Source organism: Columba livia, chromosome 2, assembly GCF_036013475.1.
Source record: "Columba livia isolate bColLiv1 breed racing homer chromosome 2, bColLiv1.pat.W.v2, whole genome shotgun sequence".
Classification (NCBI taxonomy): Eukaryota; Metazoa; Chordata; class Aves; order Columbiformes; family Columbidae; genus Columba; species Columba livia.
In genome coordinates, this window is record NC_088603.1 from 73,431,185 (window position 1) to 73,696,920 (window position 265,736).

Genomic DNA, 265,736 nt, shown 5'->3' on the forward strand with positions numbered 1-265,736 from the left:
TCTCTGGTCTCCGTCTGCAGTGAATAGGGAAAAAGGTTTGAGCCACATCAAGGAGATGTGGGTTAGACTTCGTGAAGAGATTGTGAACAGTTCTGCAAGGAGCAAAATACCGGCATAGTGTCATCTTTAAAGATGAAGGAATTGCTGATCCTCAGAGCATGAGACTGGTGTCAGGGATAAGGCAGGGCTAACTCTTTCTGCATAAAAAGAAGGAAGTAGACTAGATGATTTCCAGGTTCCTTCCACAAATCCCCATTCACTCTGAATCCTTGTTGCCTACCTCCTTTTCACTAACAGCAGGCATTAGAAGGCACATGACAAATGAGATGGGCACTGGTAGAAGGGGAAAGGAGCCTCTGGCAGCTGAATGGGGTACTACAGAAAGGTATCCATTCCCAGCCTGTGCCATGGAGTTCCTGTGAGGTGCTGCAGGGGTTTTGCAGCTATCAGTTGTTCCCAATTGACATTCTGGATGTACCCACCTGCAGTCTTATTTAAAACATTAAACCCTAAAAACTTAAACTGAAATTGGCAGAATATGTGATCTGAATATGTTACGGTGACCTTTTCAGAAGGTTACATCTTTCTGTGTATCAGCTGTCTTTCTGTAAAATGAGGGTAATACCACATTTTCAGAGCACTTGGATGCTGTAGTGATGTGTGGTGAGGATGAGGCCGTAAGGAAATGATGAATTCTGTCTCTACAGCGGGGTCTGAACAGTAGACCATAAAGAAGGCCCAGGGCCACATGCTGAGCAACAAAAAGAAAACAAACTATTGAATGACTGCTGATTAAGTGAACACTTTTCATTCTTTGTGTTGAATGAGGCACTGATGCCAGGGAAAAAGTAGTATTTGGTGTCTTATTGAAGACTGTATAGTAATTCAGTATCCTTTTGCATGAAGATTAAGGTGGGCAATTTTCCTCACCCTTCTGTGAGGGGCTCAAAACATTCCTATGCTACACACAAGCATCCTAAACTAAGAAATACAAACAACAGCAAAAAATCAGCTCTGTGAATGTGAAGTCTGTATGATTTGCCAGCTGGTGGATCACTCAGCCCAGCACATGGACAAGCTGACAGCAGTGGCAAAGAAACCTTCTCCAGGCTGATCAGTGCTAGGGATTTGGGTCTTCTTTGCCGGGAGTTGAAGAAATGTTGATGTCTAGCAGTGGAATGATGAGATTTGGGTATCCTGGCTTCAACCTAGATTTGGGAAGGAGTATACTGAAGCAAGCATAGACGTTTGTGTCTCAGTCCTTGTTCTATGCTTGTTTTCCCTTGTCAGCCCTAGTTACATTCTGTGGCCACTGTCTTGGGCTGTATTGGGTGTTCTCAGGCAGAAAACTGAAAAGTTAACAACACCTGATACCACCACCCTGCAGAAATGGCCCAGCTGTTGTGTTTTTGTGTGAGAGAGGTTGGGCAGCTTATATGTTGAAGCTTTGTCTGCAGCATGTTGTAGCTGTGTTGTTACTGGCAGCAATGGCTTGAGACCATGAGGCAGAAATGTGGGAAGATTTAAAATCTCTTATTGTAACAACTGATAGAGTTGGGGGGAAAAAAGCGTGGTAAGCATTAAGACCTGAAGAGGGACTTATGTACTTGAGAGCTGCTTTATTTTGAATACCATTTGTACCACTAAGGGCTACTACATGGCCATACAAACCTTTCTGGTCTTCAGCATGTTAAGCAGGGAGTATGTTGGATGACACAGTGCTCTAGCCCCATAGATTAGGAATGAACTTGAAAGACTGTGAAGGAACTATGTCTTGGGAAGCATGGGGCCTGGAGGCGCAAGTCTACACTAACAAAATGATGAGACCTGAAGGTGCCTTGTCTTTCTGCACAGAAGATGAGGTTGGGCCATGTCATATTCCAGCTGCCCAGGAGCTCTAGGTAGTCTGCACTGAATGAAAGCCTCCTACATTTCAAGGTTTAAGCACCTGAGGCTGTTGACACATTGACCTGATCTCACAGCTGACTAATGAGGAGGCAGACAAGCAAAGTGAGCCAGAATTGAGTAAGAGGCACAATGGGTTTGATGGCTTTATGTAACTTCTTATGATCAAATATTATTACAACAGCAGAAAAGAAGATCAAAAGAGATGATGTTATTCTGTGACTCCCTAATTTTAGATTACAAAGTGAGTTAGCCAGATGAGAGATGCTTAAAATGAATAGGATTGTCTTTTCATGCACACTCGGGAATTCCTTCCTTCAATCCCAAAAACCACTAATAGAACTGTGGCAAACAGAGAGGTGAAATTCTCATTTCAGTCGATTTCTGCCCTCACTTACCCTGGTGCAGACACGTTCCTACCTGCTGCTCTGGCTCAGCTGCAGCCAAGGACACTAGGTCACTCCTGGAGGATCTTTACCGATGCTGTTGATGCTTGCACTGCAGAGCACCCTGCCCAATTACAGATGGAAAAATCCATATTTGAGATTCTTTTTAACTGAACACATTGAATCCAGTGGTTGAGATGTTGTAATTATAACGATTTGTCACTGTCTGTAGTGATGCTGCTTTGTAAAATAAACAATGGTCTTACAGTCTTTCAAAAGGTGGTGGCCTTAATCAGCTTTTTCCTGATTATAACTATCATCCTCAGTAGGCATTCAGCTAATGGTACTTCATTCATTGGGAAGCTTGAAATAATATTTGGAATATAATGTAATTCATTTCAAGGTGTCTTGTTAAATCTATCGGAACTCTTATTTTAGCTCAGACAATGTTATTAATAATACTTTTGAGTGAACATGGGTTCCTTTGACATTGTACTCTGAGACTTACTGATTAATAATGATAAAATCTGGCCTGACTTGTCTATCTGGAATTTCAAGTAAAAAGCTGCTGGTGCAGCATCAACAGTTAATTTACTGAATAACTCTCCCCCACTGGGGATCATAAAGATAAGAGAGATCTGGGCCTAATTGTTTTCTAATGGAGACAGTTGATACACAAATTACTGTTGCATTAACCGAGCAGCACAGAGTGCCATTTTCAGAGGCGAGATAGGAGTTGAGCTGTGCACAACCATGTGAGAAGTGGCACATGCAGAGCAGCTCTGCAGCCCGTTGCCAGGCCCCTTGCAGAATGCCTCCAGGAGCAGATTATTGCTCCTCTGAGAAGAAAACCCCAAACTGAGGCTGTGAGCAGGCCAGGGCAAAGCCAACACTTGTTCATTGTGCTGCCACAGCAGCTTGAAGCACAACCATGGGCAGCCTGCAGGTTGGCACATCTATAACTGCTCTACATTGGTGCTGTTGGTGAACAAGAAGTAAACTTGAAAGCGCTAGCTTATATTCAAAAGCAAAATCCCATAAATAGGTGTCCACAAAAAAACTAGGGAGGAAATGCCAAAGGTATCAAAATGCTTCCAGGTTATCACCCAAATATTAATCGAAACCAACATTTTCTAGGCCATGTACCTTAATAAATGGCCAATCTCTGAAACAAGCCTTTGGAGTTCCAGTAGCATGAATGTGAACTGCAAGGGCTCTGCTGCTACAGAAACTCTCACCAGAACCAGATAATGCATACACATGCTACAGCATCCTCTTCCCGATGGCCACTCTGTGGAGGGATGTGCGAGAGACCCATTCAATAACCCTTCCTATCTCGATCCCACCCTAATCCCTAATAACTGCAGATTGGTTTAAGGCTTGAAGCATAACATTTTGTTTCTCTTCTTACATTTTCATAATTATTTGTAACTTTATTCTCAGTAGCCATATAAGGCATCTGGTCTCTCTGAATTCTGCTGCACTCACCAGTGCCCTGGGGCACAGAGCTCCTTGCTTTTTGTGAGGCACTCACCTTCTCCCACGGTTTTGAAGCCATCACCTTTTAGAGCCACCAGTTATCTCCTTGCTGTTGTGTTGCTAGTTAGAGAGAGCAGGATTTCTACATCTTTAATTGTTCGTAATTTATTATACAGTTTTTGTCTCCCATTTCTAGTTCCTCCTTAGAGCAAGAAACTCGAGGAGTTTAATCACTTTACCCTGAGCCTTTTCAGGCCTTTGACTGCCTCCATTATTCCCTTCTGAAAAACTTTTGTTTATTTAACAACCATTTTTTTAGGATAAGCAGTAGTGAGCAAGCTGTTTCAAAAGGCCAGCCCATTCCTTCATTCATCTTACAACATTATGACATTTTTTGGCATCTATCTTCATCTAATTCCATATAAATCCTTTTTGTTGCCTTTTGACTGAAGTTGGAGATTGAGCATAAATCTTCACTGAGCTGTCTGTGTTTGAAAAATGAGTGTATTTTCCCTGATTAATCTGTAAACTAAGGATTAAAAAAAAATGCAGGGGAGGGGAAAAATCCCAGAATTTACTTCTCCTCTGCCTACTTGGCTTTTTTTACTGCTCCATGCAAAGTTTTAGGGACTTGTCTTAAAAATGTGCTGTTTTGATCTAACAGTGGTGTATGTTTGAGTTAACTAGGAGCAGAAGCAGATCATTAGAAGACCTACAGATTTTATTTTAAAATAAAATATGTTTCAACATAAAAGGCTAAGATAATCTCAGAAATTATAAACTTGTTTTCACATAGTATTTCTTTACAGACCTTTATTTCTGTAAATTGGTAATACTGTGGTAAATAAGGAAGTCACAGAGTTTGAGTCCGACTATGGACAAACATAACATGCAGAAGTCTGGAAACATTTAATGTCACAGCATTATCAACCCTTAGTCTCATTAAGATCTAGTGGATAATTATAGTTCCAGCCTCTTGCATATAGACTGATGCATTTGATCAGTGGAATTTACAATTATAACTTTGTCTGTGTCGATATAAATGCTTACAGCTTATCAGCCACCCCTGAATGCTGTTTTACAGTGTCAGCAAGTTTAATACTTATTAACCACAGGATGAAGCAGGAATGTAGAAAGCAATACTGCTTCTTGGTAGCTTCTCAGTTTACTGTGCGGCGCTCACAGGCTAAAATCCACCTGAGAAAAGAGGAAAGCTCATGCAGTATTCAGGATACAGCACAGGTGAGGAATCACATGCATGACTGGCTTGGAAGCCTGCCCGAGTTTTGCACAACAGGGTTCAGTTCACAAGAAGCATGCCTGATGTGGGATTTAATAAGGCAAGTACAAGGAAGGGGTGATGGAGTCCTCACCTAAAACAGATTAGGATGCTGAGCTCATACTGGTCTGCAGACTAGCACAAAGCAGAGCATTGACCAGAGCCAGCAGAAACTCTTGTTTCGTTGGTGGTTGCCAGGTAGCGTAAGCCTTGTGAAGGGTTTATTCTCCAAATAACAAAAGATGAGGGTAAATTTTCACTGACATAGAAAGATTACATTGCGGAGGTTCATCTCTGCACAACAATTTTCTTCGTGTTTTTGTTTTTTTCTCTCTTCTCCCAAATGCAAATAGAGAATGTCAGAAGTGGGAGAGGAAAAGCAAAGCTCAGCCTGTAAAAAGACAAGAAACTTGATTGCAGAGTGTTTTTAAGGGATTTCAAAACTTTTCTGGCACAGGGAGTTTGCATGAGCTGCTGCCTCGCCCCAGGACTACATTTGTGAGATTGCTGAAGGCAATAGAGCTATGGACCAGCCTCTTAGCTGTGAGGAAATATATGCTCCAGAGTAAACAGTGTAATGAGGCAATGGGCTTGTATGTGGTCTCTCACTCCAACGTGCCCATCTCCAGGGTAAGGGATGTGGTCAGCATTGGTGTGTGTTTGGCAGCAGCAGCTCACGTTTGTGCTTCTGATACCACCAATGCTCACAAGGACAAAAGTGAGTACCCTAGTGAGGGGAACAGAACAAAAGAGGTTCCATTGTTTCTTACCAAAGTACTTGCCTGAACCTGTTGGCCCATCTTTACATATTAAGGATCACAGTATGGCTGTGGTGGATTAATTGAGCTGCCTACTCTCAAATGCAGTCTCCAGCTCTCAGTTATCTTCACTGTAACACAAGCTGAAAGTAAATGTCAGGGGGAGTAAGGGTGGGTAGGGTGTTTAAATGTTGTGAAAGTCTTGAAAAGTCCAAATCTCTTTCAGTCTTGTCCCGTAGAATACCGACATCCCAAAGTGCCATCTTTTTACACAAGCCACTTGATTTATTTTCATTACTTATGCTGGAGTTACTGACCACTGCCAGACCCCTGTATTTCAGAAAGACCCACTACATAGCACGGCAGTACCCTATCTGAGATGGGATCTGACTGTTGTAGGAAGCAGCAGGGCAAAGGAAGACAGACACAAATGCTGGGATGGAAAAGTCACTGTCATGTCTGCCCCAGGAATGCAAGCAAGGAAGTTATAGCAGGAGAAACAGTCAGCAAGCTGAGTAATTACGAGGCAAACCAATAACAACAACAAAAAAAAACCTACATCACTGCGTTCCTCCATTAGTTACTTTTGGTTTTACTGTCCAATATCCATTCTCGGTTAACAAGAGTTTCCTGTAAATAATTATTTTTACAACTGTTATCAAGTTTGCTAACAAGGGAGAGCATAACCTACAAAATAATTATCAGTTGCTGTAGTGTCTTCATCATCCATTGTGTAACATCCCAGCCTGGCCAGGGACCCCCGTATAAGCTTACTCCTTTGGACAGTCTTTTATGCTGCTCGTTAGCTACTCGTTCTGCCACTCAGGAGCAAGTCATGGGCACTGAATGGCCAAAAGTGCTCCATGTTGAAATTTATACTCCCAAATGGATTATACTTATCCTTACATGGTCAAAAGGCTTTTGTCTTCAAAGCCCTCAAACCAGCAAACCCTCTTTGAACGTAAGTCTTTGAGGGCAGGGCTGCCTCTTGGTGTTGTCTGGTGGCATCTAGCACCATGTGAGCACACCTTGCTGAGGGCTTTTGTTCAGCAGTGTGAGTTGTTCCTGGGAGATTAACAAAAAGGGTTTTAAAGGAGGAGAGGAAGAACTTGGAATTGATATGCTTTTTTTAAGCCTGCTAGGAATACTTCCTATGCAGACTGCTTTTTGCATTGTGTTTTCTTCCTTTCCTTTGGGACAAACATCACTTTATCAAAAGGAAGGATGTAGTTGCTCACAGACCTGGGGGAGAGGGAGGTCAGCTCTAAAGTCTTTGTTATGTTCATTTATGGGGTTTGTAGCCTGGTTTCTTAAGATAAGCAAAGTTTGTAGAGTCATGTTGTCTGTCTGTCTTCCTACACAATTGTCTGTGAATTTATTGGCAAATTTTGTTCTAACTTGTCTGGGTGCTTGAGGTATCAATGACACTAAACTTCCATAAGTTTTAAGGATATAGATGATAGATAAGCAGGAAAGATTGTGTTAACATCCTTGCTGGGAGACAAGCAAATAAACTGAATATTTACATGAGAGAACGCACATGGAAAAAATAAGTATCTGTAATCCTGCCATCTGTAGAGCTACTGTAGAGAACTGGCTTATATGCTAAAGGGTGCACGAGAAATATTGTATTGTCAATATATTATTAATGCTAAATTACATTTGCAAGTAGAGCATACAGGGTAAGTTCTGGAGACAGGATGATGGTGCAGCCACTTTGATGGGCAGGAGAAAATACGGTATGCAATAGCTAACAATGCTTCCTGGATATAGGAAGCCTGCTGAGCAATTTGGGGAACAATTACTATCTACTCTTGGTGAAGAGCTCTGGGGAGGCCTCACCAGATTTGTGATTTAGTTCTTGTATTTGAAAGTGAGCTAGTCTGAGCTCTGGTGAGGGTGGTGGCAGTTTAGTATCTATGCTATTCCAAGACTCCCTCATGTTGCAAATGTTAATCAGGAGCAACAGCATGAAGGGCAAAGGTGCTAGTTGCAGGAAAGGACAGTGGGTCAAAATCGCTTTTGTCATCTCCAATAAATCTCACAGTTCTACCTCCAGGACTAAAGCCTAAAACTGCCCAGTGTGCAACTTCTGTGTACAACAGCATAGACCTTAAATTGCTGGCACTGCATTCCCTGTGCTTGAAAACCCACTGGCTGTATTTTTAACTACACTTAGGTTGCACGCTGTCAAGGGAAGTTAGAAACTCCATCTCTTTGAATTCAATGATATTGATGATCCTTTAAATATCAGTGAAGTACTTGCTCTGTGTTATAGCAACTTCTGGATTTTTGTGACTTTCCAGGGCATACAGGCAAGGAAGGTCCTGTGCGTTCATCTATCACAGACTTGTAATCAGTTGTTACAGAATTGTTTCTTTAGAAGAGCAAGCCATTGTGTGCTCTCATTTGTGGCAGGTTAGCTTAAATAACTGGAATTTTAAGAAAAAGTTTTTTTACTTAAAAAAAAAAAAGTGTCCTTAATCTACCAGCTACCTGTAAATAACAGTTATGATGAAGCTCCTTGCCAGCTGAGAGCAAGTCCCCCCACTGAGAAATGAGAGAGGCACAGCAACATCTGCCACTATGCATGCCAATGGCAGGTCCCAAATATGTGTGATGGGGGGAGAAAAAGAGAATGACCTCAGAGAATGCACCTGGCTGAGGTGAAACATCATACTGATGCAATTAATAAAAGAACAGGCACACTGGCCACAGAGTGTATACCCTGCGGTCTAAGAGATCTTCTTTGGCAGAGTGTAACGTACCTGCCCTATGCTGTTGCTGTGTGAATGATAAGGTTATTAAAACCACTGGTGTAGCTTAAATATAAAATTCAAGGCTGCTCAATGGCTTAATGCGTTTGGCCCTTTGCTGCCTTACAGAAGGACTGATACAAATTTCCATTCCCACCCTCAGTCCTCGATTTTACACCCTGAGGGATGTAAGTTCATTACCCCAAAGGTCACTTCAAATGAGCTACTTGGCATGAGTGAGGGGAGTGAGAAAATACTGCAAAGGCAGCACCATGTCTGTCAGAAGAGAAGCAAATCATGTTGTTTCTAAATGATCACTATAGTTAATATAAAAAGGAGTGCTTATATCCTGAAAAGTAATTGCTGGCCAGTGGTTTTTTGCCCAGCTGTGACCAAGCACTTTTCTTTCTGTGAGTGGCAGTGCAAGAAGAAGGGATTGTTTCTCGGACCTCCAGCAGGGAACTGGAAGATTTGCAGAATAAATAGCACCAAAAAACTAATCAAATTTGATTTTTTTCATAGTAACACTTCAGGGTCCTAGTTCATTTTTGGCTGTGTCTCCAGCAGCACACAACCAGTGATCAAACCAGTCAGCCTTCAAGAGCTGGGCTGTTTGGATGGAGTAATTGGTCTTTATTGGCTGTCTCTTAGGGACTCATTACTGGGCTTACAAAAATGGACAGTACAGCACAGTCTGTATTGTCAGTACATTTGAGTGGATTTTCACATGTGTACAGCCACTGCACCAATTACAGAGTCTCCATGAGGGCTTTGTGAGTGCTAAAGAGGCCTGGGAGAAGGCTTTGCTCAAACACAATTCTTGGCTTTGGCAGTTCTTCACTTTCAGAGGGAAAATGGAGTTAAGGAAGATGGATGGGTGAGGAGAGACTTGCCTGGTGTGCATTAAACCCCTAGTACAAACAGTCAGGATCCCTGGATCCTCATGTTAGACTTGGCACTGTTACGGTGTAGGACCTTTGCAAGTTATCACTCACTGTGCCTGCCCTGTCACTCCCTCTGTGGAATGACCCTGGGGACGTATGACACAGCATGCTGTAAAGATTAGTCTTTGAATGTAGATTTATGATCTTTGAATGAAACTTGCAGTCCATGTAACAGGAGATAAGTAAGCAGAATGGTGTAATTATGTTCCTTGGGTAGTTGTGTGTATGGCCTAATAGAGAAAGCTCCCATTAGCATAGTTTTGCCTTGTGGTAATTTATCCATGCTTTTAACCTTACTGTTGAAATTTCACACTTTTAACTGCTACCTGTGTCAGAAAATGGATTTCACCTAACTATTCCCCAGCTCACTGCCATGCACTAATTATCTCAGAAGACAGCTCTGGTGAAACTAAAGCTGAGTCATGTGTGGGGATGGTAAAAAGCGAGTTGAGCTAGAAGTCAAGCGGGTCTGCCACAATGGACTCTGCATCATGGGACAAAACAGGCAGAATTTGTTTTAAAAGGACTAGCATTCAGTTACTGAAGATTAAAAGTCTTACGTATTGTGCAACATATTGGTGCCAACTGATAATCTGAAAGAGCAAACAACAGTACTCAGGGGCACAGATACACATGTGGTTTTTCTGCTCTATCTCAGAGAAAAAATATTATGTGCCACTCAGAAAAATGCTGTCATAAAAATACCTGTCTTGTACAAGAGAGGCTTAGAGCCAACGCACCACTGGACCCACCATTTTATCTTAATATTGACTTGATTGCAAATCCGAAGTGTTATCTTGGGCTTTTTCCCCTCTTGTTTCAAGAGCTTTTCTCCATCTCCTCAGTAAGCAAAAGGAAGATGACAGCAATGTTCAAAGCCTCATCTATTGAGCTCAAGTCATCAGTTAACTTGTGCTGAACTGATAAGCTGTTCTTATTGTTTAGGTTAAGTTCTTAAGTTTAGAGCAAACAGTACCAGCTCACTCATACATTTGCATGAAAAACCACTTGATCTGTGGGGGCACTCCTGCTTTGTCTATGCATATTGTTTTTGTCTCGGCTGTTTCAATGATATCTCCACCATAATGCAGTTGGCTGATGTTACCAACTATTTAAAAGTCCACTTCTGCTCTTGCTGACAGCTTAGTGTAAATTGTCTGAAAGGATCAAAAGGGATGTGCTGGTTTTCTTTGCACATTGCAAAAGCACCTCATAAATCAGGAAGATTAACACAACCGTACAATTTCAACACACAGCTGCATACAGCTACACAACACATTAAAATGTTGATAACACTTTACAGCTAAAATCTAAAATATATTTATATTCATTCTTTAATTGTTCAACAAAATACCAACTGCTTGATTGAGCTGTGAAAGACTAAGCTTGGGATCCATGGGAAGCCTTGCTGGCTTTCTCTTAGTCTCAGCAAACAAATAGAATTTGGAGCACAATTCACTCCCAGCACAAAACATAAGCACCTTGAAGACCTATTTTGAGGACTCAACCAGGACTTAATTGATGCATTTTGTGGTAGATCACTTCCAGGCATGAATTGTACTTCAAGTGAGTACAACTCTGAAGTAAGGATTTTGTTTGTTGGAGTTACTTGTTGTAAGATCTTTATTTTCTCACTCAGGGAGAACAAGCTGAGTTTTACTTCCCTGGCACACCAACAGAATTGCTCTGTAATTCCCAGTAAATTAACTGTTCAAATCTTTTTAAAATCCTAAGGTTTCCATGGTGTCACAAAAAGGCAACATTTGAAGGGAATGTCGTTGCCCTTGCACAGATGAGGGTAGAATTTATTCAGAGAAATTTCATTTTTATCATCTTTTATGAGAAGTAAAAAATTAAAAAAAAAAAAAAGAAAACCCTCACTTGAATGCAGTGACCCCACACTGTGTCTCCAGTATTAGCAGTTAGAGAAATTATATTTTTAGTTTGCGCACTGAGTGTGTCAGAAAGAAAGAGGCAAGGATTGCTGGATTATACCATGCTGCTGCAATTTCTGCTGCATTGCAGAATGATACTTTCAGATGTGAGCCCCAAAGAAGAAAGGTGGTCCAAGTCTGGGGCATGCTGGTCTTGAAGCCATGTAGCACAAAAACTAAGTGCCATGGTACCTCCCTCTTGGGACTTCTGAATGTGGCTCTATTTCCAGGCAATGAATGTGCTGCTTCTCTACAGGTTGGCACTGAACCTCAGAGATAACACAGGGAAAGGGCTTTTCCATCTCACATAGCTAAATTGGTGATTACAATCAGCAGGCCTCTGCACCCAGCACAGCTCCCTGGAAAGCCTATAAATTCACACATTTTCTTTTCAAGGGATGCCTGGAAGGCATTGCTGGTGAAGGCAGTGGCTGTCGTGACCAGTCTAATTAGTATGTAGGCACACTAATTCTACTAAATTTAGCACCTATGTCTACCAATCTACAACCCAGCTGGAGGGCATCGGCTATCAAAGAAAAAGGAAAAGTAATTGCTCTGGCCTTAGGGATTAAACATTAAAATTATGACGGAGAATTTAGTCAATAGGTACTTTTTTTACCTCTTGGAAAATTAAAAAAAATATATATATATAATTACCTGGAAAACATCTAATGTGTTGAATATCTGCATACCATGTACAGCCAGCAAAATACATAGTGCTATTGAACCATTTTCGGCTGAAGTCCCAAGCAGGATTTTACAGACTGACCCTATTAATTACCACCTATTAGTCATCTGGAAATAAGAGCAAGGACTTTTTTTTTTTTTTTTGTATGTGGACTTTGATGGAAAGTCAAGGTCTTCCAGCACATTGTCTCTTCCCATGCTGTATTATAGGGACTGAAAATTTACAGCCATAATGTCCCTGTGAGCACAAGGTTAGACATATCCTCTTCCGCTACTATCAGGAAGGACACACGGTTAAATAGCTGAATGTTATTTTTCACAGTCTCTCCAGAGACTCTTAAAAACTTGTTCTCTTCAGACTCAAAGGAATAGAGACTCCTGATAGAGGGATTTCAGACAGGTCACCTCTCCCCAGGGTATCAGCCAAGTCTTAGTAGCACAGACCAAGCTGAACAGCCCTAGGTGCTCTGGTTGCTCTCACCCTTCCCTAAAAAATGAAGAGGTGAAGAAAAAAAGGTTTTAAAAAAATTGAAAAGCTGGCAGAAGTTTCCATGTCTGTGCTTTAACAAGTCTCTTTTCTCCTTGCTGCTTCCCTTCCTGCTGCACTATGTCCCTGAGTGGGGAGATGTGGCCCCTTTTCTCCCTGTAGGCCCAAGGCAAATTGATCCTGCATCCACTCAGCTCTCCTGTTGACTGGTGGGAGCCCTTGTCTTGCCAAGGAAAGTGGGGAAGGAAGGTGCGGTGGGAGCCCTGCCTCACTGAGGCTCAGTTTCACAGATCCTCACCAAAGCCTCACTGTGGCAAGAACCAAGGGATGAATAGTGTCACCTCACTCTGCCATCTAGGCCTTTTCAAAGCCTCTGAGCCTTTGGGTTTGGGGTCCACTCTGAAAGGAGCCAGAAAAGTCACTTTTCCAGTACAATCAATAGGTAAAGGGCAGGATTTTTCTATCTCACCACGTCCTAGACATTGACAAAAAATACAGGGCATGTGTAAAGACAGCAAGCCAGCAAAGTAATTCAGACCAGCTGAATATTGTAGATTCTTTAAATTAGATTTTCCTTAAAATCCTGCAAGCCTACATGATTTTTCTGTTGAAAAAATACAAAATAAAACCATATGTTTTAGGGTTAGCCATGCTGACACTGCTGATTGAAAAGGATTAGTATAGATAGACATGCAAGAGCACGTGTAAGGCATGTAGCTTTGTGTGCCCTGCTTTGCTCTTTGAAGATGTCCAGCTCTTACCTTTGGCTGTAGAGGTCCACTAGGCTCCTGCCATCAGGAATCTATATTGCATTTAAACTAGATGCTGGACAGGCTAGGGAGACTGGATATTGCTGAAAATGTTCTCTTCCACCAGCCATTACAGTCAAATGCCAATTGCCTGTTCAGATTTTTGAGGTACTTCGTCAGCCACAATTTATGCTTTACTACATCTATAACTCTGAAAAACATGGCTTTTCTCTGTTTGCCCTAGTTTGACTTTTTTTCAGCAGTGATTCTACCATTCAGAAACCAGCAACAGTGGATTTTTTTTTCTCTAACTGCAGATTTCAGGTACAAATTACTTGTAACTAAGTACCCAGAAAAAGCTTTTACATTGCTTCTCTTCCCTCATTTTTGGAGGAAAAAAAAAATGCTTCAGACGTGCTGGAGGTGCTGGGCTTTCGTATGTCCCCACAAAACAGATGAGATTCTTCAAAGTGAACAAAGAAAGTCAGTGATAATTTTTTCTGAATTCTAGGAAGAAAAAGGAAAAGAGTAAAGCCTTGACGAAAAAATTAAACACTATATTTTATCCTGATGGGAAAAAAAAAAAAAAAAAAAAAAGAAAAATATTTGCAGTGCAAAGTCGTTACGTTATCCTGAACAAGATGAAAAGACATCTTTAAGTAGAGACGTAGTATTGAAACTCTATTCAGCTGCTTTGTGTAAGCAGACTGTGGGCCTGGTGTTTCAAAAGATCACAACAAATACTCAACCTCATTTGTTTAAAATGAGATAATGGAAATCATGGCTCTTAAAACTCCAAGGGAAGTTTAAAAAAAAAAAAAAAAAAAAGGACTAAACTGTGGTGGGCAAAATTACAGCACTGTCTAACAAAGTACCAAGGTACAAGTGGTTCTATGCCTGCTGTATGTGAGTAACAGCATGAATGCTCATGGAGCATTCACTGGATTATAGAAGGTGGTTGCAGAATCTGTATTATCCCTGCTAAAGCTAAAACTTACCAATTATTGAGAATAATATTATGATACAGCTTCTGAAATGGCAGCCTGCAGAACGCTGCAGCCAGCCTGCCATTAAGTTGGGAACCTGGCACACAAAGAAACTGTTGCAGAACGTATTGACCCAGGAGATAATCTTGATAAAATCTGAAAACAGGGCTTAATTAAATATGGAAAGAGAGGCTACATTTTGGGACATGAAATGTAAAGTGTTACACAGCTCCTTCCCCTCTACCGGGGAAAACAGCCTCCCAGCAACAATGCAGTTCACTTTCCAAAAACATTGTTGCACCGTACTTGATGTGGAAGGTTGAGGGAGGTCCAGAAGTTCAGCAGAGACCCTGAAATGTAGTCCTTACACCCCCATCACAGAAGAGCTGAAGTTTCCCTCTGATATTGGACTGAATTTTAAGTGAAAGTTGCAAGCACTTAATTCAAAACCGTGCCAGAAAACCTGCAAGGAATAAACATGTTAATAAAAGCAAGTGAAACATTCGTTTGCTTCAGCAGTCCGATGGATCGATTCCACCAGAAGAGAATGAATCTGGAGGAACTCAGAATTTCCTTCCTTCTGAAGAACTGGAAATTTCCCAGGAAAATGTAGTCGGAACAGGAGAACCCAAATACCAAACCTTTACTGAGTAGAGGTCTAAATTTACCTCCTCCCAGAGATTATGTGTAATGTACAGTATCCAACCAAAGGCTGATCAAAGGCTCTTCCAGGCTGTTTTAAAACTTGAGAACATCACAACACCAATTACCCTGGCAGTGCAAGATATGCTACAGATGTATGGGTTGGATTTCAACCCTGCACCACTGGTGACTCAGCTTTGCCGGTTGCAAGCTGACTATCAATTTGCAGAAGGTCACTGCGGTCCATTCCAAAATATTTTTTTGTTCAGCCAAACCAAATGCTGACTGTTTTGCAAAAAGGTGAAGCTGATACTAATGTTTTCCATTACAGTAGCAGCCAACCCTAGAAATTGGAGAAATATAGATGCTTACTATCAGCCACAGCTCAGGATTCTGCACCTCATGCAATGAAAAGAAAAAGAATAGTCTGATTTAAAGCTCACAAGAGTTTTAGGTAAACTCACTCAAAGGAAACAGCAGCCTCTGAACTTTGTCTGACTTGGACTCCATTCCTTTATTTGTGTTTTTAAAATAAATAATTATTAGCTTTATACCATTTCCACTTTGTCTACTTCTAATAAAGCGAGGAAAACAAACTTTGTCCTAAACTTTAAAACTTACTATCTGTAATCTGCTTTCTTTTTTAATACAGACTAAATTCTCATTAAGCACTGCATTGGCTCGCTCTGAGGTCTTGAAGCAGTGGGCAGGACACTTCATTACCAGCAGAGTGAACAACATATTTTGCATCTACATTCACTACCTGGATAAAGGTTTGTCCTCAAATCTTAAAATACTGGAAGGATACGTTGAAGTATTTAAGAAGACAACTTTTAAAAGTCTGACTCCAGGAGCATTTTCCCATAGCAACATGCTTTTAAAAATAATTGAGAGAGATTAACAGAGAATTGCTGCATAATTATACAAATTCATCTCCATCTCTTACCACTGGGTTCTTAATCACAAAAGTGTGATGCAGAGGAGAATATGAACTGGGGACCAAGCTAGTCATCTGCTTCAGGTGAGCTTATGAAAATAAGCAGGAGCCAGTGAGGTGCGTAGTCAGAATTACTGTTTGACACTGAATAAGGAGATCACAAGTAGGTCAACACCATTGTGAAACTAGCCTAACAATCTCCCTTCTGCCTAAAGCCCAGGAATAATATTAAAGCTAATAACTATACAGAGCCTTTTGTCAAAATCCAAATGGCCAGGAACACTTGATACCTATGGAAAGGAACTGGAGATAAGAAATACCCTGCCTAAGCTGGCAGGACAGCCAAGCTGCAAGACACAGGAGGGTTTTGCTCGAGGTAGATTTTGGCCCACTGCCTATCTCATTCCAAACAACCACAAAAACGGTGAAAGCCTTTGATGTTCTTGCATGACATGGTCACAAGTGTGAACAATTTACATCTGCAGTCACCAGTACAGACTTTTTTTTTTTTTAATGGTAGCTGCTTTAAACTTGTTGCCCAGTTGATATCTTCCTGAGGAAGATAAGTGAACCTCAGGCATGTCTGAAAAAAATGTTTACTTGAAAAGAAATGCAGGTTTGCTAGCAAAAACCAACCTCCTCCTTGCTGATTGAGGCCATCGGTATTGCCTGTTCTGCTGGCTGACTGTGCATGGACCAGCTGAGTGGGTACGAGGAAGCAGGGAAAGGCCACAGCCTGGTTGTTGGTCCGTTGGCTTTTTTCTTCTTTAAAGCCAAACCTCCGCAAGCCAGGTGTTCAGGTGTTTGTTCCTAGCTGGCTCCTCCCTTGTAGCGTGTCTTCTCGACCCAGGTGTAACCTCTCATTCTCTGGCTGCTGCTGACAGCTTTTCCCTCCTAGCAAAATGTGTCTAACTAGATGTCTCCAGTTGCAGAGGAACTTGAGTTTTCTGTCTTCCATGTTCCCAGATTCCTCAGATGCAGCATCCTCACTGAGCAGCAGAGGATAAAAAGACTGTGGCAAGTCTGCAGTGGGTCATTTGGTGCGGTTGGTGCCTTTCACCTTTCCTTGGATATGCTGGGTGTGTACTGAGTACACATCCTGGAGAACTGCATGTGCTGGCCAGATCCTACTGATCCAGAGCAAAACTAGCTGGAATTTCACCCCCTTCCTTCAGATGCAGCAGGTCTTGGGACTCTAGTGGTATAAAGTACAGAGCCCTTTGGATGAATGAAGGGACCTACCTCTCTCCCTTTCTCTCTCTTCTTCCCCCCCCCCTAAACCCCCAAGTTCAGGAACTCCTTGATTTTAGGCTGCATAACTTCAGAAGGAAAAAAAAATGAAAGAAGTGGTTGGTATTTCAAAGGTAGAGGCTAACAGCTCAAGACAACATTACTAGCATGCTGAAAAAGGAGTTTTGACCTTTGTGGGGTAAAGTATAAGTCAGTGCTTATGCCTGGAAAGACAAAGTTTACCAGGCTGACTGCACTGCAAAGCTGTATTTGCACAAGCTGGCCTGGGTTCCAGGTAACTACAAAATATTTAATTTTAGCATTGCAAGCATCGTATCTCTCAAACACTGATAGAAAATGCAACAAAAACATTAAATATTGTGTTATGATCTTTTTCCCCAATCTCTTTCTTTTCCTTTTGTTCATACAGCTGTTATTTCATTATTTCATACCTGTTTTCTTGAGAAAAACCAACATGCTCTTTCCCCAACTTGAACTATTATAATTAATGCTCCTATTTCCCTCTTAAACCGTATGTGCACAATCATGCCTGGTTTGTATGCAGAGAATAGAGAATATGTTCTTCTCCTTGAAGTGTTTGAAAGTATTTTTTCAGGAGAACATGAGCTGACCTGTGAGCCACTGGTGCAGGTGTCCCCTGCAGATAGGCAGTGGGAGAGTATCCAGGGCTACACTTGTCAAGTAATTCCTGTCTGGAAATGGAATGGAGTGGAATGGAGTGGAATGGAGTGGAATGGAGTGGAATGGAATGGTATGGAATGGTATGGAATAGAATAGAATAGAATAGAATAGAATAGAATAGAATAGAATAGAATAGAATAGAACAATTGGAAGGTAGCTACAACAATCATCTAGTCTAGCTGCAAGCAGGACTTGCAAGGTGCAAGCAGCAGTGAGTGCCAGGTAATGTGTAAATAGATGGATGGATATATGTCAACATCATGTGGCTACATCACACCGTTTAACTAAGACTTGGTCCCTTCTCAGCCTCTCCACAGGTAGCATCCACTTTTGGCCTGTGTTGAACGATGGAAGAGGCTCAAGTCTTGCTACTGTGCTGTGGAGCTCACTCCCAGCCCATGTAAACACAGAACTGTTTGGATATTGGGTGAGTCTGAGCTTGTATATATAATATAGGATCAGGCATGGAAAGAAACACTCCCCAACAAGCATGTCTCTTATCCGGGTGTAAAGAAACAAAAACAAAACAAAAAAAAAAAATCAAAGGGAAATATTTCATGTGCAAATAAGGTTCTTGATGAAAGGTTCCATTTTCATTAAATATTCCAGTTGGGTCCTGTAAGATTGGAACTTGGTGACTCATATATTTGAAGCAATTAGAATTTGAGTTGCCGTCTTTACGTTTGTTTGGTTACTTTCTGTAGCATATACACCTGCTTGCAGAGTTAGTCTGCATGCAAGGTGTAATTTATCTGTCTGATGGCTGCACTGTGAGTCACTGAGATCCCTCAGGGTGTCCTGGTTCCTTTCCTCTCATAATCCTTAAGAAAGATCCTGGGTGGTGTTTGGTTTTTGCTTTCCCTTTAGAAACCGAGTTAGACGGTAAAAGTGACAGTAAGCATCCACATGTAACAGGTTGTGACATCCATTATAGGTGAAAATGCACTCATCTTGCTCCTGAACTAGGTATTACTATTCCAGTCTTGGTATTTCTGTTAAGAATCTGCCAGCAGCCTCAGAGATGGATGAAGAAAATAAACACATGTATTTGCACTAAATGATTTTTCAATGTCAGATGTTTGGCTACCATCTTATGACCAAGGGAATGCAAAATTAATGCTGTTAGGGACTTTGGTCTTTTGAAGTAGGAATCCTGCTCAAAGCCTGTTTAAATTAATTTAATTTAATTGTTCAGTTAATTTATTTAATTCTAGTATTTGAAGATCTGTTTAAAATTAAAAAAGCCACTGGACTGACTTAATTCCTACTTGATTTCACTACATTCCTCTAAGGCGTTCAAACAATCTGCCTCTAAAAATTATGTACACTGTAGAACTTGTGTAAGCACTCGTTAGTTTTTTGCATTGTTTTAATGTATACACACAGAGAAAAAGCCCTACATTAAAACACCACGAAGAATGCAAAATTAATAACTTGAAAGTCAGAAATTACACAAGGTAAAACAGCTTGTGCAAATCTAATTTGGCCTCTCTATGTGTTCACATAATGTCTATGTGTTATACATAAATACACTTATAAAGTGTAAATATTTGTGTATGTACAGCAAGAAAAGCCTTTAATTATATGACTACCTACTGTTTTTTCCACAGAGGGCTTACCTTATTCATTGAACAGGATAGACCTGATTCACATGTGGGTCACCTTATTAGAAGGCTGTTCCTTCTGCGACATTACCTCGTTACTTCTGGAGGTACGTGAATCACAAATGAGGTGGGAGACTGTGAGAAGAGTTGGGGATCTCACTGCTTCTCCATGGAATTAAATTTATAACTTAGAAAATGAGCTGGGCAGTTGCTGACAGGTATAGAGGTATCTGGGTGAGCTCCTGAACTCTCCTCAAGGAAAATTATCAGGACAAGCTTATGCAACATGAGTTGCTGGTCTGAGTGAACTTCACTTATTTACCTCACTGTAAAGCAGGAGGTTCATGCAGGAACTGGTCTGCAGGTACATTGCAAGGGGAACTAATTTCTAGCTAGGAAATGTTCACAAGCATCAGATGGAGCTAAATTCTTGTGGTGGCACAGCTGTGTCTAGAAGGTAACATCTGTTCACAACATGGGTGGAACTAGTTTGGGTTTATCTTCCTTAGTCTCCAGTTCCTAATATTCTATATCAGTACCATCATCTTCATTAACAAAATTCATAATCTCATTTAAAAAAATAAATTAAAATAAAATAAAATGTAGTGTGACAAAGTTTATTTTCCTTAAATCCAGGTTAACTGGCTCTAATTATCTTACTAGATTTAATTCTTTATTAAACAAGTGCTGCATCAGCTGCTCCATCATTTTGCCCAGGAGTGATGTCAGGCTTCCGTCTCTTCCTCACAGCACTGTATGACATTATTCCAGTTCTGTTTGTCTCATTTTATGAGTGCCTGACTTGACACTCTGGAATCTAATTTGCAAAAGCACTGCACATTCACAGTTGCCAACAGTTGTGCTTTGAAAATACAAAACACTGCACCATGCTCAAGAATGGTAAACTACTGGGAGCTGCAAGTACCCAAAATTTCATGGTTGTCACCTTAACCTATTTGCTTCTGAGTTTCTAAGTTTGAAAGAAAGGTAATAAACCTTCCCCTTTTGGAGACACAGTGCAAATAAAAGCATTAATATTTGTGAAACACTTGGACCCTTCGTAAGGGAGAGTTATAAAAAAGCCCATGAGGACATTAATCATTAGTTCTTTGGAGCAGAGTTTGAAAATAGTGCATTAAATAAGTCATGGGCCTCAATACTGAACAAAGAGAAAACAAAATATTGAATTGCTCCTCATTAAGACCCAGATTCTCAAAGGTATTTTAAGTGCCTTATTCCTGCTGAGAATCAGGGCTTCTTAAGTGGTATTTTTTTTTTTAACTGCATGAGACAGGAGATCTACAAGAAAAATCATAAAGAATCATGTAGTTATAGGCTGCATCATGATGTGCTTGTAATTAAAGCTTGCATGAGAATGTATGTGCACAAGATTGGGGCACAAATTAACATTGCCCATGCAATCTTAGTTACAACATTTACCAACATCGGGTTGCTTGACTTTGCAACATCTATGATCTTTTCCAATAGTTAGTGTACAAATAATTTTCTCTGGTTTTCAGATAATAGACAAAGCTGCCCACATTCCCCATCATACTTGCATCCCTAGCAAATGGGGGATGGGAACCATTGCTCAGCTTTATCCCTCCCTGTGTGGGGTACAGACCTCTGCCAGCGGAGTAAATGACACAAGTAATAGGTTGTTATCTTCCCTTTGAATCAGCATCAGGGAGGGACAGAACATTTTGCCAGCGAGTTTCATTAATGTTTGCTGACATCAGAAGAATGGTGGAAGTCGGGTGTCTTTGGTTCAGTCAGGATCAGGGGAGAGTAAGTTGACAAGAGTACAGGCTTTTCTGCCTATTCCTCGAGTGGGTTAGCTGCTTTTACCATTTTTAACTCAGTCGTCTTTCTTTCAGTTTATCTTGCCCCACATCCAGCTCTCACAGTATTCACCTGGACCTCCTGAACTGAAAAATCCCCTGTAGCATCTGAATAAAGCCCTGCACATTGTGATCTGACCCCATAGCTGATCCTGCTTTGAGAGAAGGGTGCAACAAGACACCTGACCTCTTTCAACTTGAATTATCCTATGAAGACATTGTGCTTTTCTCTATTACATAAGTAATCTGCATTCCAATAGGTGATTTTATTAATCAATGTTTGTACCAAGTAGCTTCGGTTTATTGCACTGTCATGATTTCACCTCTACGGAACAAGATTCCTGTAGACAAAAAAAGCAACCAAGCATACATTGCATAGGGTTGTTATTATGTGGAATGAGGTTGCAAATTCCACATTAACCAGGAATTCATGCTAGGAGCTCTTCAAAGTACTGTGGTTAGCCTTCCAAGAATCAGGAAATGTTAATGTCAAGGCTAGGAAAGTTTGATATGTTTTTTCCCCTCTCCTCTCTGTAAACATCACAATATTTCTTTGGGTCCTGGCTTCAAATCCTCTGAGCTGTGGCAGGGTGCTGACAGAGAGGATGCTTGTTCTTCAATGGCAGGCTTGCTCTGCAGAGCGGTGAAGTTCACTGGTTTCCACCACTGTCATGTTGTACCAGCTTTCAAGCTGCTTTGTGTTATGGCAGGGATGAAACTGCTCCTGTCAGAGGAAACCAAACCTTTCTTTTCTGCTTCTTCTCCTCAAAATCTTTAGGACACATGTTATAATGGTACACAGTTTTCTTAATATAAATCAATGTTGAAAAAATAAGCCAAAAGACACTGATTCGTTCTCTGATTGAATGCAACTTATATTTTAAACAGTATCTTTTTGTCTTCTAGCAAAGAGGCACCCCAAAGATCCTGTGTCTTCTCTCTAAGGTCTAGAGGTACTGTTGGAGAAACCATGCTTGATCACAAAACGTAGCATCTCACAAAGCCTTGCATAGGAGAGAGAGGCTTGCCTCTGTAATCTTAACTGCAGCATTTACTCATGTGTAGGCTCCACTACACAGCTGAAATATTCCTTTCAAATCTTTCTCATTTCCTCATTCAAACAAAACACAATTTTCACAAGAATTTGTGAAGGCATTTCTGTTATTTGAAAGATATTTTTCCATGAAGTTTTCCTTCAGTGGCACTTGTTCCATCAAAAATTTATTTCTTAACTCCTAGAAATGTGTTTTCTTTCCTGTATTGTCCTCAGCCTTCTAGTACTCAGAAACAGTCTCTCAGGCATCCCTGTTTCAAGGGTGGGAGAACTTCTACTATGTAAAAATAAGTAACTCTCAGGAATATGCTACCTTTGAAATTTTTCATTTCCAAATGAAACCTCAGGATGTAGGAGCCAAACAGAAGAGGTACTTGGGATTAAAATGTTTGGTCAGTTTGCATAAGGGTTGTTGCCTCTCGTTAGGGTCTTTTCATTGTACTGTATGGTTGTATTCCGTTTCTACAGATTTGCTCATTTACAGTACATCTGCCTCCTTCTCTAAGAGCTCTTCTTTTCCCTTCTATCTCTTCTAAGTTTTAAACTCTTTACTTTCTTCAGTCAAATTCCTCTTTTCTCAAAACTTCTGCTTGAGATCTCCATTCTCAAAGTCCTCTCCTCCTCTCCATTTCTCTGTGCCAACTCCAAGCCATGCTGAGGCCTTTTTGACTTTGTAGGAAAAGAGAGTTAGTTGTTGATAGCTGGGAGTTACTGGAAGATCTGTTCCAGGTGATCCCATTGCATAAGAAATAGAGGAAGGGTAGGAAACAACCAATCCAGCTGAATTGTGAGTTCAAAAAAAGAGGAAGCACAGAGAAAGTAGGTCATGTTTCCACGGGGTAAGTACAGAAGCATCATCCAGTAAGACTAGATGGGAACAAACACAAAAAAAGTCAATACAACAAATAAAACTTAGCTAACAAGAGCATCGCAAGTAACAAGAAATCGTTTGGTAAGTGCATCAGCAGTAAGAGGAAGTCAAAAGCAAGTGGATTACTCATCAGAGAGGGAAAGATATTGACTGATGTTGAGAAGGCTCAGAGTGCCTCAAGCCTTTTTTGCACCAGTCTTGGCCGAAAGAGGTCACTTGTGATCAGTTGATTGACAAAATACATATTAATGACAAAGCAATGAGGTTTCAGCCTGGACTGAGACAGAAATGTTTACAAGAGTATGCAGAAAACTTAGAAGTTTGCAAACCAAGAGGCTGGCTGGACTTCACACCAGCATACTGAAGGAAGTGGCTCAAATAACATTGGAAGCACAAGTGTTTGTCTCTGAGAGCTCAGGGAGGACAGCCAAGGGCCCTGCTGATAGAAAAAGGCAGAACTGGTCTTTAAAAAGGGCATAAATACATAAATAAATAAATAGACCAGTCAAACTTTTTTTTCCCCAGAAAGCACCTGGTACAGACTTTGTTATGAAAGAAAGGAACAAGGCTGCAATTATCTGTGCCTTGGTTAGGCTCTGCACAGCCATTCATAAATGAAGGAGTTCAGTTTATGTGAAAAAAATTGGGCAGTGGGTACAAAACTGTGAAAAGAACAGTTGTCAGTGGTTTACTGACAAATGGGTGGATTATAGCTGCAGTTCCAAAGGGGTCAGTCCTGAGATGTTTCATTAGCAGCCTTCAGAGAAGCTGCTACTAGAGGAGCAACTGCAAGTACATCGGAGGATGAAATAAGAAATCAAAATAATCACAGAATCACAGAATGTTAGGGATTGGAAGGGGCCTCGAAAGATCATCTAGTCCAATCCCCCCACCGGAGCAGGAAACTGCTTGGGAAGGACAGAATAGGACTTAAAAGCCACAAGAGGAATTGTTTTTGCAGGCAGGGTTAACCCCCTGCACACACAGAGGCTGGGGCACAGCTCCTTGCACACTGCAGGCAACAGCTGAGGGAAAGCAGAGGAGAGATGGTGGCTGAGGAGACAGCAGGGGAGCTGGACAAATGGCAGCTGGTTGGCATAAAGAAAACATGGCACAGGTGACATGATAACAGTCATCAGATGTAAAAGAGCACTGCAACACAGGAAGAGGAGACTTCCCTGGGCAGGGAGCACCAGGTTCATGTTTCAGCAAGGAATAATTAAATCAGACAGGAGAAGTTCCAGCTGGGGAGGCTGCAGGGCCGCTTGGGTACTGGGGATCCCTCAGAGCAGGACGGAGGGTAACCCGAAAAAGGGATCTAAAACCACCAATAGATGGGAAACCTTTTTGGTGTTCTATGCAAGAAAAAGAGCTAACAGGAGGAAGATCTAAGGAATTAATGGTGTATGATAACTCATTTGCAGAGACTGGATCAAGTAAATGAAAATCTGTTGACTCTCCCATTTATATTTGGTAATGACAGCAGTCCTCTTCTGATACACACAAGTATTTTCTGCTCACTTGCCACGTTCATGTGCACAAGTGCATATTGATCTGTTGTCTCTCTTTCTCTTCTTCCAAAGAAAAAAATAACCACAGAGTTCAGTAATGCATGAGCTATGCTCCACAATGAAAATAGTCTGAGGCACTCAGATGCTAAAGTAAATTTATCTTAACATAAAAATAACCTTAATAAGTTTGATCCGTTTATTTTACAATTAATTTGACAATTAATGTCAGGTGTTAATATGATTATTATTTTTTAAGTGTGTACTAATTTGACAGCCTGACTGAAACAACGCAGGTACATCTCCTTGCAGTGCTCTAAGTCTCAGAAATGCCCCCTTTGACTTCCAGTTCTTCCCTGTAGGTCTGTCCCCGCTGCAGCCTCCCCTCTTCAGCCGCCCAGGGTGCTCCTCCAGCCCAGCCAGCTGCAGCGGCGCTGCATTATTAAAGGGATGCCGTGTAAATAATTGATATGGAAATAACAGCGCGCCGTCCAGCGAGAGCACCTCCTTCCCCGGCCCTCACCCCACCGCCGCGATACGCGATACCTGCCCCGGCGCGGCGGAGCGCAAAGCGGCCGCGGGGCGGCGCGGAGCCCACGCGGGGCCGCCCCTCCACGCCCTCCCGGCGCCGTCCCGCCCCCGGCGGCGGCGGGTCCCTGCAGGGGGGCCGGGCCGGGCCGGCGGCGCGGCGGGAGCAGGTGCGGCCGCCCGGCACCGCGGGGGCGGAGCGGAGGGCGGTGGCCGCGGCCGGGCCGGGCCGGCAGGTAGGGGCCGCCGGGAGGCGGAGGGTGAGGAGCTGGGCGGGCTGCCCGGCCTCTGGAGGTGCGGCCGGCGGCACGGCGAGCGGGCTGCCGCGGGAGGAGGAGGACGGCGGCGGCGGCGGTCTCCGCAGCCCGGGCCGCGGAGGGGCCCCTTGCTGCAGAGCCAGATGTGCGGGACGGGGGGCTGCGAGGGGCCGGTGGGGGGGTGTTGGGGGCTGCCGCCGCCGCTGCTGCCGCGGCCGGGGGGGAACCCTTAGCTGTGCGGGAAGCGGGGAAGCCGCGTCGGGAGCTGTTATTTTCTTCTCCCCCTTCCTTTGCCTTTCCTCTCCTGCCTCCTCCTCCTCGTCCTCACCAAAACCGGGAGAGGAGGCGTGTTCGTAGAGCCTTGCTGCACCGGTTTTGCTTGGTTTGTTGTTGCAGGGTTTGGTTCGCCGGGTGGTGGAGGGTTTTTTCTCTGTGTATTGTGGTCTTCTTTTCCTTCGGTTCCTTCTCCCTCCCTTTCCTTTGGCCCATTGCATGCTCGGATCCGGCTGGATCCTTCCTTTTATTTTCGGTGGTGCTTCTAAGAGGGGGGAAGGGAGAGCTGGGATGAGTGCAGCTTGACGCACAGGCGAGGGGAGGGGGGGCACCGCCGGCAGCTGCAGCGGTTCGTGGCCGCAGGGTGCGGGTGAGGAAGGGAGCGAGCGAGGGGTTCGCTCGGTGCCTCCCCCTTTCTTCACCCATCTCCTTCCTCCCCTCCTGCCCTCCCCATCCGTCTGCTGCCGGGTCCGGCTGGGAGCGTGTGTGCAATATATAACGTTGTAAGGTGTGTGTGCGCGGAGGAGAGGGAGGGAAGGACTCGCGAGTGAGCCGGGGCTGCCCCAGCCCCCCTTATGTGACTCCCCCCTCCCGGGCGGCTGGATGGCGATAGACCGGCGCCGTGAGGCGGGCGGCGGGGGCCGGCCGCTGCCGGAGGAGAACGGCTCGGTGCCGGGGGCCGCGGGGGGGAGTGCCGCCACCCCCCCGGGGCCGTCCCCCGCCAACGCCACCGGGGCTGAGATCCAGGCGGTACCGGTGCCGTCGCCCGCTGCCGCCTGCAGCCCGCTGCTCCTCGACTACGACGGCTCGGTTCTGCCCTTCCTCGGGGGACTGGGCGGCCGGTACCAGCGGACCCTGGTGCTGCTCACCTGGGTGCCGGCTCTCTTCATTGGCTTCAGCAAGTTCTCGGACTCTTTCCTCCTGGACCAGCCCGACTTCTGGTGCCGGGAGGCCGACGGGCAGGGCAACTGGAGCCGGTCCCTGGCGACGGGACACGCCAACCACAGCGGCAACGGGAGCATCTTCCCCACGCCCGGACTGCCCACCCCCGCAGGGGGCAATGTCAGCGAGTGCGACTGCCACGAGTGGCACTACCGCATCAGAGCCGGTCTCGTTCAAAACGTCGTGAGCAAGGTGAGAAAGGCGTCTTTCTTCAGCCCCTCTCCCTGTCCAGCCCTCACAGACCGCCTTGTCTCTACTCCAGCCCTGCTTGACATCTGCTCATCTCAAGCAGTGTGAAGCGAGCTAAACATCATGCACACCTGTCTGTATATGCCACTGCTGGGTCGGTCAGCTGCCCCATGGGTCACCCTCTCACCAGCAGAAAATCCCGCATCCCTGTAATCCTTTCCTTCTCTGTGTGTCACACCTGATATCTGTCCTGTGGGTTTGTTCCTTTCTTGCTGGTTGTGATGCTGAGCTGCAAGGTTATGTCCTGAAATGGGATCCTTGGCAGCTCTTTGGGATCCCAGCAACCGTCCTGCTGTCTTGCAATGGAGGTGTCTGTGGGAAAGACAACATGGACGAGTGTCACCAGGTAGTGGGGGGAAAGGGTTGTGGAGAAGGTTCCTCTTGTGATGTCACTCATCTTGGTGCAAATACACCATAACAGCCATACAGCCAAAAAACATGTTGATTTTGGGAGAAGCTGATGAGGTGGTCACTGGGGAGAAAAACAAAGTTCTGCTGAGTTGTTCTTGTTTTGTACTTACTCTCTTGATAACTGCTTTGGTAGAGCAATAACAGAAGAAATGTCTCATACAAGTTGTACTCCAGAGGCAGAAAACGCATGCTGCTCTGTTTTGTGTTTCCTAATGTAACGGCTAAGGTGGAAAATTTCTAGTGAGGCGGACTGTGCCGCGTTCTAATCTTGCTTCATGTTTGCTGAGTAGTGCATGCAAAAAAAACGCTTTGCCTTTTCACCTGAAAGCTTTGGCTTGTTTATGCTACCAGACCTGCAAAAGCCCTACCATCTCCGGGTGGGCCTCAATGATATTAATAAGCAACTGGAGCTCTAGGAAATGTAAAATGAAACTCTTACACCAAGGAAGTAGTTCCTGTAGTGTGAAGACTCCCCCCTTAAGATCAGCAAAAATTACTTCCTGCCCGGGAGCAGTGTTTTGGATTAACTGTGCTTATCTAGTTGGGAGAAAGAAACGCAGCAATAATCAGGTGACCAGTATGATTGTGCATTGGTCAGCCAGCATGCATGCATATTCATCACTGAAAAACATTTAAGTTTTTTTGTGTGTGTGTGTCCCTTGAAAGCGTGTGCAACTGGGGGAAAAGCAAGTAAAGCAAATCCCTCAAAACCTTGAACCCTGAATGGATTAAAAAAACACAAAAACTAGCCCCGCTACACTCCTAACATGAGAAAACACAGGCACATGGTGGATTTGACTGGTTTGTGATGCAGAAGAGCATAATATGAAATTTGACATTTAAGAGAAGCAGATTTTATTCTGTTTATAACCAGAAACTGAGCTCTTCATATGTTTTAGGGTTTAACACTGATGCATAGAAAAAAAAAATATTTCCTTTTAGAGCAAGCTGTATTTTTTTTAATATTTGAATCTTTTGAAGGTCGTAATCAAGTTGGCCACAAAAGGTCGGGGGAGAGTTAGTTTGCTATATTGCATGCTTCTTTAAAAATAACAAAAGAAGTGTTCTTTGGAAGAACTTGCAGTAAAGGGCAGATCAATTTTAAGGGATAAATAAACAGCTGTGGTCCCTCCTGCCTTGTTTTCTATTACAAAGAATAATAGTAATCTTTGGAGACTATGGGATTTTCCAGTGTGGAGTTTTATTTTTGTTGTATGCTCACTTTCAAAAACTTGGCAGCTTTTTCTCTTTGATTTGTAATCCCATGTAATTATAATTAGGTTGTTTTCTCAGGGTCAGGATTCCTCCTTACTTTGTGCTTTGGTTTTGTTTTGGGGGTTTTCTGGGTGGGTGTGCTGCCTTTTTTTATCCTACTGAAGAAAGAGAAGAAAAACCCAGGCAGAACATCAGGGTAGCTTAATTTGGACTTCCTTTCTAAAAAACCCCCAGGAGCTCTGATAGTGTGGGAGCAATCCTTGTAATTGCTGAGTCTTCTTACATGCATCCACTGTCCTTTGTGAGAAAGAGCTGCCCTGGATGAATTCAGAAGACTGGATATTCTGATCTCCTTTAACTCCCTCAGAAATACATTTGTTTCTGTAAGGTATTATGCAATGTTCTCATCTTTCTAAATAGATTTTTATTAAATCTTAGTCTAATATACACTAATCTATGTAGTAGCCAGGGGTTATATTGAAATATCACAAAGAGAGCCAAAAGTGTATTAATAAAAAATGAACTTTTGTTTGGCCAGTAAACCCCATTGTTCTCATCTTCAGCAGTCCAAGCTAATCACTGCCGGATGCTCCTTCGCTGCTTTGTCTTCAGAAACGATGAAAAAATTGTGGTTATTTAGCGCAAAGCATATTTCCTGCTCTGCGTTTTGTCCGTGCACATGAGACTTCACTGCACCATGTTCCTCTGGAGCAGATTGCTGTCCTTAAAGTATGTTAAATTACTGTCTCGTAGCCTCTTTCCTAATGGTACCCTTCATCAGATGTTGTCTCTCTGTCTCTGCTTTCTCAGCTGTCTCAACCTCGATGCCCGTTTTTTCCCAGCCTATGGTATGCTTGGGACTGATGTATCTTGCTGTTTCCAGCCCCGCTCTGTTCTTCGCTTAACCTCGCTTCTCTTTGAGTCTTTGCTGGAGCCAGAGGTGGCCTTGCAGCTTCCTTGAAGAGTGGTGTTGCCACGCGAGGCACTGCCATTACCCTGACCTTCTCGGCTGAGTCACTGGGAACGGTGCTTTTTATAGTGCTGCCAGTCACTGGAACTGGTAATAAAGGACATACTGCTTATTATTTAACATTGTTGAAATACATATGGCAAAGAGGTCAGATGCATAATTTAACCACAGGGATTCCAGTGGCCATATTAAATCACCCATCTGAGCTAATGTCCTGACTTCGTACATAAATCTTGGACTTTAGCTTGGTTTGTACATAAATATCTTCCTTTAGGAGAATGAGCTTGTAAGGCTTTTTTACTGTCTTCTTTGATGATTTCTATCTACTCTCTATCACAACATCACCATTATCACATCACTATAAACAGGGTGCACGTGTATTGCTTGTAAGATATCTATCCTGAACTAGCCTCTAGGCATACAGCTAGTAAAAAATAAAAATCTGTCTTTTAGATGGTCTGTGTGTCTCAACAGTGTCCCAAGGAAGGATGCTGAGAAACTATCTTTTTTTTTTTTTTTTCCCGTGTGGAAACCTCAGGTCTCATTTTACCCATTTGCAAAGTAAAGCTTCAGGTAAATTGTTAGCATTAACGCAATATACAATTCAATGACAACTAAATGTATGTAGCCATGAAACCTAGCAGGAAGTTGGAGTGTGTACTTAGCAGAGACTTTTCTAACCCTCTTGTCAGCTGCTTTAGCTCCTGGATCTTCTGGCCATCTGCAAAGCTGGCTGTAATCTTGGGGCAAAGTTCTCACGGAAGCTCTTAGTTATAGGATTGATGGTTGTTTTTTCCCTCTGTTACTAAGATGAGCTGTCTGCTGTGTTCGATTGCATTACATGGTGGGATTGTTTGTTGTTCTGAATTCTAATTTATGTAACGGACACCAAAAGCTGATGATGGGCAAGGACTGAGGCTTGATTAAATTGTAGCGGTTGATGGCACAGCATCCCTCTGTCCGCACCCGCAGCATTCCAGATCATTCCACCTCTTGGGGGTGGCGTAGTGGGAAGTGGTTAGTTAAAGGCTGTGTTTTAATCACCCAGAGCAATTATGTAATAATATTTCGTGTCTAGTCACAAGGGAATTCCTGTTGTGGCTGCTTTTCTGCTCCAGATGCCTTGTTTTGCTGCAATGCTGTTCCCTTGGCTCTCAGCTTCCCACTTGATTTGGGTTGAGTCATCTCTTTTCCCAAGTAACATGCCATCATTTTACCTATTTGTGACTGGTTCAATCTTTCTCGTGCCAGTTTGGCTGAGCCTCTAGCAAACTGTCCCATCCAAAAAAGTAGACCTTAATTCAGGAGAGCTGAGTTGTCCAGGGGCAGGACTCCCATGCAGCAAGCACTGAGTAGTGCTGCCTTGGTGTGAACTTGTATCAGTTCAGACTGTAATGTGGTGCTCTTTACCTCTTGCAAGGGGTGATGTCTGTGCCCTACCAGCCTTTCTTTCCCTTGCTTATATGCAAATTCTGTCACTTTTCTGGCACTTACATCTTCAGCTGATTCAGCTTGCTTACTGGGTAGAAAACTTTCTCTTCAAATCTTTTTTTTTTTTTTTTTTTCCTGGGTTAGTGAAGTGAAACGTGTCTCTGCAGTTACGTGTACACTAGACTATGGTGCTGTCTCATTGAATTATTGTAGGTATCTGCAAGCAGTCAGAAATGGTAAAACTAACAAATGTATGTGATAAGTGATGACAAATTTGGCATTGCTCGTAGGGTGATATTTCTTGGGGTAAGGTATAGGTGTGTGTTTCAAGTGGACTTTCAGAGTGTATTTGTTAATTAATGTGAAGGGATCAGTCTCACAAGTTTCTTCCCAAAATAAGAGCTGTGCCACCCTTTCCAGGCACAAATGGGAGGAGATCTCTCACTCGTTTCTGCAAATCTGCTAGTTGGCTGGTCTTTGCAAAGAGGCTTCAGAAATGCTGATGCTTCCCTCTTTTCCTGCAGCTCCCAGGATTTGTCTTGTCAGTGTCGGTTCCTGGCTGACTGGCTCATACTTAGTCCCAAATCGATGAAAACTTTGAGTTATTGTACCCAGTGCGGTAGCTGGATCAGAAGCGGCAAGACCAAAACTAGTGTAGCACCCATGCCCTTGCTTCACTTGTATGGATTGTAGGGGGTGTAGAGACCTGCAAGGCAGACACTTGCAATGGCCAGGAAGAGTATACTAAATTTCTTTCAGATGAGGCTTTGAAGTGACGCTCTCAGCTCCTAAGGGGTGCTGGGAGGGTCAGCAAGTCCTTGTGGTCTGATGTATCCAGAAATACTGACAGATCAAAGCACACTTCTACTACTATTTTCTTACGGCTTTATCAGCTATGGGAGAGATCCCAAACTATTCCTTCTGCAAGTTCAGAGTCAGCGGTTGCCAGTCTGAGTGGTCTCTAGCTTGAGAAACCTGTTGGTTAAAGAGGGAGTGAGGGAGCTGGCTGCCTGTCCTGCTGCAGCTGCTTTGGGGCCAGCCTGTGTGCACTGAACATGGTGGTGGAGCCTGCTGGTTATCAGGGTGCTGGTGACCAACACCCTAAAACACTGGAACAAGTTTCTGGCTGAGTGCCTGAAGGAAGGGGATGGCTTTTTCAGGAACAGTACTTGCAGTTTCCTGGTGGTGTCTTCTGCCTGCAAACAGCAAACTACCCAATGTTGATCTTCGAGATAAACAAGTATGATGATATCACCAGACTACAAAGACTTGTTTAGTGAGCCTAGATACTGGTTTTATTTGTTTGGGGGGCTGTTACCTACAGGACAAAAACATTTTAAGCAATTGGTCTAGAAAACAGGGGCTGGGTTAAGATTGATACTGGCAGCAGAACTCAGGTTTTCTAACTGGTATGTGGTGTGTTGTTTGTTTTGTTTTGATTTGTTTTTTTGTTTGTTTGGTGGGTTTTTTTTTGTTTTGTTTTTCCTAGAGGGAATGTACATAGAGCTAATATTTATTATCAGCATTAAGATAAAGTGCCTTGGATATACGAGTCTGATTTCAGCCTACCATAAATGGTTTGTTGTACTGGTAGAACTAACAGAGAAGGTAGTTCCACATTAGAATATCTTAAAGTCATTCTTAACTTTCCAAGACTTCCTATTGAGCTTTTAGTGTTCCTCATTTGTTCCTCATTTTCTGTGTGTACGTCAAACAACTGTGTTTTGTTTTTGTTTTTTTTCTGGATGGATGTAATGTCTGAAATGGTTGGGATTTTTCTTGGTTTTTGTTTCCACTCCCTAATACATCCTGTATCTCAGTAATTTAGTTTAAATATACCAACCTTGCCCATTCTGTGGCAGAAGTTGCAGGCTCCGGTGTATATTCACCAGCTGCTCAGGCAGTCTAAAACCAAATTTCTAAAGTGATTTAATGGTTTTACCTCTTCTTGCTCAGGCTGCAGGAGTGTGGTTATAAAAGATGACCTCATGTTTTTCTTAAAACATTTGTCAAAGAGAAGAAATTGGCACTTAGGAAGGCATCTAATTTGGAGCCAGTTCTGATGGTAATGTTGAGATGAGGATTACAGGCCAGCCAAACATGAAGGTGTTCATAGTTTAATAAAATAAGATACAGAATAGCACCAGACACGTGGTTTTCCTTAACTTAAAGTCTTTTGACCATACTAATGGTGCAAAGTCTTAAATTAGAGCTTTCCAAATTAATTCTAGAGAGCTGCTAAATTTAGAAATTGCTGAAAGGGATCCAGTGCTTTTGTGTACCTTGTCTTTTGTTTTCCCTGTCAGCCTATTTGTTTCTGCCTGGTTTCCTGTTTGCACTACCCAATGTCCCTGCTTGGGGCAGTTGCTCTCACTCACACGCTTTTATACTTCTTCCTCCTCCTGCTTTTTGGCAGTGCAGCTTGGCTGGTGCTGGGTTATCCATGAGTACCTGTGGAATCCATTAAACTGAGATCTTGCTGTAAAAGAAAGCAGTGGGTTTTGCTGTAGATGTGTAGAAGAGCAGAGAACCCTGTCATGGGAAGATGCTGCAGCTCTGCAGCAGTGCTGAGTGTTCAGTTCTCGCACTGAATTCCCTCAAAGCAGCTTCTGTTGGGCTCTGGTCACCTCGACTCTGAAATGTGTGCTTAGTTGTCGTAATGTAGTTTATGTTTTTTTCCACTTGACTTTGGACAGCATGTGAGCTTGTGTGCCCTCTGAGTTCTCTTCTAAAGACAAGGCCAAAAGTAGAGACCTGGAGGAAGGAGAAAGCATGTTCAAGTCCCTTCTGGAATGTGTCATCGGGGTGTGTTGCAGCGGTATCCAGGCAAAACCAGTGTCAGCACCTGATAACTGCTCAGTGTCAGAGACGCGCTGTCCCACACCCAGTGTGGGTGCCGCGCAGCCTGCCGTGTCACTGCCCCATAAAACCCGCCAGGCAGTGATGACTGACATGTGCATTGAGTAGCTCCTGCTGATCCGGGCCACGTCATACCTGCTGGGAACGCGCAGTAGGTCTGTGCCCGTTCCCACGCCGTGGGAGATGCAACAGGCTGGCTGTGGTGCACACCTGTGTGTGCCGCAACTGGAGCGTTTGGGGCAGAAACTCCTGCCTGCTCTGCAGCATGATGGGGCAAGGGCACGTGTGCTCAGGGGGTGATGGCCTTGATGGGACTCATGGCTGTGGAGAAGAGTGTGGGGTTGTTGTTGTTGTTGTTTTTATTCTTGGTTTTGGGGTTTTTGTTTGTAGTTTGGTTTTTTTGGTGGTTGTTTTTCAGGGGTTTTTTGACTCATCATATCCCCAGGAGAAAAATTCAGTGTACAGCGCAAGGCTTGGTTGGGATTTTTATTTTGTCTTTTAGTTTGGCAAAGCCCCAAATGCTGGTTGTCTTACTGAAACACAGGAGCAAAAGACTAAGTGAATATATCCTGATATTTATTTCTGGGATGCCTATCTAGATGCACAAGCAGCAAAACTGGAAGAATCAGGAATGGTGTTATACTTGTGAGATGCAGGGAAGCAGTGTATTCTCCTTGTCCAGCAGCATGTGATTTAGAGTTACCCTTGAGTATTGTTTTCAGAGCAGGGTGGTCCGGCTCTGTAGAAAAGGTTTTTCAGCTCCAGACAGTTGTGGAGGAATTTGCACAACCTCCCTGTTACTCTGCAGTGCTCTGAATCTGCCCAGTCTCCTCCTGGCCTCCAGTCCATAGTCCATGAATGTGTAGACAATGTCGCAATGTCCACCCTACAAATATTATTAAGGATAGCAAATGTAAATTAAGCCATAAAACCTTTTCCTCTTCTCTGTCTCCCAGGGCTGGGTCAAATATTGGCTGCTTGAACAATTCAAGTTTGACAGACCAGTTTCATATTTTGATTTGTAAAACAAGTGGAGTATTTTTCTCATCTTTTCTTTCCCCTTAATATTTAAGTCTGAATTAATATAATACCAGACCCTCTTTTTTTTAACCCTCTCCTTTTCTTCTTACCTGAGTTATAATAGCTATAGTCATCAAATGATGAGAGGGCAGGGTCACAGCAGCAATAGTTGCATGTTAAAATTAAGGTGTCTGATTCTTTTTGTCCACAGTGACTTTGAGCAATTATTTCTCATGAGGAACAGCTTACTCCTTTTGTCTCTTCCTTCCCCCTTCTCCATTTAAGTTTTATGCCACGCTTGACTTTCTCAAGGTTTCCCCTTGATTTTTAAAAAGGTCCAACAAGATAGTAAGTTAGGTTTTGTCATGTCAGCTCTCTTAATTCTGTGCATATGCAGTATGTTTTACACACATGTGGTTTTGGTAGCCTAAAAAATACTGGTCTTCAAAGTGTTAACTTGTTTTTGATAATCAGATGATAATGAATGTTAATGTTTAACTAAAATGTTGGGGTTTTTTTACATATGACTTCTATTTACGGTGCTTAGACCTATTCTAAATACAAATTTGAAAACTAGTTTAACTTTTTACTTAGTTTGGTTGTGAAGTCAGTCCCAGCAGCCTGTACCTTGTTCAGAATAAAGGTGGTTGTCAGCTGAAAACTGAGAGATGGCACTCAAACCATGTTTTTGTGTGTGTGTCAGTCTAGCGACGTGTGTTTTTGTTCCTGGTCTTGTCATGCAGCTGAAGGGAGGTAAACAGCTACAGGTCCTATAGCAAAGAATAAGTTTAATTTTAAAGTCAGTTTTGTGGCAGTGGCTCCTAGTGATGCCAGAATACGTATTAGAAAGATGCTTAATTGCAGGGTAGAGATGTAAAAGAGAGATAGAAATATCCTGATCATGTTCTCTGGAAAATTATGAATATAGGGGTTCATGAAATCTGCAAGCGAGATTTTGTATCTCCCAACTCTTTGATGATAGATGACACTGTGGAGCTGGAAAAAGTAAAGCAGATAGCATCGGCTGAGAAACAAGTTAGTTGACTAATCTGGGGAGGGTAAAGGCTGGAGAAGATTAAAATGTCTCAGAATAAAGGGAACTTGGACTGCTGAAAATAAAAGAAGTAGTGATAGTGAAGTGGGTGGTATATGAATGCTATTAAAATTGATTTAATCATGTTGAGTATTCAAAAGACTGTCATATGATTAACAAATAATATTTTAATTGTTAGCATATTAGTGATGATTATTTACTTAGCAAACTTCCCTCTTTACTCTCGCAGTGGGGTAAAGAAAGAGACCTATGGTGAGAGCAAAGTTGGGAATGGAAGAGATAATTGTTCCTGATTAAAGCAGGAAGTTGAAGGATAGAGGAAACTTTTCCAGCTTTGGGTTGTTTCAGGTGGCATCCCATTATCTTGGTACTCTGACATGCTCGGTGGATAGCTTGGAGGATCGTCTTTTGCTTCTTGCATAGACTAAGAAATAATTTAGTGCAGAGCATTCGATTTAAAGTCTTTTCCAGGTTAGTTTACTGGCTCTGAAATAAAGTTGATTTGTGTTCTTTTGCATATTTGAAATTTTGGGATTGTTTTGTGATTGCAGTGTTGCTTGAGCCAGCTCACCATGCTGGGGAGATAGCTCTTAGAGAGAAGCTGTGACTGAAAGACGTTAGATATGACCCAGGGCACACAGATGTGTGTGGTGCAGCTCATTTGGCAGCCTGGAGCTGCTTCTGTGAGCGCAGGCAGGAGTTTCTACAGTAACGCTGCTGCTGTCGGCATCGCCTTTCTGCTGCTGGCAGGGCGAACAGAGACACACATATATTGGGTGCAAGTGGGACAGCATCTCCCCACAGGGCATAATGAGGACAGCCTGGCTACCTGGAGGTGGTTAATATAAGAGGCAGTGTACCTCTGCTTCTCTGCTTGCAAGCAGCTTGACACAACCTGTGCCTCAGGTGTCATATCTTCATGACAGAGTTGAAGCTTGCAAGCCAGGAGGAAGTCCCGTTTCACGTGTCAGTGTTCACACGGTGATATGTGACAGTGTGGCACTGAGCCCGTGTGCTTTATTTTTAAGGCTGAAACATAAGACTTAAAAAAATATACACTCCAAAAAATTAATGTGGAAATTTCACAGCTAAGTCATGCATATCAGAAAATGCAGTTTTGAAGGATGTATTTCAGAAACCATCAGGGAAATTTGGGAAGTCTGTGGTTGTGCAGTCCTGTACTGTTTGTGGGGATGGAAACTGTTTTCATAGGTACATGAAACTTCTTTAATGCAATGCTGCATGATCTAATTATATCTTTCTTGGAAGACTGCTAAGCGCGTGTCCTCTGGCTCACACGCTCTCTTCTTTCGCTCTCCCCACTCCCCTCTGTCTCCGTGTTCCCAAAGCCTTTGATTTTGTGGTGGTAGTCAGAAGCAGTTTATTTTCTTTATTTTTCAAATAGCACTTTGCACAGATGGTCAGTCATGTCTGTAGTTAAAGCAAACTGACAACTTCTGTGTATATGACCTTGTGTTCATTGTTCACAAGTGAGTTTCCTGGGCTGCAGCTTTCCCTACCAGCTGTCTGGTGTGGTCATAAATGGTTTACTGGTTTCTGAGAAGGAAAAGTGCAGAAAATGTTGTTCCCACTTTTAGAAAAGTGAATCAGATAAGAAGCTGAACAAAACAAACCCTCACATTTTTTTGGGTTAGCAAGCTCCAGTGTATGGGAATAGGGACTCCACGTTTGTTGGGAATGGAAAGAAAGCAGATGTTGAGCAAAAGGTGATATTCTGGTACCTACAGTGTCTCTTTTGCTACCTGAGTAGAAGTTATTGAAAACTTAGAAGGTTATAAACCTCTCAAAATACCAAGGAGCCTTTTGCTCACTAGAAATTTGTTTTAGAATGACTTATCTTAAAAGGTCCTAAGCACTCAGGCACTGGTGGAAGATTTTCAGCAAAAGCATCCACTTATGATAAACCTGAAGAAAGTTAGAGGCTCTCGGTACTTGGAGGTCTCGCATCATACAGAGAGGAAGGATCTCCAAAGTCAGGTGCTGCCTGTGTCTGGATTGAGGCATTCCATTGTAAGTGCTGTAGGCTTCTTTGAGTGGCTGTTCAAAGAAAACTAACAACAAAACCTCTTGATAGCAGGCTTGTTGGTTTTTTTTATTTTGTTCTTTTTAATGACTTTTCTTTTTTCCAGGTAGCTCCAGTTGTGTCCAATAAAAACGTAAGGAAAGATATACTTTGGACATGTTTGGTTCTGATTGTAGCTGGCCAAAGAGGAAATAATTCAGTTTTGTACCTTCTTCTCAAGTCTTCCAGAATTATTTGGTTTAATTTTTTACTCTCAATGTTTACATTTTGAAATGTGGCCTTCTGGATACTTCCACCCCACTGGTTATACTGGTGGTCAAAAAATACCAGGTGTTCTCAAAAACACTTTATTGACACTTAAAATACAGATTAGGGAGTGCTTTGCCCAGCTGTGATCTCAAAAGAGAGGCATCCTAACTCTGAACCTTGAAGGTTAAATAGTTTAAATGCTCTGTTGTTGCTATGGCTGAGAGGGAGATACAGAAACACCTGTGGCAGTAAAACCACCTCAGCTTCAAGTGTTGCAATTGGACTGGCACATCCCTCTGGGAGGCTTCTCCTGCAGTCTCTTCAGTGTGGTTTAACTGTACAGTTATTTTCTATAGCGTTGAGCATCATACCATTATCTGGAACTTGTACAGTTTCTTTAACATTAAAAATGCAGCCAGAGTGTCGTCTTTGGTTGGGGGCTGAGGAGGAGAGGAGAGAAGCATTGTCCTATAGCAGCCTGGAGACAAATCTTGGTACAGTGGTCTCTGGTGGCTGTAACTATGAGTACTACTTGGATAGTTTAGTACTGGGAAAAGGCATTAGTGGTAGGTATATCATGGTAGAAGCACTGACTATTTTGCTTTGCTTTCTTTGTGTGTGTATGTGTTTGGTCTGCTGACTTGGAGCTTTTCCTCCAGGCATAAGTACCTGGAGACTGGTTTGTTTTTTGCTGCATATATTGTGTGAAAAGTATAACTCTATTTTTTTAATTATCTTATTATTTTTAAAAACAACTTTGTGGTTTGTGTTTTTTTTTTTTTTTAACTCTCTAAGAATCTGAAGGCATCAAAAATTTAAACTCTCTCTAAATTAGGTATTTATATAGAAGATGGATTCTAGTGCTGTGCAGCAAAAATTGACAGGCTTGGGTTATAAAAAGATGAAACAGGAAGGAGAGGAACAAAGAAAGATGAGACCCAACACTCACAGACCTCAGTGACAAATGACAGATTCTTATTTTCATTTACTGGTCTTCAGATCACCGTCTAATGCTCAGAGGAGCTTGTGGCTTTTCCCCAGAAGGCATTTGGGGCTGCCGTGGCACATGTGATATATATATAGAGGCTGGAAATCTCACAGTGGGACCTTTTCTCTGGGGATTGAGAGGCCACATACGGTGTGTGGGGCACATGACATGCCTCAAGACAGAGCCTGTGAAGCCAACACAGCAGCTGGATGCTGCCTGACTAGGGAAGGACCAATGGTGCAGCTTCATGCCTGGCTTAGGGTCTTCCAGGTTGTGGGGGAACCTCTGGTCTTCTCATGCTGAAACCAACAGAGACAGCAGTCAGAGCAGAGCTATAATCCACCTGCAGACTGTTTGGGGAAGGGTCTCTGTGCTTTCAGCAGCGATCTGGGCTTCGGTCATTAGAAACGGACTGCGAACAAATGAGGGGGCCAGCGGGAGGAGAGGGTGTACATGTCCAGCTCCCCTTCTGTGGGATCTTTTGTGCCAGGCTCTAGGCAAGCATTGAACCAGAGCATCTCTCCTCTTGTCTCTTTGCTCTTTTAAGGGACAGAAAGGTCTGCCTTGCACTTTTCTGAGCAATCAAGGTGAAGGTAGAACAAACCAAATCCTTGGTAGGCATCTTATGACGTTTTACAGCAGGTATTCAGTGTGCTTAGATGCCACAGACAGCATGATAGTCTCTGGAGGATGGCAGGAGCCCTTAATTGAGACAGCTTGTGTTTCTAGCAATAAACTAGAAGTGGACTTCACATTTGCAACTTTTATAACTTCAGTGCAAATTCTGACTCAATGCATGAGCCCTGTCCAGATTTTCACCCCTTGTAAAGAAGTTACAGGATGATTACTTTTTGGATGTTACCTTTTTCCAGATATCTTTCCAAACATTTCGTGTTTCAAATAGTCCTCCATCTTGATGTGAAGCATAGTGACTCACAGCATGAGTGGTGACTCATCGATATCAATTAAACATCAGGATCTCAAAGGTGTGACTCCTTAAACTTTCACAAAAAAGTGCTGTCACAACACAAAAAAAACCCTACTTCCAATATATTGCACATCTGCATAAGTACAAAATTCTGCACATTGCTGTACTGCTATGAAAAAAAGCTGCTTTTTTTTTTTCTTTCAGTCTTCCCTTTCCACTAGCATGTTTTATGTACAGTTATTTTTGTTTCAGCATAACAATACAGTCCTATCAGTTTTGCAAGTCCCTTTATTAGATCTCTTGCATTAGGAGGGTGGATGGAGGATGGGGAGAGACAAAACCCAGGAACACAAAGAGAAATTCCAGAGAACACTGTAAATCTAGCAGCATCCTTCATTCAGGCTGGGTGCTGCTGATTCCCAGGGTGGACACCAGGGGATTCAGCCACAGCAGTTACAGGATTTAATGGTCTCCTGGCTTGTAACAGATTAATCTACCTTTTGTAAGAGGCAGTAGAGGATTACTGTCTAGTCTCTAGCCAAAACAATCTCCCAGTGCAGGTTTACTTGGAGTGCTGCTTGAACTGTCATCAGCATGGCCCAGCCCCATGTTTTGTTCTGCAGAGACGTGGAAGCTTGTCTCTCCTTTCTCTGTAGGAGCAAATCTGAGTTTTGTGTTTGCAGAATGAAACTATCAGCACTTAGAGCAGGACCTGCCATGGCTCGAGGTACAGCCATGCCATGTGGGCATGTGTCAAATATGCTTTGCTTTGCTGAGCCCAGGTGTGTGTAAGGAGAGAGGCAGCCCCGCTGCTGTGTACTGGTTCCTACTTTATTTCTAGCTCTTCAAAGCTGAGGCTGCAGTTCTCTACCTTTGGATTTTCCATGGGGAAGGGAAGGGCAGCACAGGTCTCTGGCAAAATTCCTACACTTCCAGCATGACGAAGCCTTGCTGGTTTGCTCTGCTACTGTGTTAAGGTGGGTGGGGACGATACACTAGCTATTAAATATGTATTTTGTCCTATTAATGTAATCTTCACCTGAGGTGGCTATTGATTGCCGCATCCATTTTTCTTTTGTGCCCCCTCCTTATCTTATTCTGCTGTTGCTTCATTAGTTGAATGCCCTGGTGGCACCCACCAGTGTCCTGATGAATTTATTTTGGATGACTGCTTCACGGCAACACCTCTCTGGTTTGTGACAGCTGCCAGAGGACAAACCAGGGTATGCTTGAGCTCTGAGTACTGAGCGAGTAATCTGGGGTCATGACAGATTCTCTGGAAGTTTACGCTAAAGCAACTGTTGAAATATTTCACCATTTCCCTATTTATGAGTTCTGGGAGTTTCGGAGAGTGAGAGATTCGGGGAAGGTCAGGGGCTGCCTGTGTCTGTCAGCACCCATGCTAGGCTGGCCTTGTGGGCTTGGGGGACCAGCTCTGGTTTATGCTGACCTGCAGAGCGAATGCTTAACCGAGGGCAGGAAAGGGCCACATGCAGGGTTTGCAAGGAAATACATGTTTTTATTTTCAGAGCAGCTGGAGAGTTGGGCAATAGCCATAAAAACAAACAAATGATGACTCGCAGATAAGTTATCAAAAGGAGTGGGTGCGTTTTAGGCACTACTGAAGGACATGCTGATAGGTTGACTTTGCTTCTGCTTTTAAACTCTTACTCTGTGTGCCAAAGTGGTTTGACATCTGTTGTCGTGTCCTGAAACTTCACAACAGCCCTTCATGATATTTTGGCTCTTCCAGCCATGAACCTTTACCTATGTGTAATCTGGAGCTGCATGTTCTCTGCCTGAGGCTTGTACAAGGGCTGGCTCTCTTTGACTAGCAGCAGTGAGCTGTGAAAATGCAAAGGCATGAGGATAGCTACTTTTTCCTTTTGCACTTGCATGACATCACTGTCCATCTGATAGCAATAAAATTAAAAATTAACAACTTGTAGAGGTTGCGTTTTCAAAAGTGTTCTTGTATAAATATGACTTTATAAACTTAATTTGTTCCCTACAGACAAAAATGATTTCTCATTTTTGAGCAGCATATACACCTTCTGGATTGTGAAAATAAATCCAGAGCATTTGAAAGCCTGCCTGGAGCTCAGATGTACCTCCTGAATTTTGTTTTGTTTGTGGCTTGTCGGGGCAGATGTTCTTCTTTGCTAACTGGAGATTGGTTCTATAATTACAAATATTAGGAATTGCATTTCCCCCACTTGATAAATACTTCTAAAGAGTCAACATATTTGGAGAGCAGTTCTCAATTACTTGCTGAGCTGTTTGCTGCAAGTAATTCATAGCAATTTGGTGGAAAAAGTACTTGCTCATGCTACTTTGTTTTGGTTCTTTAGTGGCTTCAATCTGTAGGTTGGAGGATCAGAAATGTATGTCCCAACTTCTACAAGTCAGCACAGTAATGAACTCAGAAATACATTTAACCTAAAACAAAAAGCCTGAGTCCGAAAGCTGGCACGTCTCTTTTGGCCACAGAAGTGCTATTCTTCTTGGTGAGATGGTATATTGTAGGGAGGACATCTCCTGTGATGTTGAACCAGAGGGCTGAGTCAGAGCTCGCCTTATTTGTGCTATATGTCATGGAAATGCTTAAAAGTACAGTGCATTTAATTGAACTCTTTTGAGGGAAGCTTTCTTTTGAAGTTGCACCTGACATTTAAAAATAAATTGCATAGTTTGGTTTTGGCCATGAAACTTCAGTTACTGGTGTCAGAAGGGCTGCTACTATTACATTACACATGAACAGCCATTTATTCTGCAAAGTTTCAGTTCTGGAGTATCTGCCTCTCCAAAGTTAGCTGTACTTATTTTACATGAAATGTGCATGGTTCCCATTACCATCAATATTTGAACACTTCACAAACCACGAACAAACATATCTTCCTACATTTATTCAAGGGTATAATAGTATTATCCACACTTTACACATAAGAGAGATTAAGTCTGAGGGCAATGAGGATGCTGGGCTAAAGCCAGGAATGCAGCCTGAGTCTCCTGAGGCTCCGTCTAATGCCTTAGAGGCAAATGTCCTGGAGTTTAGGGAAGCCTTACTAGAAACCTGGCTGTTCCCATCTTTCTTGTGGGAATAAGGCAGTGCCCTAATGGCAGGGTGCCTGAAATGGTCCATTTGCTCTTCTGAAAGGGTAATTTCAGTATCTGGGATAGCTTTAGTGTGGAGGTTCAGCCCCTCTCTGATCTCTGAGCTGTGAAATGTCACTGTGGGAGCTGCTATCCCATGGGGTTGTGTGGCTGCACTGGGCTGTCTGGCTCCAGGCCAGGCCTGATGAGTGATGCTGTTAGTCTTCCTTTTCCACCACCTGGGCAAGGGACATGCCTTTCTGAAAGCAAAGGACTCTTAATGCTTTGTCCATGGGAGCTTGGAGCTAAGGGACATCAGGGGTCTGTGGCAAAGCAGCTGCTTTTCCCTGTGTTTCTGCACAGCCCTGAGGAGGTCAATAGGAGAACTGGCTCTTAAATTGGCAGGCTTGCTGCTGGTGGGCTTCACGGGGCTCTGGTAGTAGATGTCTGGGGCTGCTATGATGGGATGCTCAGCTACATCAGTATTGCCAATGTCTGAGCTCATGTGGCCTTGAGACGGGGGGATTTAAGTGTTGGATATTGTAATTTTGTAATTAAGGGCTTGATAAAACTCACTGAAGAAAACAAGTCTTTAATTTGCTTCTTGGGATCTGGGTTTTAAGTTGAGGGGGAAGGCTCTTCTCTGCCACCTCCATGCACACTCTCATTAGGACTGAAGTTTGAAAGCTCTACACCAACATTAGTATGTTTAAATGCATCTGAGAATAACTGTTTTATTTCATTTTTTCTGTCTTTTTTTTTCTTCCAGTGGGATCTTGTTTGTGATTCTGCCTGGAAAGTCCACATTGCTAGATTCTCCCTGCTGGTAGGATTAATCTTTGGCCACTTAATAACAGGATGTATAGCTGACTGGTAAGTGAAAAATCTTTTAATGCAATGTAACTATAGATAAGCAACAATAAAATATTAACTGTTGTTTCGATTTTCTTCTGCTTTATATTCATGAAGAACCTTCACATAATGATTTTTCAGGTTCTGAAAGAAGCGTGATGAATAAATAGTGTAAAACTGTGTGCTAATGTCTTGAACTGAGTAATTTATATTAAGGTAAATAACATGAAAATAAACTATTTAATAGTAGACTTAGTTATTTCCTGCTGACACAATTTATTACAGCTGTAATGCTAGTGCAGAATTAATTATTTTCTAATTATGTAACTCAAGCCTTTGGTTTAGGGTTTTCTTTATTTTTCTAAACCAAGAGATAGAGCCAAAAGAAATTGGAAACCACGTTGATTTGACTGAATACAAGAGTAGTGTAATGTCAGCTTTGTGCTTACACAGTATCTTTCAGGGGGGTAGAAGGCTGTTTTTTGCAAACGTTTCCATTGTTCTATTTTTAAAGTTCTTGTTAAGCAAACATTTCAATGCAGTGCTAAGGAATCACTGACATGCTGTTAATATTGGGGTATTAAGTTCAAAAGCATAGAGTGCAATTCCTTACGTTGCAGTGGTGAAGACATTATTGGAAAACCCGGTTATTCTGGGAGTTCAGCTTTTATTTAAAAGTGGGTCTGATAGTGCAAAAGAGGGAGAAAAAAATTTAAAGGCATGACTCAAGTGATTCCAATGGAAACGCAGCATCTGAAACAATAGCTCTGCAATGCTGTCCCAGTAATTTCAGTGGCTTCCAGCTCAGTTGCCAATGTTGGTGCTTTAAATGGCCCCAAGTTAACTCTTTTGCCATTCATTAAAAGAGGAAAGGAAGAAGAAGAGTTGCCTACTAGGGAAAACTTAAATAGCCTCAGCAACTCACCAGTCAGTTGGGAGAGAAAAGGCCCCCTGAAGCTGTGCAGTAATTTGGCTTAAACATTTATGGCAAAATTGTGTCTTAATTCTTGAATAGTTGCTAAAAGTTTTTAGGCAAGTGAGAAATCATGACTTTTCAGTGAAGTATGGAACATGTGTCGTGAAATACACTTGAATTTTACTAAAATACTAAAGTAAACAGGGCTCTGACATACGTGTAGAAAGTATAGTGGGGAAATAAATGATCTTACTTGGTTTGCCTAAAAAGGAATCAGCGTGGAGAAAGCAGACTTATTCCCAAGTTAGGGAAATGCTGCTGTAATTGACAAATAAGTTACAAACAAGTGAACAGCTTATTGCCCAGGGCACTAGCTCCAAGAGAGACATGCAGTATGCAGATTTAATAGTTCTCTGCCACCAAAAGAGGGAGCATCTTGCTCTTCCGTGCATTTCTGTCCCCAGTGTGTACTTTGTGCTGCCACATGCACTTGTTGGACCCCTCTGCAAGCTGCTTAGCTGAGCTAATATAGCATTAAATTACCCTGATACAAAAAGTAGGTTTGGTTTGGTTTGGTTTGTTGGGTTCTTTTTGTGAGCTTCAGAGACATTAAGGAGAATCTGTTTTCCAGCTGTGCTGCAAAGGAGAAGTGTAACTTGGTGGCTGGAGGGACAAGTGGAGCCCCTTGCTGTTTTGTGGATGACCAGACAGGATGTGGTTTGCTGCCACCAAAGCCAGCCCTTGTGTTCCTCTTCATTCCCCATCCTTGCCATCTGATGGAACTGACCCAGCAGGTGTTCTGTGCTGGATAGTCTTTCTGTCCGTAGCACTTGGGGCTGGTAAAAGAAGGCTGAAGTGGGATTTACTTAGCTATTTAATCACAACTTGAGTTTCTTCTAAAAAATATGTCAGTCCCAAGCAAGAGCAGGGAAGATTAAACAGAATAATATATAAAAGCACTACAAAACTTCAAAATCTGTTTTCACTTACATTCCACTGTCCAGTTTAGATAATTAGAAGACGCTTTGGATTTTTTTGTACTATTAGGGTTTGGGGCTTTGCTTTCCCTTTTTGAAAGAAAGCTTTTAAAGCTGTACGTGGCAAAGGCATAGAGTGTATTAAGGTAATTTGCTAAGTAAATGAGTGGTCTACATTCAAAATACAGTAGGTGTGTATGCTTGGATATCTCTGAGTGGGTAGCTCTATGTGGAATATCTATAGGGAGAAGGTCTGTAAACACATATGGCTGGGTGTAGACTGACTCTGTCCAGTGCCTGGATAAGTCACTTGTTCAACAGATAGAGCATTGCTGGTGGTTTTTCAAGCTCTGGACAGAGGCTGTTGAGGTCTCTGTAGGTTTCCTTCTGGAGCAGGTGGAATTGGTGTTCATGTAGTGTTGAGACACTAGGTCTCTGCTTCTGCCCAGCACTGACCCTGCTTTGTACCTACTCAGGTGCTTTATAGAGCCTTTGTGCCAGTTCAAGTCCCAAAACCACAAAGAACAGCATGGGAAGAGCTATTTGATCAGCAGCAAGTGCGAAGCTTAGTCAGGGTGGCAGGATACATGCATAGGAGCATGGGAAAAGCAGATCTTGCTCTCAAAGCCTTTCACTTCCCCCTGTGGTGCAACCCTGACTACGTTAGGAGTATCTTTTTGATGCATCTGCATATCACACTGTGTGGATTGCAGATTCTTCAAAAGCCTGAGGCTGTTTCTATCCCTAGTTATTTATCTGTGCAGGCAGCATTTAGCATTTGATCTAGATAATAGTATGTGGTGTATGCTGAGACTTGTGTGGCACAGAAATCTCTCTCTGGAATAGTTTGGATGGCAATAGATAGCATCCCAGGGCTGTTTTACTAGGTAGCTTTTGTATGGTTTAATTTCTCACAAGCATTTCCATGTACTGTTAGTCAGATAACTCTGTGTACATATAAAAGGCTTTTTTGAGACTCATAAGACATCCTGTCAAAATGCTACTGGATCACCAAATATAAGGCTGATGACAGCCCTGGAGTTTTGATTTTTGAGGAGTGTGCTGTGTGCCTTGGTGAGGAAGGAAAACTAGTTTTGTGACTGAGAGGAGCTGTTGCTGATGCCTCTTACCAGAGGGCTTACTTGGCCTCAGCTGGCTTTCACAGGCCCAGGAGGGTCTTGGATTCCTGATTCTTCCTTAGCAGCAACCATTCATTTGCATAACTTAAATAAGGTTGGGAGAAATATTATGTCCTAATGGTGGATAACCTCAAAGAGAGTGGGAGAAGGGGAAGAGGGGAACTGAGGTAGGCTGAGCATGAGGTCATTTTAATCAACATCAGGGAATGGCATGTCAGGCTTGTGATAAAAATTAAGTTCCTAATTCTGAGTGTTTGTGTAATGACTTTCATCTACAAAACACTTCCTCAAATACTAATTAATATGAATTGCAGCTTGGGCATTATGAAAATAGGGCTGAAAAAGTCTACACAGATCACTGATAACACAAAGGTCATAGTTTTTTCTGTATTCATGGTTCTGTATGAGGTACTTCCCCTCCCTCCCCAAGTGCTTTGTGTTCCATAAATATAAAATCTGAAGCACACACAGCAGTAACTGCCCCACTGTCCAGTGTGTTCCCAGTACATTGCATATCACTGAGGCAGTGATTGTGTCTTTTCACCATGAGCTCCACAGCTGCCCATCTTCCAGTGAGCTGGGTTTGTGTGCTGGTTGAAATCAGTCTGATTTGGCCTTACTGTCTTTGGCTTGCACGTTGTTATTTTCTGTTTTAAAAATATTGAATGGCTAATGCCAACAAGTTAAATCTCTGACGTGCCCCACAAGTGATGCTGCAGCTGAAAAAAAATAGTAAACCTGTCCTCATGCAAAGAGCCTTGACTTTACATTCTTAGGTGTGGCTTTGAAAGAGCATGAATGATGATATTTTCTCAAAAACATGGTTCTTTACCTGGTGAGCCAATTTTGCACATAGAGACGAGTTATTGTTTATGACAGAGTTGCGCAAGTCTGGCTGCTGGAATAAAGCCAGCACACCAGAAAGAAAAGTAACAGCGATTATATACAAGATCTAATCACTACATTCACACCCTAAAGGGCCTATTGGTTGCATTATCATTTTAGCATATGATGAGCAATGCTTGGCTAAAGGACACTTTATCCAACATTCTCGAGGTGCGTGTTGAAACAAGACTCAACTAATTGTGCAGGCTTCAGAATGTCTAAAGCTGCAAGGTCAGTGGTCTGTGTAGTTTCTGACTAGGTGTTTTGCAAGTCACTCTTGTTAGAGGAGCCGACTGACCTAAAACTGAAAGGATTTACATATCTTTAGGTTAGCAATTGCCAATAGGATTAATCCCTTTTAATAATGACTACAGTGACACATATACTGGTGCATTCTTCCAGTTCCCAAAAATGTAAAAAAATATAATGATATCTCTCCTTTTTGGCCCTTAACCCTAGATTTTATAGATCTCCTTCCATTTTAAGCAAAGCAAAATTGAAAGTTGTAATTTTGAATGCGTATATGTAACATACTTTATAGCTACTGCTAACAATCAAATAGAAGCACTTCAGCATGTGAAAGTGGACTAAGTTGTGAGATTTAAATGTTCTTTATTGTGCTGACATTCAACCTGATGGGTGGCTTGCAGCTGCCAGACTGCTTTGAATGGGTCTGTGAAATCTGCCTACAAAAAGCAAGTTCATATATTCTTTGTGGAAGTGGCATATGGAGCTGACTAAAAGCAATCCTCAGTTCCCCTGGAAAACTTGTGGGAGTTGACAAGCTGAAAATTTTTGGAAATCTCCACATAATGATCCAATTCTTGCTTAAAAATAGCCGTGTTTTCTGGTATTTCGTATAGTTCTCCTTGCACGGAAAGGAGGGGGAAGGGAAATTATAAACACTAAGCATATGAGTAAGAGATGTAAAAATCTCATGTTCCTTTGACATAAAAGAGCCAAAATCTGCAGTGAGTGCCCTTACTTTTGGTGGTAGCTTGATTTTTCCTCCTCATTGGCACTGCACCAAGACACACGCAACTACAGATTGCAGCTGCAAAGTGGGGCAGCAAATCCCTGCACCCACATTGCCAGTAATCATTTTTGGAGTTGTTCCTTCCTCACCCTCCAGTCAGGCTGGTGTTGCAGGTCTCTGCAGGAGAGACTTGGAGCTCACAGTTTTCCTGTCAGGGTTACTATTGGCTCTCTAAGCCTCAGTGAAGTGACATGAGTCCTGTTTTGTGCTCAGTCCTTGTTTATTAGGTTTGCCCTTGTCAACGAGGCCAAGAAATGCAGTTTTTTGAGCCAGCTCCTCTTGCAGATGAGGCTGAAAAGCACATGTCTGTTGGGAAGAGAGGACCTCTGCAGTAAATTTTGTGGCTGTAAGCTATAGAGAAATAATAATAATATAACATTCCATATAACATCATACACTCTCCCGTGTTACTACAGAAAGCCTTGAGAAGTTGCTTGTAGTCTCCAAGGGACTTGTTTATGGTCTTATGGTAGTTCCTAGATGTTTCCTTGTTCATCTTCAGTGTTTTGAAAATGATGGTTAAACCAAGCAGTAATACCATGTGCTGTCTCTGCTTAATCCCATCTGAAATGAATTCATCAATGCAAAGCTATCTTGAGGAATCTTGGGTTTTAGTAAGCAGAAAAAAAATGAGAAGAATGGAACAAGCATTTTAAATGGGTGGCAATATTTGAAGTCATTGCATAACTTGTTCCCCTCTCTGCCAGTTGTAATGATCTAGCATTATGTCCTCCTGGCTTTTAACACAGTTTCTCCATACTTCTTATTTTTAGGGTTGGTCGACGGCCTGTGCTGCTCTTCTCTGTCATATTCATCTTGGTATTTGGACTGACTGTGGCACTCTCAGTGAACGTGACCATGTTCAGCACACTCAGGTTTTTTGAGGGGTTTTGCCTGGCTGGAATAGTCCTCTCCCTATACGCACTGCGTGAGTATGCCTTCATCACCCATCCAAATGTGTCTTTATCAAGTACATGGTTTGCTGTTCTCTGGCTTCCTACTTTCATCCAAACAGATCAAACCAGAATCATATGGACTGAAAAAGCTTTAGCCTAAATTTTGGTAAGAAGGTGGGGATTATGTAGCTGTCTCTTTAGGTTGCCACAGAGCAGTCTGTGAAGCTGTTTAGAGAGCTCATTTTTAGAGAGTTATAAGTTGGTTTGGGTTTGCTTGTTGTTATTTAAACCTGGAAGTCATCTGTGTCATAGCCATAATGTGTGGAGTGGATTTTACCTTGCAATATTGAGCTCAGTAGGAGACTCCCCAGTTTTGCTTGCCTCAAGCAGGACACATTCTGGCACTTTTTCAAAAATTCCTCTGTTACTTGCAGCAAGAGATCCTGTGTCCCTGAAAAATATGTGAGAAGAGCGTGAAGTACTTTTATAAAGAGATTCTTTTGCTGTTATTATTGTGGTGGTGGTGTTTTTGTCTATTTGACTGGGAAAAAAATAACCAAGAGAAACCTGAGAGAAATCTCGTAAGAAATGTCTACACACTCATATCTGGGGTGACTGTAGCCAGAACATTAGAAACTCCCTTTTAGAGGCCTTGCCTTCAGAGAGTACATGTGTAATACGTAATCTTTGTCCTTTGGACATGCTCTAGAGAGCTCTGCTGCTGCTTCCTTGGCTTTTTGTAATTATAAGGTAGTACTGCACCAGCTGAGGAAAACAAAATTTCCCCTTCTTTATGATGGCTCTGGAAAAGTATTATCTAACCATATCCTGGAAGTTGCCATACAGATCTTCATGGATTTTTATTTACTTCCTATCACAGATGGTATCTAACCCATCAAGACTTAGCACACTATTGTTACTTTTCATGGAGTGTTTCGTAGTATTGAGTTCCACAGTTTTTGTTTTGTTTTTGGTCTGTGTCAAGAGGAAAGAAACCCAACTAGAGTGTACAAGAGTTTGTTCTGTATTGCAGTTTTTCATTATGACTGATATGGTACCCAAGATACGCTTCTTTTTTTTTGTCTTCTCTTGCTTTTGGTCATGTAAACTCTAGTGTGAGTTTTTCACCAAAAAAAAAACTCACCAAAACTACCGCTGGAGTCATTACACTTTTACTGGGAAGTGTTTTAATCTGTGTAGTTCCCATGGGAGGGGCTTCAGCCATTACCAGTATGACATTCAGCTGGAAATTCGGTTTATTGGGATTTTTCCTAGCCCAGTGCAGTATGCTAGTTTTTCTTGGCTGGTGGGGTTTTTTAACTTTTAAGAGAGTCATTGCAACTGAAGATTTTTAACGAGGAAATACCATCTAACTAAACGTTTCATTATGGACCTTGTGAGATCAGAGCAAGAGAGTATCTGTGTCATCTTACACCAGAAAATAGCTGCCAGCCAAGGCTTTAATTCAGCAAATGGGTGAACCTGCTTAGTTTGTGCTCTTCTTGATCCAGAGCAAGGATTTGAGTCTGATTTCCAGGTGCATACCCCCTGTAACTCAAGTGTTTGCTATAACCACTGCTGTCTTGATTAACAATGCATTAATTGGGTAGGTGTTAGGAGAGATCTGGGTGAAATTAGTTGCAGCCTCAACATCAGTGTACTTCTGTGGAAGTAAGAAAATGTGAAAGATGCAGCACCTGCACCTCTGGTAAACCTTTTGACCTTCTGGCTAAGGAGGTGAGGGGAGTGGATTTTTCTGCATTAAATATTTTCCATTGAACAAAAAAAAAATTGTCATCTTGGTGTAGAGTAGTGGGAGAGGCCTAATCCCTAAAGTCTTAAGAGAGTGGGAAGAACAGGGTTTTTTCATTTGGGGGTTTAGTATTCATAATCTGTTAGGCTTCGCCTTAATTTAAATTTATTCTTTTTCCCCTTCTGATAGAGTCCATAGCATGCTGTTGCACTCCTTTGTACATTCATCTTTTGCTTCATAGCCCCTCTTCCCTTTCTCTTAATGGTCTTGATTTCTTCCCTGGAGGTTTGTTGCCCCTGAATTCCCTGCTGGCTGCCCTAAGCAGAACAATACAAAGTGGAAAGTTTGCTCTGCAAGCCACAGTCATTAGCTGAGGTTTTCGAAGCTACTGCGCAGAAGCAAATTGTATAGGCTTGCATAGCCTGCAAAAGTAATTAGCCTGCCATAGGGATCCTTTTACACTGTGGTGAGCTTGCTAGTTGTGCTTGAATTTATGGCCTGCCTAAGGGAAATGGTAAATAACAGTCCTGGGAGTGGGAAGAGCACTGAAGTGCTGTCTGTAAAATGCAGAGCTGCCAATGTTCAGTTGCCCTCCCCATTCAGACTGCACTCTTCTTTATAGCCTAATGCGGTTTCCTACCTGTCTGCCCCGAGGTTCAAAGTGAGTCACGGGACAAGCCTTGTCATCTGTGGAGGGCCAGCCCTCAGCCCAAACCACCTGTGCTCCTCTGTAGGCTTTCCTCAGTGTTGTAGTGAGCTAGCTTCTTGTGGCATCCAAGTACAGCCTCTTGCCTGGAGCTGCTTGGGACTTGTCTAAAGAAACTGCTTTTGGATGTTGATTTGTTAAACTGAAAAGTTTTCCTGCAGCTGCTGTAGTTTTGTTTGAAAAAGATGTCTCAGGTGAAATTTCTAGTGAACCTTGAGGAAGAGACAGGTATTGTACGGGTGATGGTGCTTGCTATGAAGGAGAGAAGCAGAGGAGAAATGAAGCTGGGTCTTTCTCCTGGATGCTCTGCGTCATTGCATCATCTAGGGGAATGGAAGGCAGTGAATCCTTTTCTACTGAGCAACCACATGCGGCTTTGAAAGGCTGTTGTTTTGTGCTGATGTAGAGGTAAGGAGCTTCTACCATCTTCCAGGAGTGGTTTCCTGCCCAGTACCAACCTTCAGTGGGTTCCTGTGCTCCTGAGCAGCTGGCACACGTGTTGGCTGGTGAGGCACCAGGAAGGTCCTCAGGAGGGTGAAAGTGACTCATGATGTGGCATGCTCAGCAGCCATCTGATGTCAAGAGATGGAGATGCCTGCTGTGATATGCTAGTTAGGTGCACTGCTATTTTTGCTGAGCAGGTTTCTGTAGAAATGGGCTGTTCCTTGTTGGATGAGGGTGCTGGGAGCAGAGGCAAAAACTTGCAGAGAGAGAAAAAAATGTGGAGAGGTGCTAAGGAGCACTGTAGCTGCAATGGTTAGAAGGGGATGTATGGCCTGCTCAGCAGTTAAATGTAAAAAAGAAGATAGTTTGAGGGACTGGAGAAGGACAAGAGGTTGCTTACAAGAGAGCGGGGGATTTTTTTTTTTTCTTGAGGGTGCCTTTTACTCAGTACTTGTTACTGCATGTACATCCAGGGGGGAAGGATGGGCATCCTGCACATGCTGGCTCAGCATGGTTGGATGCACAGTGCTGTAACGGGCTGCCCAGCTGGAGATGAAGAGGTTTGAGTTTACCCATTGGGGTGGAAAGCCCTGCTGTTGCTCCTGTGAGGAGTTTGCTTCAGACAGGCCAAAAGGGAGGGAAGAGGTGGAGGAACCCTTAGCAGGGACACGTGTGCCTGAGTAACGCCTCAGCCAGTGTGTGTGGACTCATACTGCAGGTGAGGTGTGCCACTCTTACTGCAAACAGCTCTGCTTGCTGTTTGCAGCTTGTGTGGGACAAAGTACACTCAGCAAATGCGGAAGTCACAAGAGAAAGCAAATCTGATTATCTCAAGGGTGGGGAGAGTGTTGCTTCTGGGTCACTTTAGTCTCACTGGGGCATTGCCTCAGCCATGACCCCAGGACAGCCATTTCCTGCGTGCTCATGCAGAAAGCCAGATGCTACTGCTGACTCAGCATGGGTCTGTTCCTTAGTGCTTGCTTTCATGAGCTGGCCTGAGCTGATGCAAGAGCTTTCATGATGAGAGCAGGAGTTTCCCCTCCCTGTTCTTAACATCTCCTTTCATGTGCTGCTGCCTAAGCTGAGCTGGTGACAGCATCTGCCTGAGCCTTCTGCGGGGGAAGCCACCTACTTTCCTGCCAGAGAAGACCAAGTGTGCTCTAGTCAGTGGGATGTGCCCTCTGGTCTTGTCCTCTCTTCCTTTGGGAGAACTTCTACTGGGCATTGTGTTCCTCGTGTTGCCTGAGCCTGGGGGATAGGGTGGGAGCATGACTCTGCACCATGCAGGACCAGTTAAGTGCATGAAATGAAGCAAGGGTTCCCTTCCAGCTAATCACATCTGATGCTGCTTCTGTGTCCTCCCCAATGTGTCTGCTTTAGACACTTTCTGGAGTTGAAGATAGGATGGTGGTATTCATTAAACTATTTAAGTGAAAGGAGGGGATGGTAAGAGTTGCACTTTTCTGGCAAATGCTCCTGGCAGGTTTACCTCCTGTTAAAGTGCCATGTGCCATTGCTGATGACTGTACCTGAGCTCAGACAGTACAAGCCATGGGGCAGATTTGCACACGATTGCTGGCTGTTCAGCAGTTTCATGGGTGACTGAACTACACATTACACTGCAAAATTAGAAAGTCTAGACTTGAATGAACCAGTAAACAGGCCCTGGAAATAGCTTTGCTGAAAGGGAGACAACATTTTCTCAGGTTGGAGAAAGGAAGCAGGGATGCCCAGTAGTAGGATGAGTAGGTGGGTATTTTTTCTGTTACACATTTAGGAGAAAAAAGGTAGACACGCTGTTGGAAATCATAGGTTGTGTTTCAAAAGACTGAAGACGCTTGGCAATGGTTTCCAGACTGGTTAAGATGTCCAGCTGTGTTGTATCTTTCTCAGTTATAGCTAGGTCAGTATAACCTGTTGCTCCTGTAAATTGCGCAGGCACTGATCTGAGAGAGGATAGATGTGACTTCTTAAGATCTTTTTTTTTTTTTTTTAAACATGTATCCTGGAAAGCTTAACCAGCGTGCTAGAAAGCTCACTCCAGGCTGAAAAATGAGCAAGTGCCAAAACAGAGCATGGAGGTCTCTGGGTGTTGGGCTGTAGTGATGTCAGAGTTGCAAAATAATTTTGCTTCCAGTCAAGTGTCAAGACAAAAGGTGAGACATCTCTCTTCCCCCAAAGCCCTTCCCCTACCTCTTCCCCTCCCTCCTAGAAGTGTATAGGCTCTGAGATCCTGGAGTGTCCCAAGTTCAGAATTCTCGCCTCCCTTGGAATTTGAATTGTCTAAACAATATAATTGCTTAATTTTTATTTTCCATTTTCCTCTCCTCACGATTCAGTAGCAAGCAAGGCCTCAGCTAGGTGAGGCACTAGAAAACTGGCTCTGAGGTTATTTTGTGTTATCTGAACTGGCTCAATAAAGAACTCTGCAACGCATTCCCAAATCGGAGGATGTGAAAAACATCTGACTGCTTTCCAGTGCATTAACATGTGCTTTAGCTCTGCAGTAACGTGCAGTTCTCTCTGCTGACAGGTCTGTGATAAGATCAAGGTTGTTAAGCCACCTACCTTCTGTTTATGTAACCAGCCTTTCTTTGCTCCGAGTCACTTGATGCAGACCAAGTAGGAGTGATCACAGGGGGTTCCCTGGAACAAAAATCTTACTGGATCACCCTAAAGTGACCATTAATGGTTAAATGCCAAATCTTCATTTAAAGAGCAGCCACAGGCTGGAAACAGCACCACTGCATTTTTAGTAGCTTTGTGTGCAAACTGTTTAAAAAAAAAAAAAAAAAAAAAAAAAAAAAGAATGCAGTAGGAGCACTCCAGCTGCTCAAAGAAAAGGACTGTGCATGCCTTTTATCACATGCCTGAGGGCTCAATTTATGCAAGAGTGGAAAAGGTTATTGGAATTACAGTACTTTCCTTATAAGTATAAATCTTTCTTGTTCTACGTTGCTTCCTGCAGTACAAATTGTGACTCCTCATATAATATATTGGCCTCTTTCTCCCTCAGTACTACCTCTGAATTTCCTTCCCTTTTCTAATAGAGTGGATATGGGCTCTTCTAGGAACATGGTGTCTGCCATTAGGGCATGGGCCATCATCTTTATTTTAACCCCTGCAAACTGTGTTCTGGAGCAGAGGTGCCCTTGAAGCATTCATTGCTAAGGTGTTGTCTTGAATCCTGGAAATCATTTGAGGCATCTTGTTTGAAAATAATTTATACAAAGAATTAAAGTATGCCAAAGGGGAATAAAAGGAGGCTCTTTCTAAAGCTCCTTGGGAGGTTAGAAGATGTTTGGTTAATGCAGAAATTGCAGCAGGATCTAATTTTAATCAGGTTTTTTCCATTTCAGTTGCTGAAAATCTTGTGTGTTACCAATGTGAAAAAAAGCCCAAGGAATTAATTTTATTTGAGGTACTTTTTGTATGACTGGTCAATTGGAATGCAATTAAGATGCAATACTGCAATTGTTATACTTGTGGTGATGACAATCAGATAAGATTAGAGTATACTTGCAATTTCCCCAGCTCAAAACACAGCTTGCATTTATCATTTAGGATGTCTGTCTTTTAATTGTTCCAAGCCAGCTCCAGCAGTTTGAGTATGCTCAGTATGCGAAATCTTACCTCCTGTCACACAAATACTTACAACTGTAACTGTTCAGGATTGAAATTATGTTTTTATGGATTTTATTATTTTTTTTTTTTTTACGTAAGCAGTGTCGAATAGACTCGTATGTCTGCTCAACCCTGTTGTGCCGCTTAGAGCTCACTAATAATGAAAGGAAATGAGAGGGGCTTCTCTGTTCTCCTTCCAAACTCCTGTGCATTATCTCAGCTGCTCACACAACCATGGCTTCAAACCGTAAGGGAGTGTTTAAGACGGGTGTATAGTCAAATCCAGAAAGTTACCTTGTTACCTTTTACTTGCTACTCTTTGACTCCTTTAAAGTGGTGTTAGAGCCCTACTGTAAAAGTAATGTGCACGTTCCCACTGCCTTTTTTTTTTAATTATTATTATTATTTTTATTTTTTTAATTTTATTGTAAGACAGCTGCTAAATGGCTTTTCCTTGCTATGTAGATCCAAGCTAGTGTTCAGTGTTGTGGAGGGTTGCTTGTAGCAAAAGCTTCACATAACGCATGTGTACACATCTGTGCAAGCCTTGTCCAATGTGATTGATGCTGCTATCAGGACATGGGTGGTCTGTATCTCTCAGAGTCCTTCAGCCCTGCTAGCCTCCCCACTGAGAGCAGGTCTCAGTCGTGCTGCCAAGGAGTCCTCCTGGCAGGAGAGTGTTCCACCGCAGTTGTCAGGTCTGCTCATTCTCACCAGCGTATTAAAGCCTTCCCACTATGCCATGCCCAGTGCCTGAGATCCAGCACCTCATTATTTTGGATAGGAAATGGTTACGTACCGTTCAGTTACAAGGGTTTGATAGGGCAGCAGTATTGTGTCACTGGTTGATGTCTGATACTGTTGCAGGTTAATCCCATCCTGCCATGAAGGTTTGGGGATAGTGGTGTGAATGCCAATACCATCTTGGGTTCTATCAGAAATAGTGTGGTTCCCTGTATTCAGTACTGCTGAGACCCCACCTTGAATCCTGTGTTTGGTTTTCACAACAAGAAAGACATTGAGGTACTAGAGAGAGTGCAGAGAAAGGCAATGAGGCTGGTGAAGGGTATGGAGCACAAGTCTGATGAGGAGCGGCTGAGGGAACTGGGGCTGTTTAGCCTGGAGAAAAGGAGGCTGAGGGAAGACCCAATTGCTGTCTACAACTACCTGAAAGGAGGTTGTAGTATGGAGGGTGTTGGTCTTTTCTCTCAAGTAGTAAGTGATAGGACAAGAAGAAATGGTGTCAAGTTGTGTCAGTGAAGGTTTAGATTAGATATTAGGAAAGAATTCTTGACAGAAAGCATTGTCAGGCGTTGAAACAGGCTGCCCAGGGAAGCAGTGGAGTCACCATCACTGGAGGTGTTTGGATGACCTGTAGACGAGATTCTCAGGGATGTGGTTTAGAGGTGGACTTGGTAATGTTAGGTTGACAGTTGGACTTGGTGATGTTAAAGGTCTTTTCAACCAAAACGATTCTGTGACTCTCTGACATAAATCCTATACTGCTTAGTGTACTGCCTTACTGTTTTTTAGCTGTCCTGTTCCTCAGCTGTGTCTTTACACTTGGTGTAACTTGAACACTGGTAGAACTAGTGTTGGAAATAAGATGGGCATCAAGGAGCTCCGGAGTTCCCCTTAAAAGTAGTCAGCATACAGGGCTGGGGTTTTACTTCCTTTTTCTGCCTGTCCCTACAGGTTAGCTCATCAGGCAAATGCAAGTCAAATTATCATGGCAACAGGAGGTGCTTAGAGGAGAAAGCATGTGTATGAGGAAGGTGGATTTAGAACTTATGTGTAGTGACTTGAGTATTCAAGTCCAGCAACAAATGTCAGCACACAAATTCACATAAATATTTATGTGCCTTTCAAGAGGAACCATAATTTAACAAGACTTGCCAAATTTCCATCCCCAGTCATGCAGACATAACTCCTGTTTTCTTGCTTACAAATAACATAACTCTGTGGGATTTTTACTAGTTCAAGTTAATTAAATTTCACTCAAAGCATGAAATTTGAAGGCAGCGTTCATTGCAGTATTTCTACAAATGTGTATTACTTAGATACAATAAGAAGTTCACTTTTGCTTTAATTTGTTTTATTTTTTGCCTATCTACAGAATTTAATGATACATCCTGTACCAGTGCTCATATCACTCATTTTGCTTTTTTAAAGAAAACTGCTTGAAGTTGCATTGCAGATGAATTTGTTTATAAATCATATGCTGCAATTACTGATGGACCTAAAACTATGAGCTATGTTTTTGTCTTTTGAGAACATCTGGTCCCTTCTTAAATGAATTGTACATGCACTTGCATAGTTTTTGGAGATAAGTTGAGACATAAGTGCTTGTTAGTATCTTGAAAACTTGTTTGCTCGCATTCTTTGAATTCTGGTTATGGTATGAGTTGTGAGAGAAGTCATCAGTTTACTGAAGTCTACTGAATGATGTGCAAATCTTTGCAAGCACTATTCCAGTTTTGCACATATGAGCTGTATGTGTGCTTTAGTCACCCATACATTCAGTAAGGAATCTTTCAACTATCTTCAATTCAGTCTTGGTAATAAAACAGGTAGCATTTTAGAGAAAAAGGGTGTTTGAAGAAGCCTCCATGGCTTGAAAACATGGCACTTCCTTGATGAATGCTGTCTGTGCTGAACTGTGCCTTTCTGGGTGATTTCCCCAGCTCCTGGATGCTGCAGAATCCCTCTCAAACAGGCTTGTGTTTGGAGGAATTCTGGCCAGACTAACTATTCTCGTGGCTTCTCCTTCCAGTTCTGTGTTCTATTCCTGTGGCAGAGATCACCCTTTTGTACAGCAAACTATTAGTTCTTACACTGATGCGTCAGTCCTCTCCCATACAGTCAAGCATTAAAGTGCAAATACATCTCCATCAGTGGCTTACCTCACGTAGTCAATATATTAGGTTAAGGACATGCATTTCATTCTCCTGTTGTTTAGTCTCTGAGGAAAATCTCTGGCAGAAGCAGCAGTGGAGTGCAATGTTTGCTTGTGCCTTGGCCAGCTGGAGCTGTGAGGAAGTGCCTTGGTGTGGTGGAAGAGGACAAGCTCTCTGTGCTGTGAGCTGTGATTAATAATTCTGTTAAAAATGCAGACTGAAAGATATGTGTGCCCCGATACTAAGGCATGGGGAAATTCCTGTACCTACCATCTGTTATCCAAACACTTGAGACTAATTCTGTGGAGAAACAAGGAGGGCAGTTTCTCCATGAAGCGCTAAGTTCGATAGATAGTTAAGCACACGGACCAGGGATCATTGTCTAAAATAAATAAATTAATGAATCCCCAGAGTTTTCTGCTTGATGTGAAACTGCTGTCCAGAAGTAACAAAGTGCTGCTCTGTCAGCTCCTCTTTAAGGGCTTTCTCTAGTTCCAGTGTTGCTTCCACCCTGACTTCAGTCCTGTACTGGTAGGCAGTGTAGCTGTCTCCTGGCTAGAGCTGTTCTGCCTCGGAGCACTCACTTTACAGCTTTATAAGGTAAGTCAAAAGAAAGAAAAGTAACAAAAAAACATACAGGAACCAGAATCAATAATGTGGTGAAGCAAAAAGCAATATAAGGGAAGAAATGTTTTTCTTATTATAGTAAATAAAAATGGACTGAAGGCAGGGAAGAAAAACAAGAGCAACTTAAGCTACTTCTACTGTTATACAATCTTTTTATGTGGTGAAACTGCAACCAGCATTCCTAAAAAAAAAAAAAAAACCAAAACAACAGCAACAACAACAACAACAAAAAATAATTTTGTTTCATTTATAGCTTTGACTTTGAAATGGGGTTTTTACCTATATCTTGACTGACTTGTTTTTCAAGATGCAAACCCAAATCTGTGTTTATAGGAAGCTTGAGGAAAATTAAAGAGCTTTTTAGTTATAGATCTCTGCTTTGAACATTAAATAAATAAAGCTGTCAGTGTTAGTCATTTGTTGGAAAAAATGGCTTCTCTTGTATCTGTACAGCAGAAGAAACCAAATTACTACACTCCAAAGCTTTGGAATTTGGGCAGAAGCTTTGATTATATCAACCTAGACTCTACCCATATGAGTCTTTTCAGACGTCATGAGTGAGTTTAGAGTTGTGAATCAGCCTGAAGTGTTGTCCCATCATGCTTATTTTTTTCTTTAGTGTCTGTGCTAACTCTGGAAGAAAATATGCAGAGTTCAATCTGCATCTTGTAAACTTTTAACTTTTTTAGGAAGACAAACTTCGCCCTTTTTGAGTGTAACATAAGTATTTATGCGGGTGCCTTTCCTCCCTTCTGAGCTTCTCTTTAATGGTGGTCTTTGACTGAGGGCCAGTGCTTCACATGGGTCTAGGGTCAGTAATGTGTGACAAAGCAGAGAAAAAGAATAGCCGATGCATGACTCAAAGAGGGAAAATGAAGAAAATAGAATATACAATATGTACTGCAGCTGCCTCTTCTCTCTTGCTGCTGATAAGAGAGAATGTGACAGATATTCTTCTAAAATAAGAAATCTGATCCTATCCAACGAAGAATAATAGCAGTAATTAAAGATTTCATATTCTAGTTATTTTGGAAACAAAACCACGGCCAGACAAAGCCAGCAGTATGTCTTGCTAGCTTGTGTGAATCTGAGCAGGACTGCTGTCTCGGTGCTGTACTTTGCTGGGATCCTGGCTGACAGTTCTCAGCGCCTGGTGGGACTTCCACTGGGCCTTTTTCTTGTTAGGACAGCCTTGTGTATGACTTCTGATTAGGAAACATTTACCCATAGTTTCTGTCCCTCCTTCAGGCCACTAATACATGTCCTGCTTGCCCAGTGTCCCTTGGCTACAAGCCAACAGCTGCAGCGTGGCTCTGCTTGCAGCAGTGCAGTGCAGGTGGAATACCTCACAGACATGGACTTCTCGGAGAAGTAACCCACCTGCCTATCCAAGCGGGAAAGGGCTTTTTATATCCTTTCTGCCCTGATTGCTGGGAGTAGTTAAAATCCCAAAATGACAGTGTAGGAACTGGCTGAGGCTTTTGCCCTGCAGGAGAATCTGACAGCAGCTCAGGGACAGCCTAAGTTGATGCGGCTCTGCCTGCTCTGGGTCTGCCCATCCTTCCCTGGCTGATGTTTCCCACCTACTGCTGGCCCCACAGTGAACTGACCCAAGGGTGTAAACCAGCAGAAAACTATTGATTTTTTTGTTGTTGTTGTTGTTGTTGTTGTTTAGTTTTAAGTCACTTTTCCCCAGGCTTTCTACCTGCAGCAGCTCACTGCAGGGGTGGGATGAGCATGGGCAGACAAAGGAGAGCAGGAGCAGATGACTGGGGAGTCAAGGAAAGAGGAGGGACTGCAGGAGCCACGATACAAATTTGACTTGCTGTAGTGCCCTGCTGCAAACGCAGTTGAAGAGCCCTTGTGTCTTGTTTGTAGTGCAGATGAATCAATTCTTGCTAGCTTATTGCAACAACCTTAAGTCAGGAAAATCTCTTGGTGAAAATAGACTAGGCTGTTACAAGCCGCTGTGAAGCTTGTTTTTTTTCAGTGCAGGTCATTCTTGAACATGGGATTTAAAACTTCTTTCTTGCTGGCTTTTTCAAGATTAGACAGTGTTTAATTGCCTCTTGGCAGAGACAGCAGGTCTAATATATTTAGAAACTTACGTCTCGGACAGGTTGATGTTTCCTCCTAGGATAGCTGTCTTTGTTTGAAGTAGTAGCAGATGGAAGTCCTTCCACTGCTTCTAGGCACTGACAAGCTTGTCTTGGAAAAGAGTGGATAAACTGGCAGTAGAGAAAATTATTCTTAAAAAATAATTTATAGAGATCTGTATAGCTTTAACTTTATTTACTTTACTTCAGCTTTCAGAATGATGATACCCTGTTTGGATTTACTTAAAACTTTTGAAGCTCACTTGGAGAGCCAAATATGATCAGGTCTTGGTTATGAGATTTTCTACATTTCTGGCTGGCTTGTCTTAGCAACATCCAAATTAATGAATAAATAGAAGCCTCCAGTCTGCTGATGACAACAAATAATCTGTGATTCAGAGTAAAACATCTTGATCATGGACTTGGCAGTCCTAAACCTTCAGGAGCAGAAATACAGACCATTGCTCTGATATTACAGTACTGGAAAGACCAGGTTTCTTTGAAAATGTCATTTTGTTGCTGTCCAGTTAGTTTTGCTTCAGCAAGTTTTACCCTTTAAGGAGACTAGATTTTACTTTTGGCTTTAGGATAAAAAAAGGTTAGGACTTGAACTGAGGGGCAAAGATGAGGATGTTTGTGTTGAGGATAAAGATGCTGAAAGATGCTCGCTGCACTGAATTGTCTGACCAGTTTGTATGACCTTGGGCTTCCCCTTTGAGCATTTGCAAAATCTTTGGGATTATCATAGCATCTGGGATTTTGATTATGGGTTTTGTGTGTTTTGTAGTTGGTTTTTGGTGGTGTGTTTGTGGTTTTTGTTTCATTGGTTTACTAGTATTATTTATTTTATTTTAATTTGTGCTTGCTTAATTAATTTTGGTTGCCACGTAGGTGGCTGCCTGAGAATGTCAGGCTACAGCACGTCCATCTCTGTTTTAAAATATTATACTGTGTAAAGTAGGAAAGTACAAAGGGAAGGTTCTGCATTTATGTGTCTACGATTCAGCTGTGTCTCTCATTTGTTTTGTTATAAATGGTCGTACTGAAAAGAGTGAGTTTCACTTTCTCAGCACTGGAAGGGAATAGAGCTTATGAGCCACCTATGAGAAAGTTTGCTACAACACTTGCCATAATGTATTAAGAGAATTCACTAAGAATTGTAAGTTTTATATGAAAACAAGTTTGTCACGATGATTCTGAATTGGGAATAGTGGTTTCCAAAATATTATGCACAATTCTAATTTCAAATAATAGAATTTTAGTGACTTAAATTTAAGGTGCTACTGTAAGAGAGTTAAATGTCAAACAAAAAAAATGTACATTGTGGGTTTGTTTGTAGCTTTTTTTTTTAATATTGCATTGCAGTTGTGCAGTGTGCAATAGGTATGAAATGGTCCTGTTTGGACGTAGACCTTGAGACAATTTCAAATAAGGCATTCAGCATAAAATGCATTAGATTTGATTTTGCTTACAATCTAAGTGTGCAATTTTTATATGTTTGAGAAACCTAAGTATACAAGCTGACAAAGCTTTCATTTTCCATTTGTTCTGCAAACTGGTGGATCGGGACAGGACTAGGATGTGGCTGACAAAGCTGTTCCGGGTTGTCTGTACCTGAAGAGGCTGGCATTGGCATGGGGTGCTGTGAGTGTGGTGTGGGGCTGAGGGCCAGCAGAGCCACTGCCCATGTGTCTAATATCCCCTCCTTAGAGTACTGATGTTTTCCTGGTGGTCTTTAAGGAAAAGTTTTACTGCATGGCACCTATGCTGCAGCTGCGATCCCAGTAAGATACTGATGTTCAGTAATTGTTGGATAGGGTGTTCCCGTGGTGTTTGCACTCATGTAGTTCCCATTAACGCCTAATGTGAAGCCTAGGGGAATAACTCAGTAGCTCCTGCTGCTGGAAGGAGCAGCCCTGCTCACCTGCATCCCTCTTGCTGCTTGCTTTCTTCTGGCTTTGAAATTTGTATCATCCTCTTCAGCCACTGAATCCAGCTAACAAACAAACAAAAATTCTGTTTTCTTTGCTGAGCTGATTTTCTGCTCTTCCAGTGAAATATCCAGTTATGGAACAAACAGATGCAAATGTTCGAGGTAAGTGTCAGGGGAGGTGAGAAATGTAGGAAGGTGGGCTTTCGTCATGGGGAGGTAAAGAGCTTCCTGACCAGCACTATCTCATGAAACTATAGAGCAAAGGTGTGGCTTCACATTACAGCCCTTGAACAGCACAGCCAGATTCAGAAGTTTCTGCCACATGTTGCCACCTTCTGAAGTTTTCTGATCTAGCTGGTTTTGTAACTGCACAACTGTGAAAGGTGATGTGATTTAAACAAAAAAATTGAAAACTGCCTCTTAAAATATTGCTCCCACCCTAGCACTACCAGTTAATTGCTCTGCTTTTTAACAGATCCACCTAGGAATATTGTGTGATTGCATCAGCAGTTGAATTGATACAGATGAGGAAAACATAATGCATAGCATGTTCTTTCCTTCTCACACCACATCATCATGTGTGTTTAGGATGAACTGTATGTAGATAAGTTTCTCAGGTACTGCAGAGTATGCTTCAGATGGAGCAAAATCAAAGGAGAGGAAGTCAGAGCATCATCCTGTGAGTAAAATTGAATTCTTGAAGTATAAAATTTTGTAATGGCAGCATGCAACCTTGTCTGACATGGTTACAGTCTTTGGACCCCACTAAAGAATGTTAAAGAAACAAGTGACAAATGGTTGTATGTGGGTTCCAGCTGAGCTGGCCACCCTCCCATGGAAAGGTCAGGGAGAGTAAAAGACTCTTTCACTCAACTGTTTTTAATGGCAAGTAAAGGTCTTTTTTCATTTGGAGTTCTGAAATATTAGCAGCAGACCTAGCAAAGATGGATGGCAGCAAATGGGTAAAAGAATGTGATGAAGCACTAGATGGAAAGCATGGCATGTTGGGGCATATGACTTAGAGGAGGAGAAGATTGACTAAAAACATACACATTTCTTCTTTGAAGACTGTATTGTGTCAGAATAGAAACTGTCTACAGAAAATGCTTGACTTTGCTGACATCTCCCTGTTTTGGGGAAACTGTAAATGGGTTTGTTCTGGGTCAAACTTAATATCTCTGTTCTCTGGCAATAATGTGCTTTAGAATGCTATGTGTGTTTTATTCCTCATGCCTGGATTCCTGTATCATACATTTCCACTACAGTATCTTTCCTTGCCAGACTAGTCTGTTGTATCATGGGAATCCTTAAGCAACCAGGACAGATTAGGTGAAAGCAGATGTCAAAATATTAAAATTTTTCATGGGATAGAAACTCCCCATCCCACGCAAACATCATATATAACCTATTGGCATAGTTTCCTGTGCAATACCTTTATTTGTCTTCCTTCGTATCAAGTTCTTAATGTCCTGAGACTGACTCATAGAAAATGCTGACTGAGCACAGTCTAGAATGGCCTGAAATATTCAGTGATGCTTGTGTGCTGCATGGGTGTGCCGTGGGAGAGGCAGTTGCTCCCAAAGTCTGCAGAAGTTAGTATCACAGTGCTTATTTGCACGTGATAACCCAGTGACTATTCTTTCCTCCATTGATTTCAACTGGGATAACTGAGGATGGCAATCCGAAGCCTTTGGATGTTAAGTCAGAGCTTTTCTTTGAAAGTCCTGGTAAACCTTTTAGCTTCAGAGTCAAAGGCAAGAAGTACAAGGCCACCCTGTTCCTGCTGTTGTGGTCAGCATTAGAATCTGCCATTCCAGAGAGAAATGAATTCCCAAGTGCTGGGTTGTGGGCTTTTTCTCTTTTTTTGTTGGCATAATTTTTGTGGGGCTCAGAAGGACTTCATCTTTCTGTGAACCGTATACCAAAGGTAGCATGTTGAAGAAGAACAATGAAAGACTGGCAGACTTTGCAAACTTTGTTATCAGTGTGATGATAAAAATGTTGTGAGATTGGGTGCTAGACCTACAAGGAGATAACACAGGCTTTTTAATTCTGGTATGCTTAAGTGCTTGACTCTTTTGCAATGTTAATACATTGCATATGACATAGGAGGAGACCACTTCTGTTTATGTGAATGATCTCTTAGGTTGTCTCAAGGGTGAGAAATGCCTTACTATGGCATCAAGTAGTTTCTGTGTGGACTTGAAGCCTCTGATTGAAATGACAGAGATCTGTAGGATGAGCGTTAATGCATCGGTAGGCTGGCCGCTGTCATATTCGTTGCCTGGCTTCTGGCAGGACTAGGCACTCTGGCAGTGGTTGTGGTGCTGGGGTGAGGGACAGGGAGGAAGCAAGCCATGCCTTTAGGAATATCTGCTTACAAAATAACTGCAGAAAATGGACTTGCACCCCAAAATTTTGTGTAAAGCCATTGTGAGAGAACGTACCACTGCCTCTGTTTGAGGCAGTGTACTGTACACTGCCCAGCTGGTGGGGACACACATGCTCATGTGCACCTGCATGACATGAATGTTTATGATAGCCACAAACTAATGAAATGTGACTGGAAAGCACTGAGGGGGTATGGGCGGGTTGCGGAGGTGGTGTTTTGAGCACTGGTCCAGGCTGTGGTCTGTCTCATGCTTTCCTAAAGTAGCATACATTTTTGTTTTCTAGTTTGTTATCTTAACAAAGGATCACATAAATTGTTTACATGTGTGTGGACTTTCTGTTATAAAATTGTAATAATAAACACAATGGCAAAATCAAAAATCTTAAACTATTTGTTAATGTAGTTCTTTAATTTGCAAGTTGGAATGCAAAATATAGTTATTTTTTAACTTGGGAAACTTTTTTTGTTTAAAAGAGAATAGGAAAAGAGGGTTAAGTCTAAAATGGTGCTGTTACCTTCAGGTGTCTCAGTGTGGGAAAGGATTATGGGATGCAGTGCAGTATGCAAATCACTTTTGATGTCAATGCTCCTCACCTGAGCAAATGCATATAATGTTGTGTGTGTGTGTGTGTCTGCCTTTCTATTGATCCTGACTTCCTGTCAGTGCCACTAATAGCTTTTGCTTGTTTGGAAACAGGCCTGGGTTGAATTCCCCTGCCACACCAGTGTGATCTGTCCCTGAAATGTCCTCCACCCCAGCAGTCACCACCTCTCCCTAGAGCACTGAGGGTGCCCGAGGCAGCAGCTGGTATTAGCATTGCTCACTGTGTTTGGTTTCTTCGTTGACACAGCCTCTTAATGAAACACCTGAAGAGTGTTAACTAGTCTCACTTGGGTGTTTGGCTGTTGCCTCCCTGGAGACCAGAGGGAAGTTCTGCTTGTATCTTGAGGATGCTGTGAACCAGAGATATCGTTTGCATGCAGCTACCACTTCTTTCTTCATGTAATTTTATAATTCAGTACCTGTAAGGATAGCAAATTGGAAGTGAAACTGGCACAACCAGAATTAAATGTATGTGGCCCTTGCTCCCTCAGGCAGCACTTTGACATAGGAGGGACACTTTAGAGATGCATATTGAAATTTATTTCATCTTTCTGCCCCATTAAACAAGCAATTGGTTTTCAACAGCAGTTCACAGATGAATCTGAGTCAAAACAGGCTGATTAACTAACTGGAGGACAGCCAGCTTGGCAATTGTTTGTCATCTCCTGTTTAATACTCACAGTGTATAGTGATACACACATCAGGGACTTAAAGCTTCTCCCCTCAAGAGACAATGCAGTAAATTAGTCTGTTGAAACTGCTGAGATCCCAGCCTGCCTACCAACTTCTCCATTAACTAAGTTAAATACTGCTAGATGGAGTTTATCAACTTGATGCACAGCCACTGCTGAAAGGCTTTATTTTTGCTTTTTTTTTTTTGTGTTTTGTATCTGTAAATGAGTGGTTTGGATTTCAGTTGGGTTGAATGTGCTGAGATGAATCTTAATTCCTGTCAGTTAATAACAACAATTCCTCATTCAATCACAGAATATGCTCTGCTGGTCTGCTCTCTGGTTACTCACAGGTCTAGGTGATCTTTGAATGTATGTCAGCAGTGGACTTTTTTTTTCCAAAAAGTTAGGATGTCCTGGGGGCACATATGCCCATCTCTATTCTGAATATCTGAATTTGGGTGATTCTAGTGACTAACCTGACTTCTGAAAGGCAAAGGTGTTAAGGAGTGTCCAAAGCCTCACAGATCTTTAATCTCCTGGTATTTGTCATCCTGATTATTTTTAAAGGAAAAATAGATGTATTTAAAAGCTCTTAATCATTGTGCTGATCCCTCTTTTGTTTTGTTGGTGAGTGAAGCAAACATGCTCTAGTTTTTTGGGGGCTGAGAGGGGAAAAGATAGAAGGAATAGAGGAAGCTGCTAGTACTGTGTACAGGGCACCTCTTACTTGTATTTTCTATTTCTCTTCCTTCTTAAAAAGGAAAGTTAATGAAAATGGCAGAGTTTAAATAGCTGTGTTGCAACCCACAGGGAGAGGGGAGTGAGTCTACAATTTAAAGTACAAGGTTATTGGAGCACTTATCTACCTATAATATAGGTATATGTTTCTGAACTACTGAATATTTTTATAGCTGCTGCTTTAATAATTAATCTGCCTTTTGGAAGCTGCAGGCTTTTTATCTAGGATTAATGTACTCTTAATATCCTTGTGTCTACCACCTCATCCTGAAAATGAGTGATAGCACAAGAATCTGCTACAGGGGGCTTGTTCCATCTTTGACCACATTCTTCACCATGAGGATAGTGATGCACTGGAACAGTTTGCCCAGAGAAGAAGCCCCATCCCTGGAAGTGTTCAAGGTCAGGTTCAACAGGGCTTTGGGCAACCTACTGTAGTGGAAGGTGTCCCTGCCCATGGCAGAGGGACTGGAACTAGATGGTCTTTAAGGTCCCTTCTAACCCAAACTATTCTATGATTCTATGCTCATATATCTTCACAGAAAGTGTTTTCAATCCCTCTCTGCCAGGTTCAGACATAAAATCTCCGGTTCTGCTCTGCAGATCTTTCACGTTATCTAGGAGGGCTGGTCCGTTAACAACTAGCAACAGTAAATGGCAGCTTTCTCTAAACTAGGCTATGAAAGAAGGCCTATGCAAGTTGCATGCCTGTTTCTGGCTAGGAGTGGAGAAACTCTAACCCTTACAGAACAGATCTTGCTGCCTAGAGTACGAGCTCTTTCCCTGGTGTAGAAGGCTGAGTCAGGCTCTGTTCAAGGCCTTCTTGCTCTTTCTTGAGAGAAACCTTGCCTGAGGAGGTGTTACTCAGATCTGTCAGCAGGCAATGCAGGTTGTCGATGCGTTTGTGTTTTGTGTTTTTCTTGTTCTATCTTGTTGGTGTAGAAAGGTGACAAATCAGCATGTAATGTCTGCCACAGTGAAAGTGGTGTGAAGCAGGGTGCTCGGTTGCTCCTGTTTTTTCCCCAAGACCCTGTTAGGCTTCTTGGTGTTATTCTCTGAAATGAGGAGCTCTTGCTTTTTTTCAGGTGGGAGAATCAATGTAGTGTGCAGTGCTTTGCCTTGTTCACCCTTCTGCTTTCCATTAAATACAACAGATGCCCACCTATTGTATAATCTGGCTCCAAGGTGTGGTTGATGAGGAAGAGTCTCCATCTATATGTTGTACATAATGATGGGCAAGATGGGGCAAGGGCAAGCATCTCTTATGCTTGAAATTTAGGTAATGGTTGAACTCGATGATCTTAAGGGTCTCCTCTAACTAAAATGATTCTATGATTCTAAGACACATTGGGTTGGTGGATTTATGATCACTGTGTTGAAGGGGAGAAGGGAAGCAAGATTGGAACATTGATTAATAGAAGTGTGGAGGGTGGCAGAGGCAACACATTCATCCATCAAGGTAGCTTTTGTGCCTTCAAGAAGGAAGCGTCTTGCTGAAGACAAGGGCTTCGGGTCAGCAAATTAACAATTAATCCAAGGTCTCCTAACTATGGATGGAGGGATCCTCCTAGGATGGGTTTTGTGGGAGGGTGGAGGAAGCAGAAGAATTAAAATGGGAGCTGGAGAAGCTGCATCTGTACACTGGAGAGAGGGAAGGACAAGAAAACTCCTAGTAGAAAGGAGTAATAATAGGATTCTGACTTTTAAGAACTTAGATCTAAAACAAAAGGAGCAGAAAGAGCGAGACAAAAAGGTGAAGAACCTTACTTTCTAACAAGACATGTTTCCAGCTAGTATATTGAGTGAGTTATTGGCCAATACAAGCCCTTTGAATCGATCCCCTCCCTGCTCCATTTGTATTTAATTTTTTCATATATGTAGAGCTTAAATTCTAAGGTCTCTTCAGCATCACCAGTGACATCTAAATAGGTCTTCTTTAGTGGGTGGTGGTTTTGTTTGTTTACTCTTCCTTTTTATAGCAGCCCATGCAGTTAAGATTACACAATATTTGCCTTCATGGCTGAAACCCTGTCCTAACCCAGGTTTCCAGAGGCAAAAGGTAATGTTTTTCTGCCTCACTGGGCTGTTTTTACTTCATTCTTCAAAGTCTCCAAACAAGGTTGTCCAAGTTGTCTAGAAGTAACAGAACAGCTCAGTTGTGTGGCTACTGCCCAGCCTCGCTGGTGAGAGGGTGTGTGTTTCTGAATCAGCAAAGAAAATTGGTGAAATGCTCCTTTACTCCCTGTGGTGCTGTTGGTAACTGCATGCATGATGATACTGGCTAGAACTGACGGCTAGTAGAAAAAACAGTATTTGTCAATCTGGTGCGCTTTTTTGGTAATTTCTGTCAGTGTGCAGCAAAACATCCACTAATAAGGCAAGGGTGCCCCATCAGAACAAAGGAAGAAAGTATGCCATTCCCATGGTGATCATAGAAATACAAGGCTCTTCATTGTATTTTAACTGTATTTGAACACACAAATTTCTAGGGTTACTGAGGTCTACAATTTAGCTATAGCAGTGCCACTATACCAGTGACATTCTGAGCCGAGATGCTGCCTTTTTCTTATAAAGCCATATGGATTTTACTTCAGAAACAAAATACTTATTTTATTCTCTTAAAATTTAGCTTCATCTATGGGATAGTTATGTAAAACAAAAACAAAGCCAAAAAATCTTAGTAGTTGTGTTGGTGATATGAAAATCACAGTTGAGTTGTGTTGGTGATATGAGAAACTGAACTGAATAGCACAAACTCGGCTACTCTTCCTTCCAGGAACTGAAGAGCATGAGTTAGTGCCAGGATTAGACATAACCTCTCTTAGGGAGGCAGTTTTATCTACAGGGGTCTACCATGCACAGATTCATGAGAAGTTTATTTTGATACACACACTGTTTTTCCTTATGCTGCCCTGGCTGTAGCCCATCCACATTGCAGGGGTAATAAACTGCCCTCTTGCTTCCCTTCCAATTCGAGTCAGTTTATCTGTTCTCCCTGGCTCCTCCACATGCCCCACCTAACTGACTATTGTCTGTAATTACTGTTTGAGCTGTTCTCAGCTTATAGCTATTTATTTGTCTTGGAAAGCAGCCAGTGTTTTCCATGGGATTATTTCTCTTTGTTAAAGTTGTTATAGTCATGATGATTTAGGCAAAGCAATGCAACTGTTGATTTTGGGGCAACAAAGGCTAATTCAAGGCTCAGAAACTGTGATTTACAGCCCAGAAGAGTGCACCGCTCCATGTATTGGAGATAGTAAGTGCTATCTCTTGCATATATACACCTAATGTTTTGCCCTCTTTGAAAATGAGAGGATTTTTTCTTGCAGAGATCCGTAGTGTATTGGGATAATAGAGCATGCTCTAGGATGTGTTCTTACTAGTTTTTGGTTAACTACCAGCAGAACAGAGCAAAGCAAGATTTTGCCAGGTGGGAGTGCAAAACTAGTGTAGAAGGAGAACCCTCACCAGTCTGGAAATGGCAGATTTATGGACATGGGACAACTTTCAGTCAGTACCAGCATGGGCAGATCTAATTAAGGGCATCTCAGCGGACCATGTTTGTTTCTCAGTTCACTGCAGTGGCTGTTTCAATTAGCTTTCTCACTTGTATTGGAACTGTCCTGGAGTGTCATGTGTGCAGGTGACAAACTTTGTTTCTTCTGAGATAATAGTTTTGTTTATTTGAGGCCAAAGGAGATCAGGAAGCCACATTAATTTAGTGTGGGTTTCATCTGTGATGTTTCTCGTGTTGGTTTTTGTTGTTTTTTGTTTTTCCATAGTAAAAGCTGCTAAAGTGTGGAAAAGAGTCTTGGTGACCTCATAATTGAAGAAAATGAGACTGCTTATTATGCTTAGGAGCGTTGCTTAGATTGTCATAAATATTTTTCCTTGCATTTAAGCCCACAGACTTTCTTTTTAAAGAAGAAAGAATGCAGGGTGGATGTTTCTGCAGTCTACAGACTTGCTTTTTTCTTGCCTGTGTTTGTTTCTGTGTGGTTTTAGTTGGGAAGTTAAATTGCTGGGTGAAACTACCTTCCTTGGCATCTGACAGTTCTGGGCAAATAAAGGGTCATAATTGCACTATCCCACAAATGAGACTTGAAAGGTTTGACCAATCTTGACTTTCATGCCCCCCAGGGGAGTGGAAGGCTCCATGGGAAGAGCACTACAGAGCAGGTGGGACCCTGGGGGCTCCCCTTGCTCTGTTCCAGGTCCTTGGCTCTCCTGTTCAGAAATGCAGACAAGGCAAGGACAATGCTGTGTACTGTGGTTGTCTGGATATTTTACTCTAACCAAGCTGAGGGGAGGAGGAGGCAGCTAGATCCCAATTTGTGTTGCTTTCCCTCGTATGGCTCCGTTCCTCTGCTTTCCCACCCCCTCGTGCCTCTCCCTGGCTTCCTGGTAGCCATATCCCATGGCATACTCTTTTCATGTTCTTTCAGGCTGTGCAGCAGCACAAGAGAGCCTTTGTTGTAGCTGGAGTGCCATATGTGTATGCTGTGAAAAGCATTACAGCAGCTGCCTATATCTGAGACTCTACATTTGGGGACACTTCAGACAGGAGCTGTGTGTCCAGCACCCTCCAAGCTGAGCAGTGGAGCCATAGGGAAGCTTTGGGGATGCAGGAGGGATGCTGTAACTGTGTGGAAATATGCTCCCAGTCACTGCCGTGGAAGTGTTTCTACAGGGAAACTGCTATGTGTTCACATAGTATTGAAGCAAGCCTCGGAATATCTGTGAAAGGGAAGAAACTTTTTCAGTGTCAGGCCAGTGATACAGATGCCAGAGAGTGCGGCAGTGGCAGCTGCATTGTCCACTTGGAGGAGTAATACCTCTTCTTGGGGGACTTTTCAGCTCCATCTGCAAGGTGCTCTCCTTCACTGCACAGCTCCTAGTCCGCCCTGTGCCCCGCAACCAGCCTGTGTCTCTGTTGCTATGGCCCAGCATTCCATTACACCAAAAGTCATTGAGAAGACCTGTCCTGGGGAGGTCACCAGCACTACAAGAAGCCATATTTGAGTCAGCATGTTGATGCTATGGTGGAAGTGTATCTTGTTCAAAGGCTGTACTAATTATAAATTGGTCTTGGGGGATGATGATAAAAATATCTTTAGTCAGCTTGTCTCTGTAAACAACCTGTAATGCTATTTGGAAGCATGGCACAGTTTTCACGTTGCTGGGAATGCGTATGCTGTGTGTGAAGCAGTCTTGGTGCCGACCTTCCTTGTGGTCAGGCTGACAAATAAAGTGGAGATGGAATTTTTTAAACTCCTGGAGATGGCTGAGTGGATATTAATGAGATTCTCTTCCATGCAGTTCTGGGAAAAACCCAGTTTCCCTCAGTATTGGAGAAGGAAGGGTATTTATTATACCAAGTATGTGCTGCAATAGTGCCTTTTTTTTTTAATAAAAAACATCCTTGAAGCACCTTCTCTGTACTGGCTATATGACTTTGGCTAGGATCTCTCCTGTGCATTGCAGGAGAGGATTTGTTTGTTTGTGCAAAAAATGAGCTGGTTTACTGCTAAATGAAATGACAGCACATACTGTCATCCACAAGGTAATGTGCCCTACTGGAAGGGGGTGCCAGAGGCAGGAGGAAGAACCAGGTGCCAGTGAAAGATGTGCGGGGAGCACCCATAAGTGGATCCAGCAGAATCGATGCTGGGTAAGGCTGCCAGGAAGGCAGCTGTCCCCAGCAGGACCTGTCTGCACAGCTGGAAGGTGCTACAACACGGTGGCAGGAGGAAACCCACAGCAAGGCCCCATAGCCTCTTTTGGCTGCTGGCTTTGGCAGCTCATGCCCAGCATGGGGTCCATCCCAGCAGATCTGCTACTCTTCTCCCAGCGGAGCTGAGCCTCTTGTGAACCTCATCAGCCTTCCTGTGTGTGCCTCATGCGATCTTTCTGATGCATGCAAGTGGTTCCAGAGGCTGAAAAACATGAGTGTGCTTTCTAGTGAGGCAAAAGAGGAGGGCAATGAAGCTGGTGAGAAGCCTGGAGTACAAGTCTGGTGAGGAATGGCTGAGGGAACTGGGGAGCTGGAGCTGTTTAGCCTGGAGAAAAGGAGGCTGAGGAGAGACCTTATTGCTGTCTACAACTACATGAAATGAAGTTGTAGCATGGAGAGGGTTGGTCTCTTCTCCCAAGTAGCAAGTGATAGAACAAGAGGAAATGGCCTCAAGTTGTGCCAGGGGAGGTTTAGATTGGATATTAGGAAAAATATTCTTGATGGAAAGTGTTGTCAGACATTGGAACAGGCTGCCCAGGGAAGTGGTGGAGTCACCATCCCTGGAAGTGCTTAAAAGGCGTTTCAATGAGGTTATTAGGCATGTAGTTTAGTGCTAGAGTTAGGGTATGATTGGACTCTATGATCCTGAGGGTCTCTTCCAACTGAAATGATTCTACAGTTCTGTTCTATGATTCTAAAAGCACTTTGCCTTTCCCCTGTTCTTCAGCTTGACTGTGACTTAAACCAATGTGGTACAATGTATTTGCAGTTTCCTTTGGGTAATGCACCTTGCTGTAGGCCCTGGGGTGACCTATGTTCTGAACTCCACGTTTTAAGAAACGGGCAAAATATGCGGAGTAATGGTCAACAGCCTGGCTTAAGTGCTTTCTGGTTCAATACTTTGGGAGCACATCGACAGTCTTGAGGAGAAAATGCCTGAAGTATGCAAAAGGGTTTATCATCTGAACTAAATTATTCATTGAAATACTAAAAGAAGGATATGCAAAGACATAAACTGAGTGCACCCCACTGCGTGCTGTAACAAGCTAAAATACAGGCAGGGTCTTGGGGAAAGGCTGTAGAGCCTCATTAGCTCAGTTGGCTGCCTGAGTGCGTATTGGCACCTTCTGCACAAGGACAATGCCAGAATTTCATCACCTTTGTACTCATTATTTTTGTAGCTTAAATAAAACAGGATTTAGTCAGTATTAGTGACAGATAACAACAGTACCAGTTATTAGTGCTGTAAGTCTGGTGAATAAGTAACACAAATGGAACCTCTGTGTTCCTGTTGTCTTGCAACTCCCCTAGGTTTTCTCACTTGTTTTTTTTTTTCCTCACTGCTTGTCCTGCAAATGCTTACAGCTGGCTTTATTGAGATGTCAGCCTACTCTGCGTTCCCTTCTTGCATCAGCTCTGACTTCAGCTGATGAGTACATGTATGCTTAATTCTGCCTCCATTAGCATTTTAAAAATTGATGGCTTCTTTCTTCTTTTTTTTTTTTTTTTTTTTTTAAAAATCTCATGTTTAACAGTCTATTTTCTGCTTCTGTTTTACAAGAGGTGGGAGTCTTGCTTCTCTCACTTAGAGCATGATCACTTGCATACCTCTCTGGATTTCAGGGCAAAGGTAAATGATGTGTTGAGAGATTTAGAATAGGTGAGTGAAGATGTTTCGTCTTTCTTTTAGTCTTTCTTAATGCTGTAGTGGAAAGGCTGGGTTGGTGAACCAGGTCTTGCAAGTTGTTTTTTTTAATGCTGTAAAGTCTGTTTTCTCTGTTTGTCACTAGTAGTGCTTCAGGCAGTGTCTTTATCTTCATGAATTTGAAGGTCTTGCCTTAATCTTGATGACAAGCTCAGATGTCACAGCAGTGTGATTTAACTCTGAAAAGTGCTAGAGCTTGAATAGAAGTCCATCTTCATTCAGGATAGTAGTTAATATACTTGAAGCTGGTCAGCTTGTAAGGGGACTTAAACACTTATTGGAATGAAGATGCTTTTCTGTGCTTCTCCTCCATGCCCTTTTTTCTTCCTCATATATTAATTAATAATAATCATTGTGTGGGTGGGGATTTATAGAGCCAGAGACGGCATGAACTAGAAATAACCCAGGAAACGTCTGCTGTTCTGCATGTATATATAGCTCATAGACAGCCACAACAAAGATGATACTGCTAATTATTTTCTAAATAACTTCCACAGAGGCATGAATAGAAAAACGTATGTGAATATTTTTGGAAGATCATCTGAGCAAAAACTCTAAATTTAGAAATTGCTTGATCTGTTTTAAATAACATTCAAGAGGTCTTTAACAGCAACTTAAAAAGATAAGAGAATTTTTCATTGAAGAATAAAAATCAATTTTAGTCTTGAATGAAAACCTAAAAAATTTGGGCAGGCATTTCTATTAGATATACTTGGGAAGGCTGGAGGAGGTGCAACAAAAGTCTCTCCCTGAGAAGTTGTTCTGTGTGCTCTTGGTGCTGGTATGTCATATGGTACAGAGCTCATCTGAAGCAATAACAGGAAAAGAAAGCTATACAGAAAGCTGCAAAATGTGCTGATTTGGGATAAGAAACTTATTTGGAACATCTAGGCTGTGATAGTACTTTAGGTTTCCTTCATTTCTGTTTAATTAATTTATATTCAATCATGGTTCTTGGCAGTGTCTTCATTTCCACACTGTGAGATATTCTGATTCTCAACCTGAGTAGTACCAGTGGAGACAGGAGAATAGGGACACATAGGTAGGTAAGCAAATAAAATGTGAATGGCTTCCTGCAAAGAGGAAGACTGTCATGCAGGGTCTACAGTGAAAGCCATGGGTCTTTCTCATTATTATAGCCTGGGAAACATTACAGAGACCTCATGGGAAACTGGGAAAATAAGTACATGTTTCTTTCTCCAAAATGATTATGGGTGGAGTGTACCTACTTCACCTGGCAAAAAAATTTAGTCCTATATGCCTGACTCTGTAAGGAACTAAATAGTTATCATCACCATCTCCTGTTGCTGCAGTTCTGGAATGCTCTGGTTTTGGTTGGATGACCTTCTGTTTGTGTCATTTAGACATCTTTCTGGTCCGTTTGCATTTTGAAATAGTTTTATGTCCTAGGATAGCGCTTTAGATGGTTGATCTAGTCAGGTCCATTCCTTGCAGTCTTTCAAAATGTAGGAGCCTGCGTTTATCTCTGTTCACCATCTGCTGAGTTGAGGCACTTCCTTGTCTGATGTATTTTTAGGTTTCTTGCTCTTATTTAGTGTTCCAGCTAATTTGGAAAGGCTCTGGTTTTATGTCACTTTTAGTGCTGCACAGGGGTCCATTACCATTTATGTGGCCCAAAGGAACGAGTGAAAGATAAGTGTCTGAATCCTCAGTGCTAGCAGATGCCTCCAGCAGGGCCAGAGCCCTCTGTGCATGTAAGGCTGTAGCTGAATGTTTCTGCGGAAGTGTGCTTTCCACAAGGATCAGCATTGTTTATGTCCTTTTGTTGTCATTGGATGATGTTCTTGATTGCAGTATCATTCAGATTTTTTGAAACATGAGAATCAGTGGGTTGGACCAGACTGTCATAGTCTTTCTTAATTTTTTGCAAGCTCTTTGGGATTGTTCTGCTCTACCTTCATTAAAACTGGGAATGGCTTCTTGAGGGAAAGAGTGTATCGTCTCAAACATGAAGCCTTTCCTTAATCTGTGTTTTTTTTCTTATGGACTTCCTTTTTTTTTTTTTTTATTCTCTCTTTTGTTCTCTCCTTCCCTCAGTCCACAGTGCAGCTGAAGTTGATGCTGGTGGGTTGACTATGGGAACAATTAAGCATTTAAATTCTTGACGTTTAAAAATTTATAGTGGTGTTATGTGTCAGTTCACATGCTGGCCTGTAAGCAATGTTCCAAATTGATATAAGTAATGAACTCTGATGCTCCCAGCAGCTTGTGTGCTCTTTGGCAAGCATGTGAGCCATCTGAAGTAACTGGATGCAAATTGGCAAATTGCTTCATATAGAACCAAGGTGCACAAAAGCTGCAATTGCATCATGTTTGTGGTGAGATTCCCTGCCTGCTGCAATTTTTTTAATGTATGGAGAGAGCAACTAGCTGAGAGGCATCTGCAAACTGTGATGTTCAAGTCGATTTGATTGCAAATGAGAAGATTTTTTGTTTGTTTTTCTTTGTTTTTTAAGGCCAAGATACCCAACACAAACCCATAAAACCTGGAAAACCCTTCCAAACAAACCACTGTGTGTGGGTTGGCTGTGGGTTTGTGGGGTTTTTTGCGTGTAGTTGTGATACATTTATCTCCGTGTTTATTGCCATATTGCTGGTGTTATGAAAAACTAGCATCTTGCATTACTGAATTACACAAGACATTTATTCAGAGTCTCTGTTATTTAACTTAATTTCCCATGCCTCTTTTATTAGTAATTGTCATGTACCTGTGAGCAGAAGGGTGACATATTTTAATATGTGAAATAAAAGCAACTACAGTGATATCAGATGATTGACAGTAAGGGGGTAGTGCAGGGAAGACAGCTTGCTTGGCTGCCAATTTGACAAAGCATGTTAGTTCACAGGGTTTGGGTTTTTTTTTTTTCTTCTGTTTTACTTGTTTTTAATTTTGGTCTCCTGGTTGGGTTCTGTCTCCAACTGAAGTGTTCGGTATTTATGTAAGGCAGCACTCATTTCTTCAACATAAATGCTCTTAGCCACTTATATAAATACAAGAGCTCATACTGACAGGATTGATACAGAAATACAGGTATCAGACTGTATTTGCCATGTGTGATATGTTCCACTTACTCTTCTGGGCATTGTCGCATGGAACTGCTGTTGCAAAGAGCACTGCTTCTTCAAAGTGTTATTTTATGGTGTTTACTTTAAGCTTCTTCTTAGATATCAAAATGAAATTCAGTATGCTAGTTTATCTGAACCCCCTAAGCCATTGGAAAGAATAAGGAGAATATTTTGATTAGCTTTCATTTTGCCCTGTGGCAGACTGAACTGATTGTCTGTGACAGTATTGAATTAACCCTGCAGAAGTGGAGGAGAAAAAAGTTCTTCCTAGAGTTGTGTTTGTAACACTAAGGGTGTTGAGCAAATATGTTTGCAGGGATTCATCAGAGTTTATTAAGTCGTAAGTATAAAGTTGTTTTTTGTTTTATTTGGTTTGTTTTTTCTTTTTTTTCTAGGCACTAAGTACTACATAATTGAAACTTTGTTAAACCATTGAACCAATTTATATATCCTTCTCAAAAGCAGGGGTCAAGCTTTCTTGGCACAGGCAAACATTTAACACTTCTTTTTATTTAATCCAAACAGTCTCTCCTTCTGGCAGCCAAATTGCCCATGTCGTTTCGTTCACTGTACTGCCAACACATTCTCCTTTCTCTGTAGTGCTTGTTATCTCATATCGTACATACAAACTGCAGGGTTTTTTTCTGCAATATCAAACCAACTTGATCTGAAGGGAAAATAATTTTCTTTTTTGAGTTAATGCAGCTTTCTATGCATTTCGTACATTAACAGTTCAATACTCCTAAGAACAAATCTGACACTAGAAAACAAGTAGCTATCTTGGGGACATGAGGAAAGAGTCATGAGCAGCTTATGGTAGTGGTTAGGACTGGGTGGACATCACAGGAGAAGGTCCACCCTTGCTGCACCACGGCTAAATTAAGGATATTTTTAACGTGTTGGTAGCTAATTTTGGGAGCTCAAATATAAACTGAACCTTTTGAATGTGGTTCTTTTGGAAAAGCATTGTGGCTTACTCAAGTCAGTGACAATGTAAATTAGTGTTAATCAGAACCAAGCCATTTTAAACACGCTCCCAGGTCTCCTTGGTGTTCCAAGGCCAGAGCACTTAGTCTAAAGATGTGACAGCTCCCACAAGAGCAACTAGCATTTCCTTTAAGTGTATCTTTTCTCTGGCTTTATAGTTTAAAGAAACTCTGTAGCTTGTATCCTGCAGCTGTGTCAGGTGGACACTTTCCTTGTGGAGAAAATATCCTGAATAAACTGTTGCTTCATGGTTCTGGCACAGGCCACAGTCAGCAACAGCACTCTGAATTTCCCTGCTTTGCCTTAAATTTTCTCTGTCTCCACGCCAAGATGCATGTCACTGTGTATCTTTCACCTTGCCCCAGTGTTTTCTTCTTTTCTCCCTGTCCCCATCACTTTCAGCCTGTTAACCAGTTTCAGTCACACAAAAGCAAGCCAAAATCCTTAAGATCCTCCTCAAGGTGGAGGAAGGACCTGGCATGGTTCAGGCTTTGTTAGTGGCTCTACTTATGGGCAGTTTGTTTGCTCTGTCAGGAGCCATGCAGAGAGAAGAGTAGGACTTGAGGACCAGCACAGCTGGGATGGAAGAGATGCCTACCTTTCTCTAACTCCTAACGTGTAGTGGAGGCTGAGCGTATGGACAAGGCAACATGGAGTGTCCCAAGTACCATTTACACCATGGTGAATTGTAGATACCTTCTGTGGATTAGGTTCAGCTTCCTTTGTTTGCAAGGCTTTCTGCCAGTAAGAGGCCACAAACTTGGCATGGAGGTCCTCATCATTACCTTGGTCTTCTCTCTGAAGTCAGTTCTTACCAGGCTTGAATTTTGGGAATTCAGAAGGAGGAATGAAAGAGGAGTTGCCTCTGGAGTCGGAGAGGTCAGCAGACCTGCAGGGCACATTTGAGCAGCTGCATGTGTTGTTCCAGACCAGTACCATCCCAGCAGCTCCAACATGCTTGGCATTCGGCACCCTCAGAGAGTGCTCAGCTTCAGCTGAAGGGCAGGATCAGGGCTCTGCATGTTTTTAAGAGTAGCTAGTAAAATAGGTAAAAGCTCATATGGCATTTAAGCTTTGCTAGCCATTGCCAAGTTTCCACATGTTTATTACATCAAGTGCTCTTGTAAACAAGTTCTCAGCTCACACCCTCCTTCAGTGTAGGTGGCTGTGAAGCTTTCACTTAAAAGCATGTACATGCCTGTGTATAGCCATGGAAATGACTGATCTAATGACTCTGTAAACTAGACTTTCAAGCCTCATTATATGGCTGACAGGGCTGGGAAATGCTTGCGCATCTCTTAGCTTCCTGGACAAACTTCTGTGATGTGAAATGTTTCCTGTTCCTGAAGCAGAGGAGTTCACTAAAGGCAGCTGAATAAAAGGAGAAGTGGCACGGCCTGGAGATGAAAGCAAGTGACTTCTCCTTTTAGGTTGAATAAGTAGTTGTGAAGCTCTGAGGTTCCTAGTTGTTCTAACTTAGTCCACAGGCGGCTTTACTGAAACCCATGCTGGGCAGGGCTTGGGTTACTTGGCTCGTTTGAAGTCTGATGGAGGTTTGGTCACCGATGCAGACGGAGGTAATCTGCTGGCCAGGGGGTGGTTGGTGCCTGTTGATAAAATACATCTCAGCATGGCAGCAGAGATCAGCCAGGAGTGGCATGGCAATCACAGTGGGGCATCTCCATCCTCTGAACAAAGGCCCTTGCCTGTCAGGAGCCCATATTGTTCCCAAGCCTCAGTCTCTTCGTGGATTCTTTCCTGAGGGGAATGAGGGTCTCCTATGAGTTATATTCTTTATACTTTATACATAACTCCTTTCAAACATAGGAGAGCCCTCCGTTTCCTGTTCTTGAAAGAAGAGCTGAAGTAGAGTGGGTGGTATGGTCCCATCAGATGTTAGAGCCCAGCCCCACCTTTGGGCCCCCTTTAGATACTGTGTTGGTGCCAGAAGAATGTAAAGATCTACTGAATGTACCTTATCTGTACAGTATTTCTGAGGTACCACACCTACACATTGTCATTGGCTTCTCATATACTGCTTGCAACACGCTTAAAGCCTCTCTTTGTTAAGCTGCTTTGGAAGCTGTAGGTGCAAAAGCAAGGCTGCAGTTTATTTTTTGCTTTGCTACTGGGGGGCTGAGGGTGATCTTGTGAAGAAAACTTGAAATACTGTTTGGTAAAGCAGTTTCAGAGATTGCTGTTGGTAGAGCAGTGTCTGGAGTGGAGACTGCTGCTTTTCACGCAGGTGTTTCTGTAGGCCAAAGGTCTCTGCATTTTGTAGATGAAGTCTTTGTAGCATCTTCAAACTTTCAAACTAATACATAGTATATGTGATTGTAACAGATGATACTGAGGAGGACACACAGTTATCTGAGTGGTAAGGAGAAGTAGACAGAGAGGAGGGATGGAGAGACAGTTAAAGAGAAACATCTTCCATCCAGTCACTAGCAGGGAACACTTTTTCACAGAAAGACCTTGTGTGGGAGGACAAGCATTTCTTGAACTTGTTCCAGTTCTCTGAAGTTATCTGGAACAGAAACAATCAGAAGAGAGTGATGGACTTCATGTGTGCGCTGACACATCATGTTGGATTGTACTGGATAAGTCCAGACCAGCGTCCCACAGAGAAATTCAGGCTATTGCTTTTCTGATTTGTTGATTTGGAGCAAGTTGTATTTGCAGTTAGAGGAATGTATTTTAGTTAAGTATAATGCACAGACTAGCAGAACAAGGAAATCCTTCCACGTTCCATTGTTGTTCTTAAGATTTCCGATGACTCTACTGGAATATCTCTCTTTCTGGGAAGGAAACAAGAAAGTTTGTAGAAAACTCTGAATTTCAGATTTTTACCAATGTATATTTGGTTTATTCATTTGTCTGAAACTGTTGCTTACCAGAAGGTCAAAACCAAACCAAAACCAAATGCAAATGTATTTGTTTCCTTCTATTTGTTCTTTGGAATAGGTTGGAAAGAGGCTGTTTGTGAGGATGTGCAATTTCTTGCTTATCTTTGGGTTGCCCCTAAAATATGAGGATGAGAAGAATGTGTTGTGATCATCAAACAGAGCTGAATTTGCATGCCTGCCAATAAGACTGTTGGGAAATGGAACGAATTTGCTTTGTGATATAGTTAAAGAGAGGAACTGTAGTGAACCCACACACAAGTGAATTGGAATTTAATTAAGTGAATTTAAATACACTTATCTAATCTCCCTGACAAAAGTATCATTTGCTGTATAAATGCATTTTACCTGTTGGCTTAGTTTTGTGTGATTTTTTTTTTTTCTTTTTTTTTTTTAGTCATGTGCTGTCAGGTCTTGCTTCTGAGATGCAAGAGTCTTTTACTTTTTTTTCATTAATCCAGGTTAAGAGCTTCATGCAGAGCTGTTGTTTCTGAACATTGTCTTTCTTAGATCTTCAAACATAAGTTGTCAAAACAGTGAAATAAAAAGCCCCCTATTGCCTACAAATTAATTGAAGAAGAGCTTTTCTCATGTTAGAAAATTTGGAAAGTTATAGTTGTAGCCTGGCCTCTTCACACTGCTCTGTAATCACACGCTTTGGCTCAACAAAAACAACATCAGCAAAATGTGGTTACAATGTGCCAGAATATTAAGGTTGTGGTTTTATGATTCAGTAGATCTGGATTTAAGATGGCTTTTGTGGGATCAGAGGCACTCTGCAGCCATTTGGGTTGACAGGATTCAGTACAGTTTGATAATTCTCCTTTGCATGCACAAGAACATATGAAGGTTGCTATTTTTCCCCCCCCGCCCCTGCCACCTCTTGGCAGACCTTGATCAGTTTTTGTCCATCTGCCACTGTAACTGTGCAGGTCAGGTGTCACTGTCCTGCCTTGGACAGTATTGTCCAAATCCTGTCCGGCACTGAACTTGGCTGCTTACTGGGAAAGAACTGTGCTTATTTCCACATACCTGACTGCATTGTTGATACGTGAATGGTTTTTGGTTTGGGTTTTTTTGTTTGGTTGTTTTTTTTTTTTTAACTTAGCACCAAGTCTAAGGCTTTCTGCCCGAATGAAGATATGAAGCCTTTCTGGTGCTTTTTTAACATGGCTGGTGACAACAATCAGCATCTTTGAGCCCAAAAGACTTTCTGTATCTGTAATGAAAGGATGGGCAGAGCAGTTTTAAAGTGCAAAAACCTTCAATGTTTTGTCTGTCAGCCAGAAGGACAATAAGTAGTTGGTGGGAAAAGCAGGAACTGAAGCAATCAGAGTGCTTTGTATAAAACACAAAATTGCAGTGGGTCTGCTAGTCGATGCATGAGCTGATTCCTGCTGCTGACTCCGAATCCCACTTTTTGGATCACATCGTAAAGTAGACAAGGTATTTGGTACAAGAAGACATCAAGGATTTGGCTATAGATTTTATATTGCCTTCAGACAGCAAGGCTGAAATCCTGCCTTAAATGATTAAAGATGCTTTTCGGAAGGGAAATAGGTGATCACTGGCTGGTAGTAATTCAAATGTGTTGACTTGTAATTAAATATAGTTTTCACATTCATTTGGCACTATTCCTGGATAACCGGGTGGGTGCATACTGAATGTGTGTGTATGCTCACTACGGAAGTTGTAGAGTTCAGCATACGCTTGCTCAGCTCCCTGATTAATAGTTCTTTTTCTCCTTGCAGTTTGTGCCAAGCTACCATTGGATGTAAAGTGGAATTTAAAAGCACCAACATTGTTAAAAGACTAATTATTAGTGAAATAATAAATTAGTGAAATAATAGAAGCTTGTTCAAATGCTCTTCTGTTTGAGTAAAAAATAAGTTTACCAAAATGTGATTTTGTTCTTTAAAGATACCCAATGTCATGAAACAGAGGAACCATTGTGTTTTTTTGCTTCTAGTCACAGCATCCTTCAAGATTTTAGATATTACAGTAGATAACATGGTGGATACTGGAGGGGAGAGAAGAATAAGCTTTCTGCAGCCTGAAACTTCCCTGATCGCATAGCTTGCTTTCAGTGGCAAGTTCAAAGCCCATAGTAATAGGTTAATTTAAGCAAGCTTAAATTTACAAAATATTTTTTGCCCATTTCAGGAAAAGAGTTGTCAAAAACTGAGTTAGATCTTCTGCAAACTCTTGCTTCAGAGCATCAGTTTCAGCACACTCAGCATCTTATTTCTTTAAAACTTTGACAGCAAATCATTGTTTGCTGGAACACTGTTTTGAATTAATTTAGTTGGGTTTTTAAATTAATTTACGGTAAACATACTGTGATTTCAAATGTAGAATTAAAAAAATGTGATTAAGAGATTGCAATAGGTCTGATTTAATTCCAGCTGCAGAAGTGCAAAAAAGTGTGATTTGGATTTGAAGAGTTCCTTCTCACTCCTTAACTTGCCACCTACCCCAGTAGCTCTTGGTTTCACTGTCAATTTTGTATTAAAATAAAAACTGGGTGTAACTGTCATATCTGAACTATCCTCAGATTAAAGGCAACACAACTGGATAGGTTTTCTAGAAAAGAAGGTGAGTCCTACATATTGCAGTGCAGTATTGGAGATAAAAAACTAAGTAGCAGGGGATATGTCTCAAAATAAGGCAAGTTTTTCTTGGGCCACCTGGTATTTCTGCAGTGCACTTAACCTGTCAGCAGCTTAAAACTGAAGCCTTTCAGCAACTGCTGGTTGTGACAGAAGGAGTATCCCTCAACCCCTCTCAGGAATGCCTGGGTCACTCTGGCATGGGGATGAGCAACAACCAACCATTTTTTTTAATAGATTTGACTTTCTAAACTTATCTTTGTGCCCTATCTGACTCCTGTGGTGTACAGTAATTCTCATATCAGGGCAAACTGTGTTTAAGTGGTGTTTGAAGGGAGACTGTCACAATTCCTCAGTGAGGAGTCTGGGAACAAGAATTGTCAATGTTTATCTGCATGGAAATGTGTGTGCCCAGAGGAGGAAGGAGAAACAGTGGTTTTGGAAGAAAGGATAAGGAATTTTTTTTTTTTGATTAGTTGAATTTCTCTGAGGGGAAAAAAAACACAAGTTGTCTCAGTCTTAAGTGTTTTTCTCATTTCTTCATTAATAGTTCTTTGACTATTTTTGTGTGTGTGTGATATCTGAATGAAATTGCAAAGTCAAAGCTCACCACAGCACCATTTGCTTACTCAAAGCGCACTTTAAAATTTCAGTAGGCTTTAGCCATCATTTACAAACAGCTCTGTCATCAGAGTGTAGGTCTACCGTGCAGACACAGCAGAGACCCAAGTGTGCTCAGATTCTGGAAACAACTAAGCCATAGCTGTAAAAGAATGGTAGGCAAGTCTGTGGAGCTCCACTCCATTTAAATGTAACAAAAGCAAGAAATGTCTGAGGTGGGTGGGGCTTGACCATCCAAAGGAGCTCGGTGCCTGGCTGCTTGGGATACAGCACCTTTGGAAGGGAAGACCTTGATCTGGGGAATTAGAGGCCTCTCAATCTGACCTCAGTGCTGGGCAAGGTTGTGGAGCAGCTCGTCTTGAGTGCCGTCATGCAGCGCATAAAGGACAGCCAGGTGATCAGGCCTAGTCAGCATAGGTTCATGAAAGGCAGGTCCTGCTTGATTGACCCAATCTCCTTCTATGATAAGGTGACCCGCTTAGTGGATGAGGGAAAAGCTGTGGATGTTGTGTACCTAAACTTTAGTAAAGCCTTTTACACCATTTCCCACAGCATCTTCCTGGAGAAAGTGACTGCTTCATGGCTTGGATGGGTGTACTCTTCGCTGGGAAAAAACTGGCTGGATGGCTGAGCCTGAAGAGTTGTGGGGAATGGAGTCAAATCCAGCTGGTGGCTGGTCATGAGTGGCGTTCCCCAGGGCTCATTATTGGAGCCAGTTCTGTTTAATCTCTCTATCAATGACCTGGATGAGGGGTTGGAATGCACTCTGCAGATGACACCAAGTTGGGCAGGAGTGTTTATCTGCTGGAGGGTAGAAAGGCCATACAGAGGGATCTGGACAGGCTGGATTGTTGGCCTGAGGCCAATAGTACAAGTTTCAACAAGGCCAAGTGCCAGGTCCTGCACTTGGGTCACAACAACCCCAGACAGCACTGCAGGCTCAGAGAAGAGTGGCTGGAAAGCTTCCTGGAGGAAAAGGATTTGGGGGTGTTGGTTGACAGCACCCATGCACAAGACATCTTTTGTCTGGTTCCCGAGGAAGAAATTATTCTTCTCCCAACCCTTAGTTCTTTGGTTGTTTGCCTGTGTGTGCTTATGAGACTAAAGAGTGAGAGATCTTACTCTTTGAAACAACTGTCTCAATGAAAAGGAAACTCTGGGGCCTCTCTCAAAGAGGCCTCTGATGGTGGCCACTGAAGCATTTCAACATAGTGTTCACATAACAGCTTGTACTGAAGAAAATGGCAAGAAGAAAGAAGGGGAGGTCAGGCTGCTCATTTGGGAGGATTATTTATTAAGACTCAGATCTATGCCTTTGGATTAGTTGCAGATTTAGCCCAGAGTACCAAGTATGCCACGCCGCAGATTGGTAGCATTTGTTTTCTAATATAAGGTATGGAAATCTGCTTTGTTGACAGCATTGTAAATGTATTAAGATACTATTTCTCTATTGCCTCTCCTTGTTTCATTCCGAAGACGTTAAGCCCTTAGTGTCCCAGGGTGTTATATTTACTCCAACACAGACATACACATTTGGAGCTCGTACAAGCTCACTTTGTAGTGAGCTTCTTCTGGGGAATGTGCTGCAGTCACAGAGAACTTAATTTCTTAGCCACAGCTTTGCTTATTCTAATCCTGCATGAAGTGCATTAGGTCCTAGGCTTTGGGTCTTCAGCATATGTCTTATTATAGGAATCAATTTTTAATTTGAGTAATACTGTATGTAGAAAATACTGGCACTGTGATATAAGACTTTCCCATGATCCTGTGGGTGGTTTGGTAAGGTTGTTGTTTGGTTGGTTGTTTTGTTTTGGTTTTTTTTATGATTAAGTGCTTCATCTAAAAATATTCTATAACACTTAAGACATCATTAGTTGTCTTAAAACATTATAAAAACTGCACCTACCCATCCCATCTCATTTACATTTGCACACATACTTGGAAACCCAATGCTTTGCTTGCTCACCTCTCGAGAAGTGCCTTGAGGATCATTTGGTATTTCAGAAACAGGAGTGTCTCCCCTGCTCTGCCAGTGATGCTCTGGTGACAAATGTCATTCCCCAAGGCTGTATGGCCAATCAGCACCAAATCCCCAGTTCCTTCATGGTGGGGAATATGCCAGTCAGGACTTAGATACGTGTTGTGCATGTTGAAGAAAGCAGTGCTTTGAATCTTTCTAGCACACCTTAACAGCTCACTGTTGAAGCTGGCTGTGATTTGTGGTGTGGTAGTGTTAGACCTGATCTCTGGTATTTGTTTTGCACATTTTAATTAGAGGGGGTGTCTAATTGCTGCTAACACATTCCCATTCCTCTTCTCCTTGGTTTGCCTCCTGCTCCCACTCAGCTGCATGTTCTGTTCCCCACACAACCCCTGCTGCCTACCTGGTGATTAGGGCACAGATACCCTATAAACCACCATGCTATAGGGATGCTGTTCATATTACTGCAGGTGTGCAAAACTTTTTCCAAGAGACACATACTCAGATCCAGTGTGCACAAGGTGCTCTCAAACATGTGGGCTCCCTGGAATGACCACAACCCCCTTGCTGGAGACTGACAGCTCTGTCTGACTTCTTTCACTACCTAAAGCACGCAGTAGTTTTTTATGTGTGTTTATTTAAAAACAAACATCAAAACAAATGAACAAAGTCTCTTCAATGTCAAAATAATGTTCTGTTTTCCCTGAGAAAAAATTTGGATGAGGGAAGGAGTTCACTTAAGTTGAAGAAAAAATGTACTCCACTTCCCATGAAAGGACATCTAATAGTGTGGGTGTCCCAGCAGTGGATAGCACTGAGGAGTGCAAAGTGTTAATCACACCCCAGAGAATTTTGCAGTTAGCCCTTTTCAGCCATGTTTTTAATCAGCATGGTGTTTTAGTTCTGTCAAATTCAGAATGAAATAATGTCTCAAATATTTCTTGTTGCTATCAACTTTAAACCATCCAAACTTTAGAAAACTTGCTTCAGCTGTTGCAGGGCCCAACTTCTGAATCTTCTGGAGACTGGATATGTTTAACTAGCATGATTTTTAGAGAGTGACTGCAATGGATGTCAACTCTGTTGTGATACTGGCTACTGAAGCACATGTAGTTTGCCCTTCTTCTGAAGCATTATAAATAATTTCCAAAATCCATGGGCCATTTGCAGTTGCCCTGCTTAAGACAGAAAAGTGAGGAGATGAAGTAGTTGTCAGTCTACCACCTTTCTGGCAAGGCGTGAAGGAGAAACTCAGGTCACTTCATGGTGAAGAAGTATTACAAGCCACACTCCTACCAAAGTAAATTCTTCACCTCATTTCAGAGTGAGGATATCTTTTCATTATCATTATTTGCTGCTTTCTTGTGCTGGAGTAAAGCATTGCTGTGGATTTTTACAAAGCTACTCTACCATGTCCCAGGAGCTGACAGCCCCTAAGCAAACAGGAAGCAACTGCTGCGTATTGTGAGAGATGGTACTTGTGTTAGGGTCCTTTGGTGATAAGAGCTACGTAGTGTAAAGATGGATAAATAGTAACTGACTACATATACAGTGGTACACAGTCATTTAGTGGTTTATGTGTGAAACAATGGAATGAAGAGGCTGGAACAGAGACACCTTCTGCTGTTTGGTGTGAAATACCTGTTGGTGTGAGGTATAATCAAGAGAAATACATTCTTAGGCTATATATTTATACTCTTGTTTTAATTAAGCCTTGTCTGTTACACATGGCAATGCTTGCAGTGGTACAAATGTCAATTTGGCTCCTTTAACGTTTGGCATGTTTTGTTGAAGGGGAAATAGTGTGGTCAGTCACTAAGTGGAAGCATAACAGAAGTGTCAGGTCTAGGATAACGTGTGTCACAGACTGCAGGAGTGCTTTTAATGTAAGGCTCACTTTTTGCTGGAAATATGTTTGTTAGCTGAAAATGTTGATTTGCAGATGCTGTGATCATATGTCACCTTCAATATCAAAAATAATATCCAAAGCAATTGTTCTGAAGCTTTTTCTGATGCTGGCCAGTTAAGTGTCTTGTTACCTACTGTTCTGTTTCTGTCATAAAGAAATATTAAATTCAGATGTCTTTATAATGGCAATTTCCTATTCTTTCCTGAAATAAATTGTGCCTTCTATGAATTCTTCTAGGAGGTTAATTAATAATTGACTACTGAGGAAAAAAAGGAAGATCCTTTTAATAGGCAATTGAATATGGTGTGGTGTATGAAAATTAATAGTTAGGCCTGGAGCTTTAAATGAGATATAAATAGCTTGGTACAGATACTCAATATTTAGATGTGAAGATATCCTTATTAGCATCACTTCCAAACATTTTTAGGTCTTTTTACATGCATCTCCAAAGAACTTTCCCAAACAATGAAACTTAGAGTGTAGGTATTTAGGACTGTACTTGAATGCAGGGGTGTCTGTTACATTATTTGTGTTTAGATGAGGGCGATCAGGTATCTTTTTTTTTTTCTTTTTTTTTTTCCCTCCTTAATTTTTTTTTTTCCTTTATGCTTGTGCAGGCATTTGTTAAAATTGAAAAAATAGCTTTGAATCATGTATCTTATAGGAAGGAAGAGTGTGCAATGATTGTTAAAATATTTTACAGTGGTTGCTTTTATAGTTGGTTTTATGTGTTAGCTACTGATAAGCCAGTAATAAATCAGTGCAAGCCTCACACGCCTACGCTTTTCCTTCTTTGCACAAAAGTTGGATATTTTCTGCTTCCTGCTCTTCTCTGTGCAGAGAATTGCACAGGGAGTTTTCCTGTTTTTGAAGAAGGATTTTGAAATGAAGATGCTACCACACTTCAGATCTCAATCTTTGTTGCTGTTTGCAGATGATTCTTTGCCAGTCAGCTGGGTCAATATTAAAACCAAACTGTGCTGCCTAAAACCCGGAGACTCCGTCTGTATCAGCATTTCCAGTTTCTCGTATCTGGAGTTTAGAAATTGGCTATAAATTGAGTTCCCTGAAGAGGAGGAAAGCCATGAGGTAGAAGGTTCAGCCATCTCCTGACCAGCTTGCTCATGAACTGTGCTGCCTACCTGGGGTTGAGCCAGGTGGGGCTGATAGTTTGCCTTGTTCCATTGCTGTGCTACCGTGCTTGTCTTGTCCTTTTAGGAGGTTGTATATCACTTTCTGTCAGTCATAAGTGAATTTATTATTGTGGTTAGGCTTGTCCCAGGCTATTTTTTTTATATTTTATTATTATTATTACTGGAGTACTGTGTCCAGTTCTGGGCTGCCCAGTTTAACAAGGACAAGGAGTTACTGGAGGGAGTCCAGTGGTGGGATATGAAGATGAGGAGAGACTTAGAGCACCTTTTTTATGAGGAGAGACTGAGACAGCTGGGTCTGTTCAGCCTGGAGAAGAGAAGGATGAGAGGGAATCTCATCAATGTTTATAAAGAGGATGGGGCCAGACTCTTTTCAGTGGTGCCCAGCAAAAGGATGAGGGGCTTCAGGCACAGACTGAAGCACAGGAGGTTCCATCTGAATCTGTGGAGAAGCTTCTTTACTTTGGGGGTGCCAGAGCACTGGAACAGGCTGCCCAGAGAGGTTGTGGAGTGTCCTTCTCTGGAGACATTCAGGACCCGCCTGGACACATTTCTGTGCAATCTACTCTAGGTGCACCTGCTTTAGCAGGTGGCTTAGACTAGATGATCTCCAGAGGTCCTTTCCAACCCCAGACATTCTGTGATTCATTCCATGATTTTATTATTATTTTTTTAAATTTCTGCATTGTTTGCAATTCCTTCCTCAATTTTACACCACTCCCCACTGAAAAACAAAAACCAACCAAACAAAAGTCATAATTGTATTTCACTTTAACTTCTGTTTATGTGATTATGCAGAAAGATTGCTGGTGATACCAACACAGTGATGGACATGGCAGCAGTGCTGAAGCTTTTAAATCCTCACCCTTCCTGTATCCATTTGTTTCTGTTTCAAAGGTGGCCTGCCTTTTAGATGAGTTTATTTTAATAGAGTGCATGTGAGTACATGGATGTGTTGTGGATGTATTATTTATAGCCCTACAGTGTCAGATGCAAAGTGATCTGAGCAACAGCTTCTGGCCAGGTTAAAAGAAAAACCACCTCAGGGTGAAGGTTATAGCTGTGATTTAACTCCATGTGGGCAAAAGTGCGGGTATGTGTTGTTTGGATTTTGGGGCGACGGAAACCCATTACTGGTAGAGAAATTTTTGTGTGTTGTTGGAATACCTGTTCTCTGTATTTAGTGGCACTTTACCCTCTGTCAGTGAATGCTGGAAAATGCAGCTAGGGAGTGAGTCAGTGGCATAGAACAGAGCACACCTCAGTGCACTGGGAGCTGCTGGTCTCTTGCTGGAGAGAGAACAGGCAAAAGCTAGCTAGCTGCTTTGTAATCTTCTTCATCATGAAAAGGTAATTTTCTATTTCACCACCAATGCACTTGTTCTGTGCAAAGGTTGCAAAAGGCAGGGCAGATGAACTAACAGGACCCTTCAACTCTTACTACTCTGAGACTTGATGGTATCTGCACTCTCCCATACTGCTGTGCTGCAACCGTGTACAAAGCTGGGTGACTGCTGCGTGGCTCAAGCTGCTGCTGCAGCTATGATTTCCAGGTAGAGAATTTATGCAAATAACAACAAAATAATCTGTTGCTGGTAGCAGGGCACTTAACATCAAGTCAAATTAAACCAGGAGAAATTTCAACACAAGAGAACAGTGTGGGGCTGTCTTTTCACTCAGAGATATTATCCATATACCTTGTCTGACAGGCATTTTTTCTGCCTTAAAATGAGGAATGCAGAGTCCCATGTTTATTTTCACAGGTAAATTCTGACCTATTCAGGCATGCCTGTAAATAGGCACAGATATCCCAAGCGACACAAAAACTCATAATGACAAATAAAAGTTTAAAATAACAGTGTGAGTTTTTACATGCTAGAAAAATTAATTAATGGTGTATCATGCTGGTACATGGACATAGTTGTGGTGACAGTGATTTTGTGTGACAGAGGAACACAGCACTTAATTAGCCCAGCCCTGGCTCACCCTGAACAGGGGTTTATCCACTGAAATGGTGATTGGAGAAGCTGGTTCTGTTTTGTTTTTTTTTGGTGTTTAGAGTTATTGCAGCATCGGAGGACAACGTAGCAGCAAATAACTCTTTGCAAGCACATTCCCTTCTGAGGCTCTGGCAGGCTGGAGGCCAAGCAGCAGATATCTGGCACTTCAGGTCACCTGCAACTAGGTCAGGCTGTTGTGTCACTCAGCGTTTGTGAGCGTCTAGTGTTTCCTCTCCTTTGAGTGAGAGCTGGAAAGGAAGCAGGTTTGTTTAGAAAAGGGGGTTTTTTGTAAACTTCTGTCTATTCTTACTCTTGATGGAAATGGCTTTCCTCCTTCCATGTGAAATATCTGACTAAATTATAAATGTGAGGAAGTCAATGAAGAAATGGCTTAACTGAATTGTTTTTTATTGGGTGATTTTGTAGAATTTCTCCTTGTTATCATGGCTTAGCCATATAGCCACATATTCCTGTTGAAATAAGGAAACAGTGACAATAACAGGAGATCCTATTTGCAGAAACTTGCCCCAGGGTGAGGCTGTTGTTGTGTGGGGAGCCTGGCAGTGCTGCAGGAGGGCACTTGCTGGTGCAGACCCCTTTCTCGCCTACGGTGAGGGCATCTGCTTGTCACCCAGGAGCCACTCAGGGCAGCCCCACTGCCCGGTGGCTCCAGCCTGAATCCTGAGTTTTACAGGATCTCTAGCTCTGGCCCTATTTTAAGATGAAAAAACAGGAATTAAACCCTCCCTATTTTTGGAAGCGTTGTGCAAATGGGTAGGATGTGTAAAAAGACCTGTTTGCTGTCCAGTTCTGGTCCAGCAGCTCCCTGATGCAGAGAGTGGGCAGAGCGCAGTGGGGCAGTGGTTGTCCCTGGGACAGGCTGTCCAGGTGAGACCCATGGGCATCCTTCCCTTTGCTCAAATCTGCGATCCTCAAGTCTCATAATGTGGAAGTTTCTCCAGTGCTTCAGTCAAACCTGAAGCAGACAAAAATATTTTCCCTCTAAGACTGCACTTTGAATAGTGAAAACTAAAAAGAAAAATAAGGTTGTTTTCTTGCTCTACTTCCTAAATAGCATAATATAGCTATTTGTCTTAGATACATGATGGATGGCTTTTGGTTTGTAATCTTTTTTTATTATTATCTGTAGTTCTGAACAGTTTTACTCTTTATTTATTTTATCGCTCTCCTGTGTTACCCCTTCTCATTTACTTATTTATTTTTGCCCTTGGCTTGTAATTCCAGATGCATCCCAATCATGTAGCTCTCTGAGCTTTATCCTTCATTGAGCAAACATCAGAGTTCAGTATAATAAATATGACTTCTTTGGCAGCACTCTGCATGTCTTTCATAGCTGAAGGGTTTACAGCACTTCCAAATGTCTTTAATTTTGCTTCTTCAAAATTTGATTAGAAACATCAATCAGCAAGATAGAGGAGCAGTTCACAGTTTCTCTGCTTCTGTAAACATACATAAATGTAAGTGGACATTAATTTCGTTTTTTCCAAATTATGTCTTCACTTTTATTTCAGTAAGAACAGATCCTACAGTTTTATTTATTCTTAGTTCCTACGTAAACCAGTTGAGTCCTTAAGACATTTCTGTGGTGCTCGTGCTGGAGGGGACATGTACCTGCTATGCGCTCAGGCATGTGATATGCCAGCAGGTACAGGGACCTGCCCTGTGGAGGTGCTGGTGTCCAAGCCCTGCGTGGCGGTGCTGAGGAACAGCGGGATCATCCATAGAGCCTTTTTTTCTCCTGTCACCCAGCTTCTTTTTCCTGGATGGAAATCTTTGCTAGTTTACCATGTTCCTTTAAGTGGTTGAATATGGTTGTGGAGCAAATACACCTTTGAACTGAAAACTTAGCTTGGCTCTTATAACTTTCTGGTTCAACCCCTTGTCGTCTCCTTGCCAGCTGTGCAAGAACGTCCAAAGGAACTTTTGGGAAATATAGCTGAATTATTTCTGTTGTGCCATGTGATGGAATGATTTGTTCATAGCTCAATGTGGGAAGGAAATCTGGTATGATGAGCTAGGGGCAACTGATCTATAGTTCGGGGGTTTTGCCCCCAATTGCCACCATCTCCTTTTTGCCACTCTTCCTCCCTCTCCTACCCCCTACACATTTCTCTGTTGGTACAAAAGTGTGGTAAATATGGGAGATTTTTTTGGACTTATTATATCTTCCACTTCTCCCCGAGCAGGGGAAATCTAATGCCACATGCCATGCACCTGTGGCATTGCATGCATAGGAAGTAGCACACGGAAGTAATTTATGTACTATAAGCAATTTAAGTATCACTGTATAAACAAAATTAATATCCTAATGGAGAAACTGCTTACTGTGTTCCCTTGTCTTCAAAGTAAGTAGCAGAACTTACTAGAGAGACAAACTACTCAAAATCTTGTACCTTAAGAGCATTGATGAATTGTACCTAGGCGAGGTGAGATATACAGCAGTCTCTACCAGGTGGTCTCCTGGGCAGTGTTGTGTCTACCCATAGGTCTGATCTTTGCACCATCACAGGTACAGTGAAACACACTCAATAGGATCTGCCATTTGAAACGTAGAGAATCACATATCGAAATACTTAGGAATTGGTAAGAAAATATTATCAGTCGTTCATGTCCCAAGGGGTGGGTGCAGGCATGTCTTCACAATTTTTGCTGTAGCCATGGTGTGTACAAAGTTTGCTAATGCCGTAACCAGGAAAAGTGAAATCCGCTTCTATGAACTGCAGCTGGATTCTTTCCAAAGAGCTCAGTTTCTTTTTGATGTTGTGTTATTAATTAGTTCAGCAATTTGTTCTGGTTTTATTCGGAACAAAACAGTGAGTGTTGCCATCTCTGAACTCTGCTGTAAGTGGCAGGAGGTTTTTTTTGAAAGAGGCCTTTCACTGGAGAAAAGCGAGGCGTCCTCTGCAGGACGATGGCTTCTGCTCAGGCACATTGGTATATTCCCAGCATACTTGCCAGCCTCCATGTAAGAAGGATATTGGGAAGTGTTTCAAAGGTATTGTAAATCAATAGGAGGTTTTCCATGTATTCAGCAGAAATATTTAGCTCTTACCAGTGTTATCAGAATATTTTAGTATTTAACCCTTGCAAACCTATGTACCCAAGCAAACCTGCTTGCCTGTGGGATATACCATTGAACAAACTCAGCTATTTTTTGGAGATTATCCTGGGAAAAATTCAAATCCCAGTGGGTGTTTTCGGGTGGTTTGGTCTGGTTGTGGCATTGACGTCTTTAGCACAGCAATTTAAATGGAAATAAGAGATTCTGGAGACATTGTAATGCCAGTTACCTTTTAACTGTTCTTTACCCTCAAGTCATATTTCACCAATTTAAGTGACTCTGGTTCTCTAGAGGGGAAACTGGTGACAAATGGTGTTTGTAAAGGTACTGAGGAAGAAATTTAAGATATGTTTAAGCTTTGATTATGAAATTATTTTAATTACATGTGTGACAGCAGCACGTGAGGGATGTTCCACTGTTGCTCACCTCTGTACAAGAAAGTACAAATGCTGCCATCATGGGTTAACCTTGGCTTGAAATAGAGATATGCTTGAAGAGGACTGGAGAGAGAATACTCTTTTCCCAACCCATTTTTTGCACTCTCATGGAACTGACTGAATTATGCTGTTTGCGGCAGAGTTGTCCACAAACCAGCCATGAGCAGCGCCCCCCGTACAGAGCATTCCTTGTACATGACGTGGTGGAAGATGTCTTATTCAGCATACAGTCTTTGTATTTAACATAAAGAATAAAAGCATTTAATTAAACTCAAGACTTCATTTAGAATGAAAATTACAATAACTTCAATAGCTCCAGGAAGTAGGTTTTTTCCCAAGGTTGGATGTCATCTCTTTTTCACATTAAAATCAGTTGAACAAAAGGAATTATTCACTGGTCTTTTTTCCTTTACAATATATTCCTTATGGGAATGTTACTTGGAAAATAAAAGCTCATTGGGAAGTGGAAGAGGAAAAACAGTACTTGTACTTCTAACTGTGCATTGGCTGCTTTTGTATCCCAAGGAATTTTCTCACCACCTATGTATTAGCACAGCCTCATTTATTTTTCTGTATTGTTGTAGGTTTAAAATTGAGGCAACCTGAGCAGGGACCATCCTGCCTGCACAGATTCTGGTGCAATGCTTGTGTGCACTCTTCAGCAGGGTCCTCTCTTGTTGCCTGGGTGTTCCCGGTCTATCTGCCTTTGCCTTCCCCAGCAGACCTGTGTAAGACTTGACACCAAATCCCAGAGGCAGAGGACTATTAATGCAAAAGTCATCCCTTAGTCTGAGTGGTACTTACTTCTCCAGCAAATGCACACGTTGCTAAAAGCACACAAAATACAGCAGCTTCCTGGCTCTGAATCTCCACAGTTTGCCTTTCACTGCATTCATGAAACATCCATCTATCTAGAGTGCCTTGCCTGGCATAAATCTTTAAAAACAAGGATGCCCTGGGGGCCAGATGTGTGACAGCCTTTCACAAAGATGCTTACTAATTGCTTTTGATTAAATCACCCACATATCTTCTGGCCCTTGGTGCATGCTTTCAGCCAGAGTTGTGGTATTGTGGGCAATTCAGGTTCTCTGATATGGCATGAGGTTCTTCAGGGCATCACCTAAACTTCCACCGATTGCTTTTGACATCGTAGGAGACCAGGGAAGGAAACGGAACTAGGAGCTTTTTACCTTTACAATTATGTATACATATATATATATATACACATACATGTATATATATATATATGTATGTATACACATGCATATTCATATTTGTGTGTTTATACACACATGTGGGTATGTGTTTATGACTGTATTTATGACAGTTTAATAACCACCCACCCAAAGTTTGCTTAGTCTGTGTATATAAGTATTTGGAAGGCTTATTATTAAGTTTATACAAACTAGTGGATCAAGGTGCTTTCATGGGGTCATACCTTTGGTGTGCAGTGCTTCAGCCAAGCCATCCTCCTTCAGCCTGAGTGAGGGTCTGCGGGGCAGGTCGTGCTTTATTAAGACCTAGGGAGCACCAAGTATATTTCTTTGCCATCCCTTTGAAAGTTTGCTCTGTGCTTGTGTTTTCTGCTTGGTAAGCTTGGCTGCAAACAGTTCAAGGCACCCATGTCAAGTTCTTGTTAGCAATATGCAGCTCTTCTGGGAATATGCTCAAATCCGGGTCTCAGTGCATTTATTCACTCATCCAACAGCAAGACAGTAAGAGTGAAAAATCTCCTGCTTGCCAGAGCATCTTATGTGAGATCAGTGCTCAGGGAGTGAGGGGCTGCCCCTCCCTGTCCTGCTGCCTCAGTGAGATGGGAAACATTTAATAAACCTGAAACAAGGTGTCAGGCTGTTATTTCTTTCTTCTCACCTTTTTGAGGACTATCGTCTGTCTGGAGATTGCAAACTGAGATTTAGAAATAGGTGCTGTTGGAATATTGCTTGCCCTTCGGTTAGTTGAGAGACTGCCGTGCAGATTTGCAGCTATTGAATTTTTTCTCTGTTCTTATTTAAAGTGGCTACAATATCGTTAAAAATTCAGTAACAAATGCAGATGCAGAACCCTTTCATCTGAAGCATCAAAGAAAATTAGCTCCTGTGATATCTCTCACACTAGTTTTTGTTTTAGCTGCTCTCGTTCATTCCCATCAAAAAGATGCCAGTTGTGATTTAGATCCTGCCAAGAGCAAAGGGGTTAGCTGTTGTGAACAGCAAAGGTGTTCGATTTGCAAAATATTCCTGTGATCGGCCATGTGTTTTCTTTAGAGCAAGCCACCTTTTTGGAACAAAGAGGAATCTAATATATATCTATGCAATCTTAGTTTTGTGCAAAAATAAATATTGATATGGGTTTGGATAGTCTCCTAATGGGGAGTAGGAAGTTATAGACTGGAGGTGGAAGGGAATTTTTTTTTTTTAGATAGCAGTTAGTATATATCAGTATGTCTGTCACGGCAAAGCTTTTTAATCACTTTTTAAATTGCATTTAAATCAAGTAATTTTTATTCTGAAATTAATATCTTCTGTATCTACCAGTTTCTTACACTCCTTTTCACTTCTGTTTAGGTTTCCAGGGCCATCTTCCTGGTTTTGTTTCATAATGCTGTTATTCACACGCAGGAACTGTCATCAAAAATTAGTGTTGGCTGGTAGCTGCTGCATGGCAGCAGCAGAGATACTGCTGCTTTCCTCTGGAAGTGGGATGGATGGCAAGTGCAGTACCACAAGCGTGATTTCTCATTTCTTTGGTTTTATTACTTTGTGAGTGGCAGGCAGTGTGGTGTGTTAAAGGTTTCTTTCACAGTCAGATGTCTGTTTTGTAAGATGATGTTTGTCTTGTGCAATATAAGACTCAGCATATACAGATACTACAGGATGAACAGAGGAACAATGTGTGCTCCCTTCTCTGCTGCTGGTGCTCCCTGGGAGCCAGCTTGGATCCAGAACACGATTGCAGGCATCACAGCATCCCACGCAGCTGTCGGGCAGCCTCTGCTCAGGGTCCCCAGTGTCTGAAGGAGCCAAGCTCACCCTTGCCCTGCCCAGCTCTGCTGTGAGCCAGCCTGGCCCTGGGAAGGGGCTCTGCTGGGTGGGCATCGTGCCCAGGTGGTCCCCAGCTCCTGCAACTGCAGTACTGGTTGGAGAGTGAACACCCTGCATTGAACCTGAGCTGGCTGCGTTTTGTGTGGTCCACACCCTCCACTTGTGTGTAGCTACAGGCTGATCGCAGCTGGGAGGAAAGCTCATCCCGAGGGGGCTGAGCAATACCAGGCCTGAAATTGGGTTGGCATATTACTCATTCATGCCTTACAGGAGAGAGTTGGCTGTGCAGAAAGTAAAGAGAGGGAAGGTTGCACTTTGTGTTTGGGGTAGATTTTGGATGAGAGGTTAGCCATGGTTACTTTTTTCATGCTATGCCTCTCTGTGCACATTGTAGCATTCACAGCAGCACAGGGTAAGGAGTGCATCTAAAGGGTATTTTGCCTAACATCAGTGTTAGCACTGTCCTGGTAATTGTATAAAAAAATGAAAGTCTGATCTAGTTCTAGTAATAAAGATATCTATTCTGTTTAGATATCTATCTGATAGCTCCATCCAGTACATACATTCCTCGTCAGAAATGAAGAGTGCCACTGCATGTCTGGTGAGGTGTCATGCTGGCTACCTGTCCTGGAGCCAGCCTGGTGGCTCCGTCAGCTCAGGTTATGTCAGTGCATGGACAACTGATTTGACATGCATAAAAGGTGTTAACTAGACATAAATGGGGGCTAGTGTGTGTTTAAAAGAAGCCCTTGCCAAATCTATGATGTGTAGGAAAGTACCTTTAAAGGGGAACCTGTGTCTCTTCATAGATGTATTTTAGAATAACTTTTGTCCTGCTGCACTGTTGGGGGAAAATAATCCCATTTTTCTTACTTGGCCATTGGAGTTTCAGTCTATTACTGCTCTCTCAGCTTGGCAGTGTATTGGATTTGTCCAGAGAGGAAATTAGATTTTTCCTTCCCTTCCACTCTGTCTCTGTCCCGTGTTTACATCAATTGGCAGTTGCCTGTGCACTGCAGTGCATGTGATAACCTTTCCCCCCACATGCTGCTTCATTTGCTGTTCTCTAATAGACTCTATTTACACCTAGTGCTTCTTCCTTTAATTCTGGTGACAGCAAAGGTGATCAAGAAAAAGTGCTCCCTGTCTAAACTTAGCCAGGAGCAAGTGGAGGCTTAACCTGGGCCATTTGAGACAATTTTAATTGGGATGAGAAGTGTATGTAGCCAGTGGGTAGGGTTTACAGTTCTTAGAAGGTTGTGTCTAGAAACCACCTGGAAATTTGGGTATATAAGCGGATATGCTGGATTTTGTTACCCACTGTAGCAGCCAGCTGCAAACTTAGAGGCTTGTCTGTGAGCTATTAATAGTTTTTGCTGCAATTTTATCTGGTCGGCTAGCCACAAGTGAGCTTGGAGGCCGTGTTATTCTAGGAATATCCAGTGAGATGATCTGTTTACAGCAGAGGGCAAATCCCATGGAGAGTGTTGGAGGAAGAAGAGGTCCCTGAGGTTTGAGAGAGCATGGTGGGAATTAGGAAATACAGCAGCAGTGGGGACAGGGTCACCTCCCAGCAGTCTCCAAGAACGCTGTGACAGAAGTGGCAGAGCTTATGGTGCCAAAACGGTCAGGTCAGGGGGCACGGTGGTGGTGGGACCTGCTGGAAGTGCTGAACAGCTTGGAAAACTTTGTGCTCTGAGATGTTTAGGTTTTTTGCTTGTTTTCCTTTTGTGCTCTGTTGAAAAGCAGAGTTCAAATGCAAAATTCTAACTTAGGGCCACAGCCTGCACATGAATCTTGACTGAGCTGAGCAGCTGCTGGGGCCGAGAGGCAAGCACAGCCCTGGTGCTTTAGGATGCTACCACCCCTGGGAATTTCTAGTGTCCCGCATTTTACCTGTAAAACTGTGTTGTCTGAGCTTTCTTCTGTTCAATTGATAGTATGGGTCTTGTTCATCTGAGTCTGATTGTCTTCCTCCCTTCTGGGATAGGGGAACATCTTGAGGGGTCCTTAGAGGGAAGGAATTCAGTGTGTTGGATGCATGGTCAAAAATTGTTATTTTCTTTTTTGTAATATAATATAATATGAAACCGTGAATGTGAATCTAGAAGCAGACTGTCCCCTCAGGGATTTTTTTCAGTGGGAATGCTGTTGCCCAGACTTCAGGTGCTTTGTCCTGGCCATTTTCTCCAAGGGATACACCTATGTAATTACAGTCTTGGTGGCTCATAGACTGAAACTGGGTGGAGAGAGAAGAAGAAAAGGCACAAAAAGCAGTTAGCATGTGGTTTCTGACGGAGCTAGCACTTGGGCTGCAGTGCAAGAATTGCTTTGTGTTTTGGGACCAGAGATGGGTGAGTGAATGCTGGAGAGTAGTTCAGGCAGTGTGATTTAACCTCTTTTTCTTCTTGCCATATTATTTGCAAATGGCTTAGAACTTTTTTTTCTTTAAATAAAACTATTTGCTATTCATCCTTGTGCAAATACCCTATGAGAATAAATGTCAGCCTTTAAAACAAACGAGAGGTTTTCTGAAATCTGAAATAGATTGTTACCAGTAAGCAGCTGTAAGACCGAGTGAGAAAGGATGAGATGTGGCCCTTAATCCATTCATGATGACGACAGCTCACCCAGTGGGGCTCGGAGGAGGTGGGCTACACAGGGCCACGCTTTGTGGCAACATGAGCTGATGTTAACCTGGTACTACTGTAGTTCTCTCTGGTCACCTGTCCATGTGTCCATCTCCTCCAGACGCTCCTTCTACGCTGTAGGCAGAGAGGGTGGGAGAAAGGATCCAGCTGGAAGGCGGAGAGGGCAGCATTGCAGATGTCACGTCGTGGCATACTTGGATAATTCTACCTCAATCCCCATGTTTTTTTCAAAAGATGTTGCCTGAAATATTGTTCTCAAGGTTATCAGCCCCAGGTTTTTACATCCCATTGCCAGGAAGAAGCTGTTAGCAAAGGCCACTTGCCCTTTTGAATCTAAAATCGATGTGCCCCTTGCCACCAGTGTTGGCTGCATTTGCTGGGGGTTGCCTGTTGTCTGACATGTGATTTTTATCATGCCTTTCTCTGCCGATGCCCAGAGACAGTGGTGACCTCCTGCAGCATGGAGCAGCTCTGCACATGGTGGGGCTGAGCCACCATGGCATTGCAGAGGCTTTTCATTAGTTCCCTCCTCACCCACACTGAGGTGAGTCAGAGTGCTCGCAGTCATATATCTGGTATAGCCGAGCCACAAGCCCTCCTGGCCCATCCATGTGTCCTGTGCAGCTTGTGGGCTGTGCTGGTGGGAAGAGCATTGGGGGCTTTAACTCCCTCTGCTATCCCATCTGAGCTGACAGTGCTGCTGGGATCTTCCTAAATTTTTCCAGCCACACCAAGATATGTGATGGAGCCCTGTCCTTTTCCATAATTCCCAGCCATTTTGGTCAGCTGTCAGGGGCAATTGATTCTGGTGTGGAACAATCTAGAGCTCTGTTGTCTTTTGCAGGCTATTTCTAGGTTTCTGAAAACCATAAAAATAAGCAAAACCTTTCAGGACTAACAGTTCTTTGCGGACACTCCAAAAACATGTGAGGATCTGTGATGTGCCATTGTCTACCTGTGCCTTGACTTCAGAAGCATCTTCCTTTCTGCTTCGCTTCCTAGGTTATTCCAGGCACATCTGTTTCCAGATGAGGAGACGTAAATGCCGTGCACCAGTTCAAGTATTGTATAACTGTAGTGAATTAATTCACTGATGTTAATACACAGCTTTCTTTCAGCAAAACTGAAAATACACTTGCAGAAAGGCCTCCGAGATCTTCATGTGCTCTGTGGAATGAGTCTGCTTTTTTCTATGAAGGCTTGTCCAGGTTTTCCTTATCTCAAAGGAGAGTCCTAAAGAACTGCACCACAGAGGGAACATGGGAGGAGTGTGAGAGAGAGAAAATTAATCCCTTTTAAAGAAAAGTAATTTTGTTATTCCAAAACCTTCTTGGGAGATTTTATTCAATCCAACTCTGGTACTGTACTGTGGTATTGTGGTGACCTCTTAGTATACCAAAAATGTTGGTTTGAAAGTCCTTCTCCTGAACTTGGCCTTTGTCACTTTGTCACTATATAGCTGTCATGGTTCTTATTCCATTGGTTAATATTTGAAAAAGTTTCCAACAGGATTTCCAAATAAGTCAGTGAGACACCTTATAGAAGAATGATTTTCTTTTTTTCCCCAAAGTAGGCAGATTTTGCACAACTACACTCATTCTGTCATGGATTTTGGTCATGCATGCTCTCATATCCATGCATTTGCAAATGTCAAGGTGTGTGTCCATGTGGTCTGGTCGGGATTACTTGTGTGACAGAGGACAAGAAGCAGTGGCTGCTGCATCCTCATTACATCCCTGAGGTTGCTCTTGGCAGAACACAACAAACCAGTACTCTTGATATTTTATTACTCCAGTCCTGCTCTTCATCTTCTTGATACCTTATCTGTAGGTCACATTGTTCCTCCTTTTGTTACTTGAATGAAATCACAGGTAGGGTGTGACTGGCACAATGGGCATGTGCCATTTTTTTTTAACCCATGCTGTGCCTGTCCTTCTGGTGCTCACTCGCTTGCTCGCGCACATGGATATGCTCATATACACACACCCCTCTACCCTGCCTTTTTTCGTCACCAGTCTTAATACTTCTGGTATAAATCACTGCATGCAGACTCGTGAAGTAACGTATCTGGCCCCTGTGCTGTTCCTTCTGTGCCAGAATGCATCCCTGTGCATCCTGCACATTAGTAGTGGGGTTACTTTGAGTGCATCAAACAACCCCCAAAAATGCTTGAATCCCTTGTAAGAAGTGGCATAGCTCACATCAGCTCTCCCTGGGGCAGTTTTGCAGGCTGTCAGGCTACTGAGAAAGGACTGGGTCACTTCTGTAGAGGAAGGGCATATAGGAGATATGGTCCAAAAGGTGGATTTCTACACTTTATTTCTGCCTTTCCGAGCCTGAGGCATGTGCCATGCAATGAACCTTGTGTGTTCAGTGTCTCATGTCAGCAATGCCCGCAGGGACTGGGTCTACATCCTGCATGTGGTGGGGCCATTGCCTTCAGGCTGGCTCACACGTGCAGCATGTGTGGAGCACTTCTGCCATGGTGGCTGGCTGCATCCCGCTTCTGTACTTGTGGTGTCCACTGTTACTGGGTGTCTACTGATGGTGAGAATGTCTGTCCCACACGTCCTGGGCATATCTGATTTTGCTGCCCGAGTACTACAGGATGGCTTTGCGTACAGGTTTCAATTTGCCTGTATGATCCTTTTCCTGGGACTTAGAGAAATTAGGCATCTGTGTTGGGTCTGCTGCTCTGGCTGTGCTGCCTAGAGTAGAAATGCTGGGCGAGGAAGCAAAATCCTTTCCACACCTGTATCCTTGCACACACAAAATTTTCCAAGTAGAGAAAACAGATGTACGTGAGAGTTTTTAATTACTGATGGCGTTTTCCATGATTTGTGTGTATGACAAGGGTTTGTTCCATGCTCCACAAAGTAGTTGAGGTGGAAACTTTTTCAGTGAGTGGGAGAGCTAGAGCTTTCTTACTGGATTTGCCACAGGTGGATAAAGCTGATCTCTGTCTTGTAGTGATTTAAGTTGGTACTTAATCACATGAACCAGGTGGAAATTGTTGGGGTTGCAGAGGCCTGGTGGCAGCAGTGTGAGCATCAGCAGGGTGCAGGGCGCCTTTGCTGCTGCTGGGGCGGAGGAGCTGCAGAGGGCGAGTTTGCTGGCAGAGGTGGGGGAAAGGTTGGCTGCTAAATGCTTGCTAAAAACTGCAGTGCTGAATCTTTTGTAATAAAAAATTGATTCTAGAGATGTTGAAAAGTCAGTAGACTGTCCTAATATGCAGAATATTTCAACAGAGATGTGATATTTCAAATACACTGAGTGTCCGCTGATGTCACTTCAAAGTCATGCTCAGCCAGTGACAGTGAGGAGTTTGATTTTTTTTCCTTTCCAGCTTTTTTAGAAGAAAGGGCAAAAATTGATCTTACGTGTTGATAATCCAGAGAAAAAAATAGATGCTACATAATCTCAGATCTTGTTTATTTTCCATACAATTAATGACTGCTGCATGTGGAGTTACATACTATGCACCAGTGACTTAATAAAATATAATTTTTGTATTTGGATGCCTCTTTCTGACTTCATATAGAAGTTGTTCTCCTCTGAGTTGGTTTGTTTGGGGTTTTTTTGTAGGTTGTTTTTTTTAATCTAATACTAACCTAAGCAAAACAATTGAAATACCAAAGCCTTACCTATCTAATGCAGACTTCTTGTTTCTATAGCAACAAAAATTGTCCTTGTACTTAATGAAGGAATATTGGAGTGTAAGTGACCGGGACTTTTAAGGATTAGAAAAACAAACAGAACCACTTTATATTTGAAGATTAGGAAAATAAAACGGAAGTGACCTCTTTGCATAGAATTTAAAACATCACCTGGGCTTGGGATATTTCATTAGTAAGAATGCAACCACATTAATGTCATAAGGAGCTCTGCATTTTAATCTTATTTTCCTAATTAATATGTAAAAGCCTTTTATAGCAAGTGAGAGGTTTTGAGGGGTTTTTTTCAACCCCTTCCTTTTTCAAAGCTTCTGTGTTTTTGGTTAAGTTAATGAAAATTTGGGCTGCCTCACAACAGACACATATTCCTTCTCTACTGGCAAAACTCCATCCATAGTTTTTGTCATCTGCTGAAAAGAAAGGCGAAAAAAACCCAGCGTGTGGTGTTTAATCCTGCATTTGATCTGCAAGCTAGTTCCTGGCCGCTGTGTTACAGTGATAAATTCTGAACAAGCTACAGATGAGAGAATGAATGAAGGAGCAGCTGTCATCCTCCCTATTGTCTTATAGCTTTTCAATTACAATTTTAACAACCGCTAAATTCTAATTTTAAACAACCTTAGTAAAAATCCCAAGGAAAAACAATAATGCTGACAGCAACATATCATGAATGTTTATGAACCTGTGTTTCTGTATTAGCATGCTGATAAATACTACACAACATCCAAAGCAGGTTTATTGTGCTTAATTATTCATCTGTAGAAGTGAATGTGGGCAAATGGGAAATATGAAATAGGGGCTTCTATTGCAATCTTACCAGCAAAAGAATTGTTTGAATATACTTGCACAGAGCAGTCCAATTTTTCTGCTCTTTCTTCTGTGATTTTTTTTTGATTGATTGTTTGTTTGTTTGTTTTTAAAGCTAGGATTCTGATAAATTCATCTCAATTTCTGAGGGCTGAATAAAGGTAGCCAGAACTCAGGGTTTAAGAACACATTTTATCTACTGAATTCACTTGTCACAAAGCAGCTGAGACAACCAGTGATGGTAGTAAATTGCCCCACAGCAAAAGGAAGGGCGGTGGACAGGATAAGACAGGTGGAAGAGTGGCTCCTTTGAAAGCTGATCAAGATTAGCTAATGAAAAAACAAAGAGCAAACCCACAATCAACCTACTCAGCAAAATCCAGCTTGAAACTGACTGAGTTGTAACATATCAAACTGTGGGCAGGTGGCATCCCGTATGAGCTGTATCCTGCTGAGAGCTGCACTCTTCTGCCTCCCAGCAAACTGATGGGAAAGGCATGCGGCATCTCTGAGAAGTGTGAAAAGGCTCAACCTAAAATCTTTGCATTGTGTTTTACCCTACATTCCATTTAAAAAACAAGTATCTTGCAGTTTGGTGAAATGCTTCTGTGGGCAGAGACTGAAGGAAAGTTGACAACAAGGATACAGCAGGTCTGCAGGAGGTGCAATAGGTGTATGGAAGTTGCAAAGTTTGCACCACAGTGAGCTGATAATGGTTTTCTTTATAGCTACTAGAGTATTTGAAGCCTGAATGGAAGAGGAAACAAGATTTATGTGATAGTTCATAACTTTGCCCAAAGCTCTTGAAGTACATTAACTCCCTGAAAGTTTCATAAAGAGATGCTCTGTAGGTGCCTTTGCTGGTGGGGGGGCTAATGCATTTGCATGTGCTTTGTGTTTCAGGGATAGAGCTCTGTCCTCCTGGGCACCGGTTCATGATCACCATGGTGGCGAGCTTCATCGAAATGGCGGGGCAGTTCCTCATGCCGGGGCTGGCTGCTCTCTGCAGGGACTGGCAGGTCCTCCAGGCAGTCATCATCTGTCCTTTCCTGCTGATGCTGCTTTACTGGGTGTAAGTATTTCTTCCTCCTGTCCAGTCAAAGACAATGTGAGCTCCTAATGTTAGACTTGGGAAGTGCTTCACTGTTGGGTAGTGTGTGTGACAAACAATACCTGTGAGTCTCTCCCTTTGTTCTTTCATTCACATTTTGCAAAGATTTTGCTTTGAATTAAGAAATAGTAGCTTTATAATTTGCTGTAGCAAGCACTTAGGTTACATGCTGCCACATGGTGGGAACTCAGGAGATGGTCCTCTTTGGCTGAGCAGCAAGTTGTATTAATACTTTGCTGCTATTCTGGCTGTTGCTTCCCCTTTAAAGAGGAAAAAAATTCCTGACAGGATGCATCTCAGCCTAACTGTTGTCAGATTGTGGCTGCACAGCTAAATTTTCCCTTAAAACCTGTATTGTGGCTCTGGGCTGTCACTGTTGGTTTCTTTAGCCTGAGTTAGCCAAGCTAGGTTAAAAATAACATGTGTCAGTTCTTGAACAAGTGCACTTGGACATCTTGTGTGAGGTAGCCAGCCCCCAGCTAGACTGCCTGCTCAATTTTGCCTGAATTAGTGGATGCAGTGCTGAACCTGAGGTGGCCGCTCTGCACTGGGTGGTGGTTTGGCATCGTTTCCACAAGGAATTCCCCCCTCCCAGCTGCTCTCACTCTGCAGCATTGGTACAGCTATCCTGAGAGAAGCAGGGTGGCTTTTACCTTGGGGATGGTGCCAAATCCATCCCCATCCGGATTTTATAAACCTCCCAAACTATCTTTCTTTGTCGTTCTGTCTTAGTGACGTGCAGTGGCAGCATGAGACAATGGAGGCTTGTGAGAGCAGTGTTGTACAAAACCATAACAGTAAGAATGTGCTAGCTGGTTCTTTTTAAATATAACACTAACAAGATCAGATATTCAGTTGCTGTACACTTGAAAAGTGGAAGAAGAAAGGCCACTGCACTGTGCAGAACCAAGTTTTTTGTGTACTGGGGCGAGGGGGCAGATGCTAGTTGTAATGCCTGATGAGGTGCAGCATGTAAAAACTTTTTAAAGTATATAACAATTTTTAACAGTTGTGTATTTTTCTATTAATGCATGAAGGCCGTACAGACTTCTTCTGGGTTCGTGACAGTAGCCCTTAGTGAGGATTTCTTCTGTTATCTCTGAGGTAGACATGCCACAGCTTGGGCTGAGGGCAAAATGCAGCACACTGGGAAGTCCCTTACAAGATAATGTGTTTTTCTTTCCTCCCCACCCCTGTTTTCCAACTTGCGACATCTAAATACTCTCATCGTGTTGGTGTTAATCTTTATGATGAATAAGTGTTCTTGTTAACGTACAATACTGTTCTACAAACCTGCCATATGTTGTACACATTTAAATGGAAACCAGTGCAGGTCTATTCCAAAACCTCCTATTGGGATGTCTGCCACCTGGAAAGCATTATATCCACCCCTGGGTAGGACCCAATATTAAATATAACATTTACAGATATTTGTGTCCAAAAGGACAGTATGACAGTATGAAGACGCTTAATGAACACAATAGATGACATGGGCAGTAGTAACACTTCAGCAGTCTTCTGGAGGTCTTGTACATTCCAGTTGAGAGGTCATCCCTGAGTGACATTGAAAGCAATAAAAAATGCAAATATTTATTTCCTAATCTCCAAGAGTTTGGGGGCTTTTTGGCTGGACAGGACAGGCAGACAATGCAAATAGATCCCCCTTATATAATGCGTGATATGACAGCTTGTTAAATAGTGGTAACAGCCAAAGTAGCAGGATTTGCATTGCCCAGGATTTTTGCATTTGCAGAAATGGACTCTGGTTAAGATGCCTGTTTAATTATACTGACAGTACAGTCTGCACTTTTCTCTTAGGCTTTTGTCTTCCATCTGTTGCATATTCTATGTAAACTGCTAGCATTTTATTACCTCTTCACTTTCTTCCGCTCTTTCCCCAGCATTGTGTTGGGAATATAATAAATTGTGGACCCTCAGCAAATATTACAGATGAAGGAAGAAATAAAACTGATTTGTAATAAAAGAACTGGAAAGTCACACTGCTTGTTAATTCTCCATCGTGTACCCTGAGCAGCGAGTACAATAACAGACACTGATAGCCCCTATGTTGCCTCCTCCATGCTCTCTTCCCTCTCCTGCTGTAGAAGAGGTGTTTGCTGCTGCATACTGTGACTTAGCCCTCTCCCACCAAAAAGGCCAACAGCATCCTGGCTTGTATTCAAAAAAGTGTGGACAGCAGGACTAGGGAAGTGATCAGCCCCTGTACTCAGCACTGGTGAGGCCCCACCTCGAATCCTGAGTTGAGTTTTGGGCCTCTCGCTCTAAGAAAGACATTGAGGTGCTGGAGAGAGTTCAGAGAAGGGTAACGAAGCTGGTGAGGGGCCTGGAGCACAAGTCTGATGAGGAGCAGCTGATGGAACTGGGGCTGTTCAGCCTGGAGAAAAGGAGGCTGAGGGGAGACCCAATTGCTGTCTACAACTACCTGAAAGGAGGTTGTAGCATGGAGGGTGTTGGTCTCTTCTCCCAAGTAGCAAGTGATAGGACAGGAGGAAGTGTCATCAAGTTGTGCCAAGGGACATTTAGATTTGATATTAAGAAAAATTCCTTCCTGGCAAGGGTCGTTCGGGCATTGGAAGAGGCTGCCCAGGGAAGTGGTTGAGCCACCATCCCCAGAGGTATTTAAAAGATGCATGGATGAGGTTCTTAGGGACATGGTTTAGGGGTGGATTTGGCAGTGTTAGGTTAACAGTTAGACTTCATCATCTAAAAGGTCTTTTCCGACCAAAATAATTCTATAGATATGCTCTGCTCCTGGCCACATACATGTCAGGCTGTGTGATCCCCATGAGTCAGGTGGCTGAGCAGAGTGGGGAGCTGGGTATGGATAGGGGGTAAGGAGGAAGCAGATTTGTACTGGGACACCTGCAAATCCAACAAATGCCTTTGCTGAGCTGTCAGGTCATTCTGGAAGGGCAGAGGCACCCATGTAAGCCAGACCTGAGCACAAGGGTTGGTGACAGGCATATAAAAATAAGTTAATAGAAGTTAGGCTCCTTTCAAAGTGTGTGTGTGTGTGTGTGTGTGTATGTGTGTGTTAGAGCCATGAGGGAAGGGGAGCTCCAGTTATATAGAGGCATTATTTCCTCTCCCTTGGATGTGGAAAGCTCCTGACAGGACCATGGCATGAAGTTCAGCAAAGGTATCAATAATCTGAAATAAACTCCTGCTTCACTCTAACCAAAACCAAATAACTGGGAAGGGGTGGCCAGTTCTTTTCTAGTGCTGTTAGATAGGATTTACCCTTACCAAGACATAAGTTTGTAATAACTCGACTTTTCTTCCTGGGGCAGACCCCAAATTGGCATGCTACACCTTTTCCTTGGCACGGGTTTGTTCTGCATCTGGACGGGATAACAGTTCTCCTTCCAGCTCTGCGTGGTACTTGCCTGACCTTCTTCTGTTTGTCAAGGATTCTTCTCAGCTCTTAGGATTTCTTGGGCTTAGGATCTTTTTTCCCCAGGGTCACTTCCACTCTTCCCCCTCTCTTCTCCCAAATATCAACCATATAACAGGCGATTAATGTTTCCCCCTACCCACCTACCCCCTTTGTTTGACTGCAAAAGGCTGGTCCTTTCCTTGCTGATGGAGGAGGCAGAAGATGATCAACTAGCTGTCTGCAGTCTGCTCAGGCTGGTGATGTGGGAAACTGACCACCCTCAGCAGAAACTGTCTCAGCTTTATTCAATTAGTATTTAATGCCATGTGACAAAGTTCAAGGTTGTGACCAAATTTCTGTGCAGAAGTCCACAGGGACCAGGGGGGTAGCACTTTTTTCGGTGGGTTTTGAGTTTGTGATGATTCTTGGTTTGGGAACAGAAGGTGCAACAGTAGGTCTGTACAAATGACACTTGGTAGCAGCAAGGTCTGTGCTCCACAGGTGAGCTTTTGGGCACTTGCACAGAGATGGGACGGCCAGCACTTCCCCTTGCTGTGCCTGCTAACCTGGGCTCAAAGCAGCCCAGGAGCTTTTAAAGATCCTTAAATGAACCTCCCACTGCTCCCACCAAGTAATGGAGCAGCTGGAAGACATGAGGCTTCAGTGCTTCCAGTTTGAGAAACCTGTGGGAGCTGGAAAGCAGAGACAACGTTTGTCCCCGCAGTGCCCGTCGCTGCAGCTCTCTTCCTTCCCGTAGGAGCAAGTGCTCCCCACAGGGCTTGTCATTTGGGACCTGTAACCTGTCAGTGGACCATTAAAATCCTGCACCTTTTAGAGTAGTGGCTGAGGCTGTCCCCAGAGATATATGTGGGGGGATTTTGTGTTCAGAGAATTCTTAATTTTTCAAAACGTGCATTTGCAGTACCGGACTTTCTGCAAGAGGATATGCCAAAGCATCCATGCACCACTAGTGATAGTAAATAAGCCATCAAGCTGAATAGTTGTCATCATGGCTGTTATATATTTTTATTGCCTGGTGTAATTTGGATTGCAGTCTGCCTGATTTCTCTCCTCTTTTCTTCTTCAAAAAAATAATACTTTCTCTATCTGGGATGGAGGTTTCACTAAGCGGTGTTCCAAATTGCATCAGCCTTAAAAGATAGTACTATAATGGTGCAATTGCTTGGTCTACTGCTTAGAAGTATAAAAACGGAGGCAGCATCCACCACACAGATCAGTGCTTTGTGAAGGAAATTTGAGGTTTATTATATATTTGAAGTTAAATGTAGTTGTTGGATTTGTTCTTAGAAAGGCATTTTGGAAGATTAGTGAAAATTAGACCTAAACTAGAATGAAAAATATGCTCGGAGTCAGATCTGAAAGTTCTGATATCTACAGAAGTCTGGGAGGTTTTGTTCCTTTGTTTTAAGATCTATATATTTATTTTGGTTTTGAATTAAAATAAACTCATCTGAAATTAAAAAAAATAAAGAAAAAGGAAGAATGATGAGTTAATCTAATGACTCATGAATACCAGCACTTGAAGGAAACTTGACAGAAAATAATATTTTTGGTTTGTAATTCTGTGTGAATGTGTATATTTTTAAGGCAACTCAGCTAACGCAATATTGTCATTACTAGAGGAAACTTTAGAGCAACAACTTATTGTCTGGAGCATACACAATACTGACCTGTATAAAAGAATGGCTTAAAGTCTGTGTATGTGGGAGAAGACTTTTAATATGTTTAAAAATTTAAAAACTCTATTTCATTATAATCCTGAAAAATAGTTCTTCTTTTTCCTCTCTCTCTTCCCCTCTCTCTGTCTTTACAAGATAATCCAAATCATTTCTGTCAGCTGTTTTTCTTCTTTGCTCTGAATTACCATGTGTTAACTGCACATCTCATTCATTGCCTGCTTGGCAGCAAAAATCTATTGCAGACAGTGCTGTGCCTCCTTCTCAGAGTTCTTTCAAAATTGTATTAACAGGCAGAACACCTCTAATATGTTATAAAATTCTAATATGTCCTAATTTCTAGGTGATAGGATAGTTCCTATATCGTTTGTGAATTAGTGTAAAAGAAAGATTAATTAATTTGCACATTCTGAATCTGTTTACCATCTTTCATAAGTGATTCTTCTGCTTTTTGAAAGCAATTAAGTAGCTCATGAATGGTTAAATGGGCAGCTAAACACTATCAGTTCTTTCTCTGACAGAAACTTGGAAGTGATCTTAATCTGTTTTCCATCTTTAAAGTATTTTCCCAGAGTCTCTTCGGTGGCTGATGGCTACACAGCAGTTTGAGGCATCCAAGGAGCTGATCCTTCAGTTCACGCACAAGAACAGGATGAACATGGAAAGCGACATCAAAGGAGTGGTGCCCGGTGAGTAGGACAGACAGACAACTGCAAATCCCTACGCTGAGATGAAGTTGCTCACTCTTTGCTAAAGGCTTCACATGGCATTGCTACCCAGAATGAAATAATCTATTTACTGTCTGTAAAATCATCCCATCCATTCATTCATTTTGCTTTTCTTGAAAGATGATTCCAAACTCCAGCACTGTCTTTAAAATTATTCCACCTGTTAAACAGTCCTAGTAAATAAAGTCTCACCTTGCAGTGTCCTGTGTCTTTAGAGACACCTCTTGAAGAATTTTGCCATGGCTACAGAGTGCGCCTTCAGCCTTGCGTCTCTGGAAGCTCTTGTAAGGAAGCTGCTGGCAGGGATCCCACTCGTCACGCAACACTTATTTTGTTGGTTTGGAGAAGCAGCAGCACTCAAACCCCACAGGGCACCAGCCCTGTGACAGATATAAACCACATTACAGCTTCTCTTTAAAGCATTGCTCCAAAAAAAGCCTTTTTGCTTTCTTCTCCTGCATCATCTGAAAGATGCTGCTCTGGGGGCAGAGTGACTGCAAGCAGCATCAGTAGGGTGCAGTTTTTAGTTGAGAGTCTAAATTATTGGTTCCTTGGTTTACTGTTGCTTTTAGAAAGAGCTGACAAGTCTTATCACCAGGATTGTTACTGAAAAAGCCATACTTGTCTCTCACAAGATGCTTTGCAGAAGAGACTCTGCATGTGTGGCTCTAATTACAATAAAGATGAAGAGTTTCTGGATCTTCATCTCACCAGTGCACCTGTTAGATGTGGTTCAGACACCCCTCTTCCTTCTCACAGGCCTGACAGTGCCCATAAATACCTGTTTTGCACTGTCACTTGCAATCTGTATCAGGCTACCCACTAGACAGAAAACAGTGGAAATGTTTCATTTTTTCCCCCACTTGTTCAAACTCTACTTGCTCTGACCCCAGGGGCTGTGGGCAACCATCACCCAGCAGCTCTGCCCATGGGTGGGGGTGATAATGCTTCTGGCACTTGGCTGAGACTCGCTCCCGAAGGTCTTTGGGGTAACTGCAGCTTCAGTTAATGCCAAAGGCATTGGTCAGCACTGGAACAGACTTCATCCAGAATAGAAAAATGTCACTGTTAACATCAGTGCCTAACAATTGAAGCAGTCTTCATCAGTGAGGGGTGAAAAAGCCCAATTTGAGTCTGTGGTATTCATACTCAGGACACTGTGATTTTTGGGGCAGTTGGCATACTGGTGTTAATTAACTTGTTTGCACATAATTGCGTGTCTGGGGTCACAGTTTCTGAATCTGCACCACACACGACTTGGCTTTGCAATGTAAACGCCATTTTTCTGGCCAAGTTCTGAAAAGCATAGGGATATGTAAACAGCCTTTAACCTGGTAATCTACATCCCCCCCACCTTCTTGTTGCACACCTTCCACAGAGTAAATGATGGATCTTGGAGAAAACCTATCTCTGAGCCAACAAAAGATCTTGCAAATGGACTTGGAGTTTACCAACCAGCTCTATATTTGGCTTTTGTCAGCTAGTCAGCTTCTTGAATTTGGAGATAAACTGTATTTTAAGGGAAAGGAAAAAATAAATTACCTGAGTTTCCTTTAAGGAAAATGATAAAGATGCTACTGTGTCCTAGAGGGATTTATTTAAGCCATGTATAATGATGTTGTCCATGAAGGAGTGCTCAGTATCAAAATGGTTTTATGACTATTATTTGTGACTGATTACTTTTTCCAGCAGTTTCATGGTAGGGGTACACTCCTGTTAAAGTAGAGACTTTCACGTGGAAAACAATGTTATTACACATCTTGATACTGTGGATTCTCTGCCTGCAAATACACTTAGATATAACAGTTCTTAGTACATTACCCTTTGCAATCTTTGAGTGATACAGAATATGGTCATTTCTACCTCCTTGTTGATGCTGCATTTGTTTGGGATATTGTTGTGGCTTTTTACTATTTCTTCCCTTGTATTTTCTCCTTAAAGTTTCTCTGTAGCCCCACATGCTAAGGCTTTCCTGACCCAGCTCTGGAGGGATGCTTTGTTTCTGTAGGGAGAGTAAGAGAGGAGCAGTATCAAAAGGATGAGACGAGCTCAGCTAAGAATGTGGAAAGGCAGGACCGTCTCTCCCATTCTGGTGTATCAGAATGTTGATGGTTTGAGGAAGGACAGGAGAGGAGTAGAAATCCTGAATGAAGAATGTGATCAAACCGCAGTCCATGTGTCTCCTAGTGGGTCAGTACGCAGAAGAAAGCATTTATTTACTTTTGTGCATTATAATCACATACCTGCTGTTGCTGTAGCTAAAAAGCCGGCACTTCCCTGGGAGAAAGGATGCCATTGAGCCTGACGCAGATATTCCCTATTTCCCATTGACTCCCATTGTTGAGCTTTCCTATCTGTGTGGAGGAGTTTTTGTTTGTACTTTGTTTTATTCTTTGTTTTCCACCTGAAAGGGCTGGAAACAGTTTTGCTCTAGTTAGGAGCCATTGTGTTGCTGGTTATTATTCCTCACTGCGTTGTCGCAACAGCTTCCTGTGATTGAATTACTCCCCACACATTTAAATGATAAACAGCTCACTTGCGGTCCTTTCCAGCTGGAAGCCCACGGTAATTTTACTCATATGTACCAGTCTAATTAGTGTATCCTGTATAACAGATCATTAACAGGAGTTACAGTAGTTTCATATGTACCCATGCTGGCATCTGATATGAGTTCCATAATAAAAAGAAGTAGCATTCAAGTGGGCTAAGTATTTCTGAGATGGAAGAAAATGCAATTTTGAATTTCTGTCCAAGCAACGAACAGGCTTATTTTCCTTTCTGAAGAATCGCACCATTCCCATTGCTGGCTGAAGGATTTTACTGGTGCATTTGACTATGTTGCCCACAGTGGAAAGTGCCACTAACCTTCTATAAGGCCTGTTTGCTCCACAGGGAGCTGGACCATGTGCTGCGTGGAAGAAAAAGAAGCAAAACTTAACTGCTTCTTTTTGAATCAATCGATAGGGTGGGAGCAGTTTGCCAGTGCTCTTCTAGGAGATGTCTCTAAAGAGAACAACTGTGGTCCAGCTGCATCTGAAAGGTCTGGCAGCCATGGTAACAACCCACGTCCAGAGAAAACCATCGTGGGTAGCTGATGGGCAATGCTCAGCCAGCAAGATAGCATGGGAGTGTGCTTGCATGGAAATCAAAAAGTGAGACAAGTGATGTTAATAGGAGTTCAGAGTGGTTTAAATTAACATTGGCCTTATCTTCAATAGCCTATCCCAGGGATATAACTTAGTGATTATGCCGGTTGCAAAACACAAGGAGGTCTGCTTACTCAGCACCTTTAAGTGGCTTTATTTTTGAGTAATCAGTATACCTTGCGATTTTTAGCAAGAACAATTTGCCTTCATAAATATTTTTGGGTTTATGTGGTCATATTTTCTTCTTTAATGCTTAAGAAATCTAGGTGTGCTAAGTAGACCTGGTTAAATCATCCCTAATATTCTGAGTCTCAAAATTTCACCAGTTGTCTGAATACTTTGCTGTTTTTTAGAAATAAAAGTTTAAATTCATTTTTCCATCAAGGGAATGATTTTTATTGAACTGCATATTGAAACACCATTTGTAAAACAGGTTTGGTGAATTTTGTTGACAAACATTTCAAAACATTATCCAAAAATGTCAGGTTTAATTGTGAGCAAATGAAATATTTAGATAATATTAGTTTTACGTAGGTTTTTCACTGCCAGTTTCTTCAAAAACTTCCCCATCTCTTCCTTGCTCCCCTGTCGAATAAGAAATAAACATAAGTTTCCTTGCAGCCACAGGACAAACCTTTTGACCTGAGTGAAATAAATGCTAAAGGAGCATGGGCATTTGGTTAAAGAACAGGAGGAAAGAGTGTTTAGGGGAATAGGAAATCCCAAAGCACCAACTGTCCTTACACCTTTTAAAGGTGAGCTGTATATCAGATGGCTTTCATTATTTTGGCAGGATGCATGTTTTTAATCCATGTGGGGTTCGGGGTCTGTTTGACTGGAACAGAGACAGCTGCAAGCTGATCTCTGCTGCACCAGCACCAGCCCTGACGGTGTGTTTGGCTGGGCTGGGAAATGCACCACTTCAGAACCCGTATCAGCAGTTACCTGAGTGTCAGACTGGATGCTTCCATGGAAACCCACCTTTGTGTGGTTCTCCTTCTCTTCCCCTGTGGTAGGAAACATTTCAAATGTTCCTTAGCAGGACAAATATATGCTTGACCAGGCTGAGCAACAAAATCCCTTTTTTGCTCATCTCTTGATGAAAACTGGAGTGCTCCTGTGAACAGGTAGATTGTAGCTGTTCCTTTCCAAGGTTCTTTTCTAAGCTTAGAGAAATAATATTGATGCAATTACAAAAGTGGCCAGCAAAGATCAAGCATCTAAACGGATGCAAAGACTTTGACGTGTAGAGAGAAAGAAGGGATACATGGGTGACAAGTACTGTGTGTGTATGTGCGTGGATTGCAGTTAGGAAAGCTGTACTTTTCAGGAGCTTTCCTTTTAATGAAAAAAACAAAATTACCTTTCTTGCTACTGAACAACATTCTGCCATGACTTTTCTTTTATACATACGCTAGTTTCCTGTTTTGTTTCTGTATTTTTTTTTTTCACTAAGCCTGAGGCTTGGATCTATGTACTTGCATGCTTTTTGTTTTTTTCATTAAGTAAACAGCAGAGGTAAGGGTGAAAAAGCTTTATGTCTGAAAGTCAGTTTCTTTCCCTAATAGAAAATATTAACTCTTCCTACAAAGCTTTCTTAATATCCTTAGACAATCACACCTACAATTATGTTCCTGTTTTAAATCTTGTAATGGATGAAGAGCCAGGTGTATTAGCTAGAAAAAGCAAGCAATTTCCATGGCCACATAATACAGCTAATTCCATGTCATGCCACTATGTACAAACCTGCCAGATGTACTACTTTACTATATCCCGTTTCTTGGATTTTTAATGGTGCAAAATGTAAATATCCCATACAAGTCCCAGGGGCCAGTCAGGTAAATGTGAGAAATTTAATTAAAACAGTTCAAGGTGCTACTTGAAGGCAGCCTTTAAGTCTTACAAAGGTCTGTGTGTCAGCCACAGAGATTTCCATCTCACACAAAACCAGCCAGTGATTTCTGTTGCCCTCTTGTTAAATCGGCTTCCAGGAAGGGCTGGGTTTCTCTTGGTGGTCCTGTGTTGTCCAGGAGCAAGAACTGATGGAGTTGGTGCAGCTCTTTCGGGACATGCAGTACATGATAAATAGTGGGTAACACGAATAAAAACCTGGTCAGTGCAAGTCCTCTTCTGCTGGCTAGAGCTACAGGAATGGCAGAGGAGAGCTCATGCATGCCCTGGCTGTATCCTTGGCAAGGATGAAAAAAGCAGTGCTCTACAGAGGACATGCCTTTTAATGCCACTGGGAAAAGCCAAGCATGCAATAAAATAAAATAGATTTTTTAAACAAACAAACAAACAAAACCACCACACACCAGGTGGGGATGTCATGTTCCATTTAATCTTGAATGATTCATTCCAGCTGAGTCCTATGCAGACTCTCGCTGGCCATACTCCAGCCTGTGCAGTGGCTTTGTACCCAGCTGGCACACTGGCTCTTTGTCCACGGTGCTACCTTTCCTCCCAGAGGAGGTGGCTTTACCGGGCAAGAACTGCATGCAGAGGGCTGGCAGTGAGCCCTGGTACTGCCAGTGCTCCCCTGGCCCACGGGAACCTGGGGCAGAGAATGGATGAGTCTGGATATGGAGGAGAGGGCTTAGGAGAGACCTTGGGAGCCAAGGGGAGACAGAGAGCAATAAGAGGGGACCAGTGGATAGAGAGGAGAGGAAATAAAAGAGTGAAAAGAGTTGTGGGAGCAAAGGATAAAAATAGACTTAGAGAGAGAAAGGCAAAGGGCTGGAGGCAATTAGTGGCTGTACAGGAAGAGGACAGAAGAGCTGGAACATGGAGACCAAAGGGATTGTGACCATTCGCTTCACCCTCCCTCCAGAACAAGCTATCAAGCCTAAGGATTCAGTCTCAGCACTCTTCTCTTGTGAAATCTATTCCTAAAACGTGTGCTTCTCCCCTCCACACTGCCCAACTCACCTGCTCTGCCTGCTGAGGTTTCCTCCATAGCTCTGGCAGTAGATAGCAGCAATGCATGTGTAGATATCTGAAACCTCCTGATGGCCCAGACATGGCTCCACATGGTGATGTTTGAGGTATTATTTGTTTTTTTGGGTTTTTCATTTGTTTGTGTGATTTTTTTTTTGTTTAGTTTGGTTGGGTTTTGGCTTTTGTTTGGGGTTTTTTTGTTTTGTTTTTCTTTTTTTGAAATGTTGGTAATGTTAGAGGAATGTAAACACTAACAAGTCACGCTCTGGGAAATGCAAGAAGTCAGGTTGCCTGGGCAACCCTTGCTTGGCCTCCTGGCATGAAGGCGTGATGATACAGCCTTTAATAACATGATTACGACCTATTTTTTCCACAGGGCATAGGATGGACGAATCAGTGCATAGGATGGACGATGCTGTGGGAATGAAGCTGTTGTCTGTTCCTCATTTGTTGCAGAATTTGGAAGGTGTGTAGTGAATGAGGTAGAGGGTTGCAGAAGGAAAGAGCATAGTCTTGGGGAAATTAAGCTGGATGCCTCCTGAAGAGTTGTATTCATTTTCTGTGTCTGCCAGGGATGTCCTTGTATGCTGATGGAAATTTCCCTGGAATCAGGCTCTTCCAATGCTGTCACTAATCACAATTTCATCAGTGTCTGTCTCCAGCATGTAATTCTGGGGCTTGATTTGCAGAAAGCTGGAACATTTATGTTGGCACCTACAAGGGGTATCACTGCGTGATTTTTCTCATTCTGGACACAATTCTTCTGTATTTTATCTCTCTGCCTGCAAAACAGGAATAATCTCTGTCCTTACAAGAAGGTGGTGGGGATTATTTCATTGGTATTTATGAAGTACATGAATATTCTGACAGCACCATAGAAATGTCTCTGAGGAAACCTATGGTTTTGTACTCACTGGGAGGTTTGCATAATGAGGCTGAGGGGCACAATCTGACTGGGAAAGGCAGAGACATCATTAATAGCTGCCCATTTGCTGACTGCAGTGAGCATTTGGGGGGGGCAAACTAATGTGTGATCACCTAATTAGGAGCTGTATCATAACGCATATGAGCAATTGAATATTGCAACAACCTTGTGTCTGGCTTTTCCTATCTTTTTTTGAATGTATTAGAAATACAGGACTGAAACAAATTATTGCAATCAGTCCTTTGCTATTAGAGTTATCGAGTTATACAGTTGCTCTCATGAAATGAGGTTCATTTTACATGCTGTTAGTATTTATGTCCTGTGGTTTTGTTAGAAGGCCATTCCAGCCTCCAAATTGCTCTTCTACTAGGGTGCATTTTAGCATTCAATTCAAATACACTATAGCTGTCCAGGTTCTTAGTCTTTTTTTCTCTTCCCATTTGTTCCCGTCTGTGGCTATCTTTATCTTAAATCTCTTTTTTTCTCTTCCTATGCCATGTGAGCAGACAGCAGCCCCATTCCTTTGATGAGCTGAAGTTCTCCTCTATCTCCTCTCCTTTTATAAATAGGCTTCCCAAGGCTTTAGTTTTTCAAATATTGATGACCAGAATTGTAAAAGAGCACCAGTATTCCATTGTCTGAATTGCAAGTAACCTCACAGACACAACAGACTGGTGCCTTATAGTCACTTGTGATCAAGTAGTATATAACCAAGTCCAATAGAGTATTATCTTCTAGCAGAAGCATTTCCCACTAGTCCCCGAGTGTCTTACCTTGTGTTTTGCATTTTTCACTTGCTTTTGCCACACACAGTCTCAAGCTTACCCAGTTCCTTCTGATTGCCATTTCTGTGCTGTACGTCTGGCAGTGTCTCATTTTGTCACCAGCAAATTTCATTGGCACATTCCTAAGGCTTATGCCAAGCTCCCTAGTGAGGTTATTAAACTAGATTTCATTTTCTGAGAATAAGACAAGTCATCCCACCACTAACCTCCTGCCATCCACTTGTGATTTCCATTTTTTACCCCTTGCTGCTGTCTTCCCATCAGTCAGCTTCTTACCCACCCCATAATTTCTGTATGTGACTTGATAGGCTTCAATAGTTCTTTACTATTAGGGTCTCCAAAAATACAATGTATGAGGCTGCTGGTCCTCCATTATTTAAAATAAATAAATAAGTAAGAGCACAAAGGGAGTTCATGGAGACAAAAGTCCTGGAAAGCAGAAATAACCCTGTATACTAGTAACCCGGTGAGGCTGGGAGTAGGTTGCTTCAGCTCTGCCTTTTGGACCAATCTGCCTCCTGCTGCAGACCTGTCGTGTTCTGGGGATTGATTGAGCCTCTGTGCTGAGCTTCCATAGCTCTTTTCATTTTCAAAGAGCTACTGACAGGATCGTTTAGCAGCCAGAAAAATCTAGCAGAAGTTTATCACCACAGGATTCTTGTCATTTTAGATGTCTTTTTTTGGTAGCTTGATTTGACCTTTGTCTATTTTGTCTTTGCCAAGTGATGCAGAGATAGGTGGCTTCATTTGAAAGTTTTACAGATACTTTCCGATTTTGAAAGCCGTGCTTCTGAAATGCAGAGGATCCCACGAGAATTCAGCAGCATTGGGAGTTGGGAGCTGGAAGCTGGTATGGTTCCCCTCCCCATGAGACTTTTAAAGTCTCCCAATGAATAGTTCTAATTTCCACTGAGATATAAAGAGTTAGCTTGTTGACAGTTTTCCTACTGAGTCCCTGAATAGGAAGCCTAGAGTGTGTGTGGGCTACAGAGTATGGGAAAACTCATAATGGGCCTCTGAGTAAATGGGTGAAAATATTTTTATTTTCCACACTCGCACTTCTGGTAAATCAGTCACAACTGAAATGTTTCATGCAAATTCCTTCGGGACTGATGACTTCAGTGCAAAATTAAAGACTAAGTTGGGGGTAGCGGGAGTTTTCCTGGTGTTATTCTGTACCGGAGAGAGCAGGAGTTTGCTTCCATGGGGTTTTTATAGGCATTGGCTTGACTTCCGTTTTAAGATCTTAATGTTGACCTATGAAGTCCAGACAGCCTAAGAGTGGTCATTCTCCCAATGTCTGTCACAGCCAGTCAGAGCAGGTCCTTTTGTGCAAGCAGGCTGCCTCCAAAGACAGCAAGCCATGTAAATGAGAGCCAGCTCTGTAGCTGATGAATTTTTTGCAAGTCACATAGCTCATTTGTTGCTACCTGAATGATATTTTGGTGATTATAAATGATTGATTTTGTGGTAGTGTGTGTTTGGGGTTTTTTGTTTGTTTGTGGTTTTTTTTTTTTTTCTGAACATCTGACTGATGTATATAGAAATAAAGGATGGAGAAAGTTATCAGAACAATAGATGATGTTGGAGACTTGGGGAGAGTCCTTCATCCAAAGCAGGTGACTTGGAGTTTTAACACATGGTAGAGGGCTGGACGAGTAAATAGCTAGCAGAGCCAGAAGGCTTTCAGTAAAAAGTCAGGTGTTGTTTGCATTCTTTACTGTAAGGTTTGAGGCCAGATTACTTTTTTCTTTCTTTCTTTTAGTTTTGTTTGTTTGTTTCATTTTTTCCTTTCCTTTTTGTTTCTTTTTTCTTTCTTTTTTTCTTTAATCCTTCTAATGCAGCTACATCTGCAATCTCTTTGGGGACATTTTTGTATAATGTTGTATAATGTGTATAATGTGTCAATGGAGTATAACCCCCACCAGAGCAGAAGCAAGGGTCCACTGAAGGGACACTGCTGCATGAGGCAGAGTAGAAAAGGGGTGAAAACCTCCTTGTATGTGATCCTTGCTGTACTTGAAGCAGAGGAGGTGTTCATCAGTTCACATAAGCCATGGGCTAATAATGACATGAGGCTAGAACACCATTTCAGTGGAAAACACAAGAATTAGTTGGGAAGGGCTGATTTATAAGAAAGGCTGAAAAGGGGGCATGAGTGCACATGAGAAGGATGTGTTACAATAAATAAAGAGCATAGGGATTGTAACAACCCGTAATGTATGAACAAAGCAGGAGCGGAGTGCAAAATAATATTTGGCTCCAAAAAGAACTGTAACCAAGTGTCGCTTTTCTTAATTTTACTAAGTTATGGCTCAATAAAGCACATATTGACAATAAAATCCACTTTCTCTTCCCAAAGGAAAAAAAAAGTAAAAATTATTTGAGAAACAAAAAAAACCACCCCAAAATCAGAAAAATACGAAGAACACGGCATCAGAGACTGTCTTCTGCTGACAGAGGAGGAGATGTTTCACTTTGACAGGCCAGATCTGGTCATTCTTAGTCTGAGAGTGAACCGTTATGTCCACATAAAATCTGTGCAATGTGTGCTGCTTGGGTGGTGATTTTCATTGTTGTCCTTCAGCTGAAATAGTGAACAGTCATCAACAGCTCATCAAAACCTTGTGCTGTTTCTAGTGCTTGCTTGGACTTTTTTGATGTAGAAGGTTTAGCTTGGGCTCAATTACAGGCTTTAAAACTATGTTTTATCTAGCTGCTTCAGTTCTGAATTATTTTATTCCCACTTACTCCTTTCCAGAATCGCTACAAAAATCATTTTGACCTTGTTCTTTGAAATTAGGTACCGTCTTTTTGCTGAGCCTGCTGAGTGCTCCCGTGGTACAAATATTAATTTGACTGATTTCCTCTTTTGCTCCACCTCTGTTTTTATGCTTTTGTGAGCTTCATGCTGTGTAGATTTTGTGGAGCAATTGATATTATCAGGTGGTAAGGAAAGTAATACGGCAATATTCTGCTTAAGTACAATCATTAATGTAACATACTATTTCCTGCTTTTCTCAGAAGCATTCCCTGTAGTTACTCTAGAGAGACAAGAAGTGACCTGTGAGCAGTGAACCATTCATCTATTTGCATAAAAATAATGTTTCTTTGGTTTATTATTTTCATGATACAATTTTTAAATCGCAGCAGACAAACGCATCTCTCATTTTATTTGCAAATTTGGATGATTTATCTCATTTTTTTTCGCCACGGCTTGCTTTTACTTTTCCCTGTGTTGCCTCTCTTAAAGAGATGGCCATTCAGAGGAGCACAGCAGAGGTCAGGGCAGGCCAGTGCAGACAACTGAGGACACCCAGGCTAATTGTGTATGCACAACAGGAATGCACACACAGTCCAGAACAGGACCACGCTGCTGCCTTTCAAAGCAGCCGGTCTAGAAAGCAGCAAGATGAGCTTTTGCCCTAAAAAACACTGCAAGTCCGTGCTTCTGGAGTGCATAGTTCCTGTGATGCTTCTTTATAGCTACAGCTTCTTCAGTTTTTACCTTACATTATGCCCTTGCAGCTGTCTCACTGATCCAGTAGCTTGGAAACAGTGGGGTTTTTGGCATGCCTAGGTAGGTGTTCATGCTCTAACCTAATGATATTTGGAAAGTAAAGCAGTGCCCTTCATTTTTGTCCCATTCATTTAAGAATATCAGATGCAATATTTGCGAGGCTTGTGTGTTACTATAGCATTTTAAAGAAAAGTTTGCTTGCAGCTGCCCAGCACTTTAAGGACATGGTGAGGCTTTAGTTCTGAAACACAAAGACATCACAGATGATGATGCCTAAGGGTTTTTCTTTAAGGAATTGTCTTCTGTTTAGGAAATCCATCAGAACGATTTTAAATATTTGAAGGGAGGCGAGGGAAGAGTATCCTAGACACTTCTTTCTGAAACCTGGATTTGAACAAACTTCGAAAGATTCCCTTGCAAAATGGGATAGAGCTCCAGTCTTTTCCATAACTTTAAAGGTGTGCACTGCAGAACTGCAACAGCTCTTGTAACAGAGCTAAGGGACCCTCTTTGAAAGCAATCCTGTAAATGCATAGTCCTGCCTGTGGGGGTTTAAAAATTAGAAGAATCATGAAGTTGTTCAGGAAATTTTATGTCACACTTGCTGGGATCAAGCTTTGTATTGCCCTCATTCTACATACGTATTTTAAACTGGGAGGTTTGGGGTGTGAATGAGTTCTTGGAGACTTCTTCAGCCCCAAATAGGTTAAGGGAGGCTGGAAAGAAAAGGAGGAACCTGAAGTGGACTTTAGGCAGGTTATTTAGCATTTTTATAGCTGCTGTTAGTGAAATTGGTAGTTCTGTGCTCTCCAAAACATCCCTCAGAATATCTGTAGTTCACAAGGGAAGCTTCTCCTCTGTGTCCTCCCCCATGAAATAATAATTTTCCTTTGGTTTGTTTCAGAGCTGGAAAAGGAGATCGCCAGGAGACCGAAGAAAGTCTGCATTGTTAAAGTGGTGGGAACCAGGAACCTGTGGAAAAACATCGTAGTATTGTGTGTGAACTCGTAAGTCTGACCTCTTTCTATCTGAATAGCAGTGTGGCTGGTCACCTGGAAGCAGTAATAGGAAATGATGGAGGAGCTCTTCTGTTTCTTAGTGCGGAACCCTTATTAGTGTCTCAGATAAAAGATCCTGGAAAAACACAGTCTGTTGCAGGGAATTATTTTTTATAGCAAACGTGGAAGAACTCAATGGCTGTTTCCTACAACAGAACCATGTGTCTTCTCAGGCATCGTACTGCAAGCACGTTGCTATCAGCAGTGGTCTCACATGGCCACGTGCTGGTATATGCTCACGCATGCAAACATCTGCTGCTGGCACCCTGGGTGGCTTTTTTGAAATCATTAATGCCACAGGAGTGCAAGTCCAAGTTGTTTACGACTGCTATAGCTGTTTGCAGATGTTTCTTGCCAGTGAATACAGTCTTACTCCCCTGTATAACAGCTGTCCTTTATAGGTCTTCAAAAGCAGGTTGCAAAGTGCTTCAGCTCTCCCAAATCATGTATGGGGCACACAGGGAGAATGTGCAGGCTTGCACAGGGCAATGTGATTCCTGTGTCCTAAGGCTTCGACTTGGACATGCGTACATGGGCAAAATGAACCACCTGCCTGAGGGTTCTGCAGGTTCCAGGCTTTGAGACCTTCTATTCAGAACTGTGCACCTTGTAAAGAGGAAACAGGTGGGCTGCAAACTTGGCCTCTAACCAAACCAAACTTCTAGGAGGGCAGTGGATTTTCTAATTTTTTGGCCTTATAAAATGCCCATTGGAGTTCCTTTCATGATTTTTTTTCAAATTGGAGGTGGGGAGAAGACTGGAAATCCCCCATCTTCTGCTCTGTTTAGAATTACTCAGCTCTCTTGTGGCTTTTTCTTCACCACTTCAGGGCCCTACTCTGCAACCTTCACTCCAGTTAACAGGCCCGTGGATAAGTCCATAATGCAGAGAGGACAGCCCCTGTGCTGGGTGGGTAGATACGCAGAGACACATGGACTCCAGGGGTCAGTCTCCAGCATTACCAGTTGCAGAACCAACTCTGGGTTTATGATACTTGTTTCTCTCCCACCTACCAGTTGGTGACTCCCTCCGTTCTGAAAAAACATTTTCCTCTTAGGCTGAGCTGGTATCTTTAATAGCCAGTGTTAACTGTATTTGTAAAAAATGTGTGTGTGGGGCATTCCCCCCTTGTCTCTCACCCTTTTTAATTACACATATTTAGAAATTCCCTGAGCCAGAACTTGGTAGCCCAGAGAGTGACTTCTGGCAATAGCTCGTGGAGGCTTTTTGCCACCCAAGTAGTACATGAAGCAGATGTGTGTTTGAGGAAATATAATGGCTTTCTTGTTTGTTTTTAAGGGATGGAAAAACAACTATAGAATGTTAAATCTATTATTCTTGTTAGATGAGGCTATGCTAAATTTTTGTAGCATGGAACATAGGGAAGGAGCCTTTTGCAGGCATTTATGAGACATCAATGGAGATAAATGTATTTAGTTTTAAAAGCAACTGTTCTGAGCTGCTCAGCAAGTTAGGATGATAGAGTAATTCTTGGAAAAGCAGGCTGCAAAGCAAAGTGCAGATGATACATTAATTTAGTTTATAGGTCATGGCCTAAATAACAGCTTCAGCAAGTGTGTTTGCACACACAGAAGAGAAGGAGAGAAGGTACACATTGTTTAACTTTGCCCTCTTATTAAATATTGTTCTGCTGACTAATATTTCAGTTATGGGAGGCGTCTGTTATAATCTAGATATCCAAAGCAAATGACATTTTTGTATAACAGCAAGTACTTGTGCTGGGTTTTTTAGAGGGGAAGGTGTTTTGTATTGAGGGTGTATTTTTGAATTGATTCTTAAGATTGAAAGAGAAATTCCCCAGGCTGTCATGCACTCAGCAATTGCATACTCCCCCAGTTGTTTCTATGTTTGTATTAATATCCAGTTTACACTGACAGTGCTTCAAATTCCTGGTATTCAGGAGGATAGAGGTGGATCAGTGTAATGTACCTGCCATTCATTTTTTGGAGACCTGGATCCACACCTGCTGCTCTGTCAGGCACAATTAATTTGTGACATGAGGTTTGTCTGATCTAAATGCCAGAGGCAGGAGGCCTTTTCTGGCAAGGGTGCTTGTGCTGTGACTTGGGGCACCTGGGAGCAGTGACCTCCCATAGCAGCTCTGCCACAGTTTTGCACTATGTCACGGGTGATGCTGGGGCTTCTCATCTGACTTCTGTACCTCTAGATGCCTGCTTTCCCTTTTCCCTCTCCTTTTCCCTCTCCTTTTCCCTCTCCTTTTCCCTCTCCTTTTCCCTCTCCTTTTCCCTCTCCTTTTCCCTCTCCTTTTCCCTCTCCTTTTCCCTCTCCTTTTCCCTCTCCTTTTCCCTCTCCTTTTCCCTCTCCTTTTCCCTCTCCTTTTCCCTCTCCTTTTCCCTCTCCTTTTCCCTCTCCTTTTCCCTCTCCTTTTCCCTCTTCCCATTGAATGAATGCAATGGAGTGGCAAGATATTGATCACTGGCATCATGAAGAAACTTCTTTTAAAAGAAGGGGAGACAATTGCTATAAAGGGTGGTATATATGTGTAGATTGAACTATAGGGCTTATTGTTTCATAATTGTAATAATCATCACAGCACGTCCGACTTCAAATACTTATTTTTACAGGGTTTTCAGTTGGAACAGGCTGACTTGGGAAGTGAGATGCAAACTTTAGTATGACCAAATGCCATGGGCAGGTGGGTCTCCTTGGAAGCCACATGTGCATTGCACAGTGTTTTGCTGTCCGAGCACAGAAGCTGCTTCTTCACAGCAGCACTGGCTCTGTGGCCATCAGCAAATGCACTGGAAACAGAGAGATGTACTTCTCGAGATAGGAGAGTTCTGAAATACTTTGGGAAAACCAGTCACACACCTCATAATGTCACCTGTACCCAAATATTGAGCAGCAAATGAAGCCAGTAATTTGCAAATGTCTGGTTGAACAGGGGTTTTTCTCGTTTCTTTTGATCGTTGCTTGTTTTTACAGTACCACCTAGAAGTCCGAGTTGAGTCTTTTGCACCAAGTGTTGTATTCCTACAGGAGAAAAAATTCTTCTGGCGTTAATGTGTTCCTACATTGAATTACGTTGCAGTGTATGGCTGCCTTCTCAGCTGTGATCTCCTCTTGCCCTCTCGTGTTTCCCCTAGGCTGACGGGTTACGGCATACACCACTGTTTTGCGAAAAGCATGATGGGGCACGAAGCGAAGATGGCAATTACGCACAACTTCTATGCGGACTACTACACCATGGCTGGGATTGCCCTGGCATCCTGCCTGGCCATGTGCCCCGTGGTCGGGTTCCTGGGGAGGAGAGGAGGACTCCTACTTTTCATGATCCTCACAGCTCTGGCGTCGCTTCTGCAGCTGGGCCTTCTCAACTGTAAGTGGAGACAAGAGCTTTTCAGGATCACACGAGTTTGACATGCAAATAAGGGACCAGAAGATAGTAGTATTTCCTTTGTCTTTCTCAGTTTTGACATGCCAAACACCTGCTTAGTTTAAGAAGCTGGTTTGGCTTGAAGGATTCCCCAAACAATTGTTGTCTTAGGTTCATTAACCTAATGAGTCGCTCTAGTGAAGCTTGTTGAGCATTGGTGCTGCTTCTAGGGCTGGCACTTGGAAAAAAAAAAAAAAACAAATAAAAAAAATGCTTTTAATTTTATTTCAGTGAAATAGCCTCTGGGGAAAGAACTGGATAGGGACTGGGAAGGGAAAGCTTTCCCAGTGAGAAAGTCTGCTTCTCAAATGGCCTTTAAGCCAAACAGAAGTTAAAGATGTGGGTCCTCTGCCTGCTCTGAGCATCGTGCTACATACAAGTAATATACAGGTAGCATGACGGAAATATGCAGCTGAGAAATCCTACTTTTGACATGATGGGTATGTATAGCCCATGTGAATGTATACACATGATTTTGAGAGGTGACACAGCTTTTCAAATGGGTTGTTCCTGACAAAACCTCTCCTTTGCAGAGGGTGACTTTTCTCTGGGTCTTTTGAGCTGCTTCAGTTGTTGAAACTGCTACAGAAGTATGCCCTTTCCTTTTTGTATTTTATTTGAGGAAGTTGATGGATCAGAGGTGGGTTGAAGGAGAGGGAAGGTCGGGTGTCCTTTGCCATTCACAGTTGCCAACCATTAGACCCCATCCCGTGAAACCTCACCCCAAGGAAATGGGAAGACGGTTGAGATGTTTTGGACAAACTGGATATGAGAGAAACACCAGGACACTGTTTGTTGCTGTTTTTTCATTTCTAAGTTTAGAAATAATTAAGGGCTTTAATGAGGGAGAGTTTTTTGCATTGAGGATGGAAAGATTTCACATTCCCAGATGCTGAAGGCAGCACCGAGCCAGCAAGACTTGTCCATATTTAGAGACCATGTTTCCTGAAAGCGTTTACTAAGTTAACCTTCAGTGAACACACTATTTGTGGGTGTGTAGAAGGGAAACAAGGAACCTCTTTCATGACATGGAGGAAACTCCAGAATCCTGTGTGTTTGCTCCCAGCTTGGCAGAGATGTTTACATTTCCTTGGAGCACACATTTGCCATGTCCAGCTATCCTAGGTGAGAATGGCAGAAGCCCCCTGGCCCCATCTCATCTCCAGCCCATTGACAGACTGTGGCCATTCACATGCAGATGCATCCTGTGTGTGTGGGACCTGCCAAAACTCAGTGTTCTTGTGGTGGTGTCCATCAGAGTGTCTCTACACTAGATTAATCAAAGTTGTTTTTTTTTTTAAGGAGGTCAGGTGTTTGTTAAAGCTGTGGAGGTAATAAACATGCAATTGCTTAGTGGAGCAGCCATTAGTCTGCTCCAGAGCCATGAATATCTGGTTGCAGTTTTTCAACAAGAAAAACAAGATGAGAGAGGTGGGGAGGAACACCCTGTAGGAATCATTACCACCTTTTCCATGATGAGTTTAGGTGAGTTTGTGAGCAAAGTTTCTAAAACTGAGAGGAGCCTTGGGCTCTAGATGCTTTCTGCTACATTAGCACCTAGACTTCTCTCAGTGCTATGTACTCGTCACTGTTCTCCACTCTGCCCTTGATCTATTATTTGTAAGAGGAGGAGGGAAAGGCAGCCTTGAACTTTGGAGCAGTTCATCTCCCCCCACTCTAGACCATCCCCAATTTCTTCCTCAGAAGAGCTAGACAGTGTTTGGAGAGAAACAGTGACCTTGTTGATTATGAAATCTGTTACAGCCTCCTGCATGTTTTAGTTTAGCATAATTTGGGTGCAATTAGCAAATACAGTCAGAATTTGAGAAGGAAAGGGAGCAAGGGAGAGGGGTATTCTCCATCAGCAGCCTTGCTGTGTTTGGCCCTTCCTCCAGACACCAGGGTGTCACTGGGAATGTTGCAGGAGCCTGGTGGGAGAGCACCAGCAGAACTGCACCCAGCTCCTGCCACTGCCCTTCTCCTTGCTGCCCAGTACTGCCATGCACCCCTTTGCAGTTAGGATGCATGGCAGCTGGTGGTTAGTGTGACATGTGGACCACCAGCTCAGGGTTTTGGTGAGGAAGAGGATTTCCATCTGTGCAAGGTTGCTGATGCCCAGAGTTTTGCTCTCAAACTAAAGCTCTGTTGGCCACTCCCTTGGGGCTGCAGCAGGAGTGCAGCTTCTTTTCTCCCCCTTCATTAACAACAAAGAGGCCTTTGTGTTAATCCCAGTGGTAGTTCTGGGGCTCTTAAAAATGCTTTATCACTGTCTCATTAGAATGCTGTCCTCCAGCTGAAAGGGGCCTGAAAACATGGGTCCTATTTGGTGGCCATGGGAAGATGTGGCAGTCATGACATGGGAAAGGAGAAGTATATAGGGGGCTGCAGGGTATGTGGGATTTACCTTTTTTTCTTTTTTAATTTCTTTTTCCTTTGGATAAATTGCATATGTAATAACAGTGTGTTTTTATTTTCTCTCCCTTTCTCTCTTATTTTTATCTCACTCTAACTTCTGTGATCTTGGATTCAGTGATTGGAAAATACAGTCAACTTCCAGACTCAGGTATGGTTTACAGATAGGTCTGCATCAAGCCCAAAGCACTCCTCTGGGAGTGGGTGCATGCAAAAGGCTGGGGCCAAAGCCCCCAGAGCAGAGTTGCCACTGCAGAGGGGTGCGGGGGGAAAGCCCCCTTCTATGCAATGCCTGGGGACCGGGCTCATAGTCAGGCCTGTTTGTTTAGTTGCAGTGTCTCAGTGTAGCATCTCCTCCTTATAGTCTGACTTGCCTCTGCCTGTCAGGAGAGGGTGTGGAGGTCCCCTGAAGTTTATTTTTAGATATAGGCCAGTGCTTTCTCCAAAAGTCTCATTCTCAGAAGCAACGTTGCCACTTTTCCGTAAAGGTCTGAGATGCTAAAGTCTCTTCTGATAAGGAGAGTTAGGCACCTTAGAAAATACTTCCCCAGGCACCTTATCCCAGCCTGAAGTACTGTAATAACAATGCAGTGACAGGCTACAAGGGAAGAAAGTTTACTCTTCTATATTTGATATAACAGACCTGTCCTTGCCCAGCTTTTCCAAGGTTGGTTCTGCTGAGCAGTCACAACTTCTGTGAGGTCAGTGATGCAGCCTCACCGCCTATGCAAGAGTTGCCAGGGAGCCCCAGACATCTGTAGTTTGCAAGGTGCTGTGCTCCCATCCCTACATGCTGGCAACATTTGCTCTCTGCTTCAGACTTGGGTTGCATTGTAGAAAGGGCTTAGACCTGAACTGGCTGTAGAACATCTGTGGTAGTTGTAACCTAAAAGCCCATGAATACCTCTTGCTCTCCTGACAGCAGATACATTCAGCAAGAATAAAAACAGGTGTCACTTTTCATTGTATCCAATTCAGAGAGTCCACCTGCTTGGGACTGTATGCTGATGAGCAGCACATTCTCCAGGCAGATCTTGGGACTTGGCCGCAGGAAGGTGGGGGAGGTTCGCTGCAAAGCTCCCGTCATTTCCCCAGCATTCCTATCAGGCACAATGTGTTCCCTTCATATGGCACAATAGTCTCTGCAAACACCACAACCTTCTCACTGGCCTGGAAGGACCACGTGAGCTTGTGCAACCCTGGATCAGATACCCTGCCCCTGCCTGCAAAAGGTGGTGAGCAGGGATCAAGCAAGGGATATTTCATAGTTGTGGCCAGGAGACAATTTCCTTTAGCTTTGTTTAGATTTACAGGGGTTTATCCCCATGCTTAATAGATACTCTTTACTCTCTGATACCTTGCTGCCATCCAGCTGTGAAGTGATAAACAGCCTTGCTGGGCATGGTGACCTAGGGGAGTGCTTCACTGTCCCCCCCGTCATCAGCTTTTCTCACCCAGAGTTGTCAGGCAAAGGCTGTCAAGCTGGGGGTTATGACAGAGGCTGCAGACTGGTCACATGCAGGGACTTAGCACAGAGATGGGAGAACTTTTTTCTTTCACTTCTAGTCCTGTGAGCCTCTCCAGTGCCAAAGCCACCAAGTTGTATCACATGTTTGGCAACTTGATGAACACTGCCTGCCTCCACTTGCCTGTCATATGTGGGAGGGAAGTGGCTGGTGCCTAAAAGGCTGCCCAAATATGTGTTTTTTCTTGGGTTTTACCTTTTTGTGGTGGCTGGGCATAAATAATTCAGAGAACACTGTCATTTTTGGCGTGGCATTATGGTTTTTTTCACATATGTTTGTGTCTCACGTGCTTGAGGAATGGGCTTTATAAATACCAGTTTAAAATTAGCATTACAAAAATGACTCATTCTTTTCTAGGGAGAATGAGTAACATAAACGTGTTTTCTTGTTTTCTTCCTTGGAAGTCTGGCCTCATTTGCACTTCTTATGAACACACTTGTCTTGACAGGTATGAGTGACAGCGTCAAAGACAAATTCTCTACTGCATTTTCCATCGTGGGTATGTTTTCTTCGCATGCTGTTGGAAGCCTCAGTGTGTTCTTCTGTGCTGAAATCACGCCCACAGTAATCAGGTGAGACATTGGAGCCCCCCGCTTCAAAAGATGGGGAATAAATTCTTATTTGGTTGATAACTGGCTGTGTAACAACACATTGTACAGGATGGGAAATCCCCCACAAATTGAGACCTCACAGCAATTTTCAGGCCACTCTTAAATTTAACGTCCTTGCAGTCAGTCTCTCTCAGTAACTGCATGTCTGTGGCAGAGAGGCTTTGTTTCCAATGGCTCCACCTTGTGTCCCATCGTGCTGCTCATCAGCAGGGCAGGCATCGTATGAAATGCATTTGTTTGCAGTGCGGTATGGTCTTAACTGCTTAGCTGAACCAGATTGTGGGGTTGAACTGTGTTATTGCTTCGCTTACTCTGCTGGATTTGTACCAGCAGTGACCATGTGAGTCTCTGGCTTCGTACGCAAAGAAAAATTCCATGAGTGTGCAGAGGAGGGCATAGGTGCAGGCAATTCCTTCCTCTATAGGGCAGGTTAATGGGGCGAACTTTAGGGGTGCTATGGAAAGGAGGCGCTGCAACATGTAGTGGTAAATGCTTTTGGTGTGTATAGGTGCCCTGAGAGTCTGCAACCCTGCCTCTCCTACAACACCAATGTGAGGGGTCTGCCTTTATTGCAGATAGAGTCATCTTTCTCTTTGCACCCATATCTGCCTTAACAGAGGCTCAAGGTTTTTCTAAAGAGCAGCACTTTGATCCTGGGCAATAGTAGGAATCAGGCAGGTGATGTTTGCTGGGGAGCTTCCCATAAAATGTCTTTGTATAGTCAGGTTTTTATACCATTTTATGTATTTGCTGTTATCTTTCACAGCACAAAGGTTGTGCTTGTGTGTTCTGGATTATGCTTACAGCAGTGCCACAGCAATTCAGGAGTCTGCCCTGACTCCATGGAATTTCCCAGGAATGTAGGTCATACGGGTGGAAGGGAGAGAGAGTGGAGAAGATATTCTTTTTTTTCTTCCCCCCTCCGAATTATATGCCTTTTCTGTACCTTTGCGAAAGCAACTACCAGCTTGAGCAGCCAGAGTCTCCTTGATCTATGGCCTTTTCTTTCAAGCTGACTTTGTGAATGTATTTTATATATAACATTATTTCCACAGGGAAAGACAGTGTGAGTAGTGAGGAGATTATACAGCAGCCTGAAACACTTAACAGCTATTTACTTATGTGCGTGTCAGTCAATTTGGTGTTTCTATGCATCTTTAGTTTTCTCCTCATCTCTGTTTGAAAGATATATAGATAAGGAATTGGCCACATCAACCAGAAGAAAATCTGCCAAGTAGGGTGAGGTGTGCAGTGTGAACTTAGCAAGCTTTTTTGGAAAACCCCGTTGGAAAACCCCCCAGAGCAGCTGCTGCTGGGCGGAGGTGGGAGGGGAGGAGTGGGGGCTCTCTGTGGGTGCCAGCAGCCCTGGCGCTCCCTCCCTCAGCCCCACTCTGCACCTCGGAGCCTGTTTGAAATACAGACACCAGCCCCCTGCCATGAGAAATCTCATACTGAGGAGCCGTGTCCCGAAGCACCCCATGTGTTTTTTGTTTCCATCTGGTGCCCCATGGCACCTGTGAAAAACACTGTGAATTATGAAGGTGCTGCCTCTCTTGCCTTGTGCTTGTTTTCCTGGTATGCACATGAACAACAAAAAATTCCTGAGAGTATTTCCCGTTATCTGTTTGTTGTTGTTAGTTTGCTTTTGTTTGGTTGGTTTTTTTTTCCATTGTCATATTTGCAGTATAGTCAAACATTAAAAAAATCTTCCAGGATGCACACCAAAACGTATTTTTAACTCTCCTTCTGCCAGGTTTTGGTGGTGCTGGATAAAGTAACGCTTGCTCTAATTACTGACGTCACATGGAAAAACTTTTCTTTTTCCCTCAGAACTGAAGCTGCTTGACCCGTAATGACAGAGGCGTCTTTGTTGTTGCCTTTTCCTGTTTCCTTTCAGCTTGCTTGATACCCTTCTACAGCGGCTTTTAAAACTCACCTCAGGTCCTTCTCGGGGCTTGAGACACAATTTAGCTGTAGCAAACACGGATGTAAATTGAGCCGGGCTTTTGTTGCTCCGGAGCCAGCTTGGAGAGTGATTTGCCGTGTATTTGGGGCTGGTTGTGTCGATTACTTATGTGAGTGTATTAATGAAGTTGCAGGGAGGCCAGTTGCACAATGGCCGCATTCAGCTGGGTTCCTAAATTGCCATCGGAAAGCTGGCAAGTTTTTAATAAGGGCTTTTTGCAGTATTTGGGGAAATCACTGTTGTCTGTGAAAGATGCTCTGCCAGTCGGGAGGATTAAAGTGTACATACATGAATTTTTGATCCAGTCAGTGTCCCAAGAACATTTTTTTAAAATCTGTGCTTGCTGCCCTTTAGCTGTCAGTTAAGCAGCAGTGGATTTTTTAAAGGATTTGGTGAAGATTGGCTTTAACATGGTGGTTGGCTGAGTTAATTTGGTGTTTGAGGGTTTATAGTGCTATATTTTTTAGTATGCTCAACAGTCGATTTTTTTTTTTTTCCCAAGTATTTAATGTAAAGTGGTTCATTTGCCTTCTGTAGTTGTCTTCTGTAACATCCAGTTTTTGTTAATAATTGCATTTCTGCTGCTGGGCCTGGAAAAAAGGCTCCTGAGCCCATCTGGTCACCAGAGGGTTTGGGAATAGATGGCATCTCCCAGAGGAAATGGAGGAATCATGATACCCAGGCAAGCTCGGTGGGGTAGTGGAGATCAGGGTACCAGCAATTAAGCTCATGGTGACACCTCCCTCTGCAGGCGCAGGGCCTTTGGAAAACCAAGGGCAAGCTGCCACTCTCAGAGATGTTGCTAAAATGGGGGCGATGAATTGAGGGTGATGCTGTGGCAGGAGGAGCAAATGGTCTGCCCTGGAGAGGGCCTGGAGAGGCCATGATGAGCAGGAGGGGTTGCTTGCATAGCCAAGCATCAGGAAAGAGCCCTGAATTTGGCTTGCATAAGCAACATTTATGCTTGTGGCTGAGGGGAGATGAAGTTATTTTCACGCTTGCTTTTTTTTTTTTTAAAGCTTTTAATGTGTTTTCTTTTTTTTTCATGTGTGTGCATGTATGATCTCAATATACAAGCACATTGTACTTAATAAATTAGCATTTGTGCCATAAAGAATGTTTTATATAGTTAGCTATTTACAATTTAAGCATTTGACCAATGTTAACCTTGTCATGACCCCTTTCTGTGACGCAAGAATACTCAAGAAGAGTAAGAGAGAATGAAGTGAGGGACCTATCTCAACTTGTGCTGTGAGTTGAGAGAAGGTCTTGGAAATTAATCCCAAGCTCTTGTCATCCTATTCTGACCACTAGTGATTTTAGTGTGTTTTTTTTTTTCTTTTCCTGAAAAAATGCATGTTATTACAACATCAGTGTGTTGAGAGGTTTCATCCACCACAAATTTTTGTGGGGATAATGTTTCAGCACGTGGTGTTTACTATAACGGGTTGAGGCAGTGGCCTGTAAAGTCCTTATCTTCTACTTCTTCTGCCTCCACTGCTGATTGATGCCAGATAGAATCACAGAATAGTTTGGGTTGGAAGGGAACTTCAAAGGCCATCTAGTCCAACCCCCCTGCAGTGAGCAGGGACACCTTCAACTAGATCAGGTTGCTCAGAGCCCCATCCAGCCTGGCCTGGAATGTCTCCAGGGATGGGGCATCTACCACCTCTCTGGGCAACCTGGGCCAGTGTTTCACCATGCTCACTGTAAAAAGCTTCTTTCTCGTGTCTAGTCTGAATCTCACCTCCTTTAGTTTAAAACCATTACCCCTTGTCCTATTGCACCAGGCCCTGCTAAAACGTCTGTCCCCATCTTTCTTATAGGCCCCTTTTAAGTACTGAAAAGCCACAAAAATTTACTTCTGCACCTACTGCTTCTTGGTGTGTTTTGTGTAAGCTGAAGAAGGCTCACAGGTTAAGCAAAATCTGGTTTTCCTTCACTGCATGTGGGAATACCTCTTCTCCTTATGTGGAGGCATTCATATGGGTGTGAAAAGATACTTCAGTGAGCAGAGTCATTTCCCCACACTGAGGCGAACAGTCAGCAATGATCTACAACAGCAAAGCAATGTTAAAGCATTGACAGTGCAGCACAAAAGCTGTGAGCAAACCAGGTTTGCCTTAGAGATTTCAGGTGCGCAGGTACATGCCAGACGGGGTGGGGGTTGTGGTCTGAGGGCCTGTCGTGACTGTGGGCTCCCCAGGGCAGTGCCGATGGGGCTGTGCTGGCCGGAGCGGGCTGTGGGGCCGGGCTCTCACCTCTGCTGTGTTTGCAGGGGAGGTGGGCTGGGGCTGGTCCTGGCCAGCGCGGGCTTCGGCCGCCTGACCGCCCCCATCATGGAGCTCCACAACCAGAAAGGCTACTTCCTCCACCACGTCATCTTCGCCTGCTGTACGCTCATCTGCATCATCTGCATCCTGCTGCTGCCGGAGAGCAAGAACCAGAACCTGCCCGAGAACATCCCGGACGGTGAACATTACACCCGGCAGCCCCTCCTGCCGCACAAGAAGGGGGAGCAGCCCCTGCTCCTGACAAACTCTGAACTCAAGGATTACTCCGGCCTCCACGACTCGGCAGCTGTGAGTGACGGGATCTCCGAGAACACCACTGCCAATGGGATGAAGTCAATGTAGCTGGGTGGATTTTTTTTTCTTCCTTTTTCTTTTTTTCTTTTTTTTGGTTGGGTTTGGTTTTTTTTCCCTTTCTACTCTCTTGTTTTATTTGATGCTGTTGTGCAGGAGGAGCAGCACTTTGGGCAATGGTGTTTTGCACAGGGTTTACAAACCAGTGGTGGAGCAGACACAGACTTGGGGGAATTCAACTCTGCTGCTAAAGCAACTTTTGGCATCTTCAACTGTTGTGCAGACTGCTCTTGAAAAAGTTACGGGGGAAAAGACTCATCTGAGAAAAGACCTGGCTGAAGGTAGCCCTTCAGAACTCTTTTTTTCCTGCCATTAAATATGTATATTTATTTTGATTTATTCTCAAGAAGCACTTTATTTCCTTTTCCTTTCATAGATCACAAAAATGAAGCCATCTTATTATAAGAGGTGCAGCCATTCCAAGAAAGAAACCATGGGGGGGGGTGTTTTCTGTTTTGTTTTTGTGTTTCTTTAAAGGAAAGAGGGATCCACTGCAAAGTTGAATTGACTGAAATTTAGACTTGTGCAACATTCTTCTGCCTGTCTAGAAAGTCCAAGCGCAGAGGTTGCCTGCTGTGTTTGTATACACCAAAAAAAAAAAAAGGAGGAAAAAAAAAAGCAAAACCTGTTGTGACTCAAACTCTGACTGCATTTTAGGCAGCTTGTGTTTGTTTTTATAGCCCATGTGCACTTAAGTTACTTTCTAAATTAGTACTTTTCTTTTTTCACTAAATGCAGTGAAGAAAATCCTACCCAAACAAGCTGATTTTTTCAATGAGGATCAGCCTTCTGCATTTTAAGAGTCTGTTTATCTATTTTAGACAGTTCTGGCTGGTGTTTAATCGCAATGAGATGTAAATGGTTTGACCAATGATGCAACAATTAGTTTTGCTGAGAATGGTTTTCATTACCTGGAGGCCCAGAATCTCTGAGCGACTGCTCCAGGAGAAGAGCAGGAACAAAACATAAGGATATGTACTTTGTTCCAAAAGGTGTCACAGCTGGGGTTCCCACTCCTGGGAAATGGATGTCCTGGCATTGCCTTGTCTGTTTTTAGAACCAGGGTTCAGGTTTTCAACTTCAGTGGGAAAAATACTTAAGTGACTATTGGAGATAAATGAATTGATAGTGTGTGAATAATGAATTATGGTCTGCTGGTGGCCATCTTGGGGTTTTAGAGATGTTTTCTGGTTCTGATGCAAGTATATGCAGTGAACTCACCCAGATTTCCCCCTTCTCCAACTGCTCTCGTAGGGTTTTCATTCAGAAAAAAATAAAATGTACTTAAATTGGATCGATCCTACTCGAGGCTAAGAAAAGTGAACATCCAGTTTGGCTCCCACTGTGCAGATAGCACTGTGATAGTGGCCACTTCTCCAGCCCCAAAACCAGCTATTTCCTTTGGCCATCGGCTTTGGGTTCTCACTGTGTGAATATTGTGAGGATCTAGTTCAATGCAAGGACTTAGCAAACAAACAGCTCTCTTGCATTGTAGTTAACCTCCCTGCTCTCCCTCTCTCTTCTCCTTTCTCACTCAGGCCATCCATTTAGTGATTGCTCAGTAGTGCAGACGTTCACACAAACAGAGCAGCAGGATGTCGATGTTGTATCGAGTGTCCATATGATTGCCACTTTGTTTGATGTACATCTTGTGTTTGTACGCATGGAAAGCGCTCATTTGCACTTTCCTCCTCTACTTTCCCTTCCCCCTCCTCCTTTGCTGTATATATTGTCGATTAACTACTGTACCTAACAATTTCCATCCTCCATTAGGCTGCCGATGTCCTCATACAGGCCCCAATAAATCAGAGATACGTGCTCCCCGGCAGGTGATGCAGTAAGTAGCACAGCCTCGGATGCTGATGAGTGCAAGGGGACAGGTAGACCTGCAGAAGCAACAGAGATTGTTGTGTTCAGAGTAACAATGTTGTCCTAAAGCTGCTAATTTTTGCACAGAGGATGTGGACATTCAGGTTCTTCTCGAGCCTGGTAAGAAACACTGGACCAGTTGATGGTAGTTTTGCCTGAAGTCACACTACTATTTTTTTTCACCTTTGCTAGACTTGCTGCGACAGCAAGAGCCTGATCTTCCTTACACTCGAGTTTTATTGTTGAGCTTGAGTGCAGCTGCCTCTCTTTTTGTTCCATGCTGAGATTTCTGCAGCCTGTGTTCACCTAAGGAAAAAACCCAGGCCTTCCCCTTTCATGCAGTATTCACGTGCCAAATTTGTGCAATAACTTTTGCCTTCCATATGAGATGCTTGTTGCAAGCCACACTCGTTGGGGTGGGGGGAAAAAAATAAAAAAGAGAAAAAGTGGGTTCACAACAAAAAAATGAAGAAGTAAAACAAGTCTTAATGGAAAAAGGCCTGAAAGCAGAGGAGCATGGGCGAGCAGAGAGCGGCGTCCTACCATCCATTGTGCCGTGGAGCCAGCAGCTCCTTCCTGCGTGGTCTCTGTGCGTGTGTGCTCAAGCTACAGTACGGCTCTGGTCAACCATCCACAAGCCTATTAAAGCAGCTGCTCCCAGCACTGCCAGCCATCCCGGTGTGCTCACCGCTGCTGTCCACAGCGCTTTATTGTTTCCAATTCCAGCGGTGGCTCTCTGATGACAGAGGGGCCCAGGAAGAGAACAGTTGTTTAAACATATCAACCTTTATATGATAAACTAGGTGACAGGTACAAGCGGCATTTTTGGTTTTTTAATTCTTATGAATTTGACTTGATTTGCTGCTTTTTTGCTTTTTCTGCCTGAAACCAAGTAGTTGGTACTGATCTTCTGCCACGTGGGGAGCCCCAGCTTCTCAAGTTGGTCTGGCCCTCTGCCTCTGTCATGACAATAAAACACAAACTGATTTCCTGCCTTGGCAGCTCCAGTTTTGCTCTTTTTCCTGAAACAAATCTGTGATTTATGTGTTTTTCCACATACGCACACAGAGTTGGAAAGCTTTTGCCGTGTGCATCTCGTGCGGAGGAGTCGGGTACCAGGTGATGCAGTGGGGCAGGAAGGTGGAGATGTTCACTGAGCTCTGCCTAGTCCCACGGCGCGATGAGGCTCTTGGTTGGATGCACCATCAGCTCCCTGGCCACATCCCCTCCACAGCCATCACCAGAAAAGGCTTTTCTCAGGTGGCTCTTTCTGGCCGCCACAACAGGGGAAGTGGTCAAAGCTGTCCTGGTCCATATTGGCCTTTTTTCTGTGAGCCTTCCACAACCTCTAAGCCCATCAGTGGATTTTTTCTTTGGGTTTACCTTTTAAGGGCTTTCCTCCATCTTTGTAAGTTTAAACAAAAATGTGATAGTGGCATTACGCTTGATCTTGTTTTGGTTGCTTGTGGGGTTTCTTTGTTGGTTTTATTTTGTTTTGTTTGGGCTTCTTTTTCCTTTTAAGGTTTCAGTACTGCTTTCATTGCCAGAGACACTGCAAACAGGTAACACAGTCGCCTGTTTGCAGATGTTTTGTGGCCACTCAGAAAGAGAGTTGTATGACTTTTTGGTTTTGTTGAGCAGGCTTTTTAATTTTTTTTGTTTTGTTTTTTAATGGAAATACTTTACTTAACTGTTGCCTCTTCCCGGAGCCAAACACTGAAGGTCACCAAATTGGAAGCAGAAGTGCCATTAACTGAACTCTGTGAATGTCAAGTCAAGTTGCGCCTGTAGCTGGCACATAAGACAACACTATTAAGTGGGGGGATGATCTCCCCCACTGTAACTCTTCTTTTATTTTTTTTTTTTTAATAAAATGACAAACCTCATTTTAAATGTATTGTGTAAAATGTTTCGGGAAAGGAGTATGGTGTGTTATGTCTAGTGGGTGAGACCTCCCTCCCCATTTCAGTTTCTGATGAAGTTTTAAAGAATCGTGTTACTGTACGTTTTGATCATGAATAGTCTGGTGGTGCTTCCTCATAGCACAAGCTTAAATCAAGTACTGAAAACAGTCTTACAAGCTAAATGTCTGCATGATGTTACATCCGTTGTACCTACTGAAAAGAACTTTGTATGTAAATGTACAGAATAAAATAACGTTGTCCCATCAGTTTGCTCTCCTTGGTCTGGCTCCCTCGCAGTGACTTCTGAAGCAGCCCGGCAGCAGCTAATGTGACACCTCAGCAAACAGCCCTACCCTCCTCTACAAACAGAATGAGCTGATTTTAAATCAAGCTAATTAAATCAGCACATTGATTTGCAGCAAATTATCCTTTACATTCAATCACAGAATTGTTCACTCTGTTTCCCAGGTTATGTAAACTAAAAAATGCCATCCAACAATTGCTGTTTGCTCTTCTGATCCTGAACTGCAGCCAAGGACCGGCAGCTGTTCCCACCAGGTAAGGAAGGACCCTCTGCACCCACATCAAATCTGCAAGGTGGAAGCCAATGGGTGTTCAAAACCCCTTTGAACAAGTGACTCAGCAGGGGTTATGCCTTCTGCAGCAGCAACCTCTCAGGTACAGGTTTTAATAGCCAATCATGGCACCACAGCAAGGTAAGTCCATCACTTCTCTGCAGGTTGTTAGGACAGTTGTCCAGCAGCAGCACTAGTAGTTTTTGTTTGTACCAGAAGCTTACGCCTGAGGTAGGGCTCAACTTGCAACGCAAAAGAAATAACCTGGATTTGCTCATGAGGTTGTGAAGCTCAGTGTTCCTCCAAATTGCTGTGAATAATAGGTGGTGGAGCATAGCACAGCACATACTGACAGCTGCAAGCAGCCACCATGGCCGGCTTGTGGTTTTTTTGTATGGTTAACCTTTAGCTGCCCTTTTTGTTGAACAAAATTGCCCATGGATCTACCTCTGAAAGGATACCCGTCCAACCTAAAAGCAAATCTAGAGATGTAACAGCAGGATTATTTGCAGTGGTGGTGTTAGCAACTGCTCTGATTTTTCTAATGAGTATGCTCAATTTACACACATGATGCTCTTCTAGCAGCCTGACAGATCTATGTATTGGTCCAAAATTCAAGGTGTGCTTTTTCCTTCTGTATAGCCCTCATGGATGTACAGAAAACTCTTTGTGAAACTCCCCGTATTCTCAGTGCCCAAGAGATGGAAAGAAATGGAGTGTTTAGCACTAGTACTACAACCACCAGGGAGCAGAAAAATAAAACACAGTAACACTTTATGGTACAGCTTTTCAATACTATAAACATATCTGCTTTTTTGGGGTTATTTTATTTGAACACTAAAAGCTGCTATACTATGTCTAATACTAGTACATAATAGATCAATTGTATAGGTAGAATTTAGAACATTTCCCAGTAGATCCCAGTACTGAATGCAGGGCAGACACTGCACACGCTTTCACAACGTTCTCACATTGCAGCATATTTTCTGTTCTACTCACGTATCTCCTACTTAACAGGTTAGTAAATTTGGAAAGAAAACCTCCAGGCTCAACTGTATTTAGGTCCAGCTATATTTAATAACAACTGCAAATTCAATCAAAACAATACAAAACAAATATACTAACAATGTCAGTGTGAAAATTGCAATCAGTTTTTCTAGAACAAAAACTTCAGGTTATTTTACAATGACGCAAAGTCAGAACTTCTCTGGAAAAGCCATCATTTCTTCTTTGATCCTGTTTTCTATGAGTAAGGTGAAGTTGCTGTCTGTGTTTTGAAGATTGTAGCTGACAAATATCTGTTTTTTGGTCTTGCTGGCTAAAACACAAAACAGAATACTCAGCCATAGTTCACTCATATAAAAGTGATGATGGTATTCAAGCAAGCATTTTAAAAAGCTGCATCATGTTGATTTCTGAGACAACATTCTCCACTCCTGCTGTGCTGGACCCAGCTGTAAAGGAATAACAGAACAAGTACCCAAGCAGTGGCACATCACTGAAAGGGGCAACATAAGGCCGGTGACTATGACCAAGTTTTTGGCCTGATGCAAAAAGCCATTAGTCAGTGGAAAACCTCACAGTGTTTTTAGGGGGTTTTGTGTGCTTCTTAAATACAGTACGGTTTAAGCGAAACTACAGACCCTTGGCACTGAAATCTAGTTTCTGCTAAGTCTATGGTAAATCTATGCTATGCTATGAAAAACACAGAGTGAAAGAGCACAAGAAAGTGATTAGGCCCCAATTAACAAAGTTCTGTTTTCTTATAAACCCCTAAAAAGGCCCCCAAAAGTGCGCATCACTCTTGCCTAAGCCTAGTCTCAATAACTTTATTTCCTTTAGCCTTTATTTATATGGTGTCCACAAACACTCCAGGATGCTGGAGAGCCTGGGTTGAACATGATGAAGCCAAGCACAAGTTCCAGGCTACTGTAATGACAAATACCTCAAAAGAGGTGCTATAAAATTAAGAGCTGCCTTCCATGACAGAGCTAATTAACAGTGATCGAAGTGTCCACTGGGACAGGAAGACAATTATCAGCCCAGACCAGACAACACCAAGAAGTGTTTTCTAAATAAAATGTAATCCTCCTACCGTACAACAGTAATACAGCAAAATGGTAACTGTCTTTATACAATGCTAAAACTAAACTTTGTGAAAGATTAAGCACAAAAGAGGAAAAACAGGCACCGAATTTAAACTGAGTTGTGTGAAATAGAAGAAAAGAAATGGTATTTGGGTCATGAGATATTCCTGGCAGGGAATGACTTGGAGATGATGATCCTGGGGAGAAATCAGATGGTTATGCTGAATATTCAAAAATATCATCTGAATTTTTAAAATTGAAAATAAATGCACCAGAATTCCTAACACATCAATCCTTTTTAAATGGGAAAGTTAACTACAGAAAACCTATCTATACTATCAAATGTACTTTTCAGGCATTTTCATTATGCAAATCAATTTCTTATTTTCTGTTCTAACAGGTTACCAGCCTCCTGGCTCAGTAAGCAGGGCTGCTTCTGAAATGCAAGGACTCATTTGCTTTATAAAACCTGGCACTACAAAACACCGATATAATGCAGCATGTTGCTCTGATTGCACAAATTACTGCTTGGCACCAGATTTTGTGGTAAAAAGCAGTACATTTTCCAAGCGCTAGTGCTTCATCGTCATGCCCTAAATGAATGCAACGCTAATTCTGAAGTAATTAATACCTTTATCTTATGCAATGAAGCTACATTGTACACTGCAGTCAAAACTCCAACTTCTTAACTACACTTGCATAAGACCTGGCTGAGTCTCTGGGATGTTCTTCCAGTTCCCGGGAGCACAGCGGATCCCTCAGGGCTGCCTGTGCAGGGGAGCTCTGCCCTAAAGAGGAGACTGAGGGGTGACCTCATTAATGTTTATAAATACGTAACGGGTGAGTGTCACAAGGATGGAGCCAGGCTCTTCTCGAGGCAATGGGTACAAACTGGAACAGAGGAGGTCCCACTTAAAAATGAAAAGAAACTTCTTCTCAGTGAGGGTGCCAGAGCACTGGAACAGGCTGCCCAGGGGGGTTGTGGAGTCTCCTACTCTGGAGACATTCAAAACCCACCTGGACACGTTCCTGTGTAACCTCATCTGTGTGTTCCTGCTCCAGTGGGGGGATTGGACTAAATGATCTTTTGAGGTCCCTTCCAATCCCTAACGTTCTGTGATTCTGTAAAGGGCAGCTGGACCTCTTCTGTCCCCACTTCCCTGCAAATTCAATAGGACATGTGGACTTTAGGGGGAAGGACAGAAGCAGGCAGGTCTTACATCTCCAAGGAAGACCATTTGCACCTTCAGACCAAAGCAGAAAACTGCGAAAGACAAAGACAGGGCTTACCTAAAAAAACCTCCAGCAGGGCTGCTTCTCGCTGACCCCTGTTGCTCCAGCCCCTCAAAGCACAGGGCAAGCCTCACTGGCAGCCCATCACTGGAATGTGCTGAGTGCCAAGAGGCACCACAGCAGCACAGACCTGCTCCTATGAGATCATGGATGCAGTCAAAGTCCAAATCCTAGCTTGGAGAGGAGCCCAGTGAGAACAGGACAGAACAAGTGTTAGGTATAAGCTTGTAGACCATTAGTGCTGGGAAAAGACTCAAAAGAAGAGGTTCAGATGATCTTCAGCAGTCCCTACAGAGGGGAGATGAAGGCACAGCATTATTCAGTAGTTACTATGGCCAGAAACACTGGGGTTTCAGGATATGCAGGTAAGGGAGGCACTAGCGGACAAGACTTTCTCATGAATCGGACTCCACTAACCCACAGAAAACAATCTTCTAGGATATGGGATTCCTGTCTAGTGAGACACATCTCATGCTAGAGCAATCAGAGAGGGTGATGGGAAACACTCCCTGCACCTGATACAAACAGGTGTAGATATAAATAGCTAAAAAGGAACAGGAACATGGCAAATGTGTCTTCAATAATGCAAAAGAAAAACAAACAAACAAACAAAACACCAAACAAACAAAATAAAACACACTGAAATAAGGAAAAAGATAGAGTCAGTACACCAAATACAGCTGTTCCGGCTAGGACCTGCCAGGCTATAAAGACAACACCAGGAGAACACGTACAGACACGGAACCTGACATTGCAGGAACAAAAGGCAAGTGATAGAATGTGACTGGGAAGTATAAGAAACTAAAAAAAAAAAACATGTTCAAATGGCACCATATGCTACTCATGTTAGTGCCCGCAAAGACCAGAAGGGAAACAGCATGGAAAAAATGGTGACAGGATAGGATAGGATAGGATAGGATAGGATAGGATAGGATAGGATAGGATAGGATAGGATAGGATAGGATAGGATAGGATAGGATAGGATAGGTAAAAAGATACTGCCTGCCTGAAGATTACCACATGGCAGGATGGTTAAGAAGGCTACCTTGGAAGTATAGCTACAAGTCAGACTTTGCTGTGAACAGCAGCTCTGTTATTACAAAATTTGTGGTAATACCAGGGATTTAATTTCCCAGAGGAAAACTTACCAGTAGCAGCAAAGCTCAGTATTTCTAGTCAAGGCAGAACACAGATTTCCTTACCAAACACTTTGTGAAACAGAGAAGATACAGAGATCCTTAATGATGATCTTGCAGATCCACTGGTTTCAGGAGAATAAACAATTTGGAATAAGTGACCATGAGCCAACTTAAATTGCTGGACTGACCAAACCTAAAAAGATTTATTCCACTTCTCAAATCTCAGTTATGATCAGGTGAAGAGAAAGCATGTAATTATTCAAATCAAAAGTGTATTATTGACTTTCCCTCTTCAGCCAAAGGTGAAAAAGGTCTACAGGCCTTCGTCAATACAGTAGACCTTAAGCAGGGTAGTAGGAGTGAGAATTATGTCTATAACAAATATAAAAGAGACTGACCAGCCGGGAAAACTGTAACCCAGATGTTAGATGACATGGATAGAGGAATATTGCCCAAAAGCCAAGCTGGGCTGCAGCTGGCACAGAAAGCTTAAGACAAAATAATGAAAGACACTTTAAGCACAAAGAAAGAAAATAGGAAGGTGCATTATACTCCATGAATAAAGAGTAACCGATATCCCAGTACCAAGTAACACTATCATGTTACTCAGTAACAAAGTATGTGAAATTCACAGTATCACAGTATGTTTGGGATTGGAAGGGACCTCAAAAGATCATCTAGTCCAATCCCCCTGCTGGAGCAGGAACGCCTAAGTGAGGTCGCACAGGAACATGTCCAGGCAGGTTTTGAATGTCTCCAGAGAAGGAGACTCCACAACCTCCCTGGGCAGCCTGTTCCAGTGCTCTGTCACCCTCACTGAGAAGAAGTTTTTTCTCAAATTTAAGTGGAACCTCTTGTGTTCCAGCTTGATCCCATTACCCCTTGTCCTATCATCGTTTGCCACCAAGAAGATCCTGGCTCCATCCTCATGGCACTCACCCTTTATATATTTATAAACATTAATGAGGTCCCCCCTTAGTCTCCTCTTCTCCAAACTAAAGAGACCCAGCTCCCTCAGCCTTTCTTCATAAGGGAGGTGCTCCACTCCCTTAATCATCTTCGTTGCCCTAATTAACAATGTAAATGAGAAAAGGACCTTAAAAAAAAAAAACGCACCAAAACTCAGACCACTTATTGGAAGAAAAATCAGGTGACCTGGACAGCCTCTGTGCTACAACACTGAAAGAACTAATATAAGAAATAACAAGTTATTACTGACTCTAGCTATGAAATCTGTAATAAATGTTAAAGAGTGAAGATAGCACACACGCTAAAAAAAAAAAAAAAGACAGGAGACTTAGAGCTAGACTCCAACGCTACTCAGCTTAGAGCAAGTTTCAAAAGAAACTAGTAATGAGGAACCAAAGAGAAAAATGGAATAAACTGTTGCACTTTTTCAAAAGTAAACCCTCTCTGACTACATTTTTACTAACTGGCTTCTTAAGAATAATGCACTAATTACACCTAAAGAAACCATGTTATGCTGTACCTCATAGAATGATCGCTTTAAGTGGAAATGATCAAGCCTCGTATTCAGAGAGAGAGCTGCAACCAGGTGAGACTGCAACAGTGGTTATTAAAAGATAAAAGTTATCAGGATGAAGAAAGGATACTAGTACTGTTCTTCAAAGACCAGTCTCGTGAGCAATTCTTTTCTTATATACACATTAGTTGCTGGGGAGAAGTAGGTGTAGATTTGTGAAACTGCCTGACCATACAAACTCAGGACAAATTGCCCATAATGAAGATCAGCACACAGAAAATGAACAATTATGTGGCTTTTCCAAATGAAGCAACAAAAGATGAGACTGAGCAGCGTAGCATCTTGCACTGAAAACCCAGTAACAAGTACAGTTCACCAGATGGAGGTGCTTCGGTTACTGGTAGGTGATAAGTATCCAGCATGATGCAGCTGTCAGAGATGTGAGAGTACCAGGATGCATTAGGCCAAGTATTTTTTTAGAGGTACAGGGGTCTGAAAGTTAGCATTTGGATTGAGAAATCTGGCTACATCAGCATCGCACCAAGTATAGCAGGATACTCTACACATGCTGAAAATTGAGACATCCTGAGAAGTGCATGCAGGGACAGTCAGATCGAACACTGGCATCTGTGAGATGATGCAGGACTTTCCAGGCCAGAACTTCTCAGAATTTGGTGGCTAAAATGTGCACGATGTGGAGAGGTGTGGCTTCATCTTCGGGCAAAATCAACATGTCTCACATGATGGCCACCCCACAGCACAGAAGTAGAGAGAGGAGGTCACCGGAAATGTCACTCGCAAGAATGTGCTTCCTCTGACTCGCACCCAAAGCCAGGGTCAGGATATTAAATAACACGCTTTTGACAATGCTCAGCGTGCCCTGAGTCAGAAACCCCACCAGCTGAGGTCAGGCAGATGTGTACACAGCTGAAAAAAAAAGTGAGTGGTAAAGGAAACTGCCTTGAGCCTGCACCGCCAGGAGGATCCACGGCCGGTCCGCAGACAGCGGCTGCTGCTGGGCCGGGGGCGGCGAGCACCGCATCCCCCTGCGCCCACCCACACCGGGAGTGGTGGCTCCAATGCCACCAGAAACAGCTCCACCCGGGCCCGGCCCGTGTGTTTCACCGCCCCCCGCCGCGGAAGGCGACAATCCAGCCCACCCCCGCCGCCCCGGATCCGCCCCCCCTCCCCGGCGGGAGCGCGCAGCCACCGCGCCCGCACCTACCCAAGCGCTGGGCCAGGCAGGTGGAGGCGGTGTCGGAGGGATCCCCCAGGAGCGAGGCGGCCACCGGGATGCTGTCCTGCAAGCGGAGCACAGCAGAGCGCAGGGCTTAGCCCCCGGCAGAGCGGGGCGGGAGGCGGCGGGCACCCCCCCCCCAGCCGCCCTCCCGCTTCGCCGCAGGGTCCCGGCAGCCCGGGAGAGGCGGTGGGGACACTCACACGGGGGCTGCACATGGCGACGGCCAGGCTGGCCAGGGCGGGCGCGGCTCCCACCCAGAGAAAGAGAGAGTCCCGCAGCCGCATGGCGTGGAAGTGCACCAGCTGCTCGCCCAGCCGCCCGCTGAAGTCGTGCAGGGCGATGCTGCCCGCTGCTGCCGCCGCCGCTCCCCCGCCGCTTTCCGCCTCCATCGGCCCTTCTCCCGGCGCGACCAGGCCTCAGCACGCAAGGCCCGAGCGGGCGGCCCGCCCCGCTGCCCCAGGAGGCGGTGCTCCGCCGCGCCCGCCCCGCCGCTGCCGGTGGTGCCGCCTCCCACCCGGACACCGGCCCTGTGCAGCCGCCCGCCCCGGGCACGCCCGCTGGCAGCCCAGTGGGTGCACGCTTCCTCCGTGCATAGCCCTGCGGGTGTGCACACGGCCGTTTCACCCTGCCCGGTAGATGCACACGCACACACGGATGGGTGAACACACCCCGCTCCGTGCACGGCCCCTCCTCGGTGCACGCCTCCTTCGTGCACAGACCCCAGGACGCACACGCACCCCTCGGCCTGTGCACAGCCCTCACGGCTGCGCACCCCCTCCGTGCTCCCATCCCTCTCCCCGAAATGCACACTCCTCCGCCCCGGTGCACACCGCCTCCGTTGGCCCCCCGTGAAGAACACAGCCTACTCCCAGTGCACACCCCCTGTGCATGTACGAACACACCCCAGGGCACACACGCAGCCCCCGATGAGCGCTCCCTCCTTGCACAGGCACACACTCCCCGGTCAGTGCACCTTCTCTTCGTTCACGGCTTCCCCGGTGCTCACACCGGTCCCGGGCGGTGCACACATCCCACCCGTGCCCCCTCTCCCCGTGTACACCCGCTGCGCCCTCCGCAGGGAGGCGAGGGGTCGGGATTAAGGCGGAGACAGCCGCAGGGATGGAAAAACCCCACTAGATGGCAGGGGAACCACTGCCCGCGGGGGCGCGGCCGGTAAAACGGGGTCCAGGCGGCTCTAGCGAGTCACCCGGGAGGAGCCCCGGGATTTCAGACTAAAGGGAACGGGCTGGCATGATGCTGTGCAGCTTCGGAACCCCCGGGGAAGAGGAGGAGGAAGGTCACGGTGACCTTGGCTTCATTCAGCTCTGGGGGGGTTTCAGGGTTACGGGGAATCTGCAAAGAAAGCAGGTCGGGTTGGCTGAGCTCCGGAGAATATGGGACCATGAATAATTAAAGGCCCTGCTTTGGGTAGGAATTTTGTGCCCACCACACTTTCACCAGAGCACAGCTAAGCTGGTCATTACTGAAAAGGATTTTCTTTAACTGTGCCGTCTGTTGCTGATAAGAATATAGGCTATAGGCAGCACACTGATGACCATGAGCACTTTGCGATTGGAAACATCTGTCTTCACACCATGGGCAGAGTGATCATCCCTGCCCAAGGAATAAGCAAGTTAATGATACAGGCTGGTTTTTATCACTATTTCTTCTGCCTCCTATTTCATACGTACTTCTAGAAATCAAAATTTCCATTTCCAAATTCTAAAATTTCATTTTCACATTGAAGAAATGGGGGGGGGGGGGGAGGGGCGGGGAAGAAGGAACTGTTCATCACTTTTCTTCCCTAAGCCGCTCTGGTTCTTCTGGCATCTGCCAAAAGACAAAATCCTCAGCCCTGCTAATTTCTGCCCTTGCTGCCACATCGACACGAAATCCCGGGAGGCAGCTAAGCCCAGCTCAGCTGCCCTACCCCAACATCCCATGGCACAGGATCACCTTGGGGGGTGGGGTCACAGGCCACCTCCTCTGCCCTACATTTGTCACATGCTGCTCGCACAGAGCATTATGGGATGTATGGTGGCAGAGTCCAGCTACGCCTGTTTCTCACCTTGCTGCTGAGACGGCATCAGGCTTGTGCTGACCCCCAGCTCTCCCCCATGCCCCCCATTACTCAGCCGGTCCCAAACCTTTGCCTCCACATGGTTTGGCCTCCCACAAAGTATGTGCAGAGGCTGGGGCTGGAAAATCAGCCTCTCCCTGTCCCAGTAGCGTGCTGCAAACTGACACTTAACCTGTGGCAACTGTGGAGATGAGGCAAATAAGTGACAAAAGCCACCTTGGAAGGGACCGAATGCTGGCTGTATGCATCAAACACTTCCCTCTGCATTGTGTTCCTTCCTCTGCTTGTTGTGGCTGGGGGCTCACTCTGCTCTTCAAGCCGGGGGGACCACACACATTGCCAAGGCTGCCAGCTACAACAGGGAAAGATATAACAGGTCAGGACCGTTGCAGAAATAAAAGTCTAGGCACCAGATAAAATATCAGCTGGGAGCCATACAGGTGGTGAGATTCCTATGATTAGACACCTGTGGGTAATGGAGGAGATTTGCCCCAGGCTTGCTTGATCAGGGAAGAGAAGCAGGCAATTTTATGTCAGAGTTCATCTGAGCTGCTTTAGATATCTTTTTTTGAGTAAGAAGCATCCCCTCATGACCAATTTCCATTGGCTCTAAGGGAGGTTAAGGTGAAAGGTGAGACTTTGCAGGCAAATTTATTCATGGAAGTAAATACTTCTTTAAGTGTTCAGAGCCAGTTTCTCTGCTATGCTGCAACAGAGTTGGCTTGTGCCATAGAGCCTCAGTGAAAGATCTGCTTTAATGAATTTCCAGCCCAGCGTATTGCTTCACACTAAGCAGGAGTTCAAGCCTCCTTGCATGCTAAGTGCAAGCTTAAAGAATCCACTGTATTGAGGCAAGAGTCTTCTGTTTTCTTCCCTAGTCTTACCACACCAAGTACAAGTTTCTTCTGTTTCTTCCAAGGCTGTCTACAGGTTTGCTGCTCCCTAGGGGGCATCTGCCTCTATTTCATCATGCTCTGTTCTGTTCCTCTTCTCTTCAGAAGTCTTCTCTGAAGTGCTTGTAGCTGTCATTGGGATCCTAATATCTACAGGCCTCTGAAGGTAAGCCACAGGGAAGGGTTCCTCTATGCATAAGCAGTTCTATGTATTTAACACTTTTCTGTGAAATGTAGCTGCTATCTGCAGATCACGTAAAATCCTTGCTTAAGCTTGGAAGAGGAAAAAACATTAACCTAGCAAGTAAAATGCTGGGTAAGCATTTTCATTTGCAACACAGGTGTGAAGAGTGAGTGGAGCTGTGCAGAACCAGACCATCAAGTGTGAAATTAATTTCCTAATTACAGTGCTGTAAAGCCATCAGAGCCTCTGCAAAATGAGAGAGGAAAGCTCTCCAGCAGCATATGAAACTTCTTACATTTCCTTTAACACACTGATCTTTTTTCTATGGCCGTGAAAGCAGAGCCCACTAGTCTGCTTTATTTTTCAGGTATGAGCCTAAACTGCAGTGAGACACCGGACAGCAAACTAATGACAAAGCACAAAGACACTGTAGCAAAAGCTCTGTATGTGTATATGGATGCCTATATATACTGCTGCTCAGATGATATCTAAGCCCCAAGAGATATGGTTTCAAAGTATGTACTTCTATATTCCTTGTTCTTCTCCAGAAGTTAGGTTGCCCATGAGACTTACTAGATCCTAAACACTGTTTTTTACTGCCCATTTTCTCCCCTGCAGTACTGTTTTAAGCCAGAAGTAGATCTTCCTAGTAACTGAGGAGTTAAGAGATGTAAAGCACATAATTATTATCTGGGAGAAGCGAATATTTTCTGATTCAAAAATGTATTCTGCAGCTTTGATCCTGCAGGAATAAAGTGTGAATTTGACATATGAGGAAGCAGTTGACCATTAGTGTGTATCAGTGAATGCTCTGTTGATGTTTCAAGGACATCCTTATTTATTGTGCCTTTGTGGAGGAGTAAATGACCACTCAATAAAGCCAAATAAAGCCTCCCAGCTGCTCCAACAAGGCTTCTTGGTACCCTGCTGCTGTAACTGTAGCTGTGCTGCAGCCCCAGACTTTCAAGGACCCTGATTTGTGTTGTGACTTGGAGAATCATTGTATGCAGATATCCCTCAGTAGCACCGGTAGCTGAAAGGGTCCTTTTCACTCGCTGTGCCATCAGAGCACCTCAGCAGCTGAACAAATACTTACTTTTTGTCATAGTTGGATTGTTTTTTCAGCTGGATCAGTCCTCTGGTCTAGCTTGTCATGCCACTGCTCAGATACTTGTGCTGGCATAACAAAGGGCAGCATCCAACAAGCACGACCAAGCGAGAGAGTGTCTCTGCTTAAACTGTACAGTCACTGTGACTATGATGCTGTGGCCATCTAAACCAATTTTAGGAGAGGCTGTCCAAGTCCTGCTTTCTAGGCCTCATTTGACATGATGATGAGTCAGTTTGGGGAACGATACTGGGCAAAAACTATGGGACCCCTGGGATCCTGGGATGGAAAGTTTGTTTAGCTGTGATGGGAAACTGTTCCTGCAACATGTAACCATGGCTGCAGCATGTTCTTAACTTAAGGGTGGCTCAAAATACTTTGTCAAGTGTTGATCAGCCTGACTTAGGGTCGCAGAAAAGAGGCAGGAAGATAATCCAGGCTGGAAATTTTGAAAAAGGTGCAGAAAATTGGGGAATCCAACTGGCGAGCTTGTTTGAAAAAAATCACAGTTCAAGAGAACTGCAAGGGGACTACACGAAATTCAGGCCATGGATCTCATGATCCAAAGCAATATCAAGGCCAGTCCCCCCATGAAAAGCCAATGTTTGAAGAAACACTTGTAAGCAAATGCAAAATGTATTTGTATAAGCAATTCCACATCCAGAATAGCTGCTAGTAATAGTTAGCAGAACTGCTATAGTAACTTCTCAGTGCATCTGTTAGTACCTAGGCAGGCATTGCTACAAGGAAATCCAGTTCCCACTTTCCAAAAGGCTTAAGGTACCAGCTTTTTCCCTTTAGGAAAACCCTCTTCTGTCAGGTTTGTATCCTTGGCTATTGGGACTTCCCTGCCCCGGGTGGGGTGAGGCGTGGGATGCACTTGGCATGGTCATTCTGTGACGGGCAGCTGGTTGTGATCCACTGCAGGGCGTGTTGGACTAGAAATCAGGGCTGCTAGGTTTTGTGCCTGACTAGCACGGTGACCTTGTGCAAATCTCTTCTACTCTGCTTTGTTTCACTCCTCCACAGACTGGAAGAGTACAATAACACTTGCCTATCTCCCCACAGCTGGATGAGAAAGTCTATGTAACACACAGCTAGTAATGACCTTTGTGAGCCCAGACTAAATTTCAGCCCTTGTTGAATGAGACATTTTCCTTTTATTGTTATGTGAGTCATTGGAGGAACTTGCCTTAGATCTATCGGAGCATTTGAGACATGTGGGTTTGGAGCTGCTGGACGGGAGGCACTAACATGGAGTGACTCATCGCTCCCCTCTGGAACAAGAAAAGGTTTACGCAGTCGACTGGAAATCATATTTTATATGCAGATAGGCTGCTTCATGGTGGAGAATCCCAAAGCAGCTTACAAACATCAACTCCAGTGCATAAAAAGCCAGCAGCTGTAGTGAGATGTGCAGGTGTAATGAGCTATTACATACCTGTGACCTGACAGGAAGGGGAAGAAGCATGAAAGCTCGATGGAAATGAGCTTTAGAAAGGCTGAGAAGGGAAGAAAAAAATGAGCTGGTATTGAAAAATGTTTCCCCTTATATTGCTCGATTCAGTGCCTAGATCCCACATGACACACAACACACCTGATGGATTCTGCTATTTTTCTGTCCTTGGGTCACCTAGCAGGACGCAAGGCTGGGTTAGGTAACACACACAGGGTACATTGTGTGCTTGAACCAGAGGGGATGCCGGTCTGCTCCTGACTCGAGGGCTGACTTGTATGTACAGGTTGCAAAAAGTTATGTTCTTAGCCTTGGAAATCACTAATTCAAAGTGTATTGCTGGCAGCCGCATAAACGGAGGTTTGACCAAGATTCCGATTGTCTTGGGAGGGGAATCAAATTCATATTTTTTGAAAGATAGTTTGGTGTGGTCTTGGTTATGGGACTTGCTGCACTTCTGGTCTCTGTCCCAACCTTCTGGCTACCTTCCCTTTCCTGATGCCAGACTCCCATGAATCTTTTCCTCCTTAGACTGAGCCTAATAGTCTAATAGCCTAATAGTCTCTGTCACAGAGTCCTTAGCCTACAGGTCTGACTGGACATGTCTGCACACAGCTTCTCCCTTTCTCAAGCATGCCAGCAAGTGCCTGCCTCTCAGTCTGGTTTTTCAAACAGACACCCTCTTTCATTACTTTTTAAAGTAATGGCATGCCCTCTTAATTTTTCCATTCACAAGCAAAACTAGCTAGACAAAATCAGCTTTGATTATTTGCTTCCTCCTCCCCAGACAAGGAGTGAAGCTAACAGGCCTGGCATTGTCCCCTAACAGCCCCCAAGTGTTTGCTCAAAGGTGGCTTAGGTCAAGCCAGGCTTTTCTGTTACTTTTTCCTTCCTGTTCTGTTTAATACAGTGGTTTAACAGAAAGATTAAATATCCCAAACAGTAGTTTAATACCTGTACATGACTAGAGAGAAGCCCAATATTTTCTGCTTCATTAAGGATATGACTGTTCAGGCCAGGCTCTCCAAGTTCGTAGCACAGTTCTTGAACAGCATTATTTAGACCAGGGCTGTATTTGTTTTCCCAGCAGAAGTATGTCAAACAGCTACAGACTTAACCAGTCTGTCTGAAGTTACTGCTGATTATATAGAATATATTTTTCACAAACATCAATTGTTTCCAATCTCCAGAGTTAAAAATAGAATAAAATAATACTTAGCATTAGTATCTGAAGATGGGTGTGTTGCTTATTTGCATGACAACAGAACAGATGGAATAGTTACACTGTCAGAACATACTACCCTAGGAAAATGTTATCAGAGTTCATTTACTGTATTTTCAAAGTCAGGTAAGATCCCAAGAGGCTGAATCTTCATCTTCAAAAAGTCTGTGTCCTGTCCTTGAACAGCAACTGATAAATATGCTTCCCTGCTTCCTTACAGAAAGTACAAGAAATCGTCTCCCTTTTCAGTTTGGTCTTTGAAAATGCTGGTGCCAGGCACTGTAGCTGCTGTTGTTACAGAGTCCTAGGATGGACGTTGGCTTTCCCCATGATTGAAAGGCTTGTGTATGCATGCAGTTCCATAAAGGGATGTTTGTTGTGTGTTTCTCATGAGGCGAACACAAATCAGGTGAAAATTACTCCTAAATCCTGTGGAGAACCATAAATGGGAAAATAGGAGGAGAGAGAAGGACAAAGGAATTTATGGCATTTGGGAGTGATACCTTTCTTTACTAGATTCAGGATCTGAGCCAGCCTCTACAGAAATCAATTGAATGAACACCTGCTAGCTCCTGTGAGCTGAAGATAAAGCTTTCAATGCTGAATTTTGCTTGGTTGTCCAGCATGCTGTAGTTTGGGCTTCTGAATTACTGCTGGCTGGACTGCTCACACACCTGCATCTCCACCCTTGCAAGGATGAGCCTGTAAAAAGCCATGCAGCTCTTCAGGCACTGATTAACTCCCTCCCCTGTGCTCCCTATAAGCGCCTGCGACCCACCCAGCCTGCTCACTCCGGGTGACAGTGTCAGCACAGTGGCCCTCTGTCACCACACCCCAATTTTGCCACCTTTTCCCCATCCCCGCAATCCCAGCAGCAGGGATTCCTTAAAATACAAGGGGAAGGAAGGGCTGGAAACAGTGTTTGCGTCTGCTGCCGGTTCTAGCTTGGTGAGGATGCTTCCAGCTTCAACAAACCAGATGATCAAAGCCTTTGTGTAAATCCTGTCATCAGGAGAGAGATCGTACCGTTGTACCGACAGCAACCAGATCCCTGTGCAGCTCCCCTAAACCCTGTTTCTCTGAGCTGTAAGCACTTGGTATCCAGATCTCCCTCCAGCCCGGCAATGGGAAGGTAACTGATGCCGGGGAGAGAGAAATCTTTCCAGTCGTTTTCTTTTCCAGTAAGCCGGAGATTTTTAATATACATGTGAGTGATATGGGGCCTTTTTTTTTTCTTTCAGACTTGAAAATTATAATTATTTTCTTTCCAGTCTTCTGAGAGATGCGTATCCGAGGCACCTGAGTGCAGCCAAAACAGCTGCCTGATAAGATCTTTACAATTCATTTGCACAACGATGTGTTTTGCAAAGGAAAAAGAAAGTGTTAACGAGTTGACAAGCACAGTCTTCCTTGCAGCAAGCAGCGCTGCCAGCCGCAATATTACTGCAGGGAGGAGAGAGCAGGGTAGTGGCAGACCTTGAAAAAATATTCTTTGTTCAAGCCGGTTACAAAGACTCCTACTTCCTACCAAATTCCAGCTGGCCGAGCAAGGCAATAGATTCAGTAGAAACTCGACTTGGTAACGACAAAGGGCAGCATGTTGCTATCAGGGTTTTAGGGATGAATCCATGGGGTGGAAAGAAAAAAATGTTTAACCCAGAAGGATCAAAGCAAAAAGGAGTGTTTGCTAGGCATGTAGTTTCTGTATCGCTGCTGTTCCAGATTCTGACCCCACGACTGCAAATGAGGGTCGGGAGGTGGCTTTACCCTGTGATGCTGCCATTTGCAAACAGATTCTTGAACGATGCAAATTTGCTCAATCTCAGTTCAGCCCGAACACACATACAAATATCCAGCTTAGGGAAGAAAGGACCAAGGGCAGATTTCAAGAATAACTTAGACGAGCAAGTGAATATTTTCTTTCATGCCTTGCTCTTTTGCATTTACTGAATTTGTTCCACATGAATGTAGAAACAGCTGCATCAGCAGCAGCACTGAGGCTGGAACCTTATTAATATTTATGCCTGGAGAGCCGAGCACACAGGAATCAAAATGCCTTCCTGACACTGGTTCAGGGACCCCAGCATCCATACAGCATCTTGTCATGTTTCGTGGCCAGGCAAGCAGATTTATTAGAGAGCAGCTCAGTTTCTCATCAGCACTCTCACCTGATTGCAGGAAAACTTCCCTTCACCACCTACCTGCCCTTTACTCTTCGTCATTCAATAATTTCCCAATTAAGGAAACCATTTTTCATCTCTATTTTGCACTTCTGTGGTTTACAGTCTCATACATTAAATGCAGTTTGAGACATTATTAGATGCTTGAATTATTTTTATTTGCTTATAGAAGGGCATACCTGTAAACCTTACTGTGAATTAGGTGAAACAAAAAATAATGCTGTGACAGGTCCAGCATTTGCTCGAGTGGATGAAGTTCACAACACATGATGCTATGCACATGAAAGGTGTCGCATGGTGCCAGTGTGACCCTCTGAGCCTTATTTGGGACTCTTTACTGCTATAATTTTTGCTGACAAGGTGCCAGAGGGATAGCCCTTAATCTGAGGCTGGCGGTTTTCCTCACTGGGAGTGCTGAGCAGGATTCTAGCTGACAGTCTTGCTCCAGCTTTTGTATTGCTAGAATAATCTTTACCTTGTCTAATAATAAATAGCTGGTGAGCAGGCAGGTGCAGACAGTGCTCTCAGCAAAAATGAAACATTCACATATTTCTAACTAATGAATAGAAACAGTGGCTTGCAGTGGCAGTAGAAGAAAAAAAAAATAATCCTGTGATCTGTTTGAAGCCGGTTGTGGGGAAGATGCATAGCAGCCCCAAATGGCGACACAAGCATTCCCCAGCTTCACTCCTGCCAAGGCCAGTGATGCCCCAAGATGGGCAGCGCCGACAGGGGCTGCAGGGCAGCAGTCCCAGCCCCAGAGCCCTCTGGTAACTGTGGCAGCACCGGAGGGGTGGCCCTGCTTCCCTGGGGTGCTGCCCAGGTGGGCCTGGGGCTACAAGTACAGCATGGCCATGACCTGGGTCTCTCCTGCTGGGGCTTCTTGGGTGAGCAGAGCCCACCCTGCTGCTGGGCTGGGTGTGGGGCCGCTGCTGGTGGTGTGACCAGCCCTCTGTGCTGTGCATCCCATTGGGCACTTGGGCACATGCCACTAGCCATCCTGGATATTGTGGCTTGAAGACAGCTTGGTTTTGATGGGCTCTGGGGTCTCAGTGTTACACTGATGGACAGGGACAGCTGCTGGCATGCTGGTTGGGCAGGTGGGGGTAGGAGGAGACAAACTGGTCTTTGCTGCTCCCATTGCTGCTCTCCATGTCCTCAGTGTTGACACACTGTGGTTTTCTGCCACCAACCTGTTTTCTTCCTTTAGGATCTCTCAGCTTTCCATGCTCGTGTTGCGCCTTCCCTGTATTTGAGCTGCTGATGATAATCATGCTCTCTGCATGCAGTTCTACCTTTTCTTATAGGGTATGGTGCTGCGCTGCTGCATTTCCCGTAGTTTAGCAACTTTCTGGAGAGGCTGTGCAGAGACTCTACAGCTGCGCCAGGTTACAGACAGGACAAGGTTACTGAGGGTCACAGCACATAGTCATGGCTGCTACCAGCCTTGACTCCTTCTTGTGCTTTCCCACCAGCTGGCACAGGTTTGTCCAGCCATTGGTATAGCCTCCAAGCAACCCGTATGCAAAACCCAAGAAGGCACACAGAAATTGAGACCCTCAACAAAAATTTTGTTTGCATAGATACAAAATATTTCCTCTGTGTGGGCATCACCCTGAAGTCCTCCTGAATGTACCCAGGGTCCTCCTGGCTTGCCCCTCCCTGGCCCTCTTCTGAGATACAATGACACAAAATGTTGGTTTGCCCTAAATGATCTAATGAGCTGCCCTAGACGCAGGTCATCTACTGTCTAGCCTGGTCCATGGTGTAGGACCACAACTTGCGACAGTCCAAACTTCTTTCTCATTTTTATGTACTGCAGCATCCCATTTCTCAAGATATAGAAAGCTTAGGTGCCACTCTTGGGGGTTTGGGCATAACTTCAAGGTCCTTCAATCACTGACATTGTTTTGAGAGGAGCCACAAACAAGAACATGACCCATGAAATAGGACGCTGAGTCATGAGATGGGTGCATGTTCTCTGAAAGGAAGAGGATTGTCTCCTTAGGAAAAATGTTCTAATGACCCACAAACCATGCTGCAGTACATCACACAAATGCACATATTTCTTATTATGAAGTTAAATGACTGAGTCCTTCCCTTGGGCTTCAGTTAGCTGGCTGTTGCAACCTTCTTCATCCTGCAAGTGAGTTGGGACTTCATCAGTGACCATGTCAGTAGCTTAAGGCAGAGGCTCTGAGAGTGATCACACCCAGCCTAGTAGCTGGGAGGATGGGAACCATGAGAGGAAGGAGAGGATACATTGGATAAAACTGTGTTGATCCTCTGATCTTCATTAAACAAACTCTTGACTGAGGTCACATTATTCCTCCTCTTGTACATCCAGCGCGGATGGCTGCGGAATAACCCTATGACCCAGTATTTCACCCGCCCTGCCACCATTTCTGCACTCTCGTAGCCACGCTGCTTTTACACCCTGGGAAATCAGCCGGGCAAGTGAAAACGTTGAAGCGTTTTTTTGTTCCTTTCTTTTTTGTGCAGCTCGTTTCTGCAGGAAGGCGGGGGCTGGGGGGGACGGTTGCCGGGGAGACTGGGGATGGAGGAATCCAGCCAGTGTCGGCCCGGAGCTGGGGCAGGGGCTGTGCTGACAGACACATGGATGTGAGGCAAATACAGAGTGGGGAGAGGCACTGGCAGCTAACAGCTGAACAGTTCATTTCCCTGCAAGTAATTTTCAATAAGCTATATTGAACCTTTTGGAAAACCTCTGGTTCAAATCCTTACCTTTGAATTAAACTGGACCTTGTCTGAAGTGTCCCAAAGTGATCTGAATGGCTGCTGTTTGCCTGTAAAGTGTCTTGTCTGGGGGCTGCAGAAAAGCTAGACCTGGATTTCCTCCTTCATCCCTCAGTAACGCAGCTATTTATTTTAGAAAATGGCATTTCACATTTTCTTTTCTTCTAGTCTCAACAAGTCCTATACAGAAGATATATTTGAATCCCTCCCCCTTCAAAAATGCGAATTAATTTATTTTAAGATAAAGCAGTTGGGGTGCGTTTCTTTCCTCTGGTGTTAATAATCTGTTTTACTTGAATTGGATTTTAAAATGGCTTCCTTTGAAACCCCAAGCTGTTAGGAATGAGCTTAACATAGGTATGGAGGATGTGTAAAAATCAGCTGCTCCCTTTCATGCTGAAATGTCAATAATTCTTCTAGTAAATAACTAATATGCACTGTACAATAAGTAGAATACTTGGAAATCATAGTTTCAAGCACTCGTGGTACCTGTATTTTGCACCAGCTCTGCTCTAGTTGAGTTTAGCTGTGACTGTGTTTCCAGGAACACACCCACTGCAGCCATAGGAAAAGCTGGCACTGCTTTGAATCGTTACCTGAAGCGGTCAGTGGTCCACTGAAGTTGCTAATCTGCAAGTTATTTTTAAACAAGTAATTATAGATGTGGATGTTGATTATGCAGTTAACATGCCACAAAAAAAAAGTTCACTTGGAATTAAAGCTACACATTGTTTGTGAAGCGTAGTCAACCAAATAATTAAATTGCTCCTGGCTTAGACCAGTAAAAACATTTTACAGGGAGTGCATTTTTCTCAGAATCACTATAGAAGAGACAAACCTGAGAGTGTATTATCCAGCATCCCCTTTTGGAGCTGGGATGCCTTCTCCCTGTAAGATGAACAAAAGAAAGGTGTGGATGCTTTGGCATATCAATCAGACGAAACCGGGTTGTTCTGCTGATTGCCTTGGAAGAATGTAAAATTAGACCTAGAGTGATCCACAGGCAGGGCTATCGATCTGCACAAACGAGGTTAGAAAGATTAGGGGCATCGGCACATGGATAGAACAAAGAAAAGAGTATATTGAAGAAATGTGCGCTGGAAATGGTGATGAGCTTTTATCTGTACCTCTAGAATAGCTGCAGCCTTGACACAGAGGGTCACTAAAACCGTGTTTAGCGGGGTGCAGCCTGACGGGGAGCCTGCCTGCCCTTGCCGGGGCTCTGGGCAGCCTCCCATGGGAGCCGCACCCTTCCATCGCCGCACACGCTGATCCGGATGGTGCTGCGAAGCAGGCGGTACTGATGAGAAGCCAACACGCCGCGCTGACCGAACCGAAGGGCCCCGGGTGAGGTGCGGACCGTGCCGCCCTCCCATGCCCTTCCTTCCCCCGACCTCCTACTCCTCCGGCGGCGTGGGCATGTGCTCTGCCCGCCGGCTCTCCCGCCTTGGTAATGACCACGGTGCCACACCGCGCTGCTCGAAATTAACCCTGGAAGAGCATCTCTGGGGCGCTCTTGTTCAAACCTGCCTTGCCCGCCACCCCCCCCTCATTTCCAGCTCCTCGCCTTTCTTCATCTCTTACCATGTGTAAATCTGCAACGAGGTGACAACGTGCTGAGAGTTTATAGGACCTGATTGCTGCAGAGCTCAGAGAAAATACTCCCCGAGCCCTGCTCAGGAGCACCCGCGTTGTCTATTGTCTAGCTGAGGGTCGCTGGTGGTCGCAGCTGGACGGGGAACAGCGGGGAGCCGGTGGCTTTGCTAGAGAGCGGCTCCTGGCCCAGCTACGGGAACTAAATCCGACCTTTTTAGGTGGAGAAAAAAGCTGAGCTCAGCACCGGGGGAGCGGCAGGCAGGGATCGCTCGGGGGACGGCTGGATATCGGGCAGGGTGGGCGGACGGCAGGTTACACCGCACAGCCTGTATTGGGGTGAAACCCACTCCTGTCCTGCCGGGAGTAAATGAACTGGGTCAGGGCGTGGGAATCCTGACAGCCGGTGCATGCAGGGGGGCGGCAATCACCGGCGGTCGGTGATGGAGGGGGTGCGTGTGGGGAGCGGAGTCTCCCACCGGTGCCCCGTGAACGGCGGCACCGACGCAGGGTGGGGGTGGTGGGAGGTGTCAGGCTCCCCCCGCCTTGCGCGGCAACGCCCGCTGCTGCGGCAGGGAGAGCTGCTTGTCTTGGGGAACAAAAGGCTGAGGCGGCCGTAGGAAGGCGGAGGGAGGGCGGCCACCAACAGCGCGGCGGCGGGGCCGGTTCACACATGGGCGGCCAGCAAAGCCCCGGGGCGGGCGGGACCCTGGCCGGGGAATGGACCCCCCGAGCAGATCCCCCGGCCCCACCGCCGTGCTCCGCGCCTTTGTCCCCGCTGTCAGCGACGAACCGGGCCGGCGGCGGGCGGTGGCACCGGTTCGCCGCGGCCCCTCCGGGAAAGCCCCGCCCCTGGCCACTCCCCTACTGCCGTACCACACCGCCCGCTGCGGGAGACAATACCGCAGCCACGCCCCGTCGCCGAGCTCCCATTGGCTCCGCGGCGTTCCCGCATGACGTCACCGGCAGGGCGGGGCGCGGCGCCCAATTTAAGGGGCGGCGCGGGGCGCGGCCGCTGCAGCGGCGAGTGCGGGAGCGGGCGGTGAAGGCGGCGGTAGCAGCAGCAGCGGGAGAGGGGCAGCGTCGGACACCGGCACCATGCGTGAGATCGTGCACATCCAGGCCGGGCAGTGCGGCAACCAGATCGGCGCCAAGGTACGGGCCGACGCCCTAGCCGTCTGCCCGGGGCTCCGGGTCGAGGTCCGGGGTGGTGCTCGTTCAGCGGGCTCCGCGTGTCCCAGGGAGAGCGCTGCTGGCAGCACCCGCTTTCCCGCTGCGGAGCACCGCCAGGTTCTCCCCGTCGCGGGAGGGTCCACGCGTGGCGGCGCCAAGCTGTCGCCTCTTGGGGGGATAGTGGGTGGCTGCCGCGGCTTGGGCGCGGCGCGTCTTGGGTGGGGAGGAGGCAGCGATGCCATCTATGTGCCCCCTGCGGGCTGCAGGGGTCCTGGCCGTGTGGGGGCAGGGGCACCGAACCGGTGCCACACCCCTCACGGCGATGGGTGGGGTGAGGGGCGCGGTAGTGGCCGCGTCTGGCGGGGGCTGCCCCCCCCACAAGCGGCGAATCCGCGCCTGCCACGTCGAGAGACTTTGGCCAGGGGGCGCGGGCGGGGCGTGGTGGCGCTGACCGCCCCCCCGTCCCTCCCATGGTCCCCGCAGTTCTGGGAGGTCATCAGCGATGAGCACGGCATTGACCCCACTGGCAGCTACCACGGGGACAGCGACCTGCAGCTGGAGAGGATCAATGTCTACTACAATGAAGCCACTGGTAACGCCCCTTTATAACAAGCTTCCCGGCCCGGTGCTGTTGGGGGGACAGGCAGGGTGTCCTCACTGCCTTCTGCCATGGGGGCTCTGCCCCAGCCCTCTCCACAGCGGGTAATCTCTTAGCACAGCTGTAACAGCTGCTTTGTATTCCCATCCCCAACTACTTCCCTCCAATTTCCTCACCCTCCGTGTCCTGGGGAGGCGGAAGGGAGCACAGCAGGGCTCCTGTGACGCTGGCTGCTGACCGTGGGGTTGTAACGCTGGCGCTGGTTCTTCCTGCAGGTAACAAGTATGTCCCACGGGCCATCCTGGTGGATCTGGAGCCTGGCACAATGGACTCTGTGCGCTCCGGCCCTTTTGGACAGATCTTCCGCCCTGACAACTTTGTCTTTGGTAAGTGAGGCTGAGATGGAGTCGGAGCAGGAGCTGCAAGCACAGGGAAGGGTCAGTGTGAGCACACAGGTGACCTGGGGGGACCAAAGACCAACAGCATAGTAGAGGTGGAAGAGAGGAGTGAAGCCCCTGGGGTGGGGTGAGGGGGATGATCTCTGTTCCTCCCATGGGCACTAATGCAGCACCTTGGTTTGGGTCTACCCTCTAGGTCAGAGTGGGGCTGGCAACAACTGGGCTAAGGGGCACTACACAGAAGGTGCTGAGCTGGTGGACTCTGTCCTGGATGTGGTGAGGAAGGAGTCGGAGAGCTGTGACTGCCTCCAGGGCTTCCAGTTGACCCACTCGCTGGGTGGCGGCACGGGCTCTGGGATGGGCACCCTCCTCATCAGCAAGATCCGGGAGGAGTACCCCGACCGCATCATGAACACCTTCAGCGTCATGCCCTCGCCCAAGGTGTCGGACACGGTGGTGGAGCCCTACAATGCCACCCTCTCTGTGCACCAGCTGGTGGAGAACACGGATGAGACCTACTGCATCGACAACGAGGCCCTGTACGACATTTGCTTTCGCACCCTGAAGCTGACCACTCCCACGTACGGGGACCTCAACCACCTGGTGTCGGCCACCATGAGCGGCGTGACCACCTGCCTCCGCTTCCCCGGGCAGCTGAACGCTGACCTGCGCAAGCTGGCGGTCAACATGGTGCCTTTCCCCCGGCTGCACTTCTTCATGCCGGGCTTTGCCCCTCTCACCAGCCGCGGCAGCCAGCAGTACCGAGCCCTGACGGTGCCCGAGCTGACGCAGCAGATGTTCGACTCCAAGAACATGATGGCCGCCTGCGACCCCCGCCACGGTCGCTACCTGACGGTGGCCGCCATCTTCCGGGGACGCATGTCCATGAAGGAGGTGGACGAGCAGATGCTCAACGTGCAGAACAAGAACAGCAGCTACTTTGTGGAGTGGATCCCCAACAATGTGAAGACAGCCGTCTGTGACATCCCCCCGCGCGGCCTCAAGATGTCCGCCACCTTCATTGGCAACAGCACGGCCATTCAGGAGCTCTTCAAGAGGATCTCGGAGCAGTTCACGGCCATGTTCCGGCGCAAGGCTTTCTTGCACTGGTACACCGGTGAGGGCATGGATGAAATGGAGTTCACGGAGGCCGAGAGCAACATGAATGACCTGGTCTCCGAATACCAGCAATACCAGGATGCCACTGCTGACGAGCAGGGGGAGTTTGAAGAGGAAGGGGAGGAGGATGAAGCATGAAGTTGAAATTGGTAGGAGTGAAGTATAGTCTGAGCAGGCAAGTGTTCATTGAAAGAAGGAATCTGTGCAGTTGTGCTGAAGCATGCATTTTTTAATTTGGTGCTCTCCACTGTTGCTTCTGTCAGCAGTTTTGTATCCTTGACTGTCCAATGTAACAGTAGTTGCAAAAATACTTCAGAGTCTTCTGTTGAAATGGTTAACTTCTCAAACATAAAGGCTTTTTGTGTCCTAAACTGTCTCCTCTGCCTTATTTCTCTCTCTTTAGATTAAGAGAATAACTCTTGTGTAGTTTTCTGTAGCTTCACTTCTCAGTTTAATCCTTAACCTCGGTGAAAGTTTAAACTCAAAGCGAGGTTTCTCAAACCATGAATGTGGCAGCGTGAGTAAACTGCAGTTGCTTGCCTTAAGATCGTAGCTAATTTATGGGAACTGGGCTTCACTGTTAAGACACTCCTGCATTTAACAGCTAATCTATTGTTGGGGAGAAAGCTGCCTCAACTAGTAGAAACAAGACACTGCGCTTGAGAATCCTGCATCTCCTATTTATGGACATACATGGTAGTGAGGTCAGTGAGAAGGTATTGAATTGCACATTACAAGCTGTCAAAACTGATTTGGCAAGATAGCTGCAGGCTTGCCCACTGCCATTCAGCAACTCTTAGTTCCAGGGCCTGTAGTACATGCATGTGGGTTGCTGCCTCTAATTTTACTTGGTCCTGAGCTGTCCTGTCTCCCCAATTCTCCTCTCTAAATATGAAAGTCCATGCAGAGAAGCATGAATCTGTCCTAGCAGACAACTCGATTATGAACCTGGACTTTCTCTTCAGGCATAAAATTCTTGAGTGTTTCCCAAAAATAACCACTAAGCTGTCCTTAACTGGAAAGAGATAGACTCTTCGTGGCAGCTGATTCCCTTTAGGAGATAAGAGGTGATGGGCAGATTTCTAGCTAACATGGCTCAAAAGGCTACCCAGAGCATCCATGCAATCTTGGAGCAGTCAGGTAGTTACCCTGACAATAGCTGTCTCCTGCACCCAAGTTATTAATTTACAGGACTGTTGTTTGATGCTCTTGGTCCCTGCAGCAGGACCTGGACCTCTCCTCAGACAGGTGGGAGCAGTGCAGCAGCACCCTGTTGTGCATATCTGCAGAGGTATGTGTGGCTTCCTTACAGTGAGGGAGGGGGGAATTGTGTTTCCATGTGTTTAAAGGATGCAAGAATCCTTAGTGAGTTTATGCTGCAGTTGTTGGTAGTTATAAGGCCTATGAGACTTCTTAGTCCTACAAAACAACAGTATAATAAAATCCCCCATGGAGTATCGCAGCTACCCAATTTGTAAGCTTAGTCCTTAGTTCACCCAAACACCACTTATGGGAGTGTTGCTTTGAGAACTGCTGCCAATGCTACAATCATTGCAGTACTCACTGCTCTGAAAGAGCTGGTACCCACACGTGTGCAACATCTTCTGTGATCCTTTAGTAGAGTGCTTGCAAGGCATTGCTGGAATAAAGACTTAAAAGGGAGCTACTGTGCATAACTAATACCTTGCCCATTTTGGCTCTGTTAATTGATTGCTGCCTGCAGCCACTGCTCTAAGTGTACCCTGTTACTTTGCTCATGGGCTTATTATCCTATGGTGAGATCTATGATGATGCACAGGAAAACAGGCATTTGCTAAAGCTTTTCTCTTATCTCTATTCTTCCTCCCTGGTGTATACCCTGTGAAGAGGAGTGAGAAACACTTAAACTGCCTGAACTGTCAGCAAACAAATACAACTGTGCATACCCACAATAGTATTTGTATTTCCTAGAGCTTGGGTAGTTCTAGGATTAGGCATTAAACAAACTGAGGTTGTTTTAGTAAATGAGTTACAACATGCTGCCCCAAGCCCTTTGGGGAAATAACAGCTTATCTGGTTGTCCAAGTAATGTTCCCTTGAAATTACCTACCTGGGTTGTACTTGAAACCATTTATCATATAGCTTTCTTTGTAGATCTGAGAAGGGGAGCCAGCAAATGAATTTAAACAAAGTTTTAACTGAAACATGAGAGCCCGATCTTTGATAGTAAAGATCTTCTTTTTTGCCATGGGACTGTAGCAGGTTCCACTAGTGTTCAGCACGTCTAGCTTCTAATTCTTAGTGTAATTACACTTTGCCTCTAACTAACCCTTAAAAATAACTACCCAAGTGACACATTTCAGTGCATCTCCTCTACTAGAAACTAGGACACCATCCTACATTGCTTGCTGTTGTTTGTATTCTGTTTTTTTCTAGAGAAAGAGAAACCATAAATAGACATACTCTAGACAGAAACATGTCCTTTCATAAATCCTACACAGCTTATTTGCCAGTCATAATCATTAAAAAAAAATTGGTAGGAGTTGTGAGAAATACAGGAAAAGAGGATACCGAAAGATTTAGAGGGGAGGCTGAAAACTCCTCGGTAGGAAAACTATAAGGGAGGGTGAGTGTCCCACTGGGCCTGGGGGCTGCAGTAGCATTTCTTTTGCTGTTGGATCTTTGAGTTTTAGCTGTATCTGTCTCCCAGGAGACCGTTCACTGTAAAAAATGGAGACTTCTGTATGCCAAACAACTAACGGATGTCTTCACAAGTGCTCATGGTTGCACTGTTTCTGTTTCACAGAACCACTGAAAGGATTTCAGATTAGGTAATCTGACTGCCTTAACCTCTGTTGGTTGTTGATTTTTATTTGTCTATGTGATGAACAACACCCCCAAGGCTAAAGGTCTTGCATGAGGTACACAGTCTGGAAGAAATGAGGATAGATAGCACAGGCTTAGTGGTGTGCATCTTAAGCCACTTACAAAGACTCTTTTGTGTTGAGGTAGAAATTAATAATACCAAGCAATATACTTTTGTTTCAACAGATCAGTGGCAGCCTGCAGGGAAGCATTTTCCTCTATTGACAATTAGAACTCATGGTTTTGGGGAAGGGAACAATCTCTTTCTTTCTCTTTTTTTTTTTTTTTTTTTTTGTTCCCTTCATTGAATGTGGCATTTTTAAGCACATTAGCAGAATGTCTTGACCAAGACAAACAATGTCCACTCATAGAGGCAAAATGGTAAAGCTAAATGAGGCTGTAAAAGCTGCTAGCTACTGCGTAGGTTTAATTTAAATAGAAATGATACGAGGTGTGGTAGCACTGAGATACCATGTCTCCTAATTTCTCTTCCCTGTTTAGTTCTAGGACCTCAGTCTAAGCCATTGTACCAACAGTGTCGTGGAAAGATAGTCCAACATATGGTCTAGTTCTTCAAAACACTTATGTAGGCCTATGTTCTCTATAGATATTTCTGTTTTCCAACAGATGTTTTCCAGTCTGTCAAGTGGAAGCAATAACCATTCTCCTCTTCCCACCATATGTGAGGTGCCCATATACATCAGAAATTTGGTTGCATTAAATACACAATGGTCCCAGTACTGTGATAATCTAAGAATCAAACCTGAGGCCAACCCTGTTGACAGATGTATCTTTCTAGAAGGTATGAGGTGAAGAGCACAGTAAATCAAAGTAGCAATAGGATTTATAACCTGAACGAAGAAAATAATCCAGATCTTTGGTCTCTTCTCCAGCCAATTCTCTTCAAAAATGGGGCAAATCCCTAATCTTCTGTGCAGGGAAATCTGCTAATATTGTCACACGCTGCATACTTCTAAAGAGTATACCCCTAGTAGATCTTTCCAGACATCTATGAAAATACTATGTGCTTATATAATGTGATGGACTGGCACAGTCCTTAAGGGATAGTGCTGCAATGCACTACTGTAAAACACAGCTCTGGTGCCTGAAGGGACACGTTTTCTTACTTCACCAGAAAGGGCTGGGGCAGCTAGCAATACTCCGCATCAGAAAGAGCTCTCCCCTTGCTTCCTTCATGTTTTGCTACTCCCTATTAGCCCCATTACAAAGTTAGACAGGCACACATATACACGAAACTCCACCAAACAAAAAGCCCATAACTCGTCGTCTTACTACTTTTTTTTTTTTTTTTTTAAGAAGTGTTGTTATACTACCTTAAATTATGCTTCCCAGTAGGAGGTACTTTGATTATTGCTTTCTGCTTAATAAGGCCTAATATTTTTGTTTGCTAAAGCTTTGAGGAAATAAAAATCCTCTCTGGAAAAATTGTGTCTACTCCATATATTTGGTACACACCCTTTCTCCCGAGGGATGTTATTCTACTTTTCCATTCCACATTAAAGCATAATGAACATGTACATATAGGGACCATTCAGATGTGGCAGCCTGCTTAGGAGCTATAGGTAATGCTGTTCCCCTGAACCTGGTTGTTGTAGGGGAGGCACTCTTTTCTCATTTACAAATAATCTCTTTCTCGGTCTTCCAGTGTATTTTTCAGATGCGTCTACGTTTCCACAGAACAAAGCTCATGACTCTTTTGATGTGATATATGTGCCTGAGGTAATCCAAATCAGGTTATTTTTTCCTCCTTTAGCCAACTCAAAATAAACATTCATAAATAATTGTTAGAAGCTAATCCTGTATGTGACTAAAAAAAGACTTTGAGAATTTTCCCCTTCCACTCTAAAATTTGTTCATGCTAAGAACCTGCCTTTGATACTCCAGCAATCACTTGTTCTGATCTGTTTGTTATTTATTAAGGCAGGAAAGAGCAGTCTATGGGATCTCAGATACTTCCATTTTAGACAGTTGTTGTCTTTAGCTGGCCTACAGGAAAACTCAAAATGGAAGCATTTGGTCACAGGAAAGTGCCTGAGGCCATGGTGCATTTTGGAAAAAGACATTTATCGGCCCTAACTCTACTGGACATTTGTCCAGCTGGAGCCCTCTGAGCATTTGAAGCTGAGGAGCAGGGAGGATATTGGGGGGGAGCTGTGAAAGTCTGACCCCCTTCCCCGCCCCCTGCAGCCATTCTGCCAGCAAAGGACACAGTCAGTGCAGGTGACAACTCCTTCTGCTCCCTGAGTAATTTAACAAGATGCAAACTGTTTTCCCGCTCCTAGCTTCAGTCCAATTTCAAGTATTTTATTTGTGAATCTGCCAGAAAGAACATTTGTGTCTTTTGGAAGTGTGTGTATAAGAAGGCTATCTATTTACAGTATCTAAGCAATAAAAAAAAAAAAAAGGAGATTATATATATATATATATATATATATAAAAATATAAATATATATATAAGAGTAGGTAATTCCCTCCTCCCCACTTAGTATAATTTTTCCCTTATGGGCAGAATTGCACTCATAAGGGAGGAAATCAAGCTAGCAAGCTAGCTTTGTTAAATTCTTATTAGTGTTTGATTTTGTATGGTAGAGATTTTCTAGCTGGTGTCAATTTATCTGTATGTAATCTTTTATAATCAGATTATTTTTCTTACATGGCTTCCTTGGGAAGTTTAAAGAATATTTTCTTTTCTTGTTGGTAAGAATATCTCTATAATTTCAAAAAGAAATGTTAATAATAATCTAGCTTAAACAGAATGTAAAAACACTTGCTCCAGAGGACAGAATGGCTACCCTGGAAGAGGTTGTGTAGCTTGTTCATGAAACTGTTCTCTGTTGCTTTGTACTGAAAAATATTTCCACATTTTCCATGAATGTAATAGAAAGATACTGCCTGCCTTCATAGTGAATAATTAAACAGGGTTTTCAAGCAGAATTCAGATGGTCTCACAACAAGCTTTACAAGCATTGAATGAACTTCAAGCATTGACTTCTTGCAGTCTGCTTCTCTGCATCCAGCATAATGCTGGTCTTATAGTTAATAAATTCATTGTATGGCTGGTTTTTGGAAATTCCAGCTATGATTCCAGCTCCACCCTAGGAGACAAGGAGAAAACTTGGATTAGAGATTTCCAGGGCACTGAGGAAACTGTCACTTGCAGAAGTGAGTAGCTCCATAGGATGGGCTGATTCAGTATCCTTAAGGGGCAAAAAAGGATGGTCCTATTCCCCTTGCCCTGCTTTGGGTATAACCTTTGTGTTACTATTTTCCTTAGGTAGCTCCAGGGCATGTCTGATTTCTCTACCAGTCAGTTCATCTCCTTAAACTCCACAGTTAGGGATGGGGAAGAAGCTTTTTCTTGGCTTAGGGAGTGTGCCAGAGGGAGAGCTGGCGCAAAGGAGGAGGAATGGGCAGGCAGGAGGGAGCAGGGCAAGATCCAGCCACCTGGTGTAATGGCACTCTGAACTGTCCCAGGAGGAACCCGGGCCATTTTAAACAACGTACATTGAATCCCACCACAGACTACTGCATCTCTTAGCAGACGTCACCAGATGAAGTTTAGAGTTTGCTCAGCGTCAGTTTGAGTTACAAGTGACTATCGGATTGCAAGATAAAGCAAGGAGGCTAGGGAACAAAAGAAATGGTGACTAGCAGATCATCAAAGTCACTATCTGTGCCCTGTTCTCAATGACGTGCAGGAAATAAGCTACCCTGGAAAATGTGATACCAGCATTTCATTTATAATGATGCTGGAATCTTAGTCATCTCTTGACTGGAGGACCCAGTTTGTGGAGATAGCAGACATTTCATCTACTAAGCAATCTTAAAAGGTAGATGCAGCCGGGATGGGGGCAGGAGCCATCTGGCTGCTACCCCATCACATCTGATGTGCCAAGTGGAAATAATGAGAGGCTGCATTGTTTTGCCTTCCTTCTCAGTAAATCACTGCCTGATGATGATCAACATATTTTTCCCTTTCTGGAGTCAGTTTGTGACATGTGATCATGTTTATTATGATAGCTTTCAAAGCCAGATGAGTGGGGTTCTGTTTGCTGTGTCCTGTACAACCATATTCGCAGAAATTCCTGACTCTTGGGGGTTATAATCTAAGTTCCCAAGAGAAACCATAGGGTGTGAGAGAAATATTAGGTTCATGAAGAAACAGTTCTTCCCTCAAAAGAAGCATGGATCATTTTAGAATTGACAGTGCCCTTAATTGGTCTGTAATGTGATGTTCTCTCACGCTCATCCTCTCTCCTCTTTTGTTCTTAGCTAAACACACAACCCCCCCCCCCAGGTACAATAAACACAAGTACAGAGGACTCTACAATGAAACTGCTTTCACTCATTCATAAAAGCATGCTCAGCATTGTAGTATTTAACTGCTTCTAGTGCCTGCAGTGGGATGTAATTTTGAATTTAAAATAGATTTTCCTTTTCTGTATTTTATTACTAGAATTAAAAATACCTTCATGATTATTCCACCCTCTTGCTGGCAGAAATCTTCTTCTATCTTAATACACATTACAATTAAGCATCAGGTTTCAAAGGTGAACTCAGACAGACCTTATCAAGTGGAAGTATCGTAGTTACCAGGTAGAAGGCAAATGCTAAGCTAATGAAGAGAGCCTGCTCATTCCAGTACCAACAGAAAGACTCAGAAAGTCATGTGGTCTCTGATATACATGCCTGAGCAATATATGACATCACCCATCACAAATAAGTGAGAATAAAGCCATAGGCAGACATTCTGTATGCTTGAGCAGCTTTCACATTTGTACATTTGTGATTTTTTGTCAAACAATGGGAAATCATGGATAAACATGAAAATGTTATGGGATCCCTGTTGCCTCCCTTGTGCATCCATCGCCTGGGCTCTGCTGTTGCCTTGGAAACTGGGAAGACAGGGTAGGATGCAAGCAAGGAGAAAGCTGTGGTGCTGCTGGCAGAGTTTCGGCTGCTGAGGGGCTCACGGGTGTCCCCGGGCACATGCACTGCCTTTGTATGAATGGGTGAGTTTTGACTTTCAGTTGTAATTCTGAACATTTAGAATTTATGGACCTATATTAAAAAGATACAATAGGAAATTCCCATATGTATTTAGATAATATTGATGGCTAACATTTGTTAAAGTGTTTGCCAAAATGCAGGGTGGTTAACAAGCTGCCCAGAAAGGTGGTAGATGCCCCATCCCAGGAGACATTCAAGGACAGGCTGGATGGGGCTCTGAGAAACCTGATCTGCTTGAATATGTTCCTTCTCGTTGCAGGGGGATTGGACTAGATGAACTTTGAAGATCTCTTCCAACCCAAACTATTCTATGATTCTGTGTAGGACTCTCAATTGAGATTTAAGTAATTGACATGTGATTTGCTTCACTGTGTGTTCACAGATGCTCAGCATTGCTGTAGATGAGGGCACTTGTTAGACACATAAACATGTCCCTCTCTTTAGGTACTCCGTTTTAAAACCTGGAGCTATACTGCTGAAAACTGGTCTCTCCAGACAGACCAGTACTATAGCATCTAAGAATCAGATAGTTTCCTAATAGAAGTTCAAAATCCTTAATGAAATAACCATAAAGCCCTAGGAAGCCACTGTGTACATGTGGGAAGAAGGCACAGCAAGGAGTGTCCAGGTGCCTTCAGGAGGTGAGCAAGAACGCTTCAAGCTGGTTCTTTGTATATTGCCAGGAATACTTTGGCACCCAAAAAGCTCCTAAATGCCTGTGTGGATTCCACAGAGATGCAGTTGTGTTGCAGTTCTACCAGTAATGAGAAGATGCCTGCTGCTGCCCAGAAGGTGTTACCCCTATAGCAAGTAGAAATGTACATGCACAAGTTGCATGAGCAATAACAAAGGCTGCCTGTGATTAAGTATTGCAGAAATGTGTCAAAAGAAAAGACTGGCAACAAGCTGGGAACACAAAATTCAAGATAAGTTGTTGAAAATATCTCAGTGCCAGCTCAATTCTGGACATTTTGTGATTGCAAAAGCCACATGTAGTAATGCCATGTGTTGTAAAGCTTGAGCCAGTCCATGCTCATGACATTTCCCAGCAGCTGGTTTCTGCACTACGGGAGAAAAAGAGCCACAGTTCATAAGCAAGTCAATTCACTGGAGCAAACTGAGAGCTGCTTTTGCAAATATGGCCAAAGTACCTTTCCAAGGTCACAGCAGCCAAATGCCAGGCAACGATATGGTACTTCTTTATCCATTAGTATTTCCTGTTGTGGATGAAAAAAATGAGTGAAACTGGTGACATCATGCATCAATTTGCATTGTGTTAAACACAGCTAACCTAATATGTAAACAACCCTGTCCATTCTGACTGCAATTACGTTTCTTCTTGAAAGTGGTATTCATTTACCAAATTAATTATTACCTCACCTTTGCAAAAATCTGCTGGTTTTGTAGTTGTTGTAATTGCAATTGAACATTATAGTGTACTGTGGCACCAAGATCAATAAACCATCAATCTGGTGTTGCCAGTCACACAGAGCCTCCCTCTCATTTTCACAGAATCACAGAATTGTTGAGGTTGGATGAAACCTCTAGAGATTGTCTAGTCCAGTCCTTTACTCACCCTGGGAGGGTCAGCTAGAACCAGTTGGTCAGAGTTGTGTCCACTTGGTTTTGAATATCATCAAGAATAAAGACTCCACAACCTCTCTGACGGTTGTTCCAGACAAATGTTTAGATGTCTTATGTTTAGGTGGAATTTCTATGCACATTGCATCTCTTCCTGTCACTGGGCACCACTGTGAAGACCCTGGCTCCATCTTCTTTACTCCTTTCCATCAAGTATTTATCTACACTGATAAAATTCCCCTGAGCATTCTCTAGGACAATAAATCCCCACTCACAGCCTCTCCTCATATGAGAGATGCTCCAGTTCCTTAACCACCTTCATGGCACTTCATGGAGACACTTCACTTTGCCCATTTCTCTCTTGTACTGGACAGTACAGAGTCAGATGCAAAACTCCAGATGTGTCTCATGGCAGTTGATCCCCTTCCTCAACCTGATGGTAATGCTTTTCCTAAGACTTCCCAGCTTGCTGTTGGACAACCTTTCTGCAAAGGCACGTTACTGACTCATGTTCAACTTTGTGTCCACCAGGACCCCCAGGTCCTTTTTTGCCAAGCTGCTGTACTGGTGCCTGGAGTTTTTTGTCCCCAGATGCAGGAGTTTTCACTTCCCCTTGTTGAACTGCATGAGGTTCCCATCAGCCCATTTCTCTAGCCTGTTAAGGCACCTCTGGATGGCAACACCACCCTCTGGCCTATCGGCCACTCCTCACAGTTTCGTATCATCAGCAAACTTGCTGAGAGTGCACTTACTATATGTCATTAATGAAGATGTTAAACAGTGTTGGTCCCAGGATGAATCACTGGTGTACACGACCAGTGGCTGGCTTCTGAACTTTGTGTTGCTGACATCAATCCCTTCAGCGTGGCAGTTCAGCCAGTTTTCACTCCATCTCGCTGTCCATTTATCTAGGTCATACCTGATCAGTTTGCCTATGGGGATGCTATAGGAGACAGTTCAAATGGCTTCACAAAATAAACAATGTTAACTGCTCTTCCCTCATCTACCAAGCCAGTCACTTAATTGTAGGAGGCTATCAAGTTGGTCAGGCATGACTGACCCTTCGTAAATCCCTGGTGACTACTCCCAGTCATCTTCTTGACCTTAGTATGTTTGGAAATGGTTTTCAGAATAATTCACTCCATCATCTTTCTAGGAATTGGGGTAAAGCTGTCTTGCCTGTAGTTCCTCAGATCCCGCTTCTTGCCCCTCTTGAAGTTAGCAGTGACTTTTTTTTCCCCAGTCCTTGAGAGCCTCCCAGACTGGCTTGACCTTTCAAAGATTATCAAGAGAGACCTTGCAATGCTGTCTGTCAGCTCCTACAGATTTTGGGTGCATCTCATCAAGACCCACAGGCTTTTGTATGTTCCATTTATTTAACTGTTCCCCAAACTGATCTCCCTCTGCCAAGAGTAAGTCTTCATTGGTCCAAACTTCCCAAGAGGTCTCAGAAGCTTGTAATTCCTAATGGCAAGTCTTAATAGTAGAAAACAAGGTGAAGAAGCCAGTGAGTACCTCATCTTTTTCCATGTCCTTTTGTCACTGAATATGTACCCTGCCATATTCAGTAGTGGGCCCATATTTTTGACGATACTTCCTTTTGCTGCACACGGACCTGTAGCGTCCTTCTCACTGTCCTTCACATCCTTTGCTTTGGCTTTTCTAACCCTGCACACTAGAACAGTAACTGTGTTGCCCCTGGGTCACCTGACTCTACTTCCACCTCCCGAATGCTGCCTTTTTACATTTGTGTTTATTCAGGAGCTCCTCGTTCATCCACGCAGGCTTCCTGCCACCTTTACTTGATTTTCTGCTTGTCGTTGGCATGAACCATTCTTGAGGCTGAAGGACATGATCTCCAGAAGTCAACCAGCTCTCCTGAACTCTTCTTCTCTCCAGGACCCTCTCCCATTGGATTCTTCCAGACAGATACCTGGACAGAGTAAAGTCTGCTCTCCTGAAGACCAGGGAACTGTGATCCTGCAATTTGCCTTGTTCCCTTCTATCAGGATCTTGAAGTTCACCATCTCACAGTCACTGAAGCCAGGGCTGCCCTGAGCCTTCACAACCATGACTACTTCCTCCTTGCTTGTAAGCATCAGGTCTAGCAGAGTGTCTCCCTTTTGTACTTCTTGAACATCTGTGTCAGGAAGTTATCATCAGTGCATTCAACAAAACTCCTGGATTGCTTGTACCCTGCTGTGTTGTCCCTACAGCAGATATTGGGGAGGTTGAAGTTCCCCTTGGGGACTAGGACCCTTGAACATGAGACTTATTCCAGTTGTCTGAAGGTATTATCTACTTCTCTCCCTGCTGTCTGCTGTTTAGCAGACATCCACCACAACATAGCACATATTGGCTTGCCCACTAATCCTGAGCCTTTAGTTCTCAGCATGCTCATCATCCACTCCCAGGCAGAGCTTTGTACATTTCTGCTGCTCTCTCATAGAAAAGGTGACTCCTCTTCCCCACCTTCCCAGCCTGTTTTTCCTAAAGGACCTGCATCCCTCCATTTCAGCACTCCAGTCATGTGAGCTGTCCCACCATGTCCCTGTGATCCCAGGGAGCCCATAGCCCTGCAACTGCACACAGATCTCTAACTCATCCCATTTGTTGTCCATGCTGTGTGCATTAGTGTAGAGGCACTTCAGAGAGGCACCCAAGCCCGCTGATTCTCCAGGAAAAGTGTGAGTGCCTGCCCTGCCACGCTGTCCCTTTGGCACTTTCATACTGTGCTTGAGGTGGACCCCCTCCAGCTCTGTTGTGCCGAATATGAGGTACAACATTTTGCATTCTCTTTGCCAGCCCGCTCCACCACTTGCTTGTTTTATTGGGGGTTCTCATCTGCCTCCCCTGGTCCTAGTGTAAAGCTGTCCTCACCAGGCTGGCCAGCTGCATGGCAAAGATACTTTCACTACTGAAAAATCTACAGCTCTGAATTAATTGACGTTTTATAGTCAACAGTTTCTGCACAATCCATTATAGACCTTACTGAAATTTATTTTGGGTATTCTCCTTGACAGCAATGTAGATACAGGTGTGTTCCTCAGTTGGTTCAAATATATTGTTCTCACTGTTGTTCTTGAACTGTTCCTCCTTCCTCAGTCATCCGCCGTGTACTCACCTCAGTTTATGTCTATGAGGGAACAGGCAGAGATGCTAGGAGGGGGATCATAAAATCTTCCAAAATTAGGTGCATGGTAGGTGTCTGGTAAGACAGAACATAACTTCCCTTATAGAAAAAAAGATATCCCATTCCTATGGCTGTTCAAACTGTCACTACCAGACCATACCCAGAAAAAGTAGCAGTGTAGTTTCATACCAGCCCTCTGTGTTCCCCAAAACAGAGACGGATAAGTACAGACTTGGCAGCATTGTCTTAAGGAGGGTTCTGCTTCTTGAAAGTGGCTGTGGGCTCTGTAATCACCACCCAGTCCCCTGAGCCTTATTTCGGGTGCCTCAGCTATAGAAAGATAATTCTTGTGCTGAGAATGTATTAAAATATGATTAAGCAGGTCTGAGCTGCAATGAGGGTGCTAACAAAACATAGCAGTGCATGTTTTGCTGCTGCAGTGCAGCAGAGGTGAAAAAAGTATGGGGATGAGCTCCAACAGGTATGCAAGAAAGAGTTGGGCTTTATTTTGTATTTTTCACTTTTTCAGCCCAAAACGTGCCACGCCTTGTCCGATTCCGGCGTTTCTTCCGCCGGTTGAAGGTGAGGTTCCTCCTGGGCTTCAAACCACCCGCGGCCCACGGAAGGGCCCACGGAGGTCCCCGTGGGCCCTCAGCCGCCCCCCGGGCCCCACCGCTCAGCAGCCTCGGATGCGGGCGCGGGTCCCGCCCCGCTCGGCGGGAGACAATACCGCAGCCACGCCCCACCGCCGAGCTCCCATTGGGTCCGCGGCGTTCCCGCATGACGTCACCGGCAGGGCGGGGCGCGGCGCCCAATTTAAGGGGCCGCGTGGGGCGCGGCCGCTGCAGCGGCGAGTGCGGCGGCAGTTGTAAGAGCGGGGCGGCTTCGGACACCGGCACCATGCGTGAGATCGTGCACATTCAGGCCGGGCAGTGCGGCAACCAGATCGGCGCCAAGGTACGGGCCGGCGCGGAGTGGGGGCGGGAGAGCCTTCCCGCTGCGGGGTGCAGGGGTCACACCCCACGGGTAGCATGTAGCCCCGTCCCGAAAAGTAAAACGCGCCATGGCTTGCTAAGGCATCGCGGCTCCTGCTCCCGTGTCTCCAGCGGCTGAGCTGCTCTGCCAGCCGCGATGTACCCGGTCCGTCCCTGCCTTCCCGCAGGGAGCCGTGGCGACCCCTGCCCCCCCAGCCCCAGGCTGCCTCGCCCCTTTGCAGCCACGGCGCCAGCTCCTGAGGAAGTGAGCCAGAGGTGTTTCAGTGCCACGGATAAGCCCCCATCGAGGGTGTTGCAGCTGCTGTCACCTTCTTGTAGTGGCTAGAGGGTCTTAAGCCACTTCCAGACAATGGGAGACCACCAAACTGAGATACCTGGGGTTTGTCATCTTTTGGATACAAGCTATAAAATAATTATCTTGCACTTCTGTGCTCCAGCTGCATGTCTGCTCTCCATTAATTCAGCTGCTGCAGCCAGAGAAGCCCTTTTGCACTGACTCACCTTCCTCCCGAGCAGCTGCTCTGCTATGTGAGGGAGTGGTCAGGGCCATGGCATGCACGGACTGTGCTGCTGGGTGTGATTGGCACTGGCCAGCTGTGGTTAATAATTGCCCTTTTCAAAAAATGTCTTGTAGTTCTGGGAGGTCATCAGTGATGAGCATGGCATTGATCCCACTGGCAGCTACCATGGGGACAGTGATCTGCAGCTGGAGAGGATCAATGTCTACTACAATGAAGCTGCTGGTAAGTGTGTCTGCTTCCTCAGATATCCTTAAATAAATAGGACAGACATGCCAGTTCATTGAGGCTGGAAAAATCCCCGAACAAGAGCTGTCATCTGCTAGTGATGCCTCTAAGAGAGCTTTGTTCTCAGAATGGCTCTGATAACACAGTAGTCTTGGTCGAGACAGCATGTCTCTCCAGTGAAATGCGGGGAGGCGGAAGGGAGCACAGCAGGGCTCCTGTGACGCTGGCTGCTGACCGTGGGGTTGTAACGCTGGCGCTGGTTCTTCCTGCAGGTAACAAGTATGTCCCACGGGCCATCCTGGTGGATCTGGAGCCTGGCACAATGGACTCTGTGCGCTCCGGCCCTTTTGGACAGATCTTCCGCCCTGACAACTTTGTCTTTGGTAAGTGAGGCTGAGATGGAGTCGGAGCAGGAGCTGCAAGCACAGGGAAGGGTCAGTGTGAGCACACAGGTGACCTGGGGGGACCAAAGACCAACAGCATAGTAGAGGTGGAAGAGAGGAGTGAAGCCCCTGGGGTGGGGTGAGGGGGATGGTCTCTGTTCCTCCCATGGGCACTAATGCAGCACCTTGGTTTGGGTCTGCCCTCTAGGTCAGAGTGGGGCTGGCAACAACTGGGCTAAGGGGCACTACACAGAAGGTGCTGAGCTGGTGGACTCTGTCCTGGATGTGGTGAGGAAGGAGTCGGAGAGCTGTGACTGCCTCCAGGGCTTCCAGTTGACCCACTCGCTGGGTGGCGGCACGGGCTCTGGGATGGGCACCCTCCTCATCAGCAAGATCCGGGAGGAGTACCCCGACCGCATCATGAACACCTTCAGCGTCATGCCCTCGCCCAAGGTGTCGGACACGGTGGTGGAGCCCTACAATGCCACCCTCTCTGTGCACCAGCTGGTGGAGAACACGGATGAGACCTACTGCATCGACAACGAGGCCCTGTACGACATTTGCTTTCGCACCCTGAAGCTGACCACTCCCACGTACGGGGACCTCAACCACCTGGTGTCGGCCACCATGAGCGGCGTGACCACCTGCCTCCGCTTCCCCGGGCAGCTGAACGCTGACCTGCGCAAGCTGGCGGTCAACATGGTGCCTTTCCCCCGGCTGCACTTCTTCATGCCGGGCTTTGCCCCTCTCACCAGCCGCGGCAGCCAGCAGTACCGAGCCCTGACGGTGCCCGAGCTGACGCAGCAGATGTTCGACTCCAAGAACATGATGGCCGCCTGCGACCCCCGCCACGGTCGCTACCTGACGGTGGCCGCCATCTTCCGGGGACGCATGTCCATGAAGGAGGTGGACGAGCAGATGCTCAACGTGCAGAACAAGAACAGCAGCTACTTTGTGGAGTGGATCCCCAACAATGTGAAGACAGCCGTCTGTGACATCCCCCCGCGCGGCCTCAAGATGTCCGCCACCTTCATTGGCAACAGCACGGCCATTCAGGAGCTCTTCAAGAGGATCTCGGAGCAGTTCACGGCCATGTTCCGGCGCAAGGCTTTCTTGCACTGGTACACCGGTGAGGGCATGGATGAAATGGAGTTCACGGAGGCCGAGAGCAACATGAATGACCTGGTCTCCGAATACCAGCAATACCAGGATGCCACTGCTGACGAGCAGGGGGAGTTTGAAGAGGAAGGAGAGGAGGATGAGGCTTAAGTAACCTGTATTAAAGGAACTTCTGTAAAGCAGGCATGCGTACTGAATGGTGACGAAGCACGTTTTCTAGAAGCCGTGTACCCAATTATCCTGTCAGCACTTGTAACTTTGCCAGATTTCTTAATGTAACACTTCTGAATTCCAGTTATTACAATGTTTTTTGTCCTTTAATGTTAAAAGCACATAAAGGCATGTATTCTAGATCACGTTTTCTGTCTTTCTTAACACCTCTATTGGACACAGAACTATTATTCAGCCTGTGCAACAAGACTTAAGTTTAAAGACATGCCAGAAATTCTGCAGCACAGTGGTGTGCTCTGATCCACTGAGGCTTACATATTCTCAAAATGTGTGCTGCTCATGCAAGTATCTTTCATGTTGTTTCTTACAGGACTCAAATCTACCTGTAGCTTGATTGGAAATTGAAAGCCAACTAAAATTCCTAAACAAGGCAAGGACAAACACCTCTAACTTGTTTTACAGTTTAAGTCTGTAGGAAATCTTCAACTTGCCTGTTGAACTCCTCTGCAAAACGCAGGTGTAGGTTATGCTTTCCTTCTGCCATTAGAAGCAACCTTTAAAGAGGGGAAAAAAAGCCAAAACCCACTGAATATGCACTATATTCGGTGAGTATAGGTAATTAAAATATTTGATGCCTTTTTCCTTGCTCTTTATTAACCATATACAGATCTGAAGTACCTTTTAATTACTAATCCCTGTCTACATGGTTGAGAATGTGAACCACAGCAACAGTTGAAGAAACAAGCATAATACTTGCTCCACTTTGGGGAGGATGAACTAAGCTCAAAACAAGTTTTTGTATCCTAGACCCAGTTTCTATGAACCTTTCTGGTGATCTGCAAAGAAGATCATTTTCCAAAATTAATGTGAGTGGGATGCATCTCTAGAAGGTATGTGAAGTACCAGAGCTCTTTTGCCTCTTTTAGAGAACAGTGGTTGTGCTGGACAGTGAACATGCAGAAAAGATCACTCCCAAAATAGATTTCTAGTCCCCACCCAAACTTGGCCTTTGAACTTTAATCCTTCCGCAAAAAGACAAAATCCAAAACTAACACCATCCATTAAAATAAGAAATGAAATCAGGATTTCTTCAGCTCTAACAAAAGCTAAGGAATAGTATCTGTGAAGGTAAAATTTTTAGACTGTAATACCAGTATCAGTGTGACAAACCTAAAATGCTACTTGCTGTTTCTTTTGAACTGAAAAAAACTTTATACCTTAGGTATGTAATTCTAACACCTCATTGTGTGAGGGTGAGTAATGTTTTAAATTTTACCCTACCACTTACTAAGTAGTTTCAACAGTTAAAACCATTTTGACTGATAGTTTCCTATGTTGCCTTCATGTCAGCTAACCGCGTTACAGCAAGGAGGATCTTGCTTCTTTCAGTGGTAACAAGTGCCATTTAGTCTCAGGGAGAAGAGTAACTCTTCTAGCACCTCTCTGAATTTCACTAAGTCTGTTTTGTCAAAGATGAAGCAGCACACAGTTGTGCACACCTATAACACTCTATGCTGTTCCCTACTGATGTTAAGCTGCTGTAATGGTACCTAACTCTAGCCATACCACACAAATACAGAATGATGGCACACTCTTACTGTGGGTAACTGATGTATCTGCACTACAATCAGTGAAAGCTTTTTCTACTTTACTACTAGATAAAAATCAAGGCAAGAAAATTTGATGGTAGAAGCACCTGTTACTGAAAAGGTGCTAAATTTAAGGTTTTCTTCTGCTTCACAGTGGAACATGTCGTCTCCAATGCAACAAAGGAGGAAGAGGACCATGTACCTAAGTATTCATTTCTGGGAACACTGTTAGTCTGATTCTTCCTGTGATAAACACATATATTAGGGGAGCACTTCAGCATGAAGACATGTGGAGAACCCCTTTACATGTTATTGGATCACAACTTCTAACACTGTTTTCTCCTCTGCTTGTCTTCCAGAAAGAAGCTATCTGATCCTTGTCTAGTTTTTGTGATCACTTGCCTTAGTCAGCATCTGGAGCATTTTAGAGCTCAATGAAACCTAACAGGATGATGGGTGTTCTGAGCAGGGCATGTGGGAGTAACTAACTAGCAGACATGGAATAAAACACATGCATGTGACTGTTAGGAAGGTCTCTTGTTCTCATCTTTCCTGTGGCATAATGCATGTCTATGAACAGCAGGGCTGACTTTAAGGTGAATATATCACTCAGCTTTTCACAGAGATGACACCAATGAAACAGTTCCCTACACTCCGCCTTCATAAAAATGGGGTTTGTCCTCCTAATTCTTTCCTCCAGTGTCAATCATCACAGTCTGTTATTGAGTAGTAATAGAACTCTTTGTGTGTAAATCTATGAAGAAAATTCAGCTGGTGAAATCTCAGCTTTTTATAGGAAGCTGGAGATTTTAAATGAAGCAGGTGGTGCCCTGAGATTTTCTTCATAGAATCACTTCAGCTGGAAGAGACCTTCAGGATCATAGAGTCCAAGCATAACCTAACTCTAGCACTAAACCATGTCCCTAAAAACCTCATCTAAACACCTTTTAAACACCTCCAGGGACGGTGACTCTACCAGTTCCCTGGGCAGCCTGTTCTAATGCCTGACAGCCCTCTTCATGAAGAATTTTTTCCTAGTATCTGATCTAAACCTCCCCTGGCACAACTTGAGGCCATTTCCTCTTGTCCTATCACTTGCTACTTGGGAGAAGAGGCCAACCCCCTCCATGCTACAACCTCCTTTCAGGGAGTTGTAGTAATCTCTGAGCATATTTGTACATTTGTTTTTTTTTCCTCATTTTGCTTTTCTTAAAAACGCTGAAGATTCATGGCACAGTTGAAGAAACAAAATCTTTGAGGTTGATGTTCACACCAACAAGGCACAGCAAACGTAGGTATCCTATGCTTCTCTCCAGTAACTGGGAATATCTCTCCATTCATAGCACCTGAATTCAATGCTCCACTGAATGGGGCAGAACTTATTTCTCTTGCAACAAAAGTATTGAAATGGCCATAACAGAGGAGAAATTTCCTTTTTCAACAAATGTTAGGGGAACGCTTCAGTGTGTGGAGTGGAAAGAGGAAAAGGATCTTACTTGGTTTCTCTTGGAGAACATTAGGAAGGAGCTTATTAAAATATTGTACTTTTATCACAAGAAAGGTTCAGCTACACCATTTGCATTGTAACTTGCTAGTGAAGTTTAGAACAGTTCTGTCTGTGGAAGAAACAACTTGTCCAAATAGTTTGTGGTAGTGATTATGTGTTGTTTGTTTGTGTGTTTTGTTGGGTTTTTTGTTGTGGGTTTTTGTTTGTTTGTTTGTTTTTTATGACTTTGTGGATTTGAACTTCTTCATTTCTTCAACAATGTTTTATAAATACTCCATCATATAACTTACCGGGAGCCTTTGATGTGCCTATGAATGTATTCTGCATGAGCCCTTGGAACCAAAGGGTCTTTCTCACCATGAATTATAAATGTAGGGCATTTAATATCTGGCAGCAACTCTTGGCAGATATTACCTAGGGAAAAAAAATAAATTAAGGTCACACTTCATTTTAAAGTAGTATTAAACACTGAAACTGCTTCTGTAAAGGACTGTGAACTCCACTGGGTTCTAGCTATCTCCTCTCCTTGTGGACAGCACGCAATTAATCTGCAGAACTGTAATTAACACTTCTTTCTCCAAAATGTTATTTCACTGAAATTTGCTTCATTAATGGATACTAGCACAAATGGATAGAGTGAATGAGGTACTTCTGTCCCACATTTCCCTCCGTCTCTCTTTGACTGTTCAAAGCAAGTATATGCAGCTCTTCCCTGACTTTGTTCTTTTCAGCCTGAGTCTTAGGTCCTTTGTGTTTAGGCTACTCTTTGTCACACTGGTTGTCCATTAAAAGATTTGCTACTTTTATTAACAAGTTAACTTTGATTGTACTCAAGCCTGTTCCACCTTCCAGACCCTTTGTGGTGTGCAATGAATAACCCTTTCAGACAATTTATACTAAAACTATTCAAAGGTTATTCTCCCTGCCCATTCTTCTTATAGAACTTCAAGAATAATTTTATGCTTACTAGTCTTTAGTCTCACTAGAAGTAATTTTAATGCTTTTCCTTAAAGATTCTTCTATTTATCCCCCTTTTCTTTTTCCCTTGTCCCTTAGTAACCCAGTTTCCATACTCTTTGCCTAACTTGCCATGTTCCTGCAAAAGAATCTGTGGGCAAAACATACTTGATGAGTTTTATGTTCCATTTCTCTCTGAGTCAGCTTTGGTTTATTTGTAGTTGTAGCCTTGCAGCTATCAACAGCTGTACAGTTAATGTTCATATACGCACAGTTTCCTTAGCTCTAAAGTCATACACCATTTCACTGAGATTTTCCAATTGTTTGGTTATTTATATAGTCTCAGTTTGCAGTTCTGCTGGTTAAATGTTTTCATTTAGAACATTTCACACATGGTCCTCAAACACCTGCACAAATGTTGACTGTTTTTCAGAACAAGTAACAAGTAAATTTAAGTTATTTACCTAAGGACATAGTTGGCAGTCAAACTATTATTTCCTACTTTCTACTCCTAAACCTGTTTTGTACTATAACCACTAGATTGTATTTACTCCAAAAACACAGAACAGCAGGAAGAATCTTGAATTTTGCAGTGTTACGCAACTCATATGGTTTCATTCAATGCTGGCACCTTCTAAAAATTCACTTCTTATGGCATTTCACACTAAAAACTGTCTCATTTAGGGCAAATAGTCTATTTCTTAAACAGAGCTTGAGTTGAATTTTTGACCAATAAAGGCTTTGCTGTCCTCCTTTTATCTCAGATGAGTTCTATCAATGCCTTTTCTTGTATTTGCTATATCTGTACCTTTTGTGCAGTGTCTTAACTCAAATTCCAAGGAGGACTATTGTAGTCTAAGTCACCCTCCCCAAGAAGGAAAAAACCTGCAGTTTGATGATTTCTTTTTTTTTTTTTTTTTTCAGGAAATATTAGGCTTTGTCCAATATCTGACCCAGTTACAGCATCTAGGTAATTAATCTCCTTGTTACATGTCTCTAGGTGGCTTATTTTTCACAGTCACTCCATCTCACCATGTTTGAGGCATGCGCAGGCAGTAAAAGGATGTCACAGCCAGAGTTTCACAAGCCTAGGCTTTGGACTTAAGAATAAACTAGTTTTAAGGAGATACAGAGATGCATTCTAGAAATGGTATCATAAAATCAGATAATAATTTGTTACATCACTCTACTGGGAGAACTTCTAGTACCTGATCACAAGCAAAACTTTATGGAAAAAACATGACATGAAGGAGTGTTTTCCTTGTAGTACCTGCTGCCTATTAATGCCTTTCATTATGAGAGCTACAGGAAAATGTATTAGAATCACAGACTCCTTATATTTCTGCTTTAGGCAAATTAAAAGCAATTTTTCTCTGAATTAAAACGGAACTGTAGGTATCCTTGGCTGCAAAAGTCTATGTAGAGTAATTGTAGAAATCTTCAGACATGAATATTTAATAATTATTTTGTCTAGTTTAGCTATTCTTTTCAGATTTTTAAACACCTAGCCTGTGTCAATACTGTTTCCTAATTCTGAGTTCCTGAAATTTGAACTTCCTTCTTTTTTAACTCATTATACGCTACTAGTTTTGAAATAGTGCTTCAGCTCCTGTTTGCAGGAAACTGAATGAACATGCCTCACTTTTGGGATATCTCAACATGTCACCAAGAGGTAATACTTTGACACTGAACACTGAGAGGAGAAAGAAGCTTGAGCAGTATCCCTCCTTCTCAGTCTGCCCAAAAGCAATGATTTAATAATGTTGTTTTGTGGCAGAGCAAGAGGAGAGTGATCAGCTAATGCTTCCCATAAATGTGTTTTTCTCCTGTACCTTGCTGGTTCCGTGAACCATCTAGAAAGTAATTGCTTTATTCATGAGGATGAGTCAGACTCAGGTTTTAATGCCATATGCAGTCCTTCCTTTACTGGCTGCTAGGAGTACTGTTAGATTTTTTATTTTTTTTATTTATTTTGTAATCCAGAACTGTCTGCTACTATAATTGCTTCAGTTTAACATTGTAAAAGTCTTACCATCTGATTTTTCAGCAAAGCGAGATATTCCATCTACCCAAGCCTCACAGGTTTTTGCAAAGTATTTAAGTCCATACATCTCTTCTAGTGGTTTCTTGACTTTTTCACTCCATTTTGAAACATCTCGGATGCCTACATAAAATAACATTGAAATATGTTAAGTCCTTTCCAGCACGAAGATATAACCCAGTACTGTCAACACCTAATATGAGTAAGTTTTTAAACCAGACTGCAGATGTGTATTTAAAATTTGAAATTGCACTGAATGTTTTTAAATAATTCATACTACGGAAAGGATATATAAAAAGGCAGTTTTATGATCTCTGCTGGGGTCTTTCTGAGCTGCAGAAGGATCATCTTGTTATCGTGGTCACAAGGAACAACAGAAAAAAAATAAATTATCAAAGGACTCAGTCCTAAGACTCCTGATGCTTCTTTTTGAAGGGTTTGCAGAAGAGGAGCTCAAGGAGGTATCTTGTGTATAAAAAGGGGACTGTTTCTTAATGGTGTGCCAGGGCTGGCAATTATTTTTAATATCCTTCAGCCTTTTGCTTTGGCTCATGGATGGAAGTTCTTCCATCCTACCAGTATTCAGAGGAAGGAAGTTCTTACTAAGGCATTCCAGCAGGCTGACATCATGGTACATTTGCCATGATCTTACAGAAAAACAAGCAATTCTACTTAGTAGAGCCCTGTGATTCATGGCATGCTGGCTAAAGTCGTACAAATAACTTGACCCTTTAGTTATTTATTTATCAGATTTACCTATTTTTTCCCCTCAAATTTCCAGTACTGTTCACAAACCAGATATCCACAGGGATGACTTTCACTAAACTGTATTTCAGTTGTACAGCCTTGTATGGATAAAGCTCAAAACAATGTTGGCATAGTAGAGAACCTGAAAGAGACCTGAAAAGTACTGAATCACAAAACAGCAATGTATGCTATTAGCAAAACTTTTGACTGGTTTCAGATGGGAATTCAGGGAAGAAAGGAGCAAGGTGTTAACAAGCAGAGCCTGTCCAGCCAAATGAGAAAGGTAGCAATGGTTGAAAGTGCTTTATAGCAGGATCGGATTGGAAATGAGTTTGCTTACTCCAGGCTAGCTGTTACTGTTTCCCTTAAAGAATCTCCTGGTTTACCTTTGTGGCTGGCATCAATTTAAAAAGGGAGGGGGGAAGCCAATGTTGAAAGGACATAGATACCAAATAAATGCCTTTCTCTCCTACCAAACCCTGCCCTGCAGCTGAGATGCCCCGATGGGTTGGCTGTAGGCTTGCACTGCTCCTCCCTGAGCTCCAGCACCCGGAGAGAGATGTTGAAAACACCACCATGGAGGGGTCAAAAGTCAGCATTGCTGTGGGTGTTCTGTGTAAAGTAAGACTTCTTTATTTATTAATTTATTCAACATTTTAGCCTTTTGGCTGATACTGACATAGATTTCATAATTATAGAATAAGAACTTGATAAATACAAAAGCATGTAAAGAAATAAAGCATCACTTTCACAGAGCTAAAAAGTGTTTTTCTTATTGAACTAAAAATATACTACTACTAACAGAAGTGCTTTAGTTTAGGTAAGTACATATGTGCATCACATACACTTGTAATTTAGCTGAAGACAGATTTCCCAGCTGGTATAAATCAACCTCCAGTCATTAATATGATACTATACTGAGTTACACTTATTGCAGGCCTGTGTGGTTAACTTTTAATTTCAAAAAGAAAGATGGTCCCTTTCTGAGTTCACTAGCACTTTTTGCTCTTTTCCTTTAGAGTGACAAATAATCAGATTCTATTTCACGTGGCTGGAACAAGGATAAGAAATCCCACGCTTCTTTACTTTGCAAAGGTTTTGTAACCACAATAATTAACTTCAAAGGAATGCAAATTAGAAAGGCATCCTGGGACACTCGCTTGAATGATTTATTTGCTTCCTGAACTCAAATGGTAAGTTATGAGCTTGTTTTCTTGTCTATGTATTCTATAGGCCCTAGGGGCAAAAGCTGTTATGTGCTAGCCCAGTGATTTTCTGTGAACCTTGTTTAAAGGTTGTACAAGACGTGAGAAAAGAAATCAAGCCTGAGGTCAATGGTATTATTTGGAATTTATTTTTAGGAATTTGTTACAGCAACAAAAATTTGACTTTCTGAAAACTACTGATGAGCTATTATAACTTACGCTTTTCAGCAGCTTAAGTTGGTAAGGACTTGTTAAAAAATCTATTATATTACCCCTATAGTACCTGTTAGGGAGTTTCTCACTATGACTTTAATCTATCCCTATACTTAGAAACCTGGTGAATTTTGTGTCCTCAACTCTGCCTCTACTTAGCTGTTACATGACTAAAATTCCTAGGTCAAGAAGAAATGAAAATAAATCTTTTATGATACGATATTCAGTTTGTACATACCATTATAAATTCTCACATCCTCTTGAGTAACGCTGGCATTTGCTCCCCAGACAACCAACTTGTGGATAAGCGTTGGATACTTTGCAGCTGCAATCAGGGCTGTAATTCCACCATCACTCCACCCCAACAAAGAGAACTTCTTAAATTTCAGTGCCTTGATTTGTACAAGAAAGTTATGTGCAATTCATCAGCTGGTTGTACAAGCAAATACCAAATATTTCTTGAAAACTAACTGTACAAATTTAGATGCAACACTATAGTTGAACTATAGTTAGCTTTCATAATTAGAAAATATCATTTTCCTGCTATACATAAAAATACTTAAGAAAAGGTCAATTATTTAGCAAACAAGAAATTATACCTGCCCTTCCAACTTTCTACAACTATTTAATGAAACAGGCAGTAGCCATATTAGATTCTTGCTGCATTTAGAAAAGCTCTTTTGAACTTAAGAAATGTTTCTTTACAACAGAGAGTAAAGACCTTTCCAGAGAGCCTGATGGTATTAAGAATCTGTGGATTTTCATGGTATAAAGTTGGCAAAGGCTATCACAGTGTGGGATGGTATGTAACCCAAGACTAAGACGAAACTGAAAAGAAAAAAAAAAACGTTTAAGACTTGAAAAATGGAACCCAGTTATCTAATTTACTGATGCCAGCTGATCTAAAGAAAAACCTGCTCTGTAACAACCAAAAAAATGCTTAAAGTATTTGCTACATGATTGTATCAAATTTTAGTGCCTAATTCACGTTTTCTGAAGCTTTTATGTGCATGGTGAATTGCAGTTCAAAACATTAATAATGAAATTCCTCCTCCTCAAAAAGGAAGTCTCAGGGCAAAAAATATGACGACCAAGATCTTAACTCATTCTGACTTGTCCAATGTTTTCCACTAGAATTTGAAACTCTTGTTTCCTTATATATCACAATCTATGGCAGGGGGTACCAGCAGGGACAGGAGAGAGGATTTTGTGTGTCTGATATTCAGGATGCAAAGGGTGGGAAAGGTAAAGGCACTCCAGAGAAAATGCATCTACAGGTTGTACAGGGACGATATTCAATAGTTAAGCAGTATTTGCAGTTTTGCATATAGAGATCTCAGTTTGGAAACTCTTTTGCAAACAAACATAAAGATTTCAAAGGGATTTGTTGTTGTTTTTGCAGAAATTACAGCCTTTTAGGTATGACTAAGGAAGACAATGTACTTCTGGAGGAAAAAAGAGCAAGTAAGTTGAATGGGTTGTTTCGGTGTTTGGTGGTGTTTTTTTTTTTGTAAGTCCAGGCCTGCTTTCATTGGAGAGAAGAATGCAAAAATGTCAGCAATGAGAGAAACAACTACAGAAAGATAAAAAGCAGTTTCTAGTCTGGAAACTTAAGTCCTGCTTGTAAACTCAGTCCTCAGGTGAGGCATAACGTTATCAGTCAACTTGATACCTAGTAAGCTTCTACTACTATCAGGTTTTTCTGGTTTTGGCTTCTTACTTGGTATTAGGCTTGCTGTAGTGTTGCTCGATATTACATTTCACCCAGCTAAGTCTGAAAAGAAAATAAAGTAGGGAAAAGAAAGGGACCTGTAAGGTAAGAGCTGAGAGCAAGAGAAGAGAACTTTGAATTTCAGCAGCTGATCACTAGCTGGCTCTGGCCTGCTGAAAAATCAGTTATCTGTGACGAACTTTGAGTGTTGAGCTGCTTAAGGGTTACTGGTGCCTTGGCAAGTTTCAGGAATTGGCGGCAGTGCTTGTAAAGCTGAAGTTTTTGCTGTTGCTGGCGCTGTTCCCCCACTGCCAGTAGCAAACTACAGATCTCAAAGTTGGCTGATGAGTGGAATAGCTGGTTAAATTTTTTGTTCTGCATGCCAGGTTATTTACCAGTGCTTCAACTGCAATCTATTTGCTTCCAATATTTCTCTTGTTTAGCAGCCATTATCTTGTTGCATTCTTTGGCTTGTCTCAGGATGCATTTCCAGCAGGAGGAATTTAACTTAACCTTTGCAGCCTTCCAAAAAACAATGTGATGTAACAGATGTGTTGGATATGGTATGCACGTTTGCTTGCTTAAATCTTTAACTACTTACAGTACAGGCCTCTACCTAACACTGACAATAACCTGAGAGTTGGTTGCACAGCTGGTCGCACAGCTCAGGTCTGTGGGTGATTTTGTGCTGCTTTTACCCTGTAAGTGAAATCTCCTCCATCCCAGACTATGTGAAATCCAAACAAATGATCACATATGCTATGACAGGAGTAACTTAGAACAGTGAGTTGCAATGCAACAGCACTCTGCACTGAATGCTTTCATTGGATCACAGGGAGTATATTACAAGTAAGGGTTGCAGCTGATCTACAAAAACTTGGAGAAGTCTAAGCTCATCCTTTCACTAGGTCAGCAGCTCCATAAGTATCAATACTAATTATTTCCATAATGATTGTTTTACTGTTATTGGCCTTTGCTGGCGTTAGGCAATGGGATGGAGTGCAGCAAATGGCCTCAAATGCATTACACTCCTTTTATTTCAAGCAACCTCCTTCAGAGAACACATGCGGTGCCAGAGAGCAGACTTGTCTGAATCAAGGTGCTAAATACTCTGCAGAATTCCAGTTTTTGTTATTTCACAGAAACCCTGCAGAACTCACAGCTCCAGCAGAGACACCAGAATCTGAAGGAACCTTGAATAAAGGTTCTGAAGTCTCACCTGTATGGATGGGTTTTTTGGCCAAGATGACATATGTATATATATCAATATAAAGCCCTCTGTAGGAGTTATGACTTTGTTTTCTTCTGAAAATCCTAGCCGGGATGATTCCTGGGGATTTCTGCTATCCTTTATGTTATGCTAAAATAGAAGCAAGTTACCCATGCTTGGAAAGATTTTAATAACTTGTTATTATATGCTTTCATCAATAAATATGTTCAAAAAACCAGGATGCTCTGCCTTATTTGTTTTGGCAGCTTTAGAGATTGCTAGGCTGTGGTCCTGTTTGACTGGAAGCTACATGGTTACATACTCTTTGGGCACAGCTCTGTTTTCTTTTTTTCATTTATTAGTATTTGAACAGAGGCAGGAAAGGGGGTTTCAGACATTTAGACTGGAAGTTTGTCACCTATCCATGGCAGCATCTTTATTTTCTTTGTTAGTGTAGCAGAAGGAATTGGTGACTTACAGTGCAGAGAGACTGCTTTTATGGTTACAGGGCAAAACTGTGTCTTAATCCTGATTCTGCTGTCAGACTTATTTTGTTTTGCGATGCAGAATGCTCCAGGAAGGCTGCATTTCCAGTTTCAGATGGGTTTCTGCAAGGTTTCTGCTTATTAAATACAGTTGGATTGACTGTCTGAATCTTGTCTCATGTTTTTGGAATTTTAATGCTTAACACGGCCAAAGAGGCATAGCTTAATGTAACAAAGCCAAAATAATAGTTAAAACTAAAACAGAAAATGTTAGCACTTATAGGATGGAATAAAAGAGGAACACAGAAACACGGATTTGAAATAAAAAATTCTGCAAGATGAAGAAGTAATAACAGCTTTAGGCCATATTCTTTATAATCACAATAGCTGTATTAGTTCTTAAGATCTGGTACGATCACAGGAACCCTTTGAATTCCCACAAACATAATTCCAGTAATATGCTGTAAAATGCAAAGTGTCAAGTTAATTTTAAAAATCAAATGTTTCTTGAAATTGAATAAAGGCAAAATGTCAAGACTCTATTAGATAGAGAACCTTAATGTTTCATTACTGTAATCCCTTCAGTTAGAGCACTTGGCATAGACTTCAGTTTTATATACACTTTACCTAAACTTACATGATTCTTGGATGCAAACCTCTTAGGGCAGGGTCTTGGGATGAAAACATATTGCTTTATAATTAATTCCCACTGCTAAACCTCTGTGTATACTGCAGAAGAGATGGAAGCACTATTTTCCAGAATAGTGTGCATCTACCCAGTTTTAAGCCTTCATTTGTATGCTCTTTTACTTAACTTGCTACCTGCTGGAAACAACCTGCTTAACAATACTCTTCCTCCTTCTCATAATGTAAGGAAAACAGTTTTTAAATATATATGTAAAAAATAATAAAATCTTGAAATAGATTTACCTGCATAAGATCCACAGCATCTTTTGCATCTCTCTCAAAGAAATCTGGAGGAAAGTCACGAGATGGAGGAATGGACTGTCCATATCCCCGAGGATCCCAAGCAACAATTGTGAAAAGTTGCTTATTCATAGACTTAAGCTGTGGTCCAAAATCAGTTTGACCACTCCCTGAAACATATTTTTTCAGTTACAGTAACCACCATAGTATACACATAGTATACATATTCTAAACGGAAACCTGGGGAAACTTTTACCTTAATTCTAAAAAAAAAAGAGATGATTCATCAACTGCTGTACACTTTATTTCTAATTGTAAATAACCATTGCAACTCTCAGAAAGGAAGTACCAGAATAAAAATCTTTAGAACTACCTACAATATTCCCAGAGCAAACCATTTCTGGCCGGTGTATAAGCTTATCAAAACTTGTGCTCTACATGGATGCTTTAAAAATCTTAAACTGAGTTACCTGGGCAGGGATTTCTTTTTAGCAGACTTAAAGCACTAGCATGGTCATTGCTGTTTGTCCAAACAGCACAGAAGAAACTGAAAGGGGAGGAATATACTGACTCAAGCTACAAATTTGTAGGTGAAAAGCACTGTGCAAAACATTTGTTGTTATTTGATAAAATACTTCTATGATAATAAAGCTCAGCTTAAGGCACCAGTAAATACTTCTTTGCCTGAGGAGACAGTGCTGATACAAAAGCAAAAAACTGTAAGTTCTGATTTTTCTAATACGTATGTTACCAAAATAAGCCAAATGTAGCCATTTTTCTGATGCAGAACAGTTTATTTTATATATGGCTCAGACCTTCAAAGAATTAAAAAATTAAGTACTCCAGTCTATTGCACTAAGCTACCTATGAACACTAGCATGAAGGTAGTAAGACTGAAATCTTTTTCCTATTTAAATTATGGTCTTGTGGTTACAGAATCATAAGCTACTTGACTAAAGCCTGTTCAGATTGAGTATATTCAAATGATGTACATCAAATATCAAATTGGCTATCCATTGTTATATTAAAAAGGCCATTTAAGGGCATTTGAGTTTTTTTTCTGTTTACTTGGAGAAATACGTCCTCAGATACCTCCTCCTATACCATCAACTTGTCTAAATGATAAAAAGGCTGTATACAGCATACCATAATGAGCTGACTACAGCCTGACATGATCTCTTCTCTCTTACAATGCCAATTAATAGCTGGAGTCAGAAGAAAAATATCAGGTTGTTTGAAAAACACCAATGCAACCTGATTAATACTAATCACGATTTCTTACACAGGCTTTGTATGACTCTCTGCACTATCATGCATATGCTTGCTGTACTATATTGTTTGTAACTTAAAAAAAAATCCACAAGGCTGAAAGCATATCTGAATGCTGTGTTTTCTTAGTACTTTTCTAGTTAAAAGGGAAACATCATATTTGTTTTAATGTAATTTACAACTAACTTAGAGACTAATTAATTCTGTTTAACTAAAAGCACTATCTGGTTGCCATGACACACTTACTAGTCTGTTAATACTGTAAGTACTATACAATAATATTGAAAACAGTATCAGTACAAAAGGAAGAAGTATGTCCAAGTCGGAATGTAAAGCCCACCCCCACATGTTGCCCAAAAACATTCAATCATAAATTTAATAAAGGTAAACATATTAAGTCTGACTATTAAAGTTTGTAATAATGCTAACTGAACAACATATGACTACCAAAGCACCCCTAGCATTAACTTTTTCCCACCCTTCCCTTGAGAATTCTTTGAAAGAAAGAACCACTTCACAAAGACTTGAAAATATTGCTGCCAAGAAGAACAAATGTTTCCTGCTCTTCACTTCCTGACATGCTATCATCTCGATCCAGCAACTGAGTTGTGTGAGCACAACTCTGAGCACAGTAATGGTCCTACTGACAGCCTGCTATGAAGTAAGTCTGATCGGTTCTTTAGAACTGCAAGAACCCAGGGGGAAAAAAAAAAAAGGGCTGTGTTAATTTTAAAAGATTGTTATCAAAAGCAGAGGTCTCAATGGACAGATACTGCTTAGTTAGCAGAACCTGTTGCCAATCTCAAAAAGCCATTGTGAATCTTAATGATGTTGCCCTGAATAACCAAAAAATGAAAACACATTTTTAAGCAAAAGGAAGTCTCAACTATGCCTTTTTTTGCTATGATAATGAACTGCAAGTGCTGCATTATGCCTATTAATTCAACTGGAATGCACCTAGTTTCTAAAATGGAATGCATAATTCAGCCTGTGTAACAAATAAAGCTGACCTGATTTTTCCCCTGTTGTTTTGCATCTATTTTCCACTTGTGCTGGACAACCCCTTTATACAGTTAAATCCAAAAGTGTGAGTGACAACTACACAAGTCCAAGACATTGTGTAAAAGGTGCCTGGTGAGATAAATGAAATCTTGAGAAACTGTTAACTGACTGTAATAACTCTGCCTTTTCCTATCTGCTGTACGTGTAGCAATTTTTTAAATGACCATGTTCCATAATCAGATATCAAACATATTACAACATAGTTTTGTGCATTCTAGCTTGAAACTGGATGGCAAAAGAGTTGGGCGCTCCACAAAGATAAGACAAAATCTCCAGACCTAGCATTCCGGGAAGCAGAAGAACTGCATGGCTTCCTTCTCCTGTCTGCTGATAATGCAGGTTGACTCCATTCACTTGGACTTTGGCTGATGTTACTGAAGTACTAGGGATGCGGAGAAGGGAGAGAAATAGGGAAAGATTCAGACAGTTAATTCTTATTACTACATGGTCATTCAAGAAATACAGAATAATTACTTTTTCTAGATGTCAATGACAATACAGCGAGATTTATATGGGTCACTTGCCTTTCAAGGGTGCACAGAAGACTAAATAAAAACTTGTTAGGAGCAGAGCAGTACCCAGTTGTAACCGCTACATAACATTTGTACTTAGGTTTCAATAAATGTAGTTAAATTACTTAAATTAAATGTGAGGAAAAAAAGAGACTTGACTGCAACAAGGGGAATATAAAAGCAGCTTCCCATGGCTACAGAAATGTGTCGAGAGAAATATATGAGAGGAGAAACCCCATTCTGTCACAGCATAAATTTTGAAATGGCTGCTCTTCACCTTGTTATTACAAGGCCTCTCAATTGCCAAAGAAATCACAATCTATTATTATGGTTCCCCATAAACCAGAGGGTCTAAAACAAAAACCACCTTGCACTGGGATAAGGGTGGAGAAGAAGGATGTGATAATAATATTTCTGTCAGTGTAATCTCAGCAGGACGTAATGCTTAATTGCAAAATACCACCTGACCAAAAAACCCACTCACTAAAGAAGTACCACAAAAACTGATTGTGGAAGCCTCTTCTCAGCCCTGGCCGTTATACCCCGACATCAGCTTTCAGTACAAAACAAGACATGTGTAAATGCAAACAGGTCATCTGAGATACCATGTCTAGATACAAACACCTGGTGAGAAAGCAAAAGCAGCACAAATTGAAGGTATCCTCTTAACAGAACAAACCATTGCAAGGTCTCCCAAGCAAGTTTGTGTGCTAATGGTTGCAAGGCATCCTTTCAACAACCTAATTTTATTTAAAGGTAGTAATATGATATTAATTTTGCCATTTGGCTACCTAATGGTTAATCCCGAACTTCTCAATTTACCTAGATAAATGTTCTTGCCTCATGAATTCAATCAATGTGAATTTCACACACGTACTTACAGAAATGTTGTTTTCCAGTCTTCGTGTAACAATAATATCTATTTCCTTATATGTACCATGCAACTTACTAAAAATTCAATTTTAACATATAAAATCTGAACTAACTACAGCATGTAAGCATAGTCTCACTCATATAGAGACTAAAATGATGGATTAAAGGTAAAAAAATCCCATAAACTGAAATTTTTGTCATAGGGCAAATGAAAATGGACTGTTTTACAGAACAGGATCTGCTCTTTCTACCTGTGCAGATCTGTGACAAGAACAGAGCTCAAAGAAACTCATCGCACCATTATGACTTCAGTGAAATTTGCTGAACTATTATGCAAATGTGATTCAAGTGATTAGTTTGACTGTAATGTTAAACCTCCTTTAAGTCCATGTATCACAGCTGATGTGGCTTTAAACTTCATAACTTGAATTCTGAAAGTAGCACTCAGATGGCCTTCTTATCCCTTTTTGAATACCTGAGTTTTGCTTTTTTCTATTTATACATTTTTTTAATATATACCATCTTTTGGTTTGTCACGTACTTCAAAAGGCTATTTTATCCTAGTTCTCACCACAGCAAATGAGCAACTTGCTCTTATAAATTTTTATAGAAACGTGTTGGTTTCTTTTTTCTTGCAGTTAGCAATTGCCCCAAACATTTCCACTTCTGACTAAAATGGAAATAATGACCATCTAGCTACCTTCTCCTAAAACAAAGGTAACCAACAGGTAATTTAGGCAAGGGATGCATATTCTGCTTTCCTGACTCAGATGTGATTTTTTTAAACAGTTCTACATTATTTTGGATTAATTATTAACATCAGGGAGTTGAAAATTTCACAGGTTATGCTGTCTTTCTGTTCTTGGATCATAGTGTAAAGTTCAATGAAATTCAGGAGTTTCATGCGCAGAGTATTTTCAATACTTTCTGGACTAAGAACAAATTAGTTGTTGTTTTCTGTGTGTGGGTGTGGTGGTGGGTTTTTTTGGTGGTGTTGGTTTTTGGTTTTTTGGTTTTTTTTTAATGTGCTGAGACACTGCACTGGAACTAGCTACACCTAAACCAGATTGGGTCTTCCCCACACCAAGCTTCTTTGAGTCTGAAATACATTCAATATGGATGTCAGCATGAAGACTTTTGTAAAGTTTTCTTAAAGACTGCATTTTCCACTGGTTGGCATAATCAGAAACCATGTTAAAGCAAAACAAAACAAAAAAACCCCCACTATGTTGTAACTGAATTAGTAGTGTTAAGATATATAGCTCTTTGAGAAGCATTTAACACATACTACCTATGTTTACCAAGACGGCACAGATGCAGAGCAGGCAGATCTTGTACTGTGCCTTGCTGGAGGCCAAACTTCACCTCAGGCTCTGTAGGAGCAAGCTTAATCTGCAAACTACCTTCCTGTTCCTGCTGTGCTATGATAGAACCTAGTCTTTATCTGTGCAAGGAAAACAAAATGCAGTATTATGTCTGTTTTACTTAAGATTTGCAGAATAAGCGGTATTATATACATATTACATATATATATGTACTCTCTTCATAACTTCAGCGGCCTCCAGGGCACACCTTGTCAGCGGTGGCACAGAAGCCGGGCGTTCAGCAGCACGTCCAGCCTTGCAGGGGAAAACGGAGCCGCAGAGGTGAGGGTGACAGACGGACGGGAAGTGGCTGCGGAGCTTTGCTTGCACAGCGAAAGCAGCGAGAGAAAAAGCTCTTCGCCCCCCCCAAAGCGAGACGAACCTCCCTGAGTAACCGCAGTCCGCCTACAACTACCGTCCTCACCTTGTCCCTCCCCCCAATCTACACCCCCACTGCTAAAGCACTTTGTTCACCCCGCAACCCCCCGGTGACAGCCACCCGGACCTGTCCAGTATCACATTTCCTCAAGCCCCGGGCGGAGGGGAGGGAGCCTGGGAAGGTGGTGGCTGTGGCTTTTACCCGTAGGAGGCGGCCGGTCCCCGGCACATGAGCAGCGCAGCCCGGCCTGCGCTCCTCCAAGCCATATCGCCCACCGACGCCGTTCTGCCGAGGAACGGAGGAGAGCGGAGGGAAGGCGGGACGGGCTCCTCTCTCCTCCCCTTCCTTGTTGTCCCCCCGCCCTGTCAGCTCCTCCGCGGCCCCGGAGGTGCCAGTCACGGGTCACAGAGTAGACTAGAATCGATTTTAGTTGGAGGAGACCCTCAGGATCATCAAATCCAAACACAACCTAACTCTAGAACTAAGCCATGTCCCTAAGAACCTCATCTAAACGCCTTTTAAACACCTCCGGGGATGGCGACTCCACCACTTCCCTGGGCAGCCTGTTCTAATGCCTGACAGGCCTTCTCGTGAACCATTTTTTCCTAATATCCGATCTAAACCTTCCTTGGCGCAACTTGAGGCCATTTCCTCTTGTCCTATCACTTGCTTCTTGGGAGAAGAGACCAACATCCCCCCCTGCTACAGCCTCCTGTCAGGTAGCTGTAGAGAGCGATCAGGTCTCCCCTCAGCCTCCTTTTCTCCAGGCTGAACAGTCCCAGTTCCCTCCGCTGCTCCTCATCAGACTTGTGCTCCAGACCCCTCACCAGCCTCATCGCCCTCCTCTGCACTCTCTAGTACTTCCCCGCTGAGGGGGTGCCCTGGGACTGAGGGCAGCCAGCACGACACTGCGCTCCCTCGCCACTTTCCGGGCGCTGAAGCCCGTTCCCCGGGCGGCAGGAGGGGCCCTCGCTAAGCTCAACACTCAGAGACCGCCGCAGACGGGACTGCCAGCCGGTACCCGCGCTCTGATTGGCGAGTACCAGTGTCACTCAGGGCGGGGCGGGGCGCTAGCGGCCGTTACCGAGGGGAGGGTTTGGCGCCTCCGCTTTGGCGCCCCGCCCCTCGGCGGGGGTTAACGGTCCTCCCACGGCGGTTTGCGCTCTCCGTGTGGGAGCGTTGGGGTGGGAGTTGGGAGTCGTCGATTTCTCCTTCCGAGTCATGCTTGATCCCTGATACCACCTGCGACCCCCGGAAAGGGAAGTGCTGGCCCCGCTAGAGGCAGGAGCCGTGGGCTCCAGGCCGTGCCCTACCGTGACCTGCCCTGTCTTGTCCTGCAAGCCTAGAGAGGAGAGCAGCGTCCACCCCCGTGGCAGGTGGTCCAGCTGCGCCACTGGCTGTGACGGGGAGCAGGGCTCTGTGAGCCCCTCCATTCTCTGCAGGAGGCAGACACCCGCCTCGACACAGCTCTGCCTGAATGAAGATCTCTGTCTTGAGAGATACAAGGGACCAAGTTGTGAACTGCACCTCCAGCTCTGCCCGTGATGCCAGGAGCTCTACGGACTGTTAAAAACAGAACATGCGATGGTCATCTGTGGTTACAGATCTGCCTGGAAAAAAGCTCCCTGTGCAGCTGAGGCAGTTGGGACAGTGAGGGCAGCTCTGGGGACTGCAGCTCTCCCAGGGCAATGCCTTCAGCATGCTGACCCCAGGCCCTTGAAAGGAATCATTAACTCTGCCTCACCAACAGTATTTGTACTGACTACTTGTTGGGAGAGCATACATCCCCTAGCCAAGCGCTTTAGCCTGGCAAGTGCCCAGGTTGCCTGGCGCCAGCCACCTCTGGAAAGGCCTGGCTGCTTTCATTCAACACAGAACTTAGTCTTACTTTCTTCTGGACCTTCTCACAGGTTGCTCTTAAAGCACCAAGGAGACCAACCACTTTCCTTGGTGTCTGCTTTCCAAGTGTGTACAAGAATGACTAGCCTGAATCCTAGCCTACCCAGGGTGATGGTGGAGAGGGCTGTGAAGGTAATGAAGAAAATAACAGAAAGCTGTAGAGTTGGTATCAGTCTGGAAACAAACCTAGGAAACTGCCTTATAACCGGATGAGAGGTATTTCCTCAAGACCGGTCAGGGTTACATATTGACTTCAGCCCAGCGGGAGCTCAGTGACTGCCGTGGGAGTGAATAGTTGTCAGCCTTTCCACTCCATTGCCATTTGTTTGCCTGGGACTAACAAGTCTTAGATGTAGATGACAGTCATAATAAATCCCACCACATAAAGAGATTAACTGAACTGTGTGAGCATACTGGTTCAGTTTATCCCCTGAGCAGATCAAACCATTTAAGATTAAGGTCTTTAGTATGGCTAATTACAAGCCATCCATCATCAGGACAAGCTGCCTTTACTCTTGCCCAATGACATCTACAAGCCCCTACAGTTTCCTTGGCACTTGAGTTCCTTTCAGAGGCTCATCTTTGTTGTCAGTGTCAGAGTCCACATTTCTTTCTGGCAGAAAATGACTGGAGGTGACAACTGGCTTTTGTGTAAAAAATGTTAGCTTGGTCTTCTGCTACACAAACTGATTTTTTTTTTCCTGAATTCTGCAATTACCATGAATCAAAAGGAGCTCTTATTTAGTGTATCACACTGAGCTTCAGAGAGAAAGGCCTCAAACTTTTTGTATTCAATTTCATTCCTGTTAAAATGCCTTTCAGTCTGATCTTCCTACATATCCTCTACCTTCTATGGCTAAAGAAGATGTAACAAATTCTCAGAACATGTGCTGACGACCTGAAGGATAAGGTAGAAAGGGTTCATCATACAACATAGGGGGAGAAAAGAAGTAATTAGAAAGACAAAACTAGAAGCCTTCACCGTATGAGAGAAAAGGGACATTAGGAGGTTTATGTACCACTTAAAAGGATGGGGTAATTTCAGGTGGGTTAACCCCCCGTCAGTGTGATAAATGCTGAGGGGTCTCTTTGTGGAAAAGGCTGTTGCAGTTGAGGTGCTGCAGCATGTGTCACCTCCAGGCCTTCAGTCACAGCTCTGCAGCATGAGGCCTGTAAAGTGGTCATTCCTCTCCCAAGTGCCTGGAACGTGCAACCCCTCTCACATGCAGCATTCTGCCTTCTTTGACCTGAGGAGAGAAAACTAACATGGCAGCTGGGACAGAAATAGCACTGGCAAAACCCCCTCTTCTATGTGTGTGGGGAAAATGACTGGCTCCATGAGGGGTGACAGGAAAGAGCTGCTCTCAAGGAGCAATGGTCTTAGATGTAGCTGTAGAAGCAGGACCTTGCCAAGGCTGGGTGCAGGTGGCAGACGATCTGGGGGCAAAAAGAATGAAAACTCACCAGTTCAATCTGTGTTCACCCTACTCAGTTCACCAGAACAGCCAGCCTTGTTAGTAAAGCAGATTTAGACACACTGATGGGCAGCTGGGAGAATTAAGTATTTCAGCTCAACCGTTTCCTCACAAATGTTCACCTCATAAATTAATGGCTGAAAGGAGAGAAAATGCTTTGAGCAAGCCAGACATAGGCTTACTCTTACACAACTTGTGGAAAGAGTTGAGAACAACTGGAGCACTCGTTGTCCTATCTGCTCCCATAAAACGTTTTTATTTGTCTGCTTCTGCCAATGGTTCAGGTTCTGGGAACTAATTGTTTGTGGCCATTGTATGGATAAGAAAAAAAAAAACAAACCCACACCTTTAAAAGAGGTAGCACTGCTCTGCTGTTAATGTGTTCCTGAACACAGATTTCCCTTTCCATCTTAACTGCCCTGTCATTTTTTTTTTCTCCCTTGGTGTTATCCCATCTCTCCAGTATGGTCATCTGTACAAACATAAACTTGTGTTTAGTGGCAGCTTTTGGCTGCCTCTGCTGACACAATTTTTCTCCGAGATCCACCCACGCCTCTGGAGAGCATCACTGTTGCTCAGTGAGACTTTGTCACCTGTGATGAACCTTCATGGTCCATGCAATTGGGCTGCACTGCCAGTGTTGCAGAGATTTGTTCCTTGTGGAATCAAACAGCAGTGACAAGGATGATTCAAATGACATTTCCCATCCCACAAGTATTTTCTTGGACAGGTTGTGAGGGTCAGAACTGCAGAACAGTGAGATCTTTAAATATGCCTATTGAATTGCAAGGACAGAAGAGTCTTCTGACTCCTGGTTGGATAGAAAATATTTGTATATTTTTTTACTTCCTCAGGTTGTAGAAAATCTAGAAAAGATCTAGTCAGTTATTGACAAAGTGGGTCCCTTGAGACACACTGGGACATCAGGCAGAATGACTAATTCCAGGTCTCCAGAGGCATTAATTTCACGTACACATGGGATTCTTGTATCAGGAGCAGCGATCCCATACAAGACAGCAGAATCATTACCATTAGTGGGGTTTTAACTCTGGAGCTTTCAGGAGGAACTCATTTATCAGGGCTGTCATGGCACTAATAGGCTTTAACAGCCATGATCAGCCTCAGCTGGGGTTTCCCCCACACCCTCTGCCCATGGGCCCAGGAGCCTCATTTCAGTTCAGCACAGAGTTATCCGTCCCCTGTCCCAGCTCCTGCTGCTTTGCAGTTAGATCTGTGTCTGGTTGGAGTCCTCACTGATCCAGGTTCTGTTGTAGACTTGCTTCTTGAGTCTGTGTACATATTGATTGGTCATTTTTGTCTCTTTTGTTTTAGCTACTTCTATGAAGTGAAATATCCTGCTATTTTCATTCATGTTTTTGTACTTGGGCTCTTTTGTCTCTTGGAGGTTGATCATTAGTACAACGTTTTCACATTAGGAAAAAAGCTCATTGCTTCAGCTCCATAAAGAGGTAAGGTTTTGACAGTAGTAAATTGCCAAATTCAGAACAAACATTTGAAAGTTCTGATGTTTCTATGATTTGGTATTGATCTTCCAAATAAGAAAGACTGAGTGGACATGGAATGACTTTTGAAGCTGTGAAGTGTGGGGAATAGCATCGTGCTTTTGTAGCAGGAATTTTAGCTGGAATTTTAGCTATTTAGCTGGAATTTTAGCCAAGTTGAAAACAGCTGGACATACATTGCAAATAAAAGGATGCTTTGTCATAAGCAGAACAGCCAGTAGAAAAAGGTCTTGGATACCTTGGCTCAAAGAACATTTCAGACCGATGAAGAAACTAAGTCACAGACATGCATTTAGGAATTGTTTTCTTTATGTTTGCCTGTAGTTTCTTATGCTAGCAAATTACAGTTCTCTGTCAGCTTAAGTAGTGTCTGCATACCTTTCATATGTTTATGAATAACTGTATTATAAATCCCAAGTGCCAAAGTGCAGACATGTTGATGTGAGGTGGTCTCATAATTTCAAAGTTGAATCTGCATCCTGTAAATCTAAGCAGCATCTTGGTATAAGTTTTTTTAGATTCAGAGACCTGAAATGGCTCTAAATACTTTGGTACAAATGCAGATACAGCTTCTTTCTTGGAGAGGGCAGGAGTAACATTCAGAAGATGGTTCTTGATATGTTTATGGAAAGGGTTGTATGAATCTTTTTCAGTGAACTCAGTGACCCAGATGTCCCTTCCGATGCTGCATTTAGTTCTCTCGACTTGAGATGTGGGGGTGCACAGGAACTGCAACCCAACATTCAAAATCCAAGCAGTATTACTGGTTTGTTAAGGTGATTAGTGTGGATTTTTGTCTCAAACAGCTCTCATCAAGCGTCTCTCTGAGCTCTATAAGCTTTAATGCGTATTATCTAATCACATCTTAGTTCTGACAGAACTTTGTGTCTATACTGAAGAAATGAGGAAACTGTGCTAAAGAGGAAGTGACCTACTTAGAGTCATATAGCAGAGAACCCAGCATAAGTCAGGAGTCTGGTCTCCCCTGTTCACCCATAGGCATATACTTCCTCCAGCACAAAGACAGCTTTTAGACTCTGCACCCCAGACCCTGTTCTGATCCTAACTTCTTTGCCTTCTCCCCAGGGGCTGTATTAAGGATACGCTCTGAAAGCTGAGCTTTCTCTAGTTGCTGTTTTGTGGTGAGGAACAAAAGAGCATCAGTTGGCTGACTCCTGATGCTCATTGGTATGCTAGGAGGGAAAGCTGGAGTGCTGCAAGGAGTGCTTTCCATAATCTGTAGAGACTGGGATGAGGAAAGAGTGGAAAAAAATGCCTAGAGGGCACTAGAATCCAGTGAAAAAAAGCCCTTCCAAGGGCTAGTGAACTCAGTTGTGACCCTTCTTTTACTGGATGATCCCTCTTTATTACCCTGTAGCTCCTTATCACCATATACAAGGGCTGGGTGAGTTTCAGAGACTCAGATTCTTACTCCATTTTCCACATGCCTCCAAGGCAGAGCTAAGGTTTTCATCTCTCCTTGGAAACTGGCCACAGAGGAACAGGAGCTGCATATTGCCAGCTCAGTTCAAAGTTCACATATCAAATACTTGCAACAGTGTCCTCTCTGAGTTTTTCATTCAGTATTATTAATTTGTTTTAAGTAGCAACTATTTTGGAAGTAGTAAAAATTCCCCAAAATTCGTATCTGCTTGTACACTGTTAATGGGGACATAGCAACAAAACTAACCAAATGCATTGCTCTGAATTACATGGACTATAGTCCTCTCTGCACTTAGTAATTTCAGCACAAATTGGCTGCTGTGTAGTGGTGGCTGTACTTGAATGGTATTTGATCATTTGCTTTTAAACAGTGTTCTTCTAGCTTTGCCTCTGCAGAAAAAGCTCCTAGACTTGTTACCTAGAGTAAAAGAGAAAGCAAAAGCAAGTGATCCAAAGGAACACAAGAATTCTAGGAAGGAAACTCTTTCATATCTTAAACTAGTGCTTTCTGTGAGCAGAACTAAGCTAGCGATAAAACCATGATCTTAAAGTCTCAAAGATCTTACCCTCTTAAAATGGGAAAACATAATATCCTTGTGCGTAAGTGGATGAGTTCACCTGCTGTGTAAGTTCTTCAAGGAGGGACCATGACAAGGAGGTCTGCTGCTGCAACCCACAACATTTTTCTCCCTGCACCTCACTCAGCCTATGAAAAATCTCTGTGAGGTTGCTGCATTACTGTGACCTCTGTCATTGAGGCTGATAACTTGCCAGTTTGATGTGAAATTACTGTTCTGTCCTTTCTCTTCTTTCTTTTACCGTGAAGGGTATCTGATCTGTGCCATAATACATCTCTTTCTTCCTTGCTCCCATTATTTTATGTTGCTTTTAAAAAATCAACTTAATCTTTGATTTTTATTTTTATTTTTCCTTTGGTGTGGTAGATGAAATGAGCAACCCAGTACCCAAGAAGTTAGTATTAGCTAATCTCTCTCTGCCATCTTTAACATTTCTGTAAATTTTTAGGCTGGGGAGAGCCCTACCTCTCTTCTTTGGACCTGTCGTACACCATTATCTTTTACATTTCACCTAGTTAACCTCATATTGAGTCCTATAGCTTTGTTTTTTACTATATCCATGTTAAGAAACAAGACCAGTCTTAATTAAAATATATCAGTAGGATCCATGAACTCCCTAGGTTGTTTATTCTGGTAGTTAATAATCCTTATTATAAAATATGTATTATAATTTTGGCATGCTTGGCTGCAGCTTCCAGGCGTTGGGTCTTATTATGTGGTTTTCCACATTATGCTAAAGAGCTTGTAGTACTTCATATTTTCTGCCCAGGAAACTGAATCTTCTTCTCTGTGACTGAGTTCTGTAAGCATTATACTGGAAGAGATTGTCTCTAGCTTTCAGTTTTGTCGTTGTTTTCTATACTAGCTACAACATCACCTGAACTATGAGCACTAATTTAGAATTGGACTTGACAGCACCCAAGCCAAAATGGCCTACATCCCCCGCATCCCACTTTAAAGATCCAGGACTGCCCTGTGCCTAAGTCTTGTTCTGAGATGCTTCATGACTGTGCTCTACATCTTTGTTGTTGTTGTTTCAGAGCATGAGGCCCAGGCTTGCTTTCTTTAATAAACAGAAAGTGAAGCATTTACTGTACATCCATTAAATTATCATGATTCATTTTGTGTACCAAATAAGACAAGGAACTCATGAGGGAAAAACAGAATGTTGTGTAAAGACTATACATATGTGAGACCTTAAGGAAATGGAGGGTAGGGAACTGATGTAGCAATACGGTGTAACCAGTGTTACTGGAACATAAATGAACTTTGTAGATCTGTTTACAAATCTGTTTCATGGAGTAACATAGTAGCTGGTGGTTGCATGAATAACTCTGTGGACTGAGACAGAGGAGAAGACTCCCCCCTTCCCATGTGTTTCTCTATCTGCTTCAAGAAGAGTAAATTATTATTTCTATAAAGTGTATGCTTATTATACTAGAGAATGATGTATCTTATGTATTATACTCAAGAGTTTATAGAAAATTTAGCATGTTGCTAAGTCATACCCCAGTAATATTTATTACTATTTTATACTGATAAACCTCAAGATAGCCTCAATAGCAAGTATGGGTTTTAGCACAGATTAACAGTAAATATATAAATGCTCCAGCATCTGGGTGGATGACATAATCATTGTATTGATTTCTGCTAAACCCTCCATTTTGGGGGCCATTCCATTATTGCCTTGTGCTAAGTAGATTTAAAGATTACAAATATGTTGATGCTTGCTATGATTTCAGTTTCATTTTGCTTCTATTAAAGGGTGGCTGCTGCATCAAAAAGCAGAAATCCATTCGAACTACACTTTTTGAGATTGTTAGGGTTTTTTTTGACAATAAGCAGAAGCTAATGAACACTTTTTCTAAAGCATAAAGAATGACCTGGTCCAAAACATCTGCTGTAAATATTTGTAGATTTGATGGAAGCAGGAGGAATCATCCTTCACAGGAAGAATTTGGCATAATTATTCTTAGGACACACAAATTTACAGCTCAGTAATTCTTTCATAGATCTTGCATGCTGAGATTATGTCACTACTGTGAGGTTACACTGGCAATGAACATTCCCAGGCACTGGAATACCATCACCTACATGACAGAGCTATTCCAGTCTTCCCTGACACAACTTCAGCACTGTGAAACAGCCCTTGCACAAAGTTTTGGATGTTTTAAGAGTCTGCTATCCTGGCAGCAGGCTGCAGCATGCCAGTTAACCTCAGCATCCAGGAACATTCCTAGGCACATTTAATTTTACTGGTCTAAGTGCAGCTTCAGAGATTCAGAACTAGTAATGCTCTGAGCCTTCTGAATGAATAGGAGAATGTACCTTCTGTCATGTGGTAACAAAGCACTTTTCCCTTCCCAAAGCTCTCTGTTCCCAAGTTTTTACTTTGGATTGCATAATGATTGAATTTATTTTTTAATTATTTCACAAAGCTGATGAGAAACTTATAATGTAAAATATTTTCGAACAAACAATGTAAAACTCTAATGCAATATTAACCTGTGAAAGAAGAACATCAATTAAATACGTTTAAAGCCAAAAGTAATTTTTGCTTTTATTCACACCGTTTTTTTTTTAATTATTCCAGACATCTGTATTTAATAAACAATATAAAAAGATTTTTAAAATATCATATTCACTTAGCAATCTGGGATAGTACCTTTGTAAGTATTGGCACTTCTGGCAAGATTTAAGTTTATTTTGTTTTCTGTCTGGGATTTTCAAGGAGTCAGTCTTTCACATATTATTACTGATATATTAGCTTTTCTGAAATGTCACACTTGTTCAGAACTGAACAAGGGTACCAGCATGTTTCAGGATGGAATCTAGAAATTTTGTATAACACCTTCTCCTTCAATCGATATTACTATTGCATTTGGTTGTTACTATCTTTGGACAATCATTTTATTCAGAAGGAAGATGCTTATTTTCTTTTATCCTCTGGAAGACCAATTGTCTTGACATAAACTTCTTGATTTATGGAAGGTATTCACTGAAAACTGCGTGGCAGAAAGAATGTGTTCCAAAAAGTCTGTGCAAAAAGGAGAGCTCCAGAAAGTCTGTTCAGAATTATTACTTGTTATTGGAAGGCCCTCAGGAAAAAATACCCTCATTTCCTCCCAGTTCTCAGTCAACTTATTCCTCATTGATTTGCATCAAACCAGTAAGGAGATCAAGTCTGTGGCAGCCAAAGAGGGCTTTGGCAAGCTTTCCAACGGTGGCACCTTTGGAGCCCTCCCTCATGACCCACTTCTGCAGCATTTGGTAAACTTTTTCTTTTAGTCCATCTCGTTCACAGTCGTGATCAATTTCTTCAATATCGGGATCAGAGAAGCCCAGTTTACGAGCACAGTGCTTCCAGTGTTTAGCCAAATTTTCTCTCACTAGATTCAGATGTTTCTCAGTCAGGACAGTAGTATTGTCTGCAAAAAGAAAGACAGTATAAGCAAATGGCATTGATTAACATTTCTTCTACTTTTTGCGCTATGACACCTGTCTTCTCTCAACTATTTATTGGTAATATCAAGAGACAGAATTTTAGTGACACAAACAGAAGTGGGTTTCATGGAGGCAGTATTACCCAGTGATGCCCAGAAAGAAATGCCTACTCACAACACGTGTATTCACAGGTCAGTTGCTGGACTTGGTTTTTGATCTGAGGCTATCATAATTTGTCACTTAAACCTGCAAAATTGAAAATCTCCTCCTTAGAGTTCTGATGTCTGTATGGTATGTTCTATATTGAAACACTACTTAAGAATACACAGGGATAGATTAATTTGGTATTGACCAATGAAAATAAATTAAATTTCAAAATCTTCCTACCCAGATGAAGTAATCATGTCTACAACCCTGTCAGTGTTCAAGAAGCATGTAGACAATGCTTTTAGATACACAGTTTAACTTTTAGGCTTTCTTGTGTGGTGTCAGGTGCTGGACTTGATGATTTTTGTGGGTCCCTTTCAACTTGGGATAGTCTATGATTTAAACTATAACTCAGGTGAGGACCACCAATCCTAGCCTTGCTTCTACCACTTTGAGTGTTGTTATTTCTTTTGTTCTTGATGCATATACATCCATACTTGTACTGATCTCCTAAGAGATCATGAAACTACAGGACAAATGAGGTACATGGTATTACAGAACAGTATTAGCACAAACCCCTACTTATTTTATACACAGTTAAGTATGTATCAGAGAGGGATTCAAACAGCTGTTTCTCAGGTATGAGAGGGAGAAAGCTGTGCTACTTTCAAGCCAAATGATTCTCAGATAAATATATGGGGAGAATACATCAAAACTAAGGAGATATTTCTCTTACCAAATACACCCATTGCTTCATAATGCGTATAAACTGCTTCTGTAGCAACAGGAGAAGTGCTGATGTGTTGATTTTGCTCTTCAATCTTCATGCGATTGTAGGATCCAATTTGAATTCCAGAACTGTTAGTTATGTTGTACTTGACTGAATCTTCTGTATAAGGGAATTTTATAAAGAAACTTCACACTTTTCTTCCTTGTCACATGTGGCTCATCATCTAAAGATTCTAAGGGAAACCTGGGATTTCAAGTTTTCTTTGTGCCTGTAAACCACTTACAACCTGGACAAACCTTACAAGGGTTAATTAAAGAGTTGAGGATGCTCCAAATAACACAGCTTGAAAGGAGCATATATTAATAGTGCCTGAGGAACAAGACAGCATTTCAGGGGTTTAAAACAGCTAAACTGTAGAGACCTGTGGCCCAAGGAAGGCTGATCAGTGTGAAGCCTGCAGCTAGAGATTTGTATTAAAAATCCAGAGTGAGAAAGGACAGCTGTTCCAAAGGCATATGTGGTTCAGGACTTGGGTAGCGTCACAGCAACTTGACGTTTAAACCAAGAAGGTGACTGGTTTAGGTGTACATGAGATCTTGCAAGGCCTTTATGTTTTTAAAAGCTCTTTTACATAAAATAAGATGTTGTCCTTGATCAATCAAGTACACGTTTAACATTGTTTACAGGTCCTGCTAGAGACAGGAATTATTTTACATACCAGTACTGATAACGTCAGCTATGGTTAGAGGTATTACAGAATAACATAAATTATTTCAAGATCCTGAAGTTTTTTGCTGTACTGATCAGGATGCAATGCATAGCCTGTTGGCTACCAGGACAGATGAAGGCTACAGCACTTACCTGTGCTTAGTCTGGATGCAGAAGGATAATATGCAAAAGTTCCCTTTGTGAAAGAAGTAGAATCCTTGTTACCTAAACAAAGAGGGAAAACAAAAGGTGCCAAAAGCATTATGTAAATAAAAAAGCAAACGTACTTAAAAATGACTGCTGTATTTGTAACAGTATGAGTACCTAGTTTGTGCTCTTAAATACAAAGAGAAGAGAAGCTTTTTAATTAACATGACTTTATCTCCTTGAATAACTCTACTTAAAGCAATGACCTTGTTGTGGTTTTGCTCAGTGACTAACAACTTTGATCATCCTTGGATCCCAGGGAAGACAATAAGCTTCCACGTGGGTGTATGAATTCCTCTCTAGTAGACAGCCATGCAGGACCAGAGCACACCAAAGTTGTGGACTGAGCTGCCTCATGTCAGGCATTGAAACTGGAAAATTCCAAACTCCCAAGTGTGCTCCTACTGCTGAGACTAATCGCAGTTTTTAATAACAGGATGCTTGTGACTGGCTCCAGCAAAGGTACAGGACACCACTGCATCTTCTGCGGTACCAGAGATGTAACTTCTTGCCCGGGGCAGGAATCAATCTGGATGCCCACAGCAGAGCTCTGTAACTCATGACAGGGCAGGAAGAGTGACTAGCTTATGGGCACCCAAAAAGACAATGGAAGCTCTTCTGCATCCCAGCCTGATGTCTGCTACACTAATAACTGTTTCCTTTTTTTCTTTTGAACAAAAGACTTTATTAGCTATGTTGACACTTCTAATCCCTGCCTTCTTACATGACAGCTCTCAGATTTATTACAGTAAATGAATCCACATAAATCAGTAATTACAGCCTCTGCATAAATAATTTAAGAGTAACACCTTTTGTAGCACTGGCTAGGCATCGCTGATTTTTTTTTTTTTTTTTGGTGATACTACCTGGAAAAGAATGCCACACTAAAAATATCAAGCATTCAGAAGCAGGCTAATGTATCTCATGATACCTCTAGTTCCTAGAAGTTACAATTTATAGGCCTCTAGTTACCATTTATTTATACTTTTTGCCAATGCTCAGTGTTCTTTTCCTCCTTTGTCTCATATTTTTCTACTCCACAGCTCACTAGCAAATACTGACAGAAGCTCCCCATCAGCAAAAGGTACAGCCCTCTAAAGAAACCAGTTAAGAGCCTCAGTTCCCTGCACTCAGGAGGCTCTTCTCATGCTGCAAATCAAGCTAAAAATACCCATCTTTTTTTTTTTCTGAAATGCTACAAATGTTGTTTCTGCACAAGCAGAACCTATGGTATGAATGTTACAATTTTGAGAGATAAAAGTTTTCCATTGCTTTCCTAGAATTATTGCTAGCAGCTCCTGGTTTTGGTAGCTGCTGTAGCATTATCTGCTGTCTGCTTTTAGATGGTTGGTAGCTGAAGAGTTAAGTATTGGATCTGAAGCTCCTCTATTATGCTGATACTTTGTAAGTGGCTCACTTGAAGTTGACAGCCACCAATCAGTGAAAGCAGCATAATGAAGTCAAAGCTAGAGTATTTTAGTGACATGAATTAACTTCAAGTAAACAAAGAGAACTTCATGAAATAAATTCACCTTTGCTATATCACAGATTAACTGTTAGCAATAAGCAGGTCGTTGTTACATAAGCTACAAAACACTCTTGTCCGCTTCAGTTTCAGAGAACAAGTGTATTTTTAGAAACATAGGTGTTGAAGGAGGAGGAATCTCACCCGTATCTGTGTCTGCATTCTTTGGATACCAGTTTATGTTGGTCTGTGATGGCAGGTTTGGGCCAGATTCAGGCACAGGAGGTTTACTTAGGCTAAAGGTACTGGCTGGATGCAATCCATAGAGAACCTCTGTGTTTCCTATTGGAAAACTGTTACGGTTTGGCTCATAAAAAATATCTACAGTTCCCTGTTTCGGTGTTATTGCAGCTGGTTGTGGCCAATAATACGGATTAGTGTTTGATCCCATTTTGTCCGCTCTTGGATACAGTTCACTCTGTCGAGGAGTAGTAAATGATTTTGCAAAGGGATCGTAGGAAACTCTTCGTCTCCTTTCTTCCTCTCTCATTTCAGGGGTGTATGCTACAGGTGGAACTGCTTTATCCATCCGGCTTCCGAATGCATGGTAGTTGTATTCACACTGAAGTTTTCTTTCTAGGTTATCAGCATGTGTAAATGAGGTCTCACAGCTCTCAACAGGCTGGTTCTCAGGGAAGGCAGCGAACAGGGCTTCGTTAACCTGACTGGTCATGGGACCTTGAGAGCTGTGTAGAGAATTAGGCTGATCTGAAAGGGAGAAAAATTAAATATTTGAAATACATCCAAATGCAAGTATGTAACTTTTTGCAATGAAACTGTAGAATCTATTATTTACCTTTAATATTATGATAATATATAAAAGGTGAAAATATATGTTACTTCCAGCATAAACTGTGTTTTATTTTACAGAATACTTTTACTGAGAAGTATTACTGATTTTTTTTTTTTTTTTTTTTTAATCTAGGAAGTCCAGGCTTGTTTAAGTTATTAGTTTCAAAATCTCACTTAGTCATGTGGTGCCAGAATTGCACACTCTGGTTATGTTGGCATCAAGTTCTCAACCACTGAAAAAAACAGTTTGTGGAGGCATATGTAGGGTCTGATTTACTAGTGAGTCTCAACCAGCATTAACTGGAGTTTAATCAGTGCAAAATTGGAGTGTAACAGGATGGAAATTAACACCACTGTAATAGGTGTTATTTCATACAGCACAAATAATTTGTCATTAAAGTCATGTTTGCAAATTATTATGTAAAATACCCCATCTGGGTATTTCACGATGCATCCGAGTTTATTTTTCATAGTCCTCAAGAATACATTTTTACAAGTAACACCTACCAGATAAAATAGTCTGTGACATCTACATCTTTCAAACTAATTCTTACTATCAAAGGAAGCTCTGCTTCAGTCCTGAGTTATGATCTGGATCATGCTGCAGCATTCCAAGGCTAAACAAGAATGTAAAAATCTGCTTGTTACTACTTATTCTTGTGTTTTTAAGGGCAGGTCTACAGTTGCTTTCTTAAAAAGTTCTGAAAGCTTCATAGTAGTCTAAAAAATGTGGTATATTGCCTAAAGCAAGGGACCCTTAAAGACCATTGTAAAATTGGAGTACATGTTTGGAGTGTATGTTTGTGCTTCTATTTTGTTCAGATAATGCCAGTGAATTGTTTTGTGGTTTTGTCTGTTTTCCAAATGACAAGAATTCAGTCCATATGAGGCAGGACCAAAACTAGTTCCTTTTGACGGCTGTATGTTAGTATACCTTCCGTCTGACTTAGTCTGCTGCTTTTGTTATTGCTGCTGGAGAGGGAGTGGGAAGAATAAGCTAATACAGAAACAACCTAATCAAAAGTGACAGCTATTAGCAATTCAGTACTAGTATAAACTATATGGCATCCATTCTTCAGGGCACACTTGAGATGTATGAACAGATCCTGTGGGATATCTTTCACTACTGCTGTGTGAGTAATGCCCATTGACTGGAGAAAAAAAACTGACTTTGACTGACAGGCTGTCAAGATAGTATCTTTCTGCAGTGTAGGTTCACAATAAAGCATTTCATACCTAATCCAAAAGAGCATCTTAATCTGCTGCAGTCATATATGATTATTTCTGCTAAGGAAATGCAACTCATTTAAAAATATACTCATTTAAAAATATAACAGTGGGGCTGCTCTACTGAGTCCATCAGTTCTACTGAAGAACAGTTATGGCAAGCTTAGCTTTGGGGAAGATTTATTAGTTGCATGTTACAGGTTAACATAATTAATTTAATAATGTCTTTCAGATGCAGTGAGAAAACTTAGCAGGACTGTTTTTCTACTGAATTTGATATTGTTCCTTGTAAATCAGCGTTGCAAATATGATCCTATATCCTTTGCGATTAAGAAATTTTGGTAAAAGAACTCCAGATACACTACTACAAAACCGTAACTATCATCATGTATTAGTGAGGCAGCTCTCTAAAAAACACGAAACATGCAACTCATGCAAGATTTTTAGAAAATATGAGAGAAAATTCATCTATTAGTACTCCTCAGAGAGATTCCATAGAGCAAGATCATAAACAAAGGAATATGTTATACTTATGCACCCTGGTCGTATTCAGAGCATTCACAAGAAAGGCTAGAGTGGGGAAAAAGGAAAGTCTTCCTGAAATTAAAGCCTACAGTCGAAGCACTTGGCATGACTGAAAGAACGGGAAGAAAGATCAAATATGAAGAGTACTTATCACAGTGACCATTGAAAAGTCTAGTGTTAAATAAAATTTATTGGAATAGGAAAGCAGAAGCATGTAAAATTAAATGGGTTCAAAGTGTAGATTGTGGAAAATTTGAAACAGTAAGAATGACTTCAGGAAGCAAATTTAATCTCTTCCGTGATTACAATTCTCTATGAAGCACCAAACAATTGAGTTTCTCCATAACCCCTTAGTGGTGAGATTACTTACTTTGTACATGTACACAACTTTATCTTTGGCAGAATACACAGAATAATGATGTGCTAGTAAGTGACTTACCTACTTGACCGCTACTGGTATCTTCTGCTACAGCATCTATTTGAAGGGACTGCATGCTGTTCAGCAGATGATCTGATTCTTGCTGCACATAAGGAAGAACAAATGATCAAGTTATTGTAGGCAAAAGCTTAACCAAAGGGAGTACCTGTAGGGTAGAACACAGCACAGCTTCTCAGTGAACTGACCTGAACAGATTCTGTGAATCTGTGGGAAGAGATCCCATACTCTCACAGAAAGCACAGCCTGACCAAAAATACCAATTGCATTGCTACAGGTGGACAAAATCCTTCCTTCAATGAAGGGAGGAAGGACTGCAACGCAACTGCAGTATCTATTGTAATACTCTGAGTTGGCCAAACAATACCCTTGTATATCAATACTCATACCAGCATGAGCTTAATCCATACAGAATGGTTTTGATTGTCTTTCTTGTACTTAATGACTAGACTTTCTGCAAGCAATCTACGTGAGAGGATGCTGCTGAGCTAAAGGTAGCAAATGTGCATTCTGTTTTGTGGATTTATATTTAGTAAGTATTTTCATCAACAGGAAAGAGGCAAGAAAGAAGATTCACATTCTCAGGTATGGTCACATTGACTTTTATGAAGAGTATTAGGAACAAGGAGTTCAGAGCAAATCTTCACAAAGATATAGTACAATTTCCCTTCTCACCCTTATCCTCATTTCACTGTGAGTAAAGGCAAAATCCATTCCTGTTCTATTCTTTTGATGTTCCCACTATTCAGAATTCACTGGAAGTGGCCCCTAATGCCAGTAGTTCTCACTGATAGCTGTCAGTACTACTGAGTGAATTAATAAAATCTGTGATTGAAAGCTTCCATAATCAGCCCAATTGCTCAAGATCTTCTCATTCTCTTATTTCCAGTCAGGAAATCATTCTTTTTTTCATAATTTACAAAAAAATACCTGGAAAAATTATTTCTCAGTTTCCCCCAGTGCTTCTTACTTGTAAAGTAATTTTTAAAGTAGGGTTTGTTTTGTTGTGCGTGTGTTGGGTTTTTTTTAATTAAATGCAAGAAGCACTTTCACAGATTAAAAACAACTACCATCTCTTCCTCCCCAAAAAATCTAGTCCCTTGCGAAAACAAAAGATGACATTCTACAGCACATTATAACCTTAGTGCCTTAGATTTTACTTGAGTAACTGAACTGCTTGAACATGAGGGTTGGACCAGATGGTGTGCGGATGTCTCTTCTAACCTCAATCAGTCTGTGATTCTATGGTCCTTATAGTTAGGATGCTGTGGACTCTGCTTCCGTGACTGCTGATGGGCAGATGGGGAGAAGGCTGTGCCCAAATCCTCTAGCTCATGGTGCTATGGAAGCTGTATTAGTAGTTCACTGCACTGACTTGCCTTGGATGCTGTATTCACATTCTGTGCCCTGATCAGAACAAATGCTTTAATTCCTGAGAAAGTAATAGACACATGGCCCATTTTCTAAATGGTCCTTTGGTCCCTATGATTTGAGAGGTATATTTGCAGAGAGCTAATGCAGCTAGTATAATTGGCCATGATTCTGATTTGGGACTGCTATCATAAATTAGATGTATATACTTCATCTCATGAGTTAAGTTTGGTCAAATGAGTCCAGGAAATCTGCTTCACCTGTTTCATTTTGCAAAACTCTATTGCTTTTTTGAACAGTCACTGGTGCTTCATAAACATCACATGTTCTCTAAACTAGAAACTTTCATTTCAACAACTGTAGAGTGAGTGACAGAAGGAAGCACTTTAAAGAGTAAATGAACAGTTTCACAAAGCAAGTTGTTTTTATTTTCTTAGTTAAAATAACTGGGTATGTGCTCTTCTAACACCCACGTCACTGCAAAGATTAACCCCCTAATGCCAGGAGTTCTCACTGATAGCTGTCAGTACTACTGAGTGAATTAATAAAATCTGTGATTGAAAGCTTCCATAATCAGCCCAATTGTTCAAGAACTTCTCATTCTCTTATTTCCAGTCAGGAAATCCTTCTTTTTCTCATAATTTACAAACCAAGCCAGAAAAGTAAGAGAAACCAACTTGGACACTCGGGAAACACATGCAATTTCAAATTTTCCCTGTTGTTATTACTGTGGTAAAGCTTCCTGCTCTCAAGCAGTGTGGGACTCATTAGACACTGCCTGAATGCAGGACTAAAATTACCAATAGTTTACAGAGTTTTTTACGCTTCTTCTAAATCAGATTCTGCCACTTTTGAATCTCTAGGAATAGCATTTTATTTCATGAGTGAGACTTAATGAAAATATGAGGAGCTTTTGCAAAGTATTAGCATAGAACCAGAGTGTCGCTCAGGTGGCAACAGACCTTGGAGGACCTCAGGCTGACCTCTTTCTCAAAACAGAGTCACTTATGGGATCAGAGTTGGTAGCTCTGAGCTTTGTGCAGTTGTGTGTTGAAAGTCACTAATGATGGTGACTCAACAAGCTCCTTGGATAACTCGCCCCACTGCTTGGCTGTCCTCATGGGGAAAAGATTTTTTTTTTTTTTTTCCTCTTACATCCAGTTTGAATCTCTCTTATTTCAGTTTATGCCCACTGTCTCTTGTCCTCCAACTATGCACTGCTGTGAAGAGCTTGGCTCTGTCTTCTCAATAAACTCCACACAGGTAGGGGCAGGCTGCTATTTATGTCCCCCCAAAACCATTACATGTCTGGGCTCAAACAGCCCCGGTCCCTCAGCCCCATCTCATATGGCAGGACTAACAAGTGCTGAGCAGGTCTGCTGCTGCCTGTGACACTGTTGGCACAGCCTGGGATGCTGGTGGCCTTCCTGATGCCCAAGTTGCTGCTCACCACCACCCCCAGGTCCTTCTCAGCAGCACTGCTCACCAGCAAGGCAGCCCCATGCTGGCACTGAAGTCAGGGCTTATTCCAGGTGTAGCACATTGTATTTCTGCTTTCTGAATTTCACAAGGCTTCTGTCATCCCATTCCTCCTACCTGCAGCTGGAAGCCTTGTCCTTGTGACTGTATTGACTGGTCCTCCTAGTTCGGTGTCACCTGCACACCATATGAGACCATGCTCCATCACTTCCCTGAGGTCACTGATAGAAGGACTAAACCAGAGAAGGTCCCAGTGTAGCAGAAGCAAGCACTACTGCAGTTGTCACTGACCCCCAGGTGAAGTAGAACCCATTATCTGCTGCCCTCTGAGACTCACCTTCTAGCCTGCCCATCCACACAGTAACATCCAAACTTGGACACAAGAATATTTTGGGAGACAGCGTTGAAAATCTTCCTAAAATTGGGGTAAATGACATGCACTGCTCTCCCCTCATTCACAAATCCAGTAATTTTATCACAGAAGGAAACTGGGTTAGTCAAGCATGACCAGTCTCCAAGTGGCAGAATCTGGACACAAGTGAGGTTGAGGAGAACTGACAATATAAACTGTTTAGAAAGTTACTTACTTTTAACTCCTTCAGATCATCTTCAATGTTTTTTTCTAGATTTTGATAGTAAAATGGCTTGTATCTTTGACAAATCTCTGCAAAAAGAAAATAATTAAGTGAATGTGGTTTTCAATGGAAAATAAGTGTTATTTATACTGCTAAAATTTTTGATGGATAAGGATTGAATAAATACTTGTATGAACTCAGAAACAGGAAAATTATATCTGTTCACATGGCTCATTCAGCCTTAATATAGTAACAAGAACAGGATGATTTCTATTTTTTGTTGTTGTTACATTGCATTTTAGGATCAAAGCTCTCTGTTTATGATCTGTGGCTGACAGCTCCTTTCCTTGACTGGCCAAAGGACTGGTTGCCACATTTTAAGAAATGAAATGCATTCAATCGCATTCAGCTATCTGATAAACAAATATCCCGTCTCTATTAACGACAGAATTGCTGAAATAATCTACAAATGTGAGAAATATCAGTAGTTTGCATATGAGAAAACTAGAAGCTAAAACCCAGTGCAAGCATAAACTCAATCCATTAACAGTAGATTATGCCGATTAAAAACAGAAACAGTAGATGAGCTTCTTCTGGTATGCACATTTCCTCTGAATACATGCTTGTATATGAAGTTCTTGGTGCCCCTGTCTAAATCCTCAATTTCCTGTTAAATGTAGGAGTTTTTTTGGTGGGTTGGTGTTTGTTTTTTTCTTGTTTTGTGATGGGGTTTGTTTTGTTTGTTTTGGCTTGGGGTTGGTTGTTTGGGTTTTTTTGGCACTACATATTGAGACAGAAAGAAGACACAAGAGGAGATAAAGACTTCTGAATTATTTGCTGAATGCTCAAAGTCTCCTTCCCAGACCATTCAGTCAGGACTTTTACTGACTGCAAGCGCTTTGGGAACTGACCATACAAAAGGATGATTAGTTAGTCGCAGGCTGTTGCATTGCTCACGGAAGGCTAAACTGGGACAGCTTTTGAAGCTAGCTTCAATAGGGTATTTTCTCAGTCATAGCCATGATATACTATGTCCCTTGATATTAGCTTTTCTGTCCCTTTCAGCAGGAAGATTATGCTATGCTGAAGGCAAATTATCAGCAGGTATAAAGTGTCTTAGCTCCATCCACTCACTAGTATTTGTCAAATCTCTAAATGTTGGACCAGTTCCTATTTTTAGTCAGGGTACAGGGAACAGGCTTTACTGGGCATGTGAATTCACACTTTTATTTTCAAAGCAAAAATTTATATTTTAAAAGGAAAACACTGATTTGTTTTGCTGCATTACAAACTATTGACAGATACAGAACAAAAAGAATCCTAAAGCAATGCCTTACCTGCAAAGATTGGCCGTTTCTCTGGCTCTTGCTCCCAGCATTGTTTCATTAAGTCAATAATTTCCACTGGACATTTATCAGTGATCTCCTCTATGTCTGGTCTGTTGCCATTCATGATGCCAAAGCAAATCTGGGCTTCATTTATACCATCTGAAAAATAAAATTTCCTATCAGATCCTGATCATGGGTTTTGCTATGATTCTGTAGGTAGAACTAGTGAAGCAGCTCCTTGTGCATTTGTGGATATGTAAAAGAAGATTTCAAAGAAAGATGCCTGATTTACAGCTAAAAATCCCTCACATTGGTGAATCTGGATCCACTGTCCCAACTTCCAAGGATTAGAGATTTATTTTAAGGTTGATGGATTTACTTCTATATGCAAGACATGCCCAGTGTAAGTAAGGGTAACAGATTTAGCTCTCTAGAACCTGAATCTCAGTTGTGCTCTGCACTGGTTATGAGCACAAAGATGGCCACACAGGCAACATTTAGCCATTTAGTTAGCAAAAGATCCATTAAAAATTATAAAAAACGTTACTCTGGAATTGTACAGTCTGCTCCTGTTCCTTTACATGAGCACATTACTGCATGTTGAGAAAATCACACCACACGGCTGAGAAGCAGTAACTGGCTGTGGGGCCATTTCTGTTGAAAGAAAAACCACACGTAACTAGACCACTTCAGGAAATAGTGTAGATCAAAGTTTTCATCCTGGCCTGGGCAAAGTTTGTCTAATTCTGTCAGTGAGTGCAGATTTATGCCTCCACCATGTGGATGCGAATAGATTTGTTTCATGCCTGCATTTCAATTCAGAATTCTTGCATCATTCCTGACTTGTAAGCATGGACAACTAATGCCTCTTAATGGCCCTGAGGTGCTAAACTGGTGCTATTTTTGGGCACAGGCAATTTAATCTACTGATCTTAATTTTATAGTTTTAAATTCTTAACATTTGTAACATAATTTTATGATAGCATCCTTTTGGAAGTAACTTACGTTCGTATGGCTCTTTGTTAGCAAAAATTGCCCAGATCACTATGCCGAAGCTGTAAACATCTGATTTCTCCGAAGGTTTTACATTAACACAGCGTAAATGCTCTGGAGCCATATAGAAAAGAGTCCCAGCATTGTTCTGGCAAGTGCTCTTGATTTGCTTCTGTCGGACAGCCTCTTCTTTGGTCAGCCGACTCCAGTTCTTAAAGGAGGCAACACCAAGATCTGCAATCTGAAAAATGAGACAAATCAGAGCTAGTGCTGTGATGAAGAGGAGATAAACAAGTATTTCATGCAGTGCTCAATTTTACAATGAATAGCTGGTCTAAAATAGCTCATCTAAAAATGAAACATTGCAAACAATGCAGCTATGAGAAAGAAAAACAAACTATTTACCGTTTCATGGGGTTTTTTTGCCTAAATAAAGTATCACTGCCACCTGGAAACCATTAGGCTGAACCTTCATTATTAACTTAATCCCACTTAGAACAATTGCACAATGTAAAGAAAAAAGAAGTTTGGTTTTGCTCAGATTGACAATCACTTTCAAGATCCGCTTGCAGTGCTTGTTGCAGAAGATTCACATGAGAATAAGCTAGGATTCAAATCCAGAAGTAATCTATGAGATGGGCAGATATCCCTCCTCCCTTACTGCCCATTTCACTTAGAGTCCATTTAACTCAACTTCCTTAGACCTTCCTACAGAAAGAGGGAGGAAGAGGATCTAAAATGATGTGATGTGTATGGCAAAGAGATGCAGAAAACGATGGAGTAAGTTAGAGCAGGGATACCTGGGTACTGTGAGCTTTGACAAGGTGGCATTACCGAAACCTTAGGGTTCAGTTTTACAACTAGACTAATGGCTGATGGCAAAGACAGTAATCCTTCCCTCCTGTCTCCACAGCCTCCTGTTATGTGCTCCCTGTGCACCTCCTGTTCAAGCACTGCCACCTACCTGACACTGGCAAGACCTCGTGCAAGGCCCTCCACCAGTTTGCTGAACCAAGTGCCCCCCAACAGAAGGGTAACGCTGCCAACAAGGCAAATTGTCATCTGCTCCTTCGGCTACCTAAACCAGGGCAGGGTGGTCAGTTTATAGCATCAGTGCTAACACAAGTGAACAGGAAGGCAACAGGAGAGGGAAAACGGGATTGCCTCTCGGCCACAGGCAGCTGTCAAACTGAGTCATGTAACAAAATCACTTCAGATAAAACAAGGTGACACCTTGCCTCACTTCTAGCTTGCTTTTCTTTATCTCTTTTTGCCTCTAACTAGCTTATTGTTCCTCTTGTGTTTCTAAAGCTTTGGGCTAAATTTAGAGGTCATATATTCAGAGGAAGAGGAAAATGTGACATCCTGCTGAGGAAAAGGAGTCCAAGTTCATATCTGCAAGTGAGAGGAGGTCTAACATGACTGAGGAAGATATAAATCTTCGTATATTTGCAGTTTCCTAAAACAACTATTTCCCTTTATAAATATTGTCAAAGTTAGACCCATTCAGGCAGATAGATCATACAACAGCTGCCCTAAATTATAATTTTGATCAAGCTGCTTAGGGAAGTCTTATCTGATTCTGAATTTCATCCTGGGCTCCAGTTCAGTTTGTCATGCAGTGTGATGATAGCCTAGTTTGATCCTGTCCATATAAGCAAGCTGAAACCCAAAAAAAACCCCATCGAATTAACATTTAAAGCAGATTGTGATTTTTTTTTTAATTTTATTTTTGGCAAAAATGATATTTTATACCTCTTATCTGCAAGCTGCTCATATTGTACTGAGACTTGCTACTGTATTAACCTTGTCAAACAGCTTCTCACTAATTTATGTGTGAGAAATATCAAATATCAGAGCTCTCTCAACAGGAATTTATTCTGTAGTTTCAAACTGTAATGGAGTGATTATTTCAGCAACTCACCTTGACCAGAGAGGACATTTGATGAGGACTGCTGCATATTCTACTGAGGTTTATTCAACAGTAGGCTGTGTATCTATGTGTATTGATCTAAAAGCCCACTAAAGTTAATAGAAGGGCTTTGGAACAGGCTTATAAACCATTCGTTGAAGTAGTCTCCTGCTGCTTTTTTTGTAGCTTCTGGCTGTCATTTTAAAATGATGACTAAGGGAAAAAGAGGGAGACAAAAGAGGAAGAGGTAATAGGCAAAAGAAGGGAAAAAAAGGAGGAGGTAAAGACAGGAGGATAAATTACAGCAATAGAGGACAAAAAAAGTGATCCATAAGTCATTCTACTTCGCTTCAATCTCTACGTGTTAAGGTTTATTCTTTCTAGCTGTTTTGTTATTTGCAGTTCATTAATTCTCAACAATGTTATTCATTTTTTAACAACCTTAGTGGATTTTTTTCACAGTTGGGGAAGATCATGCACATCTCAGGTTTGGAGATTGTACAGGCCACCATAGTTCAGTGATCCACTGCTAACACACGTAGCAATAGCTCGGTAAACCACAAAGGCGTTGCTTTAGCAATGAGGAATACTAACCAATGCAGCTGAACTGGGTTCTTCAACCCAAATCACCAGCTCTCTCCAGTTATGTTCTAACAAGTACCTTAATGTGGAAATCCATGTCCACAAGGATGTTTTCTGGTTTTAGGTCTTTGTGTACGAAGCCTTGCTCATGCAGATAAAGCATTCCTTCTGTGATCTCCAGCACGAAACGCCCTTTTACTGACAAAGGCAGTGAGAGCTAAAACAAAGAACAAGAAGTACTATCTATTAAAAAATGCTACTATAGCCATCAAGTTAAAAAACAGTCTTTAAAAAAGTTTCTTCTCAGTCACAGGAGTACCTCTGTTCAAGCTATGGTAAAAAAGAACTACGGTCCTTCTTGGATTTAAATTTTTGGATTAAAGTAATTCAAGAGTCATTCCATATTTACAAAAGCATTCTTCTTTAGCAAGTTCTCCACATATCCCTACAGACACTCCTATAACTTGGAACCTATAAGTGTGGTCTGCTCATCTGTGATGGGCAGGAAAGCCATAGTTGTCCCCTGCCATCTCTAGAGAAGGCAGGGCTGCCCATGACTCTTTAATATGGAAAGGAAAAAGAGAAACTAAAGAGTCCATTCTCTGGAGATGGCAGTAACATCCTGTCCCTTTCAAGCATCTTATCAACTCCAAGGAATGGCAAGGGATGAAGCAATTCACTGCTCACTTTCTGTAGCACTTTCATCATGTTCCCCCGGTCCACATACTCCATCACAAGTGAGTAGTTTCCATCTTCCAAAATTATACCTAGTAGTTTTACAACACGGTCATGCTGCAGTCTGCGCATAATCCTGCCTTCTTCAAGGAGGGAAGCATTATATCTGTAAAACAGAAATGACACCGAACTTAGGTGCCTGGCTAGAAAGACCACAGGGATGAAAATGCTGTTGATTCATAATGAAAACTATGGCCAAAAATGTCAACATCCCTCAAGCCACTGTAAGATGAACCATACCTTCAGCTAGTTTTAAATTCATAGAGCTTTGTTCATGCCAGGTTCTATTCTCTAAGTCTGTGCTCAAAGGCCTTGCACAAAGACTGTCTGCTCAGCCTAATTTTAAGGCCTGCTTTTCAGAAAGTGTATTTGTGGGTACAGTGCTGCTTGTGTTATTTCCAAATCCCTGAACTGGGGTGAGATCAAGACAGGGCAGGGCTGAAAGAGCCTTTGGACAATGATTAAGACACACTCCACTACTTCTTGTACAGCAAACTACACAGGTCTCTTTCCCAAAGGGCTGGTATTCATGCTCGCATTCAAAATTGATTTATTACAGGGGATCCACCCACATACTGGATGATGATAACATTTACTAATGATTACTGGTTGGTCTAGGATGAACTCAAAGCCTAACTCTTTACCTGGGCCTCAGTACAACCCATCAATAGTCACAGGTATGCAGGTTAAATAGAAGAAGGGGGGGTATTTTTACTATTGCTGCTGTTCTAGTCATGGGGCAAAAGGTTGTAAGAAGATGGTAAGACTGTGTTGCTTGCTAATGCTTTCCTATCCTGTGACTTAAAAAGAAACTGCTTTCTCCCTCTATGTTTCTCTGTAGTACTAGAGAAGAAAATGGTTGGTTGTTTTGTATGCATTAGGCTCAATTATAAATTTGCTTAATACTTTTTGGTTCAATACTTCAAGGAATAACAAATTTATGAACCTGTATAGTGAGAAAGTAAAACACAAAACCAAAAATAAACCTTGCAGACTTGTCTGTTTTAACTGTGTTCATCCCAGACTGTCACTACGGTCTGCAAACTAGTAGAATCTCTTAATTTGCTTTCCACTGGCAAAATAAAAACTCTGTTAATTTATTTATCATAACCCAAAGTAGAAGAACATGGTCTTTTGTCTCTCTCCAGTGAATGACTCATGGGAGAGTTTTAGGATTGTTATGGCTCTGAGGTAGCAGAGCTGCAGTATGACCTGAATCCACTGAAAGCAACAGCTAATTCAATCCTTGAATTAAATTGGTTGGCTTGGCTCACTCTGCATTTTTTCAAGGGAGAGAGGGTTGCAGTTTTTGTAGTATACCTGTGGGTTTGGAGTCCTGCTGATAGCTCATGTGTGTTTCGTTCCTAGTGGATACCTATGGTTGGACAATTATATTGAAAATTAATCTGTAAACTTGAAAATATTGTGTGCCCACTGAGTTATTGTATTTCCTTAAGTGTGCAAGAGTCTGCTTGATTCTTAACAATTCACAGTGGTTCTTATGTTGCAAAAGAAAATAAACTTCACTGGAACAATGAGTTAAAACTAAAAAAGTTGGCTCATGAGGGAAAAAGCGAAAATTTGCAGGACAGCTGCTAGCATTGTCTTAGAGTGTTTTCCCCACATGCAGTATCTGTAGGATCCAAAGATCTGAAATTATTACACTTTATTTAGATTTATCTCCATTGAGCTTAGAGGATTCCTTAGACTAACTGAAAGATAAAGGTCAGAACTAAGATCTGTAACTTACTCAGTGCGCTGGGGTCCTGTATACACTTTTTTTAATACTACATATCCGTGTTTCTTGTGAAAGCATAAAGAAATTGTTCCAAATCCTCCAGCATCTAATTGTTCTTTTTCAAGCAAATCCTGGGTGTTCATGTAGATATCTTCCAGCGACATGTTTGCAGCCTTTGTGCCTTAACAATTAAAACAAAGTACCCTTGTGCTCCTTGACCTGTAGTACAAAGGAAGAAAAGTGTTGTTATCAAGCATCTAGCTGTTCCACCAAATAAGTGCCTATGTAAGGAGTGGGACAAAAGCGTATACTGTCGCGACCCTTAGGAACAAAGGGCCTCCATTTGAAACAGAAGATGCCGTGGTGCTCACAGCAGCAGATCTCTAAAGATCACTATGATTTATCCTGTCAATCCCCTTCAGTTATATTATTAATAAGTCAATGTAAAACCATTTCTTTACCTGAAGATGTCAAAGTGCCATTAAGAAATAGTTTTTATCCATATAATATGCAGTAGATTGGTACTGTCCCTACACTTAACATGTGTAAAAACTGAAACCCAGAAAAATCAAGGGCCATGATCCCCAAGGCATGTAGTGTCCAATGCTTCTGATAGATGTCTCATTTTCTGACTTGCCTGAACATGGGCCTGTCAGGTGCCCAAATATTTATGTAACTCCAAGCTTCTTTTTAGACATCTTTGAAAATCTAGCTCTACAGAGATTGCTTGAAGCTTAAAACAAACAAACAAAAGGTTTCTCTGGATGTTGAAAGAAAGAACTAAGCTTCTATGGGAAACTTATTTTCATAGGTCTCTTGAGTTTAAGCAAACAAATGGTAGGAAGGACTGTGGTGGGGATATAATGCAACTTCTCCCTTGCCCCTCAAAAGGAAAGAGGAACAAAGAAACTGTGAAGGTTTGCAGTATCTCCTAAGTGCACCAAGAAAAAGAGAGCTTGGAGGAGCCTATGAAATGGGTAGACAAGTAAATCCCAGTGGATGCCACAATAATTTTAAGCCTTTGATAAAGCTCTGATGGTTACTTTCCTAACATGTCTCTCAGGTGGTAAAACGTTAAAAGAAGGCTAGACAGACAGTACCTTTGGCATATGCCAGCAAGCTGCATTGCTAGCACACGCATAAGCCACAAGCTCTGTTTGTTCATTTTTTTTTTTCCTCCCTGAACTTTTTACCTTAAGCACCTTAGATCAGGTAAGGAGTCTGCTGAGAAAAGGTAAAGTCCAAAAGACTGGCAGGGCTGTTCAGTTTCTATTCCCCTTGGGGTGACTACAACGCAGGTACACAAAGCTGGAAGAAAGGCACCATTTCAAAGTTCCACTAGCAGCAGTAGATTGGCTCATTCGGGTAATTAAGAGCTCTAAACAGTGTAGCAAACTTTTCAGACCAACAAGTGAATACTAACTCCTGTAAACTGCTTTGCACATGTATCATCAAATCTCTGATTGAAAAGATTGCTTAAAGTTGTTATGAACATCAGCTGCAGCCTGATTACCACAGCCTCTTTCTGGAGCCTGGGAACTGCAGAGGTAGTGAAAGCATCTATAGAGAGTAGGTGTCTGAGGGAAGAGATATGTTTATGTGCAGATTTGGAAATTGTCTGATCAGTGTGACAAGCCAAAATAGGGAAGAATAAGCTTAATTAAAAAAAAAAAGTGCCTGCAAGAGCTTCTTCTTCCAAGTGTATATAATACTCTGTGGGCTGTTGTATCGACAAGGAACATTCTCTCTACATCTGGAACGGTGTGCTTCTTCAGAGTTTTCCTGATTTCTTCAGAGCTTTCCTGATTTTGAAAGGATGCAAATTTTGTTTTGCTGGAGTGCTAGCCTGTGTTATGAGCACATGACTGAGGATATGGCTGCATTTGTTTGGTAAAAAGGTAAGCTCTGCTATGCCTAATATAGTTGTTAAGGAGGAGGGGATTAGTTTTTTTCATTTGTTTTTTAATTCCTTTAGAGTTAATCAAATAGTTGGGTAATATATGACTCATGGCGCTGCAAAGAATACCCACTGCTGCTCTCACAGGTGAGCTTTTGTCTCCCTGTAAGTTTCTGGTGATGGTTCTCTGGCCTTCTTGGCCAGACTGTTGTGCAGATGAGGTGGATGTCACAGGTATGAAGGCCTGAGTCCAGCTGAGAGACTTTAATATAGCATGAACTACAACCTTGCTTCTTTATCTGGGGTCTCCCTTTCAAGAATTGGTTCAAAGTCACGTATCTGTGGTAATTTTTCTATGCTAACAATAATCTAGGTAGTAGTTATTCTCATAAGAATTGCATGTGCTCTTCTTGTGAATGCAAATTAAATGTGTATTTTTGAATGCTGAATCTCTAAAGTTGCATTAATACTATTTGATAGCTTGGGGTTGCTGTTGAATACCATGGAACTTGAGAAAAACCAGCCCTGCCTCATACTGCAACAATATAGGACGTTGTTCCTATTTACCTTGCTAATACCTGTTCCTATCAAACAACTTATAATCACCATAACCAGAAAGCTTGGAAATTCAGAAGAAGTTATAACTTCTGAAACAATGAGACAGCTGCTGAAATGAGTTGGATAACATCAATAAGAGGGAATTTTCTCATAAGGTGGGAGGGAACTCTCCCCAGGCATGCTTTACTACTAGGATGCTATTACTTTTTTCTGTTGTTGTTATCAAGTAGTGAGGTACTCTGAGTAAAAGCTCTTTGATCAAATGACTTATTTCAAACTCTTTTTTTTTTTTTTTTTTGTAGGATAGATATCACAGGAAAGCAATCTCTAGCAAAGTTTTTCAGCAAAGACTACTTATTTCATTATACTGTCTAACATGAGGTATTGGCTGATGTTACCTGGAAAGTCAGATGATACAGAAATCAAGGAGGGGAGCTCAAAGCCTCAAATACATTCCAAGTTTACTGCTTTGTATTGAGATACAGTGATTCAAATGGATCCTTAGCACTTATGATACATCAGCACATACACTGTATATCTGTGGTTAAGGGAATGGAAATCTTGTGGTTTGGTTCAGTCTAACCTTACACAAGCTATGCATACTTCTAGAGGTTAATTTGTGCTCTATAAGGTCACCCTCATCTGTATACTTGTATACAGATTTAAAGACAGCAATATAAAGCAATTTTTAAAATATACTATTCTGAAGATCTGTATTAGGGTGGGGTGGGTTCATATTTAACAAGTGCCAAAACATGCTATGAAAACTTTGAAGACTGGTTGAAAAAAGAGGGGGTTCGGCTCACAAATGTTTGGGTTTTCTTTAGAGAGGGATAAAAGTGTAACTGTTTTTTTCAACACCATGGTTATGTTCTCCTCTCTGACCCCCAAAGGGCACATAAACTCCCAAGAATCATGACCTGGTCATTAGGTCATATCAGGCCTGATCACCATTCAAAAGCCGTTTGCTCTGTTTTAATAATTTGTTACTGACCTGCTGTAGATCTGGTGTGGCCTGCATGGCTAAGAAAGATTGCTGAGGGCATTAGCACAGAGTTTGGAAAAAGGTCACACAGTAATTGCAGCCCTTTGGGTCTAATCATCCTGACAGAACTTGAGAGATGTTACAGGATATAATCAGAGAAAGTGAAACAGGTTTCCAAACACCAAAACTTGTGGCCACTTAGTTATCAATTAGGAACAGAAGGGAATACAAACAGGAACCAAAGCTGGTGTCACTGATACGGGTAACATGAAAAGCAAAATGGAAGGGTTCCTACAGCAGAAGACAAAAATAGTGCATGTGTAGAAGATGTTTAAAAAGCTATCAGTGCATCTCAAGTCTTGCTGTAACTCTCATAACCCACTCTGTCTAAACCTTTCCCTTCTGGCTCGGGCTTTTCAGTTGCTGCATCTTTTCATTGAGGAAGGTTTTTTTTTTTTCTTTTGGAAACAGCAAAGCAAGTATCTATGTCAGATCTGCAGTAGGTTACATGAGGCATTTCCGGGAACGCAAGGAGGAGCCCAAGACAAGGGAAGCGAAGGTATTTCACAGGACCAAAGCAGAGGGAGGGCAGAAAGTAGGGATGGGGGCGCAGCGGCTTGCACCAATACAACAGTGTCACAGTTCTGGTTTAGGACAGCAGTGGCCACATGAATGTGCGTTCATATGTGGGAACTGCAGTAGTCTCAGCAGAGGCACTCCGTACCGCCGCGGCTGCCGGAGGAAGGGGCGAGCCGGTGTCGAGTCCTCCCGGCCAGGCCGAGCTCTGCCTAGTTCCTCGTTGGCCGACTCAGCATGTTCTCCTCCCGGCGGCTTCCTGCCGCCGAGGCCGCCCCTCCGCTACCTCGTAGTGCTGTTTCCCGTCGCGGCGCTCCGGAGGTTCCCCCGCGGCCGGGCGACCCCCCCCCTCAAAGCCGCCGCAGGCGTGCGGGATGCACCGCAACCCCGCCGGGTCACCTCGCCCCGAGGCGCGTCTTCCCACCAGCCCGGCACCGGCAGCCCCCTGGGATTCGGAGCCCGCAGCAGCGGCGCTTTCGCGACATAGGGGTGACGCGGAGCTTTCGATTTCGGCGGGGCAGCCCAAGTTCCCCTCCCAACACCCCCTTCCCCGTCTGCTGTGCCTTACCGTGCCCGCGGGCCGCTCTCCTCCGTCTTGCCGCCTCCCTCGGGAGGACCCGGCGGGGTGCGGGTGTCCCGCGGCTGCGGGAGGAGGTCCCGGCCCGCCCAGCCGCTCCGCCTGCCTCACTCAAGGGCGTTAACGGTGCTGCTGTTCATGGGGCTGCGAAGTGACTGGGTCTGTGCGACATAACGCACGCCCTCCACCGGGAAAAGGGGTGTGAGCCGTGCCCGCCCGAGCCTGTCGGGCGGCCGTACCCAGCGCCCGCCTGCATTGCCGCCTCTTGAGGGAACTGTGGAGCCGCCGGCACCGAGGAGTCGTCAGCTCCCGGTGCCCAGCCTCATATGTGAGCATGGTACAACATATGAATGGTCCCGGCCAAGTTACTTAGACTGACTGCAGTTGGGGGTTTGGTGCGTGGTGGAAATGCATTTCTTCGTTGTGGTTTTGGTGCCAAAGAGGCAGGGTTTTGTTCAGGAAGGGTGGAGCAGGAAGGAATTTTCTGTTTGTCAACAGAAAAACTGTAACAGATAACAGTCCTACAGCTACAGAAATACATAGCCTAAAAGGACAGCTGTAAACCATCCAGTACATCTTCCTGCTCTACAGAGGTTAGTTGTGTCCAGGGCATCTCTTACAGATTTTATCTACTTTGTTATTATCCTAACAACAAAGAATATACAACATATTCTGTTGTTGTCATTAGGAAAACTGTTCTGCTATAGAAATAATGGTTAATACATCTTCTTCAGATAAGACTGATCCATCTGTCTTTCCTCTAGTGAAATGATGGCCATGACAAATGACTCCCCTCTTTGTCATGACCTTTCCCTTTCTAGAGAACAGCTGCATTCTCCACGGTGCTCCATGGATGCTGTGGAGTTCATGGCTCAGTACTATTAGGCACTACGAGAACAGCAGCAGCAGATCCACATGGGAGTGCAACAGCAGCTCACAACTTCTGCTTGAGGGAGCCTTTCTAAAACTGGAGGGCAAGCTTGACAGTGATGAGAGAATGAAAATGGTCCAGGTGCCTGGTCCCATTTGCTGGTGGAAACTGAGGCCCCAGACTGTCATAGATCTGGAAGAAACAATGGTCACAGAAGGTTTGATATAATTCTGTGCTAGGCCCCATGGTGGATTTAATGGATTGGGTTCCACAGCTGTGGAGGACTTCTGAGGCTATATTTGTACCTGTCCTATTCCTGCCACATACAAACAAAACATTAACAAACAATAGAACCCCATTCAGTGTTATGAGGCCTTTGAGATTCACATGGGTGCACTGGTGTGTAATGCTGGCATATTCTGGGCCTCTGTCCTTTATTTCACCCTGAGATGGTCAGCAGTGCAGTATCTGAATTCTTAAACCATCCATGTACCATATCTGCCCTTCTAGGGGAAGACACAGTCTGACTTGTGCCTTTTGCTGGCCAGCATGTTCATCTGCAAGGGGCAGGTGGCTCCTGCCTTCCAGCTTTCCGAAAGGTGCCTGTTTGCAAGGATAGATGGGAAACAGTAATATGCGGGCAACTGCAGTTTTGGAGAGGTAGAACAGCCTTGGTGATCACTTCCAAGCTGAAGTTTTCTCTCTGAGTCTTGAGATGGTTTTCTGCACCTTCTTGGACAAACTGAAAAAACAGCTTATTTCCAGGAACTCTCAAAAAAATCCTGAATGCAATTGTTTCCACTCTATAAAAAAAATTTTGAAAATGGAACTGGCATGTACCATGGGAATTCCTGTATTGAGCCAGAAGAGTTTAATGCTCTGACAGTTTCAGACGCAGGGGCTGATCACACCTACCATAATGAGAAGACTCAGGATGGCTAGTGAATTGCCAAGCTAAGCTCATCGCAGGTTGAGTACAGACATTTCAAGTCCATCCACATTGTGAGGTATCATAAGGAGGGTGTTATTAAACCCATGGTCCAAAGAATCTGGGATGTTTGTCAACTAAATAAAGCAAAACCAAATCCAGACGTGCTGTCTCTGCTAGGCCAATCATGCAGTTTTGGTCTTCTGTTGCAATCCCAAACATTACAGAAATCTTCTGATAACATTTTATTTTTGAGGTGTTTGTTTTCTGCTTTTGAGTTTTGCTTTGTATATGTGGCTGAAGGCACAAAGTAAGATGGCTAAATTTTTAAGAATTGTGTGGTGATTCAGTGGCAATTTGCCAACCAGCACTAGGCAAAAAAAGACAGATTAGCATTTATTTGTTGGCGCTTAGAGTTCAGTGTTGTCAGGTATGACATTCCTTCTTGAAATGAATAGGGAAAATAAATTGATCTAAAAATGCAATCTGAATTTACAGAGAAATCCATTCTGATTTATAAGAAAGGAAGGTGATACTGAATTGGATGACAAGGCCACTACAGTTTTAGTGCTTTTCAAAACAATGCATTCATGTGAGCAGAAGTTTTTAATTTTAGTATTAATGAAGATAAAGTAAGCCCATTAGTTCTCTTTTTACTCTAAGTGAAACTTTCACTAATCTTGACTGAACTTTCATTTTTTCCAAAAAATCTCAGCCCTCGTATTAAAACTGACAGGAAAAAAATGTAAATACACAGAATTCTAAGAATTCCAAGTGCCCCCATCCCTATTTTTAAAAAATATGTAGCTGTTTTTATTGTCAGCAGGGTGACAATTTCTGTATGTGAAATTTGCAGGTTTCATTGCACCACTGGAAAAATCATAGGGGCTGATAAATAAAAACTGTCAAAACTGCACAGTGCTAGACCAAGGTTATCTGGCACAGTTACCTATCTCATTAATCCTAAAAACTAAAATCAAATCACAATAAGCTTGTGCTGTAATGGGAAAGTGACTTTGCACAGGGATATTTTCCTTGGATTAACTTTGAAGGCTGTGTTGTTGTACGCTTTGCCTACAGAAGTTTAATTTTTTCTGCTCCTTTCTTTCTACTTGCAGTTAGCTGCTCAGTTTCTCTTTAGAGGCTTTTTCCTCTCCATGTCTCACAAGAATTATGCGCTCTGTAGCGACCTGAGCTTAACGGTGCTGTGGCTGTGGCCGTCCTTGGCTAAAGGCTCCGCTGGGAGCAGCAGGGATGAGTGTTTCCTCACGCAGGCGGTTCCCAGCTCTGGAGATGAGTCAATGCTGGAATGTTAATTCTGGGTTCAGCAGCCTGCCCGGGACTCTGGGGAGGGGTATCGTCGGTGGGCGAAACTTGAAGGAGATATTTGTCGATAGTCTTTCTGTAATCTACCTTTTAATCTAAAGTATTATCTGGTCTGATTGATCCCACTCATTTCCCCTTGGCTTCATGTTAAGTTCCAGTAACCAAACCACCTTTGCACATCTCACTGGAGTACATAGAATAGACAAGACTATTTCAGGTGTAAAGGACCTACAAGGATCATCTAGACCCAACTCCCTGAACACTTTCAGGGCTGACCAAGTTAAAGCATGTTGTTAAGGGCATTGTCCAAATGCCTCTTAAGGACTGACAGGCTTGGGGCATTGACCACCTCACTAGGAAGCCTGTTCCAGTGTTTGACCACCCTCTTGGCAAAGAAATGCTTCCTAGTATTTGTAGGCGTTGGCAGTTCTCTGTGGCAACCTGTTGCTTGGACAAGCTGGTTAGGCCTTGGTTTGTTCTCCTTGTCAGATGTTAACAAAATGCTTTCTCATTTCATCAAGGGCACTTTGTAATTCAGAAGCAGCTATGGTGTACTTTGGCTACACAATCCTAGGGAAGAAACTGGTCTACTGTCTCCTTATTGAGTTTTCCAAAGAAATCAGGATTCCTGCGTGTTTAAACTGCATTAAACCAATACTGCTGAATCTGGAGCAGCTTAAAAATACCTTAGGATGGTTGGAAATAACTGGTCATGAAACATTATTTCACTAAAGTTTACTGTTCACAGGAATAAGAACTTCACCAGTATTTATATATACATATGATTTTTTTAAATTATTTTTTAATTTTTTTTGTACATCAGTCTGCACCAAGCACTGTGACACATATTCTTCATTAGGTGTTTGCTTTGTATGTTGTTTTGTGGAGAATGTTCCTGTAAATATATGAACGCCAGCAGAGTATGACAGAAGCAACAAAGCTATTGCAGGAATAGACATTTCCATGACTTGCTTGTGTAATGATCAACTACTGCCACTATGCTAGAGGATGTAAAATGAGGCTGCTGAAATCTGAGGCTGTTGCTGTGGTCTAAGCTCTCTTCTTCCCCCAACGTTTGTGGTCAAAGATTCTTTTATAACTTTCACTTGAGTTTTGGAACTAAGGCTGGAGTAGCTCTCCTGGTTACTTTTTATAGTGACTCACTTAATTTGAAAGGAAACATTGTGGATCTTGGAGCTCGGTTTTCTTATGGATACATTAAGTATTTTAAACCCCTTAGAATGATGATACAATTACCCAGCATTAAAAATTGAGAACTCCCTAAGCTTAAGTTTTTTGCATGCCTTTAGAGCATCTTCTAACATGGTAGGACTTTTCTTAAAAAAAAAAAGTTGTACATGAATTATGCATGGTATTTATTATTGGCTGTTCGTCTCTTCAGCACAACCTTTTGATAACTTGTGTACTGCAAAGTATATTCCTCTGCAAGCAGGCAGCTAGCCTCCATGACATTGTTCTGTGAATCAAATATTAAACGAAATAAATGTCTACACCTGCCTTTAAATGTTAATTTTTTGAAACCTTGGATAAAAAGCACCTTACTGCAAGAAATCAGTCTTGGTTTCTCTAGGCTATGAGGCTTCTTGATAACATAGTTCAGATAAGGATCTATTTGTTTCCCTGTGTTTTTCTGAAGTTGCAAGCAAATTGTGCTTGCCATTTCAGAATATGAAATGAAAGAAACTCAGTTATGATTTTTGGAATAAATTATCAGAGAAAAAGAACAGAGTGTTGCCTGAAAGTATGTTGGGAGGATGAGGACTACCAGCAACAAATCCCCAGACTAAGCGGAAGAGGAAAGCTTGTTGTCCTTGTACCCTTCTCCCCAGCCTAAAATGCATGTACAAGCTACTCACCGAATCCTAGCTGTATTCTGGTGAAGTCAATGCTGTTTTGACAGATTGCATTGGCTTTTAGCATCATGTGATTTAGCAGGGCAATCGTTCTTCAGATCAAAATGGCTGTAACATTTCCAGTGCTACTGTGAAACTAACACTGCCACTTCCTTTCTCTTATTAACCACAGACCACTCTCTATTGCTTTTCTGCTTGGTAAAATTCTCCCTTGAGTTTCTGAAAGACGTGCTAGAACACACATGCACCCCAGCATCGTGTGCTGTATAGCAGGCACTGAAAGCATCTCAGGACAAGGACATTAACTCTCAGCTCAGCACCCAGTGTCCCTGCACAGTCGACTGGCTTCCAAAGCATTGCAAGAGCAGTGCCCTTCAGCAAATGTTTAATCTGTTGTGTCCACAGCTAAGATACAGCTCACAGCCCTGATTGCCTCTTCTCTGAACACAAGCAGAAGAGCTAGACCCCAAATAAAGTGACAAGGATTATGAGGCACGTGGAACAATTTCAGTATGAGAACAGACTGCACAGATGGGGACTGAGACTGACTGTGGAAAGTTACAGTTGAATAGTGGTTCTCAGTTTCCCCTTGCATCTTATACCCCCTTGTACAGTGGCTTTCAATTTGGAACAATATTCCTGAATAATTTTCTTTAGGAGGAGTTAAAACATGTGGAGAGTGGTGATCTGACTGATAAAGTCTACTTGCATTTTCAAGAGGCTTTTGATGAAGCTTTCTACCTCTTTTTTAAGAAAACTAGGCAGATGGGGATAAGAAAGAAGGTCATGGCATGGAGATGTGTTTAAAAGATAAGACAGAGGGCAACAGTAAATGGTCAGCTCTCAGAACGGAGGGAAGTTACAAGTGCAGGGATTTGAGCTGTTGAAAATGATCTGGAAAAGCATACAAGCAATGAGGTTGAGAAAGTTTGCTGACAATACAGATTACTCAGAGGAGGGGGGACAAAGCCGATTGTGAAGCGTTCTGGAAAAATTGTTGAGTGAGATGGGAAGTGAAATTCAAGTTATGTAAAAGGCTGCACACAAGGAAAATAATTACCTTAAATTGATATATGAAATAATGGCCCCTGAGCTGACTGTTACCACTGATGGCCAAGATTTAGGGTTACAACAGATGAAAACAGTAGCTAAAGCAAATCGTATGTCAGAGATTATAAGGAAAGGCACAGAGAAAGTCATATGAATCCAAGAACCGTGGAATTGACTCTGTGTGTACTTCTGCTCTCCTCAGTAACAGGATAGTGGGACTGGAGGAGTTCAGTGAAGAGCAACAAGGGTGGCTAATGGCCAATGCCTTCTCTTGGAAGAACAACTGAGCAGGACAGGAGTCCACGGCCTGGGCAGGAGATTATTTAGGGAGGAAGTGATGCACATCTACAAAACTCTAAGCACTTTGTAAAAGAAAAGATGGAACTGATCATTTACTGTTGACTGGGAGGAATAAAATGAAGCTACTGGGAGCCAGGTGCTTCACCTTCCCTGGGATCCCTCCCTGCTCCAATGCTTCATGCAAGGAAAAAGCTGAGCTGCTGAACTTTGCCAACAAATATTGTCTGCTTCAAGTTGGCATGAATTCAAGAGAAGACTGAACAAAATTCAGAGCAGAAATCCATTTGGCTTAGTAAATATGGAGAAAACATATATAGCTCAGGAAATTTCCCAAGCTAAATGTAGTTGGAGCCCATGACAGTATTCAGGGGAAGTGCTTGCTCTTCCTGGTCTATAGCCACTGTGAAGAAAGAAACTGAGGTTGGAGGATCCTTGTTCTGACCTAAAACAGCCACTCTTGTATACTTAAATTACAAATATCCAATTCAATACACACACTTAATGCTACCGTGTATGTGGGAACTAGTACATGTCTGCCAAATAGTGTCGAGAAGTGTATCTTCATCATACAGGTCAGTCTGAGATTCTTCAACAGTTAAACCCACTAATCTCTGCAGTTGATCCAATACAGTAACATTTGGTTTGACAGTTGCAACTTCTGCTTTCATATCTGTAATTTCCTTCTTTCTTGAATAGTCTGGTAACTGAACACCGTGATCATAAGGATGATTTGTCTCCCATACAATTTTAATATTTGCATTTGTCCTTCAATTTCTTTTGGGTAACTTAAAGTTAAGTCTTTTAGGCAAGAATCTGCTTTCCCCACAACTTACGTGTATAACATTTTCCCTTATATTCCCTTTCACTTTCTCTTTCCTACTCAAGAGCAATTGAGCCAAAGCAAATTTCTTGCTTGTGTAACCTAAAGACTTTGACTCAGACATGCTGAAGCAGACATCTGCAACAGCTTAGGGCAGCACCGCTTCCAGGGGTCTGTCTCTCCTACGGGTGACCTCTCACCTCATATGGTGACAACATGAACATGTGACTATTTCCTTGCAGTAGCAGTTCCCAGTCTGGTGTATCATCTTACCCTGCCCTCTCCAGAATATGAGCTCAGCATGTTTATTATCCAAATAGCCCTTAAAGAAATATAAGGGTGGGGCATGACAAGGCTGCTACAAGGAACATATGGCAGGTGCATAGACTGTGTGCACAGGCCTAAGTGTCATTTGATGGTGACGCAGAAGACCACTTCTTATTCAGGCCGTGTTCTTTTAATATCAAAGCCAGCTGTTAGTTTAGTTGATCAAAGCAAGAGATCTTGTAGCCAAGCAAGAAACCCACCCTTTGCCATATGCACAAAAAGGGTTAAGTGCTCACAAGCACTAAACTTCAAGGTAAAAATCATGGATGTTAAGAGTCAGACAGTCATTTTGTCCCACTAGATCCTGGCTCACAGACAGATAGTGCCCCTGCACTGACTGCAGACTGCTGGTGCTGGGAATCTCCAAGGAAGCCCATCTACACTGACGCTGGAGGAGATGCACACAGCCCTCCAGACCTGAAAAGCAATATTGACTGCAGTGAAGGGAAAGGAAACAGATAGGACTCCTTTTTGTCTGTACTTAGGGTAACAAAAATAGAGAACTCCCTTCTATGATAGGAAACTACATACTTTGCAAATGGGAGCTACATTCTGTATAGAAAGGCAACACATGCACATACTGGTATGGGATATTTTTATTTGTTTTCTTGCTTCTCTGTTATCTGTCATAAGTTTAATACTGCTTTAATATATTTGTAAATACGTGGAAAAGCCTAAGGCTGTCTACAAGGCTTTCCAGCTGTATAAGTCACTGTGCAACTGTACATTCTTCTGCATTATTTACAATCTGGCTTCATAGCTCAAAGGCACATGTGTAGATCTCTCATTTAAAAGAGCAGGATTAGCCATTACAAGGTTGAGGGTGGGAAGTGTATTCCCTAGGAAAAAAAAAAAAAAAGAGTTTTGTATCTATAATTGAAGAGAAATCCTCAGGAATCAATGAAGATAAATGCTATATTGTCAGTTAAGCAGCTAGCTGTAGTACTTGAGATACCTACAGTTAGGAATTAGGATTCAGATATTGAGATAAAGCACAAAAAGAATGGAAAAAAATAATATTTTTTCTGTAGTTTTGCACCAGAACATTACTTGAAATACCACTCAGGAGAGCAGTTTATGGGTTCTTCGTTCCAAAGAGTCTTCAGGCGCTGGACCCAGGCAATCAGCATCTCCTTCCTCTCCTCCTCAGAGGCATACTCCGGGGCGAAGCAGATGTGAGGGGCAAGGACTTTGACACCACAAAAGTGCATGATTCCATGCTAGACTCAAAGCAAAGAAAGAAATGCTTCAGGAAGTAGTCTCGCACTTTGAGTTCAGGAATGCAGAAGGTTCAAATCTGAAACTGTTTCTCTGACTCAGTATAAGGCAGGTTTTCTAAACCTGTGCATTCATCAGGAGAAAGGAAATAAATTGCAAGAGTTCATTACCTATCCTGGCAGTCAGTATTGAAGGCTAGGCATTAAGCAGAATGACATATAATACACCGAAAAATAAGGTCAACTTCCATTTATTCTGGTCTCTGGAATTTATTTTAAAGTGCTATTAAACCCACAGAACTGTTCTCTTCAGCTGCTGTATGCTATTAAATTTGCAAGGATCAGGACAGCCTGAAGTTCATTGTACTGTTTACATTTCCACAGATTGCTCCTGAGCTGCAGTGTATTTCTCATCTGCTTAGAAGTATTTCTTTAACCTTTTGCCTCTGGTTTAGCCAAATGATTCCAAATGAAGGCTAGCGCCTTTCAAATCAGCTCCACTTGCCATTTTCCCTCTGTGTATTTCAGATAAAAGGGTAGCAATAAGAAAAAATGTGCTATCTTCCGTATGCTGATCATTAATGCCAGGGTGGTGTGTGACTCCCTCCTGTCCCGCATCCTACATGAATAAGGTAGCTACGAGGAAAAGAAATCCTGCATTCTTAGGGCTAAAGGAAATCCTATAACAACAAAGAAACTTAAAAGGCTGACAATATAACCTTTCTCGAGATTCCAATCTGGAGGAAGGGGCACAAAACAACTTCAATAATCTGTGGACGGACTTGTAAAGTTGTCTCAGGACTTTAGGGCCAAATGTATAACCCGCAGATGTTTGGAACTGATGATACTTGCTTATTATATTTCATATAAAATGAACAATAATACAACTGTTAATGGGAGTAATACAAAGCAAACAAATATACGTATATTTTACCTGCATGGGCCACAGGAGATAGCGAATATCACCACTGATACCGCCTTTTGCATACATCTCTTTGCTTCCTCCAGTGGTGAAAGAAAACAGGGCTAATTTGTTCTAGAATTAAGAAAGCAGCACTAGAGTTAGGCATGTTTAAAGAAGAGTGGTTGTATAGTTCAAGTGATATCCTGGGGAACCTGGACAGTATAAACTTATAGAGGAGGTGGTGTCCTCCTCTTTCCCAGACCTGATGCGTAGTGGCAGCTCTGAGGCAAAGATCGATGGTGTACAACTAGACAGTGCACTCTGTGTCAGAGCTTTGGGCATACACAGGTTAAAATGAAAAGGAATTACATGTCTGACATGTTCTCCCCTATGAAATGTTTAGAAAACTGTGGCTGGAAAGCACTCTGTTACGGAGAATATCTTCATTCCTGTCCTTCCTGAATGCTGTAACTGAATGAAACCCATCCCACTGCAAACTTGGACTTGCTTGTCACTTGCCAAAGAATAATTTGAGAACAAATTATTCCTCAGGTGCTTTAAAACCCAGTTCAGAACATCTGCTTCTGTAACTATGGCATTAGCCACAGGCTTGTGCTCAGCACCTATCCTCTCAGTTTTAGCTTCCATGATTGAAGTAACATCTTTTTCTGGCATGACTTGGTGCAGTATCCAAACTGCCTTGAGCCTGCACTCAGCATGCAGCTATGACCATTGGGGATTAATTCTGTTCATTTCAGCAGGGCAGCCATTTCTGAAATTTAAACAAGCTGAAATGTTCGGAATTGTTAAGAAGATCAGAAATTACATGCCAGCCCAGTGTACTCTGATACACCTACCAAATTATAAAGCCTATTTTCTAGGCCAACTAAAAATCCCCAGGACATTGCTTAAATCTTTAGGAACCAGTGCATCCTCCTTATTGTATCCCCTTTCAGACAGCTTTAACAAACCAGAAAGTTACTCAACATGTTACCAAAGCATTCCTTCAGGAGAGCATAAAAAGCAAGCTCTAAACAAATATAACAGAAAAGAAAAACCAATATCCTCAAGAGCATTGTCCACATCTTGATCTTAATGAAACATACCTTGAGCAAACCAGAATCGTAGCAGTTTGGAAATTCATGAGCAAATCCTTGGACCAAGACTCTGTCCATCCAACCCTTCATGATTGCTGGCATGCTGAACCAATACAAGGGAAACTAGGCAAAAAGTAAATTACCTTGTTAGCACAGAGGGTCTGGGCCTGCCTTAGGCCTGGCCTATAGGCCAAATCCTGTTCTCTTAATCTGTTCAGATATTGTACAGGCCTTCTACCAGCTCTCTGTCAGGAGAGGCTTTAACTATGCTTGGCAAAAATAACTGAAGTGCTGTTTGTGGTTGTCTCAGGTACATACCTGGGCATCTGTAGCACACTGACACCATGGTGAATGCAAGGGATTCTACACAAATTAAAGTTAGAATATGATGAAACAAGACGGTGTCATTTAATTCAAAATTAAGACTCCAGAGAATTGTGTCTCCTCTTGCTGAAATGCGAAAGGAACATGTGATCTAATGGATGATCTGACCAAAATTCACAGAGAGAGCCTTTTTACCAGGACTGACATCTGGTGATTAGTTCTGATCTGACAGCCTGCTGACAAATGCCATAGGATTTTATGAAAAACTTACCTTCACACCTTGCTGACATGATGACCCTGAATCACTTAATCGAGAAGAAAACAGCTTCTTTAGCAGTAGGACCCTGTGTTTCTAGATCCTTCTGTTAATCCATGGGACTACAGCCTACCTATTGTGTCTTATTTGCATTATCCTGAATGCTTTATGGAATCTTATTCCAGGATGCATTGCTATTCCTAAACCTTTGTACACATTGCAGCATAGGAGAAGAAATTCTGTAGAAGCGTATCTATGTGTGGCTTAATTCAAGGTGGAAAAAATGCAGAAACTGGGCAACAACAACAGCTCTAAAAGTGGTGAGTTTAGTCTAGCAAATTTTAAATTACTTTATGGTTTCTTTCAGAGGATTTTTCCTTCTTTTCTGCATCAGAACATACTCAACTCTTGATAGCATTCTGCAGACAGAAAGTAGAAAGCAACCACTTCCTTCAGGGGATGTTTTACTATACTTATCTCAGAAGCAATAGTGTAAAATCATGAATACTTACAGTGAAATGCTCAATTGAGGTATGATCATATCGTAAATATCATCTAGAATAAGACACTGGAATAAATATAGGCTATGCCTGAGGCCAACAGGCACAACAGGTACACAAAGAAATGTGGGGCTCTTATTGCCTTACACAGTATTTCTGGGCCTCAGGGACACCAAGGACAGACCTGGCACAGTGGTGAGCGGAGATGGGGTGTGACACCAGTCAGCATGTCCACATAGTGCTTTTGTGATTTGTCAATAAGTAACAGTCTGGTTGCAGAAGCCCAGATTCCCTGAGCCTGCTGGCTGGTCCCAGCTGCTCACCCAGACACTAAGCCTTGTCATGCTGGCCTGTCTGACATCCATGGTCATGTACATCTTTGTGCATCCAGATATTAAGTTTGGCCCAGTGCTGGTGAATTAGTGGATCTGCTGTTGTAATGACCTGGACAACTATACTACTGATCTGTATTTATTACTGTACCATTACTTAGAGAATTGTTTATTCCTAAAGCTGTTGGTCTGGTGTCTTTCACCATATCCCAAACTTATAACTTGGTGGGGCCTACTTAAGCCCTTACATGCATCTCTGTGCGTAGATCTGTGTTTGATTTGCATGATCTCCAAGACGAAGGGACAGTATGGGGCTGCCTGATAACATGGCAGGGTTCTCATATCGAGAATTATAGTATTATTTTGCATTCAATACTTTCTGGTCTGAGTTGCTCAATGCAATCATTTTGGAGTGCAGGTAGCATGAAGACCACTCTTCACAAAACCTGTGCAATCAGACTACTTTTGAATATTAACTTTAAAGTGAAGCACAGCTGTGAATTTCACTGAAGTATTGTAAGGTTCTAATTTCAGATGTCTTCCTACTCCCCAAAAAGGCCAGTTTGGAGCCATTATTTGTGTGAAAAATTCATACTGGGCTACCATGAATAATGCTCATGCATGATCTGATATTTTCTGAAGTCCACATCATAGCAGAAAAACCTGACACCTTGAAATTGCTACACTGGATACAGACCATTTTGTGTTGATGACAGAGCTACTCTTTACTTTGGCTAGATTCAATGTTCCTAATCTATAATCTCACTTACTATTGCTTTTCTTTTGTTCAACCCTGTAAATTACAACTGAAGTCTTCTAATATGATTTAAAATAATGACCTGAAAAATCAGTAAGTCTGCTTCTTGCACCTTCTTTTGCTCTTCAATCAGATCATTGGACAAACCTCCTCTCTTGTAAGCTTCCCATGCCTCCACACCATAATTGAACTCTTCTGAGTTGTGCAAGCAACCTGTGGGTAGAAGTGAACAGTCATTACTTGTTCTGTTTCTGTTATTGTAGCCAAACAATAATTAAATACATGTTGCAATCTACAATTCTAAATTGAGTTTAAATTGAGTTACTGCTTTCCATTTTTCCTCACTTTTGTTTGTTTGTGTGCTTTTTTTGTTTGTTTTGTGTGTGGTTTTTGGTTTGGTTTGGTTTGGTTTTTTTGTGGCTTTTCAGCATCATCACAGCTGATGGTGATTTGGTTTCAAACTGGAGATGAATGTAGTGTCTCAGAGTACTAAAACTTTTGCCTTTCTTTAACAACATATGAAGTGCAATAAGAGGACCTAATCTTGGTTCTAGACCCCGGTGATGCAGTTGGATGATTTAAGAGGATTTAAGACAATGTTGCTAATTACTCTGCCTCTGCATTAGAGATTAGTGAAACCACCGCACAGTCTCAAGCACCATGTAGCTGCTTTTCAGCTTCCATAACTGGGAAACTCAGCAGGGGCTGGGGGACCAGTATGGGCCAGCTCTGCTGACTCCACTACAGTTGGGTGAGCTCATTCAAGTATGTCTGACTAAGATATATACATTCATTCTGCTGATTCAACTAGTCGATCATTAATCTCTAGCAGAAGAGAGAGGCAGCCTCATGAACTAAACTCCAGCAAGTCACAGCACGGTATCTGAAGGCACTTCTCACAACAACCCCAGGCAGCGCTACAGGCTTGGGGAAGAGTGCTTGGAAAGCTGCCTGGGGGGGAAAGGATCTGGGGAAGTTGATTGACAGCTGGGTGAATATGAGCCAGCAGTGTGCCCAGGTGGCCAAAAAGGCCAACAGCATCCTGGCTTGTATCAGGAATACTGTGGCCAGCAGGACTAGAGAAGTGATGGTGACACTGTACTCAGCACTGCTGAGGCCCCACCTTGAATCCTGAGTTCAGTTTTGGGCCCCTCACAACAAGAAAGACATTGATGTGCTAGAGAGAGTTCAGAGGAGGGTGATGGGGCTGGTGAGGGGCCTGGAGCACAAGTCTAATGAGAAGCAGCTGAGGGAACTGGGGCTGTTTAGCCTGGAGAAAAGGAGGCTGAGGGGAGACCTGATCACTGTCTACAACCACCTGAAAGGAGGTTGTAGCATGGAGGGTGTTGGTCTCTTCTCCCAAGTAGCAAGTGACAGGATGAGAGGAAATGGCCTCAAGTTGTGACAGGGGAGGTTTAGACTGGATATTAGGAAAATTTTCTTGACGGAAAGGGTTGTCAGGCATTGGAACAGGCTGCCCAGGGAAGTGGTGGAGTGGGCATCCCTGGAGCTGTTCAAAAGATGTGTAGATGAGGTTTTTAGGGACATGGTTTAGAGGTGGACTTGGCAGTGCTAGATTAACAGTTGGACTTTATTATCTTGAAGTTCTTTTCCAATCAAAATGATTCTATGACTTCAGAGAATGCTTGTGGACACATCCTAATGCATTTTTCCCCTCTCAGTAATGTCACTATGAGCCAAGGCCCATATTTAGGAGTGGGTTTTTAGAACTTCTTATGTCTGGTCATTAATAGGATTCTTCTTGGTTTTGCCAGTGCTTGCACTGGACCTGTGTTATTTCTGTTTGATTCTTGTTTTAAATAAGGAGTTTCAGCTGTCTCAGACTACATTATGGCTTTTTGTTTCCTAACCTCGAAAAATATTGTGGCTAAATCCTAGTAAGAGCATAGTGAAAATATCACATAAGCCTAACAAGAGCATCATTGTTTTTCTCAAGTCTTAACTGCATCATCTAGTCATTTTTAGTAATCATATACTACCAAGGAATTTGGAGGTGCCAAGACAACTCAAAATCCTGAGCGCTTAAGTGCCTGGAGCAAACTTGCAGAAAGTATTTGTAATGTTTGTAAGAAAGGGTGGCTCTTTGAACATCTTTGCAGTTGATTGCAAATACTGTAAAAAATAATATTTTCCCTCATTCAGTTTAGTCTAAAGGCAAAACACTGTTTTACAGTTCTGTACCATACAGATATTTCATTTTTTCTGATTGAGGGGCCATTTCTAGGGACCAGATTTATTTAAATAAAGATGATACTTGTTGGGTTCCTACACTGAAATGTCTTAGTTAATGCTAACAGAAAATAAAAAGCTCGGTTTGTTAGTTGAGAGATATTTGTTCAAAATGGTATCAACTGTTTTTTGGAGTACACTTAACAACATGCTTCTAGATTGTTAGTGTGGCAAGATAAACAAGGTGAAAGTTTGTCTCATCATTATTGTTGAAAAAAAGTGTATTTTGGTTAGTCTCACCAACAATATCATTTCTTGTGGCTCTCGGCTCAAACTGCATTGCATACAAATCAGACACTGTGACACTGCAGCCCTGCTTGCTCAATTCTTCCACAGCAATGCTCTTCAAAGATCCATTCAAGGACTTGGGCTCTTGGTGTGCATAGACTATCAAGACCTTTTTCCCTGGGAGCAGAAAGAAAATCAGAAGATACCTTTGAGTATAGGAGGCAGATACAAAAGAGTGTGGAGCAGGGCCTGGTCCTTCATTTTTCTGTAGTGTGTCTTCCAAGCAGCGCAAAACTAGTGAAAACAGAATGGCAGTGGCAGCATTTGACTCCTGCTTGGAAGTAATGAGTGACTCTTGAGGAACTAATCAGTAAATGCCCCCAGCCCAGCAATTTTGTGCTACACTGGGCTTTCCCAGGTGGAACTTGGTGAACAGTGGGTGCGTTTCCATAGCAGGTCACACTGCCCTACATCAGCACAAGCCAGTCCCATCTCTTGAGTCAGCATTTGTGTTCATCTGATCCCACTCCTCCCGAAAAAAACCTCACCCAACAAGAGGAAAAAAAAAAAAGTTGTCGGCTGGTTTAGCTCCCTAGGCTGGGTCTGATAAGCAACAGCACAAGCATGAGGGGCAAGCTGGGATCAAAGCACTGCCAGCTTAGGTTCCCTCAAACTTGAGAGCTCAGAGCATCCTCCTAGTGCAATGTGGGATCCCCCCATCTTGCAGTTCAGTGCTGCACAAGTGACATCAGATATTTAAGATGTCACTATCCCACTTCTGCATCATCACAGCAACTTCAACAGAAAGCAACATGATTTTTTCTTAGATGTGAGAGTGAGCTGTCTAGTGTATCTCAAAATGCTGACAAAACGGATTTAAGGTAAGTTGAGCAGCAAGATCGATGTGTTGGAGTCTGTGGGGGACTACGGTGGGTTCGTGCATTCCTTGACAGAGGGCATGGGAACAGAAAGTAGCCTTGAAGATATTAAGGCCTACCCATGAGAAAGGTGGGAGTAAAGGAGTATCCAGAGATATTAAGGTGTACCCCTGAGAGAGAAGGGAGTAAAAGAGTAACATGGATGAAAGCAAAATTAGCCAATGAGATGTTATTACTGCAACTTGTAACTAATAGCTAAAAGACACTTGAGCTGGTAAAGACTATATAAAAAGGTGTTTGTGTCAATAAGCGACTGCTGTTTGTACTTAAGAACTTGGTCTATGTTTTTTGTTGATCTCAACCACGACAGCGGTGAAGCTTCTTAAACTGACATAACAACATGTATCAGAGTTTATTTGTTCAAAATTTTACTGTACATAGGCCATTCAATTTTAAGATTTCTCTAGAAAATCATTCATTGCTGAACACCAAGGAAAGACAAAATACTTTCATGGAGTAGTAATTATTTATACATAAATGTTGCAGAGAAGGAAATTTCCAGAGATTATTGAAAATTACTGGATCTGCACAACATACAGCTCTTGGTTCCTAACTGCGAAGACAAAAACTCAGGCATCTCCTGAGTTCAGCTTCTCCAGGAGACACAGAAGCGCCATCAGGGTGACAGGTAAGTTTAAGGTATCAGAGATAATTAACAGAATGAGGGCTGAAGAATTAAAGAAACCATACTTCATTTTTTTTTAACCTAAATTATAAAGGGTGATTATTTCTTTAGTGTGCCTAGCATTCACGAAACAAGTTTTCCCAAAAGACTATTACAATTTGTCATCAAGCGTATAAACTATTTAAACCCTTGCTCCATAACTTATTCTGGAATATCAAGACCAGTTAATGCTGCTGTTCTGTTTGCTCTCAGCAAATAAGCAGTTCAGTGGGTGGAGATGATACACGCTCACAGATAGGATAAGATAAATTCTGTGAGCTGCTGACTAGTTTCATATCGATGGAGCTGAGAGCACTCAGACACAGTGTTCAGGGACTGAAGTTTGCAAAGGCATCATTTACTGAAGTAATTTCAGTCATTTAGAAAGTAAAACCTTAGTATGTATACTTTACAGATATGTTCTATACTAGCATGCCCAGGCCTGAAGTGAATAGCATTTTTATTAGTATTTGTTCTTACCTGCCATTCTCCAGAAGCACTTCGTAGCTCCTGTCCTGAGAATCTGATACAGCCTGTAAACTTAAATGGCAAATTTGCTTATATGAGAAACATCAGGAAATGGTACCCGGAAATTCGCTGTTTCAGTAGAAAATGTGCCACTCCGTGTGGAGGTGAATGGGCTGCGAGGGGCAAACACTGTGTGAGTGCCTGTGTATGTGTACATACACACCCCTACAGAGGCGTGCGCTGCAGAAGCCGTTGGAGGAGGCTGTGCCGGCCCGGGGGCGGTGTCTGGGGGTGACCCGCGACGGCCGGGCGAGGCGAACCCCTCCGGCCGCCCCACGCTCGCCTTCCCCGGCTGTGGGCCGGGAGCGTTCAGCCCGGGCTCCACCCGCCGCGCCGGACCAGCGCGGCTGCCGCACACCCGCTGCGCCCCTGACCTGAACCGAACCCACCGCACCGACCCCCAGAGAAACAGCAGAGCGCTGCTCGTTTTTCTGACCACCCTCTCGAAGCCGGTTTCGAAACCACTCCGGCCCCTATGGCAAGCGGTGGCGCTGCCCCGCAGCTCAGCGCCGGCCGTGCCGCTCGCCCAGGCAGGGCCGGAACTCACCCCCCGCGGCCCGGGGTGTTTTTACCTGCTACTCGCGTCCCCTGCGGCGGAGTTGGGAGCGCTCCTCCCGGCGGCCCCGCTGCCCGTCCGGCCCGGTCCGGCCCGGCCCCAGGGGCTGCTCCGGCGGGGGCGGGGGCCGGGTCGGCGCCGCCCGCTCTGCGGCTCCGTTAGAGACCGTCCGGTGCGCGCTACCCGCTGCTCTTACTACACGTGGTAACTAACATAGTTTATTACACACTTACTGGCGCTTCTTTGTAACGGTTGCTGCCCCTCTCAGAGTGTTGAGTCATCGATGGGTACCTTTCTGGCTCCTTGAAGCATTTGGTGGGTCCTCTCACCCATCTACCAGGGGCTGAGTACCATCAGTCTCAGAATCACAGAATGTTAGGGATTGGAAGGGACCTCAAAAGATCATCTAGTCCAATCCCCCCACCGGAGCAGGAACACCCAGATGAGGTTACACAGGAAGACGTCCAGGTGGGTTTTGAATGTCTCCAGATAAAGAGACTCCACAACCTCCCTGGGCAGCCCGTTCCAGTGCTGGTTTTCAAATGCAGATTCCAAAGTGGAAATCAGGTGACTGGGCCAACAACCTGGGAAATAAATGGCAGAGCTACTTGTGTCCTCTTGCAGTGGGGTGAGCAGAAAACCTCTGTGCAAAACTTGCAACTTCTGTGCTTTTCACCTGCTGCCCTCTATGCTGTCAGGGTCAGGGAGACACACACCCCTCAGCTGTCTCCCCTGGTAGAAGGTGAAAGATATGGTGCTGCAGGCACTGGGGACAGCCCTTTCTGGAAATGGGCAGCAACAGTACCAGAAACCAAGGCTACAGCTGTCACCAACATATGAGTATAAAATATGAGCCCAAATTCTGCTTGGCTGCACTTCCCTGGCTGTGTGGGAAGCATCATGATAAAGAACTGGACTGGGACTACAGAAACCCATATTCCTCTGGTAGGATGTTTGTTTTGTTTTGTTCTCCTTTCCCGTGCCTTCTGGTAACAGAAATAATGAGACCTCCTGACAAAACAGTATTTAAACACTTGAGGGCTACTGATATTGGTATAGTGCTAGCAAGTAGAATTTTGTGAAACCTGGGCTAAAACTAGGAAAGATGCTGAAATGGACGTAGCCCAAAGACTTTGAGTTGTATTGTTGTTTTATTTGAGCTGTTTTTTTATAGCTCATACAAATTACCAAGCCAAAAGCATGTGTTTTCCTTTATTTTTTCCCCCATGTGTAAGGGCTATGGTAATACATGGAAAACTAAAGGAAAAATGCTAGTAGTTTATATACTGCACCAAGGTAATATTGTCTAACAGTCTATGTAACATGATACCTCACAGAAACAGTTTAAAAAATTACACTGTCCTTGCTAAATTTTCTCCATTCAAGACTCACTAAATATTAGGGTATTTCCATAGGGTACAAAGCTTTCTCTGGGTGGGAGCCAATGCATGCTCAGTGTTATATTAACATGGAGTATCAGAAACACTCCTGGATTCCCATCCAGGTTTTGACATAGCTCCTGGACTCACAAGTATCTTGTTCTCTTCCAGAGGTTTGATGTAAAGGGTATATGTGTAAAGTAAACGGCTGATTTTCTCTTGAAGCATGGAATATTTTAGTCCTCTCCAATATATATTGTTATCATATATATTTGATTAATGTTAACAACATTTGAAAAGGTATACCTGATTATAAAAACAGCATTAGAAAGGGAGTGTATTTTTGTGGAGGAAGGACTTCAGAGAGCATATTAATTATGCACCAGATGGACAGACGATATATTTCTCTATATAAGATTGACAGCAGTGATCTCACTGTGGAGGTGACACTCCCACCCCCTGTTTTTGAATAGGATTGTAAAAGTTTACAGGATTAGTTCGTGTGTTAATTCCAAATATATCCTGAAGTATCTTTTTCTCAAATATTGTCAGAATGACCTCTAATAATTTTACAAAATTAAAAAAAAATTCCGTTCCTGTTTATCTTTGGCCAAGGCTCATTACAAAGATTGCAGTAGCTACATTCAGCAAGTTCTTAGCAATCTTGTGAGGACCCATCCTTTTTCCAGAGCTCTTAAGAGAGTTCTTTATGAAACTCAAATTTCATAGTTTTAGGAATCCAATTATTTTTGCTGTTTGGGCAACTGAATGGGACAGAATGAAGTTTTTTGTAGCCTCCTTCTCCCTCTCCTGCTTCCCCTGCCTCCTTTAAAGTTTATTAGCACTCAGGAAAGCATTGCAGTATCTCAAACAACTTCTGAGATTTTAATTTTGCAGGTTGGGAATGTTCCTTATTATCCTTACACACCCACTCACCTACCATTGCATTTGATATCCTTCTCTCTAGTTCTACTTTGCAATAAGAAAAGTTTTGGGGTTTGTTGGTTTGTTTGTTCTATTTTTTTTTTTTAAATAAGATTTATTCTGTCTAAGGACTTAGTTGTTAATTAGCAGTGAAAAAAGTAGCTGTGGCTAAACTGGGAGAAAATTCTCCCGTTGCTGTCAGCCATTCATGATCATTGACTGCGTGAGCCAGACTTTATAGGAAGTTTGGATGTTTACAGTTTCTCTTGCTTTCGATTGACACAAACTGTAACACAAGACAAAGAACAGAAGAAAACGAAAATTCTGATAGTGATTCAGACCAACGGTCTGTTCAACCCCGCTGACAAGTAGATGTGTGGGAAAGAGTAAGCGCAGGTAAGCATGTGTGATATGGATCCCACTGCTCTCAGCCTGCAGCTGTCTTCAGCTCAAGCCTGGGCATGTTGTTTATATATAATAGTAACCTCCACTTTACCTCTCTGTCAAGCATGTTCTCCAATCTCCTTGTGAATCTGTGTCAGTCCCTTAAATGTGCACCACTGTCCTCGCAAGGTCTTCTGCAGACTCAGCTCCTGCTGTGTGAAGAACAGCCCCCTCCCTTTTTTTTTTTGCTTTGCATCTGGTTCCTATCAGCTTCATTTGATGTTCTTTAGTTCTCACACTGGGAGCAACAGTAGAAGTATTAGTCCCTGCTCATCCCCTCTGCCCACTGGTGATTTTGTGGACCTGTATCGTGTGCCTCCTGAGTCGCCTCTTTTCTGAAGTGCAGGGTGTTCTTCAAGCGGTCTTCGTTCAGAGACTGCTCTGTACTTTGAGTCATGCCTAGTGTTCTTCTCTGCCCCTTTCCAGTTCTGCTGTATCATTTCTTGAAGTGAGGGAACCAGATCTACACATAATATTCACAGTATAGATGAACCTTGTATTTACCCACTGGTATAATGATTTTGTGCTTTGTGATCCTAATAATTCATACTGTAAACTTAGCTTTTTTGACCTCTATTGAGTGTTCAGCTGATGTCTGTGTGGAATTATCTGTCATAATTAGAAGATTTTACTCCTGTGTGGTGGTAGTCGGCTCAGAGCCCTCTGTTTTAGATGTGAGGCCAGGTTGGTTTGTTCCTCTCCCATTTGCAGCTCTTAAGATTCAAAGAGACTAAAAATAACTTTAAATTGCCTGGCCTCCTGAGCGGTGTCCAGAACACTGTGCTAATATTAGTTCCCATATAGGTTAGAAACAACCCTCACGCTCTGTGAATGATTCACCTGCAGGAGGAATTTGGCTCAAGTTGGTAGCTTAAATACTGTTCTTCAGATACATTTTAGATACACTTCTGTACTCTTACCCAAACTACTTTTGATTTGTAGCCCCAAACCCTCTAGTGAAGATAAATAACTTCCCCCCTGCCTCAAGAAACTAATCAAGGATCATGCTTTTCTTTTGATTTTTACTGGGGCAAGGGGTTGGATGCATAGCTGAGGAGGACAGAGATACTTCCCAAGTACTGGTTAAGAAAATCTCTTTGCTGGTAACAAGGCGTATTTGATGGCTTGCTTCTGTCCTCTAGTGAAATTCAGTATCTTGCAAAATTGGAAAGAACATATAGCTAAAAAGGGAGAGAATTGTTCATATCAACCTTTATATCAGAAGTTGATTTGTCATTCTCTTCCCTGGGATGGAGACAAATTTCATTGACTTCGTCCTGTCCTTTCCTGTGCTGAGATGTAGGGTCATGCTGTCTGCAAGCTCTTCCTTTCTTCTTCCTTCACTAGCTGACAGGTAGGATGTCAATTTGGATTGCCTTGGGCTGCCAAATGATATTCTGGAAGCCAGGCACATTTCTATCTGCAGTTCATTTTATTCCTAAATATTTTATGCTTCTTTAAAACTAGCTGTTATGTGTAATGAGCCCATTAATACTTTCTTAAACTGTTACCAGTCTCATGAGCAATCACTGATTTTAAGCTACTCAGTCATATTCTGCACGCAAACAAAGCTCCATTTTAAAATCCTCTCTGTTTTACCAAGAAGCTTTTGTATTCTATTTTCAGTAATAACTATCTTCTCTTAATATTGCTCTGAAGTTATTGAGTTTAGTAATTAAAAATGTCCATTATCATAAGGTGCTCAGCTCAGAACCAGCTCAGTGACCTGGAATACTTGTCCAGTGGCTGTGCTTTCAGAGAACTAAACTTCCTGAACCTGTGACAGTCCCTGTAAGCAGTGACAGGACGTCAAAGCATTGTCATTGCTTTAGGAAGCCCACTTCAAAGATGCTGTAGTGGTGCAAATGTTATGACACAGGGGATTACAGCCAAGAATAGACAAGACTGTTTCAGGTGGAAGGGACCTACAAGGATCACCTAGTCCAACTGCCTGACCATTTCAGGGCTGACCAAGTTAAAGCATGTTGTCAAGCGTATTGTCCAAATGCCTCTTAAACACTGACTGGCTCGGGGCATCGACCGCTTCACTAGGAAGCCTGTTCCAGTGTTTGACGACACTCTTAGTAAAGAAATGCTTCCTGCTGTCCAGTCTGAACCTCCCCTGGTGCAGCTTTGAACCATTCCCACGTGTCCCAGCACTAGATCCCAGGGAGAAGAGCTCAGCACCTCCTTCTTCCCTCCCCCTCCTCAGGAAGCTGCCGACAGCAATGAGGTTGCTCCTCAGCCTTCTTTTCCCCAAACTAGACAAGCCCGAAGTTCTCAGCCGCTCCTCATAGGACATGCCTTCCAGCACTTTCACCAGCTTTGCTGCCCTCCTCTGGACACATTCAAGGACCTTCACACCTTTCCTAAATCGTGGGACCCGGAACAGTCTTCTCACTCTACTCCAGACCCACATAACTACTCTCCACCGAGGCAGGCATGCAGGTGGGATTCTTCTCTCCTAATTTTAGGAACTCCCTCTAGAGCTGAGAGAGTCACTCTCAAACACAATTCCTTTCACTGCCAGTGGAAGGAGACCCAGCACTTGGCTTACAGCAGACACCTTGCAGCATCTAGGTGGCTACAGGGAGGTGAAAGCTGTCCTCCCCTGTCAGAAAACTTGGACTCCTACAGCCTTCTGAGCCATAGCTATTGTCACAGGCATGCAGAAGACCCAATTTTCCAAGTGTATAAAGTCGATCCATGTCACATTGAAGGGTAAGGAAATAAGGGTTATTTTCATATTTTACTACTGCACCGAGGCTAATTACTGTCTGGCATGGAGAGCTGTAAAAGCAGCATTATAAAGTACCTGAGGTAGAATAGTTTAGGATGAGTCAGAAGCTATAAACCACAAAGCATTCTGGTAGGAAGTGTTTAGAGTGAGCTCAGTGCTTATTGCTGTGACAATGCCAGCAAAATTTATAGAGCAAACAAAGTACAGTAGAAGGAGGTGGAAGGCTAAAAAAGTGCGGATAACAAAGTGGCTGCAGGGGGAAGGAACCAAGTAGAGCCACAAGCAGGCATGGCACCAAAATATTACACTTTGAAATGAAGTAGGTTTTCCGGGTCAGAACAGTGACGGATTGGCACAGTGAGACAGGGACATCTGCAGCACTGCTTCATGCGTCATACTGCTTCGTGAACAGACAGAGACCTTCATTCCCCAGACTTGTCTGAATAACACTTCCTACCCTAGCATCCTGTAAGAAAAAATAAAATAAAGTGTTTGTCAATTGCTGGTAAAAAAACCCCAAACTGATAAGGGGTCAAAACAAGAGTATCTGTATAACTAAAAACAATTAAGTGCTTGTGTTTACATTCTCTTCTAATATCTCACAAGAATTGAAGTAAAATTTTTGAGTAGATGGTGAGAAAGATAAGAAAATCCTGCATTTCAAATGTGTTTAAGAGAGTGGAAGTAACAAAAACATTTTATTACCTCCAAGTTATGTCTGTTTATGGCCTGACTTTAAAATCTGCATGCTGAGAATATGTTATCGCGTAGTATAATACTCTCTCAAATTCAAGAACTAAACTACTTGGAAATGATCAGGTTTGTTGCTTCAAGCCAGCAATGAACTGAGTCACAAACACTATTAAAAACGTTATAGATGCCAGTGTAAAATACAAACACATACAGCACTTTGATTCTTTCAGCAACTGAACTAGGTTAGTGTTTTGTTTTCTTTTTTCCCTCACTTTATCAAATGATACAGCACATCATTTTGTGATCCTTAAAATCTGTTGTATAAATTCATGTGGAAATGCTAATATTATGTTTGTGTGCGTGTGTGCATTTTCTACATACAAATTACAAAATGTGGATTAGGGTGTAAGGTACGGTTGTCTGTCTTAGAAAAGAAATCAATTAGAATATAACAGTGCAGGAACTATTTTAGCTTTCCTTATGCCTTTTCCTAGAATTAACACCAAGTTTATCGTACAAATTGCCCTGTCCCTGGAGTAGTATATTAAGATTTTAAAATGTCGTGTATCCAGAGGATGTCTGTTGTGCCCTCTAGTGCCCAGTGGAAGGGGTTGTCGTTATGGCAGGAGTGAAGCCTTCACCAAGGACAAGACTTTAATCTGAAGTGCAAGTCCTGTTCTAGAGGATGTTTTTTAAGAACCTCTGTCACCAGTGATAATAAGAAGCAAGGAAAAACAATGCTAACAAAACATTAGTATTAGATAAATCCTATTCAATGTTTGTTTTCTGTGACTATTGCAGAGAACATGGCCATTGGGAGAGCAGCCCTAACCAATGAGTACTGTGGTTCTGCACTGAAAAAGGAGGAAAAAAGAGAAACCAAGAATCAATATCCTACAGAAAATATCGTTGCACCAGTCTGTACCCCCATATATGCCCCAATAGCACTGTAGTTATTCCTAGGCTTCTTTTGTCAGGCAATAAAGACAACAGCCACCCTCATGAAGATAGAATCATAGAATAGTTTGGGTTGGACGGGACCTCCAGTTCCAAGTCCCCCTGCCATGGGCAGGGACACCTTCCACTAGAGCAGGTGGCTCAGGGTCCCGTCCAACTGATCTCCCTCCTTGGAGCAGAAGAGCTGATGGGCTCATGCAGCAGGAAGGAAGCAGGAGGACTGCGTGACTAACAGCTGCTCACTGTGACCTGTTTCTCTTCTCAGTCTCTCTGTCTGGAAGCAAGTAACAGAAGTTGAAAGTGGTAGCCTCTGGGGTTAGCAAGTCTGTAGTATCTCTAAATGAAAAACAAACCATTAACAGGGATAGTATCCCAGGAAACAATTCTTATCGCTTGTTTAGCTTGTTTTTGTACCTGATGATGTTAAATATTCACTACTACTAAAATAATAAGTTAAATATGTATTTAAGGCTTTTATCTAGTTGAAACTTAATTGCAGCTCCTGCTAGCAGATTTTTGCCAGGCAGTAAGGGAACTAGTTCATCCAAGTGCAAATTCTGGGATACATAAATTTGTTACTTGTAAATTAGTAATCTTCTCTGCACTTTTTCACTGAGAAGTCTGGCCTCAGATACTACTTTGAACAGAGTCAAATCTCACTATAGACTCAGTCTTCATGTGCAAAGCATAGCAGATCTATGATTTGCCTTTACTTCTGAATAATGAGAATCTTTGCCGAGTATGCCTGTCTTTCTTTGCCCCACTTTTGATCACAAAAAGCAATAGGGTGTGTCCCTGCTCTCCCTCAACTTCTTGTGAAATTGTTCATGTAAATATAGAGTGGAATTAATATTAACTGGTACCTAAAAAGGTAATAAATAGGCAGTTTGATTTCCTGGGGAAGGCATTTTATGGAGTATTTGAACTGAGAGTGGCAATGTGTTAGCTGTGATATTAAAAAACTTGGCTGTATTTGAGCATATTTTTCTGATGAGGTTCTTTAAAATCTTCTGATGTGTTTCAGCTCCACCTGTTTGAGTTTTAAAGGTATTTTTCTTTTTCAGGAGAGTGGTGGAGGAGAAAGAAAGTAAATTTTCTGTGGCAATAATTCTTCCCTTAGATGAAACATAAACTTGGGAGACCTGTTTCTATAGTCATTACACTTCAAAGTTACTTTCTCTCCCAGATGTAAGATTTACATTTGTCTATTATAGAGAAAGAGGTCATATATCAAGTTGACGCTCTGTTTTCATATTTGGCTTGGTGCTTCTTTAGATTTGAAAAATGAGGCTGGAAAGGACCCCAGCTGCTGGGTGAAGTCTGTTGTGGTGGGAGACGAACATAATTCCGTAAACTCGATAAACTCTAGTTAGGCACAAGCAGATACACAAGGTGCTGCCACTGGAGAGTCCAGCAGTGTATGATACAATGTATTTCAGGAGCAACTAATTTTAGACATTCTTTGCACAGGGACTTTTGCAGGTTCGTTTCACATGCCAGAGTACTTGTCTGAAACATCCTCTGAGAAGCCCCTCCAAGCAGCTGCAAATCACCTGGGGAGAAAGGCAACAAAATGAGAGGGAGCACCTGCTTCCCTGGTGTGCCAAGAGCTCACCCTAGCAAGGCTCATTATGGAACAGCCCCATGACACTAGCTTGGTTATTGCTGCCTGGTTGCTGTCATGTCTTTTATTGACTTGGGATCAGGCTACAATATGGTATCACGTCCTGTACGTGAACACACCATCCTGTGATCAGAATGCTAGACATCCAGGTTAAAAAAAGCTATCAAAGTAAAAAAGTTTTAACACACAGTCTCCTACGCAGGCTCAGGACGAACAACCTGATGTTGGAAACAGTGAGCAGCTCAGTGATGATTAGCTTCTAAACAAATCAGCTCTATAACCAGTGCTCAAAAGAACAGTTATGCAGAGGACATAATTTTGGGGGAAGGCTCCTCTAGATTTCTGCCACACGAAGACTCTCTAAGGCTTCAATAGGAGGCAAGTTTCATTGTCTTTAGCGCCTTAACATTAAATAACATAGCCAGTGGTGAGCAATAGAGAAGGGAAGACGGTGCTTAGCTGGTGGAAGCCCAGAGGAGGGTGCTGTAGAGCCGAGAACGGCGCTGTTGAACACCTTGAACTCCTTCAGACACGCTGAACAGCAGATCCACCCCCATCCCCGTGTGTTTTCTCCCTTATCGGTGAAGCTGCAAAACAAATAGGGAATTAATAAATATCTTTCTTGTGTTTGCCAGGTACTTTATGTATGTGAGTGCTCGTCCTACGCGTGCTGTCTTTCAAGTTTATTTCATGACTCCTTTTCATAATTTCTGCGTGATTCTGCTGAGCAGCTATTTTGTTACCTCCACCATCCTGTCTTGGTCTATATTATATATCAGATGAAGAATCGAGATATCTTGAGTTTCACCTGTACATTTAACAGGTTACTCACAGAACAGATATTGTTGCCATAGTATTTGATACAAAGGAAGAATACTAATTTGTATTTGATGTATAGGCAACTTATGCTTAGAGACTGAGGGAGAGACTCAGCAAATGATACAGCTACCTCCAGTCTTACTATAGGTAAAATTTCAGCCCTTTAAACTGCTCTGCTGGCTGATCTATTACACTTAAAATTCACCCGGAGTAAACTTTGTGACTTAGGATTTGCCCAGGAATGTCTTAGGTAATGATTGTGTTGCATGAAACACGGTTTCATGCATGAAACACAGTCCCTGGAGCCAGCGCTGGGATCCAGACTTCTCCTCTCTGCACTGGCAGGGGCAGCCACCATGCTACAGCCTTGCTGTGCGGGACCTGCTGGTTCTGTGGCTTTTTTCTACAGGTTGAAATCTCTTCAGCATGGAGCTGCCCTGCCTTTGTCTCATCCTCAACTCCTCCTCTTCTGCAATATCATGGGGCTTGGTGGCTGAGGTGCACTGAGGTGCGAAACCTGTGATAAAAAAATCCTCCCTGGGGAGGCAGGGTTTGAGTTCCTGTCTTAATAGTTGCACTATAACACAGAAGGGGGAAAATTAAACAATTCCCTTCTCATGAAAAGATATATGCTGCCTTCTGGGTATGGGAGTGGAGGTTCACTTGGGATGTGCCAAAATGCAAATGATTCAAGTCATGTTCCTGATATTACTTGCTGTTGATTTCCTGTTGCTTAACTGCAGGTAATCTGCTTTTCTGTGGCCCTGTGACTCCTGATCCACACAAGATGCCACTGCACCTGAATGTCCATGGCAGCTCTTTGTTAACTGCCCGAACACAGGCTACAGCCAGCAAAGGGGCTGTCCTGGGGGGAAGCTGGGGTGCAGCTAGTGACCCCCTGCAAAATGGCTGCTTGTATTCCAACCTCTCAGCCTTTGCCAGCTCAGGGCCCAAGCGCTGCCATGGACTGCAGGCCTGGGCTGTGATGGTTGCCATTTTGATGCGCTTGGATAAACACAAGCTTTTATAATACTAAATATATAATGTACACCTTTGCGGGACTGGAGCATTACCATATCTGATATCTACTCAGAGGTGTAAAAGGGTAGTCCGAACAGAAATGTAACTGCTGCTCATATGTACCTCCTCCCCATGCACAGAAATAAGAAAGGGATTCCCACAGAAGGAATGTTATTGCAGTAGACATGCAGGACCTGGCCCGGTAAGCTGCCCAGCAAGCTGGAATACTACAGCCTTACAGACCAAGCAATACGAGTTTTTGGTGAATGGCAGAGTGGAGGTACCTTAAGGTGATATAAAGTTACGTATTCATACAAGTTGTTGTTAATTCCATGATTTGCATATGCTTAGTGTTTACTCTTTGAGAAATGTGATTTTTTTTCTCTAATATGAACTAAAATCACCCCAGTGTGCCCCATTACTTTAGACTGCCTTCTGTGCTTGATCTGTGTGACACAGCTGACAAAGACGTAGTGTATAGTTCAGAGAGATCTGTCTCATGCACTTAGTGGCATTAATCATATAGATACATGCATGCTTTTGTCTTTTTTTTTTTTTCTTTCTTTCTTTCTTTCTTTCTTTCATATTGCTGTGGGGTATCCCCGTTTGTGCCCAGACCTCCTACGCAAAAGGCACAAGCACAAACTTCCCTGCAGCACTGTAACTGGTCGTGCAGATCCACCACCACTGCAACAGCACTGTCACACTTTAGAATTACTTCCTTACCATACATCTGTGCTGCCCGGCACCTTCCCCTCCCCCCTTTTTTCTTTGCTACCTGCAGTACTGCAAACCCCAAGAGCAATGAGCAGAGCTGAGAAATCCCCCAAACTCAGTTATCCGTGCAGCTACTCAGTGTAACATTCACAGCACCCAACATGTGCATTGCTTCCCCCCTTGGTTTTTTTGACCTTTTCTGTGGCCTATCATCGTTCACCATCCTGCATCACACCACCTCACAAGCCCAAATAAGTTGTTCTGGGATTAATTGCTGTGTTTCAGGGGCTCAACCTAAAGAAAAATGTAGCAGCTACTATACAGCAGTCAAAGCTGACAACAAAACCCCAAGTGGAAAACTGAAAGACAGATGAGCTCCTCTCCCTTTCCACCTTTCTTCTCTCCTACAAACTCAAACACTGCAATTCAGTACATTTTTGGATAAAGGGACATCATGGTAGTCTTTATTTTTCTTTCTTGTAATTGCTCTCAGAATCTCTCACTGCTGCAGTTTTACTTTGTGGGAAGATAGCATAGTAAAATATGTTTGGTTTGGTGTTTGTTTGTTTGTTTGTTTGTTTTCCAATTTCTCTCTACTTCTATGGCAACAGAATTTTATCCAGAAAATTGTGCATTAATATTTGTGGTACTGAATATGATGACAGAAAATTATTTTGGTTTAGAGGCAGAACAGGCAAGAAGATATGTGCAGGATTAGGAAGCAAGAACATTTCTGCCACCCATAATCTTTTTGTGCAGGGGGAAGTTGCCTAGACTCTTGTTTTGAGTGTTCATTCATTTAATATGGGTTAATTTATCTCGCATTTGGATGCCTATCTTGAAAAAGATGAGGAGTGCCAAAGGGCCTCATAAGCCCTGTTCCAATGGATTTGTTAGAGACCCAGTGGTTTGTGTTGGGCACCCAGAAATGAAAAGCTACTTTTGAAAAAAAAGGCTTTAAAGTGTTAATGTTATGAAAATGCTGACTACCATGAATGCTTATTTTAAAGAGGTAGGCTGGTGCCCAAGGTGAGTAGTTTAGGAGAGTGAAGGAAGCAAGGGCAGCAAAACATCCACGGCTGTTTCCCAGTCTCCTTTTACTCCTGCTTTCCCTCTGTCCCCGCTGGTTGCAGGAGAGGCACCACCTCTGCTGTGCCTCCCCTGCTGCTGCTGTTGCTCTGGGGAATCATGGGCCACATGTGGTATGAAGGCCAACAGCATCGTGCCCCCCATGTGAGAAGAGCCCTTGGGTGCCAAAACTTGCACACTCCCTGCTCAAGGATAATTTTGCTGTAACAGAGCAATTTTGTGTTGCTTCACAGGAAAGCTGTAAATTATGATGGTGGTCTTGAGTTGATCTTAAGAGGTCTTGCTGCCATACAAACATGGTGAGGTGGACTGCGAACTGCTGAAGGAAAGAAGCCAGAGAATCGTGGTCAATGGGGCAGAGTCCAGTTGGAGGCCTGTATCTAGTGGAGTGCCTCAAGCGTCGGTGCTGGGGCCAGTACTGTTCAACATATTCATCAATGACTTGGATGAGGGACTAGAGTGTACTATCAGCAAGATTGCTGATGACACCAAGTTGGGAGGAGTGGCTGACAAGCCAGAAGGGATTAAGGGAGTGGAGCATCTCCCTTATGAGGAAAGACTGAGGGAGCTGGGTCTCTTTAGTTTGGAGAGGAGGAGACTGAGGGGTGACCTTATTAATGTTTACAAATATACAAAAGGTGAGTGTCATGAGAATGGAGCCAGGCTCTTCTTGGTGACAAACAATGGTAGGACAAGGGATAATGGATTTAAGCTGGAACATAAGAGGTTCCACTTAAACTTGAGAAGAAACTTCTTCTCAGTGAGGTGACAGAGCACTGGAACAGGCTGCCCAGGGGGGTTGTGGAGTCTCCTTCTCTGGAGACATTCAAAACCCGCCTGGACATGTTCCTGTGTGACCTCATCTAGATGTTCCTGCTCTGGCAGGGGGATTGGACTAGATGATCTTTCGAGGTCCCTTCCAATCCCTAACATTGTATGATTCTATGATTCTATGGTGATCTCTTGACCTGAGTTATTATTTTAACTTTAAGAGAGGATTTTAAAAAAATAAACATCAATGGAAAGATGAGATAAATGGGAACAGGAACATGCACTGCATGTTCCTGGTCTGTGTAAATGACTCATAGAACTGAGCTTAAAAAAATAATAAGGTAACAGAAACCTCTGAGGATAACTAGCCATCTGCTGTATTAGCACTATGACAGGGGTAAAGCAGGATCATTTAGCCTGGGACTAACAGAAACTGATTTTTTTCCTTGTTTTGTTTGTCTACCAAAACGTTTGACCAAGATGCGTCTGCACTGCTCTCCTTCAAACACCTATATTTCATTATCTGTAGCAGTACGGGCAGACCTGCATAATATTGAGTACCTAATATGATGAGCTGTGCATCACAGTTGGTTTCCTCTGAATGTTGCTCTAATAAAAATCGTAGGACAAATACCAAACTGTTTTTGTAACCTCTTAGGCGTCAGTGGTTACGCTGCAGAGATATTCAGTCAAACCATTCTCCCCAGTGACACGTTCCGAAGTACAGCATTGTTTTCAGGCCTGCTGGAAACACGCCAGGTTCTTGCTGAGCATTATGTGTGCTGGGGCATGACTTAGGGAAAGGCTGTGCGAATATATTGCCTGCAGTGTTCACTAATTCTAATGCTTTCATCGCTTGTAATATAGTGACTCATTTCTTTGTGTGCATCCACATGGCAGGTAATGCTCGTAAAGCTCTTATGGTTTCTGATGTGGGTTGATACTCGACTTGCTAATGTCAGTGTCCTCTCTTCATGACATTGCTTTTGGAAAAGATTGTTCTTTAAGACAAATTTCAATTTTGTTTTGATTACCATATCCAACCTCCTTGATTGACTTACCACCCCGGAGCAGCATAAAACCTAAAATCATTCTTTCACTATGTTGAAAGGTCTCTGGAGAAGAACTATGTCTTAATAGTTCTTTTGGTGTCACACAGCCTTGATTATTTGCTTTACCACCGCTGCAATACAATTTTATTTTGGAAAACTGCCCACTTACAATTACATGCTAGAATTCATATAAAAGATTATGAAAGTACCATTTATATTGTTTGAAACAGATGTGGGTTTGCATGTTTGTCTGTGTCTTCAAGATCTGTCTATGCAAACACCTTGCTGACAATTTTTTTTGTGTGTCCATATCATCATCATCATCATCAGTCAGCATCACCTACTGTTCACCTTCCCATAAACCCCACTAAGAGCTTTTCTTGA

The 265,736-nt window shown here is 42.9% G+C and overlaps 7 protein-coding genes across 11 annotated transcripts; 3 read left to right on the forward strand and 4 right to left on the reverse strand.

The window, feature by feature from the left end:
* Positions 1 to 25,385: 25,385 nt before the first annotated feature.
* On the forward strand, positions 25,386 to 142,745 carry SLC22A23 (solute carrier family 22 member 23). Of its 2 annotated transcripts, XM_065052506.1 has the most exons (11): positions 25,386 to 26,931; positions 44,020 to 44,123; positions 49,829 to 49,983; positions 107,728 to 107,896; positions 113,591 to 113,718; positions 120,217 to 120,306; positions 125,975 to 126,077; positions 129,257 to 129,489; positions 132,077 to 132,109; positions 133,933 to 134,056; positions 138,340 to 142,745. In XM_065052506.1, exons 1-11 carry the CDS (start codon positions 26,401 to 26,403, stop codon positions 138,695 to 138,697), a joined length of 2,028 nt encoding a protein of 675 aa, XP_064908578.1. In that variant the 5' UTR covers positions 25,386 to 26,400; the 3' UTR covers positions 138,698 to 142,745. The 2 variants fall into 2 exon arrangements, with proteins under 2 accessions (XP_064908578.1, XP_064908579.1); XM_065052507.1 differs by lacking the exon at positions 120,217 to 120,306.
* Positions 142,746 to 144,111: 1,366 nt separating this feature from the next.
* On the reverse strand, positions 144,112 to 150,780 carry PSMG4 (proteasome assembly chaperone 4). The gene is made up of 3 exons (XM_065052508.1): positions 150,497 to 150,780; positions 150,282 to 150,357; positions 144,112 to 144,372 (listed from the first exon to the last, which is right to left on the reverse strand). The coding sequence occupies exons 1-3, from the start codon at positions 150,683 to 150,685 to the stop codon at positions 144,251 to 144,253; spliced, it is 387 nt and encodes a 128-aa protein (XP_064908580.1). The 5' UTR covers positions 150,686 to 150,780; the 3' UTR covers positions 144,112 to 144,250.
* Positions 150,781 to 164,760: 13,980 nt separating this feature from the next.
* Positions 164,761 to 167,428, forward strand: LOC102092546 (tubulin beta-2 chain). Its single transcript, XM_005506702.3, has 4 exons — positions 164,761 to 164,924; positions 165,426 to 165,534; positions 165,816 to 165,926; positions 166,135 to 167,428. Exons 1-4 carry the CDS (start codon positions 164,868 to 164,870, stop codon positions 167,193 to 167,195), a joined length of 1,338 nt encoding a protein of 445 aa, XP_005506759.1. The 5' UTR covers positions 164,761 to 164,867; the 3' UTR covers positions 167,196 to 167,428.
* A 13,008-nt stretch (positions 167,429 to 180,436) lies between these two features.
* On the forward strand, positions 180,437 to 183,240 carry LOC102093027 (tubulin beta-1 chain). The gene is made up of 4 exons (XM_005506705.3): positions 180,437 to 180,603; positions 181,276 to 181,384; positions 181,660 to 181,770; positions 181,979 to 183,240. The coding sequence occupies exons 1-4, from the start codon at positions 180,547 to 180,549 to the stop codon at positions 183,037 to 183,039; spliced, it is 1,338 nt and encodes a 445-aa protein (XP_005506762.1). The 5' UTR covers positions 180,437 to 180,546; the 3' UTR covers positions 183,040 to 183,240.
* BPHL (biphenyl hydrolase like) lies at positions 183,179 to 201,471 on the reverse strand. Its single transcript, XM_005506704.3, has 7 exons — positions 201,313 to 201,471; positions 198,262 to 198,365; positions 195,656 to 195,822; positions 191,558 to 191,711; positions 189,146 to 189,277; positions 186,447 to 186,570; positions 183,179 to 183,614 (listed from the first exon to the last, which is right to left on the reverse strand). The coding sequence occupies exons 1-7, from the start codon at positions 201,375 to 201,377 to the stop codon at positions 183,524 to 183,526; spliced, it is 837 nt and encodes a 278-aa protein (XP_005506761.1). The 5' UTR covers positions 201,378 to 201,471; the 3' UTR covers positions 183,179 to 183,523.
* A 9,092-nt stretch (positions 201,472 to 210,563) lies between these two features.
* RIPK1 (receptor interacting serine/threonine kinase 1) lies at positions 210,564 to 233,303 on the reverse strand. Of its 2 annotated transcripts, XM_065052509.1 has the most exons (12): positions 233,068 to 233,303; positions 228,496 to 228,702; positions 226,698 to 226,851; positions 226,090 to 226,227; positions 223,529 to 223,757; positions 222,533 to 222,682; positions 221,208 to 221,284; positions 217,774 to 217,855; positions 214,935 to 215,498; positions 213,212 to 213,283; positions 212,357 to 212,509; positions 210,564 to 211,457 (listed from the first exon to the last, which is right to left on the reverse strand). In XM_065052509.1, exons 2-12 carry the CDS (start codon positions 228,645 to 228,647, stop codon positions 211,171 to 211,173), a joined length of 2,058 nt encoding a protein of 685 aa, XP_064908581.1. In that variant the 5' UTR covers positions 228,648 to 228,702; positions 233,068 to 233,303; the 3' UTR covers positions 210,564 to 211,170. The 2 variants fall into 2 exon arrangements, with proteins under 2 accessions (XP_064908581.1, XP_064908583.1); XM_065052511.1 differs by lacking the exons at positions 226,090 to 226,227; positions 226,698 to 226,851; positions 228,496 to 228,702; positions 233,068 to 233,303 and adding an exon at positions 225,441 to 225,627.
* Positions 233,304 to 241,150: 7,847 nt separating this feature from the next.
* On the reverse strand, positions 241,151 to 251,495 carry NQO2 (N-ribosyldihydronicotinamide:quinone dehydrogenase 2). Of its 3 annotated transcripts, none has more exons than XM_065052513.1 (8): positions 251,357 to 251,495; positions 250,520 to 250,579; positions 248,450 to 248,614; positions 246,042 to 246,172; positions 243,800 to 243,913; positions 242,724 to 242,825; positions 241,623 to 241,792; positions 241,151 to 241,411 (listed from the first exon to the last, which is right to left on the reverse strand). In XM_065052513.1, exons 2-8 carry the CDS (start codon positions 250,524 to 250,526, stop codon positions 241,375 to 241,377), a joined length of 726 nt encoding a protein of 241 aa, XP_064908585.1. In that variant the 5' UTR covers positions 250,527 to 250,579; positions 251,357 to 251,495; the 3' UTR covers positions 241,151 to 241,374. The 3 variants fall into 3 exon arrangements, with proteins under 3 accessions (XP_064908585.1, XP_064908586.1, XP_064908584.1); XM_065052514.1 differs by lacking the exon at positions 251,357 to 251,495 and adding an exon at positions 251,140 to 251,310 and having other exon boundaries at positions 250,520 to 250,572; XM_065052512.1 differs by lacking the exon at positions 251,357 to 251,495 and adding an exon at positions 251,140 to 251,272.
* Between the last annotated feature and the right edge of the window lie 14,241 nt (positions 251,496 to 265,736).

Excerpts from the sequence above, each read along its gene's own strand:
- SLC22A23 (XM_065052506.1), top strand. The coding sequence starts at position 26,401 with ATGGCGATAGACCGGCGCCGTGAGGCGGGCGGCGGGGGCCGGCCGCTG. Across the intron at positions 107,897-113,590 it reads CTGATGCTGCTTTACTGGGT|TATTTTCCCAGAGTCTCTTC; the intron begins GTAAGTATTTCT and ends CCATCTTTAAAG. Across the intron at positions 113,719-120,216 it reads CATCAAAGGAGTGGTGCCCG|GGCATAGGATGGACGAATCA; the intron begins GTGAGTAGGACA and ends TTTTTTCCACAG.
- PSMG4 (XM_065052508.1), bottom strand. The coding sequence starts at position 150,685 with ATGGAGGCGGAAAGCGGCGGGGGAGCGGCGGCGGCAGCAGCGGGCAGC. Across the intron at positions 150,358-150,496 it reads TCGCCATGTGCAGCCCCCGT|GACAGCATCCCGGTGGCCGC; the intron begins GTGAGTGTCCCC and ends CTCCGCTTGCAG. Across the intron at positions 144,373-150,281 it reads CTGCCTGGCCCAGCGCTTGG|CCAGCAAGACCAAAAAACAG; the intron begins GTAGGTGCGGGC and ends TTTGTGTTTTAG.
- LOC102092546 (XM_005506702.3), top strand. The coding sequence starts at position 164,868 with ATGCGTGAGATCGTGCACATCCAGGCCGGGCAGTGCGGCAACCAGATC. Across the intron at positions 164,925-165,425 it reads GCAACCAGATCGGCGCCAAG|TTCTGGGAGGTCATCAGCGA; the intron begins GTACGGGCCGAC and ends TGGTCCCCGCAG. Across the intron at positions 165,927-166,134 it reads CCCTGACAACTTTGTCTTTG|GTCAGAGTGGGGCTGGCAAC; the intron begins GTAAGTGAGGCT and ends TCTACCCTCTAG.
- LOC102093027 (XM_005506705.3), top strand. The coding sequence starts at position 180,547 with ATGCGTGAGATCGTGCACATTCAGGCCGGGCAGTGCGGCAACCAGATC. Across the intron at positions 180,604-181,275 it reads GCAACCAGATCGGCGCCAAG|TTCTGGGAGGTCATCAGTGA; the intron begins GTACGGGCCGGC and ends AATGTCTTGTAG. Across the intron at positions 181,771-181,978 it reads CCCTGACAACTTTGTCTTTG|GTCAGAGTGGGGCTGGCAAC; the intron begins GTAAGTGAGGCT and ends TCTGCCCTCTAG.
- BPHL (XM_005506704.3), bottom strand. The coding sequence starts at position 201,377 with ATGGCTTGGAGGAGCGCAGGCCGGGCTGCGCTGCTCATGTGCCGGGGA. Across the intron at positions 195,823-198,261 it reads TCTGCTTCCCGGAATGCTAG|GGAGTGGTCAAACTGATTTT; the intron begins GTCTGGAGATTT and ends AATATGTTTCAG. Across the intron at positions 186,571-189,145 it reads CTTTGCTGAAAAATCAGATG|GTAATATCTGCCAAGAGTTG; the intron begins GTAAGACTTTTA and ends TTTTTTCCCTAG.
- RIPK1 (XM_065052509.1), bottom strand. The coding sequence starts at position 228,647 with ATGTCGCTGGAAGATATCTACATGAACACCCAGGATTTGCTTGAAAAA. Across the intron at positions 226,228-226,697 it reads TGATGAAAGTGCTACAGAAA|CTCTCACTGCCTTTGTCAGT; the intron begins GTGAGCAGTGAA and ends TCTTTGTTTTAG. Across the intron at positions 215,499-217,773 it reads TACCAGTAGCGGTCAAGTAG|ATCAGCCTAATTCTCTACAC; the intron begins GTAAGTCACTTA and ends TCTCCCTTTCAG.
- NQO2 (XM_065052513.1), bottom strand. Across the intron at positions 243,914-246,041 it reads CAGACTTACTGATTTTTCAG|TTTCCCTTGTATTGGTTCAG; the intron begins GTCATTATTTTA and ends CTTTTTGCCTAG. Across the intron at positions 242,826-243,799 it reads ACGATTCTGGTTTGCTCAAG|AACAAATTAGCCCTGTTTTC; the intron begins GTATGTTTCATT and ends TCTTAATTCTAG.